Genomic DNA, 281,790 nt, shown 5'->3' with positions numbered 1-281,790 from the left:
TCCATCTTGACATCCTGGAAGGAGCTCCTTCAATTACAGTTTTGCCCTTCCATGTTAACGCATTAATTCAGCTCTATGTGTGGCACATTATTAACCAGGAGCCCCGAGGTTTTCTTTTGCTTTATGGATTCGGTCACAGCTATAGTTGGTGCTTGGTTTATGACTTTGGAACTAAGGAAAAAGAAAATCTTGATGAAAACCTTACAAGAAAGAGTGCCTTGTGCAAATATATGCTGTATAAAAATGGCTTTTTCCTTGTCAAATTCACTATAAAAATGCTGGAAAAACAGAAAACGATATTTGTTTTACAGGTTAGTTTCATGTACGTATTCACACTATATATTTTAATGTTTCTTGAGCAGCACTTATCAGTTTTGATAACCATAACTGTTCTCTGAAAAAAATAAAACCCTGCATTTATGTGCTTGATGTGCCTCAGTGCTCTGCATCATTGTGTGAAGGGTATTTATATTGTTATTTGTGCCAAATCTTCTGTTGGCTGTTTCTATTTTGGGATAGTTCAATACAGGTGCTTTGTGTGCAGTACTAGATTACACAGACTGTATTACAGTGCAGATGGCATCCTTTGTGAGTTAGCTGGTTTTTTATAGCTTCTCATTATAGCACTGAAGTTCAAATCTTTAGTCACCTTAAGATGAGATCCAGGATTGCTGTTAAAAATAGATAACAAACAAAGCAAAATGCTGTACATAACACCTTTATTGCATCAATTTAGAATCATTGGAGCACAATTGTGATTCTTATGCCCTTTTAATAATACTGGTAAAGAGTCTTTGAAAGCTAGGGCCATTGTAAAAAAATCTGATTGCTTGTGTAATCTTGGCACTTAACATTTATTTTAGCATTTTATATTTTGCCCATCTGAAACTACAGGAAGGCTTACTCCTTATTTATTTGCAGTGCAGGTATATCTCAAAATGTCACATTTAGGGCACCTTTCACAACCTCATCACTGTCTATCACCTCGTGAGATTGTTTTGTTGGACTCCTTTCTTAGGACAGAGGAATTCAAAGTGACCTCGTTTTCTGTGCCACTTAGAGAAGCCAAGGCAGTAGGATGACGAGAGAAGGAACACATTCCTCATCCTTCGAGCTTTCTGCGCTTTGAGAAATAGTGTTATTCGTTTTTAACTGAGGTCTGTCACTCTGTGAAAAAAGTTCAGGCGTAGTCAGCCTAAATATTCTGGTAATATTTGTATGCTCAGCTGGCCCCACAATTTTATAGTATGTCTAAGTCTGATACCCACTTGTGCCTTTGTATAGGTGTTATGAAACAATAACCATTGTAGACAAGTTTTAAAACAAGACTGCTGAAACCAAGAATTCACTAAATGTATCCCACAATTTAGAATATCAAAAAAAGGAAGAAGTGAAACTTCCTGAACCAACGGCATAGATTTTTGCTGTGTGATTTTTATCAAGTATCAGAACCTTCATTATTTAGAAATATGATGCAATTTCTGTGGACTTCAGAACTGCTTCTCATGTTGTATTATTATTATTATTATTATTATTATTATTATTATTATTATTATTATTATTATTATTATTATTATTATTATTATTATGTGCTTTAACAACAACAAAGTGATTTGGGCAATTTGTGTAAATTCTAGACCTGTACTGAAGTTGATGAATTGCTGAAAGTTATTTGTTATAGGCTGGCAGAAAACATCATTTTAGTCTGATTGAAGTCTTTTTTTTTCTTGATTACCCACAGCAGCAGTTCACTTAGTGGGAAATGAGAAACATCTGAAGGTGGAGAAACCATTTCAAAACCATGATAGGCCTTTCCCTCGGGGAATGGAGTCCGAGCCGTGCAAGGAACAACCAAGGGTCTCAACTGACATTTAATGGCACAATGAACACATCAGAGGGCCTTTGTTTAAGACACTCTTTTCATTTAAATAGAATATATGGAACACGACATTTCAGTTTAGTAATTTTCCCACCTTGGTGCCACGTTCGGAAATACAGATAATGTCCCCCTGCCTCAGTTGCTGAACACAATGTTCATGTATACAGGATGTCAAAGCAGGCCCTTCCAAGTTCCCATGGCAACCTATGAAACTAGGCATCAGGCACCTGTAATTTTAAGAAAATGTTCCTGCTATTTGTCGTTCCGATTTTTTTGTATTATTCTGTTAATAAAAATAAACATCCTAAAGATAAATATTTTGTGCTCCAGGCAAGTTATCCCTCCAGACGCAAAGTTTGCATTTAACAAGTTAAGGGTTCATTTTGAAAAATCATAAAAAATAAATTAAATATATCTTTACCTCTATCTATCATTAAAGTGAATATACAGTATTTTGTGCAACTATTTTTTAAATCTCAAATATTAGGTATTCTAGGGGCTGCCAAAATTGTTAAAGAAATAAATGTTGTTGTTCATTTATTTTAGCAATATGTTAGTGAAAAATGGCTCTAGTGTTTTTTAGGTGGACTCTACTCATGTGTTTTGGTTAGCTCAGAGTCTTTCCACACGCACAATGGTTACATAACCATTCCTCACTGCAGGATCCCTATCCTTTCTGCTGTACTCCTTTCCCATTACCTTCTCCCTGGGACAGAAGACAAAATGATGAACAATATCAAACATTTTACATTCAACATACTGATAACCAAGAAAGTATAATAAATAAATCTGGTGCATATTTTTCTCACTAATTTGCCTTGAAATCATATAATTGTTTACAGAGCCTAATGAAAAGATATTGTAAAAAGGGCAGTTGTATACCTACAGTACACCAGAGGAGCAAGTATATTGTCTTGAATTTGTAGAGAATAATTACAAAATTGACAAAGTGACCAGCTGTTTGTGCCAATACAGTAGATTTTCCACTTAGCAGAGGCTTTGCATATAACCTAATTACTGAAAAAAAATCAACCATCTTATTTGATTAGTTAATTATGCAAAATCAAAACATACATATTTTACATAAACTTTGTCCATAAACTGTGCAATTAAAATGGCATTTCATATTATCACCATTTAACCAGAAGTACTTTTAATGGCTGCACTAGGACCACCTCAGGCTATGTCACTACTTAGCGTGACAGTAGAGCTCAGTGACGAATGAACACTTGATTGGCTGTTGTGTGAGAGGCTGACCCGCGGGTTAGGTAAAGATTAAAGAGAAACAGTAACTTAGCCTTTCCAGAGTGGCATAACTGTGATCCCAGCCTTGTGTGGATTTGAGAGGTATAGGCCAGTGAAGTGAAGCCTCCTGTGAGTCTGCAGCACAAGTACTCACATAAAAACAGCTACCCATCTCTGTTAAAGGATTGATTTGTTGGTTATCCAGTGAGAAGATGAAAAAAGCCATTTAGTAACATTATGGGTGTTTTGACAAGATAAATTGTATCTGTTTCAGCCACTAAGGGGTTAGGAGAGCTTCAGGTCACGAATTCATCAGGTGCACTAATACAACAACAGGGAGCTATAGCTTTGCACAATTTATTATTTGCTTTTCTGTCAATCTCTGGCTTCCTCTTCTCCTCTGATCTTACCTCCGGGCTTGGAAACGTTGACAACTAACCGAATAAACCATTAGAAGTTTTGGAAAGTTAAAACTAAGCATAGTAACTTATTAGTCAGATATTTTGGAATATGTCTAATAATAAGCAAAGAGACTGATCATTAAAAAATTAGCAAAACATGTATTAAACGGGGTAGTTCTCCAGAGAGGTACACTAAAACCTTTATGATAAAGCCTTTTTTTTTCTAAAGAGCATGGGATCACAGCAGCCTACACGCACTGTTAGTGCTTTGTATCAGTGTCATTACCTTAAATGATGTGAAAGGTTTGTAATTTTTAAACATACCTCCATTAGCAATAAACAACATCAGCCAATAATAATTATAGCCAATTGGTCTACAACTCTTAGATGATGATAAAGAGTCCTGTTTAAAACACCTAGGAGAAAATGCAATAAATATCCATGAACAAAAATGTCTGAACCAAAGGAACTAGAAATTATATAAAGTACTGCAGCATTGTAAAAAGCAATGATCAGGGAGAAGGACACAACAAGGCAATGTAGCAAAAATACAGAGTCATCAGAATGAGATCTAGACAAAATGAAGAAAAAAAACAAAAATAGTATAGTGAGATCCTGGTTTGAGTAGCACTTAAAAGTAAAATTAAAACTTAAATTGTGAACCCAAATATTTGGACAGAAATATTGTTATGCCGCAGTGTGGTGTTGACAAGCTCTTGACCCGCTGAGGGAGTAAGGAATCCATCTGCGAGGCACAGTGCTAGGACTGAAAATGCAGGCTGGTCATGGAGATAAATGAAGAGCTGCAGGAAAAAAACAGGCGAGGGATGATGAAGAGAACCGAGGCTGTGCAGATGAAGATCGACGGAAAAGTCAGAGAACTCACTGAACCCATAGGACTGCCACTGCCCCAGGCATAACACATAGATTATAATGTGTCGTGTGCATTATAATCTAAATGTGCCTCAAAAACGGTGTGGATACTAAGACTGAGCAAAGGGAGTTTTTAAATGCCGTGCAGGAGGTCACACTCTAATGTCGCCCAGCTTTACCACCTTTGTATCACGATCATGGCTCTAGCCACTGCACTTGCAGGTCTGGGTAGACAAGCTTTACTCTGCAACTCTCTGTGGCTCCCTTCTTCTCTCGGCTGCTCAAATGAAACCATTCCCCAGCGCTGCTGCCATCTGAGCAAGCAACGGAACATCCTTTAGCCCTCCCTGGGACTCCAACTCCAGTCCGCTCTCGCCACCTACCAGCATTCGCACTCTGCTCATCCCTTACTGCCTGTCCGCATCCTTCACCCTGTTCCCACATCAGCCTCCTCCCCTCCATCTCCCTGAACCCCCCGACCTTCACACAAGCCTCCCGGTGACCAGTCTCATCGGCCTGCCCTCCATCTACCCCTGTCACAGCCCCCACCAGCCCGCTCGCCCCTCTTCCTCGGCCCAGCGTCTCTTCTCTAAGCCAGCCAAACCAGTCCGGCCTTTCCGCATGCCGTGGAAGACAGGCCACTCCCATGAGTCACCGTGCCACCCTCCTCCCTCAGCCTTCCAAGTAGCTCCAGCACAGCCACGTCCCTGGAGCCAAGCCTGTAACACCCCTCGGCGCCCGCACTGTCTGCACCCTGGTCCTTGCTCATTCGGCATCCTGATTGTAGTCTCGGCAGCAGTAACAACAGGTTACTCCCTTCCCCACTTCCCCTCCATCATCCTTCATGATGCTGTTCTGCCAACTGCCTTTCTCCCCAGTCCTCCTCTATCTTCAACTTCGTCTCACCTGCCCAGTGTCGCGTATTATTGCCAACGGAAGATATGGTTTGCAACCCAATGGCTTTGTGCAATATCTCCAATTCCCCTTGGGACCGAAACTTATTAAGTGAAATTACAAAACGGCAATACGGCAGAGGATGTGATGGAGCTGAATTAACAGTTTGATAAAACAAACAAGTACTGGAGAATGAAATGCTTGTTGATCAATCGAAAAAAAAAAATGATTCTCCCTCTATGGAAATTACAAACCATTGTAGAAATGCAGTTGGATTTTACATTTAATACTCAATTAACATTTTCAGTGTTTTTACAACTTATGCCAGGGAAAGCTGGGTTCATGTTTCATATCCATGTTAACCCTTCTGAAATATCTCATAATAAAAATAATCGCAATCCTTAGCATTTGAGCATTTGTTAGGCATACAATAGATATGATTGCTCTGTTGTGTATACTGTAGCATCATGGCCTTTCTGTGCCAGTGATTTGACTATGCTGTGTATATGAGATTCAACATAACAAATAATATATCCAAAACTGTTTTAACCCACTGTTACAATATGTGTCCTTAATGCAGAGGAAAGCACTTTGAAGTTTTTGTCTTTTTTTAATTCTTCATTTGTAATTTGCTGATAAATGAAGAATTGCTTTGCTCTAACTCAGATGTATCTTTGATTACTATCCTGCAGTCCAGGTGTTAAGATACAATAAACTGGCATCATCACAAGGAAAGAAGGAAACACATTTTGTTATGCAAAACTGTTTCCATGCCAGTCTTTATTATTAAGGAATTTATAAGGAGGTATCACAGCAGTAGGGTCAAAATGTTTTAAGCAAGCTGTTGTAACCTTTGCTAAAAACCTTGAACTGCACAGAACAGTTGGACTAGAAAATTGCATTTAATATAAGTTTTTTTTTCCTTAGAAAAGTGAAAATATTGCCTATTGAGGGCAGACAGCTTGTACAGCATTTCATCTGTTGTAATTTCATGTTGCTGTCAGCAAGGACAGTCATACAAATTAATGAAGAAAAATTGCAGTGATTGCCTGTGTCTACTTGCATTAGGAAATACATTTTTACAATTATGAAGTGTGTGCATTCCAGTGCATCATGTGAGGAAAATGGTACTACAGCTGTAGTAAATCTGATCTGGGCCTGTTAGTGCTTCATTAATTTTTCTGTGCTTTTGCTTTATTAACACATAGAAATATCTTAAAATGGCAAAAACAAAAGAACCCCATTTTACACACATTGCTGCAGTGCTCCTGACAATCTGGTGTTATACTATTTCATTCTATAACCATCGTCTCCCAGTTCACAGTCTTGCTACTTATGGTCCATGATGTGTCCTCATTATGAACCCCTAACTCACTTTGGCAGTCCACTTGTAAAATCCAGTAAAAGATTAGCATAATTGTTGAAATCCCAATACCAGAAATGTTATTACCATACATTTTGCAGGAATTTCAAATGTTTTTATGAAGATCCTCTTCTAAGTTAATCAGTAAAACTGAGTAAAAAAAATGCATAAAATTATTTGTTTCCAAGATACATGGTGATGCAGAAATTTTTTTGGATTTCTTTGCTGGCTGCACACAACTGAGTGAGAAAAATGTATTCGTTTCTGTATGTAAAATCAATGTCAGTTTTAGTACTGTATTGAGTGCAGGGTAGATTAATGAGGTGCTGTCATGAAGGCTCATTAAAATCTGCCATTAGTAGGGAGAAAAACCTACATAGATTTAACATTTTATTTAGAACATAATGACATACACAAATCAAAAATTCAGAATCAGAGGGACTTTAGGATTCTGTAGATGATGTGTGATATTATATCTATATTCATGATAAACATTTTAACAGATCCTTTTTACATTAAAAAAAAGAAAATTGATATCGTGACAGAAATTCACTGGCTGACACTGAGAGGATCCTGGGCTCTATTACTGGCCTGGAGTGCCTGCCTGTGTGAACTTTGCATGATCCATTTTCCTTCCAAAGATACGCTTGTATTTGGAACTTTCACGTTCCTCTATGGCCGGTTGAATGGGACAACAAAAACTTCTGATGGGCAATGGAAAATGTTGTTTCCATGACTACGTACACCGGTCATAAATGTCTGAATATAATTAGGCAGGAACACAGGTCTTTGATGCGGTATTTCAGAGTAAGCAATATATTGTAGTTCAGTAAGAGGGCATGAATGAAATGGAATATTCCTTGTTTTCTGTTTCACTAACTTAGAAGTAGAAGGCCTACTGTATATTTGCAAAAGCAAGAGGCTTAGAACTTCAAGTGATCTTCATCTTCAATAACTTTGTTTATATTAAATGTTGGCTTAAGAATCTTGTCTTCGTTATGATTTCTGAATAGTTAATTAAGGATTAATAAAGATGTAGTGTTTTAATAAAGCATTACATACAGTATACTGTAGGTTATTTAAATGGCAGGTGGCAACTGTAAATGTGAACTAGTTATATACAAATGAAATATTTTGTATTTTAGTATCTTTAATTAACACACAACACTCACTCCCATTTAAAGGTTGGCCCAGGATCTTTCATCAGTAATAAATAGCTAATGCATACCTTTCGTATGTCACTAATAAAACATGAATTAAGCATTTACTGTCACTCAGCAAGCTGTGGTTCAGTAATAATGTAGTAATGCATGTATTATAGCTGTCTCCTATTCTAAAGTGTTATCAAATGTTGAAATAAGATGACCTTATTTTGTAGATATTGTTCTATGTAATATAAAGGGGGAATTGGAAAGCATAACATTAGTACATTTTAATGATCTCTGTAATGCTGAAATGTAATCTATGCTTTGTAACTTTTTATTAACCTTATGTTAAAAATAAATGACGCATTAATAAGACATTATGAAACTGAATCGTGATATTAAGTCTACCAAAATGCCTTTCTAAAATATGGGTGAAATTAAGTGGATGTTTCCTTTCACATTAAAGGAAAGGCAGCTGCAAAAGAAAACTGGAAAATTGAAACATATTGCTTAAAGAAGAGCTCCGTAGAATCTTAAAAACAAAATGTTTCACAAGTGCCTGTTTTTTCATTGTTGTTCATTTAACATTTGCCAAAACCTGAAAGGTTTTCATGACAGGTGCAATTTTTGCTTTTATTGAAGCTGGCCTTTCAAACAATCAAGGCAATAGCACATCACAGACCAAAGCCTGGCTTGCTTTTTTGATACTGAAAAATAAAGAAAGGTCCTACTGAGTTTGAGACTGTTTCAGCAGCCTAATAATAAAAATGGCATACAGTACCCACAATGCTTCAAGAAAATTAACCTGCCTCCCTCATTGGCTCTGTTTTATATGTGGGTGCAATTGTGGGTGGTCAGGTCAAATTCTTTTCATGCATTTATTAATAAATGCAGCTGTTTAATGCAACAGAGTCCAACCCTGGCTTCTGGAAGCCTGGTGTGTCTGCAGGTGTGTCTGTGACTTAACGAGCAAAACCAGCTGATTACTGTTGAGCTGATTGGGCTGAACTAGACCAATTTAACAGCTTCTCCTAGCTCTTAGGTTGTTGCTGCTTTAAAAAGACCTTCAAAGTCTGCAAACACATTAGCTCCACAGTACTAGGACTGGACAGGCCTGGTCTAACAGCTTCACATCCCCCAAACCCATGAGCAAAAAATGTGATTGCCCATTGCCCATATATAGCACTTTTCTGTACAGTCCACTCAAAGCGCTTTACAGGTAATGGGGACTCCCCTCCACCACCACCAATGTGCAGCATCCACCTGGATGATGCGACGGCAGCCATAGTGCCCCAGAACGCTCACACCACATCAGCAATCAGTGGGGAGGAGAGCAGAGTAATGAAGCCAATTTATAGAGGGGGATTGTTAGGAAGCCATGATTGATAAAGGCCAATGGGAAATTCGGCCAGGACGCCTGGGTACACCCCTACTCTTTTTGAGAAGCGCCCGGGGATTTTTAATGACCACAGAGAGTCAGGACCTCAGTTTTACATCTCATCCGAAGGACGGCGCCTGTTTACAGTATAGTGTCCCCGTCACTACACTGGGGCATTAGGACCCACATGAGCCGCAGGGTGAGCGCCCCCTGCTGGCCCCACTAACACCTCTTCCAGCAGCAACCTTAGTTTTTCCCAGGAGGTCTCCCATCCAGGTACTGACCAGGCTCACACCTGCTTAGCTTCAGTGGGTTGCCAGTTGTGAGCTGCAGGGTGATATGGCTGCTGATTTTAGTTTGGTGGAAGGTAAGGGTAGAGGTTTGAACAAAATGTTACAGCTCCTCTCTAAAATTCCTCTAAGATTCTTTTAGCTGTTGTGTTTCTTATAAGACTCTGTATTGTGCAGTAATGGAGATTGTGGCTCTTCTGTTTTGGATGAGTTCGGTGGTAATTTTCATCTATGAAATTTGTTAATACAGGGTATTATAAGAGACATCTGATTTGATATCTTCAATTTATGTGTTTGGAAAAAGTGATTTATTCAATTTTATTTGCTGTCTACTATTGGAAAAGCTTCCATCCTTAATGTCAACTCTGTTCTGAACCTTCGTATCCCATTAATCTACTGGAGTGAACAACTAGTATCCATGTCTGCATTACATGGTCTGTAACATGAACCTATTCTTCAAGCAATAGGTGTTAGAATTTATATTTTCCAGTTAACCCATGTAGATTCTGGGTTGCCTGTACCATCTTGCATCATTTCTCTAGCTTGAAGGTTATTTGTGATATATACCACCTGCTTTTCTATCCTGTCTGTGTTTCCAAAAAAGTTGCAATCCCATTAATTTTGTTTTTGTTTGTGACGTCCTATTCTGGCCATGATTCAATTATTCTAATAACGTTATTGTTTTCAGTTATTGCAGTAGCCTCACGTGCTTCTTACACTGAGGCATGAGCTTTTTTCAAAGGGATGTGCTGCTTATTTTAAGATGTCCTGAGCTCAATAAAACTGGCTTGTTGTCATCTCCATGCACCCCCAGCTCCCTCATTTACCCTTCAAGTACCACATCAGTGCTTCTCAAACGTTGGTGCCCCTGCAGTTCAGGCGCAGTCTGCTTGTACAGATACCATTTGTCCCAAGACATCAACCCACTGGACACCATCAGAATGGTCAGTGGAAAACGAAATAGTGGACACAAGTGATTGTGGGAGTCTGGAATAAATTATCACTCCATTTTGTTGAAGCCAATACTCTGTCTTCTTTCAGTAAATGACTGGATGAAGGCTTTGGATTAATTAATTATTATTTATTGAATGGGCTAGACAGGCCAGCCTCTCTTTGTTTGTTCTTATGAATTTCCATGTACCTAAAGATCTCCTCTCTGCCCCAGTTCTTCAGCCAGTTTTTAAAAATGGTGACTTACCTGTGTCTCTGGCAATTTTTCAGAATTTCCTCTTTCACTATGATGTGTTGTGTGTCATTCATTAAACATCTTTTTTTAAAATATGATTTAATATGATTATCTAAAGCCATAAGGGTGAAAATGACATTGACTGTAAAGGTTACAGTCCAATTTTCCTAGTACAAATGCGTGGGAGTGAATATCTTTTTGGTCCTACTTATATTTCCTTCTTCATAAAGAAAATGAAAAAAGCCATTATTACATCAGGAGTAAAGTCAGAAAATGTGCCTTTTTCATCATTTCATTCCAAAGGAGATGCTCCTGTAGGAGTCTTGTCATATAAAACCAGACCTGTATACACCTGCCTCACTTTCTCTGTATTTTTATTTATGTTTATAAAACTAGAAATACCTGTACATGATCTTCAGAAATACAGTATTACTTTTAATTTAAGTAAGTTTGAGTAAGGTTGAGTCTACTGTACATGTGGTTATGGAAACAGTAATTAGAACCCAACTAGAGAATCATCTGTATGGCAACAGGATTCTAGTGGATAATCAACAAGGATTTAGTAAAGGCAGGCAATTATTATTAGATGTAATAATAATTACAGGACATTTTACAGGTTGTTTTAATTTGGCCTGTACAGCTTACTGCCAATCGCATCTGTGATAAGGATAGAGAAATCTTGTCTCTTGACCAACTCAAATGCTGACCTTTTTCCAAAGATAGGGAGAACTCTATAAATATGCTGCAGTACCGTTATTTGTGAAGTCTGTACATCTATAGGTGTTCTGTGTTTATCTTCTCTTATTCAAAGATCTATGATTTTTCATGAGTGCTTATTTCTCATCATCCCTGCTGTACCATATTAAAGAATTGAGCTAGCGTGATCCCGGCTTTAAACTGTGATGCAGTGACAACCTGCAGATGGCTATAAATATAAACAAATATGCCAGTTTGTTTTTAACTGAAGACTGATCTCCTGTGAGAGCCGGGATGCAGCTGCATTATGACAACACTTTGACGCGGCTGTTAAGTCTCGTGGTCAATTGCATCCAGAAATCCAGCCCTGAACTGTACAATAATGAGCTTCTCACACTTCTTTAGCAAACCAGCAAAGTTTCTTTTATGATTCCTGCTTTTTTTTAAAACAATGTGGTAAAGTGAGACAAATATTATTTGAAAGAAGGGCTGGAGGCAATCTAGCAATAAAATCCAGGGCAGACAGTTGTTATGTGCCTGGACTCGATGGAAATGTGTTGGATTTCACTGCAGGCTTAATCACCTCCTTTTTCCTATTATTCCGTTATATGCTTGGTTCACATCCTAGTGTGTCTGATTCTCATTTGTTGTTTGTCCTACTGTACATTTAGAGTTTGTCAGTCTAGTCATCAAGTAGAGCTTTCTTTGTTAGAGAAAACATCAGCTCCTGAAAATTTACCATGGTAGACTTGCATAATGTTTTCTTATCTATCATGTACAGTACAACATGATAAAATATCAAATTAAACTCTTAGAACAGAAGTAATTAACATTTTTAAATACCTGTAATACAAGAACTGGTGTCCGCACAAGACACCTTTAGAGAGTAAAAGTCTTTTGAACGTGCTTTAAATATACTAGTTACAGACAGTTGTCTGTGTTTTTGATACATAAAATCAAATTTTCCTCCAATAAGATGAAAATGAGTATTGAAACGCAAAATACAGTGACAGTGTCTTTAAACAGCTTTTTTGACCTGGACAATGTCATAAATTGCAATGGCAGAAAAGCTAGGGGTATTGAATTTTCACTGGAGCAAAATACAAGTGTAATTGAGAAACACCTTAAATTACCGGTAATTTGTGTCGCTAGCTAGAAGGCTCAATCAAGAAAACCACCAGTGGTGAAGCGCATAGCAGTTATGCTGCCCATGTCACTAAACGGAGAGGGGAAAAACCACTTAGTTTCCAGCACAGCCATCTTTCACATTAATGAGCACTAAAACATATCATTCAATAAAGATCCCAGATCTCACAGCTGAGCTAGAAATGTATGTTTCTATAGATGACCTTGAAAATGTTTTAGGGACAAAAGGTTTCTCATGGAAACACTTGTTAGCTTTAACAATAATTTAAAATAGAAGCCTGGCCTTCATTAGAGCTCTGACTTGATAGTAAATGCTTTTATTTGTATAATATTTTTTATTTGAAAAATATTATAATTTCTGGATATTACAGTACTGATTTGAGAAGTTAGGTACTATTGTTGGAATTTTGCAGGCTGTGATTTTAACGATTGCCACTTAAATTTGATTTTCATCACTGAGCCACTGAGGTACATGCAAAATGCAATCAAGAGCCTTGCTAATCAGTTCTCTCCAATCAAATTGGAATCTGCAATATCTCTTAGCCACGGCTTTTCTATGCATTCAGCATGCTGGTAATGTAATCGCCCTTAAGTAATGTTATTCTTTATTTTGTTAGAGATCTGCAGCAATGGTATTTGACAGCTTATAGAGTAAGTTGTAATTGCAAGGGGAAATGTGGTGCATCAGCAAAGTTTAAATTAAAATAGCAACAATTAAATAGCTCTGTGTCTGTCATGTGAAAAAGGCACAAGCATTTATTGCACTGTAAGTGTCTGTTTTACTGGCATGCCTATGCTTTTCTTTTGTTTTTTTTTCTTTTCTATTTTCTGCAGTCAGTTCATCACTTGGATGAAACCTAAAATGTTATGACACTGGCCTTTACTCTGAAAATTGTTTCTTCAAGAAGCTTTTCCATTGGGGAATGGAATCTAAATGGGGAAGGCAAAACACATAACAGCAAATACATATCTGTTTTTCCATTGTTCTTTTTCCTTCTTTGAGGTGACAAAGTTGCAGCTGTGGCTTGATGGCATAGCAAAAACAATAGAATTCTTCTTACAAAATAATTACATATAATCCGCAGTTTATTTTGATACAGGGATGAGATAATATTACAAGGCCAGGATGTGAGAGTTTCATTTGTTTTTTTGATTGAGAACAGGTTACCCAGACAGGGAATGCAGGGAAGTTAGCTTTTTCACCCCTACCGTATTCCAGATCAATCTGAGAGTTGTGGTTTTCTATGGTTTGACCAAGTCAAACTCCTTGGGAAAAAAAGAGCTAAACAATGACACTGACCTGACCTCATTTCTTATTGATTGAAATTAATTTATTTGGTAACAGCAGCATGGTGGTGCTTTGGTTAGCATTTGCTGCCACACAGCTCTGGGGCCCTGGGTTCAATTCCTGGGGTGCTATCTGTGTGGTGTTTGTATGTTCTCCCCACGTTTGTGTGGGTTTCCTCTGGGTGCTCTGGTTTCCTCCCTCAGTCCAAACATCTACTGGTAGCTTAATTGGTTTCTGGGAAAGTTTGCCCTGGTGTGAGTGAGTGTGTCTGTGGCTGTCTGCCCTGTGATGGACAGGGTCCTCTCTGGTGTACCCTGCCTTGCGCCTGTTGTTTGCTGGGATCCGCTCCGGCTTCCCTGCTATCTTGTTTGGGATAAAAGGGATAGAAAACGGATGGATGGATGATTCGAAGCACCAAATTTCCAAAAATGCGTGCACAGTTTACTCATTATACAGTTAGTGGTATAGTCTTCTTGCGTTTTCTCCTACTTTGGCATCAAGTTGTTGCGAAATGTGTAATAAAGTCCACCATCACACAATAATTACTGTACCATAGCATTCAAGAAACAAGGTGCGAATACAGTGGATATTTACCTCATCACTGATCATTGCTCTGACTATATCTGCAAAAAGTGTAGAGAATTCCATGCTTCAGTGCAAGACTGCTTCCCCACCACAACAGCATTTGTTTTCCCAAAGGTATTATGAATACCCACGCTTCTCATTAGCTGATAACCTCAGTCGCTAACATTGCTCACAAGCTGCATACAGTAAATAATCATTTACCCAGGCTGTAAAATATTACATTGCAAATATTATTATTAAATATTATTATAGACTCTAAAACATCTTACAAATTGCAAGAGAAACTGAAATTGAAAGCTCATAAGAAAAAAAACAATTCCTTCATCTTAATGACAACATAGCAGTTTTTGAATAGTATTTTAATCTTTGTTACAAGGACACCTTTACATCATATACTACTACTATTTTCTCTGTCCATTGTGATCTGAATTCACTTCACAATATACTTCATCTGTCCAATTATTTATTACTGAAGTACTATGGTAAAAAATGAATAAACTCTGTTATCCATTTTTCAGGCCAATGCTTAGATCACGACTACTTGGAAAAGCTTTAGCAATGTGTCTTATTATGGTGGTTGCAAAATGTGTAGTTGTATAGATAAGAAATCATTCTAAATAATCAATGTTGAGGATTAGTTGTTTTCAATTTACAGACGTCTGGTGTCTCAAGGGTCACAGGAGAGAGAACCTGCTTGCTAGACTTAGCCTCATTGATCTGTGAAGGCCACTGATGTGATGGCACATCTAAGATCGTTCTGCGCATATGTGTTTTTTCCTCTTACTGTACACATCTCGTTTTTTAAAAAATGTTTTTTTTTCTTTAAAATTCTCTAACTGTTCTAAAATAAGTCATTTTGTATGAACAGGTAGGGTTTCCTTATTCATTTTCTGATTATTGCTGCTATAGAGAACCTCTCAGTTTCTTGCAACTTCAGCACCACCACAAACTGCATTTTAAATCGGTGAGAACTGCAACTTCTGGCAAGAGAGCTATGTTTAATTTTAGTCATCCCTTTATGTCCCATTTCATACACCACAAATGAGTTAGATTTTTAAGTCTTTGCTCATTATATGGCAAGGAGATGACCACAGACATGTGTGGTGGGTGGAAGTTAAAATTATATTCATCTTACTGCCAAAGAACACAATGGTCCAGTTCAGCCCTGTTAAGTATTTTTTATGTGCAGGTGTTTTGCATCTTCATGGTTCATTGAAGATTTTACAGTAAAAAAAAATCAAGATATCTCTGGGCATGAGTAACTTTCAGAATTAATTGTTCTTTCTTGTGGATGAATCCTGTACTGTAAATGTTAGATTTAGTAGTTGATGTACTATGCATACAGTAAAGACTCACATGAGTGACTAAGGTCTAGCTTTATATAACAGAGTACTCTTTCAGTCTGACTCATCCATACTTCTTGTTATCAAAGGTCACAGATCTTCTGAAATGTCTTTTTTATTCCAAAATAACTACAGCAACTGTATTACTACTGGAGAAGGAAGAGCAGAGGTGCACAGCAAACAGAAGATTTAAAGGAGTTCCTTTGCATTGTTTGTTATTTTTCATTCCTGTTCTGTGCAAGACCTTGTGGTAAAGTATTTTATATATACTGTATATATGTTTCACTGTTCTAGTTTAGTCTTATATATATAAACTTTGCTTGTGCATTCACAACTCCAGATTATCTAGCAGGAGCAATTAGGATGGAGCCTTTACTCCTTAATAAAAAAGAAGGATTTTGTTTGTTAAAGCTGTGAGGATATGTCAGTGGAAACAACAGGGAACGAAACAAAACAAAATCTCATTAAGCAATGTAAAGCAGTTGGAAAAGAAAGCTAGGTTTTATATAAATACCTCCTGGGTTTTAAAACAAAAGGACATGAAATCCTTTATAAAGCTTTTACCATGGAAAATCATAGAAACACACTAAAGCATTAGACAGACCAGCAGAACCAGATAAGTGCACAATGGTATATGTGTACCGAAGCCATGGAAAGCTGCTAACACACCATGCACAATAACTGTGTTAAATTTTCTTAAGTGATTATATTTCTTTTTCCTATTCTTGAATGATGAGGGGTGAATACACAGAATTGGGACCAGAAGGCTCTCTGTTAACTACTTGAAAGATTCTTGTCCAAATCATTAGACAGAGAGGAGCTGGTCAGGGCAGAAAAAGACGCAGGACATTCAACCTTTCTGATCCCTGCGGTGTCGGTTCTGCGTCACGCTGGTTTTCCAGAACAGTGTGTTGGTGAGGGAATGTTGTGAGAACAAATTGGATGGTACAGTATCTGCTGGAATTCTGGTGTGTGGAAAGGCTCAGTAACACCTGTTTTCTGTGTAAAGGTAACTGAGAGTTTAATTAAAACACATTTTTTAAAAGTTGATGTTATTAAACCACAAGACTCCAGAGTTTGACCAGTGCACTCCGAGGAATAAATGTTGAGTTGTGCCTCTAGCAATCAGCAATATACATTTCCAAAATAAGGCTATTAGTCAGTTAGCCAGCCTTTGGCATGTAATCCAGCAGGGCTAGAAAGCAGCTGACAGTCCAATTTATTATGAATAAAAAGAGAACTGGTCTCTGCAGCTTATCTCTTGATAAAAGAGTACTCTGCTTTGTGACAATGTACAAAAAAACTTTTAATTTTCCCCAAGTGATTTTCTAACAAGAGAGTGTGATGGTTAAGCTGTATTTTGCCTGAGTAAAACAATGAAAATTATAGATTTTAAATCCTCTAATGATTCCTCTTCTTTCTTTCCTTTTTTAACCAGTCACAGGAAACAAAATAGTGAGCTCCATAATTCGGAAGTGAAGGTGTTCTTAACTGATGTGACTTACAGTCTCATGTGTACAGGAGGCAGTCTTGAAAGTTAGTATTTTGAACTTAAGAAAAGTTACAAATGATAGGAGGCCATTGGGCCCATCTAGCCCATTTTGTAATTAGTAGTTCATTGATCCAAACATTTAATCCAGCCATTTCTTGAAAGAAACCAGAGTATTGGCTTCAATAATATAACCAAAGAGCAAATTGCACCAACATTGAACTCTTCGTAGGCATCTCACGATTCAAAGATGTGGTCAGCAGGGTTACTCAAAAATGCTGGAAAAAGGCTACAAGAGATATAATTTTATTCAAGATGTAAGGATGATTTCAGGTATGAAGTTGTTAGGTGTATTGTGACAAGGCTGTTTACCTAAAAGAACAAGTATTAAACTTTAAGATACATTTTCCAGTTTTGGATCTTACATGTCAGAAAAAAGCAAAAAAGTCTAAAATAAACCAGCAGAATGGTACCATGGTACCTGGAATCGCTATGGTTACGGGGGCTGTGTCCATAGAGAGAGTCTACATCAGCTTGACAATTCTGTGCCACATGTTCCTTTTAGATTGCAAACTACTAGCATTGCACCCCATGAAATATGTAGGAAATGACACAAAAACAGGCTGCATTTATTATGGTTTGACTGCTGCTGTCAAAATCTTGTGCTAACTGGTTGTCGGAGAGGCTGTGGAGCTGCTAGAAGTCTCAGCGTTCACCTCATTTTGCTGCTCTGTTTCCGATATCATTTTGCAGAAAATGTCTCTTTCGAAATTCACAGGAGAGAGAAGCAAGGAATGGCAGAGTAAGAACACCAGGGTTTTGGGGAGATGATCCTTTATTTGAAACATGAAACTCCAAACCATACTTTAGTATTGCCTTCCATGTATTTCTAGCAACTGAAAAGAAAATAAGCACAATACATATTATATTTATAAATATTCTAATATCATATGATGGAGTAAAAATGTACAGTATTGTGTATATATATTAAATTTGAAAATCTAATCTACTGGTGTGATTTTCACTCCATTCCTATGTAAAAAAATGTTCTGAAACCTAATGATATTATAAAGAGAATTAATTGGGAAGCAAAGATGCGTACTGAGATGCAGCCAGGCCCCTTGCATCATTCTTAAACTCTGGATTAAAAGAAGGAAGTATCAAACCTGTGGGGAATAGCATCACAATCTGTGTAGAAGGGGTCAGTTCAGGAGGATCCTGTCACAAGCTGTGCTACATGCATATTCAGCTGAAAGAGAAATTGCACGATTCCGTTAGACATTACCAGTTCTCCATACCTATACTCTGAATACCAATCTTATCCTTTCTGCTTTTATCTCCTCTGGCCTACTCAATGCTGCAGTTAGCATAGTGTAAGAGCCTCTGTGCCTCTTCCATAATATGATGAGGAGAATGGTGTGTTTTAGGGCTTTTCTTTTAATAATCCATGCTTAATTTAAAACTGGCATGCCCAGACCTGCAGCATTCCTACGAGTGCGAGTGATCACATTTCTCCCCGGGCTCCAATTCAAGCTCAGGCCACCTTTCGATTTGACTTGTCAAGCCAGCAACCAAACTTTGAATTAATTAATAGAGATTCTCTGTTTAATTCCTGAAACGCCATGAGAAGGGTGCTCTGTCATTGAGCTGCTGAGCTCCTGCTAAGATAAGCCTTGACTTTAAGACACACTACCAGTGAACCTGAATAATGAGAAACCACAGTTCTACAAAATCTGAGACCCTGAAGACCCAAAACTTGCCTCGGTCCTGTCCTGTGGTGTTCTTCCCTGCCCCTTTCTGCCCCGTCTTCAGATCCTGCCTGTCTGCTCCCGGTCAGATACGGTGTGTTTCATTTCTCCTCGGCAAACTCCATCAGCCTCCGGTAACCACCGACTCCCAGCTTGTGGATTCCCTGCTTGTCTGAGAGACCTGGCTGTTAGCTGCAGCAAACTGACTCATAAGAGACACATCATTCCGTTGTTCCCAGGGAACAGAGTAGAGTTCAAAAGCATTGCAAATTCTCAATGCCAGAGGTCTGACAGAGCGGGACTTCATGAACTGAAAATGAGGGATTGGAAAGGTTCAGTGATAGTGACATCTTGCTCAAGAGCCAATTTATGCCTTAATCCAGAAACACTGTGGATGAAAAATAAGACTAAATAAGATTAAAAATCTATAAATGATCTTCTCAGCTCTGTACAAGAGAGTGTGATAGGGCTAGAGCCTGTTAGCAAAGAAAAGCCATTCAGCATCATAAATCAGTGAATGAAGAAATGAGAGCCTTTTATCAGGCATCATATATCACTGGTAAACCAAAACGAGAGGTCCAGTACAGAAATTGTGTTGTTAATGGTGTACCTTATCTTTGAATGTGATCATATGTTCAAAACTAAAGCTGTAAAATTATGGATGATGGATGAAGATGACTGAAGGATTCTCGTCTTCACACACAGTAACTACTCCATGAGACTGGCTGTGGTTCTGGTGTGTAAATCCTGGCTTACTTCTTCTTTGATATGTGCTATATAACTGGTTTGCAAGCTGCCATACAGTAAGTAATTACCAAAGTTAAGCATGAATAGAAAAATCATTAACTGCTAGTGACAGTTCTTTTTTTATTATTTCTTAATCGTTGCTTATTTATATTGGTTCTGAATTGCTAATTGTGTGTTTTTTACATCTTGGTTCTTGGTTATGAGATGAGGTAGTGTGAGCAGTGACCACTGATGCCCCCTCCTTTGAGCCAAATACACGTCTTTTAACATGAGAGGGGCTTCATCACTGACAGCACTGCAAACCTGCAAGTGACTGTTACTCTGTTACTGAGAGCCCTAGCTCCCAGCTCCTAGCTCTAGCTAACTGATCCCATCATGCCCTTGGTGGGCAATTATCCCCTGATGCTTGGGAGATCTTGTGACCAGGACCCTGGTTATGGAAATTAACCTGCACTCCAGCGGACACCTGTACAGGTTGGGCCACTAGGGAGGCCCAGTTAGTGACAGTTATTAAAGTAGCACACTCTCACTTTCTCTTCTTCATTTCTTTCTCTTCCATTCTGTAACATTCTGTTTGATTGGTCTGTTTGCTCAATTGGAAGGAAGAAGCACAGATATCTCAAATGTATGTTCCTGTGTTTCCTGCATTTTGCTTAGTTGTATAGAGGACCTGTAAAGACCTTGGACACAAAATGACTTTTACGAATATTAATATTGTCATTGTTTTAATTACTTTCATCTATACTGTAGCTCTGGGCATTCCTATGTCTACAGTGAGCTTTCCTAATTATTTGAGTAAAAGGATTCCTTGGTGTGAAAGAATCACAGCATTAACATTTTTGCTGAGGCCAGAATGTATGCCTGTTCTGCCTGTTGGGCCTACCTCTAACAGTCTGTGTGCTTCCTTTATTCTACAGAATGTTTTCTAAGGATCTGTGGGAAAGTTAGACTCCCACATGGACTGTTGATCTGCCTGTAGTGTCTTTCATTTCTTCTCCATCACATTCCTTTGATCTAGTGATTGCCTTAAACATAGCATCAGTTCTGCTGAGACCATGCAATCCCTCCATTAATGGCCTTGACTGTGGCCAATTGCTCAGTCTGCTTGCTTTTCGTTTTGTTTTGCAATTGTGTTTTTTTTTTTTGGAGCCCACCTTCCAAGAAACAACACAGTCAGCCAGTTCTGGGTGATCGTGGCTTTTAACAGCCTGCATCAATTTTCAGTATCTGTGAAGGCAGAATTGATTAGTGATATGGTGATCCTCTTTGCTGTTTTCTTGTTCATTTTTCACGTCTTCAGCACAATTAATCACCTAAATAAAATAAAAAACAAAAGCAATAGCTTTGTATAACAATTGAGCATTGTATTGTTTTTACATTAACAAAAATAAGTTAAAAAAGAAGTTACCAGAAAAAAGATACTTACTAAGTTAATTTCACATAGTTGTGCAAATGTACTTTGAAGGATGCATGATTAAAGTATACAATTGCAATGAATTAAATGTTTCACTGTGGTGTATTGGGTAAACTAGAAACTGAGGGAACTGTTTTCACTAAAACAAAGGAGCTACAGAAAGGAATTGCACTGTATACTGGAAGAATAACAGATAACCTATTAAGGTCATTTTGTGAAATCCATGTTTTTCTCTGATTTATATTGGTGATGCTAAAAATCTCTCCAATAAAGTTAAAAAAGAACGTGGAGATGTACACTATAGGTATACAGTATATCTATCTAAAATACAGAATATCTTGAGTGAATTTGAATATATTTATTATTTATTTTCTGACATGTTTTCTCAGAGGTCTTACAAAGCTTTGGACCCTGATATGTGCTTTAAAAATGCCAATTGGTGGAGTCCAAGTGCCCCAAAGCAAGCAGCAGAGTTTCAAAAATGAATGATTTATATCATACCTCTCGGATTATTGTCATGATGTTTGTTCTGGGCCCCCATTCACCCTCTCAGCACAACCTGCATTCAGCAATGCTAATTCACTCCAATCAGTCTGAGGAAAACCAGCTCATCAAGGGACCTACTGTTCCATGCTGGCAAAAAACTAAATTAGGCAAATATTTTTAGAAGAGGTCTCTAGATAAACTACAGTAAGCATCTGGAGCACCAAAACACACTCTTGTTGTGTCACACAATATATTTTCCTTGTTTTTTTTTCCAGCCTTAACAAACAATCTCATGTCTAATATTACTGTATTACTTAAGACGTAAGTCTAAATAATTAGCCCCGGTGTTCCATACTTTTTACAACAGTAAAAAAGTCTTATATAAATTATTTAGGTGGCTATTTTAACACTTTTGAAATAAAATCAATTAATAATTAGCCCTTTCATTTATACAGAAGGAATGCTGACTTCCTTGAATGAGCCAGGCCTTATCATCCCCCCTAGCCTGACTCTCTGGAGGTGAGCTTCACAAGCTTTGAAGTGTCTTTATAGTGTGGTGATCATTTGAAAAGAGAAGCCGCTCAGGCAACAATAGTGCAGGACACCCCAAAGTGCTCAGAGCTCCCTGCTGTAATTGGGGTTACCAGTTGTGGGGGTGGAATACTGAACTGGGCTTATTAAATTGAGTGGGAGGGTGCAGAATTCAGTACTAGGTACATCATACAAATATTTCTATTACCTTGGATCCCTTTATAACCCTTTATAGCGTGCTGTCTCTTCCTGTAAAATATTCATGTCTCCATAAAGGAGCCTTTAACTTATTAAACCATTATAACTGTGACCAGCAAATGTTATGCTGTCGCCTGGAGATTCTTTGGATTGACTGAAAATGCGCTTGGCAGTTGAGAGGCAGGCAACATTGAGGATTATTCTGTGTGCCAGGTTAGGTGACTTCAGTTCTTTCCTTCAGCTGTGGATATGTTTTAGAACACTTTCCATGGAGGGCTTCACAATGTGAACAGTAAAACTACTGTAACATGAGGCAAATTTCAAGCAACACCTTCAGTCAGCAGTAAATAGAAAATGTTTGTTATTTTTTCCAAGGGTTTTGAAAACTAGATGATTTCTTACATTAAACCACTCTATGGAAGACAGCTGTCCTGGACTGCAAGGGGTGGACAATGATTTGACAAATGACTTTATCAAAAGTCCCGGATTTTTATGAAATCCTTCAAATGAAGAAAACAGTGGTTTTAGAAATGACAATCCCAGTAAGAACTCTCCAAACCTGAGGAAAATCTGCTGTTTTTTTCCTCGTATATTTAACATTGATAGAATCTAGGACAAAATATTGAATCAATTACTATAAGACCTTAATTCTATTTAGACACTTTAATATTATTAGGATGTCTTAATATTCAAAAATGTATAATTGCGTTTTTAAAGGATATACAGCACATGTAGTGAATATTTAAATGTATCTTAATAATAACTTACTTGTTTAAGTCTTTTATTGAAGTTTTTCTTAGATTTGTCATCAAATGCTATTTGGATTCTGTCATTGGATATTGACTTTTGCTAAATTTCCTTTTCAAATACATCGGCGCTAGGGCTGTGCTCATTGCCATGAGAATAAACAAACACAAGCTCCCGAAAAATGAGCTGTGGCTCATTGCATCATCTTCCTGAAAATGTACTGGAAAGGTCCCTGCAACAGCTGTGAGAAAATATTGGGCTAGAAAATGATGCCTTTGTTGCTCACTTGTGGGATTGTACTCATTAGATGGCTACTTCTGCACGTGTTTTTGCAAATATTCATATTCAGAACTCTCAGAGGCTGTTTCAAATACCTAAGAGTTGAGTAGAACAGTTTCTACCATGGAATCATAACAGGTGAAACCATATAGCCTTCCTCATGTTACAAAATTACCATTAGAGTCATTTTTGTTTATTCATTGAAAATAGCAAAGGGTTGAATGAAAGTTAACAGGAGTCCTTTTTGCTACTACTGTTGATTCTTTTTTGTGAGTCTTCTACTCTCTGAGGATCCATTCTCTTTTGTATCTACAATATCATGTCTGTGGCTTCATTTTACCATTTTGTCCTAATGGTGTTGCATTTAGTTTATACCCTCCCCGGAATCTAAACTATGTTTAGTTCCTTTTATTTTCACACCGTCTGTGGTAGAGAGCTAAGGTCCCTTCTTAAAAGGAGTTAGTCAGATTTCAGCATGCTTTCAGAAATTAGGTGATCTGTGTACGAGGGAGACTGATGGGAAATGTGCTAATAAATCTTTCATTTGTTAATTCTTGAGTGCCAGCACTTCATTACTGAACTATTAACAGAAAACAAAGCATATCCCCCTCCTGTTTGTTGAGTAAAGTCCTTCTTCTTTCCAACACTCTGTCATGTGTTTTAATTAAGTGACCCTGATGAAATCTTGTCATTGGAGTATTTAAGCAGTGAAAGGTTGTGATTTTGCAGTTCATTAACCAGTGACATTTTCAAGACTGTCAGCAAAACTGTAGGTGAGAACACTATATTGAAACAAGTGTGTCTAAAAGGGATTTGGTGTTTCCTCTAATCTAATCATTTAAATTGCCTTTATCCCAAAAGAGAAATTTCAGAGCTTCAGCCCTGGAGTGTCTCCATGGGTTCAATGGTTTATGTTCTTCAGGAAATCATTAGTTCTCGTGCTGTCAGTTTATATTAATTTGTTAGTTCACTCAGCTCATTGTGCACTGCTCATGGGTTATCCTGTAGGACTTCTCACAAGAAGGTAGGAATAAAAACATCCATACAAGGCACCTTTTGTGGTATGAAGCATTGTATTAAGTTTGCAACACAGTGCTGATAGAAAAAGCCAAGAAGCTGACATATTGAAACCAAAAGAATATAAAAATGTTGCTGACATCTGTAAAGTCAAGACATTTTTTTTACAGAGCCATATTACATTTGGAAAGTACAACCACTGAGGTTTATTTCATAGGTGCATATATAATGCTTTCATGCCTTTTTCTGACAGGAGGTGAAACACAACAGCAGCTCACAAAAATGTAATATCCCTGCAGCATATATTCCATGTTCTTCACTGACTCCTGTAAATTTGCTGGTAAAAGGATTAGATTTCAGTCTTATGAGGACTTGAGATGGAAATACATATTCTAAGATGAGTTGTCAGCTTTCTCTGACATAAAAGGAACTGCACCTAAAACATCAGGAGATGAACAGCTGTCAAGTAGAACGTGAAAGAAGGTCACGTGGTTAGTAGCCTTTCTAATGAGTACATAATTTCATTAACAGCACTTATTGTAAGGCAAAAGAAGTGTACAAAAGATGCCAAATAGCAAAAAACACAGTTCCTTCCCTACAGTGCTAAAGAGGACTTAAAAACAGACAGCTCTGCTGGTGTCTCAATTTTGAGATGTTCTATATTTTTCAAATGCAGCATACATGGTCACTTGGCCTGAGTCTCTAACACTGGAATGAAAGGAAAAAAGGTTAAACCCCTCTAAGAATGTAAAATATCTAAATGCTATAAAACATACTATATAATACTATACTAGAAAAATGCAACACCACAAGACAATTGTCCTTTTTATCTTGGTTATTGTTCCAAGCCTTTAAAAAAGGACGAGGTAATTGCATGCAGGGGCCATTACTTTCTGCTACAATTGCAATCATGTGCAAACAGTCTATGTGAACAGTAGCTCCTCATCCAACTAACCTAGTCACATCTTTTTATAATTTTAAGTCCCTATATCTGTATAGGATTGCTTGAAGCTTATAAATTTGACACTCTTTTATTGTGCATCCCACAGGTTGCACAATGTTTCTGAGGGCTGCTTAAGAAAAAGCAAAAGCTGAATTTATTTTTTGTACCTTCATCTTACTTTGGAAAAGTTTTTGAATGATCATTTAGTGAGTCACCTCTGTCTTACAAGGGATGTTTTAGTATTAAACCTTGTATTAGAAGATCTTTTCTGAGGTGTAAATTGGCTGCTATCCTTTGAGAGACTGGCAGCACTTTATAGAAAAGGAATAATTTGTAGCAATGAAGCACTGGAGAGAAACATTTTCCTTGAACAAAAGTTTTCTTGATAGAACCAGTTTAAAATAGCTGAATAAAGAAACAAGACTCCCACAAAAAAGTAATACATTTTGACCAGTTTCAAAGAGTCCCTGAAGCTTTAACAAAGAGAAGGCTTGGAGGAAAATCTCTTTCTGTTGTCCTGTCTGTCTGACTTCACAGAAGTGTAGGGCCAAACAGATTTTAATCAAGATCTGAACATTAGACAGTGCGGTCATGCAACTGATGCATTCAACTAATTCTGAGAGGAATTAACAAGTAATTATGCATTGATTACTAAGTAATTAACAAACCAAATATAACGAGAAATACGATTAAAGTATAGATAAACACAGATGTTTAATTGTGCAGCATTAACCAGGTGATTAAGAGTTCTCACACAAAGGTAGCAACATTCTCTACAGCATACAGACTAGAAACTATAAGCTTTAAACCCAGAGAAAAGTCAGTCAGCTAAAATCCTATTTTTACTAGTACCAAGAAGAAGAATTCTGTACACTGAAATTCTTTTTCTCAAATGCAAACAAGTATCTTTTTTGTTATTCTTGTAATTCCCCCAATCCTTGACACTTTCAAGTGATTTTAAGAACGTTTTCTGCTTATCTTTGTTAAACTTGGCTATTTTACTTGGGTAGTTTACTGCAACAGGTTCACTATAGTCAATCTCAAATATACAGTAGACTCCCATGAAATTTTCATCAAAGTCTGAAGAAAATGGGGAAAGCCAGTGGAGAGATGTCCTTTCAGACAAACGTTAAGGACCAGAACTTCCTCAATGGTAGGGGGCAGATGTACAGCTTTTTTCATCTGTCTTCATTCAGACATTCAGAGCTTTTCCACTGCATTTATTTTTACTACTGTATTATGTTTTTTAATGTAGTGCGATTCTTACATTCCGTGTAGAGATAAGAATTTATTAATAACAAAGAGAACAAGCCGAGCACTGAAAGTATGCAGAGAACTAAACAACACCTTGTCAAATTAGATAAAGCATTGCAATTAGAGATGCACCAGCTACAGTTGTGACCAAGCTCAGAGGTCTGAAAGATTGTGCCTGTTGGAGGCACCCCTGAACTCCCAGCCCAGATGAACAGAGTGGTAGAACGTGAGACATTGTGCTGTTGTTAAATCAGCTGGAGCCTATCCCACAGCAGACTAGCACAGATATAGTGGTGCTAGAACTGTCAGGAGGCAGAAAGTGACCCAGCTTGGTCTCTTATTTTTCCACTTGCACCATGAATCCCAATCAACAGTAAGGCCAGGAGGTGTCATTGCTATTATCTGTCTGCCTTGCTGTTCCTGTGGCCATAGAGCAGGACATCAGGCCCCAAGCAGCTGGCTGCAGAGAAGGCAAACTCTTCTAAAACACTGTTCCATGGGGGACATAGGAACTAGGGCTTTAATTATTAACTTTTTCTCCTTTTCATCTCCAGAGCCCCAGCTCAGATCTGGCTCAGCTTGCAAGCAAAATCAAATTTTCTTTTTTTTTTTCACGTCAACTCCCACTGGACAATAACAGAACACAAAGTCACAGCACAATTTTAACAAAGATAGTCGAAGCGACCTGTCCAGGACTTTTCTGCAAGGGCTCTTCAAGAAAGAGTGAAAAGTGGGGGAAAAAAATCACTTTAAATATAAGAAGAAGCACTGCATGCTCTAACAGTAGCTGACAGCAACATCTCTCACCTTTCTTGAGCTCTAAATAATAAGTTCTGAAAGAAAGAGAAAGGAAGGTGTGCTTGAAATGTATATTTCCCACAGTCCTTTTTAATTACCTGTCATTCTTTTTGCCCAAGCTTTTCTTCTTCTATTCTTAACCTGCCTTTTCCCTTCCTTTGCTTGAAAAAGGGGTTTGCCTGCAGAAGTATGACCTTGAGAATACATGGTAGAATTATTTTTCCAAGGCATGTAATTTCCTTATGACACAGCACACCCCTCTCTCCCACCTTTAGTTAGCCTTTCACTATATTTCAGAGCTTTGCTGAAGAGCATTCTATCACAACCCCAACAAAATCTGAATGGTCCCCATAATGCTCTCCACATAAAGGTCACCCAGGTCAAGGGATGAATTAGGGAGTGAATGACCTCAAAAGCTCTGTGGACCGGATTTTAAGAACAACACTGAGGTTCCTCAATCCTGGACAAAGTTCCGCAAGCTTTTGCAAAAATAATCTGTAACCAGTATGTCCATTTTCAAAATTTAACATTTTTCCAAAGCGATACTCCCATGAAAGTCTAAAGGAAACAGGTGGTGTTTTAGGGGGATATCTGTTTCCCCGGGATGATTTAAAATCAAGAGATACACAGGATGGAGTATTCCTAGTGCAGAACAAACATACAGTACACCTGTATGGTCAGATGAGGCATACTGCAACTTTCATGGTACAATTTCATTCAAAGGAAAAGGGCCTTCTATTTATTTCAGGAAAGATTAAGCTGAAATGTATTGTTAAGTTGTTATCAATTAGTACATCTCTGCCTTCCAACGGCTGTAATTGCCTGCTTTTTCCACATGCTGAAAGATAGAAGATTTGAACTGCCCTGTGTTACTAGATTACTTACACATTAGTACATTTCTTACTGGTTTGGCAAAAAACATCCCCTTTGTAAAGTAGTTTTAAATTCCTTTTTGTAACAGCAGAGTTTTAGCATAATTGTAAAATCGGTATACTGTATGCTGTTTTCTTGCAGTGAGAGAAGCAGTAGTGTACATAAAATGTTTTTTACTTGTTTATACTAATTAGAGAGCTAATTATTTTGAGGTGCTAGGCTCATGTGATTGGGCTTTGCAGTGATTTATGGTTGCAGTCAGTTCCAGAGAGCGAAACAAATGATTTTCAGGGCTACATTTGTTTATTCTTCAATAAAACCTAACTGTAATGTGATTAATGGACCTGCTTTACATTTTCATTTCCTCTAGGTTTTTGTTATGCACCATGTATCATTAAACATTAAGTATAGAAAAAAAAAATCTGAGTCTGAAAATATTCAATTTAATTGTAGAATACATCAAAGTCTATTACAGCTAGATATCTTAAGTCAATAACAGTCTGTGGTGAGATAATATACATATACAGAAATGAAGAATGTCTGCAAGTCATTTCTGCCTGTGCAGAGGCTGGCCCTTCTGTGGTGAAAATACAAGCAGCTGTTAATGCGCTGTATTATACCCTCCTGTACTCATGCATTTTTTATTAATATTAATATATTTGACTTTTAAGCAAAACAACTTACATGTACACCCATTTCCATAGCTAAACCTTTTTTCTACAGCAAGCTTAGTGAATATCTTTCTCAAGGCTAGGAGAATAGCACCCTTCCCAGAATTTAAACTTACAGCTTAAGTCCATAGCAAGTTCCATGCCCTACTCCACACTGGTGCCACAGTGATGACATGATATTATTGCTGTTCACAGTTTGCTTTTAACACACCTCTCTGTACCACATTATTCTTCCCCACTATTACTGTATCTGTATTATTATACTTTACACTGCTCATACTTTGATATACCGCAGTACACTTTCACAAGGATCACATCACATTTAAGGAGAAGCGTAGGATAGAGCTGAACTTAAAGAGCTAAAACATGACTCCGTCTTAAGTCAGTTTGATGCAATAAAACGCTGCATGTATGACGCGAGAATAAAAACTAAATATATGATGCAGAAAGATACTGACTCACTCAACTCATCTTGAGTTTAAAAAAAAACTCCAGGTTTCACTTACATCTCAGTTCAGAGACCGTTATTCTTTTAAACTCTCCGTTATCAGGCTCTGTTGTTTAACTCTGCTATGTCTAATGCTGGCTATGACTTTTCCACCCCTGTAGATATTCTCTCTGTATTGTGTACTGCCCTCTATGCTCTGGCCACCTGTGAAGTTATCTCAGTTTAAAATATCTCTTGAACTCTGTTCAGTTTGAATTGGCATTGAGTTCACTGAACAAGATATACAGTATCACTGCAGTCTCATTATGTTTCTTCTGTCAGCACATACCCGATTGTTGTTGCATTTCGACTCTTCTATAGTTTAAAAACCTATTTTCCAGTCATACAGATAATCAGCTTTTTCTCTGATGTACAGAGCACACTATACTATCACAATTATTTAGATCATGGTTTTATGCAGTCAGGGCAGTGAGATCTGACAGAAAACAAGATGTGTGACTATCACCAAGAAATGAAAGGAGAAGCAGGCAGGGCTATCATTACAAGCACTACATGTTTTTAGTCACATCATGGGGTGATAACCTTGCACCTAATACAAGGTTATTGACAAATAACCCTCCATGCAATTTGCTTAATGATTTATAATTACAGCAGTGTTGAAGTCTTCTGCTTTACCCCCAACAGGATTATTACCCAGTGGTTTCCCTGTGTGTGGGGTTATTCTAATTTGAGCATATTTTAGTAAACAAGGAGAAACACCACCACAGAGGCAGCTCCTACATGACCCCAGGACAGACACAGAGGAATGACCTGCGTTACATCTCTGGTCCCTGACGCTGCTTTGCCTGCAGCCTAACGTGAAAACCAATGTCCTGCTCAGAAAACAAGCTTTTTTTAATCTTGATTAACATGAGCTGCAGCATCCTCCATATCAGTCACTGGGTGCATTTAATTCTCTGCCTAAGTGAGTTTACGATCTTTTCAGGCAGAGGAGCTGGAGAATGTCACAGCCCTCAGGCACCCAGAGCGGATCTGAGGAACAGAGAAACAGCAAAGAGGAAAAAAAGAACTGAATTAGCCAGGAAGAAGGGTGATAAAGACTACGAATTTATCAGAAAGTCTCTGAAGTGCAAGTCTTACTGCTTCAGTATTTCAAAAGACTTCAATTTCGTAGCAAAAACAGTGCCTTGTGCCTTATCTACATTTATTACAATAGATATTGCAATGTTGTATCTTCTGAAATACCTGCAACATGCATCACGGAAAGATTTAAATTACTTATCTTTATACCTAAAATAATCAAATCATCCATGACAAGGATATTATCATACCTCAATATGGATGATTACTGGGTAGAAGGAAGAGACAAGGGGCTCACACTATTTTACTAGAGGATTGTCAGGAGGCTTAGATCCCAGCAGTTCTGAAGTAGACTTCTCTAGCACATACAGTATCTTTACAAGCTTCAAATACTTATTCATGATGCACAGAATTTGCTAGCTCTTTTTCTGATCAAAGTGATCAGTATATACCGGAAAGCACATCACCATTTTCTGATGTTGAGGTGTGTACGAACGAAGACAAACGGCCTTCTGACATGCCATCATCCTGAAGATATTTTGAAGTGAAGTTATCAGTCTGCCTAGGTGAGTTTACGATCTTTTCAGGCAGAGGAAACACTACAAGGTCATCTTTCTAATGTGCTGTAATTACCGGAACAAGAAAATATTCTTATTTCAGATATTTTAGCTATTACTTCAGATGGTCAATCCACAGCAAATAAATTGGATGGTCAGTTTACTCCCAGAGAAAATCGAGCCCTATGTCAATTAATTAGACTTCTTTTAATGCAATGCATGCCTCTAATACCAGCTAGAGTACATTCTTCTTAGTATGACATAGCCCCTGTCAGTGCCACAGGGAGAACTTATAATTAGGAAACTAGATGACAGTCTTTCTAATTGCTCTCTGTAGTTTATTAGAGCCCTGTGGATTTTTCAATCATGCTTACTGGAAGATTGTAGCAAATTACCTTCTGTTAGTTTGCTTAGCAGTTTCCTTAACTGTTCCGGAGAAATCCCAAATGTCAGAATGCGGTTCTTCACTTGAGCAGCACTGTGGATTTAGGATATCAGATGTCTTGCTGAAGGTGACAAAGTTGAGAGATGGCATACTGCCTCTTCAAGCTGGTCTCTTCTTACCAGCTGCTCAGCCATCTCAAATACACACCTAACAAAACAGCATTTTGTAGCAGCATGAGTGGGTGTAGTGTAGGGAAGTTTTTCAACAAATACACAGTAGCATATCCATCCAAAACTTTGCCATGCAAATATGTGACCATGCTGCAATTTTAAGTAGGCAGTAGATTGATTTTTCCCTGTAATGTTACCATTAATGATCAGTTGTTTTTTAATCTATCCAGGAATGTAATTTCCTCATGTCTTTAAAGCTTAATTGATTTGCAAATCAATTAATGTCAGCAAATAGCAGTGTTAATGTGTTATAAAATGAGATTTCCATAGCAACAGCACCATGATTATTTAGCTGTTTTGGATAATAACAATTCATCACCATTGTAGAAGCATACTCTGATCTGCCTTCTGGTGCAGAATTTGCTATATCAATGCATATTACATGTCAAATAGAGAACTGCAGATACTGTTGTGATTCTGCAAAAAAGAATCGCATGAAGAATTCTGGAAAATGAAATATTGACATCTGCCTTACATTGATGATTAATGCTTTTTGAATAATATGTAGTTGCTTTTTAAAATCTTTTAAGAATGGTGTCTGAAAAGTGGACCAGCAACTGCATTTATGTACACAAAAAAGAAACAATAGTCATTCTCTGAGGTAACTACAGTACCATCTGTGGAAGCAGTAGTATTCTGGGATTATAGGACTGTATTGGTTTCTACAGCAACAAAGGAGATGACAGCACAGTGGTTACGTATTTTAGGTGGTGGCAAAGGCTCATTGCTAAACAGATCATTGACCTTTGTTTTTAAAACAGTCTTACTAAAGTGAATTATTAAACTAAAAAAAATGTGTAATCTTCTGAAGCACCAATCAGAAATGACATTTATCAGAACCTTTTCAGGTCTTATGCGGAATTACTTTTTTCCCCCATATTGAATTGAATGAATTCCAAATACTGTTTTTCTTCCAAATTCAAGGCTCTGCATTATGGGAACTAAGGATAGGGTAGGTCTAAAAGGTAATTCATTCTATATTAAATGAGGTACTCAGTCATTCTCTTTTCCTTGGAGGTGGACTGTGATTAGAAATAATATTCATGTAAAATTATTTTTTAGATTATATTATGGAAAGAATAATAAAGCATGTGGCTCTGTGATTAAATACTAATTTTCTCTGCAATTAAATTTCCTTGAATTTATACTGTTACAGGAGTTGGCACACATTATACACTAATGAAACAGTCTTCTGGCTGCAGTGTACTCTCTGTCGAAGTAATCTCCTATAAAACATTCAGGCAGATCATACTATCTTAATAATTAGTTTTAATTAGAAAACCATTTTTTTCTGGACTACTTCCAAGACATAATCACTAGGGACCTTTCAAGCTATGTACAATTTTCATTACCAGCAAGTACTGTATAAATATATTCATTATATATATAGGTCTGCTGGTATATAGATCTGTAAAAAAAGGTAAATCAATTCAAACATTTGAACTTGAATACAGATAATATACATACTGATAATAAATTTAATCTGTAGCAAGATAAACTAATTGAAAGCATGAAAATACTGTATATTACCTTTAAACAGTGTGTTGCTGATGAATGACACCACATATATTATATAATGAATAAATATAATGTCTCATATAAAACTAGGGCAATATTTGCTTGGATGACTTGTTTCAGCTCTCTCATAAAACATCATGCATGTATAAAGTGTTATTTTTAACAGAAAAAGTCATCTTTCAAAAGGCAGCTGGAGCATACCTAGAAGCAAGGAAATAAATATATACAATGCATATCAATATGATATCTCATTCTCTAAATGTAAGTTTTGCTCTCACACTTTTTGTCCATTTCATACATAAAGTGTTTTTTAGTGACATTATATTGTATGTGAGGTTATTACACATTAATATTTTTCTGACCTTTACTTTAATGGCGCTATTAATCCCAATTCATAAGGTTAGTACACTGAATACATACAGAATCAGTCAACCAGTCTGTAATAAATTAATCTCAAACTGTGAAAGAAAGCCATGAGCACATATTGCAATTAGTGGCATTTGGAATGCAAAGTGTCCTTAGAAAAAAAGTCAGATATCATTGTTTCACCTGACATATAATTTAAAATGTCTTAGTCCATACTATAATGATTTACAAGGCAACCATATTGAGGGTACATTATGCATTATTTATTAAAGTTTCATAGGTATATAAATGAATGTTTTTCCTGCCAGTGTTTATTATATTGGGTATGTGATTCATAGTAATTTATATTGCAATATACAACCATGCAACATATAACCAAATCAAGTGCTGCATGGGGATTACTGAGGTCAGGAAGATTGTACAACCAAATAGTAGGAAAGGGTGAAATGTGACTTCTGTCGCCTTAGACTTCCATTTGTCCAATTAAACTGAATCACTGTTTCCTCTCTTTTCTCACTGTCAGATTTTTCTCAGACAAATTAAAGCTTTACTTCTAAGAATCAGAAAAAGTAAGACAAAATGATGTGTCACAAGCACTAATGCAGAAAGGGGAGTATCTCATGTTAAGTGGTGGAAAGATTTTGAGGAAGACAGCTGTTTTAAAAGAAAGATGCACAAATATTGTTTACCTTCAGTATAGCCTTTTGTTCATATCCTTCAAATCTCAGTTCTACTGTTTTGTAGAAAGTGGAGATTTGTGGGATTTTAGGCCTGTTGCGTCAAATATTTTACAGATGGTGATTGTAAATCAATTATTCATTGGATAGTAATCTAGGAAGGGCTTCTGACAACTTCAGTACTGTAGATCCACAATTTTATCAATCCTGCATTACTAAACTGAACAAAAAGTGTATTTTATAGTCTGAGGACACACTAAGATCCCTCTGTGATGCACTGTATTTATAAAATGCTTATATTATATAGCTGCTCATGCTCATGCTCATTATTTTTAGTTTCTTCACAAGATGAGCAACACAAAAGCAAATGGAAGCAGGAAGCACTTACTTTTTTGCATCTTGTTGAGAAGGCTGTTTCATTTAGCAGGCAAATAAGCTCGCATGGTGTGGGATTGCTGTGAGTTTATTTAATTAAGGCACTAGAGAGGGTAAGCGGTCATATAATTAAGAGGGGAAAATGAAAGATGTTATTTTGAATCACTGCAATGCTTTTTCTTAAATAGGAACATAACCAATTATCTGCTATGTCTGTCCCCTTTACACTTTTTTGTGTTCTATGGAGGCTCACTTTAACATGAACTGTACATTTATTGGATCTTACTTAAATAATATAATATATAGAAACAGAGTGATGTGTAGTACTGAATACAAAATAAACTTTAAAGAGAAAATAACATTTTTGTTCTGCCCAGGCAGTTGATGTCCTTAATATACTCATCTCATTTAAGGAGAAAAAACACTTACCTTACAGGAAAAAACATTTTTTTTTCCAAATAATATATGTTTATTTGTTTTCTCAGAAAAACAGCTTAGTGTGTATGTGCTAATGTGTTAAAATGCTGTCAAAGTGAAATGCATGTTTTGACATTACTGCTGCAACGCTAATAATAACAGGATCTAGTTTTGCCTCTGATATGTTTCTATTAACTGGAGGAGAGCAAAAAACAGAATAAGCTGCTTATACAGTTTGACAGCAGTTTGAGGCTTTGTATTTTTAATAGCACAGCATCTAGACAACAAAACTGAAAACATAAAAAAATGTTTAAAACATAATCAATAAGCATTTATTTATCCGAACACTTTTTCAGTAGGGTATATTATAAAAACCATTTTTCTTCTTATTCACAGAAGCTGTAGTATATACACCTGTTTGTATTGGAGTTGGGAAGATTTTGAGGACTGTATGGCCCAATAAAAATTGAACTCACTTGCATAGGACTCAAATGGCTTTAGGCTTTAATCAGCAGGTTTTATAAAACCTGTAAAAACGTAGCCTTCAAAAACTCGTTGAGCACCCATGAGATGATGATGATCATCATGTCGCTTATAATTGCACATAAATACCAGAAATGTACAAGTTAAATTTGTGTCGTGCACTCTAAAGTACAAATAATTTTGTGTTAAATATTGATCATTCTTGTCATTATTTCTTGCATACAGAGCTCAGTATTTGGTTTTCCTTGTTTTGATCAGGGACTCAAGCTGCGGAGCTGAACTTAGCCAGTAGTCTTAGTGTCTTCTGAAACTTGGGTGAAAGTAATTGTATGTATTCTTTGGAGAAAAGACCTGCAACTTTAACTTTAAATGGAACAAAGAGAAAAAACAAATTTGAGACATCTTGGAGCTTTTGCTCATTGCATTTGAGGAAGAATCTGTCAGTTGTGTCATACATTCATACTTTTAAAACAGTGTAAAGACAACAGGAACATCCATCCCCATCCTTATGTAGCACTTTTTCCCTTTTCCAACTCCTTGTAGTGCTCTAGTTGTATCTAATTTGTGCTGAGACAACATTGAAGAGTAATTGTTTACTTCTGGATAGAGCCTTCATTATGTATTTGCCCTCATTTAGTCTTGATTCAGCAATGCCTGCACACAATTTAACGAGCTGTTTGGCTCTGTCTGTTTATACAGACGTATTCAATCTCAGTGGAGGAAGTCAGTCTAGGGATTCCTACTGCACACATCTTGTTAATATAATTGCTGTGTTTCTATCATTGTCATAGAAATTTCTGTGTAACCTTTCATATGTATTTTTAATTGTGTCTGGTGCTGGGAATGCTTCAGGAATTTGAACGTGAAAGCTATATACGTACATTAAATAATAAAACACAGTTTCATTTCAATGGGTAGCGCAATTATGAGAGCAATATATTGTAAAATCAAATTGGAACTACATGCACTGCAGACCCCTTTGAAATAAAAGGATGAAATGTGTTTCAACATCTTTACTTCTCTGGATAAAGGTAAAAGAATGGAAATGGGACAAGTTTTATTTGTCAAATTGTGAAAGATTAATTGAACATTTGCCCTTGTTTGTTCTTCTGCAGAAGATAGTGCAGACAGGCCTAAAATGGAACTGGCACAGAAACAGAAAGAAAACTGCACATTACTCTGGACGACCAGAGCTTTAGTTGACACTACATACTGTAGATTAGTCTACTATTTCCTACAAAATAAACATTTAGTATAAGGCTGACTGTCCTCATTCTGAGGTTAACATCCCTCATTGTTTGTTAACTGATTTTGCACTCTAATCTGACTAATTATACCACAAAAGTGAAGCTAAAGGGCAGCAGTCATCTGTGTCTTAAAATAAATTCATTCTGAGTTCCACACATCTAATTTTCATGCAGAACTTGTCCTTGGCTGTGCATGATTATGTGATAACCAGAAACCTAATCCGACAACTGAAGAAATCCACAGACCCAGTTCTTGACTGAAGAGTGCTTTGTTTTCAGAAGCAGTGCATACAGCCTGTGTTGGGAACCCTTCATATCCCTTTGGGGTTTCTGGGTTTTGTTGACACCTCTTCCCTTACAGTATGTAATGAGTCCCTTATGAACTAATCATGTTCTAATCTGGTCAAATTAAAAATAAATTCTCTAAGGTTATAAAATAGGTGGTATGTGCAAAATATATGTAATACCAATTGTATTCGGTTTGTGTTGGTTTATCATTGAAAATCACCAAATGTTTTGATGTCATGTTGCTTCGTTAGTCAGAACTCATGTAATTGAAGTGTTAATCCTCTTTTCCCATCATTTGGAGAATTACATGTGCGCCATTGCTCCTGCGTCTTGTTCTTCTGAAAGAACGAAGGAATCTACAAAAATAATTCAAATTTACCAGATGGAAATAATACAGTATTAAACAATGGCAAAACTACAGGCTTGAATTGCAACAAATTCCTGTAAATAGCCACTAGTCTTGGAAAGGCTGCAGACCCCTTAATGACAATATCTTACTGGAATGCAAATTTATTATCGTTGTTATTTTTTTACCCCATCGTGTAGTATATTTAACATGATAATGTTATGAAGTCTTTGCTGTGACACAACAAATAAACTGGGTAAAAACCAAATTGATACATTTGAGAGCACAGAGGGAGTTCTGAGCCTGGGCTTAAAATCACCAGGTGAATAACAGTGATACCTATACCAGCTCTGACCCCAGGAGTGTTGGGAAAGCTTTTTAATAGCATATGCAGATAAGAAACCTACACATTTATTCTTGACTGCTGCTATGTTTTATAATGGCATCTCTTACACCTCACTGTGTTGCACAGCATGCCTATACCAGTCAATACATTCGCCATAGCAACAGAATATCTTTTTAAAAAAGAGTAATATATGTGGCATTGATCTTACACATGACATTGAAAACGTAACATTTGTTACTGCAGGCCAAGATTAGATTTTAAAAATAGCCTCAAGGTGTAGTTATTGGATTTGGGGTACTGTTACCAGATTATCAGATGTGGAGAGTGTATGTCTTCGTTGACAAACCCTATCAAGTGGAAAACATAAAATATCAGCTTTCTGATATGCTCCCATAAACTATGAATATTAAACAGATTTATTTTGTTTAAGCTGGCTGTATACAAAACTGCTATTCCAAAACCAACCAAAATGTTGTGTCTATAGTCATACTGGAATTTTAATAATTTAGTTTCAGAAAAATTTTGCCTTCTGTGAAAGAATTTCTTTGTCATGACTGATACTGTTACATCTTTAAGATCCTCAGCTGTATCTTCAGTTTTTTTTATTTGTGTTGCTATTGTGTTTTTTTTAAAACTAAAGGGATGCACGTTCAGATAATTTCATCAAAACTTTAAACTGCATTGAAAGTTGTCTTGACCAGTAAACATTCTGGGGTACTTGTTACACCGCGGAAAACCAGGGACTGAGGTGGACAGGTTTCACAGAAGCCTTCTCTTCACTGTGCATAACTTGCAACCGACACAGGATAAAATCCCTGCAAGGGGGGAAGCACGACACGGAACAGGAACCGGACTGGAGACGCCGTGTTGAAGCATATGCCACTGGCCATTCCGTGACCGCTGAAAGGCGGGCTAGCAAAGCCTCGAAACACCGAGGCGCAGCGTTTAAAGAACAGTTCTAAAACAAGACACACCAGATAATAATAAAGTCCAAAGGCTAGCCAATTAGAGCGCCCTCTAGGGGTAACCCCCAAAACCCAAAGCGCCATAACAGTAACAGCACTTAACAGTACAGGAGATTTTGTAAACAAAATGTTATTCAAAAGATTTGCTTGGTTTCAAATCCCAAGTGAGAAACATCTGTTGTACCCTTGAGAATGATTCTTTACCCAAATGTTTCCAGTAAAACATCCAGCTATATAAATGGGTGCAAATATAAGTCATTATGAATAATAAATTACTAGTAATAAGTAACATGTCTGAAATCATATGGCAATAAATGTCTTGTGTCATGAAAAACATTCATTTTTATATCTGTGACAGCTGATTCGACAATAACTTTCTAGAAGAGTTCAAGTTTAAAGGTTAGTGTTGCAGTTTTTTTTGGTTAGATATCTAACAGGTAGGCACTATCAAGGAATAGCAGACTGTCATGTTTTGGTAGCTTTTGGTCAGGTTTTCTCACCCCTGGGAGTGTTCTTGGAGGTTTCTTCACATCCAGGGCTTTCCAGCAAGTTTCAATATCGTATTGTGTGAAAGATTGTATTCTAGACTTTTTGTTTGTATTCTGTAAACACATCCCAATTGAATTAAAGATGACATACAGGCAAGCTGACAAATATTCTTTGACTTTAAGAAAAGAAGAAAGCTCCAGGGTTGACTACTTGTGTAATGAGCTACACACCTACAGTATGCTGTTGAATCCTGGATACTTTCAAGAAATGGCTGGATAAAATCCTTGGATTGGTAGGCAACTAGGTACCATGTACTGTAGGTAAACAAAGCTAGGATGGCCTCCTTCACTTCGTAACTGTACCTATGTTTTATGGCGCTGACAATAGAGAGCCACTAAGACACCAGGAGACATGTTGAGAGTGGTCCATAATTTAAAGATCTAAAAAAATATTCTGTTTTTTTGTCCCAGCTGAACTGTTTACGTAATCGCACCCATCTTTAATGTTAGCGTTTCTACTTGAAATTAGGACATTTTAAGTAACGTAAGAATTAAAAGGTAGTCCCCAAAATTGTTTAGGAAATGAACACCAGTAAAAAAATTCAAGTCAATCCCATTATTAGTTTAATTAACTAAGCTACAGTATATAACTGAAGACATGGTAGGGACAATAAACAACAGGTGTGTGAGTCCACAGGACCAATTCCAGGCAAAAACAAAACAAAAATACATTAGTTCTTCTAATGTACAGGATGTGACTAAAATCTGATGTTTAACATCAGGAATGACATTTTTGCAACATTTCCTGGCTTCTAAGGGCTTTAAAATCCTTTCAGTCTTTACACAACATGGAAAAGTGAAAGGACTAGGAGACAAAGAGAAAGAAACAAGTCTCTCATAGTGTTATGTTAGTTTGCACTATTGATCTTTCCCCTAAAAGAACAAGTTGAACAGACCTAAATGGTCTATCACCATCTAATTTCATTTGCAGAAATCAAAAACTTAATTTTGGGGGGGGGAGATTGCACCTCATCCTCATTTGTAGATAACATCTAGATAGCATGTAGAGGCCCAGGACATGCATTGTTAAAGGGGTGGCAGTTTGCACAATTACTGTGAATAAAACAAGAAAAATAAAATCAGTAAGTAAAAAATTGTTATACTGTTATAAATTGTGATTTTTTCAGTCTTTAGTTTACTGAGGCATTGGGAGCAGCCAGCTGTGTAAACCAGTTAGATAGTTCTGCAGAGTCAATATTATCCTATGGAGATTGTGACTAAGGCACATACAGGCTACCGGAAGGAGCCCCCCAAGCAGAATGAAGTCCCATTTAACACACTGTGAGATTTAAATGTCAGCTGGTATTTTAAGTCTTATGAAGATACACCGCTTGGTTTTTTTCACAACTGCCCTTGCAGGAGTATAAAATAAACAGAGGCTTTCAGTCATCAGGGCATATTGACATAAAGGCTACTTGGGTTTTCTTACACGTCTTTTTTTGACATTTCATTATGATCATGCAAGTTGCTTATGGATCTGTTTTTCATCCTAGGTATATAGATTAACTCATGAATGACCTTGTTTCTCCAACAAAAAATAAACAGATCCGGGTTACAAATATGTCCCTTAGGACTTACCATCATCAATTTTTTATCTTCATATTAGCAGGATAATTACGCAACTATTACAGCAAATTATATATAATTGCAAGACTGTGTTATGAAGACTACTGTATATTGTCATGTTGGTGAGATCACCTGTCCAGGTGTCTCATCCAGTGATGATTTCATTAAGCTATAAATGGACATTGGTGCCCTTTTCCATTTAAAAAATCCAATAACGGCAGTACAACTAGCAACTTTGAAAAACATTCCCTAAAAGACTCCTTAATAATACATCCTGTCCTGGGAAGTGGCTCAGAAATACTTGCATCTCTGTGGAACTAGCAAAAATGGACAAGATTCTCTAGTTAGTATTTAAAAGAAAAGCATGTTTTGATTTTGATTAAGGATACTGTGAAACTAGAGCATGCAAATGTCAACCTTGCGCTTAAAAAAGCCATTATGTCTCATTCTTATTCATTATGTTCTCTAATGCAATTCCAAGGAGATACAAGATATCCAGAAGAGGATGAGGATTTACTAACTGAAATTGGCAGCAAATCCACAGGTTGTTCAATATACTACAGAAATAGGCAGGCCAACTCTATACAAATCGCAACTGGTTTTAATTGAAGCTGGTTTTCTATTATTTTCTAATATTTTATAAACTGGGATAGTTATGAAAACATACACTATACATAAAAAAGTTTTCTTGTCAATTTGATGGGCTTGCCAGGCACCTGGTTTTCTGGTTTTCATAAACAGAACTGTCTCTGGAGGGAATTTCAGCTCAGAATTATTTAGTTACCTTTTGCTCTTGGGTTAATTTATTTATTGAATGCATTTCTATAGTGCTTTTCATCCCATATGAAAAAGAACTACATCAATTGCTGAAAGGCAGTACATACCCGTTTTGTGTCAGCAGCCTCACTGCACAGTAGATCGAGTGAAGAAGTGAGAGAAATTGCTTATTGATTGAATTAAGGCAGAAATTTAGAATGGTCACATTATGTTAGCCCAAAATTGAATTTGAGCAGGAAACTGGAGTTAACACCCCAAATCTTATGGATTGTGCGATGGGATCTTTGATGACCATGGATTAAATAGCCAGAGGAAGTTGTACCCAGTACAAGAAACAGGGGATCCAATAATTTTGACAACTATGATTTTAAGAATAAAAATACTATAACTTGTTTAAAAACATCTGTTTTGAAATAATTGAATTAGAATAAAACCTGTAGTTTTCCAGTTCTTTTATAAAAAATATAGCCCATTATCTGTACTGTTTATTTTTGTTCATCTTTATATGGTATAAAAATATACCATATTTATCAGGTTTTGAAGCAATACTTAGATACAGTTGCAACACAATGTCCATGTAACAGGGCTTTCATCACATCAGCAACAAAGCTCCAGGCCTCCAACATGTACCCCATCAGCGTCATACAGTACATCCTAGTAGTCCATATAAATAATTTCAATACAGGCCAGGATCCACTGAGGTTAGGAGAGGGAATGTGAAGGCAACCAATGCGGAATCAGCAGCTTTTTAGCTTTAATTACTGTAGATGGTTATAAGTGAACGAGATTCAATTTTAGAGTCATCATCCAGTGCAAACTAGCTTCCTATCAGGTTTCAAGTCCACTTCAAAATCCTCATGTTCTACATGGATGGCACCTCTGTACCTGTCTGACGTATTATCTGTCTACTCCCCACCTCGCAACATTCATTCCTCTGACTCTGGTCTTCTATGTGTCCCAGAAGTGTCTTTACATTCTATGGGTGACGGAACCTTCTGTTGCTAGAAGTTCCAAGACTCTGAAATCCTTTCCCCAGGGATATCAGAGAGTCACGTACCCTGAGTGCATTTAAATCTGGATTCAAAACCTTTGTTTTCAGATTGGCTTTTATTAAATCAGTGTCTTCGTCTGCTCCATTTTCTAATGAACATGTATCTCCTGCTATACCTCTAACTACTAGTGTTTCTTATACAGTATGTGCTCATTTGTAATTCGCTATCCTTATAACGTTTTTATACCAACTGTGAAGGTGTTTGAGATGCTATTTTTACTAATTTATTATTATTAGTAGTAGTAGCAGTAGTATTCCTTATATAAATGTGAGTGGTGTCCATTGTTCCTCATTCCTATGGGCAGCACAAAAATCAAAGGAACTACAAAACAACTCATATGGTACAGTCTATATGGGAACAAATTCAGTATAAAGGAGATTTAAGTGGATCTTTCAATGTTTAAGATTTTTGGGGTGCAGTGTTTGTTTTATCCCTAATATTGGCCCAGGAATATGGCCTCACCTGCAATATTAAAGTCTCTGTACCAACTAATGAATGCAGCAAAGGGCTTATATGAATCATGTCATAAAAAGACATAAACAGAGGAAGCCATTCTCATTACATCAAACAGAAGTATGACGAAAGATAACTGCCTCCCAGGGGATGCTATAGGCAGGCTTTGCACAAAAAAAAGAAAGAGAAGCCTGGAAACTCATGTCATATAACAAGTCCTGAAAGGAACAACCCACATTGAAAATATCTGCTATGATGATAATCCCTTGTCACTCCAATATGGAATTAGAATTCCCCTTTTGCAAGTTTATGAGCATGGAAAGTATGATGATGGGTCTGCCGTGTCTTGACTGAGCTAGAGGACAAAAGGCAAATGTGAAACAAGGCAACCCTGACAATTCCCCCTAGAAAACAGCAAACTGGGCGAAGAACTTGTTGCCTGTCTTTGGCATCATCGTGTTCACCATTGTCATTATTGTTGTCATCATCGTCATCACCATTGTATTCACCAGTGTGATCGCCTTTGCCAATATATCATCATCATCCCCATTGTCATCATCATTGTCAACTCCAATGTCTTCACCATTGTTGTCACAATTGTCAACATCATTGTCATCATCATTGTTATCACCATTATTGTTACGATTGTATTGACTATTGTCATTATCATTGTCATTAGTATTCTCATCATCACTGTTGTCATCATTGCCAAAGGCTTGGCACATAAATGTTTTACCATATAGATAAAACCTATCCCTAAGCTTATATACAGATGCCTTTGTCAGGAACGCTAAAATCAGCTGTTCATTCTGGTAATCCAATTAACCTACCTACACATTGAAATTTCCAGGTTTGCTTAATTATATATTTTGAAACCCTACATTAGCATGGTGGCATAATTTGCATTTAAGTATTACGGTTAACTGTTTATGATAAAGTTAATATTAAGGGCTACTCATAAAATATGCAATACAATATTTTTCTGCTAGATCTAAGTATTACCAAAAAAAAGAAATTGCTTCAGGGTAGGTGATGAATAAAATAACAATGAAATGAAAAAGTAGAAGAATGAAGGACTTTTAAAATATATCAGATCAAAGAAACATATTTTCCTCAATATCTGTGTATCTGTAGGGAATATGGTAGATAAAGCAAAACAAATGAGTGTGTCTTCCCCTAAGGAAAGACAAACTCCATTAAAGTCCAATGCATTTATAGAAACCCTCTTGGCTGCTTTGCAGGGTCGTTTATTTATTTAAAGTTATTGAGAATGAATTATTGAAGGCATGCTAAATGCTGGTACTTTTGCAATATTTGATGTTTGTAAGATCATTAAAGGATTTGTAGGCACTGTAGTGTTTGTCAAAATGTACTGGAAGGCAAACCTCTATCTCCGAGGAATATTTAGGGATAACACCCAGATGCCACTGTTAGCCTGGGACGTAGGTACAATGTGTGATTGACCTTTGAAAAGAAAACAGACATGCACAGCATTAAATGGTAACCAGTGAGAGGAGAAATACTTTAATGTCATGGTCTGGGACTGGGTATATCAATGATAGGGTTGACTGCTGCAGGCATTTCTATTAGCCTGCAGTACGTACTGTATGTGTCTGTACTATAAATGTGTGTGTTACTGTTTAATGAAAAGGAAAATAAAAGAAAATCTCATTTGAAGGGTCTTACAAATATACTGACCTGCAACAGCAAACATATTCTAGAATAACGATGCCCATCTTTTGACAAATAACCTAGAACAAATTTCCTCAAATAAATTCAGCTCTGGGCTGAAAGACGGACATCTTCGATTTCTAACACTCAGCTTTAGGGTGTGATATAAAAACAGGACAGGCCAAGAGCTGTGACTTGGGAGCAGAAAGCATGATGAGATTCAGCTAGTAATGAGAGGAGAAATAAAACCTTGAGTCCCCGAATCTCCGTTGCTTTTTATTTTCTCTGTGTTCCCCTACTCGAAACTTTGACATCCTAGTTTAGAGGTTCCTTTCCCTCCTCTACTTTTTTACCAAACCAACGTTAATGCCTAAAACACTCAGTGTAGCACATGTGCACTAAAACTTGGTCTCCCGGCATAAATCCAAGCCCACTGCAATATTGAATCCCACATATCGAATGATATCTTATCACTTTTATACAGAGCCAAACCTGTCTTTTTCCTTCAGGCTTGGAGATAGCAATTGAGCGTTGAGCAGTAACGGTAGAGTATACTGTATATATATGACCTGCACATGACAGTTGTACTGATGTGGTGTTTTTTCTACACCTTTCTAATCACTCCTTTGTGTTTAGTTTCAGACCAGAATTCCCTGAGCTTTAACGAGTCTCTATTGATCCATCCCCATTCCAACTCTTTTCTCTGGGTTTACGGCTCTTTTTTCTATTCCCTCTGAAGAATGCTTTCTGATGAATTAGTCATCTTTCCGCGGACATGCTTTGTTTTCCTGATTCATGGCCTCCTTCATTTTCTCTGAAGTGATGTATTAATAATGCCTGTCCTCTGGTACAAGTGTCTGCCCTTGTCCAAACAGATAATGTTATAAAGCTTCTTGAATTTATTAATGCATTATCAACTGCAATTGACTAGGAAACCAAACAACATTGTAGATGGGCATCTTCTCATAAAGCATCGTGTACTGTACAATATTTTCTCTAGCTCTCTAGCTCTCCATTATACTGAAAAAAAAAATACAATTTGCCAATAGAGGTGTGCTTGTACTACAAAAGGAAATTGAAAAACCAACTGACAGCTTAATTGCAGCTATTAATACCAGAAATTAATATATCATAAGAAATTTTGGAAGAGATTTCTTTGGCTTAGTGCTGAAGACAACCTGTTGAAGTGTCTTTGAAAATTAATATGATTTCATGCGTGGTTATGTTCAAGCACAACAAAGAAAAAGACAGAGCTATTGTTTTCAAAACCATTCCCGTCTTGGTATCACTGTTCACTTTGCAGGCAATATAATGAAGAACTGGGTCAATTTTTCAACGGAAAACTAGTGCTAAGACTCATGAAGTGAAGCATGAGGAATCCCAGATGAGAAACACTTCAGTTCCATTCGTGCTGCTTTATTGGCATAGGTTTGCATGGTTGCTTTGACAAACAAGCAAAAATGAACTAAACACAAAATATGTGGATAGAACAAAATCCACCTAAGGCCAAGCCTCAGAAGTATGGGTGTTTTCTAAAGAGCAGTTTTAAACTCTCAAACATGCTTACAGGAATTGACTTAATGTATTGAGTTTCTATGCACATGAAGTGCAGGTACAGGGAGCTGCAGTTTAGTTGTCTTAATGTTTGTTTTTGTAAGAAGCCTGAATTTATAATTCATCAGTGTGGGCTCAACCCATCGGTGTGGGCTTAGATCATTTAAAACTATTCCACTTGGAGAAGCCAATTCCTTGCTGTTTTCACCTCAGCACAGCTACGTGAATATATACTGTATGCATGTCTCTCAGCTTTGGCAGCATGCACTTTAGGAACACAAACAAATCTGTAAAAAATGTATTATTCATAATACAGGCAAACAGCACACATTGAGGGAGGACTGCCTGTGGTTCTTTCTGAAATATCTGCATTACAAATATTATATGTTCTTCTTTGTCTGTGTCTGACCTTACGAACATCATTACTCTCGCTCTGCTCTCTCTGTGACCTATATGGGCATGTTTCAAATCCATACTTGTCCTGCACATTGGTTAGGAACCCTCACTGCATTAGTCTGTGGGCTTTTATGTGTGTTTGTGGCTCAGATTGCAGGCTTTCTCTTGACAAATCTCTCCTTGACATGTGGTTGTGAGATGTGGCACAGCCCAGTTCTCTTTTGCAACACTGACAGTACGAATTGAGCAGGCACAAATCAGAGTTTTATCTCGGCAAACCGCTGATTGAATCCTTGTGAAAAGGGAGAAATGAAATACACACTCAGCAATACCACATAAGAAAGACGGCTTTGTTTCTGATACCTGCTGAGGTTATTAAAAGAACACTGACAAGAGCAGTAATAAATTACGCGGGTGAATAGAGCTTATGAGAACATGAATAGCACTCAGAAAACTGCAAAGCCCAGGAAGCCGCCTTTGTATTGAACTAAATTCATATGGTTATTTTTCTTAATTTGACATGTGGTGAAAGTAGAATTTCCTCTTCTGCTGGATGATTAAGCGGGAAATCAGCATGTTTGTACTGTTCTTGGACTGTGTACATCAAAGTGTGGAAGTTGTCAGTACATATATATGTGGTACTATCTTGTAATTGGCATACTGTTTGTAATATAATAGAGTTTTGCATCATCTACCATGTAAGTGGGAAATCTACCCAAGTGATTTACATGCAATAGTTCCAATAAGTTATCTTTATCAGAAATGCAGTCAGCATAGACCAGGACCAAATCAGAGATGCCTTGGTATTTGGAGTTACCTTGTATTCCCAATAGATGTTTACAAGCTAAATCTCTTGAAAGCCTCTCCCCAGGTCCAGCAAGTTTAACAAGATTCTTTTAAAATTGTTATCTGATGTTATCTGATTCAGGCCTCAGCTAAAGAACATTTTAAAAAATAATAGTTCAAGTCATTATATAAATTCCTACAGTATCAGTTGGAAATAACTGTGTATTATGGCTACCAAATTATTTGTATAAGCTATCCTTCCCATTATGTGTAGAACAACGGTTGTTCTTCATTAAGATGATAAAAAGAAATAAGACTCATAACTGCCCTCCGTGTTAAAAAGCAGCCACGTGTAAAATAGAAGGCCAATTTACAAGTACATAACAGCACTATTTTTAATTTATTTTGCATCCAAAGGTGGTGCAGTATTATAGTTGCTGGCCCTGTTTATTTCATTCTTTAGAAATTTCCATTTGGCAACATTTCTTCTATCCTTAAATTACTCTGGTAAAAGTGATCTGCAAGGGCAGTGTGTAACAGATAGAACCTATAAAAAAGAAGACATAAAGAAACCAAGCCAAAGCTTTAAACCTTAACCCACTACAGCCATGCCAACACTGTGCTCTTAATTACACACAAATTAGCTGTTTTACACAGATTGTGATTTGTGATCTATTCTTACTTTAAAAAAAAATGATTGTGTTTGCTTTAGTTCTTGTCCTGTCCTGATAGAAAGGATTCCGAAGGAGCTTATTGCCATTCTTCCTCTTGCGCTGGTGTTCTGCTAGTGCTGGGAGCAATTTGGATTTCATTTCCTAAACAAATGAGTGAGTGATGAGAGAGTGGGTCTCTAGTGGGCGGAGGGGAAGGTGGGGAAGTGAGGTAAGCGCAAAGTTCTCTCCTCAGAAGATAAGCTGGATGGGAGGGATGGCACAGCTTATCTGACTCTGACTCTTCCACACTGATGAAAACAGGCCTCACTGTGACTTCTGCAGCTCTGCTGATTTGCAGAGATAGGAAACAGAAGCAAATCTGCCACAGATAAAGAATAATATCTGTTTTCATTTCATTTTGCTCCTGAGGAGATATCTGCCATCTTTAGGCAGTGGTGTTCTCTTTTCATCCCCACCTCCCTCCCTCAGGCACTTGAAGCTACTTGGAACATCTTTTCTTGTATTAGCCTCTGCGTGAGACTGTAAATTGTGTACATTGTGCTGTTTCATGTGGATCCAGGAAGAATAGAACTGACAGTTCCAAACCCTAGAGTCATCAGATTTACCTAATGCACCTGTCCGGGTCTCTGACAAGAGCTCCATGAAGTTCATTAAGCAATCCATCATGTGGCTCTGCAGAAGGAACACTGCTGACCCTAACATCCACCTAACGATAAACTTGAACCTCCTGTTGGAGCTAGCATTAAAACTCACCGAACTCATCTGCTCCCACAACAGCCTAGTCACAGTTCTGTACACTTCTCAGAGAGAAATAAAAGATAAAGTGAATTCTGGGTAGTATTTAAAAGCCTTCAGTCAAAACAAATAGACTTAGGTACTGCTCTGAGTGGAAAATTGAAGAATCCTTCTAACACCTAGCCTTGATTGCTTCTTTTTTTCTTTGCAAAGGGTATTCTAGTCACAGATGCAGTTTCTTTATGCCTTCTGCTGGCACAACGTCCATAGAAGAACACGCTGCATGACACAATAAAGAGGTGTAGCCTGCCTGCTCATCCTGGTGCATATTGATAGGTAGAGCTCTTGTCACTCAAGACTTCGTTCCATCTCTGACTTCACTGTTGACAGGCTAATCAGCAGGTTCTCTTCTACACTTAGGAAATATAACTGGTCCATGACACCTTGTAATCTGGTGATAGTCGTGATTTGCTATTGCTTACTGGAAGTAAGGACACATCTACACACGCTGTTGGAATCAATTCTATCACACTATTTTAAAGAAGTCTGTCCAGTCTGGAAATCTTCTAATTTGCAAGGGGTTGATATTAATCAAAATGGTCTGATGTTCTTTGTCTGTATCAGCTGAACGGACAACTGAGTGACTGGATGAGTTGTGCTTGTGGCTGTTGTCCCTAGAGACTGGACAATGACATGCACGTGTTTGCTGATGGAGAAAGCCACCTCTGTTTGACATCAGCAGTGTGGTTGACTGGAGAGAAATTGTACCTAAGCTGGAAACTTAGCAGTTCCTGAATTTCTGACCCATACAGTATATAGGCATTGTAGATGAAGGAACTAGTGCAGAAACAGTGGCTGGTGATAGTCCACTATAACTACTGTTATAAATAAATACTATGGATCTTTAATATTAAAACACAGGCTATGGCTGACAAGATTGTTCGTAACAGATATTTAGCTAAAGTATCCAATCTTATTGGTACTTCACAGTGCTACAGTGTTACCTCAGTAGGCCAGAGCACCGTGTTACAATAATCTCCTTGATCTGTCCAGTCCGTCTAAAAACTTAAGAACCTCTGGAAGACATGGAAATTTTGTCTTTGCAGCCAACAATTGCAAGAAAAAGAGTTGGCTTTTGAGTCCCACTGAAGTCTCTTGAGTATTGTGCAAGATAGCCAGTAAGTATGGTGCTACAGTAGACTGATCTCATTTAATATTCTCTTCTGGGCAATTACAGTTGTTCCTAAATCTGAAAGAAACTTATTGAATTCCAATTGACGGTTATTTTTAATGATGGGGCAAATTCAGAGTTCAGCGCAATGTACAGTGAATGTCTGACAGCTAAGACAATTACAATTTGCAATAATTCTGCCTCACCAAGGCGCAAAGTCAGCACATGTATGGTTTTTCCTTCCTCATTACAGTCTGAAGAAATGCATGTAGCTCATAACCCCACAATGTATGTTGTATTCTGCCACCAGATACTGTATGAACTCAATTAGTAAGATTTCTAGCTTCACACAATAAGAATATTAAGAGATCATAAAGTTTTTGGTATTTTATTAAATATTTTTCCATTTTAACCAGGCCATAATCATTTTGATCTGAAAGCCATTGTCAAGGTCCAAAAGTATTTCTGAGCTTTCAAATTTGTATATGTATTTTTGACAAATGTATGCAAAACTACTTCTTCATACTTGTCCTATTAAAACATTCCTAGAAGATTGATTCTCTAAAGAAACAACATCCATATTCTGATTCTGGTTCTTAAGAGATTGATTCATCAGCTTGATATCCATCTGACGTTCCCTTTTTACCACAATACGGTAATTATTCTAAAAAATATCCCAGATATCTGTGTAGAGATATTTGCAGTCTTCTGAAATCTGATTATATTTGTGAGTATTTGTTTAGTTCCAGCTATTTGTAATTTTAAACGTAATAATTTTAACATTTTTTTAACTCTAGACATAAATCTGTATGTCACTTTTAAAAATAAATTAGAAATTATCTCCCAAAGGGATTACCGTTCAGAGAGAAAAAGAATGTTTTGTTTGGCATGTAAATAGAACTTATTTAGAAATTAGCAAATAAAGCTCAGGTAATTGATTTGCACTAGGCATACAATTTTCTTAATGGGTCTGTTTATTACCTAAAGATATAATTAAAAGCCTGTTGGGAGCGGAGAGATAATCAGTGGATCTACAGTATTTAAACCTCCAGTGTGCACTCAGTGAATATTCTTCCACTTACATTTATGGACAGGCTGAAGTCAGAGTGCTCATCTCAAAATTAAATTACATAAAACACATCATGAATGCATCGTGCCTTGTATTTAAACACTTATGTTTTCGACCTGTCTTTTATGACACCACTTTTGAGAATGTTCCAAAAACAAAGATGGGTGTTAGGTGTTTGAGATCATTTCTTGACACCCGCATCCAATATACCACAACCCTAAAGCACAGAAAATATGTCATCAGGAAGTCTTTTTTAAAAGATGAATTTAAAATTCCTGAAAAACCAATACTGTTGGATGTAAGGCATCTCAGCCAAAATAATCATCATGAAAAATAGCCTCAGAAAGGCAATGGCCTTAAAAATAAGCTTGGATTTTTTTAAACATACCTGTACAATGATGGGCTACCACGTACTATGTGTATCAAGACAACAAATTAAAGGGGGAAAAACACTGACAGTTTCAGAAGATGTTTCCCTGCTTGTAGTGCTTTTTGTGTTCCACAGATTAAACATGGCTCTAGGGATCCTTGTGCCAATCCTGATATGAGCTGAATATTTGCACTTTCCTTCCTTTTCTAAACAGTCTCTGTACAAGTGCACATTTGTCTTCAACCTGTAAAATCTTGCGGGTATAGTGTTTTGCTCTTGGCTTAGCTCCTGAGTGTCACAATATGTTCTGGTTGTCTCTAGTAATTGTAATAATGAGGTTCCTGAGTGATCTGGATCTGTTGCTTAAAATCTAGACCTCACACAGTCAGAGGTAAAACAAGGATGAGTGGTAACAGCAGTGGCTTTGCACTTGTTTACTTGTATGCAAACATGATCTACAGAGTTCCCCGAGAGAAGATGCCCTCTCACCTCTTCCACAAGGCTATTATTCCGTACTATTTCATCTGTCAATCACAGCTCAGCATTCAGGCGGCTGAATTCTCTCTCACTCTCAGATGTGGTTTATGTTTTGTGTAGTAATTTTATGTGCCAGACGAAGACATGCTACAATGTTTCCTGACACAGCTCTTCAAATTTGAAAATTGTGTTTACTGAGAGGGAAGTCACCAGGCTGAATTGAGTAGCGTACTTCTTTTTTTAGATATAAAATAGAAATGCATTTCAGGGAAGTAATACATATATTGTGGGCCAATTTCAGGAAACATTTTCAGACAAAAACGCATTCCTTTCAAGTGTTCATTGTTTAAATAAAACTGAGGACTGCATTGATTTGAATGCATATTTCCCTGACTTAGTTACAACAGTAAAAGCAGCAGCATAAATTAATGTATTTTCTTATTTTTTGCATAGTATGCCTACTGTGACATGTCATACCCTGACCAGCTCAAATGTTCAGGAAAACTTATCTGCTCTCAAAATACATAAAACAATTTAAAATATTGCAGGGAATTAATTATGATGTTGTGGTTTTCCTGTTCACCTTAATCAAGACACAATGATGTCTCCTCAGCCCTTCGAACAATAAGGAGAGCAGACAATGTGAGCAGTGAGTTGCTCAGCCTCCTAAAGAAGGTTATCTCCCTCTACCACAGTGCAGAGAATGATTGATTGACCTGTCTTTCTCCATTTAACTTTATCTTTACCTGCACTCTTGCTGCCATTGGAAATATGCACTCATGAAAGGAACTTCAGGGTCATGGGCTCATTGCAGTAAGTGAACAGCAGCTTTGTCCATATCCAGGCAGAATAAAAGCCATGCTGATCTTATCTAAAAGAAACAGGCCAGGCATCTTTTCATTCCACATCAGCAACTGGCAAAGCTACAGTATGTCTTCCAGAAATGGTACAGTTCATTACAAAACTGCTTGACCATCACACTTCATCCATTTAGGGAAGCCTCAAATGGGTTCAAATAAAATGCAGAAAAGTGTTCTTTTAATTTATGCCCTTTATTTCAGTTTCGTCCCCTTTCATAATGTAAGAAATGAAAACGTATTAAGTATAAAGTATTTTAATCTTTTAAGTATATACTGTACAATTTTTCCTTGTAAGCTGGTCAGCCAAATGCTTGTGTAATACGAGGTAAACACCTCTGACAGCCAACAGAAAGGTGCCACAAACAAAGTGCACCATGTGGGACTCGTAAAGGAGAGCTTACACTTAATATGCATTGTGTAGCTAGTAGAAAGCCCTGAAGAAGAAACCAAGCTCACCACTAACTGAAAGGCTGCCTCAATTCAAATGCTGTTGAGCCCTTAAGGTGTGCAGGGCAATGCACTATTTGAAACCCGTTGAAACTGAAGGAATTGAGCTACAGTATAGTACAGGAGGGCAGCTCTCTTGTATTGATTTGTTGTGCTCTCTGCAGAAAAAGCTGGCAGATTTTTTTTTTGCAAAATAAATATATTATCAGCAGAGCTCATAAGATTTAATAACAGAGGGCGAGAGCATCTTTGGAGATTTATTGTACAGCATATTTTCACATCTGAGCCCTAGCTTTAACCTTCACTATTTATTTCCCAGGATAAAAAGCAATTGTACTGACTTAATTATGGAATTGATTATCGATAATGTCTTTAGAATTAAACTGATGGGTGAGTTTTGAAAGGGACTTCACACTAGCAAATGTATCAAAGCACCTTCCTTTGTTTTCTGCCCTTTCTCAGTCTCAGTGGCAGAGTTGCTTATGTACTGGAAAACATACATTTGCAAAGCTTGTAAAACTCAATTGCTAAAGAATAAATCAATAATAAAATGTAATCATCCAGCACTTTCTTAATGACGCATGCTTAGTCAGTCAATTTGATCCTATCTTGTGGGTAAGTTTTTGAACTTCTCAAGTGGTGGAGCCACATAAGTTCAGTCCTCAGGGAAACAAGTTTCTTGCTTTCAGCTAAATGCCACATGAGCATTCCAAAAGCTTTATTCCTCTTATGCATCATAAAACACCATTTGCAGCCTCACCTTTGGGAGGCCTTAGAGAGAATAATGTGACAGCCATGTTAGAGCTGAGGTTCGCTTCTGAGAGGAGGCAGGCACTGTCATTCATGCAACTATGCCTCGTTGTCGCCAATAGCATCTCGGAAAGAAAACAACAGAATTTTCCTTTGTGAGAGAGAAAAAGACAGAAAAGGAAACATATTTTTATCTTTTTGTATCCTGCTTACAAAATCAGTTTCTCAGCGAAAGCTGCCTGTCTCATTGATTGAAAGAAGATTTTTTTTCTAACAGAGGCATGGGCTGTCGTGCTTTTTTTCTGTTGAGAATATAGAGGATTTTGCATTACTGCCTTGACATTTTCAACGTCAGCTGAATATAGACTAGGATGTGCTGTCAATTTATAATGCTAAGTGGTTAACCTGAGACTGCATATGTCCTCAGACCATGGAATACTACCAAATCAAATTTCATGTATGTCCAAGAGACAAATGTACATGTTGGATTACATTGTAATAAGGTTTGTTAAAACCCAAAACATGAAAGAAATTCTCCCAGACAATTCACTATAACATGATCAGGGAAGAATGTGACCACTTTTTACCAGTTCGCACAAGCTCAACAGTGACTTCTTAGCAGAGAGTGTTGAACTTCATCACTTGCTTCAGGACATGGTAGAGTTTGCTCTGGCTAACTGGGGTCTGTTTGACCCTGTCTTCCTGGTCTGTCTTGTCATGAAGGCAAAACAGGGCCTGCAGTGAACCCTTAGCAATGATTGACAACCTAGTGCAAAATATGACTAGGGCCTGTAATCATGTACTGTGTGTTGCCTTATCCTGTATTTCTCACACATTACTATTTTGCCAAGTCTTGGAGTATTATCACATTTTTAAATATTTATAGCCTGGATGTGGTATTATTTTACATTGAGCGTGTCTTAACAGGCTTTTACGTGTTATGAGGAATTAGTTGGGAGAGCATTAATTTCTGCTTGATAAGATGAACAGGACACCCCCAGTTATCTGAAATGGACTTGTGGATAAGCTTTGCAAGGAGGGGAAGAAGTGCAGCTGTAATGGGAAATCCAGCCTCGGGACATGATCCGTCTGTGGATTTGCAGGCTTGGGGAATTTAAACACTCACTCCAGTGCAAAAATGCGATAAAACACGCAATTATTATCTTAAACAATTATAGAAAAAAAAACATAATGCACATTTCAGTTCTTATCAATAGGCCTCTGTTGATTTATCTTTAAGGGTTCTCACATGCTGCATGAGAACATTATCCAGAAGGCTAAAGACATTTCGTTAGTAAATTGACTTTTTTTCTTTAAGAGCTAGCTGAATTGATTTACTTGCCTTCACTTGGTTTTATTTAAGATAAGATTATAACCTACATATACTTCCCTCTTCCCTTTGCGCCACTAACAATGTATTTGTCATGCTCATTGAACATCTTTTTTAACACGTAAAACTCGCTAAATAAATAATATACAATATACAGATTATCTCAAGGGAGTTGAAAATCCTAATATAATAAATTGTATTTTATTTTTATTAAGTCTATGGACTTTCATTTTTATTTTCATCGGCAGTATTTTAGGTACCGAGCCACCATTATGAAAAGTGCCAGCACAGCACTCAATTGATTACAGACAGATTGATAAGAAGAGACTAGCGTGGTGAGCTACCAGTAGGAGAGGAAGATAAAAGACAATACAATCTGCTAATAGAATTATAGCCAATGGCACGAGTAAGTCCATTCTGGAATATTGAATGTTCTGATGAGTTCCTGATATTTTAATACTGTAAATTTCACTTTATTCATACTGTCAATAATACCTGCTCTTCTAATATTTGCAATATTTCTCATAGATCTGGGAACTAAAGTGTAGGGTCTAATGAAAGATGGTTCCCACTATTACCTGTTCTGGTTTAGTCGAGCTGCACATCCTTTAAAATGTTGAAAGGAATTAAAGTGACTGGCATATCTGTGTGAGCTTTATCTTCCAGGTCAGGGATTAAACCTGCTGTCATCTCTGCACTTCTTTGAACTCAGTCACCTCTTTTCGATATCATAGTTTCAAGCTGCAGAGGGTGTCTTCTCAGAGTGTTGATTTTGACTTCCGTGCAAGATCTTTAAGGATTAACAAATAAATCTATGATTTTACACGGCAGTAACTTCTCTGTGTCTGAATGGCACACCATCTGCATGCTCGTGGAGAAGCCAATAGTGGATACATTCCATTGGGGATTTGAATGCACCATGAGACCCACAACACATCAATTTTGAACTTTCTAATCAGAAACAAATAATGAAAACGCGTACTGTAAATCACAGCCAAGACTTCGAGAACAAGCCTGCGCTTAACCCTTTTAGTGTTTCTTTTTAGGGCTGCATTTTTCTTTTCACGGCTTTCACAAGAAGACACTTCTAGTATGCGTTAGTAAATTTCCCTTGATGAAAATTTTTCAGAATCCATTATTATCTGTCTGCAAAAGAAAAAAATGCACACAAAGAACAAAGCAATTTATAACTGGAATGGAGTTTAAAGAGCTGTGACACCAGTAATCCCCAGTGTTTCCTGTTAGGCTCAGAATTTTTTAACCACCCCTGTGTGTGTGCATGTGTAATTTATAATACGTAAATACAGTTACTGTATATATACACAGGGAGACATAACAGTAATGAGATATTTACATTAATTGACTTTATTTCTCTGTTGCCTTTTTTTTTTGAGACAGAGAATGTGCAAAGCTGATCAAAGTGTATAGTGTTAGCATTTGCCCAGGGTAAAAGCTTTTCCATTCTTATAAAAGCTAAAGCTAAAGTGGATGAGTCAAGGTCACCATATCCCTCGTGTGTGCTCAACTTCATAATAATGTGAATAGGAGCACCAGGAACGCAGTTAAAGAGAGAGCTAATTGGTGCCATAGGGTCACAATAACCCTCTCTTCCTGACGTAAACATCCCACTTTGAGTGACAGACAGAGAACTTCCAGAGACCCTGTTGAAAGATAATGAAATGTATAAATTGAGTTTTTTCCTATTCATCAGGCATGTCAGGCAGGTCTGTATTTTAAATCAGCAACAACACAAAAAAACTGGCATTATTAGAAACTGCCAAACACTGGAAGATAGGTTATAATGTACATTTTTGTAGTGGACGTGAGCTAATTAAGCAAGTGTTTGTTAAACTGTGTTGATAAAGTTTGAAAATATTCTGCTTCAACTATATTTTTCAATGTTTTTGTTTTCTATTAAGTGCTGAATTATCTTACTGATGTACAACGTGAAAATCATAAGCTAATATTTTTTTTCTTATTTTGTAAATGTCATGTTGAAACTCTGTTGCAGAGAAAACACCACAGTAGATTAAATGGCTTACAAGTTACTTTTAAAAAGCACATATAGAGAAAAGGTTAAAATGAGTAAAAACACTTTGCTTGTCCTGGAAAACTTTAGCGAATCGATATCCTTCTGGATTATATATCATTTTTGAGGGTTTTACAAAATCCTTGTCCTATGGTGAGAAATACCAACTTTTATCAATTTAAACCATCCCATAATTCACTCTGACCCATGACTCGTCTTTCTCAGGTGGGCTCATCGTAAACCATCACAGTCCATCTTGTCATTTCACCTTCAGCAAGTCCATCAAAATGGAAATGAGAATGACAAGTGCCCAATCTATATGGTAATAACACACGGATACCTTCATAAGGTATAAAGCAGGCTGATGCATTCTTAGCTCTCTGTAAACTTTCCTCTGTTCAGGTATAAAGGAATTACAGTCATTGAGTTTACAGAACCTAGCAGTTTGGATGTAAAATTGGCTCCATTCTTAAACTGCATGTTGAGCGACAAAACATTTTTCTTCATTCACATTATAAAAGCTTTGATGGTGACTTAATATTAAAGAGATTTAATGTGTTAAAATAAATCACTCAAGTACAGTAAGTCATTACATCCAAGCTCTTTAATAGGCTCTTCTGTAATCATACCATGTAGGAGTTTCCACATACCATCAAGATGAATTCTGTATATTTTCCCAGTAGAAAGGTGAAGAAACTCTTAGATGGTATTATAATGGATGGTATTATAATCTAAAGTAACTATTAAAAATACTGTAAGTTATAATAAAAGTCAGCTTTCCATAGGTGTAAATGTATACGTTGTGAGAAGACCTGGTGTCTTTTGATGCTGAAGGCAGAGAAACAGTTTTGTACACAGAGTGTGGATATAAGCAATTGCCAATCCCTGGGGCATTTCAGAACACATGGCTTTAATCGCTATGGTTATTCATCAGCATCCAACTTAGTCTCCTAGTAACAGGTACCCTGAAGTTAATTATAAATAGACATTAGAAGCAACCTGAACAAATGTATTGTATAACATGAAATTCTCCTGTGGAATCTTTTGTGGATTCATAAGTGCTCTCATCTTGGGGTATGTCACAGTTTTCAGATGGCACTGCATGGTAAAAGAAAGGCTGTTTCAGTTCTTGCTTTGCAATTACAGGAACACATCCCGATTTTTTTTTTACGCTTCACCTAATTTATATCTGCCTGAGTTCCTACTGTATTTTTCAACCAAGTTTTATTTAGAAAGTTTTTTAGTAAAGAAAACAAGAAAAGCATAATGCTGTTTTTGTTTCGCTTCAGTTATAAGACACACAAATTATAAGGTGGGATGATCAAGGCTTTTAAAACGTCATGCCAAAAGACGTCCAGACTTCCTTGGCTTCCTAAAAGACTTCCTTGCTAGTTAAAGGGAAACTGCAGTCCCAGTTTCACATACTGATGATTAAATCTGAGGAACAAAATAAATTCATTGACGGTATAGAAAAAAATTACAAACTTTGAAGTAAGCACAAAATAGTGAACTTTGTGTAAGTACTGTAAGTCGCCATGTTGTCGCAAACCCCTGGTCTTACCATGGGAGAGAGCAAAATCCCCCATGAATTGTGATGTGATGCAGCCCTTCCTGCTCACTAGTCTCTGTAATGACTACTGTAATGCAATGTACAAACGAATAGGTAAAGGTTCTCCATCTGATATATCACCACAGAAATGTTTCAACGTGATCTGCATTCAGAGTTAACAAGTTGCATTTATCGGCAAAACCGTCTTGAAGTCTAGAGAAATATTCCTATTGGATTAAAAGAGACATATTCACAAGCCTGCTTGTTTATAATGTAACAGGGCCACTTCACACCACATGAAGTTTTGTGGTCTTACTCTAAATCTTAGAATATGGCACGGCGCAAACCTGGAAATTTGGTCTATTTTGTGATATAAGTTGGAGGTTTTACACATTACTGTGTGCATTTTACTTTTATCGTGGTTTGGAATGCACTCATTAACGCTGATTCCTTCTAACCCCGAAATATAAAAATAGCTTTGCAGTTCCCCTTTAAGTGAGCTCTTACAATTTCTCATTCAGGAGTTATTCAATTAGTCAAACCTTCATTAAGGTGGAGGAGAGGTGTGATTCCTTTATTTACTAATAACGTCTGACTTTATTAGACTCACCTGGCTGAGGAGAACAAGGATGGAGCTGTCAGGACAAGCAGGTTATGCTTGTCACACCATTGCACAAACCTATGTGCAAATAAGTCAGCAATAAACATGCTATGTTTCTAGGAAGGCAGAAGTGGACTAAATCGGGGTTTGGCCTTCTCTGAAATTGTGTTTGGCTTGTCGGGTGATGGAAGTCCTGCCAGCAAAAAAGTCAGTTAACTTTAAATCTGAGTTTCAGAGAGGAGGGAGGGAAGATCAATCTGATCTTGATCTCCTTCAAGTAAGGAGATTAGATTTTTAGGGGAGTTTGACTCCCAAAGAGCCAGGTGTAAATACTGTAGTGGCATATAATACACAATAAACTTCAGAACATTCAAACCTTCAGACCATAAAGGGTTGAACTTCATTTATTTTTACTTTGTATATATAATATGGGAAGCTGCTGCTTGTGCATCAATAATGTGGATAGGACAAATCAGTGTTGTTCTGTATTGTAGGAGCCTAACACACCTTGTAGATCTCCCCTCTTTCCTTGTCACAAGACAGACTAAAAGCCAATTTCCTTTTAATGGAGCGTGCTATGTACTAAGGGAAGGTGAAAAAGAGACTATCTAGGTATTATTTATCCAACTGTAAACTGTACTGCATCTTTTCAATGTCCCATGGTCTCAAAGTAAAACAATAAGAGGACTTGGAGAGCTGAATTCATTATATTTTGTACGAGGTTCAAATTATCATTGGAGTAAAGTAAAATGGAAAGGAACCTTCCCGTTTTATTAGCTTGGACACAGTGTCGATCACCATGGTAACAGGATATTTGTGAAGTTCTGTAGAAGGGGCACTTGAGTAAATCAACTGTTGAAATTATAAACAACAACATGTGGTTGTTGCTGTATGGAGAATGTGCTTTTAAAATGTATTTAAAAAATGTATTCATTACAAAATTACAGTTAATTACAAAATACAAAACCATTTCCTATACAATGACTTGCAGAAAGGTAAAAACATCTTTTAAATTTGACCTTTAAAATCTGTATAATGACAGCACCCCTCATTACACAGTATTACCACACTCACTGTATTGAGTCATTTGTGCAATTATGTGGTCAAGCTTAAAGGTTCAATAACTTGCCACTCTAAAATAGAACAGCAGTGCATCCTGACTTAAATTCCATTTTCTGAATCCAAAGCAGCTGCTCATTTTCTGTCGTGAACATTGGGATGCATTTTCATAAGATTGTACGTCAGAAAAACACTTCCAAGTCCTATGACAACTTGAAAGAACAACTTCAATGGCCGTTGCAAAATTATATTCTATTATTATACTGACAATGAGGTCAGTCGCCACAAAAAGGAGGAAAAAAGATGCTTTTAAATTCTGAATTTTAAGCATTAATTGTTAGGAAGGGCAGTAGAGGAGACTCTTTCACAATTTAATTCTGAGATTGATATTGTAAGCACTTTAGATTGCAGGGCAAGGGTAATCAGTTATAAATGCAGATTTACAGTGCCTTGCGAAAGTATTCGGCCCCCTTGAACTTTTCAACCTTTTGCCACATTTCAGGCTTCAAACATAAAGATATAAATTTTTTATTTTATGTGAAGAATCACCAACAAGCGGGACACAATTGTGAAGTGGAACGAAATCTATTGGATTTTTGAAACTTTTTTAACTAATAAAAAAATGAAAAGTGGGGCGTGCAAAATTATTCGGCCCCCTTGCGTTAATACTTTGTAGAGCCACCTTTTGCTGCGATTACAGCTGCAAGTCGCTTGGGGTATGTCTCTATCAGTTTTGCACATCGAGAGACTGAAATTCTTGCCCATTCTTCCTTGCAAAACAGCTCGAGCTCAGTGAGGTTGGATGGAGAGCGTTTGTGAACAGCAGTTTTCAGCTCTTTCCACAGATTCTCGATTGGATTCAGGTCTGGACTTTGACTTGGCCATTCAAACACCTGGATACGTTTATTTGTGAACCATTCCTTTGTAGATTTTGCTGTATGTTTGGGATCATTGTCTTGTTGGAAGATAAATCTCTGTCCCAGTTTCAGGTCTTTTGCAGACTCCAACAGGTTTTCATCCAGAATGGTCCTGTATTTGGCTGCATCCATCTTCCCCTCAATTTTAACCATCTTCCCTGTCCCTGCTGAAGAAAAGCAGGCCCAAACCATGATGCTGCCACCACCATGTTTGACAGTGGGGATGGTGTGTTGAGGGTGATGAGCTGTGTTGCTTTTACGCCAAACATATCGTTTTGCATTGTGGCCAAAAAGTTCGATTTTGGTTTCATCTGACCAGAGCACCTTCTTCCACATGTTTGGGGTGTCTCCCAGGTGGCTTGTGGCAAACTTTAGACGAGACTTTTTATGGATATCTTTGAGAAATGGCTTTCTTCTTGCCACTCTTCCATAAAGGCCAGATTTGTGCAGTGTAAGACTGATTGTTGTCCTATGGACAGACTCTCCCACCTCAGCTGTAGTTCTCTGCAGTTCATCCAGAGTGATCATGGGCCTCTTGGCTGCATCTCTGATCAGTCTTCTCCTTGTCTGAGCTGAAAGTTTAGAGGGACGGCCAGGTCTTGGTAGATTTGCAGTGGTCTGATACTCCTTCCATTTCAAGATGATCGCTTGCACAGTGCTCCTTGGGATGTTTGAAGCTTGGGAAATCTTTTTGTATCCAAATCCGGCTTTAAACTTCTCCACAACAGTATTACGGACCTGCCTGGTGTGTTCCTTGGTCTTCATGATGCTCTCTGCGCTTTCAACAGAACCTTGAGACTATCACAGAGCAGGTGCATTTATACAGAGACTTGATTACACACAGGTGGATTCTATTTATCACCATCAGTCATTTAGGACAACATTGGATCATTCAGAGATCCTCGCTGAACTTCTGGAGTGAGTTTGCTGCACTGAAAGTAAAGGGGCCGAATAATTTTGCACGCCCCACTTTTCATTTTTTTATTAGTTAAAAAAGTTTCAAAAATCCAATAGATTTCGTTCCACTTCACAATTGTGCCCCACTTGTTGGTGATTCTTCACATAAAATAAAAAATTTATATCTTTATGTTTGAAGCCTGAAATGTGGCAAAAGGTTGAAAAGTTCAAGGGGGCCGAATACTTTCGCAAGGCACTGTACATATAGTCATTACAATCACATCTGATCAACAGCGTTGTTCTGGGATATACAGTATGTCCTTGGAAACATCTGTTATTCATCTGATTAAATGCAGAATCACAGGTGTATACAGTACCTACAGGTGGTTTAACCTCCTTTTTATAATTATTTTTTGAGACATTGATAGTATTTTAGCTTTTTCATGAAAGTTATGAAATGCACAGAACTTGAAGCTCAAGTCACATGTAGATCCACAAGGCAAATAGATTGTCCCTATGAGCTGTCAAAGTATTACCTTACTGCCAACAGCTAGTCTGAAACAGTCAATTGTTCTTTTACTTGTACCTTTACTGTTTCTATTGACATTTGATAAAATAATAGATGAAATCTCATTACCTGTGCTAAATTTGTTTTCACATCGTGATCATGACATTAATATGAATGTTAATTACAATGTAATACACATTTTATTTTTGGGTAATTCCATGCATGCTTTTGATCATATTACAACATATAGAACTGTATTCCTATGTTGGAGCACACTTTGTGTTTGACCTAGGAATTTAAAGTGACCAAAGTATTAGGACACATTAAATTTATACATATTTAACACTGTAAAAGTCAGTATTTGAATGCATATGCATAACTGCATTAAGTCTGTGATGCATTCAGGTCGCCAAACTTGCAGAATGAATAATATTATCAGATATATTTTGTCAGCTTATGGAGAAGACAATGCTTCAAAGCCTGCATGGAATTACCTTATAATACCCTATAATAATGTGCATTGTATTGTACTTTTCATTTAAATAAACCTTCAATACAAATTGATCGAGTGTAAAGCAAAAATAAGAGTTCTAACTTTGCTGTTCCAACTCTTTTGGAGAGAGCTCTGTATCTACCAGTGCATTGATATGAGTTGTGGTAAAGAGTAATTTTTGGTTTCCTGTGATTTCTGCCCAGGCTAGGCCTTATTTACAGATGAGCTGGTGTGCTTTAGGATATCTGCAGTTCTCTTTTTTCTCACACTGTAACCTTTCCAACACTTTGTTAAACATCTATGTTGGACTCATCTGCCGAGCTGCAATAGGAGTTCAGAGTCGACTTCTCTCAAACTTTCCTTTTTGAACTTCAAAACATGGTGCCTCAAAAACTGAAAAGGCAAACAAACTCATCACAACGTGCAAACTAATAACAGAACAACAAAGTTAAACACGCCACTCAGAATATAACAGAACTGAATATCTTTTGATAAACCTATGAAGGGTTAAACATTTTCACACACAAAGAACAGAAAACCAATATTATGCACCAACAGTAAACCATTAAGAACAAAACCGAGTTGCAACAAATCACTGCACATTTTTCACTCCCGCAAGTATTTAATGTTTTTCATCAGGCAGTTTCGCTAAACAGCCACCGCTGGAAAGAAGACAAGCATATTTCTCCAAAAGCCTTTTAATAAAAACGAATTCATTTTTGCATGGACCAAGAAAATATTAGTGGGCACTTAAAGAGGGACAATAAATTCTGCTGGTGTCCAGAGGATGAGGTTTATTACAGTTTGTGATAAATATAATGTGACCATAAAACAATCTATTCACCACGCATTGATCTTAAACCACTCAGTGAGGAATGTCAGTTAGTAAGAGAAACTTCTGACCGATTTTAGGCAGAACATACAGTAGTTTACACAATACTTAAAAAAGGAATGTGTCCATCCCATCAGCATTTAATCAGTTCTGAAGAATACCAAAGGCCAATTTCATCTTAATGGAGATTATCTGGCAACTGTCTCTGCCGCTGTCTACTGTGTGACACAACATAAGAATTAAAAAGCTTTACCTTTAATAGTATCGGTTTTCTTTTAATACTGTAATAATAAGATCACTTTATTGGCCATACACAATTTCTTGCATTAGGAATTTGTCTTTTCACATACCCCAACTTGCTATCCTTGAAACACAGACAGGGAGAGAAGCTTGGGGTCAGAGCACAGGGTCAGCCGAGCAGTTGGGGTGAAGGGCCTTGCTCAGGGGCCCAACAAAGTATGAATTTCCTCTGCTAGCCGCAGGATACAAACCGGCAACCTTCCAGCCACAGGCAAAGATCCCTAGCCACAGAGCCACTGAGCCACCCCGTGGCAGCTGAAGTGAGAGATAGCAATAAGAGACCAGAAAAAGTTACACCATGTTAATGAGCCTCAATCAGAGTTGAAGAGTTTGGTCTGTTTATTTAGGCTACCAAATTATGCTTTGTGATTTTATTTTTCTTTTATTTACCACAAAAGGGGCACACGAAAGGTCTCTTTTGTAGTTTAAGTTGCTGATACTTGCATTCAAATAGAAAGTTACCATAACAAAATAAGGAATTCTCTTTCACAGTATTGTTTACAAATGTCTGTCCCCCTCTGTTCTGTGGTAATTCTAGCTGCTTATTAGGCAATGTGCAAATCACACTGTGTGTTTTCAGAGCCCAAATGTTCCACACTGCTCTGAGATAATTAAAATACTGCAATGCTGTTTTGTTTATATCGCAGTGTGCTCATCAGGGCTACATGTAATAACAAGGGAACTGCTTGCCCATGACCACTGGTGTATAAAAATATGCGTGATGCATTTGCCACAGAGGAACAGACATTGAAAAATGTGAGTTAACAGTTGTACTGTTTGAATATCTGAGTATCCCTTACCAGCAGAACTTACCTCAATGTTACAGTATTTACCAAAGTGATTTGCCTGAGGACAGCCAACCAACAATGTGAGGATAATTCATAGTTTTAGGTAGTTAGGTAGTTTCTTTCAGTAACCTGACACCTATTCTGTATAATGTGCCAGGCCCACTACAACCCAGCTCAGAACCTCAAGCTGTGATGGCACAGAGCCAGCCTCTAACCTCTTAGATGAGCCAATAACTGTAGCTGTTCCCTTGGAAGAGCACTGATAGTAGAAGACTGCACTGCTCCTTAGTTGTTTTTAGCAATAATGCTTAGAACAGCCAGAGTACAAAACCTCATTTCTGAACCTCCAAATTGAAGTTTACAACTGGCGAGAGGCCAACAAATTTTTTGATGACTTCAGCTCCTTCTAGATAACACTGGGTCCCATGCAGTGTCCTGCAGCATACAAGACAGAAAACGACTAGAAAGGGTATTCAATGAAAAGGTATTTAATTGAAAATAGACACTTATAAATGACTTTCACTTTTTAAAGGATATATCATGTTTTTGTTTTAAGCTTCATATGTTACAAAATGATAATTGATATTGACAGGAGGATGCTTGAGGCCCAGTTTTGTAGTGAATATACAGCACATGTAGGAGAAAACCTGAGCTTTATTTACTTGCCATAACGGACACATCACCAGGATGTGGTCCATGTGTTACTCCCTGAAGAAATGATGCAACAGATGTTAATCTGGAGTCTTGGACTTTAACCAGACAATAGAAACTTGGAGCACTGCCTAAGTACACTCATTCCAGTGCCAACAACAGCAAAATGCATTACTCATGACAGGACGAGATGTATCACTGTGTATTAGCCAACAATTATACATGTTTTTTCTGCATTTAGGAAGGGTTTAAGTGATTCCCGTGTACTTCTTGAACTCTGTGCTCTTTCTCCCCATCGGTTTTATTTCCCTCTGTGTCAAGGCTGGGAGAGTAAGGATGCCTTTGAGAATCACACAGTGACATTTAGGAGAGCAGGAAACAAGACAGAAAGAAATGTAAAGGCAAAATGCAAATAGGGTAAACTTGCTTTTAATGAACACATTTTCAATTTTTTAGTTCCAGAGTGAGTTAGGTTAGATTTATGCCATTAGCCATTAATCAAGCAAGAATCAATATTATTAAAATATTTTTATAACGTATGTGACGATGTAAGAAAACTAAATGAGCCAGATATAGTGGGGTTTTTTTTTGTTAATGCTAATGTTCTCTTTTTCCTTTCCTTATTCTTGCCAGACAGTACGTCTCAGGTTTTCACAAGTAAATGACGGTTTGTGATAATCCCTAAAAAGACATGGAGGTCTTTTGAAGATGTCTTGCTAGGATTGCTCACCTTGCTGTAAGCTAAAACAGGCTGACTTGTTGAACGTGAGAACGAGCAGATAATGTCATTTTGCCCTGGAAGGTGGCACCTCACTGGAGCAATCACTAAGCTGAGTAGATAGGGCAGATAAAGTGTGCTTCACTGCAGTGAATCCCATTCATCTTTTCAGACAAATCAAAATGATTTGGAGGCTGCTTTGCAAAACAAAGCTGTAGCTGGTAACAGGAGAGAAGAGTTTCAAAATGCAGGTTTCGTTTAACGGTAAGAATTGATTTGATCCCTCAAAGCCCTTTCAGAATAATTTACATTTCTAACTTTTTTTAGGTTGGGAACAGTTACAGTACCTGCTGTTATTCTGTTTAGGGCTACGCTCTAAAAGCACTTACATTAGATGTAAATTTGAAATAAAATTAATAAGCTGCCACAATTGCAAGTATAACAGGGAATTGCTCATATGAATGTAGGAATCTCATCACACTGATGACAATCACTGTACTGAATTCACTGGACGCTCTCAAACTTATTATCTTCCCTCTCAGACAGGAAAGAAATTGTCATTTTGTTGTAATCCACTTAAAAGCAGGAAGCACACGCAACGAGGAAACGTGATCCTCACAAAAAAACAGCTTCCATTTCATTTTGTCTGCCCTCTTAAAGATTTTTAAATGTGTTGTTGCATTTTAGTAGTGCTACTGGAATATTTATAATAGATGTTGAACAAAAAAGAGACATTCTGAAACTCTTTCTCTCAAAACTTTATCATATTTTGTCAGTTTTGTCGTGTCCCCCCCTTTTTAAATTCGGAAAATATGTGAAGGACAATTTGGTAAGTAGTTATGCTACCTTAAAACTGAAGAAGATGCGTTTTGTTCATCCCATGGAATATCTCTGTCCCTTGACTCTTTTTAAAAATACCTCACCACTCACTCTCCAAATTCCACAATATTATTTGTAGATAGTCCCAATTGGGATATAGAATCCACATAAATATCTTGAGTTAGCAGGCAGGCATAAAATTCAGATCAAAAGTAAATTAGCTGTCATCCCTGCTGAGCCCTAAATGACAGAATACCTTAAACATGCATTCAGAGATCTTCCTCAGTCTTTAAATCCATTCATGGAACCTAGTTTTCTGGGTATACACTGCCTCTGTGTGGATGGTAGTGGTGTAATTATGATGTTAAAGAACAGATTAATCTCATTAATCCCCAACAGTTGAAGAAACGAACACTCAACGGAATTTAAAGTAATCTGCATGCTCAATAAAATTTTGATCTTTAACTGGACTGTTGAGGCCAAATTAAAATATATATTTTTTCGGTGACTTGAAATGAAGTGCGAAACAGTACATGAAGATTTCTCACAATGGAGGAATTACGCTGTCGACAAGGTAATTATTTTTTTTTATTGTAGAGTCAAATGGATATAAAAGGCTCTCATCTCACTAACATGCCAGGGAAATTATTTCTGTCAGACTGAAATCTGTAGATGACTTTCATCTGTCTACCTCCCTGGTTTCCATCACTGGAAAAAAAAAACAGAATTAGCTAACGTGTCATAGTGCTGACAACTCTACACTACTCTGCACACCCAGAATCCCTGCTTACTTTCTGTTTATCTGTGGCTGTGTGACTGGTTATTCCACTAGCTGATAAAATAACTATTTTTTCATGAATATCTACAGTAGGTGTAATGAATAGTATTAGGATGAGGTTTTTATATTTACCTTTGTTTTATAGTCTTTGATTGGGCTAAATGCCCAAAGACAAGCTTTAGAAAATGAGCCAACTTGTCAATTAAAAGTGCTGAATAGAAGAGTTTAGGGCAGATGGTGTTACGTTACAGACAATGATACACTGTTATAGAACTCAGAGCACTTTTGCAATTGTTTTAAAAACTCTTCAAGTTTTAATCTTTATTCTTTTTCTGGGGTAAGAACTCACACCAAATGCCTGAATTAAAAAAAAAATCGTATTCTTTCTGGAATTTATCTAAACTCAATATACTCTGCAGGGACAGCAAAAAGGCATGTCTTTTTTGATCCTGTGAATTTTAAGCAAAATTACATGCATGTGTTGTAAGTTAACATGTCTCATAAAATGAACACTCCTAAAGTAAAGGCTATCTCACACAGCAATATAGAAGAAAGCAACTGATCTAATTTATTGCTTTACAGAGGTTTGCAAGCACAATACACAAGTAACATGACCTGTTTGTAATTCTGGAACAAATATTTATTTCTATGATAGATAAATGCATCTTGTTTTGTTGTAGTTTCTTTTTCTTTCACTTAAACACAATATTATTACGGACAACGCAGCAAATGATAAAAGAGTCTGTATACGGAAGCGGGTTAAGTAAAAAAATGAATTGTTAATGATATAATGGAAAACTAAAGATAATGAGAAAAAGTACTTAATTTTTTTAATGAAAATATATATGTATTCTGGAGAGATTGCCTGCTGTCAGCTGACACTGCACTGTCTTGTCTAACCTTTAGCTTTCTAAAATTCAAGTGACATTTTAGTGCGTATCGAAAAGATTGTGCTCTGTAGATACATGGAACTGTCTGATACACTAATGCATGTGTTGACTTCCCATCTCACAAAGGGAAGGACTGGTAATTAAATTCAACGAAAGAGGTCAGTGTTAATGGGAGTGCAGAGACACTTCCAGTACTAATTACGAATAGGAAATTAACCTACAAGGAATGTGAGCGTAAATTGAACAAACGTTTAGTCTTGCTTTCCATAGCTCAAGACTCCTTTTTGACATTCAGAGCCAGTAAAGGAAAGGCAGATCCAGTCTGTCTGTTTCAGTTGAGGTAAAGATGATCACTACTCAGATCACTGGAGAAATGAGAGGGCACTCAGCCACCTACTTAATTTTTTGCTAGCAGCTAATTGATTCATGGATCTCATTTTAATGTTTATTTAAGAAAACCAGGGTACCAGCTATCAGTCTATTACATATGTCGTTAACACTTTTTGTAAAGTCTCTTCATGCTGCGGTATTGAAGCAATGGTGTGGATTGGGATCATAAATCTGACTTCTTGTTCAAATATCACCACATGTGCTATCCAAATAATAAAGAATTACTAATAAGAAAACATAGGCTTTGTGGAGACTTCTACGATGTACAAGAGCCTTTTATTTTTTCTTTCTTTAAAGCTGCATTGCCAGTGCCTTTTATATTTCACTTGTTTAGTTATAGCTAAAAACCAAAACTTGTGATTCCTTGTATTACAAGTGGAAAGCTGTATTATTAATACCAACTACTACATTTTAATTGCGTAATCTGATTGTATGAAACTTTGCATAGTTGCCCACACAATTGCATTAATCTAATTCTTTCCATTTCAAGCACTGCCAAGCAGAACAAAATAAAATGGAAGTACAATAATGTTCTTTATATCAGTTGGTCACATGGTTCAATGTATGTCCTTACAAGCTTTGTGTCCTGTACTTTTTTTTTAATCTGTGACCTTCAATTTCATCATCTCAGTTTGCTGTTGACTATAAAATTGGTGCATTTGTAAAACACAAAACTTTCACTTAATGAGTGCTTTCAGTTATTTTCTGATGAAGCAGACGTGAGAGGCAAGTTGAATACATTGACATTTAATTAGCAATCCATGCATAGTGGCAAGTCAATTATTGTGATTTCTTAGACTAATTGGCTGATACATTGTGATGCAGAATCTAATTGCAGAAGGGGTGAGTTATTTTAAATCTAAATTTTCATATCTATTTTTAATGTGCTTTATAGGCTAGCTTTAAGCCAGGTTAAATCTCCTATGTGTTGATGATGTCTGTTAGGTCAAGTAAAATTGGGATTTGGGCTTTTACCATCTTATAAAGAGCTCCTTTACTTTGGCTGTGATAAAACTATCTTGTGTTTAATAAAATAAAAAGTAACATCTGCATATTTTTAGCCAGTTTAATCATTGCAGGCTGAGCTGTAGAAAGCAATGCCACTGTGAATTTAAAATCTAAACTGAAAGGTGTTTGAGGATGTTTCCAGACACTTTCTTGAAATGTTTTGCACTCTGGTTTTGATATGCTGCTGTGCACATATTGCTTCCAGGCTTGTTCTTCCAGCACTGCAGCAGTCTCTGCCTGTATTTAAAAGGTTGGCAGGGATAGCACCGCTCTGTGAAAATCAATATGGTGGGTCTGTCTTCCAAGGTGTTGTGCTTTGCTGCTTGGCTCGTGTTTCACCACCCCAACAATGACAAAGTGTGGAGGAAAGGTGGTGATGGGGGGTAAGGGGGGAGGTCTGGCACCTGCAAACAAAATCTATTCCACCCATGCGTGCACGACGTCATGTGAGCATTTCCTCATCGTTCCTGGCAGGCGACGGAATGGTGTCAAAGGCAAGTCTGTCCTGGATGCAGATCTGTCGCGGAGACTAAATTAATTTAGTAGATCTGGTGGGTGGAGGGAGCATCTGGAACGCTGCAGTAGCATTTGCATGACATCAAATTAAAAGAACCGCAATTTAGCCCCCCAGTAATTCAATACTGTGCACACAATTGTGTGCCCATCAAAAGGTAGTCTGTAAGGTTTGTATTTTATATCAATTTTTTACCTGTGTGTGCTCACTCTTTTGAATATATAGCAATTACTTTCCTAAGTTGGGGTTTATACTAGTTAAGCATCAAAATGCACTAGAGTACTCTCAAACTGTTAAATGAAAAGTATAACATTAAGAATTTGTGTCATGAATTTGGTTCTCGCTATTAGTTATTGCCATAGTATATCGGCAACAGAAGAAGCTAAACATTTTTCTAAACCAATGTTTATGATTTCTGGTTTTATTTCTGCACTTCTTCGAAGCAGACAAAAAATGAATACTATTCAATTAGCATTTCTAAGGAGTCTTAATCACAGTGCAGAAGTTTTGCTGCACTAATCAAGACCGACATCAGACTCTGAAGCAGCAAATTGGTTGTGCTATTGTCAAATAAGCTGTCAGCGCCGGTAATTGAAAACCACACAAATATCCTCAATAACAGGCAAGATTTCGTTTCAAGAATTATCCTTCGCTTCTGTCATAGGGGAGGGTTGAAAAAGCAATTATAGTTGTGCCAAGTCATTTGAAAATATCCTGATAATTACAGGAACCTCATTTCTCTCCTATAGAAACACCAATTTCATTAATAGAATTTTTTGCACCACTGAATATTCAAACAGGGAAGTCTGCAATAAACTAAGCTCACCTAAACTTCACAATCTAAGGCATTGTGTCCTTATCTGCTCAATATCTCAATACTCCAATGTAATGAAACTTCACATTGCCAAAAAATAAAATATGATTTAATCAAAATGAATCTAATTGAATTGTAAACTCAATCATTCTTATTATAACCACCCTTCTCTATTAACTGTACCTCTCTGTTGCAGTATCCGATATCATCAGGAACTGATATCAACATTGCCTGTTGTCTGTCTTTTCTTATACCATTGTACTGTTGTTTTTTTGAACTACTTACCATCTGAGAGCTAGCCATATAGCATTTCGTTATACCATATACCTGTGTATGAGTATAATGACAATAAACTTGAACTTGTGATCAGCTGCTGTTTAAAATACAACATCGCCCTCGTGTGGAAATATAATCTCAAAACAAGCATTTTTCTTAGTTGCAACAACTGTCAATAACCAACTGCAATCATCTCTATGCCGCAGGGAAATGTGGCCCAATATTTAGAAAGTATTAAAGTATATTTTTTTCCTGTTGTGTTTTACCTTTTACAGCTATACGTATATAGTTTCCTTCCGTAAGAAAAAAAGGAGTAAAAATGGGCAAAATTAAAATCAAGGATTTTGAATGCTAGATGCAAGGAACAGACAAAGACACCAATTAAAAAAAAAAAGGTTTTCTGAAGAATGTGCTCAGGGTAGCCGATTCTCTGATAGACTTGGGGATAGAATTCCAGAGCTTTTGGAAGTAGATTTAGAAGTAGGAAGTAAATGTCAAACTGAAACTTTCCATATTTTCTCTGTTCTTTTTTAATTTTAGAGCAAAACACAAAACAGATTATATATATGTTTCTTTATTTTTGAAAATAAAAACTATTTACATCAATCCATATTCCCTATTAAGGGATGTATTTATAGGATTTTTATTACACATTTTGGCTGTGTTTTTTAAATTCAACATTACAGTTGAGAAAATAAAGTAATCAACTCATAATACAAAACATCCTTTAAATGTTACATTATAATCTTATTTGCTAAGATCTTTGCACATGCTGTATTTCAGCCCTAACCCACTAAGCATTGTAAAGAGAAGGAAAACTACTTCAAACTTCCAAGGTTCACTACAGATTGCTCTGATTACTTCAGAACTGTTCTGATCCCCCATTCTTAATGGAAATTATCTTAGCCATTGCATCTTGGAACAAAAAACAAAGTCCTGAAACATCAGAATGAATTAATCAATCACACCATTAAACAAGTAGTGAAACACAATGTGTCTGTTAAATATACAGACAATGTAACCCTTTCCATAATATTTTTCTTACACCTGGAATCGTCTTCCAGTAGGAGATACGAACAATAATTGCTTTCACAGTTCAAGTTTCACGGCGCTGAATTTTGCAAAACAAAAAAGGCTACAGAGCCTCTGGGTACTTTGACACCACTGTAAATATCCACTGAAATGATGGGCTTCTTGAATTGCCCTGTGACAAAGGCAACAGATAACACCACAAAAGGAGCTCGGAAGCTGCCCCAGCGGCCTTGCTCAGACCTTGATGGAGAAGGACGTGCCACAGGAGCAGCCGTGCTCAGCCTGCGGGTTATTTACCACCTGGAAGGAGGAGCGGATCAGCTCCTCGCTGAAATCCAGTGTCGCTCCCTTAATAAACTCCAGACTGTCCTGGTCAACGACGACCTCCACACCCCTCTTTTCAAACACTCTGAAAACCAGAAGAGACAAGGAGTTCGTAGGATCACTTAGGAAGTAGGATCACTTTATTGGCCACATACAATTTCTTGCATTAGGAACTTGTCTTTTCGCATACCCCTGGTTGCTCTCCATGAGACACACAGACAAGGGGAGAAGCTGGGTGTCAGAGCGCAGGATCAGCCATTTATACAGCGCCCCTGCAGCAGTTGGGGTTAAGGGCCTTGCTCAGGGGCCCAATGGAGTAGGATTCCTCTGCCAGTCGCAGGATACGAACCGGCAACCTTCCAGCCACCGGCGCAGATCCTGAGCCACATTGATCGATGGCAATGCAGGTTTTTTTTTACGAATGAATCATATACCTTTCAAACATTTAGAAAAGCTCATGAAACGGTTTTAACAAATGCACAACAGAAGAAAGAATGCAAACTTGGGCAGAGATCTGGCCAGGTGTATTAACACCTACAGACATTACTGAATATGCTTAGTGGAAGAACACAAAGGAGAACGGGTGATGGAACTGGGCAAGAGCTCATCATTACCTGTCTTCTTTGTTCTTCACACTGTCCACAGAAAATTTATACTGAAATCCAGAGCAGCCTCCACCTTCCACTTGCACCCGCAGAAATTCTCCCTTCTGCATTATTTCACTTAGCCTCTGAAGAAACACAGGTTGTTTCCATCAAATACACACGCATTACAGCAAGACAAATTAACACTATCATCTTAAACCACTAAAAATATTCTACAGAATAAAACTGTCTGCTTGGTTTGATGATGAGGGTAGCTTATTTTTAATTTTTGCCCAAGTTTATTGCATGTTGCACTTTTGAACCTCTGATTCTTTTTAAACATGAACTGTTTGCACCACCATCTGACAATGAAAAAGATCAAAGGCTAGTCATACCGATTTACATTTCAATGTGTGGTTTAGTGGTTTTCCTTTGTTTTCTGTTAATTAATGTTTCACAGTTTTCAGTCATGAATTTGTAATGAAAGCTTATTTTTGTTTCCCTATTACATGCATTTGTCACTGTAGGTGGCAAATATTCCGTCAGCAGGGGAATTAAGTTCTTGTAAATATAAAAATCTCTCACACTGCTGTAGGAATGACAACCTTTTTCCACCACACCTACAAAACATACAAAGGAAAAAGTTTGTCATTACTGGATGTTTCTTGTGCTGTTCAAGGAGATGGCACAATGATGGAGATTTTATATTTAATCCTCTTATGACTAGTCATGACTAATCATATGACCACAGACATATGATTTTTATGAATAGTAAAGGAAGGACTATTTGTGAAGCACTGGCACTATACTACAAACATCATTCTGCCTGTTTATTTCAATTAGAAATGAAGCATTGTCTTCACCTTTACACACGTATCGCTAAGGAAGATCTGATCCTGAAAAGAGTCCATTTCTGTTGGTCTCTGCTGGGTTGAAGAGCTGTTCCATCGTATAGGCCAGGTGGAAGCCACAGACAGACACTGTCTCACAGGCCCCAGAGAGCTCTGCAGCCATAACTGCTGGCTAGACCTGCAAAAGATCACAGCAGACACCCTGCAAAGCGAGTAAACACACACTTAATAACACTGGAAAAAAAAGTGTCAGCTGATTTAACCTGGTCTGTCCTCAGACAAAGCCGATAAGATGATATGCTATCACCTGATGGAACCTGCTGAGTTATACAACTATGAAATACCTTGGATTTGCTCATCTGCACACAAAGGATAAAATAATAAAACCAAACATTTCAGGAAAAAAAGACAGGAATTGCTTGCTTGAACAGTTTTAGCAGAGAGGGATTGCTTAAAAGTATGATATAGAGGATATCCCCACTGTATTATTATACAGAGTATCAGACGGCAGCACTGCCACATTATTGCCTGATCTCAGGAGGTAAGCAAGGTGGCAGCAGCACGTGTCCTGGGATAAGAAACCAGTGGGAAAAACCAGGGCACTGCTGTAAGTGACACCAGTGGACCTCTTAATAGGTGGCCCTCTTTCCCCCAGAACAGAATGACAAACCAATGAACCAGTTTGGTGACTGCATGTGGGAAGAAGGTGACATTAAACTGAGGTAGGAATGTGAACCCTGATGTCCTAGTGAAAGTCTACTTTGCATTATGGGCTGCTGCACTTTAATGGTGGACATATACTATATGAGTGACACTTTCCTCACCATGTTATGGGGTGTTTTATAGGACACTGTAGCTCTAATTAAGTGACTGTTCTAAATAAATCTGCAGAAGACCTTAAGAACAATGATATAAACGTCGAAGAAGATAATAAGGTTGATTGTTTAATTGACTTTCAGTAAAAACAAGAAGACTATGGACTCTAGAAATGGACTTAGAGATCCCATATCTAAAAGACGTTCAGTAGGCGGGGAAAATCTGTTGTCACTGTTATTTGTTTTCCACGTTCAGCTAGTTAATGCCCGATCAATGTTATATCTGCAATAATAAGTAACATATGTTAATTTATACATGTTTGGTAAATTTTAACTGAAAACATTAACAAATGTGGGAGAGAGTTTCATTTAATTAAAGTTTTGTCTCCGTAACTTTCAAGTCGATGACCCCCCAAGGCAAGATTTTGAATAACAAACGATCGTTTAATTTTGAACCAATAACCTCTGATTAAAATGCAAATGCCATTACTGTGCTTTGCTACGTGAAATATAAAAAGATCGGATGCCTGGTAGACCTACCTTACTAAACTCTTAGCAAGTGTCCTAGCCCCGTAGATAGCCGTCACCAACATCACTGCAGTCTTCCATAACAAAAAGATCCCGCCTCTCACGTGAAGGTCCAAACAAACGTAGAAAGATTATTGGTTAATGTGGGTGTCTATCGAAGAACTATGTCCACGGTAGCCCAATCACTGTAGTAAAGGAAGTGAAAGGTGATTGGTTTAGATGGGGGTAGCTCGATGACGTAGTGACGCCTGATATATCACGTGATGAGGAAATTGTTCCTCTGCTCACAGTTTAAGGGTAGTGCTCTTATATTCTTTGGAAGTGGTGTTGCCTAATACAAAGCGGTAGTACATTTCATGTGTTGAGTTGATAAATTTGAGTCAAGTTACATAACTTTTGGGGAATCGACGGAGAAAAGGGAACATCGCTCTGTTTAACTTTTACAAGCTTTTGACGAAATTGAAGTCTAGCGGTGGTGAGTGACGATTGTTCTTCAGGGTGGAGTTTTCTAAAGTTTGACTCTAAAGTTATATAAAGTTCTGAGAGTTGTACATTTCTCGGAAATTTATTTTTCCGGCATTGTCATGAAACCACTTTTTCATCTCTTTTTAAAAAATATGTTTTTCAGGGCGGACTAGAAATGGAGTACCGTGTTGCTGCACTCCTCTTTGTTTCTCTATTTGCTTTCACAGCAGCCGAACCTGTTACATTTATTGATTGTGGTAAGTAACTTAGTGTTTCAAGCAGTCATTGCTTATTCTTGGTTGTGAGAATTTTCTAGTTTGTGTTGATTGTATTGGAACTGGCTTTCTGCTTCTAGAAAGCCTGTTCCAGAATGTGAGTAATTCGTGATGTGGACAGAGTCACAGAAGTGACTTCTGTACAGGTATATTGCGAAACTTCAGACCATGCGAGATACCAGACACATCAGTCACGAGTTTCTGCTCCGAATAACTTCCTTTATTTATGCTTTACTGGTGTTCGTGTTAGATTGCACATTGTGCTGATATTTGCAGTTTTGTACTTTCTATAAAGCCTTTTCTTTTTGCAAAAAAAGTGTATAACCATATTTTAACAGATGATTGTTTTCCATTCCAGCTAACTTAGTCACAAGTTCACTTAAAACAACAAGTTCTAAAATAATAAAATTGTACATTTTAAAATTTCTTACAGGATCCAAGGAGGGGAAGATATTGACCATTGAAGTCAATCCTTGTCCAAAGCAGCCTTGTGAACTTAAGAAAGGACAGTCTTATTCTGTCAATGTGACCTTCAACAGTGGTAAGCCGCTCTGTTTCATAGGGCAGTGACTTATGTTACTGCACTGTAACATTTTATGTTGATTTATGCTTTGTTCTCTTATAGATTTAGTTTTTTTGGTTATGGAATAATGTGGACAAACTAAATATCAGTAACACAGATCAATTAAACTTTGGGTCCTCCTTCCAGAAAGCAGACATGCAGAAAACGCAGGTGTTTTTATGTTTGATTTTGTGCAATTCTGCAGAGACTGAAAGCAAGACCAGCAAGGCTGTGGTGCATGGAGTCGTCGCTGGTCTTCCTGTTCCCTTTCCAATTCCCAATGATGACGGCTGCAAATCGGGAATCGAGTGCCCTATTCAGAAGCAGAAAACCTACAGCTATGTGAACCAGCTGCCTGTAAAAGCTGAATACCCTTGTGTAAGTGCTCTACTGTGGTCAAAAAACCTTGTCTTGGAATATAGGGTGATTGGTGGGGGAGGGATTGGGGGTCAAGTCAAATAGGAGCAGGACTCCTATTTTTTTTTCTTTCCTATTAAATTATACTTTTAGATTGTGGTGTTTTGAACGCCACTAACTAAAAGCTGCACTACCTCTTTTGAGCCTGCTTGTTCTAAAAATTAGTCTAACTTCTTATTCGGAATATATCCTAGAATTTAAAAGGAAAAGACAGGCCTTGTATCCTTTTCTGCTTGCCTTCAAACATCACCAGCTGTTCTTGTAGTAATGTACTACCTGCCACTAGGTCAGCGGTTTTCTGTACGCTGATAGAAGGGATGTTTAATACTAGCACTCTAAATTTCTACAATTCATCATCTCTTACGTTTGGTTAAGAACATCACAAGTTCCCCCCCCCCCCCTCACTACAATTCATATCAGAAATCAGATTGTACCTTGTATTCAATTCTGAGCCCAGCTCATGTATAGTGTAACTCACATTGTAGAGTTTCATGTTTTATATTCAGAGATCATTAATCAAATAAAACCCACATGCTCCTTTGATCCTGTTCTTTGTTAAATTTTAGCAGTATTCTTACCCATTATTATGCATATCAATAATTATGTGCTTTTAATTTTGTGGTTTCAGCTTCTGTTTTTCCTCTGCTAATATAGTAGAATTGGCACTCCAACCTACTGGATAATTGCCAGTCTGTATGTGACTTTCCAGGTTTTGGCATGAGTTGTTGCTGTTAAGCTACTTTATCTGCAAATAAACTGAATAAATTAATTCAGTCTGGGTTCAGATCAACACACAGTGCTGAACCATGACTTGATAGAGTTAGTAATGATTTACTGAGAACTTAAGTTTTCTTTATCCACTCTTGTCCTGCTGGACATTAGTGTAGCCTTTGATACTTTTGATCATAGTGCATGATCATCCATTCTTGCTAAACGTATTATGGAGAGTTGTCATTTTTCTATTGCATAAGATTCAGACAGTTTGTGCAATATGGGTATTTTATATCCTCAATAAAGTTGGTTTCATTAGGCATCCTGGAGGGCTTTTCTTGGTTTTCTTGTTTTATCACACTAATGGATCAGATTTTTGTAGGTGTGGTATCCGTTTTTGTAGTATTTATATTGTTTTTTTAACCTTAACTGAAAAGAAGGTTGTACAGCTAAGGTCATGCAAAAAGTAGTTGTGCATTTAATACTAATATGATCTGTTTTAACTTGTCTAAAACCTGATGAATTCTTTGTTTTATTTCAGATAAAACTGGTTGTGGAATGGGAGCTGAGAGATGATGGTAATAATGACCTCTTTTGTGTCAAATTCCCAGTGCAAATCACAAGTTAAGGCAGAGTGGAAAACGTTGTTTGCAAAAAATGCATTCTGAAGAGGAATTTGCAAGTAGCAAGACACAGAGGTCAGGACAAGGAATAATCAAATGATGAATCAGTGGATTAATACATTTTAATGTTTATATCAGTTTTAATTTGGCTGATATATAAAACATCCTTGGCTTTTAATGTAAAAATACCTGAGAGAATGTTGAATAATTTATTCAGAATCTCGGTATTAAAATGTAGATTTTGAAAGGGTCCTCTACAACAATGGTAAAATATTTTCACAGACTTTTTTTAACTTGTTTTTATTTGAGGAATTGCCAAATATTACCTTAACAATGTAATGTTCTTTTCAGAGAACACAGGATAATGTTATATATCTTTTGGGGGGGACATTTTCCTTCATCTTCTTTTAAAGAGTATTCAGAAACTGTTATATTTTTAGTTTGAGATGCTGGAATTCAATTTTATTTGTACTATCGCACCCTAATTATTTATCAGTCCCTTAAACTATTTTAAGTGATTTTTCTTTAGCTGCTGTGTAAACTAACAATTTTCATATGAAGTTAACATTTTCTATAATTATTTTATTGTGTAACCTAACTTGTTTGGTGTATGGCTATGATGTTCAGTTCAAGCTTTCTGTGATTTAAAAGTTATTTTGTAGTTTTCAATATTTTTACACAAATTTTACACTTTGTATAAACTGAAACTTTGGTATGTAACAATTTAAAATGGAAGTGTTCTGAGTCTCAGCATGTTTGAACAAGATAGTTGAACAGTTAGATCATGTTATGTGCATCTCCTTTCATTGTTGCCTTTTCTGTTTATCTGGTCACTTATCATGTTTTCTGTGGATTTAAGTCAGATAAGAATCTAGCACAGTAGGTGTAGCCCACTTCATCACTGGACAACAAAATGTATCTGAATTAAACAAAGGTTTACATGAATTTGTTACAGTAATACCATTCCCACCTGTCTTAAATAAAAAGTAAATTGTTGCAAGAGATTCTTGGATCAATTAACTACCGAATTGGCTAAATGGCCACATTGTTTGTCTACTTTCTTATGTTATTTGCATCTTGTTAAAATGAATGTGTATGCACTGTGAAAAAGTAACCTCTTTTGGTGTGTAGAGCTTGCTTAGTTAACAACCAGAGGGTTTAGAAGTAAATTATAGGACTGGACTGAATAAGGTAATGAAGGTTTACATTTTAGATATATGATGAGGTTAATCTGTAGAGATTCCAGAGTAAGGTAAGGTCCTCTTTCTGCCTTTTTATATTATCAATTACTTGGTTGATTTCTCCTGTTGGATGGATGTTTGCCAGTTATGCCTTCCGGCATGTAGGGCAGCAACATCCTGTTGCTGTTTCCGTGACATTCGTTTTTTTACGGGACCAGGGCTGTTAGCCTTGTGCCCAACCTCCAACATGGAGGACCTGGCGCCCGACGTGGGACACAAACCCACTCCCCTGAGATTGAGTCTCGTGCTCTACCAACAGAGCTAGTCGGGGCTGTTTCTCCTGTTATTGACGTTTATTTCATATTAATGGAGAACAAAAGATGAGTATTTTTCCAAAACTTGCATGTTTCTACAAATACGCTTGTAAAACAGTTTAGAACAAAGTCATTGTAGTTGAAAATATATCTTTGTAGATTAGTTATCTTTAATCAGATGATGCCAAAGTAAATCACTTAGTGGCCACAGACAAAACAAATTATTAAAAGTCTAAATTGTTTTCAAACAGAATTCCAGACAATATGATTTTTATGTGAAGTAAACCATTGCACACTGGTTACTTAAGTACAAATTATAGTTTAAATTCTGTCAAATGTATATTAAGTGTTACATTTCTGATCTGAAGACCATCTGTATTGTTTTATATTTCTATAGATTCTGAGCTAGTTGACAAAGTCAGTTAAGCATCAACATTTGTCTTGAAATAGTTCTAAAATGTTTTTGACACATGAAAATTGGTATAATGTGTACATTATTAACCACTACCTAGTGAAGAAATTACCCATGTAACATGACAGACAAGCATACTATTATACACATAAGCCACTGCACCATATTGTAATGTATTACTCTGCAGCAATATGAAGATTTGAAGACAGCGCTAGGACTACAACATATTATCCAGAAGGAAATGGAACAAAACTGCAAAACCAACAACGTCTAAATCTATTATAAGGTATGTGAACAAAAAACTGAAAGTAGTATTTGTTCACTTCTTAAGAGTACATTGTTACCCAGGCATGTATGCTCATCGAATGTCAAAAAAAACAATTTGTGCAAAAGCTACTTCCCATCAGAGAATTTAGCAACTTATTTAGTACACGGTATGTACTACAATGCAGAATAAATGCTCATTTTTCTTTTGTGCACTGTTTGTAGAACATAATTAATAACCTTCTCCAGTTGTAATTTCAATACTAAGGCTTGCTTATTCATTTTATAGACTTTTCTGACTTTTACATGTTGGAATCGTAGTGGTTTTGCTAATTCAAAAAATTTATTGTAACACCCCTCACTCCAATCCAGACTCCATTAAAAAACCAAAAAATGTAATATGACATGCCCAGGAAAATCCAAATTTAACACGTTACCTTTGTCAAAGAGATTTTTGTGTAGCTCAAATACTACTCTCAGAAAATAGCTTTTTTTTCTTCTTGAAATCACCATTTTTAAGATTAAAGGGTCTAAAACAATATGACAGTCATCCCTCAAGTATTAATTCAACTCATATGGACGCAATATCCAAACACTATGCTGCCTTCAAAGACTGGAGATGATGGATTTACTGTGTTTATGGGTAAAGATCACAAAATATGAAATGGCAGTGACTGGTCATTCAAACAGTCTACATGACTTCCATAATCTTTAACAAATATCTATGAAACGCCACACTTAACATTACATATGTTTGCTTATCTTTCATTCTCCATAACAGCTCATTTTGACTAAATTATAAATTGCCATGGAAATAAGGGAAAAGACTATTTTACAGTTAATAATCAAATATTTAAATGTGACTAAAGGCAACACCATGGTCAATTCTTAAGGCATCCATAAACTTCCAGTAGTTAATGTTTGGGGATAAAAACATTTCTTACAACCTCTGTCTCTTTGGCTGTTGCTAAATAGCAATATCTCGACCAACAAATACTGTATATTTTTTGTTCATGAAACAAGTTTCAGGTGATACAGGTAGATGATAAGCTCAAGGAGGAGAAAAATGTAGTTTAGTGCAATCTATAGTCTGCAAATAGGAATACATTAAGCAGGGTTGTTGCTTTTTATGTACTGTTATACATCTGTATACAAATTGTACATATAAAATAACTATCACTGAAACTGTACTGTGGTTACAAAAATCAACCGATTTGTACATTTTTTAAATAGTTTATATGCTTGCCTAAATGCTACCAGAATTAAAAAAATGGGTCAACTTAAAGGGACAATGAGAGTCTAACTTGTAATTAATTTTAAACTGGGTTTGACCTAATGGTGCACTCACAGGGAGCATTTTGGTTGCAATGGGCCTCTGACCCTTTCCTATGCACAAAACACAGATCAAGATATGTTAACATGTGGAAGCCAATTAGGCCTAGTATTGGCCTAGCTGAAAAAAAATCATTTATCAAGTTTAATGATTATAATGGTTGTGTTTGACCCTCAGCAGCAACCCTTGCTTAACTACAGTACTTTCACAGTGCTGGTGCTGTTACTGTCCATTTTGTTTCAGCCTCTCTAGTCTCTGCAGCAGGGCATTTCCAAAGGCTTCTCTGTAAGCAGGGCTGAGGGAGTCCAGCAGGGAATAAACAGTTTCATGGTACTGCGTCGTCACACTCTCATCCACATGGTCAAAGGCATACCCCACCACCTGCCAAAAGGACAACACATCATTGAGCTACTTTAGTAAACAACAAATGAGTTTCAACTCTGGGATTTCAAAACCACTGGTGAACATTCATTTTTTCATGCTGGAAATTATCTTTTGTAACTTTGCACCGACTACTGTAATCGTTTGGGGTAATGGTCTTTTTAACTGAACTACAAAACCTTCTAAAACTGGTTCGATCCTCTGAAACAAGTTGTGAAGAATCAAAATAAACGCACCTCATTCAAGGTTTTGTTTCTCGTAAGTTACAAGAACTTGAAGGGATTTGGATTTGGACTTGGCACTGGGAAGTCCCGTTTCACGCCTCTTACCCTCAGCCCTGCCTCTGTGAGCTCCAGGCAGTAGCGGTTGCCTTCTCTCGTCTGCACATTGATGTAAGCCACATCGACAGCGTTCTGCAGAACCTGAGAGACGGACATCGCGGATACGGCGAAGAGAACGTCGTTGACCACGGCTTCGGCTTCCTGTCTCATGTCCTTCACGTCTGCGAGCTCCCCGGTGTCTTCAAATGCCTCTCTACTCTGGCTGCCCGGGTTACAGTCTACTTCCATCCTCTAGAACACAGCAGTAAGAGCAACGGGGGTCTTTGACTAAATAAATTACAACGCATTAGCTAAAAGACAATGTGACCTAACCCACAAGTACAATATTAAAGTGATATTACATCTTAACATCTTTTATTCTATATCCCACTTCCTGAATTCACACTCAACCCATCATTCGAAAGCAACAATAAAATCCAAAGAAAATCTTTCTAGGGGTTTTCCCTTTTGGCTCAACACTCCCGAATTTCCATTTTCCCCCAAATATTGTCTCCAGTAAAGGAAAGACACCAGCCACTGCATCATAAATCTACATCAATGATGTGAAATTGCTTTTAATTGAACCGCATGCAACATCCGATAAGGATAAACAAATCCACGAATAGTCAACTTTATAAGGGAATATTCCTCCACGCCACGAACCCCTTGAAATCCTAAACACACTTTACTTACTCGACATTAAGTATTACAACACAAACGTTTTGTATTTAGGCGTTAAATATCTAGTTTTTACGACTCACCTCCTCCGAGGATAAATCTACACTATTCTTCCGGCTCATGCCGGGAATGACGTCATTTCTATGCGTCTGAAAAGTATAAACAATTTGAGTATACGCACGTCCTCCCCAAAGCATTACAAATAGAAGTTATTTTTTATTGATATGGTACAAGACTGCAGTTCATATTTATACTGTATGTATTTTCACTGTGTTATAGGCATGTTCATAACTTTTTTTCATCAGAGGTTGTTATTCGGGACATTTTACAATTGACATAAAAATGTGTAATGTAAGGCATTATATAGGAAGGAACTGTATCATGATCAAGGTTTCTTGGAGTAACATCAATAATATGTTTTTTTTTACGAAGACTATAATGAAAGGTGGGTTTCAGACTTTTCTTACTGAAGAACCCTCTTTCAAGTGATAATATTCAATAATAACGCCCGACTTAAACATTGAATCAAACTGAACTCTTCATAATAATTATTCAACATAAAACAATTAAGCAAAACAGCAGGCCAGCACATTAGCTAACCATAAACAATAAATGTTTTCTTTCAGGAAACGGGTGGGTGAGTTCTAACGGTTCAGATCTTACGATTATTAACTACCAAACGGGCGGTGTAATAGTTCTTGGACGTTTCAGCACCAGTCCAGCTGTCAGCTAGATGAGGCTCTTTCCATCCGTAACTGTTCTTAATTTCTTAGTCAGAGAGATGGGGGGTGCCTTCGATTCTGCATGCCCCGACAGATGGAAAAACTCCCAAAGCGCTGATCGCTGTTTTGTGTTTTGGGCACACTGCCCTCAATTGGCTCGGAGAATCGGCTTCACGTTGATGCGTCGGAGCGACCCTTCAAAAACGCCAGGGTGCAGTTCATGGCGCATGCGCACCAGGAAGAGACAGCGGCCTGGCGCGGCGGGGCGTGCAGACTCATAGACTATTTGTAAACAAGAGAGGGACGGACGGAGAGAAAGGGAAAGGGGGAAGGGAGAGAGAACCGGGTCGGAATCAGACCCGGACAGCGGATTGAACAATACGTCCTCACCTCAACTTATAAGAGGAAATTGCTGACTTTTGGCTCTGTACGCGCGGAAGGATTTCTCTAACTAGCTTCACGCATGCAAACAAAAACATCTTTTGCTACGTCAAGACCGAAGAGGGAAAACCCAACTTTAATCTCTAGCTAATAGGCGTTATATCGGCACACAAAAGGCAATTCTGGTTAGCTAGCCTTGGGAAAGACGAAACGCAATCGGACCTCGTATTCAAAAACTGGAATTAAATAAGTAACTGCCGAGGACGGTCCATGTGTCCAGATGTATCTATAGCTAAAATTATAACCCATTTTCGAAAAAGGGCATCACATGATGTATTTATGATAAGGGAAACTTCTCGCCTTTGGGTTGTGTTAGCACTCAGGAACCATTCTGACAAGAGTGGCCTTGATTTAAGACAATCTATTCCTAGATGATTACAGTACGACTGTCGGGCCAGTGTATGAATAACCTTCTTTCGTAAATTCTGTGTGTAGTGATGCCAGGAGTTCTCTATATCTAGAGTCACGATGATGACTGAAACCTTGGACTTATCGGCTGGTGTACATCTCTCTGGGTCGGCACTGCTGGACTGTCAGTGAGCTCCGGAGGCCTTGAATGTCTGCGATTAATAACGTGCTGTCTGGCTGAAGCTGTTACACATGCGTTTCGGTTTCTTTAATTTAGTATGTTGTATGATTTTGTTTCATCTTGGTGTATATATATTCATTTGAAAGAAATGTCAGAAACACCGAGAACTGACAGCTTATTAAAAGTACAGAATCCACGTTATTAATAAAGAGATCTTCATCATAATCGCCATTTTTTTAAACGTATTGTAATGCCGATTGCGTTTGTGCCTATAGTACTGTCTACGAAAGTCAAGAACGATGACTGAAGAAAAACTAAAGAGATTAACCGCGTGTCAACCTAGGAAAACCACAGCAGCAGATCAAAGGAGCACACCGTTTTTTGGCACAGCTGTGCTTACTTGAAGAATTTTTAAATTTACATCCGTACATTTGGATCTGGGTGCTCTCAGGACGTCAACAGAAATGCCTTGGCCATTTTCAGAATCGATCAAAAAGCGGGCGTGCAGATACCTGCTGCACCGATATTTGGGCAATTTCCTTCAAGAGAAGCTGAGCCTGGATCAGCTCAGCTTGGATCTCTACCAGGGCACTGGGTCATTGGCGCAAGTCCCTTTGGACAAATGGGTGAGCATAGGCGTTGTTGTAATAATGAAATGTTAATAATGTAATAAAACAATTGTGATCCTTATGAGCAATGTAAATTTGTTTTAATCGATAAAGCTTTTTAGGACAGCCTTTGCAGTTCTGGAGCCCACACACCTGCTAGTTTTTATTCCAGCCAAGTTTAATTACTTAATTGAAGAGTCAACTGTTGTAACGAGTAGCTTGATTGAAACAGTAAGTCTGTGCTCCTTTTGAAATGGAATAGGGAGAAGGTGACCTACAACATGTTGTAGGCCACTTGGATAAGGATTGGGATCCCCTGCTGTACAAGGTGAAATTGTGAGGGGGCACATTTAGGACCAAGAAGATGCTTTTTCTGCAAAACTCACCTAAGTGTTTGTGTGTGCTGGATATTTTTCCCCTCCGGAATAAACTGGACAGCTGCCGAATCAGCAATGTCATTGTACCCATTGAGTGCAGTTTCTAATAAAATGATATTTAAAATGTTTTATGCTTCTAACATCAAAAGAGAGAGAACATGCTCTTATATAATCAGGTAATCCACTTATTCAGAACCACTTATATGAGAAACTGTCAGAGCTGTTCTTATTCCAGGCCTTTTGGGTAGGTGCTGTCTTGCACACTGTAGGGAGGTTTCTGCAGATGTGTAAACTGGGCTCAGTACAGATATGGTGTACAGCTTAACTATCAGGTTATTTAACTGTCTGTTCCAATAGTGGCATTAGAAATTATGATCACCTTAAAAATAAAAAATAAGGTCACCATTTTGGGGTCTGAGAATTCATTTTGGGGGAAAAATAACTAACACTGGAAAACCTGACCACAGACAACATATATTTAACATGAAATACATTTATGTGTTCAGATATAAGCCTAATAAACCATATGTTTTATCAAGCTTAGTAGCATTTAGATTAGAAAGAATGTCCATTGTTGCATCTTAATTCTATGGACTAGGCCTTTTCTGTTAGAAGGTTTCTGTTGAAGATGAGTAGATGATGAATAATGCTTAAGTTAGTAATATTTCCACTAAAGAATTTCACAGTTCACATCTCTCTTGATTCAGACCGCAAACTGAATGCGTCTTTTCACATCGCCCCAGAGTAGGATTGCTGGCACTGTTTTCACTGCAGCATTTTCTCCCCAGTCCTTGAATGAAATCCTGGAGTCTGCGGACGCTCCCTTTGAGGTGACGGAAGGCTTCATTCAGGCTATATCCCTGTCCGTACCCTGGGCCTCTCTTCTGCAGGAGAACTGTGCGCTGGAGGTCAAGGGGCTGGAGATGGTGTTCAGGCCGAGACCAAGGATGGGTGAGTAGAGAGCACTTTGCCCGGTGGCAACACTAGAAACTCACACGACAGATTCTACTCAGTACAGAGGGACCCAACATTTTGTATGTGAAATATTATGAACTTGCCTATCAACAACAGCTTAAAGCAGTGAACAGTAATAAATTGCTAAGTCCTTTATTCCCTCAAAGTAATATTATTGACACACCGCAGTGGAGATTGTATTATTTTGCCTCTAATCCCTGATAGAAATAAATTCAGAATACCTGTTTGACAGGTACCACCAAGATCCTAGTGATATTTTTTGTTGTTAAGTTATTTTAATAACATAAGGTTGCCCCCCCAAATGGTATGTTAATAAAAACAAATACTGTATTCACCAGATCTGTCTCTAAACTCAAAAACCACTTGTCTCTGCAGCATCCGGCACAGAGCCAATGTATTGGTCCAGTTTCATGACCAGCAGCATGCAGCTGGCCAAGGAGTGTCTGAGCCAGAAACTGACGGATGAGCAGGGAGAGTTCCAGCCCCTCGAAGGGCTCGAGAAGTTCGCAGAAACAATCGAGACAGGTGAGGCTTTGTTTTTCCATATCTTAATCATTATGCATCTCTTCAAAGAAAAGCTACCTTACCAATGTCCTGCTTCCTTAAAGACCTTAGTCCTTTTGTATTGGAAATCACAAAAGAATAATAAGGAAGGAAGAAAAGAGAAAAAAAACTTTAAAAAAATGCAAAAGAGCTGTGCACTCTGAGGATATAACTGTCAGGGTAATGCAGTTTGGGCCAGAAATGGACAGATTTTATCCCAAACTGCCTGGAGCCCATTTCCCACTAGTGAAGGATTCTACTTTTAGAAGATTCAGAATTCTTTTTAATTCTTATTTTAGTTTTGATCTTATTGCTATCCTTTTGCCACCATCTTATGACCTATGCACATACATTTTTCATTAGTAGCTTCATACCTCGTTTGCACGAAGCCACATCACACAGTCATTTCTCTTAATAATGTGCAGCATAATCTCTTGTGCTAGATGATCACAGAAGCCTGAAATACTAAATATTGCATACTATTTTTGTGTTCTTTTTTAGTGTTAAGAAGAGTGAAGGTGACGTTCTTGGACACAGTTCTCAGGATTGAGCATGTACCAGAAAACTCCAAAACTGGAATAGCTCTTGAAATGCGAATTAATAGGTGAGTTAAAATTGTGCATCTGTGTATTTTCAAGAATACATTAAATCAAAATTAAAATATTAAAACTTCTTAAATAATCACTTACTTCGTACAGAAAATAACATTCTAAAATTCTGAAAAAATTCTGTCTTAACTTTAATGGTGGAGCCTGAATGTGCTTACAGTACACGTTTTTCCTTTTTTTGCAGGATTGTGTACTGTGATGAAACTGGAGACGAGTGTTCTGGCATGAATGTTCATCAGCCCACAATGTTTGCTCATAAAAACCTGCAGCTTACTGGTGTTACCATTTTCTGGGATGAATTCTCAGAAGCTGCCAGGACCTGTTTAAAGTCCCCAACTACACAAACAGTAAGACTGTATTTTGTACCATTACGTAGTGTAATCCTTTGATTGTTTAAATTAAGAGAAGAACGTTAACCCTTTGAATCATTTGTTATATTCCATAGGAACCAGAACCAAAACTCTCTCCTAGCTGGAATCCCAAAATCATCTGCGAACCACACCCCCAGTTCACCGAAACGCTGTCGGAGGCCACACCTTTCGAACCCGTGCAGATTGGCTGTCTGAGTGGCAGAATTGAACTCAGCCTCATTTTGAAACAAAATGAAATCCTTCCTGGTGCAAAGGTAGAACAGCCTTCATGACCATTTCTTTTTGTTAATATGCTTGAAAAAATTTGTCTCATTTTATCATGTATTTTTTCAAATGCCTAGAAATGCAATTCCAATTGCAATCAATTCAAATCAATTTAAGTTCCAATCAATTTAAAGTTTTTTTCAGCAGTGTGAGTCTTAAATGTGTCTTAAGTTAGCAAATAAATTGGAATTGTTTTCTCTAAATTTCATTTTGTCTTCCAGTTGGATGTTAATGGGCAGATTGATGCAGTGAATGTTCTCTTGTCTCCTCGCCAAGTCCACCTCCTATTAGACATGTTCGGAGTCTTTTCAAGCCCAGGTTAGTATACATCAAGAGTCCTTGATTTTCACTGACTACACCTGGCAGCTGATCAGCCAATGATGTCTCCTGATGGTGAGCAACTGTACCATGTCTGAGCTAGCTATACACTATCTGCAGCTTAATCTTCTGAACTGTAAACCCTCTGACTATTGGAAGGGGGCTGAGTGAGAGATCTTAGGGTTGTTTGTGTGTTATTTGTGAACACAGAGGGCGCAGGGCAGGCAGCTCTGAGTGTTAAGGATAGGAAGAGCAGGCCCATGCAGCAGGAGGATGAGTACCGGCTCCACATGGAGCTGAACCGCTATCTGAAGAAGGACACGCTGTCGGCTGGGACAGTGGGGGACACGGACTACTTCGAGAGCGAGACTACTAGAACCACATCGAGCCGCGGTGAGGATGGTTCAGGGACAGTTATTTTGCTTGTTTGCACCTTCTTTCTGACCGAGATACAAAGTCGTGTGGCAAAAAATAATGTTGTAAAGACAGCAGCAAGCTGTAGTGTTGAATGGAAAACACACTGCGAAATAAGTGTGGGTAGTTTTCATTAGTTCAGTGATTGTTCGGCTTTTCATGTGACCTTATTCCATACATGAGATTTATGTAAAAATATTTTAAGATTTATTTTAAAATGGGATTTTCTGGGCAGCCCTCTGATCTGTTTCTCTCCTCCTAGAAGAAGATGTATTCTTCTCCATGGCTGAGATGGACATGTCTCACAGTCTTTCTTCCCTTCCACCCCTTGGAGACCCGCCTACTGTGGACCTGGATCTCTCCTTAAACAGCAACTTCACCCCGTCTCCTGGGGAGTCCCCATCTGGCAATGTGGCTGTAAGTCTCCTTACACCTTTACGAAGAGAGGGCGTTTGCATAAGCTTGCCTTTTTGTGTGATAATGACAATATAGCTTTGAAAAAGCCTAGTTAATGTTTTGTGTTTTCATTGCGTAATCTGTGTAATGGAGTAACTTTATGTAGAGGCTGTTTATTCATAACTCCTCTAACTTGGTTTCCTATTTGTTTCTCAGGCCGTCTGGGATGAGTATCTGGATCCTCCGAGACACAGAGAGAAACAGATGCAGGATACCCCCTTTCTGCCCAGAGACACCAAACCTCAGCAGAAGCTTCTGCGACAAACCTGTAAATGTCAGAACTTTCACTTCTGCTTTCCGTTTCTTGCTTCTCCCTTTGTTTTATCAAATTGTAAGCAAGCTAGTGGATAGTTGAAATATATTTCCATGTTCTCAGGTCTGTGAAACCTTGGGCAGTGGTGCTTGGCAGTTTCAGTTCAGCTAGCATTGCTATCTATAACTTAGTGTCTATAATTTTGTCTTCTTCCCCCTCTAAACAAAAGTAATAGCTTATTTTAATTTTAATTTTAATTGTAGAGCAACTATGGTTGTATTCTTATATTTTGAAATCTAGTACAGTGAAATATGCATGCATAAGTAAACTAATACAGATATTGATTGTGAATAGCAGGTTTAGATGGTAGTAAGCTGGGTGTGAGTCTGGACTGGGACAACATTGCTTTGGTTTCCTCCCACTGTCCAAAAATTAAGATGTCCTGGGATCCTCTCCAGCGTGTAAGAACATAACTGTTACAAACATTTATAAAGAGCAGTTGCAAATGAGAGAAGACCACTCCCCACATCTAGCCCATGTGGTAGTAGATAATTGATCTCATTGGCTTCAACAACATGGCTGCTGTGTTAGGCTCCAGCTCTGAGGATATCTCAATTCCTGAAAATGGCTGGATAACTGATTGTTGGTAATTCTCAATCGGGTGTTTCTTTCAGCTCACCCTTCGAAGTCTCACTGCACAGACGAGTCTCAGCCGGAGGTTGTGTTCAGACTGGCCTTGGGGAGCCTGGCGGTATCTGTGCTTCACATTGACCCCCTGCCACCCCCCGACACCGCCTCGAATGTCAGCCCCCTCACACTCACCGCCTCCGAATTCTTCAGCCGCATCGGCAAAATCGAACCAGACGAGCTGATGAAGGGTGACTTTCCCCATTTGCGCCCAGTTTTCGATGAAGCCTGCCCCAACGATCATCTCAGGTACTCATTTGTTTAATTTAGAGTGCAAAAGCAAATCATTCATAAACTGTTTAGATTCTGCTTAAACAGTGTCACTGAATATGTGTCTTGGAAAGACATAGGTAAAGAAGTGAAGGCAAGAATCTTAAAAATATCAAATCAATTCTAAGTCTGATGTTTAACATGCTTATTTCTCAGAAAAAAACTGGTTTGATTTCTGATTTATCTTCACTTTATAGTCCTGTTTTGCATGCTGTGGTTCATCTCTAATATTGAAGAAACTCTCAGTCACTGAGAACAAAGCATTATTTTCAGGGGAATGCCTTTATACTCACCCAGTGCCCTCTCTGTTGTCAGGTTCCTGGGAACTGGTATTAAGGTGACTTATGAGCAGAGACAGGGCTCCAGCCTGCGTAGTCTCAGCACCGATGTGTCTGTGGGACAAATGGAGCTCCTCGAATGTCTCTTCCCAAATGATTCCCGATCCAGCCTCCCTCAGTACACACAGGTAATAGAGATAGCATTAGACACATGGTGCATTCGATAAACTTGCCAATTCAGAAATTCGCTGACTTTTTTGGATAGAGAATACTTTATTTCCATAGATTGTCTGTGCCTCAGCAATTTTCATAAGGTAACAATATTAAAAGATACAAGACAGCAAATTTTTAATTTTTTCTTGCTGGGGCTGGGATATAATTTCGTAGAAATCAATTCTGTCTGTTTCGGTGCTCTTGGGTATTCTACATTCTGAGATTAATCTGTGACATGGATCCGCATAGTGTTTGTATTATATTGCTGGTGTATGTTTTCATTATTTCTTTTACAGCTGGTGACGTTTGAGTCCATCATTGAGAAGGAATCCCTGCCAACGCCATGCCTCCACCTGATTTACAAGTTTTCTGAACGAAGAGGACCACAGGTAATTAAATCTCTGAGCGTCTGGTTGTTCTGTGTTGTTCAGAGCGAAGTCTGTGTAGACTTCAAACACCTGTAGGATTGTAGAAGATAGAAAAACATATATTAATAGTGGTCTAAAAGCTGCATTTTTGAATGTAGTTTGTTATTTAACATCAAACGTAAAGAACTATATGGAGAAATCATAAACTTTTTTATACCTTATTTTTTTTGTTTGCAGGGTGGTCAAGTGCGTTTGAGCTTAATACCTCAAAAAGCTGACTTTCAGATTGAACTGGGACCTGTGAACTCTGAGCTGGACATCAGCATTGTGGACCGACTGAACTCTTTACTTCAGCCGCAGAAACTGGCCACAACAGAAATGATGGCTTCCCACATGTACACATCCTACAATAAACATGTCAGCCTGGTGAGAGGGCTTTTTAAAAGCTGCTTCTTAAGTGATATTTTACATTTCAGAGTAATTTCAAAATAATGTGAAAACAGACATCACTTAAGAAAGTTAATTTGGCCTTATATGTATATGTGCAATTTTGATTTTCAGCACAAGGCATTCACGGAAGTTTTCCTCGATGACTCAAGGACCCCAGCTAACTGTCATGTTTCAGTGGTGGTGAATATGCCCTTGCTGAACTTGGCTGTGCGATTTCCAATTCCTGACCTGCGTTCCGACCAGGAGAGGGGTCCCTGGTTTAAGAAGTCACTGCAGAAAGAAGTTCTGCATTTGGAGTTTAAAGATGTGGAATACAAAACTGAATTTACGGGGGGAACCTCACAGGAGCAGACAAAAATGGAGTTGACGTTCAAAGAGCTGACAGGTAACTTTCATAGAAAGATACTCAGATATTAGATACCAGAGTTTGTTTTATCTATTGAGTCTTCTGACATCCTCTTAATTTCTATCTTGAGCTGCTTGCTAATGAAAGACGGTGGTGCTGTTCAGGAATTGTGGGAAGGGAAGTGGCTTCTCTGAATATGTAATATATGAAGGAATTTTATCCCAATCATACAGCAGGGTTACAGGATGATGGAGAACAAGCAGCTATCCGGTTCTTCAGGGTGTCACATGGTATGGATGGAGATATGACCTCATCAGACAGTGGTAAATTTGATTGGCCAAGGTGAGCTCTTTTTAGTCACATTTACGAGTACGACATTACATTCGTAAATTTATATTTAAGTTTCTGAGCAAAACAGCTTGCCTTGTCCTCATGATGATGTTATCCCTGTCCAGGATTGTACTGAAGGTGAATCCAATGGCTGTGCACTCCATTCTGGAACGTGCGACCACTGAGGAGGAGGAAGGAGTTGAGGGCAATTCCCCAGAGGAGGAAGAAGGAGGGCCCCATTCCCTGAAGGATGTCTGTGACTTCGGAAAGCCAGAGCCCTCTCCTTTCTCCTCCCGCAGGGTCATGTATGAAAATGAGGAGGTGAAAGCTTCTGCTCCACAGCTTCTACACATTTAATTTAATGATTGGATAAAAATGCTACTTAAATTACATTGACTCTTATGTGTACCTTTATCATGGTGCTGGAGTACTGCTTTAATGAATCTTTGAGGTTTTTTAAGTAATAGCATTTAGTGTCCTGGCATTTTGCCCATAATGGCCAGGTACTATGACCAAAAAGAAAAGGAAAAATAACAACTAAAAGGCTGTGTATTGTACTAAATATTCTGAATCAGATAACCTTTGTAAAAGCCATTTGTTTAGAAAATGATTGTGCAAGGTTTTTTTTTATCTCAAGCATGACATAAAACATCTCCTGACTCCCTCCTCTTCTGCAGATGGTTATACCAGGAGATGTGGGTGACATGACCACTTTTCAAGAGAAGACAATGAGAAATTCACGGTACATTTTGGAGCTGTCGTTGCCAAATGTTGAATTATCACTTCCAAATAAGGCCTTTTATGAGAAACTGCACAACAGGTATGTCAATGATAGAGAGTAAAGGTGTTCTATGTTCTGTGGCATAAATCTGTGTTACTGATGTTTCTCTCCTGGGGTCTTTACTGGCAGAATAAATAATGACCTCTTGCTGTGGGAGCCAACTGCTCCTTCTCCTGTGGAAACTTTTGAAAACATGTCCTATGGCATTGGCCTGTCAGTAGCAAGCCAGCTCATCAATACCTACAGCAAAGACAGCCTCAGCCAGTTCAGAGCAGCAGCACCTGATGGTAAGAGTGTCTTGACTTCAGACTGACATAATGTGGTAAATTCTTGCACAGAAGCATGTTGTTGCTCTCCAGTATTACAGTTTGCCATCACTTTCTCTTAGCTTCACAGTAATGGGACTTGATGGTATACTTCTGTAAACAGGATAGGATGCCTTAGTCTTCAACAAAGTGTGTTTTGCTTTTTTTCCTTAAAGAAGATAACCATGTCATGTTTTGTTTTTGAAGCAACAGTTTGAAAAGTATGCCAGACATTAAGAAGTAATAAACATTCATTTTGCCAAACATAGTACAGTCTTTGTACTTCAGTTCTTGCACAACGTCTTTCTCAATCTTTGACAGTCCTTTTGAAGATCCCCTCTGGAAGTAGTCCTTTGTGCCCTTTTTTTTCAGATGAGGAGAGTGGTTCAGAAGACGAGACGATGAATTATAACTCCACTGCAGACGCTGGTCTGAGATCACGTAGGAAGAAGAAGCATGAATCGCAGAACAAAACCTCACAAAGCCTGTTCTCTGTCATTCTGACGATCAGTCACGGGCTTGTGACATTGCAAACCCATGCCAAGGTAATCCTGGCTACAGTGGGGTTTCCAAACCTGTATAATAAGTTGAAATCCTAAACAGTGTAGCAGAAGAGGGGAAAATTGTGTGCTTTTTCTTTTTGTGTTGATTAAAATTAAATATACCTATAAGCAGCTTTGAGTGCACAGTTGTCGTTGCGTTTTATATTTTCGACCTTGGTTCTGACAAAAGTATAGGTGCTTTAATAGTATCACTCATTGGGGTTTTTCATATTACTGATTGCTTCTAACACATTGTTGATATTGAAAGCACTCCAGCTCCTTGCCTTTCTGTTGTGCTTTTGATCCACCCACTTGTTAAGACTGAGCATTTGTCACTGTGATGGACTAATTTCTAAAGCAAATATTGCGTACTGTCAGTACTCTTACTTCTTTGACTGCTGATCCTTGATATAATTGTTCCTTTCAGCAAGAGGATGAGACTGTAATGAAAGACAAGCATGGAGAGTTCTGGCTAGAAATTGAGGGTGGAGTACTGTTCAGTGTAACTCAGTACGAGGGTTCTGAAGACCAGCATTACATCTGCCTTCATACCAGTAACCTGTGTCTTTACCATCAAGGTAGGTAGTGCTGGTAACTCTATGAATCAGACATCTGTAGTCATTAATGCATAAAATTGTATTAATATATTATTTTTTGACTGCAGTATAAAATGGAAATGTATGCAGATTAGGGTATACAGTATTTCTATATAAACATGAAAGAAATCTAAAACAGATCTCTATCTAACGATTTCTATCTCTGAGGTAATTATGTGTTGATCAATGTTAAGGCACAGTGGACGGAGGTGTTCCTGTGTCCGATGTGAAGCTGCCCAGTAAGACGCAGCCTCACTGGCTTGAGCCCACCATTTACCGGTCCGAAGAGGCTTCCCAGTGCAAGCCGTGCCTGTCTGAAGGCATCGGGGTGGAGGGTCAGAACATGCTGTCTGTTGCAGTGAAGATTTCTTCCCAGAGTGTGGAGCGCAATGTGAAGGTAGTTACCTGTACCTTAGAGTTTTCTTTTTCTGTATTTTTTACCTGTGCCTCTCAAAAAAAAAAAAAAAAAAAAAGTCGACTTTTGCAAAAAACAGGCATATGATATCTCTTTGACCTGTTGTTGGTCTTTTCATCATTCATTAAGTATGCTGTTGTGAATGTAAAACAAAAAATAAATAGGGATGCTAGAAGACTTAATAATGTTTAGTGTGGGCCAGAAACAGGCTAACCCAGCTGGACTGTGCTTGTCTGTGCAGGAATTCCTGATCTCCGTGGGAGTGAGAGGGGCCACTCTGCAGCACCGTGTTGTTCCCCAAGGTCTCAGCTGGTATGAGCAGGTCAGGCCACCACAGAGAAAGTGGTTAAATCAGCCGTATTTGTAATGCAGACGTTTACCTGAGGGTGGCGCATGGGTTAGCATTGCGGTGCTTGGGCCCTGAATTCAATTGTGGACCCGTGTGCTATCAATGAAGACGAATGTTTGTATGTTCTCCTCACGTTCATGTGGGTTTCCTCTGGGTGCTCCGGATTCCCGTCAGTCTGAAGACTTGCTTGCTGGTGGGTTAGTTGGCGTCTGGGAAGATTGGCTGTGGTCTGAGTGTGTGTGTTTGTGTCAGTGTCTGCCCTGTGATGGACTGGTGTTGGTGCATGTTGTGGCAGTTTTTTTTTCAGATATCACTTGATTTGCTCGGTGTCCTGCTCAATGAAAAAAAAAACAGTGTTGTTAAAAATACGATCGTAGCATACCTGGATTGCAGAAATGCAGATTTTTAACTTTATTGCTTAATATTTATTATTTGTTTTTTCCAATAGATTCTGGATTTTCTCAATGTGTCAGATGAGCCTGTGCTAGGCTACACCCCTCCTGCCTCTGTCACCACCCTTCACCTTCACCTGTGGAGCTGTTCTCTAGACTACAGGTATGTTGTATACCACCTTCGCAGGCTTCATACACAGCCTGAGCCCAACAAGGACATGGGCCAAGAGCTCCATTTTATTCCTATTAAAGGGTAAAAAGTAATATCAGAATCATTTGCAGGATGTATACTGTGTGTCTTTGGAAAAACTCACACCCCCTTTCCTACATCCATTACTGTGTATGCATACTGAGTATCACAAGCAAGTTAAAATCACAGTTAAATCACAAAATTATTATGGGGAAAGTAACTCTATTCTTTGTAGCATCAGAACATTAAGAAAGTATAAATGGAATCCATCTGGCCCATTTTCAGGATCACCAGCACTAGTTTGTATTGTAGCTTGTTCCCCCCAACCCTACAGTATGTCCATTAAGATTTTTATATATAGCAGCTCACAGTCAGGTTTGCCATTAATCACTACAAATGAAGTTTTGTAGCGACTCCTAGACACTCCTGCCCAGACGGTTCACACTCTGACCTCCAAATCGATCTTGGTGATTTGTGACCTCCGACCTATATCATGAAATGTAATTGCCGGGCTGTGTTTGGCTGTAACATCTTGCTGAGCTCTTTATTTAAGACCAGTTCCCTGCCTGTTCAGAGCTCCAACATTGAGCTCAGTTCAGTTTTTCTTCCCTGAACTGAAAAGCTACTTTTATTTCTTCGCTGCAGGGCTCTGTCTAGGCAGGGAACTTTTTTTTGTTCTTGCCACACTTCCTTCCCCTTGAGCTGCTCTCTAAGCACCTCAGCTAATCCGCCTCAGACACTAGGGCTGCCCCGAATTCTTCCGAGTCTCTCTGAGCATCTGCACTGGGAGCTGGGCTTGCCATTCCACACTGTCCCTGCCAGCGCGGCAGGCACCGGATCAGGAGCCATTGTTCTCTGGAAAAGCGCCGTACATTAGCTCTTGTTCTCTTTCTTTGTTTTCCCAGGCCTTGACAAGTTAATTATCTCATCACTTTCCCACTGATGAGGTGGTTTTGTTCTTAAGCAAATCATTTAGCTGTGTCATTGTCAAGAATTATCAGTTAATCTAAATGATACCAAAAACATTCATTCAATATACTGTATCAAAACTTTTTTCTAAAAATATACATGCACAAATAGAGACACTTTTCTTTTGATGTATTTACAGTATATGCATAGTTACAGTATGTAATGAATAAGGCTGTGTAACCTTTATGTACAGGGATTAAATCATTCTTTTAAGCAACTAATGCAGTTTAACGTTTGTTACTTATCTTCTTGTTTTCAGACCTCTATACTTGCCAATCAGGTCACTGCTCACAGTGGAGACTTTTAGTATCTCTAGCAGTGTGTCACTGGACAGGTCTTCCTCCACACTCAGGTAGAAACTCATCTTTTTTATTAGTCTTTTTTTGACGATTTAATTAAATCAAACCTAACCTAGGAGTGTTGGTCAGAAATTGGAGAAACTCTGCAATCATAATCAGTGCTTGACTGCATGAATTTAAAAGGATTTAAACAGGATAATGGTGCTTTTGATATCGTCATCATCTGTTTTACATATCAGTATTCAGAAGAAAAGGAAGTAAAATTATATACATATTAAAGGAAGTATAATTTAAAATATTATGCATAACTTTTCACTTTAACAGTGCAATTCCCATTTTTTCTGTAGACACTAAAAACAATTGTATTTTTTAGGATCATTTTGGATGAAGCTGCATTGTTTTTATCGGACAAGTGCAATACCGTTTCGGTCAATCTTGGCAGAGGTGAGCTAACACTTTTTTGAATTGTAAAAAATAAAGCTAAAGGTTTTATCAGGAGCACAGTATGAGGTTGTAGGCAAAATTAAACCTAAACGTTCTGAAAGTTATGCTCCCTGTTAACATCAATAGAAAATATATTATTCTCTTCTCAGCAGAATAGGTTATTTACTGTTTCTCCTTGAATCATTTCCTTCAGGAAGAAAGTTCTTTAAAATGTGAGCCAACTGCTGTCAGTGCACAAGTGCAAAACAATGAAAAGAGCTTCTGTAAAAACAGAATGTTAATGTCATTCTGGAATCTGGTTCTCGGGCGGCTGTTTTTGCATACTCTGCATATGTAAAAGGTCACAAATAATTTAATGGTTTTCCACACTGTATAATCAGAGCTGAGTCAACAGTATACTGTATGTATAGTATACTGTATGTGTAATACATTATATGTAACATTTTATTTATATTAGTATATAAATAACTTAAGTGGTAGTATTGAAGTGTGTTGTGTTTTGTGTGCTGGTCTGCAGACTATGTGCAGGTTGTGGATATGGGTCTTCTGGAGTTGAGGATAACAGCTGTCAAACCAGGAGCAGATGGAGAAAGGGTAAGAAGTGGTACAGTAGATCGATAAGACGCTTATTCCAGTAGCAGTCTCTGAGTGTCTGCAAAACACCCAAATCAAATGGCAATCTTGAAATTACTTTATGGCACACACCAGAAAAAGTTATGTTTTATCTTCAAGGCCATTCCCTAAAATTGATGTTCAATTCATTCACACCAGCAGAAACAAGCTTACAGTTTAGCACTTAATCACTAAGCAACAAGGTTGCTTTTCCAAACCTTTTTACATTAAACAGTGCTCATGGAAGGATCTTGCAAATATTCTATTTGCAATATTCTGTTCTTGCAGATAGGACTGTAAAGAGAAAATGCTAATTTATTAGCATTTATTAAATGCATTATTTAAGGCATTATTTGCCTTTTTGTTTTAATGCTTTTGGTGCCATGGTTTGTGTATCTACTACCAGGTAAGTATTTCAACTTGGCTGTGCTCTGTGTTCTTTCCTCCTCAGACTGAGCCACGGTTTGAGCTGCGCTGCTCCAGTGATGTCATTCACATCAGGACATGCTCGGACTCCTGTGCTGCACTAATGAACCTAATTCAATACATTGCCAGCTATGGGGACCTCCTTCCCCCGCCTGGGCCAGAGACCAAAACTGGGAGCTCCAGACAGAAAGCCAAGGTCAGTCAGTAGTGCAGAGTGTTCTTCACCAACTGTGATCACGCATCTACTGTCTGTAAAGGTGCTGGATGAATAGCAGGTGGATGTCATAGTTGATAAAGCCTTTTCACCTCATGGAAAAAACTTCAAACGTGTTTGAGAACGTGCATTTAATCAAAAATCTGGCTAAAGCAGAAATTAAATATTCCATAAGTATTCCAGCTGTGATTTTGTGGGTAAATCGGATGTCCTTTCTATATTTCAGACTGACATTCTCGGTAGGCCCCCCTCTCAGACTCCACTCCTCCCTGAAGCTGAGCAGCAGATGCTGCAGGACCTGATGAGTGAAGCTATGGAGGAAACTGACGGCCAGCAGACTCTGTCTCCACAGGAGCGGCAGCACAATGGTGAGAGCACTCACACAACAAACCCCGCTCAATTAGCTCTCGGCTAAATCCTCCTTCATTTCACCTTGTTAAGAAACGCGGCTTTAAGTTTACGTTTGACAATACTTTAGGCCTCAAAGTTTTGTTAGTTTCGTGTTCTGTTTTATTCACTAAAATGGTTTTTAAATGGTTGTTTTTTTCAAGGTAATAGCACTGTTCAGCTGCCAACACATTGCAATTGCTACGGAGGAGGGAGAATACAGTAACATAGCTTAGCTCCCTACAATGGACTTCTCCTTCATTGTGATCTTCTGCAGGAGTCCATGAGGAGTTGAGCCAGACGCTGGAGCCGTCCCGCTCTGATCTTTTCCTCTTCCCCGATGAGAGTGGGAATCTTTCCCAGGAGCCCAGTCCCACTTTCACCCCCTACCACACCCCACTCATCTACACTGGCTTGGGCGACACCGTCCCCGAGAGCGATGACTTCTGTATCCTCGAAACGCCTGGCGGAGGCAGTGCTGTAAGGATTTCTCTGTCGCCTAGTCAGAATGTGAGAACATCCAGGCTCAGGTGTCTCGGATTTAAGGGCAAATTGTTACTAACCCTGAAGTCAAGATCCTTGTTTAGGATTCCAGTTAAAGGCAATAACTTTTTGCACAGCCAGATGGTCTTTTAAAGCATACAGTATGTATTCCGCAAACCATATTTCAGTCAGTCATTGCAATCATCAAGTAGTTCAAGTACAGTAGGTAGCTGCGTCAGCATGCATAGGCTACAAAGGAACAAGTTAATGTTTTGATCATAGTGTGCATGAAGGTCTGACTTGTAACAGCAGGTTAGAGCGCAATACTATTTCTTACCAGAAGTAAAATTAAAGAATTATGGAATGTAATGCAAAACAAAATTAACTATATGAATTATTTGTTGGCAGTATAACTCATTAATTTTTAATTGACTATCCTGAGCAGGCTGTTAAATTTTATGAAAGCTTGCTGTTGCATGAGCTATAATTCTGAAATGACAGGGAATAAACATTAAACATTTCCTGAAATATAGAAGAAAATTGTGGTTGTGTAAAGGTGGAAGCAAGAGTTTTTTTTGTTCCTTTTTTCACTTCACTTGAGGATATAGACACTTGCAGCTGGAATGTGGGTTCTATGTCTATTTGTTTTAAATAAGAAAATATTAATTTTTGATAAATGAGTCATGAGATTACTCTTAGATTGCATGTATGTGTATGTTAATTTGTGTAGTACAACACATAATGTTCTGTATTTGTGTGTGTGCTCTCAACTTTGCAGCTGCTAATGCAGCTCTGGCAAACCAAGGAGTTTCTGCAGGGATTTTCAAGTGTGTAGTTACCCACAAACTGATTGATCAGCATTCAGTTCACATTCATATGTTGTGTGCATTTCACCAGAGACATGTCACAAGGCTGAAAGAAGCTGCCGTGATATTTTTTTGGTACATCGGCAGTGTCTCTTTATACAGATGTTTTGAAATGGACAATTAGTATTCAGTGAACAAAAACATAGGCAAGTTAGGGTACTGTATGATTTAGCCTATGTGGTCTTTTGTGTTGTACAAGGTGTAAGGTATCATAAAGATGCTACAGGACAGTGTTTGTTTCAAAGTTCAAGTGTAGATAATGTGAAAGAACAAGTAAAGCTTTATTTCATGTTGAAAGGAAAGGAAAAGAGACGTTTCAGCTGTGGAGCCTTCTTCAGGCAAGTTAGGAAACTGTATATGAACCAAAAAAATAGGCAAGTTTTTTCAGCCGAAGTTTGTTCAGCCAAAATATTGCGTCTCATTTCCTTTCAGCTGGAATAAACCTTTACCTGTTCCTTTGCAGCCTACATTCGCTAAAGCAGGTACCTCCACGAATTTGTACAGATAATGTGGCTGCTCCCAGTTTCCTTCCCACTGTTCCGCGAAATCTTTCCACGTGAAGATGAAATTGCAATGTTATGTTCTCCGCAGGATCGAGATGAGGAGCCTGTGGTAAACAAGCTAACTGCAGACTCCATTCACATTAAAGAGAATCACTTCAGTATGCCACTTGGACGGACTGACTCCAACAAAGCTCCCTTGCACTTCCCTGTTCCAGAGGTCAGATACTTGATCAAGGAAATCTCTATCATCTGGCATCTTTATGGTGGAAAAGATTTTGGGACGGGACCATTTATGTCATCCCCGGCCAAGAGCCGAGCGTAAGTATTTCAGTAGGCTAATTGGTGCCTTGCCTTGTGTCTGGAGATTTGCTTTAAGAAACCAAGCAAGTTAGATTATGGACTAAGATGAAGTAAAGAGGATACGTTTTGTTTAAAATATTTCAGTAGGTCTGAAACAAAACTTGGATTAGGGCCCCCTTACACGTAAATGAGCTTGGAGGCATTTTGCTGCTTTGACTGAATCTCTCCCTGTTTCAGCTGCACGCCTCACACCTCTCCCTCTCAGACCCCTGTGAGACAGGGCAGGGCCGCGGGGCGGGCAGGGGGCGGCAGGGGAAGGAACCCAGACGTCCTGATGGAAATACAGCTGAGCAAGGTAAGAGCCAGAACCCGATGAAGAACTAAAGGCAAACTGAAAACATATCTCCCACCCTCCACCTTCGGGGCTGAGGTAGAAATGCATTTTAGATGTTTCTAGAATGGTTGTTCCAGGGGTGGCACGGTCAGTATTTCTGCCTCGCGGCACTGGTGCCTCGGGTTCAATTCCTGACCTGGAGTGCTGTCTGAGTGAGTCGGTATGTTAGCCCCAGGTTCGCGTGGGTTTCCATCGGGTGCTCCGTTATCCTCCCACCGTCAAAAAACATACTGGTAGGTTAATTGGCTTCTGGTTAAACTCGACCTAGGTATGAGTATATACACGTCTGTGTTTCTACCCAGTGACAGACTGGTAAACTGGTAGAGGTCGGGTACATCGTCCAAGGTACCATACCTAGTGCCCATTGCAGACCGGGATAGATACCAAGTTTCCCATGATCCTAATTTGGAAGAAGAATTTTGAAAATGCAGATTTTTGCAGGATGTACAGTATCAATACTGATGTCAACAATGTGGGACGTACTTAGATACTAAATTGTTTTAAACTGTTAATTCATAAATGAAAATGGCATTGTGTTTGAAGTCGTGTGTTCCCTCTGCGCTTTGGGGGGTGGTGTCTCTTTTTGCAGGTGAAGTTCCAGCATGAAGTGTACCCTCAGTGCCAGTCTGATTCAGAGGTCAGTGTCGCCGAACAGCCAGTTTCTCGCCAAGTCTTCATTGTCCAGGATCTGGAGATCAGGGATCGCCTGGCCGCCTCTCAGATGAACAAGTTCCTCTACCTCTACTCCAGCAAGGAGATGCCCAGGAAGGCGCACTCTAACATGGTGAGGGTGACCATGCCAACGCAACACAATGTGTTGACATATAGTGAGTTGACAAAGCTGTGCTGAAGAAAAGCAATGCTCTTTCTCACACAGTTAACAGTGAAGGCCTTGCATGTCTGTCCAGAAGCAGGCCGTGCCCCTCAGGAGTGCTGTCTGCGTGTTTCCCTGATGCCACTGCGCCTCAATATTGATCAAGTAAGGCAGTGGATATTGTGCTTTCTCTCTGTCTTACTTTGCCTTTTTAATTTTATTTTCATTTTGCTTGCTCTTTCTGGATACTTTTTTGCCAGATGAGGCTGAGGGACTTTTCCAAAACAATTTATATTGGAATTTTCACAAAATCACACTTTTGAGATATTATACCCTTCTCTGAATGTTACGGAACAATTTCTGAAAATTTAGATCTCATACAAAAAAAAGTTTTTTTTCCCAGTAATGAAATACACGTAGATTACACCTTCTTATCTGCCACGCTGCGTTTATTGTGAGTTCAGTAACATTCTTTTGAATATACAGGTTTTTTTGGTATAGTATCGACAGTAGCCCAAGGGGGATTGAATTATTGCTATATACCGTATATGCAAAACTTAATTTGAGTGTTGAGGTGTGGATGTTAATATTTTTTTCCGTCTCTCTCTACACAGGATGCACTGTTTTTCTTGAAGGACTTCTTTGCCAGCTTGGCTGCTGAGGTAGAATTATTGGCCCCACCAGATCAAGAAGGTAGAACTTTTAAGAGAAATTTGCAAAAGATATTACGACATACAAACATATTTTCACTGTCGGATTGTTTTCATTTGCTGGCAAGGGCCAGCATAGAGTTAAATTGCAGTAAAGAGTGCTGAATATTTGCTAAAGCTTCCTATGAGCATGCAGTGTGCAACTCTTTTTCACGATTATCAGCTAATCTTTTTTTTTTGTATGTGTGCCGCTGTTTGTTGGAGAAGGCACAGATTCATTTCCTGTTACTTGGTAAACTGTGACAGAGAAGGCAGAGATCCAGGACGTGTGCAGGACAGCGATGTGATGTGTTTTTCAGTGAAGAAGCCTCCAGCTCCGGACCTGTCCTGCAGCTTTCCCAAGCACATGGGCGGCAGTCAGGACCCCGCCCCCATCATCTCGGTGCCCGGGCAGAGCAGGCCAAGCCAGAACGGCATGACCCCCTCGGGCAGCGCCGAGGCTGGGGAGCCAGAGCTCCCCGCGCCAGCGCCCTTCACCGACCAGCCCATCTTCTTCCGGTAAGGAGAGAAAGCTTAGGCTATAACTAAGAAATGGATGCCAGTAGGTGAGGATGGGTATTTTTATAATATGCGCATTAAAAAGCAGCGTTTCCACCTTCTGGTCTGATCTCATCAGATCTCGGAAGGTGAGAAAGGCTGGGGTTGGTAAATACTAGGAAGGGAGACCTCCAAGGAAAGCTGGTTTAATGCTGTATGTAGTTTTGGTGGAGCAGTAGGTGGCACTCTTACATATGGACCATAATAGTGCGCTAGTACAGTGACAGAGAACACGTCATCCTTTAGTTTGAAATGTTCAGCTGAGGTCCTGACAGCTTGGTGATTAAAGATTGTTTATCAGAGCAGGGTTGTTAACCATTGTGTCCTAGCTAAATTACAATGTGGCCTCCCTAAAGTTACCCTTAATTCAGCTAGTGAAGAAATGGACCAGATTTCCACTGGATCTGTTATGTACTGGGCCAGCTGGCACATAATAGAAGCCAGTCATTACACACACAAGGGTGCTGCATTTAAGGAGTGGAGAAAGTTGGGTCGTGTCTTATTGGTGTGAAGCTCTTTGCGATGAAAGTTGTTTATGTATATATGTGTGCAGTTTATTCTTGTTTTCATTTTTCAGAGAGTTTCGATTTACTTCTGAAGTGCCCATACGCCTGGATTATCATGGAAAGCATGTATCCATGGAGCAGGTAATGCAGTTTCTCTTGTTGAAACAGTAAGACAATGTCACTTATGTATTGCTTGAGCTTTTGGTGATGGATCTAAACTCTGTCTTTTAAAATCATATTCAGAACTGCTTATATATTAATAAATGTTATTCAGAAGGCACATTCATGTGACAGAGGATTTGATAGTGTTGTGATGATCTATTGATCCTTTTCTTTTTGAGTTGTATTTAGAAAATTAATCCAAGGCACAACTGGATTGGATATTAATATACATCAACAGTTATCTGTTTGTTGATGTTAATTTTGCTTTTGCAGGGCACTTTTGCCGGAATTGTAATTGGTTTAACTCAGTTGAACTGCTCTGAGCTCAAACTCAGGAGGCTGTGTTACAGACAAGGGTATGTTTACTTTCATGTTTTGGGGGCATCTTGAGAAAGGTGCACATTAGGTTTCAAACTATTTTAACACTGTAATTATACAGTTTATACTAGTTTTGTGGTATTAGCCTTTTGTTATCACACTGCAGTGTTTAAAATATTTTTTTCTTTAAAAATTACCTGATTTGAATAGCTAATCATTATAACACTAGAAAAACATGGACAGAAGGACTGGACTTTTCAGGTTGAAGGCATTCCTTTGTATTTCAGATTGCTGGGTGTTGATAAACTCTTTTCATATGCAATAAATGAATGGCTCAGTGACATTAAGAAGAATCAGCTCCCAGGAATTTTGGGTGGAGTTGGGCCGATACACTCTCTTGTACAGTTAGGTGAGTTCATGATGACATTTTATTGATCGCATGGGTAAGCAGTTACTCCCAAAGATTGCAAAGATGTGCAAAACAAGTACACTGTCTGTACAGCAGATAAACCGTTACACAACTTATAGACTCCTCCTGCACTGTACTATGTGGATGAATAACTGTTCCAATTCATTGTCTTCAGTCCAGGGACTCAGGGATCTAGTCTGGTTGCCGATTGAACAGTACCGCAAGGATGGCCGGATTGTGAGAGGCTTCCAGCGTGGTGCCGCCTCCTTCGGGACATCCACTGCCATGGCAGCTCTGGAACTCACTAACCGCATGGTGCGGACCATACAGGTACTGTGTGTTATGTAACGCTCCAGTCACTTACTTACTCCAGGAACTTACAGGAAACTATTCTGTAGTGCAAGTACCTTCTGAGTAACAGAGTTAGGGAGTTGAAAAAATGCCCAGTTGTCTGCCTTGTAGTTAAGCACTCAAGACTATACTGTTCACATTTAAAATATTTACATTGTTGCGTAAGAATTTAGATTGCAGTATAATAGAATTAATTACCCTTCTTTTCTACGCCTTCTACAGGCAGCAGCAGAGACAGCTTATGATATGGTTTCCCCCGGACCCGACGACAGCGAATTAAAAAGAATAAAGCGTTTCTCTCATTACCGATTGGCTCACCAGCCAGTGGACCTGCGGGAGGGAGTGGCCAAAGCATACAGTGTCTTTAAAGAGGTATCGCACAGATGATAGTAAAAGAGAAGATATGAAAAACAAACCAAGTGGCATCTGCTTTCATATCCAAGCATTTCCTAGAGTGCTTGCTTCGGCAGCACATATACTAAAATTGGAACGATACAGAGAAGATTAGCATGGCCCCTGCGCAAGGATGACACGCAAATTCGTGAAGCGTTCCATATTTTTGGGCGGAAAGGTGGCTATGTGGCTAAGGATCTGTGCCTGTGACTGGAAGGTTGCCGGTTCAAATCCCGCAGCTGGCAGAGGAATCCTACTCTGTTGGGCCCCTGAGCAAGGCCCTTAAATCCCAACTGCTCCAGGGGCACCGTACAATGGCTGACCCTGCGCTCTGACCCCAAGCTTCTCCCTGTCTGTGTGTCTGTGTCTCCATGGAGAAAAGCTGGGGTATGTGAAAAGACGTATTTTGCAAGAAATTGTATAGGGCTAATAAAGAAACATTACATTATTATATTATTATAGAGCTACTGTTCTTTGACCATAGATTGGAAGAAAATACCGACATGATACAGTAGGGCTGGGCGATATGGCCAAAAACATTATCACGATAAAAGTTTTCATATCAGTCGATATCGATAATTATCACAATTAATGTCAAATCATTATTTCTTTCAAGTTTAAAGGCATATTTTTTCTCCTGAGTGAAAGTTGAAGAAACCAGACAGTTAATTGGTAAATTAAACAACTCTTTATTTTAAGAACACAACAAAAAGTTGCCAAACAGCAGAAACATTAAACAAATCTGAGGTAGAGAATATTCAAGTGTTTTTTATGTCAAAATATGCATGAGTAAAATTTACAAAATAAATATCTTAATAGAAAAATTTAATACTGCAGTGTGATAAAACACACATAGAAGATGGCTCAGACAGACTGCAAAGTTTAAAGTGCTCTGTTTTATGTCTGATCGTAAAAAGCCAAAATATCTCCATATTACCGAAGTTGAATGACCTTTTCTGTCGACGATGTCATCGTCCTTCGAGCCGGTCGTTGGCAGCACTACATTTGCTTCAGTGTCGCTCATTTCTCCACTCAGCCACCACCGTGCGGGTAAACAACGCCACGTTACCTGCCCGGTCTGCAACACGCACGCGCACTCGCGCAGATGCGCACATGCGCAAAGCATAAACATATATATCGAACATTTATCGAACTTTTGTTAAAATTATATCGCGATAATTATCGTTATCGAATTATCGCCCAGCACTATGATACAGTACCATTGCTTTATATTTTCTGCATTAATGAGAACTAAACTGTGGCGGCCTGTTTCTGGTTTCCGTCTTGCAGGGAATTACTGACACGGCGTTTACAATCTACGACACTGCTACGCGAGAGCACGAACAGAGAGGTGTCACAGGGGCTGTAGGGGGCGTTCTGCGTCAGATCCCCCCCGCTGTGGTCAAACCTCTCATTGTCGCTACGGAGGCCACGTCCAACGTGCTCGGCGGGATGAGGAACCAGATCCGCCCCGATGCCCGGCAAGAGGAGTCCCAGAAGTGGCGACTTGGGGAGGAGTAGACATTCAAGAGGCAGAATTCCCACAGGATTAAGATCGGATTGGTTCCAACAAGAGAAAGAGCAGAGCTACAGTTTTGTCTGCAGTCCTAACATCATTGTCAAGCATGGGGCTGTGAATTACCTACTTCTGTAACCAGGCTTACACCAATGTGTTGTTAAATACTGGAAGCATTGAATGATGCTGCATACATAATCATAGCTGTTAGGGTAAAATTAATAACGTTGATCAAAACTGCTTTACCCACTTTGTTAATCTCACAGACGTGAACAGTGTAAGCTTTTACTAAACCGCCAGCTTGTTTCCTTCCTGACACTCTCCAGCAGTGCCTTTCTGTGAGTGTCCGGATTATTATGCTTTAGGTGGTACTGCAGAAAAACGTCTCCGTGATTTGGAGAGGAGAGCATATAAATTGATCTGAAAAAGTTTTCTGTGCCATCTGATCACCGTGGCTGAAATTTTGTTCTTCTTTATTATGTGCAGGTTGTATTATAATTTAATGTCAAGTGTTTTTGTTTCACAATGCCCTGATATCACGAAGTAAAGTCTTCTTTGTATCTGTGTTACTGCACAGATCCATATATAATCCATATTTTTTATGGATTCATCTCTATGGTCATAGGGGGATAAAAAGGCATGAGTTTGATTGGTTCAATGTTATTTTTCTAAAGGCTTCAGTTGATTTTCTGAAGAACTTAAGTTGGAACCAATCCCAGGAGCTTTGTCTTAAAAAGGCAAAAATACGTATAGACGAACTGCCCACCTCTCATATATTGCCTTTGATTCCCTTGCAATGAACTGGTCTGTGCAGAATTGTCCTGTCATGATTCCATGTACTGTATGAACATCAGGTCTGTTTTGATGTAGTGTAATATCCTGTAACTTGCACAAAAATACAACATCTAAGTTTATTATGTAGAGCTGTATGATATAAGGGATGATGTGATAGTGCTGATGATAAAAATAAGGACAGTCTTTCCCCTTTTTGATAAGAGTATAAAGCAACATTACACTTAAAACCATGGTATTACAATCAAAACCATGATAACTGCAAACAGTTGTGTATATCGGAAGATGTTGCATAAGAACTGCATAATGTTAGGCTATGATTACTCTGCAAATGAAAGGGACACAGGCTGAAAAGATAAATTTAAGCTCTTGCAGAAACTTTGTGAAATTTTTCAGAGCTGCTGCCTAGTTGTTTTCCTGCAATATAAAATAGAAATCGATAATTACACAGGATTCTGTTTTCTTCCCTGTCCTTTTAAAGGGAGTGCTGCTTCAGTAGCTTTTCAAAAGGAATGGAAAAAAATATTTTTTTAAAGGAATGCTTTTTTTGCCATCTAGAAAATGGCCTGCACTCTTTGTTGCAACCAAATGAGCTTGTTAGGCAGAATTGTCTTCTCATTTTTAACCTTTCTTTGCTCCAATACATTTCTTCCTTCCAAAAACATTTTACAAGAGGCGACTCTCTGCTGTTTGATTAAAAACATGTTTTGCGATACTGAAAATATACTTTGCTGTTCTTAAATTCTTGAGTTTTGATTCCCACCTCCATGTTAACAGTTTTATTTAAGGATTTCAATACATTACCATGGGAGAATGTTTAATATGTATTGTAAATGGCTTTAAATATATAAATATATTTGTTCTTAGAACATGTACTTGCCAGTGATTGTTTTCCCCATTATTTTCAATATTTCTAGGTTTAACTGCTATTACTGCCCAACATATAACAAAAAGTCTTAAACTATATACTCTCAGCTTTGTTAGCTATTTTTATACATTGTGAGGGCAGGGGTCATACATTGCTAACAATCTGTAGGATCTGTGTTTATGTACTGTACCATTGTTACAGTGAGACCAAATTGATTATGGATTCTAATTACTTTTCCCTAAGCTAATTTCAACACTAACTCAATTGACTGGGGTGGGATAATTGTCCATGTATATTTTGTTTATATTTTCTCTGTAACACCAGTGATGTTTCTTAGTCTGTAGGGGATATTGCATTGCTTGTATATAGTTAGTGTACAGACTGGATAAAGTAAATTTGTGCAAATGATATTAAAGCATGTGTCAACAATGTAAAAGGGAAATAAACTATTTAAGTTCTCTTGTGTTTTTTTGTTTGAAGGAGGGAAATTCTTGTATGTGCTCAGATATACTGAAGCATTGCTATCTTAATAATTGAAACTCCAGTAACCACTAACCAGTTTTATAAAATATATCATCTCGATTTTCAGTTTCAGTTTACGTTGGACACTGAGTGGCGCTGCTTTGCTTTAAAACAAGCAGAAAACATTTCAGCGCGTCGGTTTCCGTGACAACAGCGGAAAGGAAGACGTGTATCTGTTTTGGTTAAACACTTGGAAATACTAAAAGGTTTCTTCAACATTTACCTTTGCGTCCTGGTGCAGTTAGATGTACATTTTGGTAATAACAATTAAGAAGCCTTAATACTGTATGTAAAGGGCAACGTGGTGTTTTTGTTTCGTTTGCTTTGTGGTGTCAAATGATATACAATGCTACACAAGTCGATGTCAAAATTGATTATTTTTATCTTTTATCTCAAAGCTTTTATTTCAAACCGTTGTGTAGCTGTAGTTTTATAGTGTAAGGTGTGTTTAAATTGGTATGTATTTAACAAGGGATAGATTACGACTGCTCTGACATCCTGTCTGGATAAAGCAGTTAGAAAATGGATGGATGAATTTTGTGTTATATAGCATGAGCAATGTGAGCAATGGAATTTTTAGTTCTGTAATAATTTGTAATACTGTATAATTCATTGATAAGAAAATCAATAACTGGTGATCGTGACATTCTCTATTAGTACATACACGTTATATATGTATGTACAAATTCGTATTCCGAAGTACAGTAATTCAATAACGTTGATTTTTTTCGGTATAGGTGCTGGCTAATTAATGCCTCGTTTTTTTTTACATTTGTGAATGGGAGGATAATGATGATGGGGCTAGATTTTAAATAGTGTCTCCTGAATTCCGTTGAGCAACAAACTTAACATGTTTTCTTTAAAGGCTAAGGCTGTTTGCAGGAAAAAGAAAATCGAGGAAAGCTTTTGTCCACATCGGAGATGACGGACGTTACTCAGAATCTGCACTCCCTAGATTTCGAGTGCGGGCTGAGCGAAAACGAGAAGCAGCTGTTATTCCTGAGAGCTCGCTCGAATGGCCTGACTCTGAGCGCCTGCGCTCATGCTGCCTTCTTCTGTAAGCTGCTCTCTTCTTCAAGGTACTGTATGTTTCACCCTGTGAAGACCCCACGGTAGCAATACTACAAGAGGTACATGGCTTTACTAACGCCTGCCTTAGAAAAAAAATATTATTGTATTTATTTCCTCCCACAGAAGACGTTTATTAAAGGAAAACGTCACACTGAGGTCTAAAACGTCTGATTTAAATGTGTTAAGTGAAGACCAGATTCTGAAAGTTGGGATTCTTGGAGGGGGCCACATAGGGAAACAACTGGCTCTGGTACTGATGGAAAACACAGGCCTCAAACCATCAAACATCAACATATCGTCCAGGCGACCTGAGACTTTGGGTAAGGGACAAGAAGCCCACTGAAAAGAGCAATGTGTTTTGAAGGAGTGATACAGTGTGGAAGATCTGATGTTGTTGTCAGGAAGAGTGACACCTGTATACAGTTATACAGTATTTATGTTTTAAATAGATTTAAGAAAAGTGAGCACTGGTTTTTAGGTTGAAAAAAAAAATAAACACAATTTGAAGCAGACTTAATTTTTCCGTTAATGTTAAATGCATTTATTTGCTTACATGATTTTCAACTCTCCCATTTGGAAATATACATTCATTTATAATTAAGAATCCTTTTAATATGTCCCTTTGTGCATACAACTATTTCTCCAAACTTTGTTTTTTTTTATGTACTAAATATATGGCCTGTTCAAAACTCATGGTATATTATATTTCAAAATATATTACAGCATATAGGGTGGCACAGTGGAGCAGTGGTTAGCTTTACTGTCTCACGGGACTTGACCCTTGGGTTCAATTCCTCACCTGGGGTGCTGTCTGTATTTGTGTGGGGTTCCCTGTGTGCTCTTGTTCTTCCTACAGTTCAAAAACATTCTATTAGGATCATTCTCTTCTGGGACTATTGGCTTTTGTGTGTGCCTGTCTGTGTCTGTCTGCCTTGCAACGGACTGGCATCCTGTCCAGGGTGTCCAAAGGCTTGCCTTTGCCCTGCTTCATACTCTGGCTCTCCTGGGACCCTAAATTGGAAGTGCAGGTTAGAAAATAGATGGATGAATCATACAATATATTGTGTGTCCTTTTTTTATTTTTTATTTTTACATTTTAGATGACTTTCAGAAGATGGGGATTGGCTGTTTTTATGATAACCAACGTCTAGCTGCCTGGTCAGATGTGCTTTTTCTCTGTTGCCTCCCCACACACCTGTCCCAGGTGTGTGCTGACATTCACTCCAAACTCCGCCAGGACTGCATTGTTTATAGCCTTGTCACCGCAGTGCCCCTGAAGAGGTAACATTTAGCCCTATTTGCATCTGACATTCATTGTGTAACAGGCTGTTGGAAGTTTTAACTGCTTGGCTTATTAAAAAGTGATTTTAAAACTTTCGTGCTCTTAAAAAGATTTTTTAAACTTTCGACTGTTGCCAGAAGATGTTGGGATCTTTTCCCAGCTTGGTTTATTGTTACTGTATGTCCAAATTCCTCTAAAAAACAGCATTGGGAGTTTGGTTTTGTGTTGAAAGAAGAGAAGCTCTGCTTTGATTCCTCATGTGTTGTGGTTTCTTGGCCCAATTTAAAGCATTTATAACAAAAACCAACTGTAAAGAGCCTCATTGATAACTAGCCTTTGTGGGGTTATTTGAAAGCTATGTCAAGTCTTATTTGTTTCTTAATTGTGTCTACATTATTTCTGATTACAGACTCAAGCAGCTTCTGTCTCACAGTAGCGTTTTAAAGCCAGAATATGGATTCGTAGGCAGTGACTCTGTCAGTATATGGGCAACTACTGGACATGTAACAGCTGCTTTGAAAGACCCTAAAGTGATATCAGCTGCATGTCCTCTTGGCATGAGTGGTAGGGTTACTTTACCAATTTTGAGTTTTATAATACCAACACACTTCCTACAGTGTAACTGAAGTGATATAAGTTAAATTATTTTGAATATCTATATCAATATATATATAAAAATAGAAATACAATTATTTAAATGTAATCTGAAACATTCTGCATTTTAGCTAATAAAAATATATAGATACTGTGTAGTATCTGTAAACTTGTCACTAACTCACTATGCTTTTGGTTGTTAGTTTGGTTGGTTAGGCTATTTCTTGGAACTTAGTAATTTAGCTTTATCATAAGAATAGTAGAGAAAATTATAGTTAAAAAGTAGATTGAACAAGCAATAATAAGTCATTATGGACATTATGTTAATATTGGTTTTGCAATATGCATGATATTGTACTATCTACAAATGACATGCTATAATAAATTGGCATTTCTTTATGCATTTCAGGTGGCCTGAGTATAGACATAAGATGGGTTGTTGCAGTTCTCTACTCTCTCCTGAATATGTGCACAACAATGAATGTGGATTACAAGCAGACGATTAACATGATGAATGAGTTATTTTTATTGAAAGTCACTTCAGCACAACAGAATAAAATGGAGAACGCAATGCAATTCACAGTTGAGAACTTTGTCAATGCATCCTTTGCATCCACACTGTCATCTGATGAGTAAGTTAAAATAGATATAAAAATGAAATTCATGGAATGCTAGTTTTCTTTTATTGGTCTATGTATAAAAATATATTTCAATTAATTTAAGATTACCGTAGGCATACATATGCCATTAAAAACATATTGTCAGCCTGCGCACATCTTGAAGTCCACTGTTCTGAAAAACATATAGCAATTTAATTGTAAATGTAATTTAGCTTCACTCAGTACTCTCCACTTAACTAATATCCTAATGTTCTTCTGAAGTTACTGTAGTCTCTAGATCTCTCAGTGCTGACAACATTTAGCACCTTTTGTGCCATCACACAGGGCATATGGATTCAGACAGCAGGTGGCAAGGGGTATCTTAACTGTAGCATTTCAACCACTTGTTATTATAACATTATTTATAGAAGAAATAGGCTCCACATAGCTGAAATGGCTTTCTGTTAATTGATTAATATTAGAGAATATAGATGTAGAAAAAATTACAGAACCTATCTAATTCATTACAGTGTATTTTTATTTTTTACTAAATAAGATTGCAAATACTACAGTTTAAATATGGGTTTAATAAAATGTACAGCCATCATCATTCTTTCAAGAGTAGGGTTGTCGCACTTTAGATTTGTTTCATACCCATACTCTGACACATGCTTTGAGAGATTTTTTGTTGATGGTTCAATAAGAGATTTATGCAAAACATACAGTATATACACCAGTAGATACATGGAGCTACATGTTTATGTTCTAAAATGCTTTATTTCTTATTTATAAACCTTAATTTTCTTGAATGTTCAACGTATTTTAATTCGAAACCTGTTCCTTTTTTATTTGTAAATATTTTTTAGGCCTCTTCCTTGGATCAGCTTGACAGATACACAGTTGAAGGAAACACCATTGTCAAAGATTCTAGCAGAAAACCTCGTTTTGAGGGAACGCCTCTCTGCCACATTTTGCTCTGTGCTTGGAGTTTAATAGACTGAGAGAAGAGAGACTGAAAGAATTCCATCCATGGATACCAAGTTAGTTTTTTTATCAATGTGCACAAAAAATCCTGGCTTCCTACAAATTGTCCTGACCCGCACGTGGTTGATACTGAATAGCATAATCATCAAATAATTTATTTTAAAGGTAATGTTTTGGGACAGTAACACAGTGACACCATTCCCAGAACAGAAGCCATGAGAGATTTCATCATATGTAAGCAGTGCAATTACATTCAAAAATATGCATGGTCAGGTGGGGATAGCTAGCCTCTGGGTATCATTATTTTTTATTTTTGAATTATGTATTGTTTTTGTGTTCATGTTTATTCTAACATGAATTGGAATATATACAAAATATAATAAATGACACTAAACAAATGAGAGTGACCTTTGTGCAGCCTTTCTTTAATAATCTTGATGAAACGAAGAAACCAAACTTTCTATGTAGTCATCACATTTATATACATACAAATAATTGTATATATGTACACCATCTCTTGAACGCACAGTCACTAACTGTATGAAACTTGAATGAAGCTGACTTTGTACTGTTTATTTAAAACATTTTAGTCATGAAATTCAGAACAGGGTTTCTGTTGGTGAGATTAGTACATTAAATTGTTACTTAGCTAACATTGAAAAATACTGATAACATCATTTTCATTGTTCTGGGTTAAAAAAGCTGTATTAAACACAACCCAATGACAATCAAACCCATAGAACGAGTCAGGCTAACTTGGGAGTGAACATTCCCTCATGTGCTTCCCTCAATGTATTTTATTTTTAGCGAAACCTGCAACTCAAGAAGCCTTCGCATTAGTTGTCCATCTCCTTCAGAAACTGGCTGTATGTGAGTGAATCAGCACTTTCTCCTGTTCGACTCTTCTTCTCTAAAAATAACCCCCTTGTGTCCCTGCGGGGGAGCGCAATGCTCCTGTTCCATCGGGGCTCCTCGGTCTCTAACAGCTCTTGAATGCGATGTGAAATCGCCTTGAAAGAAAATGAAAAAGTCAGGGTAAATCAACATTCATCCAACTTAAAACTGGGAGGTCCTTCAGCCCTACTGCTAAACTGCATACATTATTCTGTGTTTTTAAACACAAATGAAATTGCACTATATGCTAGGCAGTGTGGCAATGGACTGCCATCCCATCCTGAGTGTAGTACTGCCTTTCACCCTATGCTTCTAGGATAGGCTTCAGTTCTTACAGGGAATGTGTATATCAGAAATGCATACTATATATGCTTATAAGGAATAAAATGATTATTTGCTTGATCAGGGTAAGCTGATCAGACACTCAGATGATGTTTTTGCTTTTCTGCAATATTATTTCCTTGATTATCCCCTGTGTACATCATGAATACTTCATTATGCAGAAATTCTCAGTTGTTGTTTACTCACTGAGATTACATTGGTAGGAAATGTGTTTGTTATCTTGCATGCTTATGTGGGTGTAAAGACTGTCAAGCATAAATTAGTTTTAACATTTCTGTTGTGATGATGAGGAACATTGTGACAGTCACTCGAAAGGAGTGCTAGGTACCAGAGTACCAGACATCTGGCATGTGTGGTACAGTATGAACAGAATTGCAAATTCCACCAAACGATTAACAAGACTGTAAGAACGCAATCAACAAGACACAGCTTCACGTTTGTTCCCTGAGATGTAAAAATGGAAAATGGAGGTCTTGCAATATAAAAAATACTGAAATTCAACACAAGTATTCTTTCTCAATTCTCTTATCCCTTACCTTCATGTCCTCAAAATCTATGATTCCTAATCTAGGAAGTGTAGAACAATTTATTAAGATCAATTGTCTACCATTGATGCGGTTTTCTGTAAAGCAGGCCTGAGGAGAAAGACAAACATTAGTGTCATAAAAGATGTGTTTCATGTTACATTTTTTACTCAGTTAAACTTGTATCCAGTATTGCTTTCCAAGTGCTGGCATCATGAGCAGAAAAGTTTGTTGATATAGTTCAAAATTAGCTTTTATGATGTATCCAAAAATATTTAATTTCTTATAATTAGGTTGTTTTTAGTGCCATTAGTGAGTTACATGAGTAGCATGTGTTTTTTTAATTGTTTGTGAATTATAAATAAAAGAGAGCAATATCTATCTTCATTCTTCCAGCAATTCTGTGGTCAAGAGAAATTCTGACATTTTTTTCGTCAACAAATGCAACATCAACAGTCGAAAAATAACCTCTTTCCGATTTTAAAGATAATTGTAAGCCACATAAGTAATTGTACATTTTCGTTAATGAAAGCAGCATATTCACCATATACTGGGGATAGCCTAGGGATTCTATCCATTTCGCCACTTCCTCGCAGCTCCAGCTCAGGTAATCTGCCATCTTGGTTGTGTACGTGTTTCCAAGGAAACTGCTACCATAGCAACCAAGAGACATCCAGTGCTTGTCAGTACGGTTCAGAGAAAAACCTTTCATAAAAATCAGTAATGCTGACAGGTCACGTATTTGGCCACATAAATCTGAAAACATACTCCGAACGATTTCTTCCCATTTTAAAACTGATGCCATTCACGTGTATTACAAAAATGCTTATTGGACAGGCATTATAAAAATCATAGAAGAAACCAAATGAGACCGATATCGTTAATGATTTAAAAGTGATTTGCAGTGAATGTATCTCCCCGTCTTTTTAATAAGGGTATTAGCAACAAACTAATGATCTCTAATAAATCTAAACTTTTTGGCCTTATATTCAAAATATGAGAAAAAAATAAATACAGCAAGGGTTGCATCACTAACAATATTTTTTTTTTCTCAAAATATACGAATAAGCCAATTGGCTGCGTGTTTGGGCTGTTTTTCTGAGAAAAAGCACCACACGCCGTGTTAAAGCCAAGGACAGCGACTTCTTCATTACCAGCGCCTTTACGTCACTTCGTCAAATTCCGCCTGCTGTCGTTTTATTACGGAAGTCGTCTGTGGTTTTTTTCCTCCTCAGGCTTTCGTTCACTCGTGCTAAGGTCACCAATGTCGAGTGCGCAGAGCTCGGAGGCTGCTTGCATTCAGTGCTTGACTACCGCGCCTGGGTCGGTTTCTGGATAGGCATCAGTACCGGTGTGGCTCGAATCGGTACGAGAACAACCCAGGTAAGCACCATAAGATTGCAGTAGTGAAGGAGCACCGGGGGCTTTCGAGTCCATTTCCGGTAGAAATGTACAAATCAAAATACCAGATTTTCAGAAGTTGACAGTCACGCTGTTTTCAGCGAGCGAAATCAAAGAGCACTCCGCCGAAAAACGTTAATGTGGTTGACACGTACAGGCCGATTTATCACTTTCGAAAAAACGTGAAGGAAATGTTCATCGCCCAAGTCTGGGACTCCACCCGATTTTGTATATTTACATCTTTTGTCTTTGATGCGCGAATTTGCCAAAAAGCTAAAAGTGTTTACATGGCCGGTCTTCTTATAATCCTTATTGCGTAAAATAGTTTTAAAAGTTGCCGCATTAGATGATCACTGTATACAGTATATGTAGTATTTAGAAGGGGTTAGCGGGAACGAGTCGCCTGTTCGTTTAGTGAGGAGTAATTGCATGCGGATCTGCTCCATTCGAGTAGCTCAGCATAAACAAAAAAATGAAAACTACTACGTGTGTGCTCATTCAAAAAGCCATATTTTATTACTTTAATACAGAACCATGCGAGGACCGCCCTGATGCAAAGGATGATTACTCCTTTGTAACAGAATGATGTACAATTAATCGCTTGTTGTTTAAAACGGGTTTCAGGATTGTACGAATTTGACCATACTGCCCAGAACAACCAGTGCCATTCAGTAAATATTTTCGTTAAGTAACAACTGGCTTATTTTCCAATCGAATATTTACAAATAACTGGTGGCAGGCGGCCTCCACAGCGTTTAACATTAGAGCCCACGATGGGATATATGTGAAATATTATTCTAGGTGTATTTTCCAGTTTTCACTCAGATGGGTATATTACAGTAATCAACTCAATTAGAATGGATTGCAGCAATTGTGTAATTTAAGCGGTATAAACGTTAAAGGCTTTCAAAAGGTTTGTTCCATATTCGGCAAGTTCTGCAAACGGGGAATAATCATGTTGTTTGCTGTTCAGCCTGTTTATGTTTGCTGTTGTGCAGTGCATTAAAATATTCCTGTAAGTTCCAAAGCTCATGAAGAAAGAGTATGAATCTGTGCTCATAGCTTCTGAGTTGCTTTTTTCCTTTCCTGGGCCACTTTCCAAGAAACACCATAGGGATCGGAGTAATAAAATAGCGTTTTGTATATGTTGGGAGTATAAGTGTTAAATGAGCGAGTTGGCTTGAAACAAAGGTCATTGTTAGCAAAGAAATAAACTGAAACACAATCTGAAAGTTGTGACCCCATTTCACCTATAACGTTTTTTTTTTCAGAAATGCAGAATCTGGAAGCAAGTTCAGAACTTCAGTCCCGACTGTCTTCTCTGTCTGTCTCCTCCTTCCCAGGAATAACTTCAAAGAGCTGTGAGCACAATGCTCAAGAGAGGTAGCTGATAATTGCTGAATTGTAGTTTTCATTTTTCTTTAGGAATACTTAAGCTTTGGGTTTTAATGGTGTTGCAAGTGCTCCTAAATATTCTATGGTATGGCATGTAATAAATATGCTGGTTGCATAGAGGATACAAGAAATAGTGTTTTGCGAACATTTATTTAACTTTACACAGTATTGTTTTCTTTGTATTTAAATACATCTCAGTTGCTGTGGTTTAGAGATTTTTAAGGGCTGTGGAGTTCGTCTTGATTTCTGACACCCTGTAGAAGTGTGTACTATCTGTGGTTTACTTTCTGATTGCGGACAGCGCAATGTTCTGTACGTCGCAGTTACTCACACTTACTGCTGTTTGTTTGCTTTGTGCTGTCTATCCATCGTACTGATAGGCTTCGAAGCACAGACCTTTCCCACAACCCTGACAGCACCAGCCAGCCCGACAGAGACGGCACACAAGACAAAGGAACTGAACAGGCCAAAGAGGTAAATCCGTGGGGACTGGGCTTTATCTTGCATGCATTCCACTGACATCAAACCATCTTTGGCCTGCCAGATCTTGTGTTTGTCAGATATTGTACATTGATTGTTTTCAAATCGCATGCCCACTGTGAGAAGGGCATGAAGCAGGGGTCTCAAACACATTTCCTGGTGGGCATTGTGTCCTATTTTGTTCCAATTTGAGTTGTCAATTAAACCATTAACATAATGTATTAAAAAATAGATATATAAGGTATTTTACAGTTGATTGCACAAGACATTCACTTCATTAAAGTACAGCAATAGTTACTTGTTAATCAGCACAGAGGCTGGTTAGACGTACAGCAGTTATGCAGCTAAATAAACAGACCAGCTATATAAGTGAGAATGTGGTTAGAACAAGCACCAGGAAAACTCATCCCCTGTCTAAAGCTTCAGGTGGATTAATGCTATTTCCTTAAAAACACACGACGGAAAATTTTATTTTATGGCACTTGAGTGAGGATCTTTGCACTATACAGTACCTCTGTGAATACTGGCTGCAATATGTACATGTACTGTATAGCAGTTTGGGTGGGGAGCTCAGACATGCTACATGAAAGACGTTTGTGCACTCAAGGATGCTAAAATCCCAGATGTTCTGAATAATGCCGTACTGAGGTTATAATACAAATAACTCAAAGCTGATAAGAAGAAATTATGGATTTCACTTGAAGTGATATCTACCAGTTTTGATATAGGCAATAGCTGATGTAGGCAAAACTCATTAAACTACTTTCATTCAACAGAAACTAATTAAAAGCATTTTCAGGGATGGAAGGTTACATACAAGAGGAGGTTAATCAGTTGATAGTAGTAAAATAGCTTTTCTTAAGTTTTCTCTCTCATATAGTAAAAGCTCACACATGGATGCACGGGATTTTCTAACAGCGCATTGCTAATTGGCATTCTGAATTGTTTTTAGAGTAGTCAGGCAGCTGGCACGGTTTGCTGGGCTGAATCAGTGTCCCCTCCTCCAGGGCAAGACTCCAACAGGGGCTCGGAGGGGATCCACTCAGGCAGCAATGAGGCCGCATCTACCGACGGGAAAGGTGAGCATCTCTTCATGCTTCGTTTTGCTCACGCGCCCCAATGCTCCTCCCCCTCATACGTGAGGTGTGCCCGATGCCAATTTGTGAGGCTGAAGCGCTTAGAGGGAGCTACAGTGTGTGACCAGGGATGATAGCCGATGAGGAGTGGCTTGATTGAGCCAGAGTCCTCTGTAATCTGTTTTCAGATTGCATGACTTTGCAGTGTGTTCCCAATGTAGAACTCTGCCTGGGTGTTTTAATAATAAGAATTAATAATTCCTTACACTTGCTACTGATACTTTGCACTTTTCTGGACACTCCAATCAAAGCTCTTTCCAGGTAATGGGGAATCCCACTGCCACCACCCCACTTGGATGATGCAACGGCAGCTATAGTGCGCCAGTCCGCTCACCACACATCAGTGGGGAGGAAAACAGAGGGATGAAGATAATTCATAGTTTTGGAATGATCGAGGAGTATTCTGGCAAAAGCCATCTTGCCAGGTACAGTGCTGTGACTCGTGTGCGTCTCTGCTCTTCGCTGCAGCTCAGGCGCCGCCCCTCATACCCCCGTCCAACTGGACCTCCCCGGCTGTGAGGGAGCTGAAGGCGAAGCTACGGCAGGAGAAGGACTGTGTGGTGACCGTTTACCGCGGCGACGTCATGACGGTGCACGTGCCCACCATCCCGGAGGGAAAGAGGGTGTGCTGGGAGTTTGCCACGGACAACTACGACATCGGCTTCGGGATCTATTTCGACCGGACGCCGGTCACCAGCCGAGCCATCACCGTGCAGATCAGCGAGTCCAGTGATGACGAGGATGATGAAGATGAGCTGGAGGGTGAGTCTTGCTGCCTTTCTCCTTTTTGTAGACTCTCTGTTTTTACAAAAACTTATAAATAGGGGATCAGACTTTTTGAAGTCCTCGTCTTATTCTGTAGAAAACAAAAACTGCATAAACTGAATATTTTAAGTACTGTACCAGAAAGCTTTAACAAATACTTATTGATATTAAAAAAAAAATTTGGTTGCCATTGAGATAATAATATTGCATGGAGGTTCTGATGTTGAATGGATGATGATTTTAATTTGTTCTATCCTGTTGGAACACACTCTGGGCCTTTTTCTCTCTTCCAAATTTTTTCGAACTGCCAGTAAACACCAGTTTACTGTATTTTGAATGTGTTAAATACATTCAGATGATGAAAACAAAGAATTTACAAATTTTTTCCAAGCTTACGCAGTGATAGAATTATTTCCAGAAAGTGGGGCACATGCTTTACTGTGGTGAAGAAAGCTTTGGAAATGTAGTAAATGTATAGAGTCAATGGAACCAGAACTGTCTCTCTTTTCCATGCAGGATCCATCGTCCCAGGAGATGTAGAGAAAGGCACGAAGTCCTCTCCCAACTCGCATTTAGGTGAGATTCTTCCAGTGTATCGACAGGACAGCCACTTAGCAGTGCAGGGTGGCAGTCATGAATACCCGGGCGAAGGGACATACCTGTTCAAGTTTGATAACTCTTACTCTCTGTGGAGGAATAAAACGCTGTACTACAGGATATATTACAGCATCTGAGCACTCAGCGACGTTGCGAAGATGAATGTCTGAAAGAAGAACTTTAGAGATCTGTTTGTTTGTTTTTATTTGATGTGATATCGTGTTTATGGATCAGGGCTAGGTAAAAAAGTCTATATTTTGTTTAAATTGACCAATATTATTGTTATTGTGATAGTTAAGTAGTGTAAGCCACATATTGTCATTCTGGACAGCAGTACAACTGAGTAACATGTTACTCATACTTCTGGAAAATGAGTTTTCAAAGCTGAATAGTACAGCTGTTTTAGGTCATTATTATTTAAGCTTCACTGATGTTATATTATAAAGTTCCTTATTTGCAAGGTTTTGGTTTACATGCTCTGTGTAATAAATACGAGGATCTATAGTGCTGAAGAGACCCCATTGTTTTTGCAATGATGGATATGTATATGAGAAAAGAAAGAAAATGTATTTAGATTTATATAGAGATTAATAGAAAGACCTTTAATATTATAAAGGGTAAGATATTCTGTAATGGAACACACTCATAGCAGACTGGTTATGAAATACATTTGACAATCGTAATACATTTTCATGTAGCCATGTTTATTGATACCATCCTGTCACTGTGTTTCTTCAGGTGCCTAAGCTTTTGGTTTTATTCATTTTTTTCTTTATGAAGTCTAACCTTTCATATGATTGAGCAGAAAGATCCTGAAAGAAATCTTGATTCCTTGTGTTCATTTCAGTACATCAAAATGTTTACATAGACTAACAGAAAATGCAGTAATAGGATTGGACATTACAATTTTACACGTGCTCAATCAAACTGGCAGCTTGCCTAATATATTTATTCAGATCTTTTCATTAGGATATCAGTTTTAAAAAAGGAACCTGTTGTCACATTCAGGGAACCAAACCCACTTGACATTAAACTATTGGATTACACCCTGGACTTCAGCCTCTTTGGGTGTAGAATAAAGAGCTCATTTTTAACAGAACTGAGAGAACCCCTTACAAAAGCTTATTTACTGCCAGATTTGAAATGTATATACTTAAAAGTAGAGAATTCACATAGGATATATCCATGACAGCCGGCCTCCAGAAAAAGATTTATGTGGAAAAAAAAACATGACTTTAATTGGAATAAAATGAAGGGTGCACTTGAGTTTAATTTTGATGTACTGAATTAAAAAATAGCTTTTCTTATCTCAGAAAAGTGCTCTGTTGTGTTGCCTGTGGGTTTAATATTGGCTCTTTCCTTAGTTTAATACAGTGCAAAACCTGGGGCATATTTCATTTGTACAAGCGGGTGCACTGGAGCAGAGAAGGAAAGGCGGGTGGGTCATAGTGGTCATCATTCAAAAGAGCTTAACAGGCTCTAGTGCATCTTTGCACTAGGTGCTTAGTGTATTCTGTAACCCTGTTTAGGTCAAACTGACACTAAACTCTTTTGTGCTAAGTAACTCACTGTGGTTCAGCTATGTTTTTCCTTATATTCAGAAATCAGTTTACATAATTTCACCACTCTCTTGATTACTCTGTTTCTTTACGTTGAAGCAACTAGTTCCAATTGGTTGGAAAAGTTTATTTTGCTGTAATATACATTTTATATCTCTAGCGCTCATAGCCATTTCCAAAGAAATCACATATTATGCTGCTATACAGATAACTGCTGATTGCATTCGTTGTGCTGTAAATTTCTCTTGTACTAGGTCACTGTGCGCTCTTTCTGACATCTTTTTTAAGTCAATAAATTCATTTTGCTTTACCATCTTTGTTACACTGGATTTTGTCTTTACGTGAACAGTGTAAAGGTTTTTTCAGATGTGTCAGAACTGTGCTTTGTGTCAGTATATTTCTCCCTCTCCTGTTGAAACGTCTTTCAGAAAACTCTTGGTGCAATCTTTTCATTTCAGTAGTTTATAGTTTTGTCTTTTCTGAACTATTCTCCATGTTATTTGCTCATTTTAACAGGTTGCAAGATGTTTATCTGACTCTCTGTACGTGCAGTAGAATAAATTCTTATGTGGAACTGTGATGCAGCTCCTTCTTTTTCTTGAGCTCACCTCCTGAGAATTATATTTGTCTTTAAGCATCAGAAACATCTTCAGCAGCTTTATGAGATGTGTCCTGGCTCAGTGTCTGTTCATCGGCTTATACAATGTTGTGTAAACTAAAATAGCACTGAAGTTAAATGCTTTTTAAAGTTCACACCACTAACATTGAGCAAACAACTAATTGTATAGTATCAAAGGAGCTGATGACAAATCTATCCCTTTGATTCCGGGATTTAATTCAACCTGAAGTGGAAAGTATTTAAAAGCCCTACTTTTTAAGATTCTTATTATTCTGGAAGTATATGCTTTTATATACTTGGGGGCTTGGAAAAGGCAACAAATTAGTAATGGAATTATTTAGCTTTTGTAACATTTTTAATTGCTCACTATACTTTTAATATGATGTTTAATTTTTGCAAAGTTCAAATATTTCTGAGAAACATACGGAAACTTTACACCCCTTTAGAACAGATCCTGGATGCTTTGGAAATCCACTGATGTACAGAACAGGTGGCTGTTTTTCATACATTGTAATCATATTACATTGATACCAGAGAAACATGAATTCCCAGTCAATGACTGTGAACGGAATTGTGTTGACACCAGAATTTGTATCTTCCCCTTAATTGTTCAATTATTTCTCTTTGTGACAGCTGAGGTGAATGTTGCTGCCATCTAATTGTTTGCACTGTGCCTGCCTTAATTTCTGTGCAATAGAATTGACCTACTGATACTGAGATTCTGATCATCTTATCTCACAGAAGTCCCATTTAGAACAAGCTAAAATTGATATAATTTAATCTATGAACTTCAGGGTTATTACTGACTCCTCTGTGTGAACAACCTGATAATGATACTGCAATACAAAAAATAAACGTGCAGCTTTTTTCTTATCAATTTAATAACATAATCAGTTATATTAACTTCTAATGTTAAAAACCTTCTGTTTAACATCCACATAAGTCCTCTTAAGAATTATCCACAATCATGTTCAAATTACTGCAATAAAATATTGCCATATCAGTCACGTTCATGAGATTACTGGTAAGTGTTTTCTTTCTAACCATAGCAAATTGTGCTATTGAAAAGGAAAATTTAGTTTTGGCTCCTTTATATCTTTTAAAATCTATTAGTTAAACTGAGCATAATATATGATTGATAGGATCAAAGGTTCAATATTGTAATACATTTGGTGACTGACATTGGTTTTGGAGTTGTTTTAGACTAATCCAGTTACTATCAGTTTCCAATGATGGCCAATGCCAGTATGAATTAAGCAAGTAACATGTTGAGTTAGCAGTACCCATGTTCTTGGATTGACTGGCACTCAGATATATTTTTATATTCTAGCAAAATTTAGCAAATTACCTGATTAACTTATCAATTTAGAAATAGTCCATTTACTGGTGATCTATACAATCAGATGGATTGGGACTCTCCAGGACCAGTGTTCAAGATCCTTGTATTAAATGATGTAGGTTTAAAATACCTTTATTCCTGACAACCAAGAAAAAAATAAGGTGTCCTAATAATATTAAACATATTTCATGTGTATCGATTCTCAATACATGTTCAATGTGGCTGCAGGTTTTCAAGATCGCCTTACATCAGCAGCACCTGAAGAGCTGAGAGAACCTGTTAAATTGCCCCAGTTAAGCCAGTAAGCCAGCTTGTGGAGCCTGTCAGGAGTGGAGCTGGAATGAAAATCTGGAGACACACTGGCCCTCCAGGAGAAGTACTGTGTCTATGCCTTGGGCCTGTGACTCTTCCAGTCCATTCCACAGCCTTGCTTTGAATGATTTCATTCATGATTAAATCAGTACAGCAATTAAGGAGTTGGCTGTATCAAAATAGTGGAGCGGCGTTGAATGGCTCCATGGGTTGAAAAGCCCTGTCTTATACAACAATCAATGTATGATTCCAGTAAGATTAAAATCTGGGAAAACACTTTTTTTCCCCGCGATGGAACTGCTGGTTCTCTGGGTCCCATAGCTCTCATTATAGAAAGCTGATTTGCCAGTCAAGTAAACCACCTGAGAAGCTAAATTGCTTCTAAACGTAGCTGAGCGCCTCATGATGAAAGGATTGCAGTATAGCCTGCAAACTACAGTGGGAATTCTTACTTTGTCAGTTTGAAACACAGGTCGTTAAAACCAACAGAGATTAACACTGCCTCTTCTGCGCCCGCCTGGACGTTCAGAAGATTGCTTCAATAGAAGTTAAATACAGAAATTAAAATACATTGTCTTTTCTAAGGTTTTCATTAACCAATACCGATTTAGGGCTTGGTATTCGACGTCATTATAAGCGAGACGCCAAGGGGTTGACGTAATTTGTACTGTGGTGCGTCCGTCGTTTCAGTGTTTGAAATGAAGTGGCGGGCTAGTATTTATATGTAAAAGTTTGCAAAGCCGCACATTTAACATAAATCAGACAAGTACTTAAAAGTGCGTTTTAAATGTATAATTCTTAAAGACTGGTTGAGATGGGGAGGGTCAATTTTTTTGCTCTCTGGTCCTTGCGAGACGCACCCCAGCAATTCATCAGGTAGTTACAGAAAGATTTTCGGATAATTAAAAACGCTACATCCTCGAAGATAAGCATTTAGATAGATGGTGTTCTTTGTTTGAATAAGGCGCAGTATTGTAGTAACCGAATGTCTTGTAATAAAATAGTTTCATGCAATTACAGGTAAAATAGGCTACATAAATTGCAACTATTTGAATAGTTAGGTCAGGTGTCTTTTCAATTTATGCTCTTTAGGGCTAAGCAGTTGAAATTCACCTTTTGTGTTTTACCAAAGCGCGTCGTTATTTTATGATTACTTATTGTGAGTTGCAGGTTTTGAAATATCGGGAGCGTTCCTTTACTAAGCATAAATTCGCAGTTAGTGAAGTGTAAATGTTTGTGTTGGTAAAGGCACAGGTTAGCGGTAGAGTTGAAATCTGCTTTTCTTTGATGAAATCTCGAAATGGCAACCAGATACTGCTGTTTTCCCCCCCTTCAGTAAATCAAACCGTCTGAGCTACCGGGCGCAGTTACCTTTGCCTCTGCCAAAACAGCTCGTCGTGTTCAGCCTTGGAGACTGGAAGTCGTATTCCAGCGATACCACCATCTCCGTAGAGGTGCTGGTCAGCCCCGATGTCAAGCCACAGAAGATTGGTGGTCTTTCCTCAGAAACAAGGTACCCGTTTCTGTAACAACGTGTAGTGTAATGAACAAAACCAGACTGCACTTGCAAGCTATGGTATTGGGCCTTTCCTTGTTTAAATAACATTGTAACGGTAGAATAGGTCGCTTTCAGACAAGGCATCTCCCCAAATAAACGTTGATGTCCAGAGACGGAGCATTGGAGTTAAGTTGTACTGTCCGCTCCTAGCAAATGCCGTTTTTAATTTCTTTTTACTTGATGTTGTTATAAAATGTACATGAAGGTGCCTGGTGTGGGAGGGGGACTGGAGGCTGGACCTTCTGACCGCTGCAATGGAGCAGGCAGATCTTGGGGTCTCTGGGAAAATTGTGCTGACCGTCAGTGGGAAGGTAAGGCAAGACGCTAGTGCTGGGGGTCGTTCTTGTAACTGGCTGGGCAGATACCCCTCTCTGGGGCAACTTGCAAAACAGACGCAGGCATAAAGTAAATACCTAACAAAGCCCATCAGGTGGTAAATGGTGTGCAGGTAAGAATTGAAGATTAGAATAGCAATGCAGAAGAGCACAGAAGATTGTGAGTGCAAGAAAGATCACAGGTGCGGCCTTAACCTCACTCTGGTGCCTAATATGAATAAACTATTTGTGCGTTTTACTTTTTGCTTCTTGCAAAGGTATTTTAACACTCCCAAAGAATGATGTGTTTGTTTTTATTTAGCAATAGGTTAAGGAAAGCCAAAACTTTACATCAGCTGTAAGGTTCTAAATCCACCATTTTAAAGCTTCGCCTGGCTACAAAGGAGAATTTCAGTCACCTTTTGCTGGGCAGATGGCCCCTGAAAGTGTTCATCCCGAAATGTTTTCTCTAACAGGCCAAAGCTAGCTTCACAAGCAGCACGCCGATGTCGTCACGGAAACGCCTCAGTCTGGACTGGCAGGCCTCCTCACAACAGGTGGAGACCTTTGCTGCAAAGCTTTACAGAGGAGGAACTCGGCTGGTGAGAACAAGCACAAGCTGATCTAAAACAGTTGTGAGCAACCAATACAGGTAGAAAACATCTGACAACAAGAGTTGAGTTGATAGTGTCACTTTTCTTCACCCCTTATTGCTTTCTAGGTGTGTTCACCAGGAAGTTTTCATTTTTCTTTTTTTTTTAAATAACAAGGATTATTTAATTGTGTCAAAGTGACATGTAAATGAGTATGGGGTGCTTTCTTTGTCCCGTTCTTTGACTTTCTAAGCACTATCGCAAGTGATAAAAATAAGGACAAAACTGGATTCAGCAAGTTCATAGTAACCTTTAGAAATTGCACTGTTTTGTTTGACAAACTGTCTTAAAAATCTGCATGAACTGAGTGCTCTCGTATATTTTTACAAACGCGTGAAGAGCCCTGAACCCACAGTGTGGAGAAAGAGTAGGAGCCAGAGTACAAGCTCTGCAGAGCTGAGCAAGACACGGTGTGAGACCAGAGACTGCTCCCCATTGAAAAAGCCGCCAGCCCTGTCAATGGTAGGGAGTGATAAGGAATGCTATGGTGGCAAGCACACATTCTGAGAAATGTATGTGTTTAAAAACTAGTTTGATGTTTTTCTTATGCAGGATCATGCACCTAAAAATACAGTTTTTGGGAAGAGAGTGCTCAGGAACTCAAGTTCAGGAGAGCTTAGCAGCTCCCAGAATTCCACTGAAGATCCCAGCCTGAGGAAGAAGCCCTGTGTGCGATCAGCATTGCGAAGCGATGAAGAGAAAACAGTGTTGTGCTTGAGGAAATCTGGCAAAGCAAGTACGTCCCAGTCTCTTATAAGGGTGATCCATGTAGTATCTCTGTTCATAATGCAGTTACATCTGATAGTTGTCTTTTTGCTTTGTATGTTGTAATTAATGTAGTATTAACATTTCAGCTATCTTTTTTTTTTTCCCCATCTAGAAACCATTAATTTGGGAGAAATGTGCCAGAAGTATAAGAAGTATAAGTATAGGCTTTTAATTATTTCCTCAGTTCCACATATAGCCTGGAAAAGGAAACGGTACTTATCCTTGATTGTGTTAGTGTTTCATGAGATGCATAGATATTGGCTAATAGGACAGAAGTAAAGCATTACTAAATACATGTAATTATATTGCTCACAGTAATAGGTGTAGGTAATACAGTAAGTAAAAAGAATTCCTTACTGAAGCTTTCTCATGTCAGAGCAGAGTCATGGCCTTGCTGAGAAATGAACTCTTTTGCTGTAGTTTGTCCCAGTCCGCGGTGGAGTCACACGATGTGCCTCAGTGACCCCGAGACTGCAGTTCTGATCGGAGGAGAGTCAAAAGAGCAGACGCACTGCAAGGACTCACTTTGGAAGCTTGAGATTGGTGAGCAGCCGCTGGAATCCTCTATTCACGCCCTTAGTATTGTGAGGTCTGACGTTTTTTTTTAAATGTTTTGCCGATTGTGAATACTTGCCTGCTAAGGAAAGCAATATTTTTAGGAATTCCATTTTTATTTTATTTATGGTAATAGAAAAAGCACCCGTGTTTGAAGGCAGTGGAGGTTTGTGAAGCAACAGTCGTACTGGGAGAACCTCATGAGCGTATGAGTTTATGAAGCGTTAATGTTCTGTTGTACGTGCGAACACAGATTGATGTTCAACCCTTTATCCCACATAAAACTATAAAACACCATTGCAGGAAGTGACCTGGTCTTGTGTCTTTTGGTGCAGATAATGACTTTTGGTTTCCAATGGACTCCTCTGCCTCAGGCCCCACCCCACCCTCCTCGCTTGGTCACTCTGCGACATATGACCCCGAATCCAAGAAAATATATGTCTTTGGTGGCATGAAAGATGGGAAACGTTATAGTGACATTTACATCCTCTGTACCTTGACCTGGAAGTGGTCTCGCATTGCTGTGAGTTTAGCAGGAAGTGCTCCGTACACCTTTTATTATATATTTTCAAAAGGTCATTGTTTTTGTTTTTGGGTCTGGTACCCACCCAAACTTCCTGAATATTTGTTAACTGTGTAAGAGTTTGGAAATGGTCTAATCTGTTTACTGCCTTGAGAAAACAATCCATCGTTGTTCAGCCTCATCAGCCATGTGCTGATTTCGTAACAGCTCAATTCGCGTGGCTTGCAGGCAAAAGGCAAAGTTCCAACGCTGGCTTACCACAGCGCTACCATTTACAAGAAGGAACTGTTCGTCTTCGGTGGCATCTATCCCAGCCGCTCTCCTGAAGGCAAGGCCTGCAGCAACGCCCTGTACATCTTCAATCCCGAGTACGAGCTGTGGTACCAGCCCATCGTTGAGGGAGACAAGCCCCTGCCAAGATTTGGGTCAGTCTCTCTTTATTTAGCATGATTTCTTTATTTTATTATCTTTAGCAACTCTTTTTATCCCACTTTCTATTTAGTATTTTTCTGTGGAGAAAGACTTACAAGGGGAAGGAATTAAAGGAATTTGCATATCACACCTTACCCCATCTTTAATAAGAGAGGGTTGGTGAGATGGTGTAAAGGAATGCAATCAAATGTTAATGCTCTGTTCTTTTTATTCTTATAGGCACACTGCTACCCTGTTGATGAATAAGCTGATTATTTTTGGAGGGAAAAAGACTCCAGCCTATCTGAGTGATCTCCATATAATGGATCTAGGTATTACCAGACTGTATGTGTGGCAAGGTTCACAGTTGTTTTTTTGCTGCAATTTAAGCTGTGTTAACAAATAGTTTCTCATTTCGTGGCACTGGCAATTAGTGCATTTTATTCTTTATTCTGATTTTGGTAATCTGAGCATCAATAGAACACTTAGAACTGCAATGAGTTCCCAAAATATCTATTTTTGTAGCAGGCTCATTGGAATTTTAACGAATAGGCATGACCTAGGTCAAGTCATTATGCTGATTGAGACCTATCACTATTGGGGATTATCACTGGCCAGTGGTGTGTGTGTGGCCACAGTTGTAAGTCTGTACTTAAACACTCAACTTTAAGTTGCTGCTGGTGGTGGTCCATCCACCAATTTGCAGATGCTGTCATGCAATGGAATCCCTCAATCTTCTTGTAGAGCCTGGACAAGCTTGTGCAAATTCAATAGTTTCTGTGCTCTAGATGTGAAGCATAATCCCACAGATGTTCAGTGGGGCCCAAGTCTGAAGATCACTGCTTCCTTGACGTAATTATTCTTACACAAGCATGCGAGCTATAGGAATGTTATATACCAGGATGAGACCATCTGGAAGGCAGCAAGTGAGGTGCCAGGACTTTAACGCCATCCACTCAGATTTCCTTCAAGCACCACAAGTGGAGTTCTATATCAACGAGATCCTCCTGTCCACAGTGTCACACTTGCACATTGCAATTGATTAGTCAAATGCGAACAATGCCTCATTCTGCACATCCACACATCACTTGCCAAACTCCATCAGGGTGATCTGCACATGTCCTCCATTCCTGGTGAGTTCACCTGACATTATCTGGCCTCCAGCATACCAATGGCACAGATGCATAATTCTCTGGGTAAACTGTGCATATTGATTCCTATCTGTGTTTTTATTTTCCAGATTTGATGGTTTAAATCAACTCATTATCCGTGTCCAATTAACCAAATGCCAAAAAATCTTTAGTCAATACTGTGTACTTATAGTGGTTTCTTTTGATGGTTTTGGTTTCTTATTAAATTTACTGTGCATGTATAAAGGGCAAATGCTATAGAAGAACAGGTTTTTTTAGATAGCTACTGCAGGTCTTTGTGAATAAGTAATTATTTAAGGTGCTTAACTCTCTGTGGTTCTTCTTTGTTGATCTTGTGAAACAGTGTTGAGGTTTTAAGGTTGCTTGAAGTAGATTTTTACCTCTCAAAACTCTTCTGTTCCAGGCTTCATGGAGTACACAGCTGTTAAGTATGAAAACACTCCTCCAGTGCCTCGTGGGTGAGAATCATTTCAAGTTTGAGTTCTGAGAAAAGAAGGGTATTCTAATATCCTTCAGAATAGAAGGAAATTGTAAAAATTGACTTTGGTGAATGTCTGTTTAAGGAGTAGTATACTATGGCAAAAATTACATGGTGAATTATAGTAAATCCACCAATGTCATTGTCAGATTCCATGCAGCTGTACCAGTGTCTGATTACAAAATACTGATCAGTGGTGGCTGTAGTGCCAATGGGGCCCTTCAGGACATTCATTTATTTAATTTAGGTAAGTAACAAATGTAAACTTCCACAAGCGCCAGTCTATTTTGTGAACTGGTAAATGCATCGCTAGAATTTGCTGCTGCTGAAAGTTATGTACTTTAATTTGTAGGAAAGCACTAATATAAAATTAGAAGTGTTCTGTATTCTTCCGTAATGTGTTTTTTGTTTCGTTTTTATTTGTGTGCAACATGATGATATCTCCCTTAGGGCTTGCAGGAAAGTTGGGTGTAAATCCACGGCTTGTTATTTTTGCATTGGGTTGTTGCGCTTTCTATTTGAATCTTTACCTAATTAAGGCCAAACGGTTTTCCTCAACTTAACCCTCTTAAGAAGGCCAACTCATTTGTTATTGTCGTGCGACTGAGAGCTGGCTCAGGCAGTCAGCGTTCCTCTCTCTTCCAGAAAGCTGCACTTGGAGTTCTGTACCATCGCTAGCGCTTAGTGCAGTACCCAGGGCCGGACACAGCATGGTCAATCTCGCCTGGCCACACCTCACTGATGCGGACAAGCAGAGGCAGGGGAACAGGACCTGCTGTACTATCCTTGTTTTCGGTGGCTCCGACTGTGCTGGAAACTTCTACAACGACACCCTCAAAACCGTTGTAGAACTAGAAACGGAGAGCAGAAAGCCATGTCCTTAATATGCAATGTTATGAACTTAAACATGAGTGTTTGTTTACATTTAGCAGCAGAGATTGGATTTGGGAGAGTGATTATTTTTCCAATTTTTGAAGTTTTTAAGAGCAGGTTTTGGTGTGTAATTCAACAGACCATTTGATTTAAAAGCAGAAAATTAGTTTTTATTTTTTTAATTATATAATCTATATTTTGAGCCAGTCATTGGACCTTTTTTTTTTTTTGCAGGGTAGACAAATATCTTTGAATTTTTGTGCCAGTAGGTTATAGATTTTAGGATGGTATAAAATGGTTTACAGTGCTCAACATTGTCACTTTCTTGCCTAGCAATTTGTTTTTGTGAGGTTCATAGATATGGAGTCTGTCTGAAAGGACTGAAGTGTATAACCTTACTTTCTGGCAGTCTGAAGTCACTTTTATACTTGCTGTAAATCAGTTGGTATTTTTCAACTCTGAAATGCACCTCATCTGGGAATTGGGGACTTTTTGTTAAGATAATGTAGCACTGTTAAATCATTTTGAAAGACTTGTTTTCACTACCAAGCCTTGTACCCCTAATAGTAATAAACCTAAGCAAAAAAAAAAGATTCTAAATCTCCTGTCATAACGAACCAGACTAAGATGTAAACATATTGTACAATATAAATACCAAAATTTGTTTTAGGATTGGGTTACCTCATTTTGAAAGGACTAACTGAAGTTTTGATAAAGCCTATTCAAATGCACATACAACTAGAAACCATCTGAGTTCAGCAGCTAGAGGTGCTATAGCTCCCCCACATGCCTGAAGACACTTGTGACACTCAAGGAGGCGGCTTGTCAGATTCATACTGTGGGTTTAGCTTTATCTCCTTTCTGTGTTATAAACTGGTGCTTCTAACTGCTTTTTAATAAGTACAAGTAACCATCCATTACCAGAAAGACTCTTTTCTTTCCACAAAGTCTACAAAGGGAGGGTGACGGGAAAGCAGAAGTGAAGGGAGCACATGGGACTTCCCCACCCCCCCATGCACAACACATTGTATGCTTATAGAGAACCAATCGAACCTAATCTGCATGTATTCGAGAGGTGAGAGAAACCCACTAGGTACATGCTAGTTCCATCCATATTCTTACAGCTGGATTCAAACCCAGGACCTTGCTACTCTGAGGCAACAGTGGTAGCTGCTTCTACTGCTAATAAAATGTAATAGTATTTATATCAGAGTACTGTAGCTTAGTGTCCCCTAAGACTGTAGAAATTAGTGATGAGATCAAGACTTTTCACTGTGACCACAGCCTGATAAATGAAAACCGGGTATTAGTATTTTTAGCTCCACTATCCAACAGTGAAAACCTGGGAACCTGTAATCTATAACTTTGTAAATGGTGAAAGGTTTAGTTGTCTCTCCCCCACCCCCCCCCCCAGTGCACAAAAGTACCCCAGTGCTAAATATAGATGCTACCGAGACGATTGAGGTTTCTGCTGTGGAGGTGGTTGGAAGGAATGCAGGAAAGAGAAGACAGCCAATTCACCTACAGTTGGAATCTGAAAAAAAAACATCATAAATGGGAAGAAAATTTTTCACCATTTATTTTTAACGTTGGGACTTCACTTGTACAGTGTTCCGTCATAAATCAGTTATTTTTCACACCTGGTCATTTTGCAGTTCCACTGCGTGCTTCCAGATTGAAGAGCACTGGACAGGCCTTTCCAGCTCCACTTTGGTAGAGCAGCTGCAGAGCAGTCCTACACACGCAGGTCTGCTGGGGTGTCAGGCTGGCATGAGGGGTGACTCGTCTGAAATGCTTCCATCTCCAGCAAGGTCTGGTTCAGCCTCTTGATAGTTGGGAATGGAGTGAGGTCCACCTTAAATCTAATTGATAAACGCAGGTTCCCTTAAGTGGTGAAGTTTTATTTCTCTATTGGAGACTTGCTTTGACAGTTAAAATTTAAAAACCTATGATGCTTGAGGTGGTCAGAATTAATTAGTGCATCCGTGTTACAGGCAGCATTAGAGAAAAAATTAAAAACACTGTTTTTGTCACAGTGAGTTTCACCAAATCTTCAGAAGTTGTATATAGCTTTTACTCAGGAATTAAATAGGTGTATCCCTTTTAACTGAAAGCACTATGGGGATAAACTGCATAACCTTCTGGGTTGTGTTTATTAAAATGCACAAATGTTTTAGGTATGTTGAACAAATACCTTTCATAGTTTAGAAAGGACGATTTCAAGTTATTTTGGGTAGACCAAGGCCACTTACTTAATTGCCATCTTTCATTTTGAGAAATCATTTCATTAACCAGTCCTGGTCTTACCTCTCTGCATTATAAACTTGGGGTACCAAGCAAACATCTGCCATTGAGATCTACAAAAATGAGAAAGCATCAGTCATTCACTTGCTAAAACAAGACTTACTGAAAGAAAAGGCCTGCACAGCTTTGTACCTGTTAAATATTTAGCTAGCTTATCTTATGTGAGTGCAAAGTTCATAACTTCTGTAGTGACCAAATTTAGAAACCTTGGCACTTGGACAATTGCAGAGAGGCGAAGTCAAACTGAAAATGAGGTATTAAAGTCTTCCCAGAAGACCTTCTACTGACTTGCTCAGTAGATTATGGACTTAAACTTTTTCATGCATTTTACTTTACCTCATTGCCGACGCAGTACTTTCCCGATGTTTGCTGCAGGAGGTTTTCCAGTGCTGGAGAAACATGGTGAACACTTATCAGCCCAGGCAAAGTGCCATGTCCAATTAAGCCAGAATCACCAGATGTGGTTAACAGTTTGGAATCATTCATATCTTGACAGTCAGAAATAAAAACTATAATGATTTACTAGCTTGCAGCACAATAATGTGATGTTCCTGTTGAGAATTTATGTACTATATACAATAAGATACAGAATAAATGTTTTAAATGTTTCAGGACTTTAAAAAGCAAAGAAGAAAGTGTCACGCTACTGTATGTAGAACGTTCTGCAGGAAATCCTATGAAGTGGGTAGGGTGCAATGCGACAGTTCTCAGACACACCTTGGAAACCTCTGATGATGAAATGCTGTGCCCATTCCACTTTATCAGTCCCAATCTTCTGTAGTACATACAGGTTCTGTGGGAACAGAAAAGATCTTGCATCACATAGTTTAAGCATTTGTTTCTAATAAAACGTTTTTAATTAGCTCATTTATTGGTATCGTATGGACAATTGATCAGAATGTTCATTCATTTCCGAACATTCTGCACCTAAAGTACCTTGTGTTAAAATCAAACAGCTTTTGACAAGATTATTACCTCAATATAGTAATCTGTTCACCCTCTCTGTGATGTAATAATCGTCAATTACTTGGCGATAGCTTAAAGGAAGATTTTCTTTTAATTAAGAAGAATTTGTATCATGGTATTTATCACAGATGTCGGCTTGTATGAGTTACTTGAAGGGAGAATGTAGGTTTCAGCCAAGGGGCATTCACATTAACTTGTGCATTCTGTTACCTGAAGGGGCTGGATCCCTGAGACAATGTGGTCACAGATCATGCGCACCTGGGCGCGCTGCTTGGGCTCAGCTGGGAGCAGGCGTGGTCCAGGTCTGGTCTCATCAAGGTACTGGATAATTGCAAGCTGGGGATGATGGGAGAAAACGTTTAAACGGGTATAAGTACATCAGTGTCTCTAACCTGCATGCATACAATGTTTACTTAATTTTTGAATTCCTGCAATGCAAGGAATATGGGTTAGAATGGAAAATATGTCTATTTCCAACTGAGTAGTACAGAATGTGAAGGGAAACAAAATTAGGGGGAAAAGGTGGAAAATATTTTTCTAATTAGCACATCAACACATTCTTTTATTAATGTTTTGTTGCTTAACTGTTCTAAAGATGTTTTAATCTGGATCCAATTTACTGTAAAAGGAATCTGTTGGCTTTCAATGGTCTTTAACTGTCCGGACAGCCATGTTTCCAAAAGCTACCAGGATTTCCCAATTCAAACTTACCGACTGGGACAGAGTGATGCCATCGATGCACATTGCAGGCACCTGCTGCATGGGATTTAAGGTCTTGTATTGTTCTGTTAGCTACAATAAGCAAGAAATGATAGATTTTTGTATGAGGCAACTGGGTGATGTTGAGAACTGGATTTAAATATGAACTGGTTTATGAGCTCTATGGCTCTGGCTGGTTTAATACTGTACTTTTACGATTTCATTAAGTCCCACTATTCTGGTTGAATTTTTGTTTTAAGGTCTTTCAAATAAGTGGGTAGTTCTACAAAAAAAAAACACTTAACCTTTCCAATATTTTATAGCATATTTTAAACTAAACAAAATCATTTTAAAATTACCAGTTTAAGGTTACCTGCTGACCTCCATCCTTAATAAGATTCACTGGGACTTGGTCGTATGCAATACCTTTCAGCAGAAGAGCTATGGAAGGCAAGACAAGAACCACTTAAGTAATCTTTTACATCTGGTTTCTATTAGGTGTATGCCAGTTTTTGAAAAAGTACTGTATAAAAGGCAAAACGTAAACATAGTTAATGAAATGCTAAAAACAAAAGGTGGCTTTCTGTGCCAATTGCAAGCTTACTGTTATCAGAAAGAACTCACCGATTCGAACTCTCCATGAACAGGAACTCCTGAAATATCCATACAGGACGGGCTACAAGAGACGAAAGAATTTAAATGTAATTCTGTTGCCATTACTTCGGTTTTACACTTGGATTCCAGAACACTTGTGCAATTTGATTCTCACCTTGGTTTGAGTTGCCATAGTACCGTAATATAACGGGGCCTTGACAAAGAGTGAATATCAGTTAAGTTATAGCGATCTTTTCTTTTTATGGCAACCAATCAGATAACGTCCCAAAAATCCTCCTCCTGGCTTTCTCATACCAGCATGACTAAGCACACCCATGCGTGTGGTGATACCATCAAGACGAGCGATGCAGTCCGAAGTCTGGGATCAGGAACGTTTAACAACGACAAACCCCAGATCTGACTCCCGTTGTGCAGATCGAGCATGCGTGCCATTTTACCGAAATCTGCTACATAAAGTTATATTTAGATCCTTTTGTTTGCACAGTTAGAACAATTGCGAAGTAGGTATGTGCAGTCTTACCCCATCCCCGTCAAAAATGAAAGATTTTCAACTTGTAGCCACTTCTAGCAGTGTCTCCTGCTGTGTAGTACAAGCATAAATTAGTTTAAATCAGGACAATGGCATGGCAATGAACTGAACTTAATACATATTCAATGCACACACACCTATTTACTGTGGCCAGAATAATGAATCATTCGTACTGCAGACGTATGTATATTATAAGGGTGGAATTAGAAGAGCTCACAGCAAATCACGTAACGAGAGCGTGTCTCACATTTTTGAAACCGTTCATCTTCCTAAAAGGTTATGCTAATACTTTCACGTATACGCCATGTGTTTTGGGGGTTAGACACTGCGTTGATCCATACACGCACTTTTACCTTTAGCGCGGCACTCATTTTTCCTCGAAATGATGTCGCGATATCACATTTCTCTTTAAATATAAAGCTCCACCCTTGCAGGAGCGTAATATTCTGATTAGTTGGAAAGTATATTGCGCGAAGTGCCGATTGTCGCGTTGACCTCTGGGAATTGTAGTTTTCCCTCCCCCTCTATGTTCGTTAGCTCTCACTCGCTCAGACAAGGCAGTGAACGACATGTCCCAGAACTCCTTGGACGAATGCTGGGGGACCGACAGTAATTCTGCTATGCGTTCGTATAACGCATTGTGTAGAGTTTACTTTTATTCGGATTGATCCTATGGCCAAGCCTCCGTAAACCGTTCATTTTATTTACACACCTTCGAAGTTCATTGTGCTTTTCGACGTAGGTGAAGCCGCACTTCAGAAATGAGGCGTCAATCGCGTATAGAATTTAGACGAGCTTTGTCAAGTACAGTTGGGATTAGGTTTGTTGAATGTAGCTAGAGGCGCTTTTATTTTAAGATTATTTAAATTAATGCTTCGCATTTGTATGATAGTGTAATGTATGGCAGGGATGATAAGATAACGTGTACCTTTTGTATTGCGTACGACTGTAGCGTGCATTTGACCTGTAGTGTAATGTAATTCCCATGTAAACGGTGCTGATGTATCCTGGAGAGGGAGCCTGAACATTAATAATGGACGAGCGGAAAGTTTGAGAAAAACGCAATGTAGTGCACCCTAATTGTTCATTTACATAATTTAAGGATGAGATGTTAAGTAAGAATGTTTTTTTATTTATAACAAGCATTGAGCATGCTGATAAACTAGTAGATGGCACTACAGTGTTAAATACGACAGTACGTATCATTCGATCAAAAGCCGATTTATCTGCAAAAGAAACATAGCTAATTTTCAAAAACGACAACATTAAAAAAAGACCCTAAACCTTCTGTATTTAAATTCTAAGTTTACTAAGCATCAATTACTAGCATTAAAGGTATTTTCTGTTAATTTATTATCCAAAATGCCCATGCAAAGTAGAGTCTGCGAAACGCAATCTAACCACAAACAAAATTCCCAAGTCGTAAGGAAGAGAACATGTTGCACTAAAACGCAGGAAGGGAATAAGGGATGGGCTATGAACCCTAATGCAAAGGATGCGAATACTAATCACCAAACCCACTCGCTGCCTAAGGGCGAGAAAACACTCCTGAACGGGCCACATGGAGGACGCTGCGAGCCTTCAACGTTAAGAACAAGTGACGCTAACTCCGAAAAACTACGCGTTGTGCTCTCGCTTGTGCTTGTGACGCTGTTGTCCCTGTTCACAAGGTTTTACAAGATTTTGGAACCGCCTCACATTTGGTAAGGCATTTGTCTCCAAATACCGTTTCTTGTTTTTTATTGTCTGCAATGTGATCTCTCTTTAGTTATCTGAACATTTGCAGTCCTTTCCTCTTTTGTCACTATCCACATAATCCCAATCCCGACGGGAAAATGTTGTGTACCTGTCATGTGGGCGTCATGGAGGAACAACATAAAATGGCACATGAATTTGAGTTTGCATATGCTTCAAGGAGTTTCAGACGAAATCAGAGACGAGTATAGAAACGCCAGAGTGCAGTTGTATCGGTAGATGTGAGCATCTGGCCTGATCTGTTCCTTTTAGCCAGGACAAGTCATTCGGCGTTTTAGAAACGTTTGGTCATTTTCGTTATTACCAGGATTTTTCATTTTTTCTTGCAGCTGGGATGAAACCCACTTTGGGAAAATGGGCAGCTACTACATCAACAGGACATTCTTCTTTGACGTGCACCCACCTTTAGGAAAGGTAGGACGACGCGGTCGAGATTAAGACTTATCTGGCTGGCATGGAAAGTGCGATTTGTTATGATTACATCATTTAACCTCTTTACATTAACTACACTTTTTATTGTGTGAAGACCTTGTCACATTTCTACAAGAAAAGAAAAAACTTTGCTTCCCTCATGTGAAAACACTTTGAAATGATCAGAATTCTGCAAGTGCTGTTTTCTAGTGCTTCTCTTTGCTCCGTTCTCCATTGTATACCTATAGTTTTGGAATATGTCACCTGTACTGAGTTCTGGCTGTGAGCTTCCCATCTAAGATCTGTTATGTAGAGTGTATAGATTGTGACTGTCCCCATCTGTTGCCCCTCTCGAGCTAATTTGACACTTATTACTGCTTTTTCCAGATGCTGATTGGGTTAGCTGGGTACCTGACTGGTTACGATGGCAGTTTTCCTTTCATCAAACCCGGAGACAAATACGAACACCACACCTACTGGGGGATGAGAGGGGTAGGAGCTTGTGGCCTTGAAAGAAGGAATGCTATAGCTTTTGTAGTTTATTCAGAAAAAATAATTACGGATGTTACTGCACTATTTAAAAAAAATGACTAAGATGTATCGGTCATTAATTTTAACCTGGGATTCTGGAATTAAAAACTAGGGTAACAATTCCACGCAGTAATCACTGTTCAGAATGTGATGCAATTTCACCTTATCGATTACTTGTAATGGGCAAACCTCATAAGAAGAATGGAGTTCTTTTCTTGTGTTACACCAGACTACATGCGTAGTTTTTGAATTGGGGAGCCATTCATTGCTGAGCTTGAGGTGTATTACAAGTCTGCCTCCTGTCTCCTGTGCTTGTCTGGATGTCTGGCTTCAGTTCTGTGCGCTCCTGGGCTCATGTCTGCCGCCTTGTGCCTTCCTCACTGTGCTTGAGCTGTCTGGTTCCCTCCCGGCGGCTCTCCTCGCTGCCTTCATCCTCGTCTTTGGTAAGAGATGTCCTCTTTTTCAGCGCGCCGCCCTGCCTAAGGCCTGGGGTTCACAGACCAGGCATATTGCATGCAATGTGGAAGTTAATGGACTTAAAACAGACTTTCCATACAGAGCTCCCACACTGCCACCTCCTGACTGCAAACGAATGAGCTGACTGATTAAAGGATGACTGATGTGTTGTTTTGGCTGCTCCATGTTCAATTTTTGGGATGAATGTGAAATAACTTAGGTAGAGATAGACAGTTGGTCCTGTGGAATTGCAGGGTCCTCTGGTTTTTATCCACATCCAGTTTTTAAAGACTTAATTGAACTTATTTAACAGCTGTTTTCAAGGTCTTAGTAAGTAGCTAATTGAAAGCAGCTATAAAACCTTAAGGAATCAGCCTCTCGAGGATCATTTACTCATGCCCGATATTGGACACGTTTTCATGGTTAGATGCAACTCCTGCTGCTCTGCTTCAGGAATCCAATATCTAGAGAAGCTTTTGCTCACGGTTCCATTTTGTTGAGTAATGTGCTGCACAAGTTCGCTTTTTTTTTCTCTGTAATGTCACTTCTTTGTCTAGAAAATATTCTTCTCTAAAAAGTATGAACATTTTCAACCTTACTGTGTGTTATATTATATTCACTTTGTGTCTTTTACTTTAGTTTTTTTCTTAATTTTATAAGTAGTAACACTTCCTTTCTTTCCCCAACAGACACCGGCTGTATTACAATTTCACAATACATTCTGCTTGACCCTATCTTAATGTTTTTTATAATGGGAGCTGTACTGAGTATGGTCAAGTTCAATTCACAAAGAGAGCGGTAAGCCGTTTATTTGAGACCTGGAGATTTGATTATCTGATATCTTGCTATTTTTGTCTGAACAAAACATGGTCGTTACAGTGCTAGCAGAATATTCAGTGAATTCTGTGTAGAGTAATTCAGTGTTTTCAAAATTTCTTACATATATTATCACTGATTCGACCTGTTTGCTTCTTTGTACCCAGGCCCTTCGGTGCCCGCTGGTGGTTTTGGCTGATGTTGACAGGTGTCAGTCTTGGAGGAGCTCTGGGGGTGAAGTTTGTGGGACTCTTTGTCATTTTGCTGGTGGGATTGAACACTGTGCGGGATCTCTGGAGGCTGCTTGGAGACTTAACCCTGTCACTAGTATGTGCATTTAGTAGCAAAAGTTAACCTTGCTCACAGAAATCATTCAGTGTTTTCTCTAGTAGGTCATAGTCTCATAAATTATTTTTGTCATGTTCTGATTTTTCTTCAAGTCAAGTTGAGTGTTTAAAATACTTAATTTTAAAATCCACATTTATCAGGAAGACTGGTAGACAGTTTGCTTATAATGTGCAGGAATCGTGATACCTAATCTTGGATATTATTATTCTCACAGGACTGCCTACTTTTTATTAAATTTTGAATCCAATTTCCTTGTGAAAAAAAGAAAAAAATTATGCAGCAATATGTGAAAATTAAATTTTGTGGATGATAATTTTAGCAGAAACAAAAGATGAAAATATTTTTACATGAGAGTTCATTTTTATTGGTGTGTAATGACAATTTTTAAATTCATTATAAAATGTTAACAGGATTACACTTCTTTTTCAATTTATGAATTTTATCTGAATATGGCTAGAGTATCAAATTTGTGTCATCTCATTGAATGTTGTCTCCTCTCTCCCTGCAGGCTGTGTTAGGGAAGCACTTTCTGGCCCGTGTGCTATGCCTGATCTTGCTGCCTGTTTCCTTGTACATACTTATTTTTGCATTACACTTTGTAATTTTAAACAAAAGGTATATATATATTTAATTTTAAACTACTGCAATGAAACAGTTTTATTGTGTTTGAAAGTCTTGCATTGTGAAGCCCATAAAAGCTATGCAGGTGTACAAATCTGTAATCTGTATCTGTCTAAATCAGATTTGAGATGCAAATTACTTTGTATGCAATAGAGATGAATGAAAAATAATGTAAAATTGCCACATGGCTTTTAAGCTAGTTGTTAGATTGGATTAGCTAAAGAGAAGCTTGGCTGAATATGGCGATAGTGTAATGAATCTCACTGGCTGAAATATGTCTGTCTGTCCTCTGTGTAGTGGTCCAGGAGATGGATTTTTCAGCTCAGCCTTCCAGTCTCGACTGGTTGGGAACAACCTGCACAATGCCTCCATGCCAGAGTGTAAGTTGGTTCACATGTGCCGTATTGAGAGTGCAAAATATTCTGTTGATTTGTGTGTTCACAGTGTTGTGCATTAACAGTGGGGAAAAACAGATTTCCAGGGCTTCAGAATGATGATGTAGATGCAAATGTTGCTTGTTTTCTGCAGACCTGGCCTATGGATCGACCATCACAGTGAAGAATGTGCGGATTGCTGGAGGGTACCTCCACTCCCACTGGCACCTGTATCCTGAAGGAGTGGGAGCACAGCAACAACAGGTCTGTTTGCTGTATTCATGTGACCCGGATTTGATGTTTTTCATATGAAATTAAAGAGAGATTCAATTCATTGACGCACCTTTTCCTCTATATGTTTTTCAGATCACTGCCTATTTGCACAAGGATTTCAATAACCTGTGGCTGGTCAGAAGGCAGGACAGCAGAGAGGGTGAGGAAGTTCAAGAACAGTTCTGTTTTTATTTTGTCCCTTTTCGTTCAGCAGTGTATAATGTTTTAAGTGTTCACGCACAAAGTTTTCTGAGCTGTTTTGAGGGTGTTGTTTGTCATGGTATGTTGATGCTCTTCTTGTCTCTGATTCAGAAGATCCATCTCAGCCTGTGCAGCTTGTTAAGCACAAGGATATCATCAGACTGGAACATAAAGAGTAAGAGCTTCTTACTACCTTGGCCAATTTTTGTAGCACCCGCAAATTACAAAACCACTCTCCCTGAAGTCATCAAACTGTGAAGTCATTAGAACTGTGATTGTGAAGACACAATTAAGCATAATCAAAAATGTTTTGTTGTACAGTCTTGTTTTAAGATTTAAGTGTTCCTATGAACCCCTGAGAATTAATCGTCTTTCAAGTATTTGCAGAACTATATTGGCACAAAAACAAGATAGAAAAAAATAATCAGTGCAGGGTATATTAATAAATATTGCAGCCTTGTGCAGCATGTCACCTACAGTATAAGAATCAAGTTATTCTCCAATTCCTTCTCAGAACCACTCGTAACCTGCACTGCCACCTGCATGAAGCCCCCCTGACAAAGAAGCACCTTCAGGTCACTGGCTATGGGATTGTGAGTAGCCTGTGTGCAAACAGACGGTCTGTCTGTCTCGGAAAATGAAAATCGGGAGTGGACGCTGCCATTGTTATTCCCTGTCTTCTGTTTGCAGAATGGTACTGGTGACCCCAACGATTTCTGGCAGATCGAGGTGTGTGGCGGGAAGCCTGGAGACCTGGTCAAAGTGCTGAGGAGTAAAGTGCGTTTCATTCACCTCTCTACCGGCTGTGTGCTGTACTCTTCCGGAAAGACCCTCCCTAAATGGTGGGTTCAGCTTTCAGAGCAGCTGCAGCTCTGGTTCGTAGATGATGGTTTGATTTCCAGGGCTGTTTAATTTGCTTGATGTTTATGGTCTATCCTTGTGGATCCTGAGTCAGTGCACAAAAAAGCATGAGGCTCATATGGAACTACCCAGAAGCAAACTTGAGTTGTCTTGAGGATTGTGCGAAACAGCTGGTTAGTGTGCCTGGGACACCACAAAGCCTCCAAAATCTGGGATCAAGGATGGATATTTCTGAAGCGACGTCTTTAAAGAATGAACACAGGGTTCCATCTAATGTGCACATTATTTCCTTCCAGGGGTTGGGAACAAGTTGAAGTCACTTGCAGTCCTTATCTCAAGGAATCGCCCAACTCACAGTGGAACATTGAAGATCATGTGAATGCAAAATGTACGAGATATACCTGGCTCCATTATACTTTTGCTGCATAATCTTCAAAGTGTGGAACGCTTGTGTAACAAGCTTTTTGATGTGTTTTTCTGTTTTAGTGCCTAATATAAGCCTGTCAGTGCTCAAGCCCTCTTTCTTGGAGATACTGCTGGAGTCTCACATTGTCATGATCCGGGTGAGAACTGTCTGTTGGAATTTCCTTTTTGCCTTAAATCCAGAAAGGCACGTTGCAGGAGAATGTGTTAGGTCTTTTGTGTAAAGGAAGATGTATATTGTAGGTTAAGACAAACCACATTTTTATTATAAGCAAAACAAGGCCTGCAGTCATATGTTATGTAATAAAGGACACTCGCTACAAACAAAGACCATTGGCAGGTTATTATCTTTAATTTTAATACAAAATAAGTGTTGGAGAAACCCAACCTTATTTTGCGTGATTTTACTCTCTGTGTAGTTTTGCATTTGAATGAATTAAACCTTTTCTCCCAGGGTAACAGTGGCCTGAAACCTAAAGATAATGAAGCAAATTCTAAACCTTGGCACTGGCCTATCAACTATCAGGTAAAAGTTAACGTTCATTAAATGTCTGATAATTGGTGTTTACCATGTGACTTATTTTAGCTGATAAAGAGTACTACAGGGCTTGTGCATTATAAATCTGACATTATAGCAATGTTTGCAGCAAGAAAGCAGTTATTTATATTTTTTTCTGTTCATTTCTGTTCCTTAAGGGCCTACGGTTTTCTGGCGTGAATGAGACAGAATACCGCGTCTATCTGCTTGGTAACCCTGTAAGTGGGCCAGTGTCCTAACCGCATTCAGGCACTGCCGCAGTCTGAGACACTTGATTACTGGAGCTCTTTCTTTTCCAGGTCATTTGGTGGCTGAACTTGTTTAGCATCGCCCTGTATGTTGTCATGGTTACCATCGCAGGCATTTCAATCCAACGAGGAGTGCGTCTTGGGGAGAGGGCTCAAGGTAATTGTTTTCAGGAAGAGAGCAGGAGGAAGAGGTTATTTGGTACGGCAACTGCTGCTGAGGTCTGCATTATAAATTTGTGCGGACAGTTTTTTAAATCAAATGATTGCAAATGACGTGCGGTTGACGAATATGGTAATGGTTTGTGTCAGTCCTTATTACAGCGTAATTGAAAAAGGATGCTCGTTCTGGTCCTGCAAGAGCCATTTGCCCTTCAGGATTTCCTCTTCTCATTTAATTTTTTAAAATTTAATTTTGAGCAAATGTCAGGTGGTTACATGGAATTCACAAAGTCAAAGGGAGCGGCAGAGCGTTTGATAGGTGCTCATGACTGGAGACGCTGCCCAGTTGTGTCCTTACCTCGTCCTCTCCCCTGCTGTCGGGCAGAGTGCTGCAGAGTGCTGGTGGAAGGCGGGGGACAGATGCTCCTAGGCTGGATGCTTCACTACCTCCCTTTCTTCACTATGAGCCGGATCCTTTACTACCATCACTACTTCCCTGCCATGCTGTTCAACAGTATGCTTACAGGTAACACTAGTGCACAGCGTGTGTTGATCACCGGTTGTCATTGTGTCTCCATCCTCAGGGGAGTACAGGCAGTGATTGTACCTCCTGGCCGCAGTGAGGCTTCAGTTGACAAGCTGTGGAGATACAGTAGAGTGCACGGGGGGGGGTTAAGTTGATGGATTTTAGGAGGGCACGTTTCTGTTGTTGTGGAAATCCGGCTCTGGCCTGGGGTCATTGCTCCTGACCTGGCTTGAGTGCATTCTAAATAGACACCTGCTATTCATGTGGTGCGTAACATCTCTGGAATAACTGAAAGGCGGGATTAACGTTATCAGGAATAGCCACTGGGCCATGAGTGGGAATGTTTTCTGTGATCCCAATGTGATTGGTAATGGTCACTCATAAACGCCCATTTGTGGTAATAACATAGGGTGACCATGGCTGGACTGGGCTTATAAACCCCCCTGTAACACTGCTGGTCAGTCTTTGTCTGTTAATGTCCTTTAGGGATTTTCAACACGCAGGCCTGCTCCTCCGGTTGCTCCAACACTGAGACTGGTGTGTTTGTTTTAGGGATAACCTGGGACACTCTGCTGCAGATCTGGGACTTTCTTCCCCGCCCTGCGGTGGCCCGGGGGCTGTACCAAGGAGGACTGGCAGTGCTCATCCTCACCTTCCTCTACAGGTGAGTGTGGTCTCCTGGAAACTTCATGCTTGGTCTCCTGAGTCTCACAGAGATATACATTTAAGCCTTTCAGTTTTCGCTTTCCAGTACTTTATCCCATGAGCTCGGACATATTGATTCAAACCTGCCTGTGAAGCTGCTTTTCTATCTGTAAGCAGGTCTTTACTTGTCTTTTAGTTAACACTTTAGGTGACAAGTGGCAAATGACATTAAGAAATGAAATCTGTTTAGAAAAGATTAGTAGAATCTACTGATTCTATTAGTAGAATATGACCAACATCTATTATGTGTTAAGTGAATGTTAGTAACAAAACAAAATGATAATCTTGTCTGATCTATGGTTGATCATTACATACAGGTATCTGGAGGTTTTGTAAGTGTTTTTAACATCATTGATAAAACATTAATATACTGTTTATATTCAGTAACAACAGAGACCTGTACTCTCTAGTACAGTATGATTAGGGCTTTTGAAATAGTTAAAACTATTGTGGTTATTTTTTTAAACTAGATAATGTCTTAAATCCATGCACATTACAGGCATTGTTGTTTTTTCTCACCAGTTTCTACCTTTTCCACCCCTTGTCTTACGGGATGAGAGGCCCTCTAGCCCACGAGCCCAGCAGCCCCATGGCAAGCCTCAAGTGGATGGAATCATGGGAGTTTTGAGGGGAAAAAAAAAACAACGCCACCGTTGTCTTGTGTACGAGAACACCAAAAAAAAATCCTTTCACCGCAGTGCGGTTGGTTTGGTCTTGAAAAGTGCGGTTTGAGCACTGATCCGATACGACATATTCGAACGGATCATAAAAGGGCTGGATGATAGAAGGAAGTGAGCAGAATGAAAATGTCCTTCTGTCCCCCCTTTCCAACCAGAAGCACCATTGTTGACAGAACTGTGATGTAGACCAGCCCTATGATCATGCATGAATTCAGTTTTAACAGGCTGTTCTGGCCAATGGGCTCTCAAGGGCTAGACAGTAGGTACATTCAAATCAGAGGAAGATTGTGCTGCTAAAAATATTAATGATATAATAAGATAAGATTTATGATCATCGTATTGGCATATCTGTGAACCTGAAGAGGGAAAACTCCAGTTGCTTGCTTTACAGTGGGAATACATGAAATGGTCAATTTCTAATGGGAAAAACCCAGTAATGGCAGTTCTATGGCATTACTATCCCATCAGCTTCTTTTATACAGAAGACTGTCGTCATCCTCAGTTTCAATGCAGCAAGCAACGTTTTAGCAAAATGTTTTGTTAGCAAAATGGCAACAATGACTACTTGGCAGCATTGTGGTTAGGGTACACTTACACAGGACAGCAAGACAGGGTATATTTTAATTGATTAGTGAGATGAGTAAGCTTCACACTGAGTTAGAAGGAGGTCAGGTTAAGACAAGTGCACAGGTGACCAAGATCCTTCATGTCTCATGTCATATTAAGTTGCCTTTCCCTGCATACTGTAGCTAGTTTAGATTGTACTAACTATAAAGTGCCTTGGGTTAGAAATCAAAACCACTTGCCTAAAACGGACTTTGTTTTTTCCATTTTGTATATAGGTCACATCTGTTGAAATTTTAGTTGGATCTACAAAAAGTGTCATGAGTAGTTCTTCTAGAAGGGAAATAGCAGTTTCCAGTAATAATTTCACTACGTTGTGTCATGATGACAACTTGTAAGACTGACATTAGTTTTTATTTCTTTATTTCTTTCTAGTATTCTATATGAGCCTTTTTTAAAGTTGCACTATTTGCTAGAACACTATTTTGGTAAATTGTAGAAATGTTGACAATTTTGTGATTTGCATTTTACTTTATATTACTGTGAGCTGACTAAAATGTTTATTACACTATTTTAAATACTAAAAGAATATAAGATCTTAAATACCCATTTAAAATTGATGTAATGTACTAATGTGATATTTTTTTAGAAAAATACCTCCTGAAATTGACTGCGACAACTGGTGTATTATAAAGTTGGAATTTATTAAGTGTTTGATTTATTGCATTTTTTGGGGAATGTTTACTGCTGTAAGTAGAGGCAGAGCTGTTGCATAGAAGCAGTTATGTGTTAGGTTAGTCATGTTTTTTATTTTTGGTTGTGTAGGTTAACCACATAAGTATGTTCACAGTATGTTTAAACATTGTTTATTAATTGTAATAACTGTTAAATTGTTCTGTCCTGGCATGTCATCCAGTCTAAGTTCCTTTTTTGTTCTTCTGTAGGTATTTTTTAAACACATTGAATTATTGTACAGCAAATTAATAATGGCCAATGCTATGCTCAGTCATTTTTGCTCCTCGCTGGTCTTGTTTGTGTTGGATAACTAAACTATACCAGTACATTTATGTGAATGAGAATGCTCCTTTCTCTGGCCCACTATGGGGCGTTTGGTAAAAGAACTCTTTGTTAATATAATGAAAGAGCTGCAGAAAATGAAACCTCCATTTTGAGAAATCAGTTTGTAGCTGTTGTGGACTGCCCTGTATTGAAGATATTGCAGAATACAGACAGGTTTTGTTGGCAAACCAATTGCTTTCTTGTGTAGTTATGCACACAGTGCTTAGGTGCTTCAACATGCGGTGACCTGGCAGTAGAATAATAGGAGTTGTCATTGCCTTCATCGCTGTTTCCAGTTAAATAAAACAAGAGGGAATTGTGTGTTATTTTCCAAACCCAAGAATGATAAGGGATTATGCAAGTGAAACTTGCAGAGTTAAAAAAGAAATAGGACATTCCATTAAGCTTGTAACTGGTGTGACAGGTGTGGTACAGTCAATTTCTGGGTGGATAACATTTTTGTCTTTAATTCTTAATTGTGAAGGGGTTGCTAACGTGTTTTACATTCTCTGTTCATCTTATTGCTTGCTACAAGAGATTAAATTGTGTGCTACTATTGTGAAAGCACTAAAACAGTGAAAGTGAGTATTGTGCACTCGAACACTTTTACTCAAGAAAATATTTTTAAGTTCTAAAACAAAAGTGTGATCTTATGAAGTTACATAATGCTTCCTCCTTTGACTCTTAATTTTGAAAAATATTTAAAGAAACAGACAAGGTTCCAGAAATCCACATATGCAATAATTATAATTCCCTGGCAGGGTAGATGTTTTTTGTGCTGAAGCTCAGCTGCAGACAAACCCCTATTGTAGTGAACAGCAGGGTATGTCAGGGCCGTCTGTAAGTGAACAATGAAGACGGATTTCCCTGAAGACTTGCATTATATGTTTTGGCCACATTAAGTTAATAACAGCTGACTACAATCCTCAAGAATGTATTTTTGTAGGTACTTGAACAAATTGTACTATGAACGTCTGAATAAATAAACCGAATAGTATCAAAGTGATGATGTGAATGTTTTTGGAATATGATAACTCAACCACCAGTTTTTGTATGAGACTCTTTGCCAGTATAGTTGAGGGGGTGGCCAACAGTGCTTGCATAATTTGACATTTGGATTTTTTTTCCCATGTTTGTCAAAGAAAACTCAGGGGTTCATGTTTTGTTAAATTTTAATAAGAAAACAAAAACACGCGGTTTCTCAAAGTTTTATTTTCATGACTGAAAGTGACTACGGTTAGAGGTAAACGAGGAATGTAGAAAAATTCCAGAGCACAGCTTCTACCAGTAGGATTTCCCCACTATATAGCTGAATCCTATAACTTATGGTTTACAAAAAAAAACATACACATGACAAAATGTGCACATACCTGTATTTCCATCCACTGCTGTAACTGAATGGAACATTGTCATCTATGCAAAGGAAGAAGAGCTGAGCAGCATTGGCTACATTTAGCACATGGCTTATGTAGCAGCCACTGCTTACAGAGGATTTGTTTTATACACAATGCAGATTATGGGCATCAGTCAATGAAAAACAAGTATCCAATACTACATAACATATTTGGTACTTGTATAAGGGGTGGCAGCAACCTCTTCCACATGTATTAATCCATTAATGGGACACTCTTCCTTCTGCTTATAGCTAAAACTACAACTGAACTGGGAACGTAATGTGGAAGTCTTGGATTTGCAGCACACTTTTAAACTGATGTTGTTGGATAAGCGTTATAATAAATGAACTTGTGCTGGATGCATGGCTGCTTGTTTTGTGAGAAGGATGCTGCTGTACCCTTAAATTGATTTCCAATGTCTGCTCCACAGGGCAGGATACATACATACTCCTTATGGTACAGTGTAAACCATTTTTTCAGACAAAGATATGTTAACAAATTTTACAGAAATGCAAGATCTACTGTATAATACCTAAGGCATTTAAACTGAACATATATGATTTTGTTTGTCAAGACAAAAATAATTGCAAATTGCTCAACTAGATATCTAAATAAAATATGTAACAAAACCAATTAAATACATAGTACTACATCTGTACAAACATCCCAAACTCCTTCGTCAATGTTTGATCTTGATTCCTGGATTGTACCGCTGGGAATGTTCTTACATGGGATCTGATAATATTCCATGAATGCCAACATGCATAAATGGTGTAAACATTTATTAATTTCCTGTATGACACTGTGCATTTCTGCAAAAAAGCCACAGCATAATTGTTCATGTGCAGAACTGACCATTGGTTCTTTTTAGTAAATTAGCAAAAACAAAGCATGAACAGCAAAGCTGACCATACAGATCGATACCCAGTAGACTTTACACTACACTATCAATGCATGTTCCAACTACAGTTCTTGTGCTGTCTTTTTTTTGCACAAGGCAGTCTCCAGGAAAGTTCATTCTTTAAACTGCAGCTAACCAGTTGAGAGCAAAGACTGGCACATAAACTGTGCTTTCTGTCTTTGCTAGAATCATGTTGGGTCGTGGCAATTCTTGAGATGCTAGGAAACAGGTTTCTTTAGAGAGCCATTCAGCCAGTGTGTGATTGCGGTTAGGCCATATCTGACTAAGACTGAGGCAGCCCTGGGATAAGCCTTAATTGACTTGGCTGTGTACACTGGACTGGCTTTTTGGTGTAAAAAAGTATGATGATTTTTAGAAAATAACATGCCAAGCTTTCTAAGAACAGGACAGATTTTTAAGATTGGATGTACTCGTGAATGTCTGTAAGGAAAACAGGTAAATTTTGGAGTTGAATTATTCTGTCTCTTAAAAACAATTAACCAACAACAGGTTCAGGTGAAGAACTCAACGTTTCTTGTAAACTGTGACCTTTGCCAGTGGCTAATAATTTAACCTGAATGGTGCATATCTGAGAAATTATCTAGAAAAAAAACCAAATCGCAGGTTATTTTATGGTAACATAAACGTGTAACACACTACATTCCTGTATATAATAGTTGTTTAATAAGAAGGTAATTTGCTTTTCTAATGTTCTCCCGCATATACCTGAGGCTATATCCCAAACTGTCCCAAGGTGTGGGACTATACACCTCTGTTCTATGTTTTTGGTTTTTGGAATTTAAACAAAGCTGCATGAGCAGCTGTTTCACTTTCAGTGCTAAAACATTACTCTGGATGTTTACAAATAGACAAACCTCAATGTGCAGCCATTTTTTCAGTTGCTTTTTCTTGTCTAGATAATTTATTGTAATCTAAATCTTATTTACATAAATATGTTTTGGGGCAGAATGATATTCCCTATAGTACATTATTGTTAAAGTCATATTTTAAATTGTTATTTTATCCTTTGTTTTTCTAATGACAAGCATAAGCATTCAGTAAAGACAGAGCTCTCAAGCGTATTTTCTATCATGGTATATTGCCCCAATCCGAACAAAACATCAGCAGCAATATTCCACAACAATACACATGCCACATTCTTTTGAAACATACTAAAAAAGTATTTAACCAGTGCCTAGCAAGGATGCAAATAGTTACATATCACTTTTTTTTGTTTTGAAACTCTGGGGCAACAGCCACTTTCAGGAAGTAGTAGCAGGGAAGCAAAATAATGTCTCAGCCTGCTTCTCTTTTCCCCAATCCATTGAAATTCAAAACGGACAGCCAGCCTGGAGTTAAATGTTTACAAAATATAATTTAGCATTAGTAAACACAAAAGCTTTATGCGCTGAAAGCAATAAATAAAATCCTCTTTAAAGAGCAGTACTTCTGATATTTATCGCAATTCTTCTGTACATTGTATTCTGCATCGCACGCCTGGAAATGGGGTGTAAGCCATGTATTATTATGGAGACAGTAGACGGAGGAGTCCTGCTTATATGAAATCCCTTAAAGGCAAAATGATGAACAAATCCCATGCAAAACATTCGCTGCACATCACTGGTCCGTCCGAGTGCTTTTTTTGAAGAGAAGGTGGGGCTGGGGGGGACATTCCTGTTTTACTCTTGTGATTTCAGGGCCAGAGCCCTGGTACTGGCAGCAGGTCAGGGAGAGATGCCTCTACCGGTCTCACTGGCCTGCCTCTTGCTCTGTCTCAGGAGCCTCAGGGATGCACTGGTGAGGCTGCGATGAAGCCACGAATCCCGGCAGGCAAGTGCACTTGTATGACCCCTCTGTGTTCACACAGGCACCATTCTGACACAGCGGGACTTTGTCACTTATGTCTTCGCACTCATTGATATCTGCAAAGAGAAGCAGCGCTGTCAGCATGTCCACAGCAGACGAATGTGGTTTTCATTCGCGGGCTCCTCAAAACGCCGACACAACGGTCATGTCGAAAGGATTGCTTCCCGACACTGTTTCCGGGTTTTTTTTTGTGCTACAACAAAACCCGTGCCCTCGAGCAAAATCTGCACTGCCAAACATGAGCAAAGCTTTCCACAAATTTGCTTCAATTTAAAATCAATATTTGCATTGCATCAAATCCATAGGAATGGATTGCAAATGGAAAGCAGCACTTGGTCAATGTAAAGAACATGTTTGACGGTTCTCTGGCAGACCTAACACCCTTGTGGAAGGCATATTCAGTAAATTCTGAATGAGGAGTGCTAACTAACAAACCTATTGTGAAACCACACAGCTGGAGGTGCTGAAGAGCACTGCAAGATGACGTTTGATGCTTATTTGGACAAGCAGAAATACCAAAAAAATAGAAATGTGCTCTACAGTGCTGTCAAAAAACTTAACATCTAGTTTGTACTAAAGCACTTTCTTGTGGCTTATAGCACATCTTTAAAACAAGTGAAGGATTTAAATGTTCAGTGATGGAGGATGGCTTCATAATGCGTGTGAGAGAGCAATTTGAACATCAGGTTTCAGCGGTGTAATACATTGAACAAGTCAGCTGTTGCCTCTTACATTGAAAGACGTGTATTGTCTGAGACATCCTATCACCGTGATCTCAGAATGGTTTTAATTTCACAGCTGGCAATGGTAAAACGATTGTCATTTTCTCTTGTTATTTTTAAATGACCCTGAATTGTTTATGTCATTTCTAAATTCAAGATGTTGGTGGTATTCTCCCAGTGACAGTTGGAAAGCCTTTCTCTCCCACAAGTGTATTTTTTTAAAATAATAACATCTAAATCTGTTACATTGCCGTGTTGTGGAAAAAAGTGTAGATCTCTTTAGAGTGTTGCTGAAATTGTTCCATGAAATGAATTCCTATACAACAATGTAATCTTGTCAGTATGTTTAAGAGCAAAGACTTTGATTTCAAACTAAACAAAGAAAATTGAAATTTTGTCAGCCTGAAGTATTACGTAACATGGGTAAAGAAATATTTCTGCTCACCATTAAAGTTGAAAAGGATTCTATGACTTGATGCTCAAGCAGTGTGATGTTTCTTTGGACTCATATATAAAACAACTTTGCAAAAGTAATTCTGGAATACACTTTCCTCCCTCCCAAAAATTAAACAATAATACAGACAGACCTTTTCTCTATTTTTTGGAGTTAGAGGTTTAAATTAATCACATATTGCACAGAGTTTGAATGCAATTCCCTGTCTTCACAGCTTTAATTTCTCTGTTGGTTCATTAGAAGAATTTCCCTTCTCTGGTTTTGGATTATAATTAAATGATCTCAAATTTAATTTAATTTTAAGACTACAGAAAATAAGAACTTACCAATACATGCCATTTTGGCTAAATCCAGCTCGAAACCATCAAAGCAGTCACATGTGTACCCTTCCCGAACACGGACACATCGGCCATTTTCACAGCCATTCAAAATCCCACATTCCTCTGCGCGCAGGCCCTCAAATCCGTCATATCGATCTGATCGGGCGAAACGAGAAAGAAGCGTCATTTCAACGCAGGGCAGCGACACGATGCAAGATGAATCCATCAAGCGCGTCTTGCGGTTTTCTACAAGCCGGCGCTGTGTCAGACACCACGGACTCCTACCCCTGTAGGGATCCACCAGGCGAGGCGCAAACTCTCGTGGCCTCAAGACGGGGACTCTCGCTCTCTCTCTGGAACCGTAGTCATCCGTGGGGTCCTGCCCAGGAAAGATGATGCCTGTGTGCGGGTCCTGGGGCCCGTACTCTGGACCCAGGTTGTGATAGTATTGACCACCAGCTATATCTCCGTAGCCTGGGCCGTACACGGGGCTGTCGGGGCCATACTCATAGCCCGGCCTCTCTCGGTGGCCATCCGCTCCTTCAAGCCCCCGTTGGGGCTTGTTGCACAGGGTCGCGTAGTGCGCTGCAGCAAAATGAGAGAGGATTTTCAAGAAGAGCCAGGCTGGATGCCATTCTTAAATGCACTGAGTTGTAGCCATGGTATTCAAATCCCTCCGTTACCTATTTTGCTTCAGAAAAATAAAGTGAGACTGTACCGTATCTTACTGTAACTCAGGTAAGTTTGGGCGAAATTCAATTCAAGCTTGATTTTCCCCTAGGGGAAATTTGTTTTACGGCACAGTCAAACACAACACAATGACCAATAAGAAAGGAGACTGGTATTGTGATTTCTCGGAGTACGAGTTCATTTTGTCATCATGCTTGTGAACAACAACAGCATGACCATTATGAAGCATGTGCAGCTGAACCGAACTTGGTTTGTTTGAGTGTCAACGCAAGCCTACTTGGCATTCCTTACCAGACAACCTACTGGGACAGAAGGCACACTGGTCCCCCCAGGCCACTCCGTAAAGACAGCAGCATTCAGTGTATGTGGTCCTCTTATTAAGCAAAGGATTTGAACACATTGAATTTTCTGTCAGCCTTTGCCAGCAGATTTCCATGTGGATTCTTTCATCTGGATTCAGGTGGTCTTCTGGAGAAAGAGGTACACTTCTGATTGTCTGGGATTTTAAAAAAAGGCAGTATGCTACTACTTTGTTTCAGGATTTAGGCCTCCGCTGTTAAAAGGGGTGACATTTAACAATGCGAACCTGGAAATGAACAGTGAAACACAAGCCAGAGGACGCAAGTGGAAACTATGTGGGAGCACATTTAAAATAGAACAGGCAGCACTGTTTTACTCAAATGGTTGTGGGAGTAGGTCATACGCTACCTAGCCACAAAGATAAAGCAGTTACACTGGCTTCCTTCATGAAGCTGGATGCGATCCTTGGCTCAATCAGCTACTAACTACCAAAAGGTTTACAAGTACCAGGTGGCCTCTCGTATGTGACTTTTCTTATGTTCTTAACTGCTCACGATGACATGAAGTATCCCTCATACAATGGCCCCCTGCTCCTTCTGAGGCAGACCAAGCTGTGCGTGCCCCTGACCGTCACTGAGCGCCTTACCGTCTGTGAAGTTGGCGGCGATGCAGCGCCTGCGGGTACTGTCGAGAAGGAGGGGCGGGCTGCAGAAGCAGTTGAAGGACCCTGGGGTGTTGACACAAGTGCCATCCACACAGGTGTCCTCCACCTCGCACTCATTGTGGTCTGATGTAGAGGGAATGGCACAGTTAGAGAGCGCAGCCAGAACCAGGCCACATGCAGCTGCATGGAGTGTGCATATTCCTCCAATTAGTAAATGGTCCTTAATACATTTTGTGTACCTTACATTTTGTGAAACTCTTACAAAAAAAGCTAACTTTTTTCCTCCCCATTTCCCCAGAATATGCCTGTTTGCATTTATGGAACAGTGTGATGGAGACTGCTTTACCTAGGCATGCCAGCCGGATCGTGTCATAGTAGTAGCCCATACGGCAGTAACAGGAGTACCCAGAATAGATATTGACACAGCTGCCGTCTGTACAGATTTCTGAGCCAAACATCTCACATTCATCAGCATCTGGAAACGGTGAAAAAATGAAGTGAATCCAACTCCAATAATTAGTACAAAAAGAAAAACCAAAAGGCAGCCCTTGATTACTTAATGTCTGTATTAACTGTTCTGTTATCTATACTATGCCTGTATCACTATACTATACAGTATAGTATACTGTATATACTATGCATGTATTCACAGTTCTAACTTGAGAACGCTGATAAAAAGGGGCTTGTTGCTTCTTGTCTATTGGTTTCTCTAACAACAACAAAAAAACAAAATCGGATCAGGTACAGCGCAATAAGGTTTGACCACATTTGATCAGGGAAATTAAACCTCGGTGGTCATTTCATGGCCAGAAAGAAGAATGTGGTAATGGCTCCTCACAACAGTTCTTGGCACCACACTTCCACTGGTTCATGCTTAGAAGTGTTTGTTACCGCCTTCCCCAATAACAGGCCAAATGGGACAAACAGCCCTCTCTTGTTGGTAACTGTTCCTATGTTTGCCCTTGTGGTTCATGATTATGCCATATTAAGACTTGATTTTAAAAGTGTCACTAAAATAGGAATCAAGTCCTTTCCGTCATCTCCAAAACCAAATATTTACCATAAACAGTATGAGAACCACAAATGCGACTATAGTATTTTTCATTGTGGTTGGTAAGGAAAAAAAATCCTACTTCTTATCAGCATGAATAACAGGTACATAATGGCATGTATCTGGATTAGATGTGAAGGTGGACACCCTGACAGGACACACTGACCTTTAAACAGCTGCTGTGCGAGGCCAAGGGAGGGGCTATCCACAGACAGGACTCCTTTCCCATGAGGGCAGAGCTCATCGTATTCAACTGGAAGTCAAAACCACGTTCATTTAGCAACAATGCAGACTGTGGAGAAGGGTTTTGTGCAGGTAGAAGTAAAACAATCGTATGTAATAATTCTAGCTTGCTGCCAAAGGATTCCATTCCTCCAGGCAATGTTTAGGAATGTGCAATCTTAAGTGTGCTTCAGGGGAAAATGAGCATTCCTGAATTTCCATTCATGAATTGTATCCCTCCATTACCTGTCAGTTTGCTGATAAGGCACAGGTTCCATTTTCACACATGGTTACTTGCCAGGATATTTTGTATTAGTTATGTTGCACAGAGCCTGTCATACTGTAACTAAAGTATAGCTAAAGGAAACATGCCTATGGTGTTTGCTCTCTCAAAATGGCTTAAATTTTGCTTTGGCTTATGTAAAATACACACATTAAATACAAAACAGCTGTATGTGATGTACTGGACCTCACTGTTGGTCTGTGCTTCTACAGAACTCTGACTGCAGTCTTTCTTTTCATCTCAAACCTCAATGAAATACTTGAAATGAACAAGTAGATAAGAAATCAAACAGTCTTTGTTGTACACATCTTAATCGGCTGTTATTTAAAGGGTGCCTCTAAGTTATGGGACCTAACCTGGCACCTGAGGACCAGTGTTGCCCATCCCCATTCCTACCTCTTCCAGCAGGGGGACAGGGGTAGATCTCACAGTTGTCCCCCCAGCCAGCCCCCACAGTACAGCAGCACTCCTGCATGGTAGTGTTTCGGGACAAGACATTGTCACAGAAATTGTCATCTTCCAGATTGTAATAACATTCTTTCCTCTCCTTCTCGTCTGCAGACAACACATAATCCCTGGAGATTCCTCCGCGGCCCTGGCCTGAAACCAAGAGATCCTTAATAAGTATTCGTTATAATATGTATAATAAGGAATTCCACCTAGTTACAGTGGGGGTCTAAATAAGCAACGTAGTTTTCTTACTACTAGGTCTGAAACAACAACAGAATCATCCAGAAACAATGAAATGGCCCTTTTAGCTTGATTTAGTTAAAAGTCTCTTCTTAGGTTCCGGAGAGTGCAACAAATAACCACAAGATGGCAGACGTTTGCTTCACCTAAATTGTACTTAACAAGGTCTCTGCTCCAGCAGCTCATAGAAACGTTATGCAACAGTGTCAAAGTACACACTGCAATCACATTCCTAATCAGAGCCTTTACTGTACAGAAAAATGGCATTTACATCATTTCTAAACATTTCAGTTGGAAAAATTGGCACTCCAAGATGGATTTCAGTGAAATGCACTAAAGTACACACATACGGTATATGCTCAATTAAATTATACAGAAGTGACAACACAAGGACACAGACATTGTAGCACAAGATCATTCTTTCCATCTATTGAAATGTACAACTAACTACATTTCATTACTCTATTTACATTGAAAAAATTCATGCAGACATTTAGTCTACAAATATTCTGATACATTTTTGCCAGAAAACCTCAGCATATTCATATTTTCCTTTTTATTGATGGGACTTTTTATTGATTAGGTAACACTGTCTTCAATGAAGCTTTAAGAAAAACAGTCTAGTTCCAATTGTATTTTCTGGTGAAGTGAAATTCAAATTCCCTTTTTTTTGTTTGCATTTCAGTTCTAAGATGTAATGGGTAGATGTAAAGATGTAAAATTGAAGATCACTATACGTATTCCAAATTAATGAAGTAAACTGTGACTTAAACTACAACACAAAAGTGTTCACTGAGCATGACACTAGTTCGATTTCACTTATAGTGGGCCTATATTTAGGGAATGACAAGGACAAGATAATGTTAAAATAAAGGCTCAACCATGAACTGTGATCCCACAGCTTCTTTGCAAAAACCCTTACTTAACTAGGTACTTTTGCACATATCCCATGCAGGATCCTATTGTTTTCCATTTGAAACTAATGATATACTTTTCATCTTACGAATATCTGGGTGTGCAAAGCCTATTTTCCTTGCTGCTCAGACCCCTTACCTGTTAGTAGAGGGTTGTGGCACTGGCTTGTCAAGGGGTTGAATTCCTCGTTTTCGTTGGGGCAGAGGCACAGGAAGGTGCCCTCCACGTTCTCACAGAAAGCCGTCCCGCACAGCGCCGTGCTCATCTCGCACTCATTGATGTCTGTCAGCGAAGCCCAGACAGATCAGAGCCTGTCATCTCATCCTCAGTCAAGACCTCTCTCTCTTTTTCCCTTTCTCAGAAGCCTGCCTATGCAATGTATCAGCACACTGGTCCTTTTGAACCAGGTGTCTACAGTTACCTGCCACTGGGGCAAGTGGCTTCCACTCACATGCCTTGAAGACAGTCCCATGAGGTAGGATTAAAATAAAACGCATAACAAAACAAAACAGACTCCGGTATTCCTGAGAATGTATATAACAATCCCGATCATTTAAGATAAGATAAGAGATAAGATCACTTTATTAGCCATATACAATTTCCTGCATTAGGAATTTGTCTTTTCGCACACCCCAACTTGCTCTCCATGAGACACACAGACACAGACAGGGAGAGAAGCTGGGGGTCAGAGCACAGGGTCAGCAATTGGACAGTGCCCCTGGACCAGTTGGGGTTAAGGGCCTTGCTCAGGGGCTCAACAGAGTAGGATTCCTCTTCCAGCCATGGGATTTGAACTGGCAACCTTCCAGCCACAGGCACAGATCCTTAGCCACTCTGCCTCCAATTTGCTAAAGAAACACACATAGGTGAAAACACCTTGGGAGAAGCAGGAGTGCCGCAGCCCTGCCGTCTGTGTAACATACCCACACACTCTGGGTTCCCCGGCGGGCTGGTGTAGCCCTGGTCGCACAGGCAGCGGTACGAGCCGTCCATGTTCTCACAGATGCCATGTTTCCCACAGATGGTCTTATTCGTGCACTCGTCGATGTCTTCGCGGAACATGTGGAAAGAGAGACGGTGATGTAGGACACGAGACCTTCCACTGCTTAACGCTGTAATCTGTTAAAGCCCAGACTGACTTAACTGCAGAGCTCCTCTCCCAATATTTGATCAATGGTACTTTATAGCCATGCAACCAACTTCAAAACATCGAGCTACAACACAATGAACGGGCTGACAAGTGTCTTCAAATTAGTATTACATAACCAAGGGACCCAGTTTAAGGACATGAGAGGTCTCTCATCCACATAAGGCATTGGAACACTGTTGCAGAATTTTTAATCTGATGTAAATGACCATTCTTGATCCATAGATGCTTTAAAGACATTTCCACTTGCAATATAAAACACAACACAAGGAACAGAGTATAAACGCCAAGGCATCTGATACCATTCAGGCTAGTTTGTGTTTCCTTTGAGAAAAACTTAGGATCTGGAACAGTTCAGTTTTGATCTGAAACAGTTCCAAAACTGACATGACAGACTGACGAAATAATGTCATGACAAGACCAAAGAGGGCTGAAACAGTTTTCATCTACAAGGGGAAGAAAAGCAAGCTTCTGTTATGCAGCAGCAGGAACACGGAAGTGTGAGATTTTGATTAAAAAGTAGGACAGAAAGCCTATCTTTTAAAATTTAGTCCCATGATGAGTAGTAGGTGTCACTATCAAATATGATAAATTTGTACACAATAAGAGAAAATCAAACTAACATCACCATGAAGAACCTTACCATAAAGAAGCTTTTAAAAGGTACAGCAAGTAAAGCAATTTTTCAAATGTCCTGTGGACTGACTAAAATATAAACTGAAACAGGATAGTCTGCCTTGAGATAAACAGTAACTATAAACCAATAAGTCTTATTTCCATTACATGGAATATTATATAGATGATAATTAGAACTTAACTAGGGGGATCATCTGTACAGTAATAGAACAATAAACAAGGATTTTGAAAAGACTGGTTTTGCTTAGCTAACTTGTCAGATGTATTTGAACATGGAACAGCAGTAACATATGGTATGGTACATGCAATCAGAGCATATGGTATATTTTCAGAATGAAGTGTAGATTTTCAGAAAGTTTTTGATAACGTTCCCCATAAAAGAATACTTCTTAAAATGTAGGTAGTAGGCATCCAAGGTAATATATAGATTTAGACTAGAACTAGTAAATACCTAGAAAACAAACTAAGTTTAATATAATTTGGGGAGTACCTCAAGAATCTATATTTAGACCACTGATCTTCCTAATTTATATCAATGACTGATCATATCTGGTATAATAAAGTTTGCAGACCAAAACAGAAGGAAAAAAGCAGAGTCCTCAAAGGAAATCTCCCAAAGATTAAACAATTCCTGATAGGGCAGGGTGGATGTAGTGCTGTGTGTTACATGCAGGTAGCACAAAATAAAAATACTACGAGACTCGCCAAAGTTTGAAGAAGCCACCTATTTAAAAGTAAACAATATCATCATCGTTAAAAGTGTACAATTGAAATAAAAGGATGTTTGAATATTCTGATCAATTTAACTGCACTTCAAAAAAGACATACTGTAACTGCTCTGGAATCAAGTCTATAGAAGAGCAACCAGGTACGTTCTGGGGCTCAAAAGAAAACCTTCCGCTGAGGGGCTGAAAGAATTGAATCTTGTTAGTCTTGAACAGAGAAGACTGTAAGAAGACCTGATTATAATTCTCAAAGGCACTAAGTCAACTAGATGAACTTTTCAGAATCAACACTGAAACAGGAATCAGAGGACATAAGTGGAAACTACCAGGATTTAAACCAGAACAGGAAACACCTGTTCAAAGGATTGGGGGACTCTGAAACAAACTACCCATTTATATTACATCAAAGTTGAAACAACTTCATGTGGTAAAATTGCACAAGGTTACTGTCATTTGACCACAGATTTCCTGTGGATTCCTGTGGTTTCAATATTCTTTATTTACACTGAAGAATGGATGAAATCTCATTTAGCTACTAGCAACTCAACAAGTCCTCTAACCTGCAACCTTTATTATCATCTTATGCTTTTAAATTGTTTTTTTTTTCAGACATGTCAGACAGAATACTGTTACAATAATTTTTTAATAGTGTGTGAAGACTGCTGAGTCAACCCACAGTTAGGAATAAGGATATGCTGTAATTGAACAATTTACAGTTACTTTGCACAGAATCTCATGAGCTAAATGTTTAAGACAAGCATTAGAGACACCATTTTGAGTCGTTTTATTGCATAATAATTTGTACCAGCTGGAAGAATGTGGAGCTTTTATAGCCAAGCATCAAACAAAGACCAGGGACAAACATGTTTTACAACTGCAGCACAGCAATTAAGGTAATTAAAATTAAAATCTCTATAAGGCTGCTGGAAACACTGTTGCGACCTGCAGACAAGATTTTTCAACAATTCATTTGGAGAGAATCTTATACTGTATGTGTTTGCAAAGGAGTGTCTGTGACCCAGGGAAGCAATGCGGAAGAGGTTAGTGGTACGCAGCTCAGTGCTGAATGACATCCAGTGGAACAAAACAGCAGCACCACGTGCTCCTGGAACTGGCCTGGGATTCTCAGCAATGAGAAAGAACAGGTTTTCCAACAGTCTCCTTCAGTGTGGCAGATTGTAGTAAGAACATGTACAGTATTAAACAAAGACAATCAGTGCAATTCTTTTCACTTTTATCGCATAATACACAGGTTTACCATAAGTTATACCAGCCTTCCACAGACCCAGATCACCAGATCACTCAGATTCTCTTCTAAAAGCCACTACTAAGAGCAGATACTTGCTGGTACAGTGCATTAAGAAAAGTTTTGTTCAAGGAAATATGGAATTCTCATTTTTTTTGAAAGGCTCAGTTTGGAAATGTCGATTAATGTTTGACCCCAGGCTCAAACCCAGGTCCACTCCTCCAGACCCTAGCAGCGCTCAGAGCGGCTCCTCCTCAGTGCCGCTGGCCTCCGTCCTGCGAAATTAAAAAGATCCGACCACGGATAGCATTTGCTTATTTAAAAGAAGAAGAACATGCAGCTCTCCAATTGGATTTGAGTAACAATTGCATTTGATCTTATCACGGGTGCAACGCAGCATCCCCAGGAAATATTCTTTGTAAAATGATTACATGTAATGTTTGCATATTGAGATGCACATCAGCAAAGTCTGGTAGTAGGCAGGTGGTTGGGGGAAGGGGAGATGGCTGCACTTTTACGGGCTGTTTAAGACTTTTGAAAACAGGCCGCCAATTAAGAAAAGAACACGTGTGCCTGTCTGAGGGTGTAGATGGCCGTGGGCGAAGGAAGCGCCGTGCCAGACAGGAGTGCGCCTGCAGCAGCCCAGCTCGGCCCTGTCTGACTGGGAAATCCTGGCGCCCCCGTGTTGCACTCCCACACAGCTGGACCACCCCCAGACCTGGAACAGCGCCACTCGGTCAGGACTACCCGGGTAGGGGCTTTCTTACGCAATAAAAAAATAAAGGTTTTGGTCTGGAAGGGCAAGACTGTGGTCATGGCTTTGGCCTTTCTCCATGGGGGTGGGTGTAATTGTGGAACGGAGGTGGTATGAAATTAAAAGAAACAAGAGATTTCGTGCTGCGGGCCTTTTCAGTGTTCCAAATAGCACAACATTTAGGAACGCTTCCTCAAATATCTATTAACTCTCCATGTTCTCTCTGAGTGAGCTGCACTGGAAAGCTTCCACGTACTGTATCATGGTTTGAAAGCCTCCCCCCATCTCTCCACATGGTGCAGACACACTGCTGGACATATTTATCCCCACCTGGATTACCTTACAAACACACTGAATGCAGGAGCAATGGCCTATTCTTTCTTATTGCATTCTGCCCCAGTTTATCCTCATTCTGACAAGGCCTTATTCCTGAGCTTATTCTTATTCACTGTGCGAACACAAAATGGTACACACTTTGTACACGCCATAAACCCTGACTAACGCTTCACACATGTTGCAGAATCACTATAGGCGGTAGAATGTAAATCTGTTAATTACTCAAAAAGCTTGGTGTAGAAATTTATCAGACAAAATGCAGCCTTAGAACACTTTTTACATGCCTAGGGTGACATTCATCAGAAACACCTGCAACAAAACCACAGGACACCTCTAATGTACAGTATCTGTCTGGAGAAGCCTTATTAAGATTGTGAAAACAGGTAGTGAACCTCCACTTTCCTTTTTAGCCTCAATATGATTAAGAAAAAAAAATTGAAAGTATTGAAGGGTAGAAGAAATCAGCGCTGAGGCTTTAAAAGTACTTTTTCAAGGATACGACAATAGTCCATTTGGGATCGTGATTACACACACCAGTTAATAGTTAGCACAGACTTCTGACAAGGCCGTGAGCACACAATTGGAATCAGAACAAAGACTGAAGTACAGAAAGTAACAAGCTATCCAAGTTCTTGCCTCTGTGGGGGTTTCTGCCTGCAGTGCTCTGACACCAACACTAACACTAACCAATCAAAGACACAACACGACTACTGCCATCATTCTCCACCCTCATGTACACTGTAAACCCCGACAGACAGAAGCTTAACACGTGTTGCTCACTGTTGAGAAACCTAAGAACAGTCAGAAAAGTCTGTGTATACAGGTGGCCGTGTTTTCTGCCAGAAAAATAATACACTCAGCTATAAGTTCTAAAAAACAAAGACGGCATCTCACAATTTGATCCGTAAATTTCCATTGAACTTGCTTATGCAAACCTTTGCTTCAGTCTTTTTAAGCAAGGGACTTTTTTTCCCATGAACTTGTGGTTACAACAGTGTTGCCTAACTGGCAAAAACTGTTTTTTAATATTGTTTTAGAAGTCTGGCATCCTTTCCAAGACTTGCTAATGAGGTGCGATCTCCAGCTACAAATTGCATCTAGCTGTGAGAGACAGTGAGGTGTTGCTAGGATAAAAGCCTACCATTTCCACGGGTGTGCTTTAAGAAATTCCACTGACACCAGTAAATTTCAAGGTTTAACAAGGCAAAAACCAAGATCATTAACAGCAACTTCTCCACCTGCCGTGCAGTCAGAAGTAGATGCAGTTGTGGTGGAGCAAACGCTTACATTAATTCAAAAGAGCAAGGTTATAAGAAAAATATGCAGGCCTATTCAGTTACCTAAAACAAGAACAGAAAATGTGTCTATTTTCCTCTATTTCAAATTTTGCGATTCTTGCTTCATCCAGTAACAACATGGATGCTTTTGTTTATCTTTGTCTTATTTCATATGCAAAACATATCCTGAAGGGGAAGATCATTTGCTTTCTACAGTGTTACAGATATTCCACAGCATATAAATGTGTAAATTCTAACTATTCTTTTGTGCATGTATTTATGTGTTATTAAAGAGCAGTTGCACTGGACTTAAATCTGATTGGGTTTTGAATGGGACACTAACGCTTCCATGCATTACGTTTCATAATTATGAATGGCATGACGTTTTGTTAATCTCATGGTTTCAGTCAGTAGGAAGAGAATTCCATGTTCTGAATACTGAAGAACAAGTTACTTGGATCGCTGTAACCAATTTTCATGGCATATAACTAAGCATTCGTATTTATAGACATTAATCTTCTTTAAAATGTGTGGTAACTGTATTGCCCACTTTCTTTTTATGCGTGTCCTACATTAACCAACCAAGGACCTGTTCCTTAACATACGACACTGTGGATATACTTTGAAAAAAAAACAAATTTTCCAATCTTTGCATCCCCTCACTAAATGCCTGACATACAAACCCCAAAAATGAAACTTTCTGACATTTGTAGCACTCAGTCAAGGTGATATCCAACTGTCGAGAGTGCAAAAGAGCAGTCCAGATTACAGAGAAACAAAAGACTGATCTAAACCTTCTGACACGAGTGCCATAAAGAGGTCTTGTGACATCACTAATGTCTTTATGGTATTTTATAATGGGTCTAACTAAAAGCTGCAGAACAAAATATTTGGTAGGAAAGAAAAATGGGATAATAAGGAACATATTTATTTAGATGTGAAAATAACTAGTCTAGAAAGCTAGACAACATGAGAGAGGAGAAAGACTGCCAGATAAATTGAGTAAGACAGTCTTCCCTGGAACCCAATTTGCTCTTGTTTTGACTTCCATCCATTACACTACAGATCAGAAGTATGGAACTGACTGCAGATAGAGAGCACTCCCAGAGACATTTCACTGTGCTCTCTCCTGACATATGGAGTGATTTACACAGCACATACTGTAAGAAGAGCAGTACACCCGTCCATAGTAAAACCACCACACGCGTGACAGTGGCGGCACCCATACGAACAGTGCTTCTCTCTCTAGACCAGCAAACGCATTCATTAAATAAAAGTCTTTCATAGGTATAGGATATCCTTGTTGCCTCTTTTCAAGGTTTAACAGCACAGGAGGTCTCAGTACTGTGGAGGCTTGAGATTCAGATATTGGCTTAACTCCACCAGAGTGAATGCAGAAACGCTGTGGTCTGCAATAAGAAGGCACGACTGGAATTGGAAGTGGCAACACCAGTCTTGGATTGAACTTCAACAATGATTGACTGCTGAACAAGAAAACGTTTATGAGCTTGCATACACACCCTTCTCCCACTTCGCTAAGACTCCTTCTGGATGATACAAATGTAGAGAATTACTGGGTACAATGTGGCACTCCAGTCTAGAGATTTGAAAGAAAAGAGTTCAAGCTTGGACTCTTAAAACACTACAGTAAATGAGGAAACTCACTGCAGCTGCTGACACTTTTCTTGCAGATTAAGTTCTGTATTTCATCTTGTTTGCAAGACTTTAGCTTTCAATTGAAATATTTAAGTTAATAAATAAGGGGGGTTTGTATTGTAAATAGGATGAAGGAGGACTGATTAAGGTTTGTTGCTCACCAAGTACCATTTATTCAGCTCGCTTCTTTATTCTAAAGAAGCTGTTAGAGATTCCAAATGCACGCTGTACTGCTGTGCTGAACAGTCTTTAAAAGCCAATAAAAAGCTGTTGTTCTTCTGCACAACAAGGCTAATCAATCCCACAATCCCACAAACAGTTCTTTAGAAACTTCTAGTCCAATATAAAAGCAGTAATGAGAAAAGCTGCACTTGGTTTGCAAGTGAGAAAAGACTAACGACAATATTAACATTTTCTTCGCAAACAATTCTTTATTCGCGTCAGAGAATCTGATGTTCTGGATAAAATCATCACTGTTTTTTCAGGCCACAGAAATTCATCAAAATAATGGCAATATCAGACACACTCTGTCACACCGGGCCCCTGTTGTATGCTATGTACGAGAAGATGAAGCCAGTCTTTATTCATGCTGACAAGTTTCGTTCTGCCAGTCATAACTTGACAGGAGGAGCAGGCTTTAACACGCCCCACCACTAGATGGCGTTACTAACTACAGAAAGGAGCCGCATGGAATATGATGCTTTTCTGAGCAATGTCTTGCCAAGCAGTTTGTGCGGATGGAGGGTGGAGTATCCTATATAAGTTAAGAAACCGAGAAACAAAAGTTTGAGCTATCCATGTGACCGCATTAATAACTTGGCCAGTGCCCCTCTACCAAACAAAAGAATTATTCTTCATTACTTTAATATTGTAAGCACATTTTTGGAAATATGTTACGTTTGACAGAACCATGAGTTAAGACCCACACACACCCACTATTAATGTGCAGCACATTGCACTGAATACTAACCTCTGTGGCTGAGGTTCTGCTGTTGCATTTCTGTTATTACTGATGTCTTATTCCCTCAGCACTTGACAAGCAGATTGTCTCCATCTGGAGGGCTTATTCATACATTCAAGAAGTGTGTTTTATACTGTAGAACTTGGGGTCCAAACGCTAATTTCTTTTACTTCGCTTAAAGTATTCCTTGAAGCCACAGGTCGTTGTGCATTTCAGATCAGTTCTTTGGACATTTTCATAATTTAAGAAACAAGAAAAAGTGTTATTTTTAACATCTGACCTGGAAGTACAAGGCAAAAGTTTAAACTGAAAAAATATCTCAATTTTTCAGTTTAAATGTCTCAATCACTTGCTGAACATCCTACTTGTTCATTTGTTTCCCATTACAGATCACTCCATAAAAATCTAAGCCAGTGAGCAAGAGGTCAATGATCCCATTGTAAACGCAAAAACATTTCCCTGAGTTAACACCCATCTTATAGTGGTACTGTGGGACTGACATAGCAAACTGACCTATTTCAAGTCTGTTTACTAAGGATAATGCTGCTGTGTTACCATGCCCATTCCTGATTGAGAACTGCTAGCGGCCAGCTTTATAGCAGGGTGATGCCCAGCCATTAGAAGACAGGGATGCAGTTATAACAAGGCTTTGCTGAAATAGCCCTGTTTTTGTTTTTGTTTTATGACTGAAAAAAACTAAGAAAGCAGAGCCAAAAACAACCCATTACAGATATTTCATTTCTCGTGGGAAATCAGAAATTACAAGGTCTGAAATTTCGTTTCTTCATTATGATTGCTGAGCAAAAAAATTAAGCAACATGTTATTCAGAAGACAACGCTTTCAACGGGGTTTGGAACAAATTCTCATTGTTTAAAACCCCTGTGTTGGCGGTGTCAGGTAAATAACTTAGGTCTGAGGTCTGTAAATCTAACAGACATTTCCCGGACAGTACAAACTGTTCTTTCCTTGCACTAACTGCATACACAGCCTGGAGAAAGTTCTGTCTCAAGGACAGCTGGCACTACAAAACAGTAGCAGGACTTCTAATGCAAGACAAGGGTTACATATACTATTACTAGTGACAACCACATTGCTTTCATGGATACTAAAAACGTCTGACTTTTATAAGATGTGATTCTAAGGGCCAGTTTACAAGATATACATCCAGCTGCACTTTCAACAGAACCACAGAAGATAGCATTTCATGCAGAGGCAATAAAACCTTAGGGCAACATGCTTCACCCACTGCTCAACTTGTCTTTTCCCTTCCTCTCTTGCATTTAGTAATGCATTAGGGCAGTTCCCACATTTCCCAGTTTAGTCCCACACCAAATTTCAGTGTTCCAGACCCATCTGATTAGACAGCACGTGCAATCTCGCAGCTCTCAACAACAGTACATCCTTCATCCTTCCCTTATACTGTATTGCACTAATGTTTTTAATTGTCAGACTTCTAATAGAATTTGCTCATTTCACTTAACTGTGGGCAATTTTGTATTTGTATTTTTTCACTGTAAAAATAAAACATATGCCCATTGGCTGACATTACATCTTTCTCCTATGCTTGATATTATTTCATTTTAACTAATAATATTACGTAGTTGATAATAGTTCATTTTTGATTTTGCGCAGCACTTTCAGCTTTATTGTGTTAAGCTTGTTGTCATTAATTAATTTAAGGTGTTTTATTGTACTTGTGTGTTCATGTTTCCTTTACACTAAATTTTGAAATCTGTAAACATTTCTGCCAGTTGCCAGTGCCAGGTGACTGTAGACAAAATGCGAAAAAATATGCACACACAGACTGCACTCTACTGTTAAATTTAGAAAGATTAGAAACTATTAAAAAAAAGATTAGAAAAATAAATTTTGGTGAAAAGACAAATTACATCTGCATTTATCTGTACTTTATCATATGTTCAAAGTCTGTAAAACTTTCAGCAACAGGTTTAGAACTTGACATTTGAGCCTTGCATAGAAAAGAGGGCTAGCAAATTAGCTGGCCATCATATAACAAAAGTGGGTCATTGTATATTAACTGTTGTAAATCCTTTTATTATATTAGATAACATTTCAGCAGCAGCAAGGGATTCAGACAAAATGTCTCTGTTTAAGCAAGATATTAATACGGAAAAAATCATTTACAGCTGCATCAGCCTTGGCATCCTTAAAATATAAACCCCTGAATTCTGGTTTCATGTACAGCACGCTACAGTATGAATCCAGCCCGGCACATCTGACAAAAAACCTCTATTAATCAATGAAATGTCTGTTTCTACGATATTTCTACTATACATCAATCTTTTCGATCATCATGAGTTTCCATGCAGCTCTCTTAGATGTTTAAAGGCAGCACACCTGTTGCATGGGTTAGCAGCAAAGAAGTCTTTATTTAATAGACATGGATTCTGAGAAATGCCTGACAATTGGATGTTGTAGAGTTTGCACCTCTAGGGTTCAGAAATATTGCTTCCGTACTGGTGTTTAAATATACATTAATTCCAAATATTTCCATTTTCTAACACAGCATTTTATTCTTTATAAGGAAACACAGGAGGCTCTTTGTCACACGCAATGGAATATTAAAAGGGAAGTCATTTGTATGGATTTTCAAAGAGATTTTGAGAAAAAAAATTCTCCCTGATTTGCTCACCAAAGGGTCTTTATACTGTATCATACTTTATCCCAAAACTACACTAAATTGTGCTACACTTACCTAGAATGATTTCTTGAGTCATCTCCATATCTCGGTTATTTGTCCCAAATTTCTTGCTGATTCACTTTATTATGATGGGTACAGATATTAATGTTCTTTTTTCCGGCTGGGCTGCCTATGTGGTTACTGGCCATGTGAGCCCATGGTAAAGTAATTTTCTTAAATGAGATTTTGGTTGACCTGCATTTTTATGTGTTTCAGTTTTTAGTTGATTAAGGCTTTAAAGACAGGGGAAATGATATGCAAAGGATATTTAAGCAAAAGCTTAAAGTCAGAAGACCTCTCACTAGAAATCTACAGTAGTTTTCCTAAGGACTCAGTTTTGAATTTGCTGTCAATTATTATACAGTTGTTATGGTTAAACACAAGTTTTACTTCTTCTAACTAGATGATGTGGTTTCACACGCATTCATCACAGACTGTTGCCATCAAAATACTTTCAGCCCTTCCACATGATTATCTGAGACTTCTCAGATAGAAACAATGAAATTAATAAATTGCCCTGCATATACACAAAGTATCAACATTTATTACTCCTGTTGCCTCTGGCACTCTATTGTCATTGTTAGAAAGATGGGGTCCCCTTATTCTTTCATTGTTTTCTAATGACAGCTGCTATTTGAAAGTGTATGATATGAAGGATATGCCCCACCCCCACCTCATCCTCGTCTTTGTCCAACCACTCACATCTGATTATGTGTTTTTTCTGCATGCAAGACTTTTTTGACAGACACTTGCCATGTGGTCTCCAACCCAGCAACGCAAGACAATGTTTTTTACGGAAACTCTATTGCATTGCACGAGTCGTTAAATGGAACTGACAGTGAGCAAGAACCTTCCCATCACATCATGCATACTACGTACATTGCTGAGGTATGAAATTGGTGGAGCTTGACAAGGTCATGGTCAGTTCTGTCTGCATACAGTGGACTCTTGCAGAAAAGCTGCAGCACTCACCACAGTCTCTAGCGTCTTCACCATAGACTCCTGACGCACAGCCCATGAAGCAGCGGTACGATCCCAGCGTGTTCTCACAGCGCCAGGTGCCACAGATCCCAGTTCCGTACTCCTTACACTCATCCATGTCTGGGAAGACCAACAGTTGCACAGGGTCACAGGCTGGGTCTCTCCCTTCCTACAAAGCCGCAGCTCGAAACAGGCACCAGGCTGGCCGGTTCCAAGGCAAACATTTTTACAGCAATTTAATAACCTCTGAAGAAACAGAAAAGAACCACCAAAGGGAAAAACACTTCTGCCTCACAGCAGGGTAATTCATAATCCCTGATGGAAGATTTATTTGAGTGGCTAGTTTCACCACCTGAAGTGGAAAGGTGGACATACAGTACAGAGTCCCGCTGATGGAGCCACAGAGACAAAGCATAGATGCAGCACGTCACGCTTCAACAATCCAGATGAATATCTAGTTTTGTAGCTGACATTCAGATAGCTGCTGTGAGAAGAAAACATACATCTGTAAGAGCAGCAACACTTCAAGACCACTTCCATCAACTACTAAATAAAAAAGAAATCTACTTCCAGTGCTAGAGTCGTGCCCGTACTGGCTCATGAGGACTTCACAAAGCAATAGCCCCTTCCTATGTGATAAAGTGCTTCTTGCCATAAATTTATTGTCCTTTTTGTCTTGAGCAAAGTTAAGCGTTTCTAAGTTTTGCCCTTCTATTGGATGGTTTTCACATCAATTTGCATGGTATACTGTAAATGTGGTTTCCCTTTGGCTTCTGTACTGTTTAGAATGAAGGCCGTATAGACAATTTTTCTGAGTGTTTCGGACAACCTCACATAAAATGTTGATATATTTTGTGATACTGGATTATGGACAAAACAAGTTTCATCTGCAGATCTGACAAACCCTGTTAACCTGTGATACTGTAACACTGAACACCACAGAGTACCTCGGTATAGTAATGAATATTCTGAAGTATGGAGGATATCTGCTCTTAGCACTTTTAAAGTTTAAAGAAAGCAACTACATATAATTTAAATTATTTTATTTGTAAAAAGCATACAAACAACAAAAATAGTAAAAGCTGATGTGGGGATGTAGATTAATGTGCCAGAAGCAATTCGGAAAAAGATCATGTACAGTATATGTTATGAGCATCAACACTCATAACCTCCACTAGTATTTTACTGTCATTAGTATAGTGCTCTAAAGCTTAGTTTGAATGAGAAGCCCTGCCTGCCTTTTAGAAATGTTTAATATCCACTGATTAGAATCTTTAAAAAAACATCTGAAGGTAGACTTTTGATGAGCTGCCAACATACCATTTTGTAATTGAACTCAATGTCTGGTGTGCATTCCAATAAACATCATCTGTCTGACTTTTCATTTGACAAAACAGTTATATCAATACTAAAATTAACAAAAGTAATAGTAATAATAAGATTAACAATGTTGGCCTCAAAGAAAATTTCACTAGATCACTGTAGAATTGTTTCTGTATAAAGTAAGAAAAACATTGTAGAATAGTGTATGGGTAAAACAAGGTCAAATAGCAGGGGAAACTGGGAAATGTGATATGTCAATGATATCCACCTGTTCTTACCTTCACAGTCACCAGCTTCATGTGAGAACTTGTATCCTGTTTCACATACACACTGGAAGGACCCGTCTGTGTTCAGACATTGTCCTCTTGAGCACATGGTCCCCTCACTGCACTCATCCACATCTGGTGAGGAGAGAAAGAGAAGAGAGAGATGGCCAAGTCTCATCTCAAAGAGGCCAGGAAAGTTTTCTAGTCAGCTTCCGGATTCTACCAATCCTCAACATTGTTGTCCACCAACTACTGCTATCCTTGGGCTCAGCTATACTGGAGATCTGCATCTCGACAAAGGTTGACTTTAATATGTGATTAGGAACCACCATACTTCCTATAATTTATCAAAAGAAAAACTGCATAACGATGACATCACATAACAGTCTTGCTCAAGGGAACCTTAAGGGCTTACTGTATGGGTACAGTCCAGCACTTAATCCGAGACCTGTCCACACAAGGTAACTATAGAGCCCTCCATCATGTATCTCCACAAGTGTTTAACTCAACTCATTGCCAAAATCCTTTAATCTCTGTGACCGTGGACTTTTTTAAACCCAGTTAAAAGATTCATCTTTATACTGCAACTCCAGTGTAAAAGTCCTGTACTCTGTGAATTTGGTCAAGCATTTTATGCTGTGTTCTATTGCACAGTACTGTGAGTTTTTTTTAAAAGCATCTCCAATAATTTTTTTAGTGCCCACTAAATTAACTGTTACGAATTAAGAAATTAACAGGCCACTCCAATGTGCACTAATATTAATTTTGCTTATACAAGTGATTATTAGTTGTTTAAAAAAACAGGTTTACCTTTGCTATGCAACTGAAAAAAGAATGCAATAATCCATCAGGAATCTGAAAATCTAGATGTGAGCCAAATACACATGTAGGAACCAGGTGACAGGAAGGGTGAACTCTGTGTTGGTGCTTAAATATGGTGCAAGCTTTTTGCACGCTTATGAAAGTTGACACTTTAACTATCATCCCACAGCTCTTTCATTAGGCAACACCTGATTTCATTATTGCCATCACAGACACTGACTTTTCCAACCTGCAGGAGCACGCTGAAAGGTTCATAGTTGATTTAACTTGCCCTGTCATTTCGTTAAATCACTCTGAGCGCAGCATGAAATCCCCCTCCACTCTGCTCTTGCAGTCAAGAATAAGCAAAAGCTTTTATTTTACCCTGTCCACTCAATAGCTGTAAATGTCGCATGTAAAGTAGGCGGTATAAAAATACTCCATTCCACTGATTTATTGGATAATTAAACTGCAATATTTTCAGTGGCGGTGAGCCAATACACATTGAATAATACAATGTTCTAGATGTTGTCTCTTGCTTCAGACAAATGACCCCTGGGGAGAATTTAACAATGTTCAAATGTTGCCAGGTCCCTACTTGCAGATTTACCGAACACCTGGATCTGGACACAGTGTCAAAAAAAGAAAAATGAAGGTCCTTCTTTAATACATGCCTGACACATTGCATAGACCATAGACCCTAACTGGTAAACTTGGCACATGGACAGTCAAGCCACTCTCGATGCATATTTCTAGTATGCAAAATAAGTTTTCCCCCCTAACGATAATTGTTCTTTGAAAGATGAGAACTGTCTGCAATTTAGGTGCCAAGATCCAATTCTGTTATAAGTTTATTCTTACCACAACAATGAGTTTCATTGTGAGAATACTGAACAAACTGGTCCAGCTTTCAGCAATGTACCGTATTTTTGTTAAACTGGATAAAACTGGGACAGCAAGAACCAAAACCCAAAATAATAATAAACACATCACAATATAGTTCATCTTCACAATCCTACAGATGTGGAAGTATATAGCCCATGGTGATATCAAAACTACAGTACATAAAATATCATAACTTGACCGATTCTAAATACAGGTTGAAAGGTGAGGATCAGATTCTACTTCACATGTTGCTGATGGAAACTTTCTATACCGTACCTGCAGAAACAGGAACAGGGTGCGATTTTTAAAAAGTCTATGTCATGTCATGAAATGACTACTGATCTCAATAATTTAAGACAGTTAAGCAAACTGGGACCATTACAAATCTTATAAATCTACATTTCTACATCAAGATAACTATATAATAATATACTCTAGATTTAAACATCAAAATAGAGAATATAGTGTGCCCTAGTGAAACGGAAATACAGTGGCCTAGGATACCAATAAACATACAGTACATACTGCACATGGGTGAGGAGAGAGCTGAAATCTCTGTACAGTAACAATTTTCAGCAAATTGCTTTGGGTAACAAAAAAGCAAAACCACAACCGTCCTTTAAATAAGGAATGTGGAGAAACTTAAAAGAGTTTGAAAATATACTGTATAAAAACAGTTATTTAATGTAAGATAATTATGTTTTTAAAATTATTCTGCTTACACGAGGTAGAAGGGAACTGTGCCTAACTATTGAAAAATGTGCTATATGTGGTAAAAGTAAACTTGAACTCATAAACAAACATGACTCACAAAAATACATCAGACTGTAATAAGAGGAAAGTCAATAAAATGTGTACTGAACTGACAGAGGTGAAGACATTTGTCTTAGACTGTATTAGACTGGAATTTCTGGGAACCTTTATTCAATACTGGTGTGAGCTTGTAGAGGGAGTGAGTGAGTCTGGAATGGTGTCAAAATTTCCTGTAATCACACAACATCAAAGCTGACTCTTGATGTCTGGCCAGATACAATTGGGAGTATTGAATTATTTTGTTCTTTATTCATTCTCCAGAGAGAAACAAGTATTTCTTAGGTTAAACAAACTGGCACCCAAGCAGGCATTAGGCATACTCGGAACGCAGGAATGTCTGTCCTGCCCAGTTACTGGCAAGTCTTTAGCGCAGGGTAATAGATGGAAAAGGTCTCACTACAGGAGGCTGTCTGGGACTGAAGAGAAACGCTGTGTGAACCCTCAATTCCTGAACCCAAGAGAAGATTCTGCTAGGTGTGGGGTGGCTGGTTCTGCCTCCTTACCCTGACAGCCCATTCCATCTCCAACGATGGTGTAGCCAGGGGAGCACAGGCAGAAGAAGGAGCCTTCTGCATTCAGACACTCTCCACTTAGACCACAGATATCTGGGCTAAGGCACTCATTGACGTCTGAAAAAAAGAACAAATACCAACTGAATTTCTTGCAATGATTGGTGCTCTGCAACAAAACAGTGCCAGCTAACAATGTCAGGTTAATTACTGATTTTCTCTTTCCTTGTACTCCTGTGAAGGAACAAGTTATCTAAAAGTATTCCTGACTTCCTTCCACCATCCTACTGTTCAAACTTCACCTGTAGATTGGATTGGTATTATGATTTCTATGCCTTGTAATAGTTTTTTAATTTCCATACTTTTCTTTTGTACTTGTTCTTCTTATCCTAGAATTGTAATGATTTCTGTGCCTTACTTTGTTTTTGGCCATTGTATTGCGTTAAATTATTGCCTTAACTATGTTCTTGTTTTCTACCACTCTACCATATGAACAACACAAACTACGCATTTTTTTTAAGGGCATGGCCTTTTGTTGAACACAAGGTGCTTTTAATAGAAGCAGCAAAAGAAAGTAATAATAAATCTGCCCTAACTGCATGGGAGGCTTCCATTCTCAGTACCTCTGCATGTGGAACCATCAATGAGCTCATAGCCGTGAGGACAGGAGCAGCTGTAGGACCCAGGGGTGTTAATGCAATCTCCACCAACACAGCTGTCAGCATCATCACATTCGTTTTGATCTACACAGGCAGACGGCAAAGGGGGACAAGTCAGGGAGACTGTGACAGAGAATCATTCACAAGTCACGGAAGCTGTGAGCACCAAAGGTCTCGTGCTTTTGATTGTCAGTAATAATTCCACAATGGTTTTAAATCTGAGGAGCAGCAATCCTGTTGTCCAGCACTGTCTCAGAGTTCATGACCTACTTACCCAGTAAGTCCAAGGGTAGCCAAAGTAGTCAAAAATAGGCCAGTCAAAAGGACAGTGCAAACTTTTTTAAAGTGTCCTTGTGCAAAAAAGTGCTCTCTTGTGCATTTACAAAAGGGAAATACATGCAACAGAAATAATAAATTGCTTTATGTTTCTTCAAGGAATATACTACTAGCAACACACAGACCAGGTTACACCAGAAAGACTGTGACCAGACTATCTTACTACACCATGCCATCTTCAATCCCCTAAACTCCACCCCTGCTCCTCTTGATGGACAGGTGAGCCTCCATTTAAACCAGCGCTGAGGCTGACACAAAATGGTGGAACAAACAGACCAAGGATGACAGTGTGGATCCAGAACAAGTGAGAAAAGACTAATACTAATAATAACATTAAGAATGTTTTAACATATAAGAATCAGGAAAATGTAAATGCAGAAATGCATAAACAAAACACATTTTCAGGAGTGACAAGTAAATAAAGAGAACCCTCAAAAGAGGTTATGCAATGAGGATGGTCAACACCCCTTTGCTACACTGTAGTTATGTTCTGCTTTAGAGTAAACGAGCATTGGTTATTGAAAAAAAGTCTTCTTTAAAAATACTTCCATTCCACCCTTAATATGAGCGTGTTATGCGTTATGCAAATACCTTCACAACTCCCTTTGTCGGCAGAGAGCTTATAGCCTCCATCGCAGGTTGTGCAGGTGTAGGAGCCTTCTGTGTTGGAGCAGACGCCGGTGGGACAGGCCCCCGGGGAGAGACATTCATCAACATCTGTGAAGACACACCGGATGACACAGAGTCAAACAGGAGGGAGGGGGACAAACAGCACAGAAGGATCTTGGCATGGTGCTCATCACCAGGCAGCAGCGCAGGCATCACCACAGAACACTGCCAGCCTGGGAAGAGCCAACCCAATTGTTAGACCTCAGAAAGTTAATAAATGAAGCTCTTGGCGATGATGTTTTTGTGAAATAAGAAAGCTGTGAAGATATGGTATTCTTTTTAAGAATAATATTTGCCCTTCTAAGTGCAACGCAGATATGTTTTCACAGGAATTTAATAACACATCTTCATTAATGGGGCATAACAGAAATTTTCAATGAAAAAATATAGAAAAAAACAGTGCTTACAGTTAATCAGATAACCACTGACTAAACAAAACAATTTGTGCTCAAAATAAACACAATAAATGATTCTGGCCATTCATAATTAAATGCTAAGAGATAGCTAGCTTAGTGTAAACAGAAAACCCATTATTCACAATCTGATGATTTCAGACAGTCGATGGGTGCTGGCTGACAGACCAATCCATCAGTAAAAACACTAGACAAGGCAGCTATAAAGCTGTCCAAGCTCAAATGGAGCCCAGACTGGGGGAAAAAAAATCAATGATGTTAAACAAGAATGCTTTATTTGGACTTTAGAGAAAGTTTATTATTTTTATAACAAATACCGAAAACGATTGTATCTTATTCTCTCCGGAATGTTTGTAGTAACTCAGAGATCCAAAAGCTTTATCAAGCCATTACTTCAGAGATTACAGCCAGCCTGCATCCGCAGCTGGGCAACCTGGCCATGTGATTCTACCTTCACAGCCGTAGCCATCTTCTGACAGCTCATAGCCCTCTTCACAGCTCCTGCAGTAGAACGAGCCCTGGGTGTTCTTGCACAGCCTGCCTGGGCACACATTTGCCAAAGAGCACTCGTCCACATCTGAGGAAATACAGGGACAGAAACAAAGCCAAGTGAGTTTAGATTACCAGTGGGTAGTAAAACATCAGGCATGTTAAAGAATTAAAACGTCAACATAATGAGATCTCTTTAAACGCTGCCCTGCTACCTTCACACGTGCTGGCATCTGCAGAAGGCCTGTAGCCAGTCCCACAGGTGATACAGGAGTAGGACCCTGGATTATTGTTGCACACTCCGTTAAAGCAAACACCAGGCACAGCACACTCGTCAATGTCTAAGACAAAGTTTAGAGGACAAAAAGATGAAAACAGATGATGAAAATTAATGACAAGCACACAAATACAATGTATATCACACATTATTATTCCTTTTCATTCATGTCAGCAGGAATTTCAGATTCACTTAAGGTATGAACAGCAGGATGAAATAAAAGAAACTCATACTACTTGTTTTGAACAAATTAAAGATTACTTTGGCTGAGAGTGAGGTCACTCTTTAGCTGAAGGTCCTATATATCACAGAGAAGCTGGAAAAGCCCTTATACCATTTTACAGTCTCACATCTGAGAATCAGCTGGACATATGAAGGTAAAGACTGGAGAGCATAATGACATACAGTAGCTGTCCTGTTCTCAATACATAATAAAACAATATACTGGAATGCCGGTGCTGTCTAATTGCACAAAAATGTGAACAAAATTAGCCAATATTTATATTTCAGATACTGACAATCCCCACAAGAAAGGGTACTTTGGCCTTAAAGAGCTTCATTTGAGGAACACCAACCTGGCCTTATGTTGATGTACTCCCAAGAGGTTACTGGACTGGTAGTGGTGTTGGAAATTGTGGAAGGGTATTTATTAGTGTGACCAAGAAAAAGCAGTGTGGTGGCCTGTATTTGTAATCAGGAATGGGTACATGTCCCCCCTAATTTCCATTAGGAAATCGTTACCATTTTCACAGGCCTACCTTCACAGCTCTTACTGTCTGGGGACTCCTGATAACCTAGGTTACAGCTGCACCTGTGTGAGCCTTCCAGGTTGACACAGTTACCATGGGAACAGACCCCAGGCAGAAGACATTCGTCTTCATCTTCGAGAGGAAGAGTAGAAGACAGACAAAAATACAGTCCTGTATTAAAACAACCACTTGAAAACTAAAAATGAAACAGACATTTGTAGGATCTTGTTATAAGGATGAGGGGCAATTATATCTTTCACAAATCAGTGGTGTGCATTAAATACATTTTATTTCTCTGTTTATGTTTTGATATTGGCACTTTTCTTCCAATATTATCACCTCAACTCACTAGTATAATTGTTTTACCTGTGTGGGATGGATGGGGACAGTTTATCCAAGAACCCGCAAGGTTGAGCTACCTGCCATTTTTTTACATTTTGATGAACAGCATCCACAGCAGCATAAAGTCAGATGGCACCTCTCAGTGATAACACTGTCATTTTACTGGCTCCAGCGCAGCCACATAGCTAGCTTCTACAAGCCATTTATCCCCTCATGAACTCAAGCCCATTGAAAAACCATCTGGACTTGGCTAATTATGCACTGGTATCTGGAGAATTCTATTTGCCATCAACTAATGACAGCTCATCACCAAGCCTGGGCTGTAGGTTTATAAGGATTGATAAGCATTCAGTACTGTATATTTACTTATTTTTTATTAATTTATACTGCTGATGCTTTTAGCCAAAGCAACTTAATGTGTATCCATTTACACTAATGTGCATTTTACTGGAGCCCAACCTAATCTTTAAACCCACAACCCTCTAGTTTCAAGTGCAGAGCCCTGACAAATTCACCACACTGCTGCTTCCCAATTGTGATCCGAATGATTGCCTTTACTGGTTCAGGGACCTGGGAACTTTCAGTTTTTTTTTTTAGAAATAGTGTAACTATCTGGATACTTTAAAATGGAAATGCAAAGATTAAAAGGTCTATTTAATGACAATTTAATGACAGTTCTTGATTAATAGGGCTCTTCTACCTTCACACGTGCTGGCATCTGCAGACGGCCTGTAGCCAGTCCCACAGGTGATACAGGAGTAGGACCCTGGATTATTGTTGCACACTCCGTTAAAACAAACACCAGGCACAGCACACTCGTCAATGTCTGAGACAAAAAGTTCAGAAGACAAAAGGACAAGAGAAAAAATAACTTATAAACTGTCTGGACTCAGAAGAAAAAGATAAAAAGGCAGGAGAAAAGCTTTGCAGGTTGTCCACCAAGAAACTCACAGTCAGTGAGAAGATACACCTGGAACTAATTAGAAATCTAGCATTGTTTGAACGAGTGCTAAATTAGTTTATTTATGCAGCTAGGAGGATAGTGTATTAAATCAGAGTGAAAAAAGAAATAAACTTTACTTTCTGAAGACAAAGAGTCAACACAGTGCTGGCTAACCCAGAACTCAAAGTTAGGGAATGTGCATAATATAATAAGGAATCAAAGAGGAAATGAGAAAAAACACTGTGTTAAGAAACATCCTAAGCAGTCAGCAACCTGGAGAACAGAAGAATTGGATATTGCAAAACATACTGTATAAGCATGCCTTATACATTTGGAATTTCCATACCTTCACACTGATGTCCATCCTCTGATATTCGGTATCCAGGACCACAACTAGTGCAGGAGAAGGAACCTTCAGTGTTGGTACAGATACCAGCTGGGCACGCATTAAAGGATGCACATTCGTCGATATCTGCAAATGATACAATAGTACACATCCATGAAGAAAAGACAAATGTTTTTTTTTTAATAAAAAGAGCACCATTAATACTGATCATAGTATAAAAGGCTTACAAAAAGCCTTTGTAAAGAAAACCAGCTCCAGTAAGTTGGTTACAAACTGAAGCAATAACATTTAAAATCCATTTAGCTAGCTTACCCTCACAGCTCTGTCTATCTGCTGATGGTCTGTATCCTATAGGGCAGGTTGTGCAGAAGTATGATCCGTTAGTGTTAGTGCATATTCCAATGAGGCAAATGGAGGGGGAAGCACATTCATTGATATCTGTAAAGATACCACAAGAAAAAAAAAATCATCACCAGGCTAAGTAGAATACTACAACAAAAAACATTTGTGTAAGAGCCTTCCAACTGTATCACACTTATCAATTTATTTTCCTACCAGATCTCTTCACTGATCTCTGACATTTGCTGTAATGCCTTTCTGGTTATTACTTTCATCTGAGATGGTTACTATCTCAGATTACATTACTGTGCTATGGGATAGTAATTGATAAGTGGGTTAACAAACAGCTGCCATTTGTGAAAACCTAAAGTCATGACGTTGGGCACTGAGAAGCAAACCAGCAAGGATCAAACCAGTAGTTTTTAGAATCCCGCCTGCACCATGGAAAGGAAAATATCTGGAGATGCACCATCCTTAAACACAACCAGAGGCTAAGGACTTTGTGTGCTGTGCACAGTGTGGTTGTGAAACCTACAGTGAAAATCTTTTGATGGTGCAGGCTATTGGCACAATTCCATGTACATTAACCTGAGGCATAGAAAATATATTGAACCTAAATTCCAATATATTTAATACGGAAGGAGGGGGAGCCCAAAGGAAATCAGAAAGAGAACCCAAGGTTCTTCAAAAGAAACAAAATATCTATGGACCAGGCAATGAAATGCTTATAATTAAATGACAGGAGTATTAGGAACAAAATGTAACAAATAGACGCTACTGTATTAGCATGTGATTATGATGTCATTGGACGACCAGCTACTGTGTACTCCAAGATTTAATGGTATGTCCTACCCTGACAGGCTAAAAGATCTTTTTAGTCCAGAGCAGAGGAGACTACAAGTGGATCTGATTAAAGTATTGAAAATCCTTAATGGCTCTGACAAATTCAACCCAGAGGACACAATTACAAACCATATGACAGTGTATTTGAAACCAAGAGAAGGAGGCACTTTTAACACTGAGGGTTGTGAATGTCTTTTGCTGAAGCTATCATCCTGGTTGCTTTCAAAAGGGGTTAGTTGAGATCCAAAGATCCTTTAGTCACTAACAACCTAACATATTAGATGGTTTGAATGGGCCTCCTCTCTATTTTCCTCCTACTTATGTTCTTCTGAAAAGAATGACAGGTAATTGCTGTAATAAGTGACATGGGTGTACCCAGGTAGGTAACATCACACTAACCTTCACACCTCTGCTTCTCCAGGGAAAGCCTGTAGCCCTTCCTGCACTGCAAGCATGTGTAGGAGCCTAATGTGTTAGTGCAAACTCCACCGGGACAGACAGAGGCTAATGCACACTCATTGATATCTGGGACAAAGACAGGCAAGGAAACTTAGATGCACTGCATGTGTCAGAATGCAAATCAATCTGGTAGCCAAGAACAAGTCAACATCAAACTGCCAACAGCCCTACTGAAAGAATGATACAATGTAATGATGCAATATGTTTCATGGGCAGTACATGATTAATTGACACAATATGATTTCTATGCATTTGAGTTTCTGTCCTAGCTGTATATTTTTCAAAGCTGGTGAAACTTTACTATACCTTCACATGTCTGCCCATCTGCCGATTTCCTATATCCAGGCCTGCAGCTAGTACATGAATAGGAACCTTCAGAATTGGTGCATATACCACTGGGACACACATTACGTGTTGCACACTCGTTGATGTCTGAAGCCAAAAGAGAAAAGAGTGAAGATAATATTTATAACACAAAGTATATTTTCTAACCATAAGACACAGAAGGGTTAAAAAGTCCTCTCCTCACAGAGCTGTGGGCCAACTGTAAAACAGTTCCATATACTACATGTAAATCTATATTGCAAGTATGGAGTGTTTCTAAAAATGTTTACTGAAATTAGTCCTAGTTTACATTTTTAACGATCGACATTTTTCCGGGCCTACTGTACCTTCACAGCTCTTACTGTCTGGCGACTCCTGGTAACCGAGGTTACAGCTGCACCTGTATGAGCCTTCCAGATTGACACAGTTACCATGGGAACAGACCCCAGGCAGAAGACATTCATCTACATCTTTGAGAGGAAGAGTAGAAAACAAATATAAAGTTTGATTACACATTAAATTAAAATCTGGAAATTCTCAACACCCTGTCAATAGGTTGACTTACAGGATGACCAAGAGAAGTGGAAATGTTGACTTCACTAAACTGGTCTCATTTTGTTATATTTTCAAAACTTTGAATTAAAACTGGCTATCAATAAAAAAATGGGAAAATCTTAGCATTTTCTGTGAGGTAACATCAACATCTGATAGTAAATACACAAGCTGTTACTGGCTGTCTAATTTTCTTTCAAAAAAGTTTCCTTCATACTGCAAACCTTGCCTAAAATTTGAATTTTGAAATCTGAACTAGAGGCCTACCTTGGCAGCTCCCACTGTCTGGTGTTGCTTGGTAACCCGGGCTACAGCTACACCTGTACGAGCCTTCAGAATTGACACATCTTCCATTGGCACAGGTTCCAGGGACAAGACACTCATTTACGTCTGGGAACAGTCAGAGGATAAAAGTGTATGTTAAGATAACCATACACCAACAGAAACAGCCTGATCTCAGGACAAATTCTAAAAAAAGATTATATATTTATATATAGTTCAAGTAGGTAGCTGTGTTAGCATGTGTAGGCTGCAAAGAAACAATTAAAGGTTGTTTCCATGCTGAAAAGAGAAGAAAAGAATCACAACGTTTCGGCTGTGGAGCCTTCTTTGGGTGTCATACTTTAATAAACCTTTATTTGTTCCTATATTTATTTATATATACTGTACAGTACAGTTATATACACTCACAAGCATTAAAGTATCCACACAATACAGTACAACTTGTATAAACATTCACACACTAATACTGTAGAATATACTAGGTAAACCTCCAGAATTAAGAAGAAACAATATTTTTTAGAATCTTAATACTTGCCAGGCAGGGAACTGAAATGAGATGAAAGATTTTTAAAGATTTAAGGTACTTTCCTAATGCATTTGTGGACCAATGCCGTGAAGTTACATGCCTATACTACATCTCTTTCATGTGTGGAGAAAGGGAAAAATGCAGCAAGTCATTGAATCAACAAAAACACAGAACAATCTTTGTTGTGTATATAAGTAGAAGTCAGTGCCAGATCTCTGTCATCCATTCCTAAAATCTTATTTTTTTAATCTTTCTGCATCTTTGAACCCCTTCCACGATAAGCCTGAATGTCGACTGGAGTTTGTTTTCAGTTTCAGAATGCAGATTAACTGGCAGTCAGTGGGGTACTACTTAGCAGAGTTAATTTACCATATGAATGGCACAAGGTTCTATTAAAACTCAACATTTGCACTCATAGTTCTTTTTTATTATTAATTTAATTCTAATTGCAGTCAGCATTTGTTAAAACAGCAGTTCAGTTTTATGAAACCATTTGCCTCAGTTTTCAGGGTTCATTTGTTGGGGAAATGTCATCATACGGCTGATTTTTGTTTAAAATTACCAATTAATAATGTAGACTGCTTATTTTCTTTTTGCTCTTTTTATAATTTCAAGAGTTAAAGTAAGATTTTGTAAAAAAAAAGTTCATTTACTGAAACAATTTAGAGGAACGGTAGTTCACTTGCCTTAAGACTGAAATCACAAGACAGCTTTTGAAGAATGCAGCTTTGTACATGATAGCAAGGCAAGTTGACATCCTTATTCTGGCACTGTTAGTACTATATTTGCTCTAACTACCGCATGTTAGAACAAGCTACAGGTGTGACATTAACACAACAATATTTAATATTATATATATTGTAACGCAACGGGGGCTCAGGCGGGCGCCCTTGCCGCATTAGGTCGGCCCCCCACAGTCGGGGGCTCGAACCCGGGACTCCCGCATCACTCTGCAGGGACCCAGCCCGGTGAGCTAAAGAGAGATCTCTCTACAGCCCAGTAGCTGTAGTCCTGCTATCACAGGGAAGGGCGGTGACATCACCTGCTCTGGTACGTCGGCTCTTATACAGTGCCTGTCGGCCGTAAGCGTTACACTCTCCCCTGCTTAACTCGCCGTCCCCGGCGAAGGGCTATCCCACCCCGCTCTGACACCAATGTAACGCAACGGGGGCTCAGGCGGGCGCCCTTGCCGCATTAGGTCGGCCCCCCACTGCCGGGGGCTCGAACCCGGGACTCCAGCGTCACTCAGCAGGGACCCAGCCCGGTGAGCTAAAGAGAGATCTCTCTACAGCCCAGTAGCTGTAGTCCTGCTATCACAGGGAAGGGCGGCGACGTCACTGCTCTGGTAAGCCGGCTCTTACACAGTACCTGTCGGCCGTAAGCGTTACAATATTTTCAGTTTCAGGAGGACTGAGGACACAATGTGCTCTTTGTTTTTCCTTTATAGTCAGAACTATGACCACCGACAGAAATAAATACCCCTTTTTTCAGTCTTTCAAAACACCCCTAATTTCTCCTTTAATCTACTGTATACATCTCATCAGAGCTCAAATCTGATTTTTGCACAATTCTTTATTCACATCAGATTCTCTTTTGCTTTAATGGTTTGTATCAAAGTTTTGGGGTCCCACCAGGATAAAGAATACAGAAATGGTATTAAAAGGAATCTTCAACTGAAATGATACATTTGAGAATTAATTTTTACATTTTATTTTTGCTTCTTATTAAATCTGATATAATTTTCTTTTTATGTAGTCAATTACACAGCTTCCAGATAAGTTTACTGTTAACACCAATCTTTATCTTCCGGCAGCACCCTAGTGGCAAACCAGTCCCATTACTGACTCAACTGATAAGTCTTTGCCTCTGAGGTACACAGCAGTTCACGTGGGTGGCTCTGCAAGATGAGGCAAATCACTGCCATTGAGAGCACTTGAACGGCCACTGTTTTCTCCTTTTCACACTTTCCTCAATAAATGTTTTGCAACTTCAGGTTATCCAAAAATAAGAAGAGGCTTGTTTAAGGCCACAGCCTAATGAAAATATTTTGACTCTCCCAAATTGAGGTATTACAAGCAATCTTTACAGTGGTAAAAGGTACCCGAGGTCTGAAATAACATGGTGTTATGTTTAAGCAACATGCGCCTCGCATGGAGGTCACAATGGGAGGGGCAGAGACAGCAGATATCTCAAAAATATTTCAGCCACTGAAAATGGTCAACACTGGGCCACATAAAAATCCAAACACACTGCTTCTGAAAGTCAAAATACAAGCCAAAAAGTGCAGGCTGGTTCTGTTTAAAGCAAAGAGCACTTTGCATACATTTCTGCAATGCATTTGGCATCTTCTTACCTTGCTAAGGACCAAAAAATAACTTAAGGGTACAAAATGCCTTAATAATAGTGAAAGCGGAAATATAATTCAGCCAAAAAAACCTGGTTGTGAGTTTGAGATTCAGGGAAGGCTGGTGGTGATTCCCAGAGGATTCATCTAAACGCTATAATGTTACGATCTGCCACGCTGCAATTCTCTCAACGGTAATTAGGGATTTTTCCAGCCCCATGGCAATTAGGAAAGCTATAAGCAATATTGAAACAACTGCTCATTTTATTATGTCACCTTTGATCCCTCTTACCTATGCATCTTCCACTTTGTGCCCTGTACCCAGCATCACAGCTCAGACATTGGAAGGAGCCAGGAGTGTTAATGCATCTTCCACTGGGACAAGTGCTGGGATTTCGGCATTCATCTATGTCTGAGGCAGGAGGAGGGAAATTCCATTACAACAAGCACTCATTGAAATAATATTAGATTAACTGCCATTCCCTAGTTAGTGCCGTTTCCAGTTTGTTTTCAACGTTTGGTTTTTTTTTATTCTGGCATTAGGCACAGAGAAATGAAACAATGACTTTTCTGTAAATGGGTTGCATGTTAAATCTTGGGTAGAAGTGCCTGGACAAATACCAGACTTAAATGATTTACACCCACTGCAATTACTTAACTCTTTCCCTTCTGTTAAGGGCTGAGCATCAGCATGGACACTGCGTTGATTAGAACTTGAGAAGCTTATATGGGCACTATTTCTACTTTATCTCTGGGAATACAGAGTATGTACAATAAGTACATACTAATATCTGTGAATATGCATAATAACATGCTTGCATTTGTCCTGCCATAAAAGTCTAATTAGTGTTCTTTTCAGAAGGAGTTCCTTAGTGGTACTGCCAGAGGATTAAATCAACAATGAACAATTTTCTATGTTACAAGATGTATTTGAGTCTGAAATAATTATTCTGATACGGGGTAAAGCTGGATAATAGAGCAATCTTCCTGAATGGCATGCAGTATTTCTATAAATGTTAAATCCTAATGTGGAAGTCACAATGTTAGTAATTCCTACCTGAAACATTTTCTCTATAACCACTCAGTACTTTCAGTTTTAAACTTCACGCATTACAACCAATAACGGAGAGATCATCACGCCTTTCTTAGAAGCCATGTGGACTTGCCTTCACATTGTCCCCTCCTGGACATGGTGTAGCCATTTTCACATTTGCAGGTGAAGGAGCCCTCTGTGTTGATGCATACACTGCCTGGACACTTATTAGGCATGTCACACTCATTGACATCTAGAAAGATTTGAATACAATCAGTCTGTAAGTCTTTAATGCAGAGATTGTTTTACTACACAAAACAATCAATCACTACACTACAGTTCTGACAGGTCTAGGAAGAGTCTAGATACTGCAGAGACAATGCTAAATTCTTCACTATCTGAGATCTTCAGTCTGATTTCATTCACAAAGTCACTATAGTCATTTCAGTGTCTGAAACCTTCTGATGAGCAGGATACCCAAGGGTGATGTTCAGTAATTCTTATACTCAGTTAAACATTCTTGAGCTGCAAAAATACATGTAAATGGAAACACTTGGAAAAAAGATTTAAAACATTCTGCATCAGAGTGACATTCTGTATGAACAAAACTCAAACACAAGAATTTCTGACAGGGACGAAATTGTCTTCAATTCACTGCCAATAAAATTTGACTTTTGGTATTTTTGCTTCTGGTTCCATTTTCTGGATTTCAAAGTATGACGTTATAAGTTGAAAAGAAGACAAATGGATAATAAAACTTTCCAAAAGACATTTAGAAATGTTCAACCACAGGCACATACAGAGCATTACGTGGGCGTACACACATTTTATGTGCTCTTAAATAGTGGCTCGTACAGCCAAGTAGAAATATGCCTGCAATGCATGAATCAGCTAACAGTGACAATTGCAATACACAGCTGCATGTGTAACTGTCCATAGTAAGCTTGGCAGCTGTTTGAGAAGAGAACCACTGTCACCTTGACACGACCTCCTGTTCTGAGTGATGACCTGGCTGTATCCTGTGTAACAGTAGCAGGTATAGGAGCCTACACTGTTTACACAATGCCCTTTCCCCTCACATGGGTCCCTCTTGCACTCATCGATGTCTGCAAACAAACCAGATGTCATGATCATGACAACATTTATCTTCCCAAAAGCCTGTCCGAATCAGCAATTGTAAAATGGCACAGGTCACGTTAGAGAACATTAGATAGGCTTTAAGCTGCTCATGGTTTCAGGGATTCTGATAAATCATTTGTCCCAGTAAATCACATCCAGATTAATCCTGTTTTAGTATGACCTCCCTTTATTTTAATTTTACACTTTGTTTCACATAACAAACGTTGCACTGTTTGTTTAGATCACACCTACAGTGTGTCACTACCATGACATTCCAGCTCTGTTTCTGTACTGCAGGGAGGAAGGGGTTCTCCCAGGTAAAAGTCTCAGGTAAAAGTCTGGGTGCTGTGAGAGATTTGGCTGCCGGACACTCAAATTGTAACCAGTTCAAGTTGGTAGCTCCGTCAGCTGGCGTAGGTTGCAAAGGAACAAGTCAAGGTTAAGTCCATGCTGCAAAGAGCAGAAAAAACCCCACAAAGCTTCGGCTGTGGAGCCTTCTTCAGCATGGTCCCTTTTCACCATGGACTAAACCCTTACTTGTTCCTTCAAATTGTAATTATGCGATTTATGATCCAGAGGCTCGAGAATCACAAAAATAGCTGGAGCACTACAGCTACAAGCAAACAAATCATAGTAACCGTTAGACAGTCTACTGATGTTGTATATTTGCCTTGCCTGCACTTTACTTTGGAATTTCTTTTAAGCTGCCAGCATACTGGGCATAATTAGTTTTTACTGCTTTTCAGTTTCAATCTAGTTTTGATTTTTTTAGGGTGCATGCGCTTGTGGACTATTTACTATCTATTTCACAGCAGTGAGAAAGCGAAGATCCCCCAGTCCATCCCAGTCTCAGTCACGGTCTTACCGACACAGCGGGTCTGTAGTGTGTTGAGATGAAAGCCATTGCTGCAGTAACAGGTGTACCCCCCCTGCACAGGGACACAGACCCCAGGACCACAGACATTGGGAGTGGCAGAGCACCTGTCGATATCTGCAGACAGAAACAACAGCAAAGCCATATACGTACCAAAGGGAAACACTGTAAAGGAAGTGCACCAGCAGGGTTCTACTGTATTTATAGTTCATTTGGTTCTTCCGTGTAGCTGTTAACAACTGATCCTTAAAATGGAATGAAAAGCTCGGCGGTACAGGTGTATAAGCCCTCTCAAGAGAATTCATCATGGTAAATCCCCACACTGTTTTTGGAATCTTCCTCTGACTTATATTACACAATTGAAGTGCTTTCCTTCTGTTTCTTTCTGAGGTTCAGAAGTCACTACGATATCCGAAATGGCATTAACTGTGGGAATAATGTGGATGGAAGTATTGCCCAGAAAGCACACTTCTAGCCAGATCAATGACGTTCTATAAATGCATTAAATCATTTTTTTAACATCTTGAACTAATCTTATTTCTTGCAAAAGGTGAGAAAGCACAAGACTGGCTCTGTCTTGCTGTTTGAGGTTAGTGACACTCTTTCTGGGTGAATAGACTGCTTTCCTAATCTTTACATCTGTTCTCTTACAAAGTAATTGGTCTGATACCTGAAAGAAATCAGAACAAAATCTGTTTTCGGGGGATTAGGGGGTGGGATTACTTGGATTCTTAACCTATACATCACTGTTACAGGTGGCAGCGATCTGTAAGCCAGCCAACTGTGTGCTGAATGTCAACGACTATACCAATATGCATTTTTAATTTGCTTTAATCATCATCAATCATGAGAGGGTCTCATTATTTTCTCAGCCAATGGTCAACCACGTTCATGCAACTAACAATAAACTCTGCATTGACTGGGACCTAGGTGGTCTTGAAAACCATTGGCTTGCTCCTGGCAGCAATGGCCCACTCGAATCCAACTGGCACACTGTCTCGTGGACTCCTACTAGATCTGTATTCTTTTGAATAGCAACATGAAGCCAAGCTGTCCTGTGCTGGAGATTTGTAGTGCAGACTGGTCTTACCCTAGCAACACTGCCCTTGGTTTTCACTTCACACCTTAGGACCTCCACGTTGTTGCTAAGCTACCGTACGAGCTCACAGCTTGTACAGTTATAGTAGCAAATAATAACAAATGCATCTCTTATGCTTGAAAAACTTCTGATTGGCAGTGTAAAACTGAATTGCCAAAGAAAGGCTCAAATATTTTTTATTCTATCCCTTGTTCTTTTTTTACAAAGGGTTTAATTTATTTCCATTCAGTGCAGACAGCTCTTACCATCCCCAGCCACAGCATAGTTCTCATATGACAAGACTAAACTTAAGGTTTGTTCCACAAGTCCTTGATTCTTTGTAGCTTGGGCTAACCTCGGAAGTTGTGGGAAGACTGGTACTGTACATATTCCTAACTTTCACTTTCATAACATGATATCCCCTTGCTCAAACCAGAGCACTTGGAGATCACTTTGGCCCCCAAGTAAATCAAAATGCCTGCCCATCAGCCAAACCAAAATTGGAAGAAATAAAAATCTGCTATCAAGTATGGTGTGTAATTTGTGAGTTTTGGGTGGCTTGAGGTTCTTGATTTTGTATGGGCCTCAGCTCAACCCTTGCTCACTTTCTTCTTGGCCTCTACCACTGTCAGTATTGATTGCAGAAATAAGCTTCAGAAATATGCACAGATCTTCATCCAAAGCCTTTAAATTCACTATCAGGATTTTAGAAAACATGAATCCTCTAGTGCTTGGAAAACTCTTTTTTTGTATAACTGTGAAACCAGCTAATTTTATTTAACACAGAAATTCTCGATGCACAAGCCAAGAAAAGATAAATATGTGCGTGTGTCCTTAGACATGATCTAACTCTGCAAACAGTGTCTTGTGGCCAGGTACGTTTCACCACAGGACACAGGATACTCACACAGAGCCTAGCAAACCCAGCTGACCTGCCTTGCTGCGATTAATTACATTAGTTAACATTAAAAACCTTTCCACACATTGTTTCGAATAAAGCCCACTTCAAATAAAAATAAGAAATGACAGTTACATGCAGAAAACGCCTTTGGCACATTGAACAAAACAAAGTTTGAGAATGAAAAAGCTTATCAGGGATTTACTTCCCAAGCTTAAAACTTGAGATTTGATATCAATGGTTATCACAGCACCAGGGGACAGAGAGGCTAGATATCTGTGAAGTGGTTAAGGACAGCATGTGGGAAATGTAGAACTGAGGTCAGTGGAACAGTTACAGCATCGTTATAAATTATAGCTTATTTACTGGACATTTCAGGCAATACAGCATACTGTATGTGCTTCTGTAATAGCTTTCCAATATTATAATATAAATAAGTTCTCCATGTAATACAATATGTTATAGTAGATTGTAGTATTGTATAACAGTCAAGATATCTGGTAACCAAATTCTGCAAGAACTGTAACTGTAAGTATATTTTCAACAATGAAAGGCACTGTATACTTTGCCAAAGTAAATTTTACATGTGTATAATGCAGAATAATAATGGGCACCAGAGCCTTTACTACGTCACCACACAAACTGATTTTGCCATGTTGCCACACAGTAAACAGAAGAACTAAGATTTTGTTAGTGCCTGAACACAACCTTAAAGTACTTCACTTGTTATGAATATAAAAAACATATAAGAACAGGTTTAGTGTATAATTTGCCCTCATAATATTTTTACGAGACCAAAAGGAATTAAAGAGTCAGAGGATTATATTACTCTGAGTGTTACAGGATTTTGACACTCCTTCTGTACACTAAAAAAAATCCTCAAGGGAGAAATGGGAATATGAGATCCAACAAGAGTGCGGACCAATCAATAAATATCATGACACAACGCATTTAAAAAGATAGATTAAAAAGGTTCTGTGCTGTACACGGTTAAATGATTAAAAACGTTTAGGATGAAAGTCCTTTTGCTGTTTAGAAAGAAAAGTAAACAATGCATGTTCAAAACTAACTGACCATGATTGGCACAGCCTAATTCTCATGTGACTCTAGAATTTTTTTAAATGTCTTGCACTTATGGTGAATATGATCATTATCAGCATAGGGCCAGAATTATTTGTAAATAATTTCAAGCACCACCTGACCTAAATGGAGCAAATTAGCAGAAGGCCCAAATCCATCTCCCTCTCTTCATGTAGTAAACAGTATGTATTTGATAAAGTGTAATAAAATCAGTATTTAACATTCTCAAGAATACTACTCACCTGTGACTTGGGTGGCCACATTGATAGGCGCGGTCTCCAGGACCTCAGGTATAAGATTGACTGGAGAATGAGGAGTTGCCTTCACTACCACATCCACTGGAAAGGACAAAGACATCAGTCAGTAAGTGAAGCAGCAAGGAGCTATTTGTCTTTTCTTTCACAGAGCTTATTGATACACATCATTTATCTTTCCCACAAAAGATTTTTATTAAATGCATGTCAAAAGTTGCCAGAGCCAGCTCCTTGCTTGCAAATACTGCAGCAGCAAAGAGGCAAGAAAAACTCATTTATTTCTTTCTGACTGGTAAAACAATATTAATAAATTTGCACTTTAAATGGTTTAGGTTAATATTAGCCCTAGAAGCTACAATATGGAGATATTTTAAACTGTTAAAACGTTAAATGTTTTCATTGGCATATAAATATAAATCTTCTAAGAGGGATTTATATGTTTAAAAAAACTGTAGAAATAACCTATGTGCACGAAACTATATGACAAGCCTGTTTTCACAAGCTTTCACTGGTATTGCTAGTGTTGCCCAGATCATATACTGTATGAGTAACACTACTAAATGTTGAGTTTGTGAAACCAACATGCTTTATATTCCCAGAAAACTGTTGGAGGTTTTCCAAGTGTGCCATATTCAGTATTTGTAACAACAAAAAGTAAAAGAAAATTATGGAATTACCTGGGAATTTGGGAGGCGCTTCAGTTACAGCAGGGAGCTAGAATCAATCAATCAATTAATCAATCAATATTACAAAGTGGGACCATTACTAAGATCTTTTATCTGCCATACCTTTACCGATATTTTACTTAATCATCCATTTGCTTTCTATTTAAAAGTACACACTTGAGTGAAAAACATAAGCAGCCTTACATGAGTAGGATATAAAATTTCAAATTTCAGTTATCTTCAATCTTAAATGTCATTTCCATGTAATATATAATAAAGTGAAATCTGAAACTTACTGTTCGGACTGTTCCAACATCTGTAAAATTAAAGAGGGAAACAAGAGGGGGATGAAAGAAAAGTCCCATTATTTTTCATAACTTACCCGTACCACGAATCTTTAAAACTGTTTTTTTTTGCATATTATACAGTACAAATCAGATCACCAAGTCTTCTCAATAACGCAGTGTAATAGATATAGAAGATCCTGAGCTTTCTTCTCAGAGATATTTAGTTTCTCAGAAAACTGGGGTGGGTGGGGTGATGTGAATCTTAAGATGTTTACGTTTGCTGAAAAACTATTTTAAATGTTTTGCTTTATTCCTGCAAGAAATAATCATTTCAACCCATCCACTAACTAAAATTCCAAACGGGTATGGGTTTTCATGGCAAAACTAAGAACCACTTGGCAATCAAAAGCCAGCAAGAAGTTAGGGTTTTCTAATTTGGCAAGTGATGTGCCCCAGGGCCCAGTGAAATAAGCTGAGACCTGATTTCTGTGATTGAGATGCAGAGTCCCACATCCTCCTCACCTGTTGGCACCCTGACTGTCTGCTGGGCGTCCGAGGTGCGGTGGTGCTCGTGCTGTGTGTGTGACGTTTGTGCCAGCTCTTCCTCCTCGGCCTGCCTCAGCGAAATCTGAATGTCAGATAAGGAGTACGTATATCCATGGCCAGCAGGGCAGATCTCCTTAAAATGATCTGCAGAAAGGAAAAGACGGTGCTTAAAAAAAGAAGAAATCCCAATCCATGGCTGAGAAAGATAGAAATTGCTGCCAAATTGTGATTACAACCAAGTATAATGTTATTGTTTTATCCACAGCAACACTATAAGCCATCCATGTAATACTATTATGTACAGTATTATGTACCATAACCTATCCCTTATTAGCAGCATTTGTCCTTGAGCCATTTCTAAAGAGCAGATTGCCAGTTTCATGGAACATGAGAACAGCTACAGACATGAGGCCATCAATCCCATCTGGTCGTTAGAAGCTAATTCATCCTAGGATCAGTTCCAGGTGTTTCTTGAAAGAAACCAGGATATCGACTTCAACAACATCGTTCCACACTCCCACAACCCTTTGCGCAAAACAAGTGTTGACTTTTTCAGTGCCCCTGAGTTTTTTGGAGGATTTAATGATATCTCACCAACAGGATGTTGGGGGAAACAGGCTGAAAAGCTCACAGCATATCAGTGATAGACAAGGAGATGACAGAAGTGTATTTGTAGAAAAATGTATCACTGCTTAATGTATGTTCAAAAACCTTTGAACTGAATAGCCAAGATATACATGTATAGTGTCACCAATGTAACTTAAATTGACTGCAACCGACAAAGAAAAATTACATCATTTTCTTTGGGTTCTTTGGGAGTTAGGTTGTCAGTTCTAGTTCTAGTGTTAAACAAAAATGCATTTATTAACTCTGACAACAGTCTAATGTCTAACACAGCAGTAAGTGTGTTCTGATGGTTGGCAACAAATTTACAGTAAATGAGTCTACCTCAAGCTCATTCTGAGCAGTACTGCTAAAAGCAGCAGTTTTCTTTAACTAAATGAACATATCTGTGGGGCATTGCTGAACCTCACAGGCTAACCATGAAGGAACAGACTGAACACTACTGGTTGTACTTTGCTAAAACTGTATCTAGGTATAAGCAACACTCTATCCACATGAAAAAGCCCTGCATTGCAAGATTCAATTTGGACTGTATGATTACCCCACACATGACCCAAGAGAGAGGAGAGTCTTAAACTATTTACTTTGGAAGCACATGATAAAAAAAGATAAATCAATGATGACATCACCCTGATTAAGCCCAATGGGAGTCAATGGATGAAAATATTCCCTTTCGCACCCAGAGGCGATAATGTCTATGACAAACACAGACTAAGATGAAGGAGGAAAGGAGGTAACGCGATCGGAAAAGGAAATTGTGGGACAGCTGTTCACAGCCAGGGAGCAAAAGGATCCAGCCCAGAGACCTCTTGCCAACTTTGTGATTAAGCGTTTGAATCACAATTCTCATGATTCACAGACTCATACTGTAGCATAATGCTACTTAATGCTGTGCCCCCACATTTTCTCCCTCCACCCCCAGCGATCTCCCCAGTGATCAGAAGCATCACTGAGAAAGAGCACAGTGATAATACATCTGTTCACAGAGCTCCATCCCTGGGCAGCTACCATGGAGGTCCACAACAACTAAACTTTCCCTTAAAGTATAAGAAACCGCAGCATGTCGTAACATTTCCTCCGCTGCAGATAAGATCAAAAAGAAAACAGGAGATGACAGTCACTTCTGATGCTTGTCCCTTGGTATGAAATGATCTGTTGTGTTTAAGGGTGGACTCCCAAGAGCTGAATAAAATAATACATGCACAGTAATAGAGAATATGTTTTCCTGTGACAGAAATAAGATAATGTCACTTAATAATAAAAAAACTAAGGACTCACAAACGATAAAATGTTTGATATTATACAATGGTAAATACAGTACAAAGACAAAAACATCTCTTCAGTGTGCAGCAGAGGAAGAAACTGTAAAAGCAAGAAGCTGTTACTGTACATTGCAGAGTCCAACCTGTCAAAACAGCAGCCCTCATTGTCAATATTGTCCATTCTACTGAAACAAAAGTTTTTTTTTTTTCTGGTGCAGGTGGAACTAATCCAGAGTAAAGAAGCATTTTTAAAAAATCCCCCACACTTCCATTTGGCCTGTACTCACAAGAACAGAGGTCACAGAGCTTAATTTATCCTCAGGGAGAAAAAAAAAACTGCTAGCCCTTTAAAACACACCCACAAGGTATATTTTTTAAAATGTACTGGATACTGGAATAAGGGTTTATCAGTCAGAAACAGAAACAGAAGTAATTTCTTAGTTTCTCAGCTCGAAGTTGTAAGACATGAAAATCATTTCTGTCCCATTTAAAAAAATTGTCATTGTCAATGTTTTGATGTTCTTGATAAGTAATGTTTCATCAGTTTCCTGCTTTGAAAAAGCCCATGGCACAGTAGGTTTCTCAATTATCTTTTTACTTATTTGAGATAAACATATATCCAGTTGACGCTTGTTATTGTTGTTATTGTTATTTTATCTTAAGAGGGGTAAAATTTATCAAAGTGACTTCATTGGGTGTATGTTTTTTTTTTCCACATGACTATACAAGTGAAGTACGTTTAAATATTATTTTTCTAAATGGCCTTGTAATGTCTAGAGACAACAGAGACATCCGGACCCTTCCACAGTGAAATGATGATACAGCACACTGCAGTACTTACCTGTGTCAGGCAGGGGGCACCTCTCACAGCCTTGGCCCCAGGCTCTGCCCACTCGACTGCAGCAGCAGATCTGTTTGGTGATGTGCTGGGAGAGAGGCAGCGAGCAGGTCCCTCCCGATACCGACCGGTAGCACATGCCTGGGGTCACGGAAACTGCTTTGTCCGCTGGAAGAGAACAACATTAGCCACAGCTTAGTTTCGGCTGCTTGCACCCCGTATCATGCTGCTGCAGAGAAGACAGATGATCAAAGAAACAATCCTTTGAGTGTGGATGGGGTGAAGGGTGTTAAAGGACGTAAATGAGATCATCACACTTCCCTAAATGCTACAGCAAAGGCACATAAGTAAATTCATAAGCAGAAAAAAACTGCTGCATATTTAACTACAGTACATGATGAATGCTATGTGATATATAGTGTATGATCAAATAAACAGCAGGAAGTGGCACTGTGGTGCAGTTAATAGCTTGGCAGCACTGGGGCCCTGGGTTCAATTCTGGACCTGGGGAGCTGTCTGTGTGGAGTCTGTATGTTGTCCCCGTGGATGTGTGGGTTTTCTCCAGGTGCTCCGGTTTCATCCCACAGTCCAAAGACACACTGATAGGTTAAATGGAAAATTGGACGTGGAGTGACTGTGTGCACCCTTCGATGGACTGGAGTCCCGTCCGGGGTGTACACTGCCTTGGTGCCCTGCATGCTGGGATAGGATTTGGCTCCCGTGCACCCTTGTTTTGGATAAAGTGGTTAGAAAACTGATGGCCAGATAAACAACAGGAACAGCTTCTGATCAAAACTACTGGTATTTATGTTTCTATATATCAATACAGTAACATGGACAATTAGGCTCTAGCTCAGGTTGTGCATTATCACAGGCAGTAAAACACTCACATATACAGTGGCTTCGGGAGGTGTCCAGCATATACCCAGGTGCGCAGGTACATCTATAGCTTCCTCGCGTATTAAGGCACATGGCATTCCTACAGATGCCTGACATTAGACATTCATTTATGTCTGAAAACACATAAAAACAAATATTAATTGAAAAGACTGTACAGAATTTCTAACAAAAGAAATAGACAGGAAAATTATACAGATCCTCATAAAAACGGAAAGCAAAAGTCTTAGTACTTTGCAGTAAATGAGTTTTACACAACATACAGTTACCAGTGTACAAATATTAGGACTACATTGTATAGGCCACAGCCCTGCACCTAAAATGATAAGCTGGCCTTCTTAATTCATTATCATCATTACTGAAATTTGTTCCTATAAGTAGTATAGTTATATGTGGTATCTGCATACTGATCAGACCTTGTAATCTTAAAAAAAAATTGAAAACCGAAAAGGGTAAGAAAGAGTAAATGAAACCATTGCATAATTTCACTGTTGTCTTTGAAAACCACACAAGCAAATGCCTTTAATGAAAGAACACCTTTCTAAGGAATGTTTCCAAGTTTTAAGGTGAAAGTAATTAGTGGTTACACCTAAAAAGAGAAAAACACAATCGTGAATAGCTTGCAGAAGACGTGACAAGCAATCTCTTTCATGTGTGTAACCAAATACGCTGGTGTGTGCAAGAGATCAGAGGGAAAATGCTGAGAGAAACCATGCGCTGTGAAATCACAGGATACAAGATCAAGGGTACTCTTCAAACAGCGCACCTGAGGGCATACAGCACACAGGGACCAGCAGCAGGGACACAGCTCATTTCCAGCCACTACAAGAAACCCTTAATCACATTTAAGGGTGGGCGGAGGGAGTCATGATAATTACCAACTAGGCTACTCTGTCTAGGCCAGCTAAATCAGAAGATCTGTATAGCAAGAACACCTGCATTAAACCCTTTAACTTGTTTGTGCTGACAAAACAAGCATTTTGCACCACTGCATGATCAAAACATTCTTGTAAGACAGGCCGTTCAAAATGACGAACAACAACAACAAGAACAACGGTTTCATTTATTTGCTACATACTTGGTGAGCACACAAAGACAACAGCTGTGAGACATGAAAACTACCTTAAAAACAGCATAGCAGAATACGTGACATGATGCACATATTATTCTGTATCTTAAGGCATGAAAACATAAAATGGAAAACTGGTTATTCAAAATTTTTATAAAGCCTTCTGTAAGAGACATGCCAAAGGGATAGTCTGCAAATTCAAAACTTTTCTACAGCAGGTAAAACAAAAAGTCCCAAATGCATTCAGTGCATAACAGCAGTTCTCCCCAAGAACCAAGAAAATATTCCCATACAGTAACTTTTCATTGGATGGAAAGGGTTCGGAGTGTTCCACCCAAATGGCAAATGCCAGTAAAACAGCATGTGATGGCTACATTTTGCCATACAAGTAGGTCTAATTGTCCCACTACAAATGCAAACCTGTAGTCACAGCACAAGTACAAATGTCAGAACTGCCTCTCCAACACTGCATCTGATATGCATCTAGAGCTATATTGCCTTGAGTTACACAGCAGCTTCTTATTTTAAAATAACTGAAAAATAACCATTTCATTTCTGGGCACCAAATACAGCTTACTTTTCAACATTTACAGAGATGCTTCAGCACATCAAACGGACCTCAGGCGAACGCAGATCATCAGACAAATGTGTTGGCATTCCTAATGATGTAAAGCGAAAATACTGCACCGCAATCTGGCCTAAAACCAAAGAATCGTTCTTTAGATAAACAATAAAATACTTGTGTCAACATATAACTAGGTAATGAAATGCTTCAACAGAATAAGCTACTCATCACATCTGTTAAAATGGTAACATCCAGAAAATCATGAAATATGACTTAAAATATACGGCTTTAAGCACCTCTCCAGGAAAACACCAGAAAAAACGTGCAATGATAAAGGTTCCTAAACTGCGGTCTTATGCAGACAACAACACAACAACCTATTTCATTTTTAACTTAAAGGCTTTGATTGAGCAATTCCCTGTTTCATTTGGGAAGCAGGTTTGTAGTTAAAGTCATTGAATAACTATCCTAAAAGTAGGAAATAAAACAACAAAAACAAATCAGCTGCAGTTCTGTCACTCCCCTACCTGAAACCCAACAAAATCCTTTCCACAAAATGCACATGATATAAGAACATAAGAACAGTCAATAAATGACAATCATCCCATCTAGCCTGTTTGGTAGTTAGTACCTAATTGTTCCAAGGACCTAGGCTAACCTTTCTTTTGTAGTTCCAAACTCCCGAAATCTGATGACTATTATGTATAATAGGGCCACAGTACAAATGAGAGGCCATATTGCTCGTGACAAGGGTCATGTGATAATCTGATATCGCATATTTCTCAAAAATACGTGACCAACCAAATCTTGACAAAGATTTCCTATCTGGAAACAATGCAGGTTTTTTTATTTTCTTTGATACAAATGAATATTTGAATCTGAATTTTGCCTTCTAACACTGAATCAAAAGAAAAAGATTATCTGTATGCTAATACAAGTTCCAAGAAAGTTGATTCTAATAGTGACAACTCTTGTGTAGAAATGACCATCTCTCTTTTTTTCCGTACTTCTTAATACAATTTCACTATTTTACTGCAAAATATACAAATTTAAATATTCAGATACATTACATTGCATTTCACACCCTCCTAGTATGTATTAAGTTTCTTTTAATATATATAGGTTTATTTTCATATATAATATAAAGGCATACCTTTACTCACTTGGGTTTTGCTAAATTAAACAAATACAACTTTCTCCTTGTGACCTAGATTGCAGTTCACACGTTAAAAGCATTAAAAGCATTTTGTTGTATACTTGTTGAATCACAAATAGCTAGTCTTCCATTAATAACTCTGAAAAACTTAGGATCCAACTAAAACTCAGTATTTCTTAAAGAGTGCTGGGTCTCAGATTTAACATTCTGCACATACAGTACATATTAGATGTTGGCCAATTTTTGAACATCTCACTGGAAGCATTGGGAAAAAATGAGAAGAGGAGTAGGGCTGAATCACTTCTTTAAAGCCCTGGAAATGACAGAAGACCCCATCCTGTGTGGTGCACATGAGAGGACACAAATTCAAGTCATTCTTAGGCACTGAATGGGTTTGTTTGATAATGGTGACAGACTTAGAGAAAAATCCGTTTGCGGATTTGGCAGTCTTTCTGAGGCAGGAATTACAAATTATTCAGGGAATGTTGTTTCAGAGGAGCAGGACAGCAGAGCAGAAGCTGGCCAATATATTTTGAGAAAATCAGTCAGTAATGTCCTGCAGCCCCAAAAAGAACATAAAAAAATATAACATCTTGAAGTGATCAGTAAAAGCAAGCGAAATCAAAGCTGGATAAATTACTAAGCTTGTTGGCAACCCCTGACTCCGCTTTGAATTCTGCACACATTTAAAATGTCCCTGTCAACAGCTTTATGGGGGGAAACAGCAAACGTTTTGCCTTTTATTTCTTTTTTTCAGAATTTTCTGATATAAAAGATTTGCCTAGAGAATAGAAAAATGCTTTTACACATGTAAAACAAATAAATAGAAAATATGACTTCATGTACCGTGTGAATCTGAAGAGCTGCTAATAAGCTAGCTGGAAGACCTCAAAGGCAGAAGACTGTAAATTGTGTAGAGGTGTCTCAGTCTGCTTGATACATGTACTGTAGGCATCTCCTTGTAATGTTGCAGCAGGATAATGAGGTGGGAGGCCTAAGGTCTGTGGTTATTTTCAAGGTTCTGCTTCTGCTTCTGGCTGCTGGTGACAGTCACTGAACATTACAATGGCAAAAAATCCAAATGATCCTCTTATAACTAACCCAGCAGGACAAGGCATCATTCTAAAAGGAGAAATGTCTTCTAAAATACGTAAATATTAATCATGTCTTAACGCAAGAAGTCCAAACATGTACAGTATAGTAGCAACCATTAATCCAACGATTTCTTTCTTCACTTGGAATTCCTTGACATTTCTTTTACTGATTGCTGCTTATCTTTCTAGATATGCTGTAAAAGCAGGTGAACGGGTTCATCTTCCACCAAAGAGAGCATCCACCCACCACTCTAACACGAATGCATGCACACAACTGTTCATTAAAAATCATTCTGAATCTCCGGCAAAAAAAAAAAACATTCCAGCTGTCCACTGAATTGACTTACCTTTAACAGTAAAAAAGACTAGCAATGTGTTAGGATATGTAGTTGAAAGTGTAGAATTGAAATCAAAGGGGAGTTTGCAATTGTAAGATCTTATTTAGGAAATTGTGTACCACATTATATTGTCAATTCAATTAGCTACTAATTTCCAAAGGGCTAGATGTGCTAGATAGCCTCTATTCATTTGAAGCCTTTCATGTGTTCTACAGGTAAAGTTACACAACAAAGTGGGTAATTACGCAAGGCCACCAAAGTCAACAAAGTCAACAACAAGGTCAAAAAAATAAAAATACAACTATGTGAAGCAATTCCTCATAGCAATATAGTTAAATATCATAGGACACACTAACTAGAAAAACTTCTTGTTGCTTCTTCAGTCCAACACACTTGAGGAAGTACTGTGTTTCTGTGAATTGTACTATTGAAGTAAAACTCCACAGAACATGTGTGCTAATACATGAAAGAAGAATGCTGCTGTTACTTTCCTTGTGAACCTTGTTAACTTGCCATGTTTTCCAAGTGTAGTGAAAGTTGAGTTATTAGGGTTTTTCATTGTACATGATACATCAGCTCAAAAAAATTACTAATTTTCACTTCTGAAAGAACCGTGACTTTTCTTTGACAAGTGATTATACAACAGTAAACTCATTGTTAGCTAAACCTCCTGCCTTACGTTTTAAATATCTATGAGAAACTTTGCACAATCTCTGAAAGGCTTCATATCATGCTTCATTCTTTAAAAAAACAAGACTGTTTGACCAACGCAATTTGTCTGTCAATACATGTGGGAGCCGTTATGTTCTGCAGCCTATAAATAAGTAAACAATGATCCCAATCTGAGCTTGTTTAAGTTGGGACACAAAATCTCTTCTGTAGAACATTCCTAAAAATATACTTCATATGTAAGAATGGTAATTTGAGAGGAACAACAGTCTTTATGGAACAGTTGAGAGCTAGTTGGTTTTGTTTTGCATTACATAAACAATTATCAAGGGAATAAAAAAACATTCCAGGAAAAAATGAAAGTATTTAAAAATGTAATGGATTTTAAAAAAAATCCTCTCATTAACCTTTCTGTTGTCTATCTGTCTCCTTTCCAATTAAGATAATCTGAATGATACAGATATATCAGTATAAACAAGTTCTTTAAACATTAGTCAGTTTTCTATTTACAGCTCGTGTGTACAAAAGGTTGAGCCTCAGAATCAAAAACGTTCAATTCTTGCATAAGGAATTTTTTAAATAATATTTATTTTACTAAGACAGTGATTTCATTCACAAGCCCTCCAAACAAGAGCTCTAACCAGAAAAAAAACTGTTTGAGAAGAATTTAAAAATATATGCAACTAATAACAAATGCCAGAAAAGTATTGTGCCTCATTGTGAAGTAAAGCAATTCAGTTTTTATCTTACCACATACATTTTAATATGATTACTGTTAAAATATATACCTCAATCTAAAAGGAGTATTCTCAAGCAAGACTGAACAGAGGCAGATGATATTAAAAATCAAAGAACATACAGACAGGGAAAAGATAAATAAATGCAATGATTTAAAATGAGTAACCTTTTTACAGTCAATGAGGAGAAAAAGAAATGTAACAGTGTCAGTACCTTGACAGTGAGTTTGGTTCATTTTCTTGTAGCCTTTGGGACATTCAACTTTGCCATTGGCAATCACTGCATATGCTGAAAAAAAATTCAAGGATAATTAATGAAAAATTAGAGAATAATAATTAACATAAAACATTATGAGGTTCTATTTAATTATATCTCAATTAAAATTGGCATAACATACAGGCATGGTGTGTTACTCACAAATACATAAGGACCTAAAACTGAACCTTGCAGAACACCCCAGCCTAGAAAGCACATCTCTTAGAACTGTAAACAGAAAGTTAGTTAGTTGTGCAGAAAGTTAAAGGGCATTACTGGCTTCAATAAATAAAATGTAATAAAATATCAACAGCTACATTTAATGGAATGAATTTCCTAAAATAAAATCCTATTTATTAAAACATACAGTTTTTGGAAAAATGTCTGAATATATCCGTTATTGAGACATTTTACAGTTGATAAGCACATTCATAAAGAATTTTGATAAAATGATGGTATATATTCAGTTTTCACTTGAATAACTGATTTAAAGTTAAAATTAGGACATTATATTTCAGTATTTTGTTTTCCACAGAAATTTTAAATGATTAGCTACAGTATTTTATATTCTATGTTGCAAGTTTATACTTTCCCCTTCACTTTTCAAACAACTTTCCCCAGAGCACTTAAAGTATGTGTTTAGAACTTTGATAACACTATATACAGTACAGTATCTTATATTGACAACTTTCAGACTGTATCCAGTGTGTGTTGCCATTATTCGCAGATGAATCAGTAAAGAAAGATATTAAATTAATTTCAAAGTAGGCTAAGACACTATATTCAGTATCAAGTCAACCAAGTAAATCACATATCTTTGACATGATGGGAGATTGATGTAGCTCAAAAACATCTAATGGGAGATACATGCCAAGGAGGAAAAGAAATTCACAGTTTTAAAAAAGTGAAATGGGAGTCTCAGAGGAAACCCTATTAGAAAACTTGACATACAGTGAAATACATCAGGCAATGGTCTCCTGTGTAATTTGGAAACATACTATTTCTGTTTTCTGTCCCATTTTCTAATGCTCCTCAATCTTTTTATTGTACTCCACATTGCACGTTAAATTATTTTTGTATGAAAAATCACTGAATTGTTGATCTTTAGGATTCGACTTGAATTATCCACATCTTCCTTATTATAGAAACTATAAATTCAGAATAAGAAATATAGCCAAAATTAGAATAACAAGCATTCACCGGGAAACCTTCATGGACCTCTTCGCTCGACTAATAATAAAAAAGAAATAAAGTCCTATTTTGGCTCTTTCCTGTCACAGCACACCCTGGGGAGAAGGTTTAAATTCAGTGCATCTGGCCCAGACTACAGCTGAGACACAGTCAAACAAGAAGCTGTTGATACAGACAAGATTGAGACTGTGCACTCAAATTGTATCAAAGGCTGTCTGGCAGGCAGATACAGGATAAACAGGCAAGGGCAAGAGAGCTCCTTATTTCTTCATCAATCCAGACACCACCAGTTCAAAAATACTGGTATCATGTGCATCACATCTGCTGTTACCTCACTGGCAACCACAAAGGACCGTCTTCGCCAAAGAATTGAGAAAAAAAAAACCTGAGACAAATTTCCAGGTTTTCACAGTATTTCCTAAAACATCAAATTATAATTTTCCTTCCTCTTTTTTTCTTTGCGATACAAAAGGAAGCATTAAAAACAAAGGCAGAAAGCAATCTAAAAGTCTATCCTGAAATCTGGCTGTCCAGTTTTTTGTCGTTCTTCAGTGGCCAAATAAATTCAGGGTACCTTTTCTAGTCGTAGCACAAACTTACTTTAGTCAATTCTATAAAACCATTGAGGCACATTTCTGCACAGGGAGAATTTGACAAATTGGTTTCATTCTTTACTTTTTTGACTGTATAAACAAATCCTTAAATACACAGGCTAAATATATGCAGAATATCAAACTTAGAAAATTATATAATGTGCTCTCAAATGCATCTCCATTATAGGAACACTCTAAATTCAGTATCAAGTCAACCAAGTAAATAAACATAAAACTACCAGTACATATTGTGTGTCCTCATTGCCATTGTCTTGCATATTTATAATAATCAATTGGGGTGTATTTGAACTCAAAAGATGTTCCATTATTTTCCCCCAAAGACTCTATAAAACGTTATTGGCTGTTTCATTGATTTTAATCCATCAAGGCAGGCAGCCTTTCAGGAGATAATCCAAAACCCTATCAACCTGTGGAGAGGTATTATAACAGATCACTGATTAGTGCTTACTACATTACACTCAAACGTCAGGAGGAAGCAAGTGGGATATTCAGTCCTCTCTGGAGATGTGTAAGGTGGTGTAGGCTAGTAGACATTGTACACCCACTGTCTATCTGCTAGCCTAAGTGTTTCCTATCCAAAACCTAGCTTGCAGTCATTTCAAGTTCACTATAATCATATTCTAAACATACTGTATAGCTATGACTGACCTAATACTATTTTTCACTGCAAATTACTGATCCAGCAGCAAAACAAATCCTAATTCCTCATGGAAAAACTCCAGACTAAAAGATCTCTAACTCAGGCTGTGACAGCACTTGCATTGTTCATAGGTATATTTCTCCCCAAACGTGAGGAATGCCGTTCAATAACTAACAGTGTGAATTTGCCCTTTTGCAAACAGTCTTTCTCACTCGGTGGATGGCTGATGTGTACTGACATGTTGTGGTCTATAATAATGTGAATTCACCTTGTTTTCTCCCAATAAAGGAAGCAATCTGAGGCATTATTGTACTTTTCAATTGAAGGACATAATTCTCCTTCAGCCTGACAGCTGTGTGCAAATGTATAAAAGATCTGTCGGGAACCTCATCGCATTGCGTTGCAGTCGAGACTGCTACTGTTTGCTTTTGAACAATAGTTATCATCATGGCTTTCTAGTAGCGACCTAAAAAGCATTCGTCTGGAAGAGCAGATTAATTGAACAGTTAATGCTCTCTGAACAAACCTGGTTCAGAAACTGCAACACTCTTTTACCCTACCAATTCCAAAACGTCCACCATGTAGGTTTTACAACAGGAAGTCTGACTGACACTTTAAAACTATGTGACATTTTTAACCTGCCACTGTTAGTTTCTTGAAAGACACAAAGAACCTTCCTTCACACTCCACTTCCTCATTCTACCCTATTTTTTGCCTCAATGAAGACATTCAACATGAATTTATGCACTGTTGATACTTTATCACAGCAAAAACCAATTCATTTCGGGAGCTTATACTGTAACAGTCGACTTTGTTAAAGCCGTCATCATTTCATGTCATTCTCCTCTTTTTTAAGGAAAAACAAATCTAACAAAATAGTATTATAACACTCAGACCACTCCAAAGTCATGGCTAACAAGTGAAATGAACTGTTGCTGTAGCCACACAGCAGGAAGGCTGGAGGAGAGGTGTGTGTGTGTGCCACAGAAAGCACAGCTACTGTAGCTCAGTCAATGTGTTCATCTTCTGAGGAGTTTTAATTTGCAATGTAGCACACTATGAATTATAGTACAGTTCAGACCACCATGACTGAGGATCCCTTCATAGTGAATAGAAAAATAAAGTATGTCCATCAAACTCATTCAGAGCCCTGCTACACACATTATTTGTCACATATTTGTCACCGCTTAGGAGGTGGTTGGGATCCCTGAGAGAGATGCATGAGGCGTTAAAACTTTAATATGCTGTCCTTCAGAATTTAGCACCTGGTCAACGGCCCTTGGTGATTTCTATGAAAAGGTGTGTCAAGGAGCACTCTGTGGAGATATAAATGAGTAAATTTTCCCCTGTACTGAGAACAGTTAATTACAAGCATGCAGACTGGAGCTTGGACACAGTAGCTTACTGGTCTGACTTAGCTGCTTTTCTCAAGTCATGCTTAGTCACAGAAACTATGCCACAAACAAACAAAAGAGCTTTAGTTGGTGGGCCTAATTTCTTTTGGTTGCGAACATGATAGAAAATACTGTCCTGCTTCAGCACCAAAGCCAGCCCCTGATTTGATCAGGAGCAAAACGAATGTGATATTTTGTCACAGTAAAGCTTATTAAACAGGAGTAAAATCTCTCCAATGAGATGTCAGATACAAGTGTTCCCAGTATCTCAATATGCAGCCAGTGTTGCCTCATCCCAAAAAAAGATGCTACAATACACAGCAAAAAAGACATTGAATGTATAAAACATAAATAATTTATATTTGCTAACTGTCTTTTTAATATATAGTGATTTTAAGATGTTTTAATTTAGGTTAGTAACATTTGGTGATGCAATTATATGTCTCCGGCCAACTCCGATGAGGTCACTGATTCAATGCTTTCTTGTTTCTCTGGTTCCTACATAAAAGTGACCTCATACCTATTAACTTCCTATTTCTTAAATAATTTAACATATTTAACTGCATGCTTAGTTTTGTAGCTATACAGCTTCTAAATCTCTCATTTCTCCTTCAGTGATCAAGGATTTCCACATTGACAAGGCTGTTCTGACACTGGCACAGCTATAGTAGATTGACAGAAAAGGATCCCAGTCACACAGAATCCACAGACATTTTCTCACTGTATCACATATTTATTATTGTGATCTCTGCCACATAACGGCAAAATATGCATTGCAAGATGGAAGTGTTTAGAACTTTTCTAAGTTATGGTGCTACTTCTTTTCACTCCCCTGACAACAACTTGGCACCACGCCTGCATTTAAGAATAAATATGTCTGCTTTGGGAACTATTTTTCAAAGCAAAAAAAAAGTTAGCTTGCTCTTCCTAGTAGATTCTGTCACAGCATTTGTTCTAGAGAATATAAACAATCAGTTCATGAATCAAAGCCTTCTTCTAAGACTACAAGGCTTCTTTGAGGTTGCTCTTCCAATGCAACTTGCGCTGTGAGCTTATATGACAAAAGAGAATAAGCATTTCATTTTTATTAGCATGTTATACCAAGTATTTGTACTGCAGATTGCTAATTACCACACTAATAAGTAAGGTATATGTAATTCTGAAAGGTTATTAAATCTTAAATATATTAAAAAGTCATTTATGCTTGCTTGCTATTCATTTCTCACACTACAGGATTATTAATAATGATCTCATGTAGCAGGCTCTATAAATGTACACACTCCACTCCCTCACATTTTTATAGAACCAGTTATCCTTAAAACAAACCAATAAATTTCTCAACCCCTGTGCTTTAGATTAGCTTTGAAGAAGAAAATTGATTGCCAGTTGAGATCATCATTGCGTCTCTTTGACATGAAGAGGAAATGCCTCATGGGTTGGGTTTCAGCTATAAATGACTGATTTATTTGATCTGGGGTACATCTGACGCTGACGCTCTCTAGGGCAATTAGAAAGACAGATTAAGCTGTTTTGAGAAATCCCGTTTTGGCTTAGTAGAAATGCAGAAATCCAAACTGGATTGGCAAAGCAGCTAGGAATCACCGATTGCCCAGACACAGGAGAAATTCTTAATTTCAGGTCGAAGTGTTTAGTGTTTTCAACCAGGGAGGCAACTATCCACTCTGACAAGACTGTGTGGGACTGAGGATGGGACAGAAAACAGAAAGCAGAAATGCATTATATGCTAAAATTTTCCTTTGTTTTAAAAAAACCTTTCATTAAATAGTAAAATATCAACTAACACAATTACCATTTCGGCTGTGAAACTTTCTTCTTCAGGCTTCACAACCGAAACGTTGTATTTTCTCTTTTCTCTTTTCAACATGGAATAAACCTATTACTTGTTCCTTTGCAAACTACGCATGCTAATGGAGCTACCCACCTGAACTACTCAGCGCAATGGACATGAATCAAAAGTTTTGTAAGATCCATCACAGCCCTGTCACTGGAGCATACTTGAGGATGTGTTCAGTAAAGACACAAGAACTGACCAGAAGCCAATCACTTACTTTGTTTTAGCACCAGGAATTGTATAAAGAGCAATAACAGCACGACTGAGGATTTCTGTATTTCAATACAGTGGTACTGTAAAAGCAGACACACCAAGATGCCTGTGTAACCTTGAACTTACTCATCTTTATTGCAGCAGGAAGAAAACAAAGACCTATTCAAAAAGAACACTTAGGACTGGTTCACTCAAGGATGTCAGCCACACAAGAACCCAAGGACCAAAAGCTTTGGCAAAACGTCCTTTACAGAGAGCTAGCTCCATTATAAATCCTATTTGAATTACTGCTGATACAATGGGTTGATTCCCAAAATGGACAACAGCAGCTTTCTGTGAAAAAAGGAAGAACAGGAATTACTTTCTGCTGGAACCCCAGACCTCTCCAGCAAAACAGAGCTCGTATAGTCCCTGACATCTACATTTTAATCCCTAGCTCTGAAAGGAAGTGTTGCAAATATCCACCCCAATGAGTCTGAGGGGGAAAAGTATATACTTGGAGCCGTGCCACCATTTGTTGGATATTAAAGAACACAAAGAACCTGCTAAAAAAAGTACTATTTTATAGCTCACAGCAACACTTGAAAAAAAAAGTCATTTATTTCAGTATCAAAGGGTACTCAACAAGGATGAATGGAATCTAATAAAGAAAAGGGTCATACACTTTTACAGCTCCTCTTTTAAACCAAGTGTATTACCAGCTGTCAGATCCAGCTTCAGAGATCACATTGCACACTGCACATTGTTATGGTTCGACCAAAATAAAATGCACAATAATTTAAGAATCTTATTATTGATGTTACTTTAAGAAGCAAACTTGTGGCACTGTAGTGTGACCCTAACTTTAAGAGCTGTGATATTATTAAAGTGGACCTCTGTAAAATAAGTTGAAACAACTCCGACATCAACTCAAAACTTTGGTAATTCTAGGGATTAGATGCTACAGTTAGGAATTAACTCCACTTAAGTCACGTACAGCCTAACACAGGTAGTTTTTGCTGTTACAAATGTAAAGACAGAAAACATTGGCTTCTCAGAATACAACATCCACTACCTGAATTAAACATTGGATTTTTTATACATATTTCTTATGATTCAGGCTTTCCATTTCATTTAACAACTGAGGTTTTCCATTTTGTTGTGGTCTCAGGAAACATAGGAAAGTAAACACATCCTGTGTGCAAACAGAAAGCTTACATCTCTGTTATTAACTGGAAAAACCAGCAGCCCCGCAGTCCCAACCTGACACAGCCGAACAGCAAATAGAAATCCAAGGACATCTTTTTCATGAAACTGAGAAGCTTGATGCATTTCAAGTACTTCTCTTTCTGAAAAGTACAGTATCAATAAATAATCAACAGACTCTGATTTGCCACAGATGATCTAAAATGTCTTATAAGGAAAGTTATGGTTCCCTAAAGGGAAGGTGAATATTTCACAAAGGACCATCGCAGTGTTTTTTTTATAAGTGGGTCAGTCTGGTTTCTCAGATGGAACTTTACAGTGCCCTGAAATCACAGTTTTAGGTAATTTAGTAGCCATTCTTTAGTTAATGTGATTAGTTAAGCAAGGCTATATGATATGCATCATTTCTGTCTTCAGAGTTGTTTTCTTCCTCTCAAGCCTTTACAGTTACAGAATTGGTTGTTTTATTCTTTAAAAATGGGAAGAATGCATACAATCCTCAATTTTTATTATTACAGAATTGTATATTTTTTGCAATGTCAGTTTGCAATATCTTACTTGGCATAGTATTCTCATGTATTGTGGAGCCGAATAGCACAGATTAGAAATAAACTTTGTTTTCCACAAACAAATCTAAAATGCCAATGTAAATATACACACAGCAGGACTATAGTTATTACAGCTATTTCTTAAGCTCTTCGGTGTAACCCTGTATCTCCAAATATGCCTATAATAATAAATATTTATTATTCTATTTTTCATTTTTTATTCTGAGAGTTGATGGATATCCTTTAGTAGGAATTGTATCATAATCAAGGGAGTGTGTGTCCACTCCATAAAATCTGGAAACAAGAAAATAAGACTATACATGACTCAGGCCACATGGAAGTAATCTGAAAAAATGATTCCTTTTAGACAGCCTCAGAAACACCAGAATGGGCTGCTTTGTAAATGTCATCCCAAAACCAAAACTCTTTTTGACAAGCCCTTGTTGTTTTTTTTCTTAAGCCTTCATCATCATCTGGTTAATTCCAAAATTGGGTTCTCTAATTTGATGACATTAAATAACCAAAAACATTTCCAACACAGCGCAGTTTCAAAATTCAATTTACAAAGAAAAAAAAACATTTGGAAAACAAAGTTTGGCTGTTTTTACCAAATAATGAAATATAATAACTTGCATACAAGGTCCAATAAATAGAAAATAAGGTTCAGTTTTACCTAAAATGAGTAAAGATAACTCTTAAAATGACCCAACCTGACGATCGCACTGTTCCTCCGCAGATGCTCTGTTTGCCAGCAATGCAATTCTTAAACAAATGTACTACAATTGACTAAACTTTCTAAAAAGATATCCCAAAACATTTACAAAATAGTACAGTTCAAATTAAATTTACCAACTGCAAAACAAAACAATGAAGACTGGCCGCAAAATAAAATGTCCTCCACTGAAACAATACAATTCTGAATGTGCAACAGGGACTTTTTTTTTATTCAGGGCTTTAACCTGCAAAGCCTTTTCATAGATCAGATCTATTTATATTTTTACATTTTGTGTCTCAACACTTCCAAGATATTAGCATGAAAAGAATTTAATGAAACCCACCATGAACAAAGAGAGACAAAAAAATATGGTGCTTTTAATTTGTGCCTGTGTGACCTCTTCAGCCAAGCTGCTTGTAAATATGGAAAGAATGTTTGAAATTATCATTTCCAGTCATAGTATTTGGCCACAAGCCTGTTGGTTATAATCTGTGCTTAAAACTGTCACTCAGTGAACATGGGGACTATGAGTAGGGTTCTATGAAAACCTACTTCTTTGTACAGTGTCTACCTGATGACAAAAAGAAAACATGAGATTAGTTTTTATTCATGATCTATACATAAAAAAACCCACAGAACTCTAAAGTCAGCCCCGAGCTAATGACATTATAATTGAGCACATTGCTGAATTAGGCTTCTCCTGCTCTGGGATATAAATTTGTTCAGCAATTCAGCTATAAGGGAGGAAAAATGTGCATAAAATGACTTTATATTCACTATTATACAGTATAGGATGGTTTGGTGTTCAGTCTTTCAGTTTTTCTTTCTCCTGGTGTAATGATGTTCTACAGCAGACAAAACCAAAGCTGCCAGTGTTTCATTTGGATAGACAATGGAAAGCAGGGTTACTAAAATACAAACTTTTTTAAAAAAAAATATCCATGTCCATGGAAAAAATAGTTGAAAAGTTGCTTCAATTTTAGCATTGGCTTACAGAAACCAAAATATTAGGGACAATGAATTTAATATACTGTAGGCCAGGAAAAGCTGATGTCTGCTTCAGATTAGAAAGCTATTAGATATTTAGCAAAGAATGAGAAGTGGCAACTGCTTTAGAAAACCAATTGACAACTCCCACTAGTCAGAAGGTGAATTAATTTCCTAATGGGATTGACATTACTTGGGCAAAATACTACATCTGAGAAGTCAAAATGCCAATATGTTATTATGTAGGAAAGCATTTGTATTACCAAAATCAATCAAATACTCCTAATATTTAAAGTATTTATTTTTTAACAACGTCCTATAAAATCTCCAACCCCAGTGTCCCAGTGTCGTATCCACCTCCACACTTCCCACTAACAGATTCCAGCAGTGACATCCCACAGACTTGGAAGAACTACAGTGACAATATAAGGACCTTACTGTGTCAGTGTGTATGCCTCAGTCATACTCTCCCCAGACACAGGACTGTTGAAAGCTGAATTTATATTAGCCCAATAGTGTCCCTAGAATTTCTTCATGTGTTCCAAGTCAGAAGAGCTGCTAGAAGTTGGTATGTAGCCTCTAACTGAAGACCGGACATGGAGCAAGACCATCCTTTTCCTTTGACCCTGAAAACCAGCAGGTTAAGCACTGCGTGTGTAGACAACTTAGGCAAGCTGGTAGTCCGCACATTGAGATTGTAAGTTCTAGAACGAGTGTGGATCATTTTCTTTAAAAATATGTGCTTGAAAGTAACTTTTTTCACTTCTTCAAAATAGAAATGTGAAACAGAAATTACCTGTAAGGTGGTTGTGATTAGGAAAAAACAGGATAGACTTCAAGCCATGTCTTCTGGGATTTTATGAAACTTTCCACTAAATTACCAAGTTGCAATTATGTTCGTAGTTATGGGGCCAAAATGCAATCTACAATATCTCAGGGGAACACCAGTACAAATGAAGTCTATCTGGAGAGACCAGACTTTCGTCAAGTGGATGCCAAGATACAGAAGTGCCAGGATTAAGCTAAAACAGACAGTGATCACAAACCAAAGGACGAGATGTCTGGCACAGCTACAGGTCTTTCACAGTGCAGAGTGGAGAATACGTGGTCATTTGGTCATTACTTATGAATTTAGGAATTCTATTCTGCAATCTATCCCAAGACCCTAATGAGAGAGAAGGCGGAAACATGTAACTAAAAAACATCAAGTGTACAGTATGAAAAGAACCTCCGTTTTTATCATGGAAATGCAGGCTCGAAGTGAGTCGAGAATATGAGTCATCTGTTCAAGTCAGCATGTACCTTCTTAAAAATGTCTCCCAAAAAATTAAGAGTAGATCTCAATATAGTTACATTTGGAGGGCCTTTTCTATTTCAGAACTGGAACTGCAAACCCTGTCAGAGTCCTGAAATAGTTATAAATAATAATGAAATGAGGCAGGGATGGACAGTGTGTTATTAATGGAAACAGAGGTACAAAATTATAGACTGATAGTTTGAGCAAGTGGTTCAAAAGAAAAAGCAGACAACGGAGACGAACGTGGTCATATTTGGCAATGCCTCTAAAATACGCAAATTCAAAACAATGCCAGCTGTCTGTTACCACCATTACCGCAGGTTTGGTGTGTAAAAGTGTACCTATCTTGAGGAAATCTAATCCCAAAGCCACGTAATCTAGAACTGACCATAAATAATCCCTCTGCTGTCAATCAAAGCCTTCTCTGCATCCAATGAAAGTACAGAATGCAGGACAGCTGAACATTATTAGATAGGCCTTAATAAAGTCTGTCTGATCATGGTCATACAGACTTCCAACTGGCTATTAAATTGCTGAGTCAACTGCCGTTGAAGTAACAATTCTGCTTACATCTACATATAAGATATTCAACCTGATGTTTACAGAGAAAATTTGATTATTTTCTAATAAGGTTGAAAATGTGACTGAACTTATTTTTATAAAATCCAATCTGGTTACCAATTCAGTAATAGAGTAATTGTGGGGTATTAAAATACCAAAGTGGGGGGAGGGGCACATACTGTTAATACTCAGCAGTTAGTGATCTGATACTAACATGGGTAATATCTTGGCATTTTGTAGTGCAGACAAATGGGACTGAGAAGTAAAATCCAAGTCCAAGTCCAAGCTATGCCTACAAAATTAAATTCTTTAGGCAGGTGATAAAAAACAGACATATATCTACCTCACCCAGATCAGACATACATTTTCTCTGTTGTAGATGCCAGAGACCGGGCACACGGCCTCTTTCAGCTTTTATCTGTGAAGTATATGATTCATGGCTGCATTCAAATCTGCACCCACAATCACATCAGACTCAACGGGTTCCAGCAGGTATTTGGTTAGGAGATTAAAAGAAAATCTATAGTGTCTCACCCACTGATCCCTATATGGAAATTCAAAACTCCCTACATAATATTATTAAAGCTACCTTTGTTTTTTTTTCTCTGAGGAAATGAAATAGAAGTTGTCACATAGCAATACTAGCAAATTCTACAAACATCTTGTTTCATATGAGATTCCTGTGTCATAGAATCATCTATTTTTCCCCTTCAAGGCAAATTTAATAGCCAGTTCATAGAAGAATTTCAGAATTTTTAAAAGATTCCGCATACGTGTATGTAGTCAGTAATGACAACAGAATGCAACATAAATTTAACAACATGCAGAGCTGTTACAAAGTAATGTCACAGAAGATATTAGTTGTTATTCCATCCAAAATGACAAGGTAAGACCTTCAGATCTAATGAACTTCTGCGTTTCCAACACTGAAATATACTGTATAAATACTGCACACCAGCACATAGAACACTGAACACCGCAGGCAATAAAAAAAGTACTGGACACCGCACTCCCTCAGCAGATCAAACAGACAGCTGCTTTTGAAATAAAATGGCACTGTCAGGTAGCTTTACAAAAGCTGGAAACTATACAGTGAACTGTTTTTCTAAGAATCCAACAGAATCACATAGCACAGTTCCCTTTAGTAGATCCCCTATTAGAATGATGTAACAAAAGGAATGGTTTTTTAGCTCAACCAGCTTGCATTTCATTTCAAACCCTCCAGTTTTCAGTGCCTCAACATTAAGTGCCCTTGTTCACTGGTGTCAAGATCAATTGCTGAATGGTAGTCATCTGATACCTTAAGTCTGCACTTGTCGCGTGATCACTGAAGTCACAAACTCTGACGCTTCAACAAATAGCTCCATTGGATCAGTGAGCAGATCAGCCCGGCAAAAATTCCCAGGTGTAGAAATGGGTATAACTCTAAATTAGTTTGAAAAAATGAATTGGCCAAATTAATAATAATAAAAGACAGGTAGACTCCACAATTAATTAAATGGGCTGGCAGACCTCTGTAGCTTTAACTCCTCTCTGCCACCCCAGTATACTGGGCACATGATCTCCCTTAGGTAGAATATGTCTCACTTCTAAGTCTTATGGGGCGGCAGCAGGACTCTTATCATTGCCAACCCTTTGCTCAACACTTAATTTGCAACCACCCACAGGTTAATCTGTGCTCTTTTTAAAAAAAAACAACATAAGCAGATGCGGTTGTCTACATTATTCCAAAGGATTGTTACTCATAAACACATTAACATTCCTGCCATTGCATTTTTCTTTGTTTGTTTGTTTTTTACATAAACACACAATGAAACATAACTTTCATAATCAGAAGGAATCTGGAGCCTCAGTGGAGTCACACTTGGAGAAAGCATGATTATATATTTACTTATTTGTAACGTAGTGTGTAAGGCTCTAGTCTCACGACTGATGGACTGTGGGTTCAATCTGTTTTCCGCTGCAGAGTGAACTGCATTACCCTGATTGCTCAACTTCACCCAGCTGTATGAATGCACACCAGTGTCTACTGAGGAAGGACCCTGCGATGGACTAGTTCCTCATCCAGGGGGGAGATACATGCTCTCTCTTTGCTTCACCACGGAAAACAGGATAAACTCCAGACGGATGGATCATTGTGGCTTAAATACAGAATTGCCTACATACCTAAGTACTGAAGGAAAAGTGCCGGACATCCTGATAATGTACTGTATAGTACCACGTTAACGTAAAGCTCCTCGTTAAAAAACGAAAATCTTTGAAAATGCTGACCATTATTTATTGAAATAATACATATTGCTCAAAAGCCTTGTAAGAATCACCATGTCCATATCTGAAACTCCTCTGTCTGACAAAAGAAAATGATAATTTTAGCAACATCACCACGCTGATTTCTTTGTCCTTCACAGTTAATGAGTGATTCTGCTCTGATTAAGCTAGCGTATACTGAACAATTAAAAGAGCTGACAAACATGAAGGCTTGGATGCTTGGGGTTCTTATCACATGTGCGACATTTAAGAGCACACAGAGTGCATAGTTCTAAAGGGTATTCATTGGGACTAGAGAGCAATTAAGACAACATGATGTGGCTCAGTGCTCATAGGGTTTCAGCACAATCTCTTCCACTTCTAGGGTCAGTGCTTACCTGGTTTCGGAGGACATGCTGTGCACTTGTTCAGCCCCCATGATGCTCCAACACTGCCACAGCAATCATCTTGTTTAGTCAGACCAGGAAGGGGTTTACCACACTGCAATATAAACAGAGCAGTACCGAGAGGAATTACTGGAAGATCGTAATGACAAAACTCACTCCTTTGGGTTCCAAATCACAAGACAGAACTACATTACAATCCGTTTTAATAAAATATAATTGCCAATATCCTCACCGAGACAGGTGAACTAAAAATGGATAAATGTATATTTGATGTAAACATTTATCTTAACTGTTAATATGATTTTGAAAAATGTCTCACTCACTGTAGAGACCATATTACCAAGTTTTTAATACACCATACTTGCTTAAAAGAATTGTCTTTTTGGGTGGGAAAACTAAAGATTTAACTCCACAGCAGCCATCATTACCTTCAAAGAACAACAATTCATGACATAAGTCAAGCCTATTATAGCAAATGTGCTTAGTTGCTAGCTTTAAAACTAGTCAGGAAAAAACATCTGACAGTGTTTAGGTGGGGCAAACCTTTTTACAAAATACGTTCAAAACAAATTGCTTCCTTTTAAACATTTTGGCTAATTTCTATGGAAAAAAATATTCTTCTGCAGAATTCCATAGTAACACGTAAACTTTCAAAAGAATACCACAGATGACAAATTTCCTTCAGATTCATTGCTGAATCATGACATGATTGTAAACACTCAAGTGAACTAGCAAAATACACTTCAAGTCTGCTGCTCAGACTTTTGTATTTATTCAATGTTTTCAGGCAAAATTGTGCAGGCAAAAATAAATAATTCTGTCAGTTCTCAAAATGAAGGTTCAGGCTGAAGGACAGGACTTGAAATTTCTTCATCAAAAGATGATCTGCTAGTCTTTACTATAAAAAAAAATCCCAAAACCAGACAAGAAAGAAATCCTTTCAGCACAAACAAAAAAAACGCTCGACTTTTCATCCAGCAGATAACCCTGGAAATAATCCAGTTTGGGAAATCAGGAGTCGCAACTGGAAAGAAAAGATAGAAATAGGGAAGAAATCCAGACAGACAGACATGCTCATGGATGCTTAAAGATTTTCTGTACAAACCTGCCCATCGATGGTCTCTTGGAAACACCTTCCCACATGTCCATTCAGCCTGTTATGGAGCCTGGAATGCACATCGCCGTTCCCAGAGGTCGATCCGTGCTGTCGGCTGCTCCCATGGCCGTCGCCTGCCTGTGATCGCTGCTGCACGGATCGCACTGACTGCCACCCATTGATGCTGTTCTGTTCAGACCCAGGGGACACCTGGTCAGGTTTCACCCGTGCCACTTGGTGTATCTGGACCTCAGCTTCAGGGGGATGCTGGATGTGCACGTTCACGAGAGATGGGTGCATGGAAGCTGTAGGACCCAGAGATTAGAGTAAACTACAGTAGCTAGCTTGTTGGTCCTAGGAGGCCATTATTGAATACAACATTCCAATGTAATGTGCAACTAATACGAAACAAACAGTTAAAATACATGTAGTTAACCTCTACAGAGTAAGAGCCCAACCTCATGCTTTTCATAATATATACTGTATATATGCTGCAAATTTAGCTTGACACTATCCTGAAAAATAAAGCTTTTTTTCATTACTGCCATTTACAGCTTAAATGACAGTAATGAGCCACATTCTAAACCTGCTAAGCCCATATAGGAAGCTGGATGTTTCTTCTGTGATGTATAGTAACTCTATGCAGATGTTATCCTGTGTCCTCTAAGGCAGACATACAGTATTAAAATGCAAATAGGGTAAAGAAATGTAGGAATGTTAAGGATGCTGCAACATCTGAGCTGACTTCTGCTTTCACTTACAGTACCTCATGACAAAGAAACCCAGAAGACAAAAATAAAACAAACTACTGAGTCTTAATGCCCAGTATTTATAGCACTGGTTAAATGTATTTCACTGTTTCTAATCAAACTTCTGTTCTTCAGCTGATGGAATGAAGGGTCAGTCTGTGAACAATATGAGGAATTCAGAAACTTTCAGCCTGCCTGATCCACAATGGAAAGCAAGTTCAGACCTCCGGCTTGAGGTGTTTGGTTCACTAGCAGGCTCATAGGAAGTTAATGTACAGTATTTTGTATTTTATACTTAAAATCAGAGTAAAATAAAGCTGGGTGCAATGAAATCATGGTAAAACTCATGGTAAAGCACAAAACAGTATACTGTAGAAAGATACAATAAACCTCATGGGAATCCTCACACTTCCACACCTGGGGAGTCGGGAAAATGCTCGGTGTATGAAAATGAAAATAATAATTTTATACGCAATTGTATAAAAAACGTGAAGACGACTGACAGGGCACGTTTAAAAGAACCACAGAAACAGTTAATATGGCATGCATTGGGGATGAAGGCATGGAGTCCATCAGAGGTAAAAGAGATTCCTTCCTTCCTTGAAGAATCTAGCCCAGTAAAGTAAGACCAACTTTTTAACGAATTGCTTCTTCCTCTTTGACCTGCAGTTTTACAAAAACATTTTAGAGGAAATTTGTGGTGGCAGGGGGGTTTGGTTCTTTTTTTAGTGAGACAAATAATAGCAGAAAAAAATATTTTTGTTACATGTATTCCCAGCACACGGTTACCTAGCTGGTTGGACAGTGGCAGAGTGTACATAGTGTGTGATGAATTGTGGCCTGAGTGCCCAGACTCCTTCCTGGCAGTGCTGTGTTTCCCAGGAGGTGGGGCAGGAAGGTGACAGAATTTCCCTGTGGAGTTTGATGGGCACCAGCACTGGTCTCTTCCAATACAGTGTCCACCACTCATGCAGGGAATCTGGCAGAAATCTACGAGGAAATTGAAGAAAAGTCATCAACAGGAAGGCAGGAAGGGACTATGCTTCATTTCCTAAATACTCTGAATGTTAATTTGCTTGATTTACACACCTACACATTTGCAGGCAGTACTTACTGCCTGGAAAACTAATGAGTAGCAAAGAAAAATCACACAACCGCGATGCAATGAATTTTTATGTCAAACCACTTGTTTCTGAGATGCACTCTGACCCTGTTTTCTGGACCCTACAGTACGTCTCCAAATCAAATGCAACCCGATTCTTTTTAAAAACATTTTAAAACATTTAAAAAAAAATTAATGAAGCCTGAACTTTGCCCTGCAGGCACAATCTGTAACACTGCCATTCCAATTAGAAAGAATTAAATTCAGACTTTAGTAAATGTTTGTCTAGGGTTCTGTTATTGTAAGAGTAAGGGTCAGAAATGTGCAACAATTATAAATAGCAACAAATGATCTAAATATAACATCTGTGAAAATAACTCGTCTTTCTTTCTGATGTTCATACCCATAGAATAAGTCCTAAGGTAAACTGACATATTGTTGGACTGTACAGCAGTAACACAAACATGCTTATGACTCCATCAATAAGAAAGAAAAAGTTGGGAAACTAATACATAACTAATGCAAGAAAGTGTATTCTTCTTCCAGCTTCAAAGAGATGTTAAAAAACAGAAAATTCACGAAAATGAAAACTCTTTTAATTCAATTACTCGGCAATCACAATGCCAAACATTTAGAGCAGTTGCCTTGTCCCCATTTAATTGCATGTACAGTACTGTAAATTTGTCAAGACATCAGTCTGGAAAAACAGACACATTGGAATATGAACTTGGGACAGTCGCCTGAGAGTGACACCATAAAAGAAGCCATTTAGTTATTAGTATATAATTGACCCAATCAGATGTTTTTAGAAAGAGGCATTTTTGCAAAGAACTGCCTCCTGTTCTCAGTTTTAGATGTGCTTCTCCATAGTTGTAACTTCCAGACCCAGGCTCGTGCTTCACCAGTGATTCACCATTGAGTCCATGAGATTAACTTTGTCAGTGCCATTGAGGATAATGAATACTTGAACGAGGCCCCCTTGTAGTCTTCTCTGTTGAAGGTTAAAAAAAAACACAGTCCTTCTAACCTTTAGACATTCTTTGAATCAAGGAAAATATCTGGTCCCTTGTCTCTGGAATGATTCCAGAGCCCTGATATCTTCATTGCAAATGGGTGACAAAAATCATATAAAGCCATTTAAATTAGGTCTTAGTAGAGCATTGTACAAATTTAACATGACAGCTTTTGGCTCTTTTAACAAAATACTGTATGTCTTTTGCTCTAAAGATGCACGCAAGTATTTCAAGACTTTGTTCACATGAAATCTTCAACTTGAGATTTAAAATCTGATACACATCACATGATCACATAACACAGAATGGAAAGATCAGGGCAATTTATCACATTTTATAGGATCTCCAAGGATTTTTTGCAGCAGACGGTGGTATCTTAAAAAATGTCTTGTCTCACTGTAAAATTCTGGCACTGTGGTCATTTTGTGATTTAAATGGTGTTCTGAAAATCCATAAAAGGCCATTTCAACAAATCATCAATGCTATACATCACATTTTAATTCTGGTAACTGAATCTTAAAATAATTGTTGAGCTTTGTGAAGGGTATCAGATGTTAAATCAAATGTTCTCTCATGAATAAAGCCTAAAAAAACTTGAGTGAAACACCAAGTTGTTAACCTCAGTCTTTAACATGAAGTTCTTTTCTCATATAAGGACATTGTGCAGGAGAAATAAATACATGGCATTGATTTATAATACAGCTATGATAAATTAATTGCAAAACGAAATAAAATCGTGACACAGGAAGTCAGAAGGACATTCTAAAACTACTTTGCTTAACATTCCAATGTAATTATCTAACAGTTTATAAAGCAAATCCATGACAATGCAGGGTACACAGAAATTTATGTGGAGAGATGTTTGTGGGTTGTGGGAACAACTGCATGAGCTTTCTCAACTGCAGCAATAATTACTCCAATGAGGCATCACTACATTGAAAGACTTTCACTGCAGACATGCCTTCAAGCCAGAAGTCTATATTTCCTTACTGCACAAACCCCTTTATCTTCTGACAGAGTTCATAATTTGATTTACTGCTAAACATTTTAAAGAAAAAACCGCCAGAAGTGGTCAAGATCTAAAAAAAAATAGAACAGGTGGTTCTTGAGAGAATGCCTGCAGAGTTCTTTCAAAGTAAAGAACATTTGCCAACGAAGCTTATATTCTACATACCTCAAAAGAAGACCTGTAAATTATTTCAAACTTAAGCTGTTCTGAATAAAGTTTCAAAGCTAGGGATATAAAAAATGCAATCAGACCTCCGGTTAGGATGTGGACTAGAATGGCACTGTCATACAGAAAGTCTCCCAACGAGTTTGTAATACAGACCCAAAAATATTTTTTTTCTTTACATCAAGTTTTCGAAAAAATAAAAGCAATCAGCCCTGAGCAACAACAACGTTTTTATACGAAAGACTCTTCATTAAAGCTACAGGGTCATATGAAATGTTTTATCAAAGGCAGAAAATGTTGCTTTGCGTTTGTCAATAAGGAGCATCAGAAAATGTACTGTTGAATAGAATGGAGAAAAAGGCTGCACCTGATCAGGTAACATTCCTATAAATTCCTTTGCTGTATTGATGTATGGATCATGCAAGGAAAGGAAATACCGGCAAAGCACCGTAGACATGTGTGGAATGAGAATTCTGTCAGACACCATTAGTTCTATAGCTCCCTCAGCCACGCTGTGCGGTTTAGTGCTGCAAGCTATTAGCCACAGTCTTGTTGTCCACAGGTCTCCAGAGACTAGGACAAAACCGCAGTTGGAGCTGAGGACTAGGGTTGTAGGAAGTAACAAACCAATTAGACATACTGGTTAAATTATAACTACAAAACTAGAATATATATATTTTTATTTTCTATTGTTATGGGCCCCTAGTTCCAGTGTTTTTTTTATTATTCACTGGTTTTGTGAGCCAAATCATTATTTTGCAAATATGAAACAATTTTACTCTGACCTGCGTGTTTCAGTATATGCAGAAACCAGAGTACAAGAGTAATAACCCTAAAATGTGGTGCATAGAAACTCCTGATCTTAGTGGAAAAATGTACTCTCTATATACAGTATATGAACTCAAATGGTTTTGTGCATGGTGTAAATTAAATGCGAAATACAATATTATGAATGAACATAGCATGACACTAAAATTACACTATTCTCATTATGAAAGGTAACACATTAACCATTATAATGAGGTTATCACCTGTTGTACACTTGACATTAGCTGAGCAATAGCCACAACTAAACATCTTGGTCTACAATCACCCTTTAACAATATTAAAACATCTCTAGAGAAACCAATTTTTCTGCAATGCATACTGCCTTACAGCTAAAGTGTTGAGTAACAGTATTTGTTTATATACAGCTTCTAAGCGTATCCCAACCAGAATAATAGGGCACCGCCCCCATGGAATTTAAATATTTACAGCTATCCTATTTAAAAGAAATAGAGTCACAGAGTTACAGTGAAATACAATTCTGTATGCTATCAATATTCCAGAAAGCTTAGAAGTTTTTGTTCCATGTAAACGGTCTCTAGTCACATTATATTCACCATGTTTTGTTAGGTATTGTCACCATCTCTAAGAGAGGATTTTACTCATGCTTGTGAAAAAATCCAAGGATAAATCCTTAATTGAATACAATCGCTGTAAATCCTTGTTCACAGTGCAGCCCCTTCTCTTTTTCTAAAGCATCCGAAACGGTCAATCAGGGTAAGTGAAAGGGTTGTGTCAATGACCACAAGACAGGGGTAAGAGCTTAGAGCGTGAGAGATCAGGGAAAAAAAACTTCTGAGTGCAGAACTGAATCAGCCCTAAATGGTTCATTAGAAAAAATTCTTTAAAAACGTCCCTCTTTATGGATGCTGCTTTTCCTTTCTAAAAGAAGAAACAGTGGAAGATTTCCTGGCTAATCCAAAATGCAATTATTCTTTACCATTTTGTTAGTTCTTTCAACAAGGTATTAGTTTACCCCCATTCAAATACCCAGAGGCTTAGTGAGAGATTGTATCACTGCACCTTTTTTTTTTCGTAAAGCATTACGATTACTATTTAAACTATTTAAACAGGCACAGAGGATGACAAATTTGCTGGGCAGTGTGTTTCTGTTGGAGGCTTTTACAAAAAAAGCAATAAACTTAACAAGACAAAACAAAGTGCAAAACTAAAATAAAAATGCTTAAATACTTACACATGCGGAATCCAGACTTGGACACCTGGCTCTGCGTATTCTCACTGTAAATAGTTGTGGTGTCTCCTTTCTCACAGCTATTGAAGCACTGGCCACTCCGACAGACCCTCTTGCAGATCATTGGGGTGAAGACAATCTTGATGCGGTCTATATTCGCCGTCAGGTTGGCTCCTATGAGAAGGAACACCTCCATCACCAAAAAAGAGACTTTTGCTGTAAGCAGCATATTCAGGCAAACTGATGTGAGGCTTACTTCTGTAGAGCGTTGGGGGAAAAAAAATAGAGGTTTGTTTGGTACTTGCTGGGTAGCAAGCAATGTAGCTGAGTGATGTCTCACAGGGCTGCTGGCTGTAGGGAGCAGCACAAGTTTACAGCGGGCTGGCTTCCAGGCTGTTATCATAAGGATGAGGTGTACACAGGGAAAGTTGTGTAATGGTGGGAACTCAGTCAATTCACATTGCACTGGAAAATCTTGAACATTGGACAGATCTTATTTATGGAAATTAATAAAAGAAGAATTAACACTAGTTGGCAATTAAGCCAATTATCAAATTACCAGCAATATGGGGTTATTTCTCTTTCTCTAGGGCAAGCAAAATTCTACAACATGAAGTCTTTGGGAGGCCGGAGAGATTGGTGGCAAGCCTGATACTTTGTGAGACTTGGTCCAAGGTGAAAAATCACAAGAGGAGCCTGTCCTATTCAGATGCAAGCCTTTGCTCAGTTTTTAAGCAGCCCCTCTAAGACATTGTTGTTAACTCTCCAGGCTTTTAGCTTCAGATAACAAACGGCTGTCGCTCTTGTAATAAAAAAACTCCACTGTGGGCTGACGGCTTGGGACAAGGCCAGATTTAACTTTTTATCTAATGTTCCATTCACTGGAGACCTTCTCTGTGTCTAGAAATGCCACACAGCTCTTACTCTTGCTCAGTGATACCTGTGAATAAGAGACTTGGAAAACAGAGAAGAGAGTATGTTGATCAGATCAAAGTGATGAATGAAAGGTTTGGATTCTTTTTATTCCAGTTCCCCAAAAGTGTTTCTTTTTTTTTTCCAAAAAGGGTTTTTGAACAAAACCCCTCAGGATGTGTCTGTTGGCCTGTTCTTAAAGAGATGAAAGATGGAAACAGAAAGCAATACGGTAGTTTTTTTACTACCACCCCCCACCACCACCACCACCACCACCCACACACACACACACAAAAGAAAATAATCCTTCAGATTTGGAAATGTGACTATAAAACAAGAACAAGAGCAAAGAAAACCACAAAACAAAATTGTAGCACAGCTGGCCTGCTCAGCCTTAAATATATTTTAGTATTGTTAGTACTGTTGTGATACAGCGTATACCTAGACAGCACTAGAAGACTTGAATGAGCAATTTCAACTACAGGTAGAACTCACTGTCCATTAAAGTCTCTTGGCTGAAACACAGGATTCAGACCTGTAGTACCTTTGGGATCCACAGCGGAATTAAAGTTCTCTGGGGTGGATGCTGGCTGCTGGCTGACGTGGAGCTGTCCATTCCCATTGGGCAGAGCATTGGATGTGATCTGCCCGTTGGGCGATGGGTAACGTTTGACTGTTCGGGATGTCCCCGTCTGATGAGAGGAAGACTCTGCGTGCCCTGGTCTGATCTGTGTGCTGTGAATACAACAAGAAGAGACTGAAACACTTAGCCAAGACACCACTCCGTTCCAATAACGGCCTTGTCCTATAGGATGTGGCAAAACATTCCTTGTATCCTATCTTCAGATAGGATAGTGTTGAAGATGAATGACGAACACTAATTACCATATCCCGCAGTTATGGATGTTTGCCGGTTATGCCTTCTGGCATATAGGGGCAGCAACATCCTGTTGCTCTTTCCATAACATTCGTTTTTTACGGGACCAGGGCTGTTAGCCTTGTGCCCAACCTCCAACATGGAGAACCTGGCACCCGACATGGGACACAAATCCACTCCTGACCAACCTAGCCCACAGGTACAGTACCTGTATATGACACAGCATTTAATTGAAATGTTCCATAAAAAACAACTGGTTGCTTATTGAAAACCTCATCACAGATTGCATTGTTTGCATTACTGAATTTACTAGAGCATACCATCCTGAGGGGACCTCTTTATCTCTGTGCAGCATGCTCGATTACCTTGCACTAAACCGCAGCTGATATGAAAAGTTGTTCTGATCTCTAGTAATTAACAAAGCTGAAAAAAATATGTCTGCTGCATACTTCTGAGTCTCACAGAATTTAATACTTGAATTTGGCACTTTAGCCCTCTGTCAGAGATTTTAGATTAAACAAAGCAAACACCCAGCAGCATTTTGAAGTGTGGCACAAAACATTATCTTCAACTCAGACTTGTGTCAACAAACTTCCTGAAGAGTAGATTGCTTTGTTTTATATTCAGTACTTCAGTTCCCCATGTTTGTTTGAACTAACCTGTACTTTTAATTCATTCTATTTCAAAGTGACTTTGGGAGGCACAACCTCTGTTTTTAATGTAATATATGGCTATAAGAAGTACAGAAAAATTTGGTTTTCATACCAACATCACTGTTCTGAGGCTAATTGCACAACTGCAGTCCATAAACCTTTGCTTTTCCCTAATTACTGGCACAGCCACACGGGGGAAGTTAGATCATGCAGAAGCAAGACCATGACATTCCAACATAAGAGAGTCTCACAGACACCTGAGCAGGAATGTGTTCTAAAGGAAAGAATTGTGTGCAGAAACCTGAGTAAATAATTACTTCAATCTGCAGGTGTAGGGCTTCCACTGGACTGACAGCCTGATTTACCATTTAGATTATTACATTTATGACAAAGAGCTGGATCTCACTGATTTACAGTAAAATAACAGTGGATAAATGCACAGAGGCTAGCATACAGCCAGAACAAAGGATTCTTCTATAGCCAAATCTTTCCCAAATCACCCCAGCAGGTTGCCGAAGTGTAGCATTTGAGGGCACACTGACACAGCCTAATAAATTTGATAATCAGTAATCCCAAAGGGTTTATTTTTATTTCTCTGGAGGTTTTCCCTGGGCTATTTCCACTAGCCCTTTCCCAGTTCTCCTCTTTTCATTTTCTTCAGTTCTGGCCACTGATGGTTGCATGCTTTCCAATAAACATTTTAAGCTGCAGCAAAGCCAGACTGGTGCTACATTGTGAGGGTCGGTGACACACGGAATAGGCCATAGAATACAAATCCAAGACAAGGGAAAGAAATGTAATGTACCTGATTGACCACATTTGCTTTTTTATTTTTTCTAGCATTAATGCAGAACTATTCTTGGATCCTTCAATTTATGGGTACCTAAATGAAATAAAAACATTACATTCTTAATTAGGACTTTTAAATGTTCACTGTCGCCAGTGACACCAGACAACGAAAATTAGACTTCATGTTATACACCCAACCTGGATTACACAGAAGTTGTAGTGACCAGTGAACCTAACCTTTTACCAGGCCGCCCACCCTGAAATCCTGCGTGAGCTGTCATCCTGGGCTAGACCAGATGTTTTATTTACTATTGAAATATTTCCTTGAGAATGAGGTAACCAGTCCGGCTTCTATATTTGGATTTGGGATGCATTCTCATTGTTTGATCTCATCTGTACTTCAAGGCTCAATGAATTAACACTGAAGGGATCTCCAGCCATATTCTGGGTGAACAAAAAGTAACTGGAAGGGCTTGCCAAAACACAATACAATATAAGGAAAATATGTCCTCATTATCAAATTATAGCCAGCTATTTTCGTTAATTTTTTTTATCTGACATATGACAGAAAAGCACACTACGAACCATTAACAAATTTACTGTAGAATGTCTTGGATTACCAACTACAAAAATTTTCTCTTTTTATTATAATATTAGATTTGCTATTTCTCTCTCATAAAACCTACCCTCACCCCTCAAGAATGCAGTAAGAGATTAAATCAAACATAAACCTCAAAGAACACAACTTAATAATATTGGAATCTATCATAATAGAGGAAAACAGGCACACCCTGCAGCATTATAAGGTAATGTGACAGTGGCACCAAAAACTACACATTGTCTACATTAAAGAGAAGGAACCTGAGGGGACAAATGAAGTAACAATGATATTCAGTGCTGTTGTATCAGCACTGGAGGAAATGAGGATGTAAAAAATTTGGGGTTTTCTCAGCATCGCTAGTTTGCAGCTAAAAAATCTCAGTGTAGAGTCACATATTTTGTTTAATAGGTTGGTAATTTATAAATTTATGTTTTTAAATTATACTGCTGTGTTATTTTTATTTTTACTGACCTGAAGGGTACTTTTTCCTAATTAAAGGTCACATAAGCACTATATTTAAATTAAAACATAGTGTCTCATCTTGAAAATTAGACTGTTCATTGTATAATAACTATTTTGTATAATGTTTCTATGGCCAAGGCTATTCGCACACATGAAGGACTACGTCTTAATGAGATTGGCACTAATCCATTGAAACTAGACTGGAAGTGGGGAGAATCCATAGAACTTCTACAAAGGAGATGCACAAAGGAACAGAACCCCACTGAAAACAAAATGTCAAAGGACCATGTTAAATTATTATACCTCAATACCAGGGATATGACAAATACTAAGAGATTAGCATGCAATTGTAATGTAACTGGAATGGCTGAAACATTGGTTTCATAACCAGCAACCTGCTCTTGTATTATTGCTGCACTATCTAGTGCATCTGTTTTCCCACTATTTAAATTATATTTCCACTCTATCTTCCTTGATGGGGGCTACTGGCAAGAAAATAATAAGGAAAAACAATGACAACTATTCTTCACAGGTTTGGAATAAAACAGTTACATGCGATTGCATCTTGGATTCAAATTTACAGTATAAAAGTCTTGTTTTTGTTTTCTAAAAAAGGTACCCCAGTTTGGCCTCTTCTGAACAAAATAATGCATCTTTCTTAGGTATCAGTATAACCTTTCAAAACCCAGGTAGAAACTTGTGGCAATGTTACGACATCAATAAATCAGCTCCATAGAAGTGCTTTTGACAGATTATTTCAGTCATAACTGTACACAGCTGGATATTCAGGCGAAAGGGGAGTGTTTTCAATGCAGCTGTTGGAAGCTCAAGTCTTTAGAGACCGAAAGGCAAGGACATTGCCCTGCGGACAGGCAGTATTTATAAACCAGGTTTAAAGTTTTTTTTTACTCTGCTAACAGTTTCACATCACACTCTGACCAATTTATTCCTTTATGCCCAGAAACTAGTGTTCTGAAATTGAGAAGGGTTCATACTCTAAAGTCCTCCATATAGCACAACAGATTGTTGTTTCACTTTCATTTAAATCAAGTCGCATTAATATTCTGTAACAACTCTAGCGGTGAATTCTCCTTTTCATCATCACATTTTGCAGAAAGTTATTATGATTATTTGATATTGGCATTAAAAGCAAGCTCACTTTCTCACTTTGGGTGTAGGAAAAAGCTGACAGCTCAATTTACTGTATTTCTTTAGGAGAGAATTTTGTGGGACTTTTCAATTGATTCTGTTAAGTTCTCCTCTATTTACTGTGTTGTTTACCCATGATGTGTAGGCTTTATAGTCATCAAAAAATCATGTTTGTAGTTATCTGTCCATATCATATCATTTTTGTTAATATTAATGGGGTTGGGGGGGGCAGCTGGACTGAAGATTACTAGACTCAGTTATATGCAGAGGGTTCATTCCTTCTCACCTGACCCACAAGCAGTTCTCTAGGGGAAGAAAATGAGCCTGATTTGAGTTTATATTGTTACAAATCAACTGTAAAAAATCAACACTCTTCCCCATGGTACAGTTCTTAAACACACACAAGACATTCCCATTCTGAACACCTGCTCGACAGGAGGAATTAACATAGATAACAGAGTTTAATTTTAAGATAGAAGGCAAGCTTGCATGAGTAACGTTTTTCAGATATCTGGCACACAATTTGAAAATTAAACGCATTTTGGAAATCAAATTAGTAACTAATATGAATAACAGCCTGGAGGAAAGGACTTGCAATTGTTCCAATACATTACATAGTATGGTTATTTTGGCACAGGCCATGATATTTCCTAAAACAAGGTGAATCTCTGCATTGCATCATGCAAATGATCCTTCTCATAAAACATCATTGGCATTTATTACAGGAAGCCTCTTAGTAGAGCTAGTTTTCCAGTACCAGAGCAGGATCTTATTCAGTGAACCACAGCAGTGATTGATCTCAATACCCTTTGGTGCTCCTATCATTCATGTATGACCCCTTAGTTTGGTTTGACATTAAGCATAAACCTAGACTTCCTTTAAAACAGAGACTAATTGTCAAGAAATGTTACAGCAATGCTGTTTGAAAGGCCAAGAACAATTGTAATTGATCTACTGACATAACAGCAAATAAATACAGGACATTCCTTAGGGGAGAAACAAAGTGAAATCTAAATTTTGCCTAGTTCTGTGCCCAAACCATTTGTCATCCTTAGAGCATGCATGACCTTAGCTCACAGGACACCACGGATAACCACAACATATTTTTGAACCGACTTATATTCACAATTGGCAGGACAAGGAAACCAGCTTGTCACAAAGTAACAGAGCAGTTATCCAATTATTTGGTGAAAGGGAGCTAGACGAAAATGGCAAACACTTCAGATGAACCAGGAAAACCAAAAGAACATCCTAATTACGGTGAGGAGCAGGACTTAATGAGCTAACCTATTTTTTTAGAAACCTAAGGAGAAACAAATATATATATATATTTAAGAAACCAACAGAAAACAAAAATGAAGACGCAGAGACCCCAAAGTTTTCAGTCCCCTTGCTCATGTAAGCCCTGTGAAATGCATTTTTAATAGATCTTAATTGCATAATTCAGCAGAACAAAATGGCACACATTCATTTTCGCACAGTGCTTGGGGAAACGGCAGCCGCCTTTGTGACATTCTGCAGGCGTGCTTTGTTAGTGTGCCAGGAACCGCTAGATACTGTGGTGGTGGGGAGGGGGGAGTTCTCAAAACAGATCACTTCCTATCAGTACATTTTTCAAATTGCTATTGTTCTTCTGGTTGTGCCCATCGGAAACTCCACTCTGGTGCCCTGTTCACCTAAATTAATTTGATGACTGAAAAGAACTAATCCCCCTTACCTCCCCACGCCCCGCTCTTCCTGACTGACAGTGGTCTACATTCATTAGCAGCAGCACAGGGCATTAACTTCAACAGGCTCCATATTCATTTCCCATTTCTGATCCTGAATACGTTCCAGTTTCTTAGTGCCCACTAACCCCCTACTTTCTTCTCTCACACTTTTGAACTACTTCTGGAACATCAGCCTTTAAAGAAACAGGGAGCAAACCACATTGTTAGCTTGGAATCCACATGCCACTGCCAAGATTTCATTACAACACAGGAGTTGGGAGCTTTCTAGCTGGATCATTCCACAGGCAGTCTTGGGGGGGGAAAAAAAACTTCAGGTACGGTAGATAAACAACAAATACGTACCCCATGGAAACTAAAATGCTACATTTCTAAGCGACTAAATTGTAACATGCCACAGATTCCTGTAGAAATGCCATTCACAGTTCTTCGCTCACTCCTAAAATCGTTCTTCAATTTCCTAAATCCAACAAATCCATGACAAATTAAAAGCAGAGGATGAGTACCATGAAAACATTACATATGCCCATGTTATAAAAACTTTAAAAGAGAAACAGTTTTGAAATAGACAGGCCTGGTACTAGTTCTAGTCACAGCTGTGCAAGTAACACATTTTAAACAACAAAGTATTCATTCAACCTTAGTGTATGCATTTCATTTTTTATATTAATGTCATGTATATTATATTTCTCTATTAAAATATGCTTTAATTTTCCATACATATTTTGGGAGCTTTATTATTAAACTCGTGTGGTTTACTCCATATCAGGATAAGCCTACATATCAAATTGTGATAGCACTTGCACTTCAATAGCCAGGAAACAGCAATATTCAATTTCTTAATTTTTCCCACCTTATAACCTTTGTGTTTAGCTGTCAGATAGGGTACTAAGGTGCAGGAATCAATACGGTGGCTAAACATAACTTCAGAAATCATATTATGTACAAGGACCACAATGTCCTTAATACTGTGTATCATCAAAAGTTGCCAGTTCTCTGTGGTTAGGTCCATCACACAACTGACTTCTTACATTAGTAAAATACACTAGTGGGTACAACATTTAAAAGCATAATGTACAAAACAATGCACAATGGGAAGAGCATTTTACTAAACAGCCAGTATAAAACATCAGTCACACTGAGCATCAAGGTCCCCTGATGGGTCATACCTTGCTGCAGTAAAAGAGCAGATTGCCACATTGTAGCCCTATTTGAAAAATCACACATTCTTAAATTTTTGTTTAAAAGTAAAAACAGCACTCCAAGCTCAGTCTTCTCTAGTTAATGGCAGAAAATGAAATGACAGAATGATTTAAGATTTCCGTTCAGATGCCGAAAACAGCAATTTGGTGATGTGTTGGCGATCTAAACAATATCCTCCGACAACAGGCAGAAATGTCTATTGCTTTATAAGTTCTGGCACCAGTGAAAAATGCGTGCGTTAGTCTGGGTTTCTCCAAAACAGTCCCTAAGGGCTTCAATGACCACCACATTTTAAAATTGGTGTGTTATATAAGTTTAATCTTCAGTAATGTACAGCCTGTGAACCCAGAAAAAAGAGTGTCTTCATAGGACATGCTAAGCTTGTTTTAACAAACTGTTCACTACCAAGAGATTTGTAAGCATTTAATCACGTTAAAGAGAACAAGAACGCTTTCTGTGACTAGCACTGGCACCAAATGCCTCATACATACCGTGAACGAGAGACGTAACTAATAAATGCACAGACAGGAAAAGCTCCTCATCAAGAAAGCGTCTAGTGCATAACAGCCAGAAGTAATGACTGCAATGCGATCAAGAGTGAAGAAACCTATGATATAGTACCCTTTGGGCAAAAGCCAGACACCAACATAGTTCTCATTATCATAAAACACATTTATTATTTAACGGCCATGCTTATTATGATGTGCACTTTAACTAGTGCTCATAATTAAAATTGATTTAAAATAAACATTAGTAATGCTTGCAGCTGATTACTCACGTTTTCTTATAGCTTGCAGCCTACACATTACCTTCACTACTATAGCAAAAATCTGCGGCAATATCACAGAATGAAGCCTGAAATTTTAAGGTTCTCTGTAATGCTCTGTTTCCTCATTTTACTCTCTGAAGCCTACACATAGGCATAAGAACAGTTTTGTATGAAGACAAGCCATAATATGCAGTGAAATGAATGAAACCCTACTCTTCAAGTAAAACAAAAAATAACAAAACAATTATCTTTAACTCACAGCAGAGATGCTGTAAGCATTAAAAACATACTTTGCATCATATAAATGTATACCCTTAGTACAAAACATACACAAAAATGCTCACAAGAAGCTATGTAAATTCCTATTTAACAAGTGCACATTGCTTAGAAGTAACTTCCTGCACACCTGCACAGCATAACTGGAATGTATTTTTCTTAAATTCACAGTACTTTAAATCTCCAGCTTACGTGTGTGTAACATTAATAAGTTCAACAAAATGTTACTATAGCTGGCAGTAACAGTAGCATTCATCTGTAAACAATAAGAAATTGTTGTAAATTGTGCGTTTCAATGCTCAAACGGACAAACAGGTGTAGAGTTAAACAGAACATAGATTATTGTTAGTGCATTCACCTACTATTATTAGATATAAATACCACTATATATTTATTTTAAATTTAGATTTGTATGAATTGAAATACTAACATTTACTGTACTCACAAAATTGCATGCAAAATATATACTGTTTTAAAAATATCCTAGAGGCGTTTATACATGTCTGCGCAGATTCCAAAGCCGTAGTAAACGCTCAGGAATTTTGGACATGGAAAACGTTGGATGTTATTCTAAAATGTCTGGCCAACACGGCTCATACAGACTAAATGACACTGAGTTGTTAGGAGTAAGGAACAGTTAACACTAAAAGACATCAGAATAACTCAGATAAAAACCTGTTAGACAACACCTGCAGTGCTACACGGAAATCCAAATATTCTTGCTGAGACCTTAAAAGAGTATCAGTGAGGCGTGGTCAAACATTTTTTACATCTAGGTTTTGGTATTTTGGGGGGCAGCAAATTTAAACACAGGTACGTAACTAATTACTTGAACACTCTAAATAAACAAATGAATGACCACCAGAAAACAAATACAGGGAAGTGCAATCTCCTTAAAAAGGTTTTATTTGTCCAATTATGTATGAACAAGCTCCTTATTGAGAAATTAGTCCTCTTGTCCCTTGAAGAAAGCTAGAGGAGTTCTCCTTTCAATGTGAATGCAAGATCTGTTTCATGGGAATAATGGCAAAATGTTTATTACCCCTGAGAGCCTTCCAAGCACTTTAAGTGGGTTGATGTTAATCTGGTAGATCTGTTAACAATTCCTTCACCTTCATACACTCAAAACCATGTTTTATTAAACAACCATGGACTGGTCTCACAGCCGCAAGGATAACTGAAAAAGACAAAATCACACATGTATGGATACAGTACATACTGTACGGCACTTTGTGACATAAGCTTAACACTAAAATGACAAGACCTTTTCTACCTTCTTCTGGCCAGTTTAATAAGGCTGTATTTGAGAAAGGTTTAATTTGTCAGTGAAGAGGTTCCTTTTCCTTTCCTTGTGCTAAGTGGTTACACAGAATGGTTATGAACTGTTACAAAAGCAATCGGCAAACTACCTTTTTATTCAGTATCGAACTGATCCAATGACTTCATCTAGTTGTTTGGAGGAAGCCAGGGATTCAGCGTTAACAACATGGCTGGGCAGCGTGTTTTATCAATGCAGTTGCCAAATCTGAACATCTACTTCATCTGAGAAAAATTTCTCATTTGTGAAGGCTTTTCAGTGTTATTTTCCAAAGAAAAGCAAACAGCTCTGCATTGTAAATTAAAGATATCCACAGTGAAGGAGTGTCCTGTCATGAAAAACTTGATTTGCACTGTTTTTACAGACATGCAGTCTAGACGCAAATCTCTTTCAATGGATACATACAGCACTTTATAGATATTGACAGCTGATTGCTTTATGCTGCATTGTGAATCAAGAATTGAAAGAGAATTGGTTGTCGGGTACAGGACAGATACATATTTTTCTGATAGCACCTTTCTACCAGGTGACTAGGCAGAGATACATTAGCTTAGAGATGTTGCAATGTTTTACAATGTGTATCCGCTTGAATTACATGGCCTTTGGTGTCAATGCCCAAGGCTGGTGGGAGGTAGAGCAAGGAAGGAAAGCAGCTTTCTACTTCATACTTGTACTCTAGTTGACAACCGAAATCGGGGTTTGGACATTTGAGTCTACATTCAAGCAACATGTATGCTGACAATACCTAAAGCAACTGAAAGCTGCAGAAGAGTGGAAGAAAAAGAGGATGTGATGTGCTTCGATTGTTCTAGAATTCTCGCTTGTGCCAGACATTCTTTTAAATAAATGTGGTCATTTTTGGCTCTTTGCGTATCTGAAGAAACGGACTGTTGTTTCACATTGTCATGAAAATCAATGGACACATAATCTGCATACAATTTCATTTACTTTAGAGAAACCACAAAGAGTATTACTTTTCATCCTTTATTATTTCATATTATGAGACCAAGTGTACAGCCAAATAACTGCTTGATGGACACTGTAAGGAAGTTACAAATTGAATGATCAATTATTTGCTTCAATGATCTTAAACACCACAAAATGTATTCTCTTTACCTGTAGTAAATAATTCATGTATGTTCACAACTGCTTCATTCTTCTTAATCTGTTTTCTTCTTTCTTTTTACTTTTCAGTTTGGGATATCCATATGTATTAATAACTACATTCTTAAGTATAATGGTCCATAATGATCTATTTTACCAGCAGTTTACTCTTACAGAAGGAAAGTGATTAATTTGTTAGGGAGAGAAAGGTGTTGGTGCTGAATAAATCAGAAGCTCTTTTTGCACTGTGATACAAATTCAGCTAAAGTGGTTCAACATCAGTTACACTCACCAGAATAACACCTTGGCTCCCCTTTTTGTGGTAGTATATAATCTAAGCAAAGGCTCGGTTTTCCATAAATTGATACCTTTGCAGAAGTTTTCCTAACAAAATTATGGACAAGTGATTGAGGTAACCCAGTGTTCTGTTCAATAAACATTTAGTGCTTGAAGTATTCCATGTTTAAATATGTATAAGATACATACAACTACTGCCATGCATGCTATTTATGTGTGTGTGGTATCTTGCTTGTTGTTGCTGATCATAACAGAAGTCCATGCGGATAATCCATCAAACCACATTGAAGTGTGCTCAATTTGAAACATGAAATAACCTCTAAATGTCAGTCACATCAAAGAGAGACCACAAAATTACAAGGCATAAGGATAATTTAATCTCTCATGGTTTATTATAATGATGGCATTACTGATCTGTTGTTTTGTGGTGCAAAAACCTACACATAATTCTTGCGGTATTCCCGATCATAATCGTTACTAGCTGTTTCTCTAATTCCCCCACGCAGAACCCATAAACCAAACATTACATCTCTCTTTGAAAATGTTACAAAGGTAATTATCATCTCTCTAAAATAAGCAATCAAATTGATCATTTTTGTCAGCATCTGTCTTTACTTTACTTAACAGGATGTAAAAAGACAATGTCCTCATTATTAATTTAACCAAGTAATATTTTAACAGATGCATGTGGAATGAATAAAGGACTCAAAGCTCAGGATCGAAGACTGATTTCTTGAAAAACCTCTCATTAGAAGCAAACCCAAGAACATTTTTTTTTTATTGGAGGAGCGAAGACCATGTGAGGAAGCTAAGCTTTATTAGAATTCTCTCTTGTTGGCTACAGATCTGCTCCATATTAAAACCACAAAAAAAAGAAAACTAAAAATACATTAAACATTACTCAGCATGTACTGAGCAGCACTGAGTTCCATTCTAAATTATGTGCATGCATAAATATGTGTGATGGAAATGGTTTTGCTTTTCTCCCAGAAATGATGCTTAGTGCCCAGACTTGCAGAATCTGGCTATCTACAACAAGAAACACCTCTGTTTTGCCAAAGATTTTAATATTTAGTTCCAAATTGTAAAGCAAAACAAATCACTGTGACGTTAATTTTTACTGCTAAACAAATCTATTTTACAAATAAATTTCAGAATTACTAATATTTTCTGGAAAAGGAATATCACATGGAACATGGGTTAATCCTATTAGTCTGAACCCATCCAGAACATACCATAACGTACTGCAGTGTGCCACTGCACTCAACAGCGTTCTTCAGCTACAGTTGAAATATTTTTGTATTTTTCAAAAATATAAAATAATCAATTTCTTGTTCATCTGGTGATGTTAGAAGATAATTGACAACATCCAGGAAAATCTAAGCACTTTTTGCACGGCACTGCAAAATCAGAATGTTCTACATAAAGAACTCTGGTTCTAACAGCAACCAAATAATCACTGGGGTTGTTTTACTGATAAAAGGTGAAGGTCTAATACAATTTACGTGGTTGTAGAGCTAGCCTAAAAACACTAAAAAAGTTAAGGTTTATAGACAGATAAAACCCTCAAGATGATCGGTCTGCAGCCAGTTCAGGTGGCACATGTGGTGCCATCAGTCTGACTGTGTGTAAGGAGTGTGCTTAATATGGAACATACTGTATTGTTCCTTCAGCTAAGTGTTATAAAGAGATCCTAGTGCTCCTACAATGTAACTTTATGCTGGCCAAACAGCAGTAAGCAATTAGGAATGATATTTGCCTATTGTGCTTAGATAGCATCACTTGTTGTCATTATTGCCTTGCTTAATTGTTCCTCCCCGCAGATGTTTCTAATCTTGGAAAACTGTGTGTCATGAAACAAAACACAAGGGTGAACTGTGCTTTCAAGTCAGCACTCCTACTGCCAGTATAAATCACAGCACTTGGTTTTCATTCCAAAACCCTCATAAGCCTTATCTATTACCCAGGCCCTGTAAATCTGTGGACAGTGTATTATCCCTATATCACATGAGTGCTAAGCCCTGTGCCAAACTTCGTGCCCAACTCCAAGGTGGCGGACATAACTTGGTATTCAATACTAGGGACAGGCTTCACTCACTGAAGAAAAATGACACTTGCACAACGAGCCAAAACAACTCGTTCCATTTCATGCTTTGGAGGCTTTGCTGATCTTAAGTGTAGGGCTGTCTCCATTGATGTAAACACGATAGCTGTACAAATAGAAAAGCTGTGATATAATTTGTTTTTTGTAATGCAAACCAATTCTTTCAAGTCAAGTGCTCTTCCTTTGTTATTGCTTGGCAGAAGAATGAGATCTTGACAGAAACGTTGTAAATTTAGTGTCACTTAGCAAGTAATGTTTTGCCTAAACATATTTAGACTACACAGACAAGCTTGTGGTAAACCTCTTGGCCGATTCAAACTAGCTAACGGTAGTCTTTGCAGCACCTAAAGCCTTACATCTTCCTTGAAGTAGTTCTGGCATAATAACCCAGACATTAAAATGACCCAAACTGCTGCATATCATCTGAAACTTTCTCCAGTGACCAAACGGTGTCTAAAAAAAGGATAATATGGGTAAATTATAAACTTAACTAAAAAGAGATATTAAATGAGATTTTGAATGGGTGGAAAAGTCATATTTAGCTACAAAAAGTGTGCGGTCTTAATCAGATTAAGAACAAACCCACACTTTAATACCTCTTGATTACAATAACACATGTACCTGTATATGAACACACACACACACACACACACACACACACACACACACACACCAGATCGCTATATGGAGAATATGTTTTCTTAAGGGGTAAATACACAGGAAGGCCAAGGCTGTTTGAGACAAAGCTGCTATTTTTTTTTTATTTCAGGCAGCATGCTGTACGTTTTGGACTAAGACCAACAGGTGACTACTCCTTAAATTGTTGACAATGAGAGAACACTGTACTGTTTTAAGATTTGTGGGGAAAAAATGGAAGTAAAACACATATGTGACCGGTGCTTGAGACATTAATTATTTTTTGTGTCAGAAATATTCCAAATTTCCCCTTAAACTAAACACCATAAGTAACTAAAGACTGACATTTCCTGACATTCCTATGTGCATATAAAATGGTACAGTGTATCTGGTTGGCAAACAGTACAGAACACTAATGAGCTCTGGCTGTCTCACCTCTGCAAATTATCACTTATGGATCTAAACCCCTCCAAAGTGGTTATTAAAATTTTCCACCACTGAGCTTCATAGGTGCCTTGTCAAAGGAGCAAAGCATTATAAAGTGACAAAGTGTTCTAACTGAGCAGCCTTCATTTACACTAGAGCATGGATACAGATTGTTGCTCCAGACCAATACCAAATCATCCTTTATGGCAGATTTTCCTGTCACTCTTATCTCAAATTGCTGCTTTCATCAAAGCATGTTTCTTGGAGTAAAACTTGGACTTCCTTTTACCTCCGAGTGGAAGAGAAGACAGTAATAGGGCTTGACACAGCCCTGGAGAACAGGGGTTGGAACACTCGGAGAGCAAAGCCGCGCTGTCTGTGGCTGAGCTGTAAGAGGCCTTTCATTTAATGGGACCTGCTGGGAGAGTGAAATGCCCCGGGGGAACCTGCAACCTTTTCAACAACGGCAGATGATTTCTGGGAAACTTCATCTCTCACTAATACTCCAGTTGTAGGTGTTTCATGGCTGCGGCCTGTAAACTAGACTCTAGATCCGTATATTTGTAAAGTTTCAAACTGAACACTGATTAATATCATGATAATATAATTCACTGGTGCTTCTGTGCTGTATATACTTTCTCTAGCTTTTCATATTTAAATTTCCCAATTTCACACTGTCCACATTTCTTACCTTTCATACCTTTGTTTGGGAGCTACAGACGAACTGAATGATTAAGATAGGGCAGATTCTATCCCATTTTAAAGTTGTGTATAGACTATAGAGGCTTTCAAGCACGACTTCTGTAGTCATTTTTCGGCTGCATTTTATTCTGATGCATGTATCGCCATAAACAATTATTCTAAAGCTGCATTTGTTTATTGGAACAGTGTCCGTTACTATTAACACAAAGGATGTGACATCTGAGGCTCACTTCTGTGCTGATTTAGGTTTTCAGCTGTTGTTCCTCTGGAAACAGTAAAGGCCCCAAACAAACAAGAAAACCGACATACTGGAGAAGGGTTCACATGGCCAAGCTTAGTAAGGACAGGGCAGAACTAAGGAAAAGGTTGTTCTATAATAAATTATACTTTGTAAAAAAAACAAATCTGCAAAGTAATAAACTGGAATGACTTCTATTGTTCCCATTTTTTTAAAGACAGATCAGTGTGCCAACCAACCATATTCCTGTGATGTACTCGCAACCCAAAAAAAAGAACAAAAGGTTCATTTAAGGAGAAGGCACAGCTGGGATAGCAAGCCTCCTGATGCTTGGTAATATAGTACCAATTCATAATCACACAATGCACTGTCCCTCCTAAATCACAGCAGAGGATGTCACCTGAGCCAGGGTACTTATATTCCGGAAAATCCCTGCTCGCTTATTGCAAGTCCAAGCACTCAGTGGGGACCACAGTTCAGGGGTCAAGTGCACAGCACCAGTTCACAAAGTCACAAGCGTTAACTCCCTCAGGCTGAAACTTTGACTCAATTATTTACATTTCCCTCATCTTCAATAGACGTAGGTAAAAAGAAGCAGTAGTGTCTGCAGAATGTTTCACGATGAGAACATTTTTTCGAGAGTATTTTTTTTTCTTTAAGAAAAGGAGCACAACAAGAATAACATATGGCAAGATGGCCATATATCACAGATACAGATTTATTCCCAAATTCCCCAGTGTGCATCTCCTAGCAGCAATAGGAGACACAGCGGCCTGCTCTCCTGCCACATCCTGCTTGATGAGGGCTGCAGACAGCCTGGTGGCACAATGTCTTTTGCAGGCAGGGTACGCAGGAGGAAAAGGAACCTGCAAAAGATCGGCTCCTCTTTAAACTGTATAGACTATAAATGCCTGATTGTCTTAATGCACCAGAGAAGGTGAATTAAGACCTTTTTTTTACACCAGAGAAGGCCATAAATTAATCTGTTGATGTGTGCCCCCTCCCACTGAAACAAACTCACCACATGGCAAAGGAAATCTGTGAAGTTCACTTCCTTAAAGCTGACACCTGAGTATTAAAGGACAAACATTCTCTCGGAGAGACTCAGACTTGTCCGCTGCAGAAACGGAAGATGACTCCATACAGCGAATGCTGAAAACTGTCACGTATTAAAGGCAAGCTGGAATCTCCCCAGGATCTGCCCATGAGCTACTGCTTGTCCCTGGGTAACTGTAGTCCACATCAGTGGTAGAATATAATGGGACAGTTTTTACGGGAGAGTCAAAGCAGGAGCAGTTAGTGTGAATTAAAGACTAAGAAGTACAGTGCCCCCTCTGAAAATACCCTTATATAAACATCATCACTACAGCAAGTTATTCAATACTGGAACAGCTGAGGGCGGTAGTGATTTCACCAGAAATTAAAAAAATGCTCTGGGTACAAATAAAATCATAAGTACTTTAAAGTAAGTCTTTTGTTTTCATACTACTGTCCTCTGTGAGATGCCATTTAAGAAAGGGCTTTTTTCCTTGTGCACCTTTAGTGTTACCCAACTGATGGGCCCATTGAGCATAGCTGAGAGGATTATTCAGATTGTTTTAAACAGTTTCAGAAAGGCAAGAGCTTCAGATCTTTCCCCTTGAGCCTCCGATTATTTTAATAATGACCTCACAGTTGTGGTCTGTGTGACAAGACCCTTAAGTATTCCTCCCGTTTTTATCCTGTAAAGTGGAAAAAAAAAGTACTTCAGAGCCTCTGCTCTCAATGTGTTTTTCTTAGACTGCAGTCTCTCCTCCTGTTGCTTCTACTTTCGTCAAATGTCAGAAAAGAAACTCGAGCCGACGTTATCATCTCTTATAAAAGCATACAGCTATTTGTTATGTCAATAGTTGCTGCTATAAAAACATTCCTTACACACTGTGGCAGTAACATTATTTTTGCTGTAAATAAAGTAGTTTTTGCATGTTAGCAGAATTAAAGGGAAGTTTGCACATTTAGTCAATTTACAGTTTCTCAGTTTCTTAAGACAGAAACACATGGGAACATAAAGATTTTCACCTTTAGGTGATCTGAAGTACTGGGGTTTCTCAAACGTACACACAAACCACAGATGATTATGTATGTTCCCAGTTCTTCAAAACATAATGATATACAGAGTAATTCTAAATAAAAACAGTAAGGTAAAACTGCCATTTCATGTACTACAAATAATAATATTTTATGTAACACAATTCCATTCCAGCAAATGGTAAAACAGCAAAGCTTTAGATCATTCCCCCGTTCCACATCTTCATTTCAGCTGCAAGCAGGGCACCGCGCTGGCCCCAACCCTAATAAAACCGCCACATGGCTGTGCACTGACTTCAGCCACAGGTCTTTCTCACTCACAAGGAAGAGAATGTCAACACCAGAAATGATTTAAACCCCAGAGGAAACCAGTGTTAAATGGCAGGGTGAAACCAGCATCCCATTTGAGGGGCTTAGGGAACAATATAGTTTGCACTCTTAGGACACTCTGGGTTCAATGTTTATGAGCACATCCTAAAGGCCCGTCAGTGATTGACCCCAGCCCTGCAAACTCCGAGAGGCAGAACACAAGTGGAGAGCCAGAACACTTCACTTCCCAGCCCTTGAATGTAGACAACAGGAAGACGCTCATATGTTTTGTCAATTCTGATGTATTTTAGCACCCAAGACTTACTCGTTAAAGTATTCATCTAATGAGATATTTAAACAATGCAGATCACAACACCGCCACAACTCTCAATATGTCAAAATACATTCACTTGCAGGTTAGTCTGCAATACATAACAGTTAATAAATGCACAAATGTGCTTTTTTCCCCATAGGATCTACATATTTGAAATGGAAACAGGATTTGTTTTTTCACTCTCTTGCTCTAAAAAATGTTGTTTGTGAGATTTTGGTATTTACTTCATCTGTGCCTGGTCCATTAAGATTTTGTGCAACATTTCCTATAATTTACCTTACAATGCTTTAGTTGTTACAGGGTATGTGTGAAATGCTGCTCATGCACGTTTAGATCTGCCCGCAGGAAAGAGAGTTTTAAAAAGAATCACAAAACACAAACTAGTAATGTATTAACATGTGGATAGAATATGGAGGTGCACAATTTGCTTTTGAGCATTACTTAAAATGTAAAGTACTGCATCATCCATGTAGTGTATATTAAGTAATGCATGAATAAAATCTGTACTGAAATCTCGACAATCCAATATTACAAGAGTTTTTTCAATACACCTTTCATGCACTGTTTTACTTCTTCAGATTAAAGTGGGAAACACAACAGAACATAATGATTAGATATACGTGCTTTAAGCTGCAACTTGTTAAGTATGTCTTCATTGTTCCTGCCTATTCTCATGCATGGTAGTTCACGGTTGTTACGGGGCGTTAGAGTCTCCCATTGCAGTGGCTAAAGAACCTCTTTGACACTATCATCACAGGTAGTCCTGGTCTGGCTTTGTCGCATGTTGCTTGTCAATCCCAAAACCAGACACCTAAACCTACAAAATGTGCTGCTGCACAACATATAGTGGTGTTCTCCAAAAAAAGGAAGCCGAAATTATTTTTCAAATCAGAAAATAAACTATAGTGTACATTATTTACATAAAAAAGACTGATGTAACAACTCAACCTATGCTTTCAACCAAAGAAGGTATTCTGAAGAAGCTGTTACTGTAGCATCCTTGATTTCCTCTCAACTAGATTTAAAAGAGGCTGTGCACACAGCCTCAAAGAGCAGAAAAGGCAAGTCCACAGTAAAAATAAAACAAGGGGGGTTTTAGTTGTGTCTACTTTGAAGAAATCATGCCGTGGCTTCATACAAGCTAATCAGCAACAAAGTCAAAAAGTCATCAAAAACCGTTGTTCTTGAACTTTTCACTTCTAAGCAGCTCATCAGGATTTGATACACCAGTTTACAACAAACAACTCAATGTATGTTTATCTATGGCTGTTTAAAAAAAAAAATCACAAACATTTGTGTTACACCACATAGCAACAGTCCAAAAGAACCATAGTTTCATATTACAAGTTAGTGAGTGGGTGACCCCATGACCCTGACCAATTCAATGCTATCCAACTTGACTGGACGCATGCTGTGAGCCTACTGGCAATGATACAAATATCCCCTGCCAGAATACTCTGAAATGGAACCGACGTGACTAACAAGGTGCTGCCGGCATGACAAATCACATCCCACTGCCTTTCCAGGAACGGAATATAAATTCACCCGCAATATATGTACAACACCTGCAAATTAAGGAGAACTGAAACGATGAAAAGTGACTTTCATTTTTAGGAACTACTTATTTATTTTCTTTTGAAGAAAGCTCTGGGATAACCTGCTGTAGGCAGCCACTTTAATCTCTGCAGACGTTGCGCGAGTCACTGGTTTAATTGACAGTAGGTCTGGCTCTCCGCACAAGCTTCTCACTGGCTGTGCTTTCGACGGTGGAGTCCAAGCCAGGCTTGTCAGTGTCTACACACCTTCCCATGTACTTAACGCAGGGTAGCCTGTTTAAGCAGATCCGATCAGAATCACTCCAGCCAGACAAAGGAACTTTAAAAAAAACATCTCATGCCTCTACAGACAATAACCAATCGCCCAATCAGTATCATCTATCATTGTTTTTCAAAAAGATGGGTAAGCAATTGCCTATATTTGGCTAAGGCTGTTGCAAGCATAAAGAAACATACAAGGTGAAAATGATGACAAAGAAGATGTAATAAAGTGTCGATGTATTTATAAAGTTGCTTTAGCATGTCTTTTCTCTACGTTTATCAAAATAGATCTGCTAAATTGCTGGATAAATACTTAGCTATGAGATTAAAAGTTACTGTTATGTAGGGCTGTTCAATCTTAAAGCTGTCTAGTCGCATCACTCATCTCAATAATATGCGAGACTCAATTTATGTGTCTGCGTAGCACAGAATCAAGGTCATAATTTTGTTTTATGTCTAATCTCCTGACTCACAAGTAAAAAATTTACATTGTATTAACATGTGCCCTGCAACTGTGTATCTTAACATCAGGATGGGATTAATTCAGGTGTCATGTGTAATCAAATTTCCCCATTTGAAGAGAAATATTTAGGACTTAAAGGTTATAAAGCGTATTACAAAATACTTAAGCATTTATTTAATTATAGGTATGTGATATAGGATTTACCTAAATATTTAATACCTTTTTATACCTAAAGATATACTGTATCTTTCAAAAACCTACACCTCATTCACCATATTTCCATGTTGTGTGCAAAAAAAGTGAGAGAAAACCAGTATAGTGATGTGACCTTAACATCTTTAAAAAAAGATTAGATTATCAAATACTTTACAGACACTTTTAGTAATAGAGTACTAATGCCTAGTTACAGTAATCCAATGCATTTCAAATTTCTCATAGGCACCCTAACAGGAAGGCTACAGAGATCAAAGCCCAGAAACAAAAGGAGAAAGGTTAATTACCCAGATTTGGGTTAAATTGTGGGTTTGAATTACAGCCATCTCTGTCTCAGGGTAAACAGTCTTATGCAGTATGCACACCTGTCCATAAAAGATAAAGTTTCCAAAAGAAAAACTGAAGGAGAACTCCAGTAACACCCCAAGTCGTTTTCAGTAAAATAGCCATCTGGTAGTTCATCACAGTTATGATGTGAAAAAGCCACCGTACGCTATCTAGACTCAATTTCCAGATAATGGTTAGATACTTCAGCAAACCAGATCATTAGCCAGATAATACATTTGCAGCAACAAAGAAGATTTGCTTAAATGCTAAATTCAAACAAATGTTTAATGTAGTTTTCTTTTTGTTTGACCATATCATCAGCATTTTGCACTTTATTGAGAATGCCAGCTTGACAAATTTGTATTACTTTTTTAATTGAGAAGATTTTACATAAAGATCTATGCGATTATTCTTTCCACATTGCAGAAGAAAAATACATAACATAGAAGAACATAGAAGAACAATTAAAACTAAAAATGAAGTATTTGGCTAGATACTGTTACTGCTAACAGTATATAAAATAAACTGACGAAGTAAGGTGGAAAATGGGAGAATTTCCCAGACATAAATACGGACATACAGCATGTATACATGCAGTGAGCATCTTGAAAGAAATGTCAGGGGAAGGGGAATGACAAAAAGCTCTTTGATTACAGCTAGAAAAGCAGTGCAAGGAAAGCTGGCCCCCAGCCCCCAAAGAAAATGGAGTAACACTAACTACTAGGGTGGTGTGCTGAATTTGAGGCTCCTGCATTTTGAGGGCAAATTAACTCAAAGCTCTCAAATGGATTTTTGACTGCATGTTTTAGTATAAAATTTTAGAGCTGTTTCTCACTGTTACCGTCACGGTAATTTAAGAGTCAGGAGAACAGGGGAGCTGGGATGGCCAAATGACGCAGGATTTGTGACCTTTCTAACTAAATCATTCCTGTGAGGAGAGCAGCCACACCTCCTCTGGAAACAACAGGGTGGACCACCGCGAAGAGAAGAGATCAGGAAACCTACAAAACATAGACTGTACAAACTATGTGCAAAATAAATATTTAATGTTTTTTAACGATTTTGCAACGGAGATGGCAGAATGTTCCTTTTCCCATACCCTGCTAAGAATGGTCCAGGCTCGAATGGACCTGTCCCTGCTTCATCATTCGGGCTAGCGCATACCAGAGAGGTACAAGGGCCACACAGCTGCAGATCAACTCCCTGCCCAGGTCCACATGACCTCATCTCATCCCCAAGCCCCTCAGGATGCTCCTCAGCTCTCGGAGGAGGTGGCAGGAACAGTCAGAGGAAAGGTCAGAGAGCCCGCATTCTGGGCATGTTTGCAGGAAATGTCTGACACCCTGCTCATACACATGGGTCTTGGCCCGGCTAATCAAAACACAGCTGACTCCCATAACGGTTGCGCTGTTTGTTTCGGCACAGGCCACTGTTTTGCTAACAGTAGACTCCACGCAGAACACAAAGGCCATCGTGTTCTGAACTACATAGCAGTGGATAGTGATCCCACTGGTGGCTTGTGCTTTTCAGGGACTCCTCTCACACCGCTTGTCCAATCCTCTCTCTGCTCTCCGGTGGGGTCAGGTGCCAGGACAAACCTACTGCATCGGTCTTACACAAGGGAGTGGGTAGTGTATGAGCTGGCTACATCGGCCTTTCCTGTGTGTGGCAGGACAAGGCAGGACTGATATTCAGAAGGCTACAGGATCCTTTATTGAATTTACACTGTATAAACGTCACTATATGTCTGACAACAATGTTCCAATACATATACGCCAGTCCTGGTAAGCTTATGCTACGATGGCTTTAATTTGCTGATGCATTTTTTTTTTCCCCAATTAACATCACTGATTTGATTTTTTTTCCCTAGCCAAATGATTAACTATAAACACTAAGGCAAACTTAAAAATGGATCAAGAATGGCTTTGTAAACTGTGAGCATTCTTGAGTTTGGGACAAATCCTTCTATCAAACTGATTTCCATTTCCAATTCTCATTTCACATCCACAGAAATGGAATTGGAAGGGAACTGGAATGGAAAACCTGGAATTGGCCCAAGGCCTGGAGCATTCCTTTGCATACTTCCTTAACACACTTAATGACACACGGCCAAAACCGAATTCTTAACCACTCCAGGTGACTGCCCTGCTAGCCTGCCAGCATGCGATTAAAACAAAGCCATCATAGATCTGAATCATGCAATAAATTCAGAGTTATAAGGTTAAATATCTTTGTTTTCAGTTACCCAGCTGAAGTATTGGTTACATTCAGATTCCTTAAAGTTCAGACATTCCTAGTCTTTTGAGTGCCAAGTTTTTTTGCTTTTATAAAGCAAGGGGTCTTTCGAGTCACCCATTTTTTTCTACCCGAGATAAGCAGAGTCTGCACCCATCTCATTAAATCTGAGCTCCGATACTCGGGATCAGTTGTGCTCTTTGCTTCTTCAAAGCAAAGCTGATTTTCTGCAGTCAAAATGAGGGTTCATGCAATTCAGGGCCAATTTTCTTCACACTGTGTTGGGAAAAAACAGACGGTTCCATTGACTCATTTAAAAAAAAAAAAACTCTGGTTGAAAATGTAATTAGTTAAAATGAAATTGCCAGAACTTTCAGGAAGAATTTTAATTGACTCACGCGGAAAGTGGCTGCCCTTCGGATTCAGGTAGTTGTCTGGGGAGCTGCCCCCTGCTGGTATTTCTTCCCTGACTGTCCTCGGGCCTCCGGTGGTTGAGCAGGGTGGAGCTGGGAGGAAGAGGCCGCAGGGCCCGTGAGGAGCCTGTCCGAACGTACACCTGCTCGGGGGCCACCTCCTCACACCTGGGGCCCTGGAAACCGGACCGGCAGACACAGGTATGAGGCCGACTGCAGGACCCTCTGTTCTGGCAGGGTGGTTGACAATCAGCTGAAAAAAACCCACCAGAAATACTCCATTAATTTTTTTCCCTTAATAGATTTCTTCCCCCTCCCCCTCCCAACATGAATACTTTTCAACATTAATGTTCTCCTTAGGTTTTAGGGTCTGCTCTTCCACACAAGATGCTGTAATCATCAAAATATTAGAACGAATACGTTTTTTAAAGTGAACATAAGAACATAAGTTGGTGTCTATTCAGTCAAATTGTTAATTTGCACAACAAGCTCTGAATAACATTTTATGTTGATAAGGTATTGTACGCTGCTACTTGTACCTTTTTAAAATACTCAGGAAACATATTCACTTCATTGCAAAATCACATTTAAAATGGACTTTTGAAGGAAAAAATGCCCATAACGAAACTGAACCTACTTCAGTCATGCAGTTGAAAAACTGAGATTCAAGCATATTTATGTGATGAGCACTAATGTCATTATAAAAACGAATTTTAAGAAAGGAGCAGGATAGTGTATTTAGGGTTTTCATTGTCTCCTACAGTGAACTGAAGAACAGCCCACCCTCCTTGTTGATTCTAGGTACCTGTTGGACTTTGGTATGCTACTAAAAACAGAATCTCTCTCTGAGTTTCTTTTTAAATACATACTGCATATACACATTCCAGATGGCACTCAGGGAATGATTTTTCTATCTTAAAGACAACAGCTGCTCTCTGCAGAAAGCAGAGAAATATTACTGACACAGATGTAAAAGTGGACAAATCGACAAATTAGCTTCCTTTTGTTTTTACTTTAATTCTGTCTTTTCAGGCCACCTGGGTTTTTTTCCCCATTGCAATTCCAATATTAGTGTTCTTAGTTTTCTGGCTGAGTTACACACTGCCTCAGAATCATGACTTGGTGCGTTTCATGTGTATTTTTGCATGCACACAATCAGTTAGGCTTTTGCCTGGCTGGTTTTCCAAGAGATGAGTTTATATTCTAGCGTTATGACAAAACCATCTGACCCCTATCTTCTGGCGCTCTTCTTGAACAGCAGTACTAACAGACCTAAACTTAAAACAGCACCATACAGATTTAGTTATCAGGTATAATTAATATGTTTACATTGCAGTTAGTCTCTGGGCTTAAAATCATGGTACATGCCAGGGGCCAAAATTGGCTAAACTTACTAAGAGCTCTGGTCAGCTCTATAATCCAGATATCAACAGTTCAAGCCTAGCCCATGTCATTATTGACATATAACCAGGATATCTGTGTCCTGCTACACATCAGTGACCCCTGAGACTTGCAGGGTGTGTGAGAGCTGGCAGTGTCCAACAGTGAAAGCTTTCAGCCCCTGAAGAACCGTGTCTAACAGGCCAAAGGGCTAGAGAGAATGCATGTTGTCATCTTTACTGTGCTTGAGGCTTTTAGAGGCTGGCCGAGGTGATTAATAATGTGCTGTTTAAAACTGGAAAGAATATTTCACAATTGTAGTTTTTTTTTAAAAATATGATAGAATCCCTAATTATTATTTTTTTACCCACCAGGTTTTGGAATAGCCAGTTGTGTGCTTGTCATGTCTCAGCTTGCTGCTATGAACCTCATGACCACCCACAGGGAAGAATGAGGAACTAGAAAGTGCAGGTAGACTCCACTTCCAACCTGCCCACCTAGGAGCCATTTGTCTTGGAACACGTCACAGGCTGCACAGCGCTGTAGCAGAGGTTCAGGAGAACAGGCACATCCCTCAGCAACAGTACTGCATGCATGCAGCCGTGCAAACTGCAGGCTCACTGAGCAGTGAAGAGTTGAGAGAGCCCTTCCCAGCTATCCACCCTACCTTTGGCGGCAAATCTTAAATTTTAAGAAAGGGAAAAAGTAATACAATTAACTGTTGTGTTTTTTATGTACACAAAAGAATATTAAATCTGAATGTTCTTTTGCTATTACACTGCTTTCTTACATATAGACTCTTTCAGATAAAGTTAATCTAGGCAGTCAAAAGCTCTTCTGGAGAAGCATAACTATTTAGTGTCTGATGCAAGTTTTCCACCAAAGAATGAAATTAAATTTGCATGGATTGAGTTAAGTGAGGAGTTAAATATGTCATCTACCAAAGAGACGTACACTTGGATTCATGCCACTTTAATGAAAAGAGTCTGCAAAAACTCATATTACAAGGATTTCTGGGCATAGCTCTGTAGCTTAAGGAGCAAACAACTCCACAGCGAATCCTGGGGAAGAATAACAAACAGCAGTTTTAGCAAAAACAAATCTGAAGCATTATCAGCTTTATGCATTGTTTGGTCGGAATTATAAAGATCTTCACAGTTCATGCCCGATGGGAAAAAGGCGATGTCATGGCCCTGACGAGAGTCTCAACTGACAAAAGCACATGCTCGGAGCAGTTCAGAAACCCCTGGTTTGAATCAGCAGCATGCTGTTAGCTGACTGACGGGGCAGTGCGGAAAGCAGGCCAGAGTTTCTTCCACTTGCTGCAAAACACTAAATTTCACTAGATAGCCAAGGTGCATTGGACTACCTGCCATTCCTTCTGTAGGAGATGCATCAGCTCCTCCATCCCACAGCCTAGTGCCACTGTTTGTGCTACAGACTTGCAGTTTGAAAAGACGCAGCAGCATACTGTAACTGTGCATTATTCAGCAGATAAGATACATGGCTTCTGCTCTCTGATTTGCCCAGGGCAGAGGGAGACAACACACGTGATTGAGATACAAAAAAAAATATCTTTGATGACTCAAAACAACAAAAAAAACCATAATAAAGACCAATCTGATGGAATATTGTGTTTTTTGCCATGCTAAGAGCAAGGACCTTCCTTGGTTACCTATTGAAACATATTTTAGCATTTCCAAACACACCTATGGATACACACAGATATACTATACAAACATTGAAAAAAAATGGTCTAAATGATTAAGAAATTGCTTTCAACCACCTCAGAGTTTTTTTTTCCTCCAGCCTTCCTCAAAGATACACCACATCCCTCAGAAGAGATAGCTGTTCTCGGGAGGAAAGGTCTTTCTTCTCAGGTTAACAGCCCTGAACAAATCAGTCCCAGCTGGGCTTCACACTACTTTCCATACCACGTTAAAACGTCTTTAACAAGATCCTCAAATTCAGCATTTTATATGGAGCCAAACTATCAGTCATGGTATGAGAAGGCTATATAATGAAATTCCTCAAAATATTTGTGTAAACATATTAGCTCTAGACATTTCTTCCTAGAGCACCACAACTTGACTTAAAGCATTAACTAAATCCAAAGAAACTCCCTTGGATGTTGTTTATGTTTTTATTATATGAATATTGCCTTCAAAATATCCTTTATTTTTATACTAGTTCCGAAGGCTAGGATCCCTTACAAGTAAACATGTTTATATTACATTCAAGAAGGGTAGCAATAGCACGAGGGAAACTTAACATTAAGCATCCTGACTACTGTATTTGTACTGCAGTTAAGTCACCGTTTGTACAACATTTAGCAAAATAATTTTTAGAACTGCGGTTTTGATTTCAGCGTTTTCCAAGTCAGTGACTGCCTTTTGTATCATAATTGTAATTGGAATTTGAAAAAAATACAAATGTAGTAAAAACAACATTTGCTCTCGTATCAATAAAATACTAGTGACTGGATGGGACAATGGGACACACGTCCATCAACAATACAGCTTTCCTTGCTAACATTTCCTGCCCTTACATTTATTTATTGTCTTATCACCTAATGTTGGCCTACATACTGTACCACTGTGAAACAAGAGCTTAGTTTTAGGTACAAAAACAAGCGTTCTTGCAGTCCTCCATTGCTCTCATTGACTCCAAGATGTACTCAGAACACCCCCTTTGGTTAATGGAGCTTTGAGTTTGTTCTTTGAAACACCTCTGTGAAGCACAGGCCTAGAGGTCATCCATGAGTGTGAGAGAAGTGCCATCCCCCTGTCAATGTTTTTACAGAAGGCTTAGCCTGCCTCTATTATCACTGTAGATTTCAACTGTCAGCTTGCTGTAAGGATTTCAAAAGCGATATTTAAAATAAAATCATGACTTGCAATGTGAAACTGCACTTTCTCTTGTTACTGTGGATGTGCAAAGGCTTTTAACTGCTACCCATCGGAGGAACTAAATGTAAAAAAGCCTTAGACCTTCTGACACTTAGATCTCTCCTCCACTGCAATGTGCCGAAGATGAAACAAAGGGCACTCCCCAAAGCCCAGAGTCAAGCTGTTCATGGCTTGACTTCTGCTTCAAGACTGCGTATTTCAGGAGCTGTATTCCTTCAGCAGGACTGCTATGGTATGTTTTTGTGCTGTTAAAATTATCTCCACACTGACAGTCTTCTCCTCCTCCCTTCACAGTGATTCAAACTATAGCACTTCCACACTTCACTCATTCAACTCGGGCCATCCTAAGCCGAATATCTGACATTGCCAGAGAACCAATTAAAATTATTTCATTTCCTTTAAAAGATCACTGATACAGCATGGAGCTCACCTGATCTTCACTCTGCGGAAGACATACCTGCTATTGAAATCTCATAATCTGGGGCTGCACTCCTGCAGTTTGGTCTCATTATAGGCTGCTAAAATCGAGAAGTACAATGAATGACTTGCACAGGAGGTAGTATTCAGATGATCCGTTATGTTTATGATGCCTTATTGCTTCAAACCAGACTGTGCAACCAAAAAAAGTGGAAACTACAGCAACAGATGCCATTATGTGCCCTGTATATATATATAAAACCTTCCTTAATAAAATTATAAATCCGAACAGATTTTTAGAAAACAATAAAATAGTGTTCTAAAAAGTATGCTATTTATCAGCATATCCTTTTTTGTCACTTCAGTTGATCTTTTTAAGCACAACCTGATCTTGTTAACAACTGTGAATTTGTATTAGTTTTATCTATTACACTTCTGGGGAATCAACAGAATAAAACACCTGGATCTCTTCTGGTTTGCTCTGTTTCTAAGCTACCGAACATTCCTTTAGTAAAAAAAGGTCAGCCATCCTGCCATTCAGGATTTTTTTTTTAAATAAGAAGACCTGCTGTCCTGTCAAAAGAGATTATTAGGTCAAGTGTTCCAACATTTTAGCCGGCTGTGCTTCATTAGGGAACATGCATCAAGTCCGCCAACTAAACCAAGCGTTAAAGAGCAGTTTTTAATTTGCTGGTGTTGCTTAAGGACATTATTTCCATGAAAAATATACAATTCTTTCCTTTGTATTTACTCCCCTCACAGAACCACTTTGAATCGGAGCTTCACAGCACCTGGCAGTTGTTCATTTCAAACCAGCACATGGTGGCACAGTTTATATATGGTAGAAGAAAGATGCCACTGGCAAGAAATCATCACAATGTTTCCAATTTGTAATTGGCGGAAGCTATGATTTAATTTTGGAATTAAAAATTATTTATCTAAAATATGTGCCTAAATGTTGTGCATTTAAAAGGGATCCGGTCAGAAATTGCTGTTCCTTAAGCAAATACCGCAAAGTGAAATTTTGGTGGAAACTATAAAGTACCACACGAAGCCTAATAATATCCGATATTAAAGAAAGGAAGTAAAAGAGTCATATAGAAAGCCACATAAGAAAAGGGTCAGCTTGTACAACAAATGTATTTAAATCAGCAAAACTGTCCACATAAGAGAGTATAATCTGGCATTTTATATTTAAAAAATAATCCATAAATTAGAAACCTGAGAACTGTTCTGAAGGTTTTTAAGCAAGTCTCTACAAGTCTCTCCCCATGCAGTGCTGCAAAAATCCCACATGTGTGAAAGAAAAAAAAAAGTCTGCTTCACTGTAACAGTGTGAGGGGAAGGGTGAGTACACCTAGCAAAACCTAGAGCATATGTAGTGCCAGAGTGTAGCAGGACACGGCTACCTGGCCTGGAACAGGAGAAGTGTCAAAAGCCGGATGAAAAATAACACTGTTTGACTGCAGGATAATGCATTCAATAATCAAACAATATCCATCTAAATTTAAAAGTGGTGCATCATGTCCCAAATACAACTATGAGGAGATCATCATCATCAAGATCTATTGCCATGAAGATACACCTTGCATGAGCTGATCCTTCTGCTTTGATGTCAAATTGATCTAATTCGTTCAAATTTCATCTTGTTGAAGGGCAACCCATGCTCTGATGAAATCCCTACTCTCAAAGCCTGTTAGTTTTGGGGCAGTCTTCAAATCACATTGATCAGGCTCAAGGCACCAATGTACAGTAGATGGCGATTATCAACCATGGAGCTTGCTGAAGACATGAGTCTACCGGGTCTCATAGTCCTGTTTTGCACTGTCACAAAGATGTGACTCCCAGGGTGCCTTGAGAGCGTTCCCAACAGCAAGGAACCAGCCTTTGGTGATCTATCAGTGGAGTAGTGGTTAGGGCTCTGGACTTCAGCACAGAGGGGCTTGGGTTCAAATCTAAGGTTGCTGTGACCTGCTGCTGTACCCCTCAGCAATTACTCCATTAAACACTCTGCTGTGGAAATTGGTGCTCGTCAGGTCATCATCATAAATCAGAATTGATCGATTTGTTGGGTTAAATAAAAGGTTAAAAAAACACAAGGGCTGCTGGAGTCCATGAATCCTGGGTCTGACCACATATTCTACATAAAAACAAACACAGCCGAGTCAAGAGTGCTCAGTTGTACCTCTGACAAAGGCTTATCCCAGTTTTCCAACCCACTTATGGGCACACTGTGTGTATTACAGCTAAGCTTTAAATATATGTATAAGATATATTGGAGGTATTAAATTCAGCATCTTCTTCTAAAGGATTGACCTTTTTTTCCCCCAAATAAAACATAAGAACAAAATTTGTATTTGGAAAAAAAAGACAACCTAAATTTAAACACAGCTAGAAACAGTGGCCTTCCGTTAAACTATGCTAGTCGAGGTGTTTTCCCAAGCGAGATAATATTTCAAGTAAATGTGAAGATCGTCGGTTTTGTCCTAATCCCATGTATTGTAACTACATGGTTTTCCCCATGATGTGCAGTACTCATATTAGCTTCATAGTTTCCCTCAAGCTTGGTGGGATATTTTGTTTTTACCTTCAACTGACCCAAGACACTATTGTGATGAACACATTGTGATGAAAAATATTTTCCCTGTGTGCAATGTAGATTAATGGAGAAGTGTGTGCGCGCACGCACACACACACACACCAAAAACACACGTGCTTTTAAAACCAGAAAATAATAGCAAAACAACTTCCATATGTCTGCAGAAGACATTTAGAAGGGAAAATGATATATGACATGCCATGTGTTCTGCAGAACTGAGCTCTTGGCAATAATGAAATTTTTCACTGAGGAAGTATGTTATTTGCTCATCTTGTATCAAAACCACCCCAACTTTATGATCTCCTCACAGTGGCTTACTACCAACTGAACTACAAATAGCCTGATTTCTGCACAATCCCCATTGCTTCATGCTAATTAAAAATAAAGTAATGAAAATGTCTTATTAATTTATGTATGGCTGTTGGTATTTTACAGAATACAAAACATACCCCACATGGCTATGACAAAGTTAATATTAGACGCAAGAAAGCAACTATTTGGCAGTCAACCAACAACAAAATTGCTTTTATTTTTTTCTTTCTTCTCTGATTTGAGCTGCTATCTAAAAAATAGAATTGTTTTACCATGTATTATTGGTACAGATGTATTAACAGTATTTCAGACATGGGATGAAGGTGTGACTTTAAAGCTCTACTAAATTTTTCTGACAACCTGTTAATCAGTAAGAGCCAAGGTTTCCCAACTTTAACCTAGTTAACAAATGCCACTTACTACTCATTGTTACAACCTACAGGATCTTCAATAAAATGATTGGATTTTTGTGCCAGTTAAATTAAAGTTCTACAATGGCATTATAGAACCATGGTTTCTAACTCATGCCTCTAAGGTTCCTTGAGAAAATCTTTCTCCCAGGATAGGTGAATGAGGCTCACAGCCATAAGCACAACACACACTGTCACTACTTTGACTTCAAACATTTCAGTAATTGTGTGTGATGCACAAACTGAAATCAAATCACTTATTTGAGACAACTTATTTGGTACTTTAGTGCTGTTCAGCGTACATCAGGGCTTGTCTGTGTGTAACGCCTCTTTACCTTCAGAGTTTTTTTTCAGGCCTTTACTCACCAGTAATCATTCTTAGTTATTACTCACCAGAGAGGGGAGGCAGGACAAAAAAGCTGCCAATCGGTTGCCCGATTTAACCGAGTGGCAGAGTTTGGCTCTAACAGGCAGAGATATTTAAGTCGAATCAATTTTGGTAGAGATTCTTTTTTACAATAACAGCCCTAAATTATAAATATTTTGGATACCTAAGAGTTTATATTTGACAGTGACAAAAGACGCCTTCAATGCAGGACAATTACATGTTCCGAAGGATTATATCATTGTTGGTTTTTATTGTTCACAGTGAACAGAAGTCACAGGATACTTGAATCCAGGTATCTTCTCTTTGCATCACAATATTTATTCCACGATGCAAAACATCAAGGAGGTTTTTTTTAAATTGAACCATGTTTGCATTCCAGTGAAGTTTTTTTTCCAAATAGAAGTTTCTCATATAATTTCCTCTTCAATCAGAAGACAAATTAGAAAAATCAATCTTGATGACAAAGGTATGTTAGATGAACTATCGTAGTTAGTAACCAGAAGATCAGTCCAAAGTGAACTGAATGGCATTTGAGGCAGAGACTGAAAACAGCTGGCTTCTAAACAGCAGCAAAGGTTTGTCTAACAAATTAAGCGCATCCAGCCCCTAACCTCAATAACAAAGTGTGCTGGCCATGGTTTGTATCGATTACAGAGCTGTCTAACAGCCTACAAAGCTCTCCTGACAGTCAGCCAGAGTTATGACACTGAACTGGTAACCGCTTAACCTTCTAGGTTTTCACCGAAGCCCTGAAAAACAGTCCTTACTGACACAGTACTGCACAGAGGTCTGTACTGTAATTATTTCGTTTCCCACTGAACCGCATACCTAGAAGAATCCAAGATACATACAGAGCTGCCACTACACGCTTACTGTAAAAAACACACCTGAAGTGAAAAGGCGAATGCTTTCACACATAAGCAGCAAATGTTTTTTTTTTCTTGATATACTCTGCAAATGATCTCATTTTTAAGAGCCGATTTAAAGGCAGGATTGTGGTCAAACATTTATCCACATTGAAAAGAATCCAAACCTTGCTTTCCAGTGGTATATGATTAGATCTCTGCTTTGCATCTTGTGCTAGCCACTGATTTTAAATATTTCCTTAGCAACTGAAAAGCTTGTAAGCATATGTTGGGGACACAGGTGATTTGAGTAATTAAGACTAAATGTACTTACAAAGGATACAAAAATGAATGAACCATTTTTACAATATATTACGCACAGTGAGTCTTTTTTCTCTCAGTGCTTACAGCCCAGGAGGCCCCGCTAGCCTTGGCTGTCTAGAACATCTTCAGAACCTGTTGAAACTATTTGTTTCACCACAATTGTATGTATATAGTTTAAATAGTAATCTAATGTGAGCAACCGGACAGTGGTGGGGAGTCCATCCTTAAAGAATCTTAAATTGATACACAAGAAGTGTTAACTGGAATGCAAAGCTATATCACCCTGCAACTCACAACTGGCAACCCACTGAAGCTAAGCAGGTATGAATCTGGCCAATACCTGAATGGGAGACCTCCTGGGAAAGCTAAGGTTGCTGCTGGAAGAGGTGCTAGGGGGTGCTCACCCTGCGGTCTGTGTGGGTCCTAATGCCCCAGTATAGTGATGAGGACATTATACTGTTAAAAGAAGCAGTCCTTCACATGAGATGCAAAACTGAGGTCCTGACTCTCCCTGATCATTAAAAATCCCATTGAAAAGAGTAAGGGCACTAATTCCAGTGTCCTGGCCAAATGTCCCCCTTGACCTTTTCTAGTCATGGCGTCCTAATAATCCCCATCTATAAATTGGCTTCATCACTCTGTTCTGTTAAGCTTTTGAGTGAAGTTTCCAGAAAAGTGCTATATAAGTGTAATAAATTATTATTAACTGCTAAATCATTGCCATTATGATACTTGAAGTGCTCCACACCATTTTTAATTGCCATTCTTTAAATCAGACACCGACACTTAAATATCCCCTTCCTTTATCAGATTTTTTTTTATTAAAGTCTCCTGTTTTTTACTGAAACAGAACTGTATAATGCATCTCCTGAAGGGGACGAGAGAAACATCCCTAAAAAAATAAGCGGTGAATCGTCCACACCAACTCCGCCAACGACAGCAGCATCCAGAAGAGGAAGTATCACTTTAGCATCACTAATCCTGTGGAGGTTTTTTCTTTTTTCTTGTTTAACAGATTTCAAACCAAACTACTTCTGCATATGTTCAGCATGACGTTACTTAAATGAAGTAACTGTTACACTGCATTTGGCCGAGCAACCGGCACTTGAAACTAAACATACAAGATTACTAATGGTGTCTCCAAAGTGGAAGGTTTTAATCTTTCTCTAATAGCAGTGTGGATATGATCAAATTAAGTAAGAATTCTGTACGAGGGTGAGATTGTCTTTTGGACAGAGAAGCAGACTTTATGCATGAAAAGTTATTTTAAGGTTGGATGGGGCCCTAAGCAGCTCAGCAGGCCAAGGAAAGCTGGAAAGCAATCAAAAAGAAACTCCTTTCTACCGCCTTTCATTCCGTCAATCATTAGGTCTTCCAGAAAGCTTGGAAGCGATTTTACCTTTATTTTTTTGCATAAAGATGTATTTTCAAAACTGCCACCCTATAGTAAGCAGGATATTTACTTCTTTCCAGGTTATAATCCCGGTCTCTGTGGTCCACTTTGGCAAAGGTTTTTCTACTGCTTTTAGCGAAATATCACACGTAATAAAATAAAATAGACCACATTATGGGTTTAAACTGTTCCAGTCTGCCATGCTGACTAAACTGTAATTACACACAATAAAAATGGAATCGATGTATAGTTAGCGGAGTACAACCAAAGCATTTTTACACAGTTGTGCTCATTATATATAAGATGAAGGCTTAATCTGTGTATAAAGTTAGCCTGTATAATAACTTGGGATGGACTTGATGGATGAGTTTAATCGCAGCAACTGCGTGGTGACCACAGAGACTCTATTATTCCAGTCCTACATTCCATTCAGCCTATAAAGATTAAGTCACATTTCTCCTTAACTCATCAAACATCCATGGTATAAAAGTAGGAGGAGAATCCCTTCCCCGAAATTCCTCATTTACTGTGATTCAGTAAGCCACTGCTTGTTCTTCATCTTGGGAGAAACCCAATGAAATTCTATGGTTCTGGCTGGCTGGGTAGAATGTGAAGTGTAATATGTCCACAGGGATTTTAGGACCTCACAGGACAGAGCAATAAAGATGAAAATAAAGCAAGTTTTGTTCCTTTTCCCCAGACAGGGAGAATGAAGAAGAGGAGACTGGCTTGTCCGGCCCGCCCACCCATTGAGCTGTTCATCCTTTGGGGTGCTTTAAGCACTACAGCTGCGTGCAGCAGAACCCACAAGCCTTCTGCCATCCTACTGTCACGCCCTCTGCGTCTAGAGGGCGGTTCTACTCTGTCCTGTTCCTACAGTAGTTTCTCTGTGCTTTTCTTGTCCTTCTGGTGTGTCTTTGTGTGGGGCTATATAATTCTGGGTCACCCTTTGCTCCTCGATCAGCATTTAGCATCTCCTCCGCGGCCTGAGGGCAAAGGTTTTTACCCGACATCGTCTGACCTCCTGAGCCCGAGCTAAACCCATTTTGCCGCTATGCATAAGCTCTTTCTCTCCTGGCCATTCCACAGCGTGCCTTTCCGACATCCGTGACACCTACAAGCCACAGATTCTTCCATTGTTCTTGGGAGCAAAAGACCTTTGGTGCACTAATTCCAAACTGAAAATGCAAGACTCCCAATGTCTGTAACTTACAGCCCACCTCACACTTGAATCACCTTTACCAGCTGAGCCACATTGGAGCTCCAGTAAAGCAAGACCATTCACAGACTGGTGCTTACGGGCCAAAACCTTTTTATATACTTTCTCTGAAGTTAAAACCTGCACAGTTAAAAATGCACTGGCCTGGAGATCCCTATTAAATCACTACACATGTTTTAAGGGCTTGGTTCACCGATAATTAAATAACTGTTTCATGTACACAGTATATTATCTGAGTTACAATATTATGTAAGTGGAAGAACAGATGTGAGTGGCAGTATTTTTCATTTTTGGACTATCTGTTTACATGAACACTTGTGGTCTCATATGTTTAGAATCTAATCTGGGATTAAATTAATACTTTTTCCCACCCATTCATTACTAACAAATTGTAAATATAGCATGCAATTCTGCTGGGGAAACCCAAGAAGCCACTGACAAAGACAAACTGGTACTTGATGTGATGATTGGAAAGTAGGACAAATCAATTTGGTTCGGTCTTCCACTGTCATTTTGTTCCTGAACTGAAAAAGGAGATAACCCATGTGCATAAAATATATTTTATATTTTTCTAACAATTAAGATAGATTTTCCTATTGGGAATGCAAATTATTTTGCACCATCTCGACAACCTAAATCAATGTTCATGTTAAACTTTAAAGGGCTTGAAACAGAATAATATTTGTGCTTGCTAAAAATATGGTTGGTTTTATGCAATATCAAACACCTGAATAAAGTGTGTCTTTTAATAAAGTGGACTATTATATCAATAAGTTCATTTCCACTTCTGGCCCCTTAAGAAATTCAAATGAAAGGCAACCAAACATTTAAGAATTTCCTTTTTTATATTTCACTTGGCTGCAAAAGCTTTGAGTATTTAAGACTCAAATCAAGCACCCATGGTGATTTATTATAGTGAGCTGAGGAATTTCTGTAATCTTAGAAAGCCTGAGACATCAGCTCTCTGCTATTATTAATCAAGGTGCACAGTATTATCACTCCCCATCATTCCAGGCTGGTCTAAACCTGTTAGATTTCAAGCACAATACACATCTGCAACTCTACTGAACTCCCCCCCACCCCCCTTGGGTACAACAACAACAATTAGAAAACCAACCCTAATTGCAATTAATACATGGAAATGGCAAGAAGTTCAGTTACCAGAGTAGCCAAGATGCTCAATGAAAAATAATACATCTCATTGGGAAATATTTTTGAATTAGCTACAGTTATTAAATCTCCCACCATTAAGCGCCTATCCAGTTGGGATTTCAAAAAAATGTGAAAGATTTTTTAAGTTCTTTAACAAAATTAGCAAAGCATCAGGTGAAAGACAGGTGCGTTTTAAATGTGCTGGCCACAGTGGCTACTCTTTGGAAATGCAATGGCTGCCGAGCCCATTTAGTTGAAATTCTATATAGACTTCCATAACAGCAACCCCTGCCATACTGCCACGCCTGAAAGGTTACCGATTCATTAGACACTTTACAGGGAAAAAAAGCATATCTTCAGGTAGATCCATTAACTGAACACACAAAGCAGGTCTCTGGGCATCATTCCCCTTTCAAAATGAAAGGGTCATTTCTTTATGATTAACTTTCTCCTTTTGCTCATTGCAATGTACCCTGCTGTAAAGTGTCTAACACGCACAGCACTGCAGTAGAATGCTAGACATTTACCAGATTTTAGGCTTGTTCCTCTCCATTTGACGGAATTTGACCAAATTGAAATCTGTTTCTGGCCACGAAGCACTAAAGCACTCAGGACAGTATGTAATTGGTTCTATTTTTACATGTGGGCCCTGCTGCTCCTGGTGTGAAAGGGTGTTTTTTTTTTAAAGAACAGATGTAAAACTGCTGCAGCAGACCTCACCGATGCACAAAATGCAAACTCCTCTTCCAAGGAGTGCACTGAACTGCATGGAAACATCAAATGTAAAGAATCAGCCATTTAAACAAAAAGGAAGCACCAAATATACAGTATACCTTGGTTTATACAGCTTAATCCTAATTAGTTATAATTACCGATTTTATAAGATGCCCCCTTAATACAGGTCTTTAGCAGGATGTTTTGTTTCCAGCACTGCAAGAGGACAACTATATTTAGGCACTGCCAGCATCATTAGTGCTCGGTTTTATTAATCCCAGTGGGAGGACACCAATTGAATTTACCATGGCTCACCGTTACAAATAAAAAGGAATGGCATAGTTCCTGAAGTGCCACCCATTTGGAAGCTAGACGACTTTGCTTTTCATTTCTCAAAATTAGCACCAAATGTGTGTTTACTGGTTCCAACCCAAAGGTCAGTTCTGATGTCATTCTCCAAGACAAATTTACACCACAATTACTTACTTTTACTTAAGTTCCTGTATTTGAAACCATAATCGCTTCCATCAGATATCATTTGGCAGTCCTCATTAAAAAAAAAAAACAACTTGTTTTTTTTACCAAGAAAATGCATCTGAGAACTGAAAATGTCTCAGGTGAAGGATTTTACATTTCTGTTCGATTTCTGCTCAAAGACCACTTTTACATAAGTCACCTTAAGTAAAGCAATTAAAGACTGCTGTCTTAGAAAAACAAGTGCTATTGTACTTCGGCGTACTGCAGTTCAGGCTGTTGCAGGGCTTATTGGTCTTCAAAACTGCTGAGTCACTACCTTAATTTATCTGATATAATGAGAAACCAGGACATTTTAGAAGAGGGAGAAACAGGTGGTGACTTTCTTGGATTTCCACATTTAAACAACTTTCAGCTGTAACAGGAACTAATAATAAATAAGATTAGAAAGTCTTAAAAGGAGATAATAAAGGCTCTGGACTGATACCAGCTTTATGATGTCCATCTGCTCTAGCAGAGTATAAACCGAGGTTTGCTAATAATCGTAATAGTTTGTTCTATGAACTGAGTTTTAGGAATAAGGTAGACCAATTTTCAGAAACCTGGCTTCTCATAAAAGAATTAAGAGCAGTGCCTCAACAATGTTTTAATATACAAAAATTTCAGGAGTTCAACACTGAAAATGATTTCACAGCTCCCCAAGGCACTGTCGAGTTATTTCTTATGCATGCAGTCGTCTCCTTTATAAAAAAATATACGCAGGCGGCTGACTTTTTAGAAACTTTTATTTTTTTGTGTATTATTCCTCCTCCTAAATGGGTTTCAACTGCTGTGGTTAATTATCGCACTGATTTTAAAAAATACATATTAGAGTACTGTATGCCCACATTTTCTACATTAGATGTCATGCTTTGCAGATGAATGAATGTCCTTTTGTTCTGTGCTCTGATCCCTGTTCTGTCTTCCACTTTCTCCACTGGGAATGCCGTTTAAACGGCTCCTTTTAAAGAATCCATGATGAATATCAAGAAACAAGAAATGAAAGCCACAAACCTCGAGCTCTGCAGGGAAACCTCCAGTGCCAGGAGATACCATGTGGACCCAGATACAAATTTCCTTTGTCTCTCTTTTGACTGCAACTACTGAAGAAGCGAGGGGATTAAGGACATTTCTCTTTCAAATTATCAGTGACAACCTGGCAGCTAGAATTTCATCCCCCTTCGCACAGGTCTTTAATCTCTCACTTTATGTTATTGTGCTTCAGCAGCCAGTGTGCCTTTAAAAAAAAAAACATCCATCTTTTTAATAACATTTCGAGGTTTCTGGACAGGCATCAAACCACCTCCTATCTATACAATGCCACAGCAGTAATTTGGCTTCATTTGACCAACTGCTGGTTCAAACTGCATGATTTAGAACAGAGGCCATTGTAACGACATTTAACTTAGGACACCAGATCCTCCAAACTGAAAGAAGCTTATTACAGATATTTTCTAAAGTCATGTACACTGAGTTCCACTAGTTCCACTAGCGCTTTACCATTGTGGAATAGGCACTGTTCAATTCTTTTCTGTTCATACTGTATTTCAGGTGGTTCTTTTCTAAGCATGCTCTGCGAACGGTCCCCCAATATGAAAACCTCTGCGTTTCATCTTTCAAAGGGCCCAATTTTTTTACATTTTCGAGTGGAGAATTCCCAATGTGGTGGAGGTCTCAACAATGAGTGCTACCAGAGCAGCCCATCTCACCGAGTTGGCGCTGGTCTGGGTCATTGCAGGAGCTACTTTGCTTACTGGATGGTCTCACCTGGGTGTGGGCCAAACAAGTAAAAGAGACCAGATGGTGCAGTGTGTTTAAAGTATGAGGTCTGAAGAGGTTCTTTATTTTCTTTTCAGTTCAAAATATTTGCCAGCTTTTTTTTTTGTGGCGACTCCTGTTCCACTCTCCATTTTAACTTATGGAATTCTTGAGCACTATTCTCGATAATAAGCGGCTCATGTGCTTGTGTCCATCCCTCTGTACAAGGAAGAAGAAAGACACATAGGAACCATCCCTCTAGTACCACGGCAGTCACATGCTGGGATGAAAAGGTCTCTCTGAGGGGACGTCTACAGCTGTCATTCTCCATCAACAAAGCCCACAACCAGACAACTGCAAATCCCCATTTAGGACTGGCAAATATGCTCATCAAAGGTTGAATTTACTTAAATGCCCTATTTTCTCCCTTTTATGAATTAATTTTGGTATAATGCCTTTAACATGGTAGATGTTACTGTGCTAGCAAAACACAAGAGCAAAAGAAAAAGTTTAGAGCTGGATGAAAGATTGGTATAATGACTTGCAGTATATGCACGGTTATTAATTAAAAAGAGAGGTGAATATCTATATACAGGGTATTGTCATTCAATTACCTTTTCTACTTGTGTAGCCCTGCATAGCTTTGCAATTTTTTCTGGAATCCCCATAAAAACTGGACTACTAAAAACAGCAAAAAAAAATGACTTCCTTAATGACAATTGGCAGACCCTACATACATCTCATGAAACTTGATCACAAATCAACGAAGAACTGCAATTGGTAATTCAAGGAACCGGCACTTTCTTTATTTATTGTGGCTGAGCAAACACTTACAACTGCTCCCAATCTGGGACACTAAACTAAAAAAAGGCCCAGCACCAACTGAATATTTTTCCCCCACATTTTCACTGAATGTCATTCTGTTCAGTAACTTCTCATATTTGGGGTTTAAACGAAGTTGCAAAAAGTATTCTTTTCATTTTCTTAAGATCACACTTGGACGGAGTTCTAAAAACTCAGATTTCACATCAGGGAAAAAAAGTGTTCATGACATTTTGCAAAACACAGCTATGAACATCAAAAATATTTCTTTTTCTTGCCCATTGCCAGTGAAGGCAGAGAACGTTCTGGGTTCTAACCTTAAAAGTATAGATATGGTAACCCAACAAAGTAACAGGTCTCAAAACAACCAGATATTGAGAATTTCAAAGAAGTCTTTGTTGGTGTTACTGTATGTTTGAAATATTCTTTTCTGCCTTCAAAAAATTGGAAAGCAACAACTTGAAACCCATGGCTCCATAACAGAAAAAAACTATTTACCACATTAGATGAGGGCAGAGGATTCGCTCTTTAATTACTCAGCTTTGAGTCGCCTTTTCCCTGCAAGCTAGCGGCACTATGAAAACTTCTCTTGTCAAACTTCCATAAGAATTTGCGAAGGACCCTTGTGAGAGGTCGTTAATTTTATTGCTGTACTACGCTGGACAGCAGTATTTTCCACCTCAGTGTTGCTTATCTTCATTGTTTCGACAGCATTTTTGCACTGGTATGAGAAATGAAAACCAGTGCGCTGTTATTTTATCAAGTGCCTGGAATTGTCAACATTCTCCAAAGCAGAGGAAAGGCAAACTGACTGACGGCCAGTGAACCAAACGGCCAGTGAATGCTTTGTTTCTTATGAAAATTGGAAAGTTTGCCGACTTTGGAGAAACTCCATGAATGCAAATAGTACTGTGAAAAACACGTAAATACAGTATAGAGGGGGTTTTGCTTCAGACATCTGAGAAAATTCATTGTGTTCCAGACGCTTCTCAGAATAAAGATTCTTGTTCATTGGTGCCCTTTTCCACATTAAGTGCATCATAAATCTTCAAACTTCACCATACAATTAAGAGTCTTGTTAGTGTAGAGCTACAGTACGTAATGCTCTTAAAACAAGTTAGTCTACAGAAAAAGGACACAGTTTTCTGTTATTTTAAATTGCTCTCTGATTTGGGTCTGTGATTTCAACTGGGGGGTTTTATTTCCTCATTTGTTAAACTTCTTCCTACTGTGCTGGCTCATTACTGTTAGCAGCTGTATTCCTCAGATTCCATAAGCTCAAATGTATACACGTTTGGCATAAACACAGCTTTAATTTTTGTCTAACAAAAACGAGATTTTTTTTTTAAAGTAGTTTCCACTGCCTTTCGCAGAATCTCGTTTTACTTACTTGTGCTTGTACTCACTTTCCACCACGGCCTGTTTTGACCACCTTTCTCCAAGTAAACGGACAGTTGAATCAGAAGGGGTTGTCTGGATATCTCGAGATGAGACAATTCCATCTTTCGTCTTCAGCACACGTCATAACTCAACTTGTAGCATCAGTAGGGATCCAAACAGGAAGTATCTCCTACTCTGCTCATCTTTGTTTAGAGAGTGAAAAGTGGTGGCAAAATCCATTTTTTATACTTACGCTTTATGCATCGATTTGTCCCTGGTGCTATAGCCCATCCTGAACAGCAATGTCCTCCGCACACATTGGGCCTAGAAAGAAAAAAGATCAAAATGGACTTGCCGGGTCTGTACTGTACATACAAAATTTACAACCAGAAGCAATACATGGTCAGAGCTAATCTGATAAAGTCTGCCTGTTTGCAGTTCTCTTAAATCAGAAAAGAGAACTCCACATCTGAAACCAAAAGATACCTTAGAGACACATAAGTGCATGTAATTCAATTACACCCAATATTTAAGCAAAGAATGTAACTCCACCAGGAACTCTGTAATACGACCATTCAATTATGTTCTATATACAGCAGTGTCATAAACTGAAAGAATGGAAGGTTATGTGACCTTTCAGGAAAAACAGCATGAGGGCGATAAAGCACCCTATGCAATACATAAATCTCCAGGCACAGAAAATATGACAAGTTACAAACTGCAATACTGAAGCCCAAAACCAGATTGTTTACATGGTTATGAGCAACAGAACTATGCTTACTCATTTATAGGCCACTTTAGCAGGATATGAAAAACTGAATTCAGTGAACTACACAGTCAGGCTGGGCGTCTCTGAATTCCACAAACCTGTATTAAAAGCAAAGTACAAGCCAGCATTACGTTAACATTTCGCATGAAACTAAGCAGATGTACATTTCAAACTGACAAGCTGCATAAATGCCCTGGGATAAAGTCCCAAGCATTTCTCACGGGGAAAGCAAAGTTCAGTACCTTAAAAAAGGCAAGTGGCATCACTGTACAAAATGACCACAGGCTACTGATGCATGTGGCCATCATCATAAGCAGTACATCTGTGATGAACACTTTGAACCAGTCTGCAGATGCAGTCTCGTGGGATTGTGTCCCATTTCTTTTGCAGAGTCTGAAAAAGCATGTGACTGGTCTCTGAGCCCTAAATGTATTTATAATGTATATACACACACGTCACCCTCCAGCTCCTATGACAAATGTTCAATGGGTCTCAAGTCTGGAATGTAGGGCCTTCAGACAGGTCAAAGACTTTATTGCTTCCTGTATGTAATTTTGGAATACAGTGGTTATTTCAATAATGGAAAATGTCTTCTCTCCCTATATATAAATTGTGTGGTTTTCCAAGCTGCGAAAGGCTGCAGTATATGCTAGACTAATAAATACTGCAAGATTAAAAGATTAGCTTTCTGTAAGTGGTTAAATTTCTGTCATTTAAAAAAGTCATTGCCATTGAAAGCCATTGGATGAAATCATGTAGACACCTCAGCACTCCAGGAACAATATTGGCGCACCTTGCAATAGATGCTGTGGAATATGGGTCACATGCTTTAAAAACTGATAAATACATCAGTACACCTAGAACATAAATCTGCAAACTTATAGTATGATTAAACCAATCTTGATTTTTTTTTTGAGTGGATCACCTATGGCTCTGTTTATGTTTGCTTAGAATATAACAGAGCTTCTAATACAATAATAATGCTCATAATAACAAAAATAATACAAATGTAATGTCATTACCAGGTAGATGTTAAAAGGCTAAATAGGCCAAATGCTAGTTTTAAAAGACTGTATATACAGGACATAGGATTGGTTAATGCACTTGTTTCGAGTCAGTATAGTTTTTGCACAGAGGCCTTGCAAAATTAAGCTTTCAAGTCCCCTCTTTCTTCCACTGCAAAAAAACACATTTCATGCAGCTTAATGCATTAAAAGTTGAGCAATAACACAGCATTTCCATTTTCCCTAACCTCCCAGTTTATTAACAAGCATGCCGTGTACACAGTACACCTTCTGTGTGTTCGAAAAGCCTCCGAGTCCTTTATACAAATGCAGATGAAAACTTCTGTTTTGAATGAGACATTTTTAAATAAAAAGCACTTGTAGCCTTTTTCAAATTGTCTTCATACCAGCCAGCTGTATTTATTTCATATCTAATGAGCAAAACGTGTCCCAGAGCCTGACAAACATTTCACTAAAGGTTTATAACAGTTCACCGAAGGTTCAGAACAACAACATTCTATGATCAGTTGTTTTTCAGAAAATAACAAAACCAGGAGGAATACATGGGCTGCGGCACTTGCTAATCACTCAGTCAGCCTACCATTTGGCAGACATGACTCCATCACTCTGCCAAGACCTGGTTATTTTCTAGAGGCTGTTGTGTTAAGACTAACATGGAACAAAGGCATGGATTGCTTTCATTGAGTTTTATTTACTCATTATTACTGTCATGCAAGGCCTCTCTTATTCCACATTCCTATTGTACAAATGTACAAGGAACATTAAAAAGCCATATTGAATAATACCCACCTGAACTAATATTGAATAATATGTACACTCAAATACAAAAAGGTAGCATATGTAGATAAAATACCACAGAATCTGAATACATGAGATTACACAATAAAGCAAAGACAAAATGCAACATATAGCAGCTAGGGAAGTAAAGATTTTGAATAGGATATTCCCATGCTGCAAGAATGCAAGATACAATCACACAAGAACAACAAAAGGTGATCATGACTAGATCTTTTTCAGCCCTATAAGAGTAATGCAAAGATTTTAGTGTGAGGAATTCTAGCCTAGACAGCCATAAAACCCCTCATCAGTCATTTTGCTTTTCATCCCCTATTTTGGAACAACATCTTTTATCATACAGCTATACGTGCAAAGGAGAGATGAAGACATTCTCAATAAGAAGCACTTGCTGGATAATCTGCTCTTTTTTTAAACTTCATGCCCATAGCACTAACAACTAAGCTAGACAAAAACACAGACAGGCATCTGTTTCACTACAAGATCATTCACTGGCAAGCCAAAAGCAATCCAGTTGCCCTGTCCAAAGACACTCATACATATTGAAACCCATTGAACCACGGTGCCACAGCCAGGGGAATCCTGGTCATATTCATCTAATGACATGAGCCCACATTCACACTAGTGATATCTGGTCTCTAGGAATCCCCTGTCTTACTGATTGAGACACATGGTAGCCAGAAAAAATAATGCAAAGCATTTTTGTATCAATGCTCTAAAGGAAGATAAGATCCAATATCTTGTTTTTAAAGGCATAGAAAACTGCTGTGTATTAATTGTTCCAGCTTATTAACACAGATTGAAACCACTACTAGTCTTTTGTGCAAGAGTACAGGTGTACTGCAAATTCTCTCTCCCTGGGGGCAAGAATATCAGACATCAGCATACAGACACATTGACAAAAAGGGGGGCCACTTACTGAAAGGAAATTTGTCATTAATGTTCAGTTGAAGAATGACTAAGAAATATTCACTTACAAGCAGATTTGTTTCTTAAAAGAAATGAGTCAGATAGTGACTGAATGCATGCCTTGTCAAGTACCAATGTTCCTTACAGTGTATGACTACTTTTTTGCTGTTACTGCTTAGAATGTTATTCAAATATTTCACAAGATTCATCAAATGGCAATTAAAACAGGAATTCAGGACTTGGATTTCCCCAACGTGGCATATTCCAAATCATTTATAAGAATCCATGTGTTTCATAAGAGAAGCGTGTACGTATTATTGCATTTTATTCCTTTTATTTGGAAAAAACAACCACAACAATTCCTACTAAATCTTGACAGATTTTCAGAAACCCGGATAAGCTCCATAACTGGATGTTTGCTGGTTTGATTATGTATGATAATGACAAAGATGGGCCTGCACAGTGGCACAGTGGTTAGCACTGTATAACAGCACTGGGTCCCTGGGTGCTCTCTGCATGGAGTTTTTATTTTTGCCCCATGGGTTCTTTCTAGGTGCTCTGGTTTCCTCCCACACTGCAAAACATACTGGTAGGTTCATTTGCATGGGTGGCTCTGTGGCTAAGGATCTGCGCCTGTGGCTGGAAGGTTGCTGGTTCACATCCCCATGGCCAGCAGAGGAATCCTACTCCATTGGGCCCCTGAGCAAGGCCCTTAACCCCAACTGTTCCAGGGGTGCCGTACAAATGGCTGACCCCAAGCTTCTCTTCCTGTCTGTGTGTCTGATCAAGAGCAAGTTGTGGTATGCGAATAGACAATTCCTAATACAAGAAATGTTATATGGCCAATAAAGTGATCTTATCTTATCTGGGAAAACGGACCCTGGTGTGAGTGTGACTGTCTGTGTCTGAGCCCTGCAATGCACTGGCATCACATCCAGGGTGTATTCTGTATTCTGCACCTGTTGCTTGCTGGCTCTGGGTCTTCTGTGACCCTAAATTGGGTAATTGTAAACCTGAAGTGTTAAGAAATTGGATGAATAGAATAACAAGGTGCATTTTAAATGATTATTTGTCTTTGTAGTCTTGCAATCTACTTGCGATCCTGATGGTAAGACATTTTTAGCTGGAAAACATACATAAAAGCTTTTCAATGAGTCTGACACATCAACAGTTTCTCATGTTTGGATTCTACCTTTAAGAAGGGAAACAAACCGAAAACACGAAACCTATTCTCTCCTTCATGACAGCTGACTAACAAATGTGAGAAATGCCTTAATGATGTGAGAAAATGTTCCCAAAGATGTTCAGACCTCAGAAGACTTATCAAATCCTATTAAAATCCCCCCCCCCCCCCAAGAAGAATGGGATGTTGACCAGAACTCCATCTTAATTTTCACAAAGCAGTAATACAGTTAGTTATCTACTGGTATAATATATTAATTATATTTAAAAGGCATGCATGATGAATCCAGCATGAATGGTTTTAAACTGCCACATCTGGCAGTTTTGGGGGTTTCCAATGGAAATTAAATATGAATTTCATTCTAAGAATTAAAAAAAAAAAACACAAGAGGACAGGAACTGACCGATCTTGCTAGATCACTTGCCAGTAGCTTATAGGTATGAGGATCCTATCCAGACATGTCTACAAGATGGTTGGGAATTAGCGTCAATTTAAATAACTACCTATACAGTATGTTTCATGGAGTTTCATACAAAGTTAAGGGAGGAGGTCAGATCCTAATCTTGCCCACTTACACCTACCTACAGAACATATAAATGCACAATCTTACTTGTTTTCTTTGAAACCTAAAGGATTGTAGAAGTGTGGAACAAGCTAACCAACCATGTTGTTAAAGTTGATACCCTGGTTTCTTTCAGGAAATGACTTGATAGGATCCTTGGATCAATTAGTTTCTAACTCCCAGATGAGCTAGACATGCCGAAAGTCATCATTTGTAACTGTTCTTATGTTTATTTTCGCATCCCTCCCTTCACTCCATCTTCATCCTTGAAGCAGATCCCTGTCTCATGCCTCAAGAAGGGACAGGTCCAACAGCTTCATGTCCATGAAGTTTTCATTCTTACAGATGTTTTTGCCAGGCAAGTACAGTACCAAACTACTGAACTATCATCATCATCAACTCCCACAACACACAGTTAAAACTAACTGAAATTTGTTTGGCTTGGGTACAAAGGGCTTGGTGTGAAATCAGATACCAAAATGCTTCCATTGTACAGTTTTCAGGTTACCTGCTTGATTCTTTTGCAAGTGATGGGTATATCATTTTCATTGCACATCTATATTATTTCAAATTTCGGGCTTACTGCTCAGCTGCATATGGTTTAATTTACTGAGGAGTACAAATTCAATTCACAGAAACAATCCAGGAGGTCCGATTGAGGAAAAACAAATGACAGAACTCTTGGGATTTGGGGTACCATGTTGAAACCTAAGAAGAACAAGGGGTTGAGATCGGTCACAGGGGTTGGAGAATCTGTGCTACAACAACTTGCCCAATCGGCAGATGGTCTACATGAGAAAACAAGTGAGCAGTACAGAGTTTGAGCTTTCTCAATTAAATCCCTAAACAGGAATTTAACAAAGGCATTTTACCTGCAAACCTGTAATACAATAACCAGCTAATCTCTCTCTTTAAAGCTTTTAGAGATGTGTTAAATTTATGGACAGTAATCCATCATCGCTTGTCATCCATATGTCTCCCTTAGTTAACATTTCCCCCCCCAAAAGAAATCTTGGATTTTGTCACATGGCTTTTCCTGTTTGATTGGGATTCAATCAGACCTTTCACCCTCCTGCCACTTACACATTCAAAGCCCATCACACAATGATGCCTGTCAGTTAGAAACAAGCTTATTTCCATCTTCATACCAGAAACCAGTCATTCACTACTTTGTTTCCATTTGTGGCAATTTGGTGAGTGGATCACAATTTTCATTAATTTATCATCCTCTTGTCCGCTGCACTGTTGCATATGAACTATGCATAAATTAACAAGGACAAAGGGCTGTTTACTATGACCTGCTGTTGGATCTTCCCTCCCCCAATGTAGATGTTCTACATTAAAAGAAGAACTTGGAATTAATGCAAAAACTAGATTAGCAGTAAGGGTTAAAATGGAAAATACTGTTTAGCACGCTTCAGAAAAGTGTTATTTTTTATGTTTGCATTTGCAAACTGCTGTCAAAAGCCCTTCTTAAAATTTAAACAAGCAGCAAAAATGCCAACATTCGAACAACAGTCTTTTTGTGAATACATATGCACAATGCAATCCTCACACAAACATGTAATTCATACATCTGCAAGACATAAGGCATAAGGCACTTAAATGTAGCAGAATTTCCATATTAGAATTGTGTAATTTATTTAAAACACAAAAAACATTATTGTTGGGAAAGCTAACCAAGTGTATTCTGATTTTCCCTGACATCCCACAGTTCCACTGACATTTGTACCTACTTAACTTTTTACCTCACCCTTGAAGGCTGATTTGAACAATGCATAGATTACTCCTGGCAGCGGGTTCAGCGTCTGTCATTCAAAGACTTGACAATATTTAACATTTCAGCATGACATTAGACTACAGACAATGTACATTAGATCTAAATCTGCATAGCCCACATCATAAATCTCTTATCCAATTAATCATTGAATAATTGATTACTAAATGTGCGTATTGATATAATATTAGCAGGGACCCCGCTGGACAAAGAGGGGGGAAATCATCTTACCCAAGTAAACGCCTCGAACCTGCAGCCCTGTGTTTGGAGTCTCCGTTGGTAACAGAGCTCTGCCTGGAATTGATCCGGGCTCTGTGCTGGGATGGATAAGTCACTCGCTGTTTCGTGGACACTCGCGTGTTGTCCCGGGTTAAGGTAGCGTTGCCGTGATGGGTCACAGCATCCTTTTCTTGTAGTGCAACGGGGATGCTGCTGCCCACGACCGTCGTGTGTCTGTTTCCTTGCGTTGACGGGGCATTTCTGCTCTGGGGTAGACGAGGTTGAGTCCCCCTTCCTATGGGCGAGCTATTCTGGTGTGTCCGGTAGGAGGTTACGCTTGGTGGTCTGGCAGAGTAGCCGTCTTTGGTTACCTCTGCACTGTCCCCCTGACTCCTGGGTCGCGCTAGACCCTGGTCCCAGAGAGTGCGAGTGTTTGCGCTGTCCTGTTTTCCACCTGTCAAATCCCTCTGAGTGTCACACATTCGTACCAGTAGTACAACAGTTAATACCCTCAAAATTAAAGTGCCCAGTCGGTCCATTTTTAAACGTCGAAACAAAACAACCCACAGAATCAATTATCCAATATCAGGCTGAAATAGCAGCTGGTTTCAATTACGCTTAACAAGATTCACTTTTCACGAAAGTCATCCGCATTCATAACCTCTCTGTGGGTACTGCAGGATTTTAAAAAATCGTCAACAAAAAATAACTGGCGAACGAGAGAAGGGTAGTTTGATTCCTTCGTTTCATAATGCACAGGTAGACGCTCATTACACACAGTTACTGAACTTTTGTACCACTCGTCAGATTCTAAAATACTTTTTTCCAAGCACGACTTGTTTCTATAAAATCAATTTAGAATAATATATATATAACATAGTTCTGTAAAATTAATAGTTTAGCGCCTGTGGTGTAAATCATTGGTACACTTTTGTGCTTATCCGCCTGTTAAATCTCATGTTCCTTCTCCAAAGTTAAAAGGCAACTGCAGAGATGCGATCGAAAGGCTAAAGCAGTCCCACAGCTCCGAGTGAAAGTTCTCCTTGCAGTTTAAATCCAGCGAGCGCAGATGTGACCACCTCCTTGGATCTGAAGTCACCGGGAAATTTTTGAGGGTTTGCATGGGTTTTATTTTCGGAAACTCCCACTTTTTTGTCTTTTTGATTCCTGCATGCTTAAGAGACGCTCAGCCCCCTGAAGCCAGTCGCTCTCTCTCTCTCACTCACTCTCTGTAGTTGGGAAAACGATGCAATAAAATTTAAATAGGAACAAATAGATTAAAATGGGGATTTTTAAAAGTGTTTTTGGCAACACCCGCTTTTGCACAGATAGATGGATTAACCCCTTGGGGTGGAACCAAAATTATGTCACGGAGCAGATGCATCCCCTCCACTAAAACTTTTAAATATACATCGCGAACGATGCGGCTTGGTACTGGCAATCCAGCGGTTTAAGGATTATTTACTGTATCTGATGAGGGTCAAGAGGCAAAAACAGCAGAAAGAGCGTTTGGATTAATAGTTCAAACATTCACTCAGTGCGTATTCAAAATAAAGGCATTTGTGAATCTTTGCTAGACAGTCTCTACATTTTGGTGCAATTCGCTTAAATCAGAAGGCAAAGAACTCGTGCCAAGAAAGTGTAACGCAATTTAGATAACAAATCATCGCTTTGTTAGCAAGAGCCCAGATGTATTTTTCAACAATTCAACAAACTACTATGTGCTGCCTCTAACTTTTGTCCCCCGTTTTTTAGCGCGGTCTTACAACAATGTGCCACATTTCTTTTGACGTTGCTGAACAGACGTCCAATAATTTTACGCATGCAGTAAATCCTAAATGTATTTTCACATTAATTAATAGTTTTGAGAAGGTAAAGTATGATAAGCATGTGTAAGTGACATCTGGTTTGTGCCGGTGCTGTTTCATAAATACTTGACCTGATTATTTCTTTCTCTGAATACACATGGTAACCATATAACGTGTAGGAATTTGAACTGCAATTTCACTGCCTCCGGCGTTGTTTTTAAGTATGGTTTGGATCCGTAACAAAGAAATTATCTGAGCTATAGTTTTTGTTTTTATGCTATTTTTCTTTAGAAATGTGTGATTATTATTTATTATTCGTGTTGCATTAGGTAACATTTAAAAAGATGATTTTAGTAATACATAAAGTAGATGATCGCCCACTGAGCCCACTGACACATATTACAGCAGAATCTCGGTTTCGGTTTTGGTGTCGTCCTGATCACACCTCCTGCTAATCTAGACAGGTGAGGTGTTTCGATTCACAATGGCAGTAGACGTGAGTCAGAAACTCACCCGCAGGCTATCCTGATGCATGTGCCCAGACAAATTAATGAACATAATCTTTAATCCCCCCCAAAAAAAAAACTTTCTGCAGAAATCAGCCCCTTCTCGTGGCGAGCGCTGTCTCGCACTGCTTCAAGATATGGCGTTTGGAGCAGGGAAACGAGAGCGGTCAATCAAGACCTCAACCATGCCTAGTGCTCAAACAGCGTGCTCTCGCAGGGAACTTTACAGTCCATCCGTCTACAGGGTGAATATACATGTTCTAGAAACGTACATTTTTGATGTGTTGGTGAAACGCGTTACTCCGCTGAGGGAGAGAGAAGGCGTTTTTATAAACCATTAAGGTGAAGAATTGCAGCACAGAAAGGCAGTACTGCACAGTTGTAGAATTTCGAGTCCCTGTCCCTTTTCGTGCCTTTCCTTAAATTGGGGGAGGTCGAAACTTCTGAAAATTAGCAAAAACCATCGCACACAATAGGAATCCATTTTGATAAGGTATAATATGGCTTTATTTGGGCACAACAAGTTGATTGTTGATACAAAACGTATACTCAACTCTTGATATCCAGCTGACAGCTTCTTAAACTGGAAAAGCCAATTAAATATCAATCCAACAGTTTATTTTCATAATCCTGTAGCAGTTGGTTATTTTGTTGAAGACAACAATAAAAATAAGAGCTGACTGTGATTAGTATTTTTTTCCTTTGCTAAGAATGCTTTTCTACATAAACATCCCAATACCCCATTTCAGATCCAAACTTAAAACATATTGTTCCAGCATTACTCTGGTAATGTAATACTCTGAGGAATAAATGAAGAATGAGCAATGGTTTCAATTCAATATCAATTTTAATAGTCAGGACTGAAATCAGGTATGTTAAAATAGACCACCCATTGCCAGACTGGGCTCTGTCCAGAGTTGCCTAGGTTTGGTTTTCTGTTAATACACAAGCCAAGTGCCAGGTTTTACAAAATTTCTCCGTCTGGTATGGTCGAAAACGTCTGGTTGTGATAAAAGTGAAATAAAAGTTGTCTGGTAGCATCTGGTTCCTTTTCTACTAACCGTCTTCTTTAGTCAGTCACTTAAAACGTTCAGAACAACACGCAGTCGACCAAGCCTCACTACATTATAAAACATTTTATAAAGTTTTATTGAACCACATCGTGAAAACATGTTTATGGAGGCTGGATCATATTCCGAGCTTTATAATTAATAATAATTCCCTTGAAATAAAAGTTTGTAATCTCAGGATTTGCAGTCCATTAATGATTTGGCTTCTTAAGTCCCAGTAAGAGCCTGCAATATCAACAGC

At 38.5% G+C, this 281,790-nt stretch overlaps 11 protein-coding genes and 1 non-coding gene across 23 annotated transcripts; 7 read left to right on the top strand and 5 right to left on the bottom strand.

Moving 5' to 3' along the window:
- Positions 1–72,712: 72,712 nt before the first annotated feature.
- isca2 (iron-sulfur cluster assembly 2) lies at positions 72,713–76,451 on the bottom strand. Of its 2 annotated transcripts, none has more exons than XM_088647989.1 (4): positions 76,299–76,451; positions 74,956–75,145; positions 74,123–74,238; positions 72,713–73,593 (listed from the first exon to the last, which is right to left on the bottom strand). In XM_088647989.1, the coding sequence occupies exons 1-4, from the start codon at positions 76,349–76,351 to the stop codon at positions 73,419–73,421; spliced, it is 534 nt and encodes a 177-aa protein (XP_088504115.1). In that variant the 5' UTR covers positions 76,352–76,451; the 3' UTR covers positions 72,713–73,418. The 2 variants fall into 2 exon arrangements, with proteins under 2 accessions (XP_088504115.1, XP_088504116.1); XM_088647990.1 differs by having other exon boundaries at positions 74,956–75,121; positions 76,299–76,411.
- A 90-nt stretch (positions 76,452–76,541) lies between these two features.
- LOC148653235 (NPC intracellular cholesterol transporter 2-like) lies at positions 76,542–80,339 on the top strand. The gene is made up of 5 exons (XM_088647991.1): positions 76,542–76,761; positions 76,915–77,008; positions 77,460–77,567; positions 77,794–77,966; positions 79,258–80,339. Exons 2-5 carry the CDS (start codon positions 76,927–76,929, stop codon positions 79,342–79,344), a joined length of 450 nt encoding a protein of 149 aa, XP_088504117.1. The 5' UTR covers positions 76,542–76,761; positions 76,915–76,926; the 3' UTR covers positions 79,345–80,339.
- gskip (gsk3b interacting protein) lies at positions 79,619–84,904 on the bottom strand. Its single transcript, XM_088647992.1, has 4 exons — positions 84,886–84,904; positions 84,306–84,371; positions 83,554–83,796; positions 79,619–83,224 (listed from the first exon to the last, which is right to left on the bottom strand). Exons 2-4 carry the CDS (start codon positions 84,342–84,344, stop codon positions 83,066–83,068), a joined length of 441 nt encoding a protein of 146 aa, XP_088504118.1. The 5' UTR covers positions 84,345–84,371; positions 84,886–84,904; the 3' UTR covers positions 79,619–83,065.
- Positions 84,905–85,178: 274 nt separating this feature from the next.
- Positions 85,179–111,345, top strand: atg2b (autophagy related 2B). 4 transcript variants are annotated; one of them, XM_088647985.1, is made up of 42 exons: positions 85,179–86,540; positions 87,688–87,850; positions 88,250–88,399; positions 88,919–89,021; positions 89,210–89,372; positions 89,471–89,650; positions 89,882–89,978; positions 90,189–90,371; positions 90,658–90,809; positions 91,005–91,122; positions 91,776–92,037; positions 92,374–92,524; positions 92,846–92,938; positions 93,155–93,343; positions 93,479–93,752; positions 93,947–94,055; positions 94,169–94,364; positions 94,721–94,863; positions 94,954–95,111; positions 95,502–95,674; positions 96,099–96,249; positions 96,462–96,664; positions 96,924–97,004; positions 97,480–97,586; positions 98,842–98,934; positions 99,255–99,325; positions 99,843–99,919; positions 100,389–100,559; positions 100,804–100,945; positions 101,242–101,444; positions 102,905–103,134; positions 103,354–103,471; positions 104,100–104,294; positions 104,388–104,489; positions 104,939–105,017; positions 105,334–105,532; positions 106,149–106,218; positions 106,513–106,595; positions 106,845–106,966; positions 107,142–107,296; positions 107,540–107,689; positions 109,001–111,345. In XM_088647985.1, the coding sequence occupies exons 1-42, from the start codon at positions 86,379–86,381 to the stop codon at positions 109,229–109,231; spliced, it is 6,252 nt and encodes a 2,083-aa protein (XP_088504111.1). In that variant the 5' UTR covers positions 85,179–86,378; the 3' UTR covers positions 109,232–111,345. The 4 variants fall into 4 exon arrangements, with proteins under 4 accessions (XP_088504111.1, XP_088504110.1, XP_088504113.1 ...); XM_088647984.1 differs by having other exon boundaries at positions 90,655–90,809; XM_088647987.1 differs by having other exon boundaries at positions 85,180–86,540; positions 91,005–91,116.
- On the top strand, positions 107,772–107,878 carry LOC148653233 (U6 spliceosomal RNA). The gene has a single exon (XR_015924993.1). It is a non-coding gene; the product is annotated as a U6 spliceosomal RNA (small nuclear RNA).
- A 182-nt stretch (positions 111,346–111,527) lies between the features above and the next one.
- noxred1 (NADP-dependent oxidoreductase domain containing 1) lies at positions 111,528–116,339 on the top strand. Of its 3 annotated transcripts, none has more exons than XM_088647976.1 (7): positions 111,528–111,614; positions 112,274–112,487; positions 112,603–112,799; positions 113,580–113,760; positions 114,171–114,325; positions 114,765–114,987; positions 115,821–116,339. In XM_088647976.1, the coding sequence occupies exons 2-7, from the start codon at positions 112,330–112,332 to the stop codon at positions 115,945–115,947; spliced, it is 1,041 nt and encodes a 346-aa protein (XP_088504102.1). In that variant the 5' UTR covers positions 111,528–111,614; positions 112,274–112,329; the 3' UTR covers positions 115,948–116,339. The 3 variants fall into 3 exon arrangements, with proteins under 3 accessions (XP_088504102.1, XP_088504103.1, XP_088504105.1); XM_088647977.1 differs by having other exon boundaries at positions 111,541–111,665; XM_088647979.1 differs by having other exon boundaries at positions 111,550–111,693.
- Positions 116,340–116,342: 3 nt separating this feature from the next.
- LOC148653230 (sterile alpha motif domain-containing protein 15-like) lies at positions 116,343–118,958 on the bottom strand. Of its 2 annotated transcripts, XM_088647983.1 has the most exons (4): positions 118,853–118,958; positions 118,243–118,348; positions 117,711–117,809; positions 116,343–116,948 (listed from the first exon to the last, which is right to left on the bottom strand). In XM_088647983.1, the coding sequence occupies exons 2-4, from the start codon at positions 118,315–118,317 to the stop codon at positions 116,775–116,777; spliced, it is 348 nt and encodes a 115-aa protein (XP_088504109.1). In that variant the 5' UTR covers positions 118,318–118,348; positions 118,853–118,958; the 3' UTR covers positions 116,343–116,774. The 2 variants fall into 2 exon arrangements, with proteins under 2 accessions (XP_088504109.1, XP_088504108.1); XM_088647982.1 differs by lacking the exon at positions 118,853–118,958 and having other exon boundaries at positions 118,243–118,656.
- tmed8 (transmembrane p24 trafficking protein 8) lies at positions 118,940–125,342 on the top strand. 2 transcript variants are annotated; one of them, XM_088647981.1, is made up of 6 exons: positions 118,940–119,081; positions 120,371–120,482; positions 120,875–120,968; positions 121,932–122,053; positions 122,579–122,872; positions 123,392–125,342. In XM_088647981.1, exons 2-6 carry the CDS (start codon positions 120,470–120,472, stop codon positions 123,607–123,609), a joined length of 741 nt encoding a protein of 246 aa, XP_088504107.1. In that variant the 5' UTR covers positions 118,940–119,081; positions 120,371–120,469; the 3' UTR covers positions 123,610–125,342. The 2 variants fall into 2 exon arrangements, with proteins under 2 accessions (XP_088504107.1, XP_088504106.1); XM_088647980.1 differs by having other exon boundaries at positions 121,927–122,053.
- Positions 125,343–127,902: 2,560 nt separating this feature from the next.
- On the top strand, positions 127,903–135,496 carry LOC148653228 (uncharacterized). The gene is made up of 13 exons (XM_088647971.1): positions 127,903–128,177; positions 128,638–128,814; positions 129,065–129,170; positions 129,650–129,775; positions 130,166–130,288; positions 130,379–130,562; positions 131,015–131,137; positions 131,485–131,672; positions 131,901–132,097; positions 132,324–132,415; positions 133,638–133,692; positions 133,862–133,959; positions 134,358–135,496. Exons 1-13 carry the CDS (start codon positions 128,116–128,118, stop codon positions 134,594–134,596), a joined length of 1,770 nt encoding a protein of 589 aa, XP_088504097.1. The 5' UTR covers positions 127,903–128,115; the 3' UTR covers positions 134,597–135,496.
- A 644-nt stretch (positions 135,497–136,140) lies between these two features.
- On the bottom strand, positions 136,141–140,138 carry gstz1 (glutathione S-transferase zeta 1). Of its 3 annotated transcripts, none has more exons than XM_088647973.1 (9): positions 140,052–140,138; positions 139,179–139,230; positions 138,928–138,995; positions 138,567–138,647; positions 138,066–138,191; positions 137,607–137,682; positions 137,226–137,278; positions 136,893–136,942; positions 136,141–136,447 (listed from the first exon to the last, which is right to left on the bottom strand). In XM_088647973.1, the coding sequence occupies exons 1-9, from the start codon at positions 140,067–140,069 to the stop codon at positions 136,321–136,323; spliced, it is 651 nt and encodes a 216-aa protein (XP_088504099.1). In that variant the 5' UTR covers positions 140,070–140,138; the 3' UTR covers positions 136,141–136,320. The 3 variants fall into 3 exon arrangements, with proteins under 3 accessions (XP_088504099.1, XP_088504098.1, XP_088504100.1); XM_088647972.1 differs by lacking the exon at positions 140,052–140,138 and adding an exon at positions 139,324–139,674; XM_088647974.1 differs by lacking the exon at positions 140,052–140,138 and having other exon boundaries at positions 138,914–138,995.
- A 131-nt stretch (positions 140,139–140,269) lies between these two features.
- Positions 140,270–152,249, top strand: pomt2 (protein-O-mannosyltransferase 2). Its single transcript, XM_088647970.1, has 21 exons — positions 140,270–141,401; positions 141,783–141,867; positions 142,252–142,356; positions 142,730–142,838; positions 143,541–143,649; positions 143,835–143,994; positions 144,524–144,630; positions 144,934–145,016; positions 145,165–145,274; positions 145,377–145,443; positions 145,596–145,659; positions 145,999–146,077; positions 146,175–146,326; positions 146,642–146,733; positions 146,832–146,908; positions 147,223–147,294; positions 147,465–147,524; positions 147,606–147,711; positions 148,099–148,239; positions 148,792–148,903; positions 149,467–152,249. The coding sequence occupies exons 1-21, from the start codon at positions 141,061–141,063 to the stop codon at positions 149,570–149,572; spliced, it is 2,337 nt and encodes a 778-aa protein (XP_088504096.1). The 5' UTR covers positions 140,270–141,060; the 3' UTR covers positions 149,573–152,249.
- A 192-nt stretch (positions 152,250–152,441) lies between these two features.
- On the bottom strand, positions 152,442–279,320 carry LOC148653225 (latent-transforming growth factor beta-binding protein 2-like). 2 transcript variants are annotated; one of them, XM_088647963.1, is made up of 44 exons: positions 278,178–279,320; positions 271,180–271,250; positions 252,377–252,644; positions 229,427–229,617; positions 227,974–228,144; positions 223,454–223,654; positions 221,925–222,220; positions 220,811–220,913; positions 206,927–207,001; positions 201,078–201,200; positions 200,191–200,355; positions 197,440–197,607; positions 196,927–196,946; positions 196,643–196,679; positions 195,954–196,049; positions 192,647–192,772; positions 191,640–191,768; positions 190,796–190,915; positions 189,922–190,041; positions 186,745–186,867; positions 186,273–186,395; positions 185,908–186,033; positions 185,542–185,667; positions 184,273–184,398; positions 183,961–184,086; positions 183,372–183,497; positions 182,339–182,461; positions 181,519–181,644; positions 181,266–181,391; positions 180,324–180,449; positions 179,361–179,480; positions 178,732–178,857; positions 175,742–175,864; positions 174,132–174,260; positions 162,643–162,768; positions 161,858–162,001; positions 160,511–160,714; positions 159,776–159,862; positions 158,905–159,033; positions 158,541–158,681; positions 157,886–158,062; positions 157,190–157,489; positions 156,911–157,060; positions 152,442–155,464 (listed from the first exon to the last, which is right to left on the bottom strand). In XM_088647963.1, the coding sequence occupies exons 1-44, from the start codon at positions 278,702–278,704 to the stop codon at positions 155,292–155,294; spliced, it is 6,513 nt and encodes a 2,170-aa protein (XP_088504089.1). In that variant the 5' UTR covers positions 278,705–279,320; the 3' UTR covers positions 152,442–155,291. The 2 variants fall into 2 exon arrangements, with proteins under 2 accessions (XP_088504089.1, XP_088504090.1); XM_088647964.1 differs by lacking the exon at positions 185,542–185,667 and having other exon boundaries at positions 278,178–279,319.
- Positions 279,321–281,790: the final 2,470 nt, after the last annotated feature.

Source organism: Lepisosteus platostomus, chromosome 10 (genome assembly GCF_059453375.1).
Source record: "Lepisosteus platostomus isolate fLepPlt1 chromosome 10, fLepPlt1.hap1, whole genome shotgun sequence".
In the NCBI taxonomy this organism is placed as follows: domain Eukaryota; kingdom Metazoa; phylum Chordata; class Actinopteri; order Semionotiformes; family Lepisosteidae; genus Lepisosteus; species Lepisosteus platostomus.
This window is presented reverse-complemented; position numbering and strand designations above follow the sequence as displayed.

What these genes read in the sequence shown, in the direction of transcription:
- isca2 (XM_088647989.1), bottom strand. Translation starts at nt 76,351, where the DNA reads ATGTTGGTGACGGCTATCTACGGGGCTAGGACACTTGCTAAGAGTTTA. An exon ending in TTAGCGATACGTGTGTAAAG is followed by an intron (nt 74,239 to 74,955) that starts GTGAAGACAATG and finishes GTGTTTCTTCAG; the next exon opens with AGGCTAAGTGAAATAATGCA. An exon ending in GTGAAGAACAAAGAAGACAG is followed by an intron (nt 73,594 to 74,122) that starts GTAATGATGAGC and finishes TCTGGTTTTCAG; the next exon opens with AGTGTTTGAAAAGAGGGGTG.
- LOC148653235 (XM_088647991.1), top strand. Translation starts at nt 76,927, where the DNA reads ATGGAGTACCGTGTTGCTGCACTCCTCTTTGTTTCTCTATTTGCTTTC. An exon ending in TGTTACATTTATTGATTGTG is followed by an intron (nt 77,009 to 77,459) that starts GTAAGTAACTTA and finishes AATTTCTTACAG; the next exon opens with GATCCAAGGAGGGGAAGATA. An exon ending in CAATGTGACCTTCAACAGTG is followed by an intron (nt 77,568 to 77,793) that starts GTAAGCCGCTCT and finishes GCAATTCTGCAG; the next exon opens with AGACTGAAAGCAAGACCAGC.
- gskip (XM_088647992.1), bottom strand. Translation starts at nt 84,344, where the DNA reads ATGAGCCGGAAGAATAGTGTAGATTTATCCTCGGAGGAG. An exon ending in TAGATTTATCCTCGGAGGAG is followed by an intron (nt 83,797 to 84,305) that starts GTGAGTCGTAAA and finishes GCTGTGTTCTAG; the next exon opens with AGGATGGAAGTAGACTGTAA. An exon ending in TCACAGAGGCAGGGCTGAGG is followed by an intron (nt 83,225 to 83,553) that starts GTAAGAGGCGTG and finishes TCCTTTTGGCAG; the next exon opens with GTGGTGGGGTATGCCTTTGA.
- atg2b (XM_088647984.1), top strand. Translation starts at nt 86,379, where the DNA reads ATGCCTTGGCCATTTTCAGAATCGATCAAAAAGCGGGCGTGCAGATAC. An exon ending in GCTCCAGACAGAAAGCCAAG is followed by an intron (nt 100,560 to 100,803) that starts GTCAGTCAGTAG and finishes TCTATATTTCAG; the next exon opens with ACTGACATTCTCGGTAGGCC. An exon ending in TGCGCCTCAATATTGATCAA is followed by an intron (nt 104,490 to 104,938) that starts GTAAGGCAGTGG and finishes CTCTCTACACAG; the next exon opens with GATGCACTGTTTTTCTTGAA.
- noxred1 (XM_088647976.1), top strand. Translation starts at nt 112,330, where the DNA reads ATGACGGACGTTACTCAGAATCTGCACTCCCTAGATTTCGAGTGCGGG. An exon ending in ATGTCCTCTTGGCATGAGTG is followed by an intron (nt 114,326 to 114,764) that starts GTAGGGTTACTT and finishes TATGCATTTCAG; the next exon opens with GTGGCCTGAGTATAGACATA. An exon ending in TCCACACTGTCATCTGATGA is followed by an intron (nt 114,988 to 115,820) that starts GTAAGTTAAAAT and finishes AATATTTTTTAG; the next exon opens with GCCTCTTCCTTGGATCAGCT.
- LOC148653230 (XM_088647982.1), bottom strand. Translation starts at nt 118,503, where the DNA reads ATGGCATCAGTTTTAAAATGGGAAGAAATCGTTCGGAGTATGTTTTCA. An exon ending in TAGGCTATCCCCAGTATATG is followed by an intron (nt 117,810 to 118,242) that starts GTGAATATGCTG and finishes CTTTCTCCTCAG; the next exon opens with GCCTGCTTTACAGAAAACCG. An exon ending in TAGATTTTGAGGACATGAAG is followed by an intron (nt 116,949 to 117,710) that starts GTAAGGGATAAG and finishes TTTTCTTTCAAG; the next exon opens with GCGATTTCACATCGCATTCA.
- tmed8 (XM_088647980.1), top strand. Translation starts at nt 120,373, where the DNA reads ATGCAGAATCTGGAAGCAAGTTCAGAACTTCAGTCCCGACTGTCTTCT. An exon ending in CGCATCTACCGACGGGAAAG is followed by an intron (nt 122,054 to 122,578) that starts GTGAGCATCTCT and finishes TCTTCGCTGCAG; the next exon opens with CTCAGGCGCCGCCCCTCATA. An exon ending in TGATGAAGATGAGCTGGAGG is followed by an intron (nt 122,873 to 123,391) that starts GTGAGTCTTGCT and finishes TTTTCCATGCAG; the next exon opens with GATCCATCGTCCCAGGAGAT.
- LOC148653228 (XM_088647971.1), top strand. Translation starts at nt 128,116, where the DNA reads ATGGGGAGGGTCAATTTTTTTGCTCTCTGGTCCTTGCGAGACGCACCC. An exon ending in ACTCCTCCAGTGCCTCGTGG is followed by an intron (nt 133,693 to 133,861) that starts GTGAGAATCATT and finishes TGTCATTGTCAG; the next exon opens with ATTCCATGCAGCTGTACCAG. An exon ending in CATTCATTTATTTAATTTAG is followed by an intron (nt 133,960 to 134,357) that starts GTAAGTAACAAA and finishes TCTCTCTTCCAG; the next exon opens with AAAGCTGCACTTGGAGTTCT.
- gstz1 (XM_088647973.1), bottom strand. An exon ending in TTAAGGATGGAGGTCAGCAG is followed by an intron (nt 138,648 to 138,927) that starts GTAACCTTAAAC and finishes TGCTTATTGTAG; the next exon opens with CTAACAGAACAATACAAGAC. An exon ending in GCATCACTCTGTCCCAGTCG is followed by an intron (nt 138,192 to 138,566) that starts GTAAGTTTGAAT and finishes CATCATCCCCAG; the next exon opens with CTTGCAATTATCCAGTACCT.
- pomt2 (XM_088647970.1), top strand. Translation starts at nt 141,061, where the DNA reads ATGCCCATGCAAAGTAGAGTCTGCGAAACGCAATCTAACCACAAACAA. An exon ending in TGCACCCACCTTTAGGAAAG is followed by an intron (nt 141,868 to 142,251) that starts GTAGGACGACGC and finishes TGCTTTTTCCAG; the next exon opens with ATGCTGATTGGGTTAGCTGG. An exon ending in CAATGCCTCCATGCCAGAGT is followed by an intron (nt 145,017 to 145,164) that starts GTAAGTTGGTTC and finishes TGTTTTCTGCAG; the next exon opens with ACCTGGCCTATGGATCGACC.
- LOC148653225 (XM_088647963.1), bottom strand. Translation starts at nt 278,704, where the DNA reads ATGGACCGACTGGGCACTTTAATTTTGAGGGTATTAACTGTTGTACTA. An exon ending in TGTGGCCACCCAAGTCACAG is followed by an intron (nt 192,773 to 195,953) that starts GTGAGTAGTATT and finishes TTCTGTCTGCAG; the next exon opens with ATATCGACAGGTGCTCTGCC. An exon ending in AGATGGCTACGGCTGTGAAG is followed by an intron (nt 180,450 to 181,265) that starts GTAGAATCACAT and finishes GTGTCTTCACAG; the next exon opens with ATGTTGATGAATGTCTCTCC.